General features: G+C 44.4%; 3 protein-coding genes, 1 long non-coding RNA gene and 1 pseudogene across 8 annotated transcripts; all 5 read right to left on the bottom strand.

Annotated features, from left to right (window-relative positions):
- Positions 1-27793: 27793 nt before the first annotated feature.
- Positions 27794-42847, bottom strand: LOC142759134 (UBX domain-containing protein 2A-like; annotated as a pseudogene).
- Positions 42848-84523: 41676 nt separating this feature from the next.
- LOC142760394 (low choriolytic enzyme-like) lies at positions 84524-102570 on the bottom strand. The gene is made up of 8 exons (XM_075863579.1): positions 102408-102570; positions 96278-96377; positions 87254-87371; positions 87103-87124; positions 86280-86345; positions 86038-86139; positions 85782-85899; positions 84524-84728 (listed from the first exon to the last, which is right to left on the bottom strand). The coding sequence occupies exons 1-8, from the start codon at positions 102568-102570 to the stop codon at positions 84524-84526; spliced, it is 894 nt and encodes a 297-aa protein (XP_075719694.1).
- Positions 102571-136210: 33640 nt separating this feature from the next.
- LOC142760393 (uncharacterized) lies at positions 136211-281395 on the bottom strand. Its single transcript, XM_075863578.1, has 15 exons — positions 281293-281395; positions 276204-276279; positions 266009-266123; positions 264235-264344; positions 263579-263716; positions 261615-261773; positions 221204-221422; positions 189543-189593; positions 180810-180857; positions 157188-157250; positions 156115-156177; positions 153513-153629; positions 152936-153094; positions 151948-152001; positions 136211-136346 (listed from the first exon to the last, which is right to left on the bottom strand). Exons 1-15 carry the CDS (start codon positions 281393-281395, stop codon positions 136250-136252), a joined length of 1572 nt encoding a protein of 523 aa, XP_075719693.1. The 3' UTR covers positions 136211-136249.
- LOC142759131 (uncharacterized) lies at positions 138226-150782 on the bottom strand. Of its 4 annotated transcripts, XR_012883082.1 has the most exons (16): positions 150571-150781; positions 149996-150466; positions 148111-148175; positions 147921-147985; positions 147731-147795; positions 145726-145782; positions 144578-144642; positions 143803-143841; positions 143587-143689; positions 143402-143467; positions 142615-142665; positions 141230-141280; positions 141050-141114; positions 140139-140189; positions 139966-140018; positions 138227-139755 (listed from the first exon to the last, which is right to left on the bottom strand). It is a non-coding gene; the product is annotated as an uncharacterized LOC142759131 (long non-coding RNA). The 4 variants fall into 4 exon arrangements; XR_012883081.1 differs by having other exon boundaries at positions 138226-139755; positions 149996-150782; XR_012883083.1 differs by lacking the exon at positions 141050-141114 and having other exon boundaries at positions 138226-139755; positions 149996-150782.
- On the bottom strand, positions 242443-253018 carry LOC142759130 (uncharacterized). Of its 2 annotated transcripts, none has more exons than XR_012883080.1 (2): positions 244329-246255; positions 242443-243905 (listed from the first exon to the last, which is right to left on the bottom strand). XR_012883080.1 is itself a non-coding variant. In XM_075861007.1 (2 exons), exons 1-2 carry the CDS (start codon positions 252926-252928, stop codon positions 243880-243882), a joined length of 1014 nt encoding a protein of 337 aa, XP_075717122.1. In that variant the 5' UTR covers positions 252929-253018; the 3' UTR covers positions 242443-243879. The 2 variants fall into 2 exon arrangements, 1 of the variants encoding a protein (XP_075717122.1); XM_075861007.1 differs by lacking the exon at positions 244329-246255 and adding an exon at positions 251941-253018.
- Positions 281396-288358: the final 6963 nt, after the last annotated feature.

Genomic DNA, 288358 nt, shown 5'->3' with positions numbered 1-288358 from the left:
CATTATACTGTATGTGGCAGCTATGTAGGGCTCTATAGTGTATGGGGGAATTATACTGAATGGGGCAGCTATAGGGGGCATTATACCGTATGAGGGCAATATACTGTACGGAGCAGCTATAGGGGGCATTATACTGTATGGGGGCATTATACTGTATGTGGCAGAAATGGAGGGCATTATACTGTATGGGGGCATTATACTGTATAGGACAGCTAAGGAGGCATTTTACTATATGGAGGGCATTATACTGTATTGGATAGCTATTGGGGGCATTATACTGTATGGGGCAGCTATAAGGGGGCTTAAAATACTGTATGGGGGCAATATACTGTATGTGGCAGCTATGGTGGGCATTATACTGTATGGGGGCACTATACTGTATGGGGGCATTATACTGTATGGGACAGCTTTGGGGGCTTTATACTGTATGTGGCAGCAATGGGGGGCATGATACTGTATGGGACAGCTATGGGGCATTATACTATATTGGACATTATAGTGCATGGGGCAGCTATGGGTGTCATTATACTGTATGGGGGCATTATACTGTATGTGGCGGCAATAGGGGGCTTTATACTGTATAGGGCATTATATTGTATGGAGTGCATTATACTCTATGGGGGGGCATTACATTGTATGGGGCAGCTATGGGTCGCAATACTGTATAGGACAGCTAAGGGGGCATTATACTGTATGTGGCAGCTATGGGGCATTACACTGTGTGGGCAGCTATGGGGGCATTATGCTGTGTGTGGGCAGTTATGGGGGCATTATACCGTGTGGGGACAGCTATGGGGCATTATACTGTGGGGTCAGCTATGGGAGGCATTATACTGTGGAGGCATTCATGGGGTCTGTCGTGCAAGGCGGCTGGGTAAGGTGTGCGCAGGGGTCTGGTGCTGTTAGGAAGGAGTAGGGGGTCCAAGCTGAATTTTTGCTCCAGGGCCCTTTAGCTACGCCCCTGTATCTGTAAGTGTATATATTTCTGTGTGTGCATCTACTACATTATCTGTGTTCAGAGTTATGACTGTGTGTTATCTGTGGTGTTACATAGGACTGCAGGTGATATCTACTACATTATCTGTAATCAGAGAGTTATCACTGTGTGTTATCTGTGGTGTTACATAGGACTGCAGGTGATATCTACTACATTATCTGTACTCAGAGAGTTATCACTGTGTGTTATCTGTGGTGTTACATAGGACTGCAGGTGATATCTACTACATTATCTGTAATCAGAGAGTTATCACTGTGTGTTATCTGTGGTGTTACATAGGACTGCAGGTGACACTACTACATTATCTGTACTCAGAAAGTTATCACTGTGTTATCTGTGGTGTTACATAGGACTGCATGTAACATCTACATTATCTGTACTCAGAGTTATCACTGGGTGTAGAGCTGGTCGATTTTTCCCAAAAAATAAAATCTAGATTTTTGTCAATCATTTTTGATTTGATTCAAGATTTTCTTATTTTTAGGAGTAATTAAGGAATTACTGTGAATGCAATTCCCATATCTCAAAAAAAATACCAGGACACAATTCTTTACATTAGAGTTATCCAATAATATATATTGATTATCAGGATTGTCCCTCAGCTGCTACGTGTGATCATGCTCACTTATAAAAGGCACAATGCTGATAATCATCATATATATATATATTTGGCTCAGAGAATAAGAAGAGCAACTATGAGTGCAGAGGAACGCCAGGAACAACGAGAAACCACTTCCCAAAACAAGGCGTTAAGAAGGCAAAACCCTGAAGTAAGACGACCCTGTAATGAAGAACGTCGTTCTCAAAGAGCACAATTATAAATACTTATCATTCCTTTTACTAGCAAACCCGTGTAACGAGCTTTCTATACTAGTATAATATGTCTCTCCTAGATAAACACACTTAAATAGTGGAATCTATATATATATATATATTCCCATAGATGATACCGTATTATCGTCCTTTATGTAGACATATTAGCACTCACCCCGGGATTACTCATATATCATCTACATGGAAGATTCCTATATCCAACACTAGAGAAATAGGCTCATTATTCAATAAGATAATTACCAGAAATACACCTCCGTCTCCTCAACTTTCTTCCTCCAACTGTTTAAGAAATAAAAAAAAATACCAATATTACACATAATTGTTCTTGAAAGGAATATAAAATATACTATTGTTCTCTGTTATAATATACGAAACAGTCGATACAAGGAGGAGGAGTTTCTCATAGCAACCAATCAGATTGCAGCTTTTATATATGGTATATTTTCCCTGGGCTTTGATTGCCTGATGGGAAAACGTGAGTGGTGATGTCAAAAGGGATCCTACATAAAAACAGGGTTGTGTCTAGAACATTTTTTCATAAAGCCTCCACACCCCAGGAGGCAAAAGCATTTTTCATTACTATCAATGCCTACTGCTTTCTGTGACTGAATAATACCCCCATACAGTGAATACCACCATACACTAACTGAATAATACCCCCACATCACCATACAGTTATGTCATTACGGTTTGATTCGTGGAGCCCCAAACTTTAAAACTACCACCAATCGAGGGACATCGGCTCTATCAAGTACAGCCGTCCTTATCAGGAACGTTGCATATGGTTTACTGTTTACTCAGGCACAGGGGCTCGTCCATATGATCTACTGTGCCTGGTACTACAGCTCAAGGCATCTCCTTCCTGTAAGGCATAGCCATACTCATATGTACAGGGCCGTTTCTGTGCAGATTAGACCCCGGTCAGACCCACACAGATCAAACATTCTAAGAATAGGCCATCGAATGTTAAATTCCAGGTAGTGAAGGGGTAACTTCCTTTGTGGTCTATGGTATTAACCCCTTTGCGCAGCACAACGTAATAGCACGTCGTGGGGCTGAAGGTGATGTATCGAGGGGGCTCACGCGCTGAGCCCACTCCATATGCTGTGGGTATCAGCTGTGTATTACAGTTGACACCCAGTACTAACGGCCAGGAACAGCGATCGCAATGGCCCCGTCAGACACCTCGTCTTCCTCCCACAACGCGATCGTAGGGTGCTGATGGTTGTCATGGCAGCCCAGGGCCCTAATAAAGGCCCCCAGGTCTGCTTTCACTCTGCCTCTGTTAAAGGGAATGTGACGCTAGAAAAAAATGTTGTTTTTTTTTAGTTAAACAATTAGTGTATAGGTGATTAAACATTGTTCTAATTATTTAATTTTTTTCACGAGTCAGGAAATATTATAAATTAGATTCTAATTTATAATATTTCCCAGTGCTGGTCACTAGATGGAGCAATTCCCAAAATTGCAGTATTGCATGTGGTAAAGCAACCACATTGCTTTATGCTGCAAAATTTGAGAAAACTCACTCGCTCTAGTGAGCTCTCAGAATCCCCCCTCCTTTATCCTGGCTAGTTCCGGGAGAAACGAGGGGATTGAACGGTCAAACCTCCTACACTGTGTGTCGCCATTTTTTGAGCTAACACACAGTGTAGTAGGTTTACATACACTAGTAAACACACAGTAAAACACTTACATACACAGTATTATACTGTGTGGGGCAGCTATAGGATGAATTATACTGTATGGGGGCATTGTACTGTATAGGACTGCTAAGGGGGGCATTATACTGTGTGGGGCATTATACTGTATAGGACAGCTAAGGGGGGCATTATACTGTATGGGGGCATTATACTGTATATGACAGCTAAGGGGGGCATTATACTGTATGTGGCAGCTATGGGGGCTTTATACTGTATGTGGCAGCAATGGGGGGCATGATACTGTATGGGACAGCTATGGGGCATTATACTATATTGGACATTATAGTGCATGGGGCAGCTATGGGTGTCATTATACTGTATGGGGGCATTATACTGTATGTGGCGGCAATAGGGGGCATTATACTGTATGGGACATTATATTGTATGGAGTGCATTATACTCTATGGGGGCATTATATTGTATGGGGCAGCTATGGGTCGCAATATACTGTGGGGGCAACCATGGAGGGTATGATACTGTGGAGGCAGCTATGGGGGGCATTATACTGAGTGGTGGCATCTATGGGGCATTACACTGTGTGGGCAGCTATGGGGGCATTATGCTGTGTGTGGGCAGTTATGGGGGCATTATACCGTGTAGGGGCAGCTATGGGGCATTATACTGTGGGGTCAGCTATGGGAGGCATTATACTGTGGAGGCATTCATGGGGTCTGTCGTGCAAGGCGGCTGGGTAAGGTGTGCATGCAGTAATTGAATAATACCACCATATAGTAACTGAATAATACCACCATACACTGACTGAATAATACCTCCATACAGTGACTATATAATACTACCATGCAGTAACTGAATAATACCACCATACACCGACTGAATAATACCTCCATACAGTGACTAAATAATACCACCATACAGTGACTAAATAATACCACCATACACTGACTGAATAATACCTCCATACAGTGACTAAATAATACCACCATACAGTGACTAAATAATACCACCATACAGTGACTGAATAATACTACCATGCAGTAACTGAATAATACCACCATACAGTGACTAAATAATACTACCATGCAGTAACTGAATAATACCACCATACACCGACTGAATAATACCTCCATACAGTGACTAAATAATACCACCATACAGTGACTAAATAATACCACCATACAGTGACTGAATAATACCACCATACAGTAACTGAATAATACCACCATACAGTGACTATATAATACTACCATACAGTAACTGAATAATACCACCATTCACTGACTAAATAATACCTCTATACAGTGACTATATAATACTACCATGCAGTAACTGAATAATACCACCATTCACTGACTAAATAATACCTCCATACAGTGACTAAATAATACCACCGTACAGTGACTAAATAATACCACCATTCAGTGACTAAATAATACCACCATACAGTAACTGAATAATACCACCCTACACTGACTGAATAATAGCTGCAGACACTGACAGAATAATACCACCATACACTAAGGCCTCATTCACACGACAGGGTCCGAGTGTCGGCCGGGAAAATCGGCAGTTTTTGGCCGATTTTCCCGGCCGGTTTGCATCCGGATTGCATCCGTTCCGGGCCGAGTTGCCGTTTTTACCGGCCGATTTGGACCCGATTTGCATCCGTTTTTTTCCCTGTCCGTTTTAAAATCGGATGAATTTCATTTCAATTTTTTGCCCCACACAGCCCTTTGTAGATAATGCCACAGCCCCCCTGGTAGGTAATGCCACCCAGCCCCCTGTAGGTAATGCCACACAGCCCCCTGTTGGTGATGAAACACAGCCCCCTGTTGGTGATGCCACACAGCCCTCTGTAGAAGATGCCACACAGCCCCCTGTAGGTGATGCCACACAGCCCCCTGTAGGTAATGCCACCAAGTCCCCTGTAGGTGATGCCACCAAGTCCCCTGTAGGTGATGCCACCAAGTCCCCTGTAGGTGATGCCACCCAGCCCCCTGTAGGTGATGCCACCCAGCCCCCTCTAGGGGATGCCACACAGCCACCTGTAGGCGATGCCACACAGCCACCTGTAGGCGATGCCACCCTGCCCCCTGTAGGCGATGCCACCCTGCCCCCTGTAGGCGATGCCACACAGCCCCCTGCAGGCGATGCCACACAGCCCATTGCAGGCGATGCCACCCTGCCCCCTGTAGGCGATGCCACCCTGCCCCCTGTAGGCGATGCCACCCAGCCCCCTGTAGGCGATGCCACCCAGCCCCCTGTAGGCGATGCCACCCAGCCCCCTGTAGGCGATGCCACCCAGCCCCCTGTAGGCGATGCCACCCAGCCCCCTGCAGGCGGTGCCACCAAGCCCCCTGTAGGTGGTGTCACCAAGCCCCCTGTAGGTGATGCCACCAAGTCCCCTGTAGGTGATGCCACACAGCCCCCTGTAGGTTGCACCCATCCCCCCCTTCCAGGAGAAGTCACTGACTTCGATGTCCATATATGGACAGTGGAGTCACTGACTTCTCCTGGAGAGGAAATCCCTGCCACAGGTCGGGAATTCCGCTTCAGAAGTGAGTGACGTCACTGTCCATATATGGACAGTGTAGTCACTCACTTCTCCTGTAGCGGAATCCCCGGCCATAGAGTCGGGGATTCCGCTGCAGAAGTGAGGGACATCGCTGTGTCCATATATGGACAGTGTAGTCACTCACTTCTCCTGTAGCGGAATCCCCGGCCATAGAGTCGGGGATTCCGCTGCAGAAGTGAGTGACATCGCTGTGTCTATATATGGACAGTGTAGTCACTCACTTCTCCTGTAGCGGAATCCCCGGCCATAGAGTCGGGGATTCAGCTGCAGAAGTGAGTGACATCGCTGTGTCCATATATGGACAGTGTAGTCACTTATTTCTCCTGTAGAGGAATCCCCGGCCATAGAGTCGGGGGATTCCGCTGCAGAAGTGAGTGACTTCGTTGTGTCCATATATGGACAGTGTAGTCACGCACTTCTCCTGTAGCGGAATCCCCGACCGGGGATTGGGGATTTCGACTCCTACAGGGAGCAAAAAAAGAACCTCCTCCTCTGCACTCTACACTGTGAGGAGGAGGAGAGAGAGTGCGCGTGCGACGGTAGACCCGGCCATCACTCAGGACATATTCCGGTGATGGCCGTGTATTACCCGGCCCCATAGACTTCTATGGGAGCCGGGCGGCCGGGTACCCGGCCGAAAATAGGGCATGTCCCGGCCGTCCAAAAATTGGTCGTGTGAATAGCCCCATTAGGGGTCTATTGTTCCTAATGCAGCCGGGTGCCTGCCGATTTATAAACGGCCGGCACCCGGCCGGGAAACCCTGTCGTGTGAATTCCGCCTAACTGAATAATACCTCCATACAGTGACTGAATAATACCACCATAGAGTGACTGAATAATACCACCATTCAGTGACTGAATAATACCACCATACAGTGACTAAATAATACCTCCATACAGTGACTAAATAATACCTCCATACAGTGACTGAATAATACCACCTTACAGTGACTAAATAATACCACCATAGACTGACTTAATAATACCACCATGCAGTGACTGAATAATACCACCATGTAGTGACTGAATAATACCACCATACACTGACTGAATAATACCACCATACAGTGACTGAATAATAGCTCCAAACAGTAAATGAATAATAACTCCATACAGTAAGTGAATAATACCACCATACAGTGACTGTATAGTAGCTCCATACAGTCAATGAATAATACCTCCATACAGTATTTGAATAATACCTCCATACAGTGACTGAATACCACCATTCACTGACTGAATAATACCACCATACAGTGACTAAATAATACCACCATACAGTGACTGAATAATACCACCATACAGTGACTGAATAATACCACCATACAGTGACTGAATAATACCACCATAGAGTGACTTAATAATACCACCATGCAGTGACTGAATAATACCACCATGTAGTGACTGAATAATACCACCATGCTGGATCTATTGCACTAAGAATACCAGTGGTGCCCTGCAGACGCCATTGACTTTTAATGGGTCAGCTGGGCTCCGCCGAAGTGTCCGTCATTTTGACAGGAAAAATATAATCCTTTTTGTTCTACAGACTTACGGTATTTCCTCAAGGGTAATCCAAAAAGGATCATCTCCATATCCTGATGGCCTGGAAGAGAAAATACAAATCCAGTTAGAATAACAAAACTGAAACCTACCAAAAAAATCATCTATCATATTTGGCAAGGATGTGGTGTCCGAGGCACAGTTAGCTCTGCCCATAGCCCGACCTGCAAGTAGCCTGTGAGGAAGGAGATGTGAGTGCTCAGTCTGTCTGTTGTTGGTGCCTCCATTTGTCTGTGAGTCTGAGTGTTTGTGTGTGTATAAATTCCAGTATGTGGGTATGTGTGTCTTTGTGTGTCTTTGTGTGTGTGTGTGTGTGTGTGTGTGTGTGCGTGTGTGTGTGTGTGTGTCTAAGTGCCTATATATGTATCTGTATAGTGGCGTAGCTATAGAGATCGCATCGGTCGCAGCTGCGACCGGGCCCCCAAGCCTGTGGAGCCCGCAGGGCCCCGTTGCCACCCAGTGCTGACCGCTCTTCCAACTGTATTTGCGTCCTCAGGACGCAAATACAGTTCAGTGCAATGCTGGAGTCCTGCTCCAGTATTCACTGTGCCGCGAGCGGCTCGGCGCAGGCAGGCGCGATATAGTGAGTCACTCACAGCACAGACCGGAGGAGAAGGATTCTCCACCCATCGTGGGAATGGGCATAGGTAAGTAATTATGTTATTATTTTTCTATTAGGTATGTACATATGGGGGCATTATACTGGGTATGGGAGGGGGGCTCATATGGCAGCTGCTGAGGGGGCATCATACTATATGGGGGGCATTATACTGTATGGAACAGCTATGGGGGCATTATAATCTATGGGGCAGCTATATGGGGCATTATACTGTATGGGGGCATTATACTGTATAGGACAGCTGAAAGGGCATTATACTGTATGGGGGGCATTATTCTGTATGGGACTTCTATGGGGGCATTATAATGTATGGGGGGCATTATACTGTATAGGACAGCTAAAGGTGGCATTTTACTGTATGTGGGCATTATTTTGTATGTGGCAGCTATAGAGGGCATTATACTGTATGGGGAGCATTATACTGTGTGGGGCAGCTATAGGATGCATTATACTGTATTGGGGTATTGTACTGTATAGGACAGCTAAGGGGGGCATTATACTGTGTGGGGCATTATACTGTATAGGACAGCTAAGGGGGGCATTATACTGTGTGGGGCATTATACTGTATAGGACAGCTAAGGGGGGCATTATACTGTGTGGGGCATTATACTGTATAGGACAGCTAAGGGGGCATTATACTGTATGGGGGCATTATACTGTATAGGACAGCTAAGGGGGCATTATACTGTATGTGGCAGCTATGGAGGGCAATCTACTGTATGGGGAGCATTATACTATATGGGGCAGCTATAGGGGGGCATTATACTGTATGGGGGCATTATACTGTATGTGGCAGTAATGGAGGACATAATACTGTATGGGGGCATTATACTGTATAGGACAGCTAAGGGGGGAATTATACTGTATGGGGCATTATATTGTATGGGACAGCTATGGGGGGCATTATACTGTACTGTGCAGATATAGGGGGCATTATACTGTATAGGGCATTATACTGTATGTGGCAGCTATGTAGGGCACTATAGTGTATGGGGGAATTATACTGAATGGGGCAGCTATAGTGGGCATTATACCATATGGGGGCAATATACTGTACGGAGCAGCTATAGGGGGCATTATACTGTATGGGGGCATTATACTATATGTGGCAGCAATGGAGGGCATTATACTGTATGGGGGCATTATACTGTATAGGACAGCTAAGGGGGAATTTTACTATATGGAGGGCATTATACTGTATGGGATAGCTATTGGGGGCATTATACTGTATGGGGCAGCTATAAGGGGGCTTAAAATACTGTATGGGGGCAATATACTGTATGTGGCAGCTATGGTGGGCATTATACTGTATGGGGGCACTATACTGTATGGGGGCATTATACTGTATGGGACAGCTATGAGGGCTTTATACTGTATGTGGCAGCAATGGGGGGCATGATACTGTATGGGACAGCTATGGGGCATTATACTATAATGGACATTATAGTGCATGGGGCAGCTATGGGTGTCATTATACTGTATGGGGGCATTATACTGTATGTGGCGGCAATAGGGGGCATTATACTGTATAGGGCATTATATTGTATGGAGTGCATTATACTCTATGGGGGGCATTATATTGTATGGGGCAGCTATGGGTCACGAATATATTGTGGGGGCAGCCATGGGGGGGGCATGATACTGTGGAGGCAGCTATGGGGAGCATTATACTGTGTGGTGGCATCTATGGGGCATTACACTGTGTGGGCAGCTATGGGGGTATTATACTGTGGGGTCAGCTATGGGAGGCATTATACTGTGGAGGCATTCATGGGGTCTGTCGTGCAAGGTGGCTGGGTAAGGTGTGCGCAGGGGTCTAGTGCTGTTGGGAAGGAGTAGGGGGTCCAAGCTGAATTTTTGCTCCAGGGCTCTTTAGCTACGCCCCTGTATCTGTAAGTGTATATATTTCTGTGTGTGCATCTACTACATTATCTGTGTTCAGAGTTATGACTGTGTGTTATCTGTGGTGTTACATAGGACTGCAGGTGATATCTACTACATTATCTGTACTCAAAGACTTATCACAGTGTGTTATCTGTGGTGTTACATAGGACTGCAGGTGACACTACTACATTATCTGTACTCAGAAAGTTATCACTGTGTCTTATCTGTGGTGTTACATAGGACTGCAGGTGACATCTACTACATTATCTGTACTCAGAGCGTTATTAATGTGTCTTATCTGTGGTGTTACATAGGACTGCAGGTGACATCTACTACATTATCTGTACTCAGAGAGTTATCACTGTGTTATCTGTGGTGTTACATAGGACTGCATGTAACATCTACATTATCTGTACTCAGAGTTATCACTGGGTGTAGAGCTGGTTGATTTTTCCCAAAAAATAAAATCTAGATTTTTGTCAATAATTTTTGATTTGATTCAAGATTTTCTTATTTTTAGGAGTAATTAAGGAATTACTATGCATGCAATTCCCATATCTCAAAAAAAATACCAGGACACAATTCTTTACATTAGAGTTATCCAATAATATATATTGATTATCAGGATTGTCCCTCAGCTGCTACGTGTGATCATGCTCACTTATAAAAGGCACAATGCTGATAATCATCATATATATATATATATTTGGCTCAGAGAATAAGAAGAGCAACTATGAGTGCAGAGGAACGCCAGGAACAACGAGAAACCACTTCCCAAAACAAGGCGTTAAGAAGGCAAAACCCTGAAGTAAGACGACCCTGTAATGAAGAACGTCGTTCTCAAAGAGCATAATTATAAATACTTATCATTCCTTTTACTAGCAAACCCGTGTAACGAGCTTTCTATACTAGTATAATATGTCTCTCCTAGATAAACACACTTAAATAATGGAATCTATATATATATATATTCCCATAGATGATACCGTATTATCGTCCTTTATGTAGACATATTAGCACTCACCCCGGGATTACTCATATATCATCTACATGGAAGATTCCTATATCCAACACTAGAGAAATAGGCTCATTATTCAATAAGATAATTACCAGAAATACACCTCCGTCTCCTCAACTTTCTTCCTCCAACTGTTTAAGAAATAAAAAAAATACCAATATTACACATAATTGTTCTTGAAAGGAATATAAAATATACTATTGTTCTCTGTTATAATATACGAAACCGTCGATACAAGGAGGAGGAGTTTCTCATAGCAACCAATCAGATTGCAGCTTTTATATATGGTATATTTTCCCTGGGCTTTGATTGCCTGATGGGAAAACGTGAGTGGTGATGTCAAAAGGGATCCTACATAAAAACAGGGTTGTGTCTAGAACATTTTTTCATAAAGCCTCCACACCCCAGGAGGCAAAAGCATTTTTCATTACTATCAATGCCTACTGCTTTCTGTGACTGAATAATACCCCCATACAGTGAATACCACCATACACTAACTGAATAATACCCCCACATCACCATACAGTTATGTCATTACAGTTTGATTCGTGGAGCCCCAAACTTTAAAACTACCACCAATCGAGGGACATCGGCTCTATCAAGTACAGCCGTCCTTATCAGGAACGTTGCATATGGTTTACTGTTTACTCAGGCACAGGGGCTCGTCCATATGATCTACTGTGCCTGGTACTACAGCTCAAGGCATCTCCTTCCTGTAAGGCATAGCCATACTCATATGTACAGGGCCGTTTCTGTGCAGATTAGACCCCGGTCAGACCCACACAGATCAAACATTCTAAGAATAGGCCATCGAATGTTAAATTCCAGGTAGTGAAGGGGTAACTTCCTTTGTGGTCTAGGGTATTAACCCCTTTGCGTAGCACAACGTAATAGCACGTCGTGGGGCTGAAGGTGATGTATCGAGGGGGCTCACGCGCTGAGCCCACTCCATATGCTGTGGGTATCAGCTGTGTATTACAGTTGACACCCAGTACTAACGGCCAGGAACAGCGATCGCAATGTTCCTGCCCGTGTAAACCGTCAAATGCTCCGGTAAAAAAAAAAGTTTAAAGAGAGGGAGCGGCCCCGTCCGACACCTCGTCTTCCTCCCACAACGCGATCGTAGGGTGCTTATGGTTGTCATGGCAGCCCAGGGCCCTAATAAAGGCCCCCAGGTCTGCTTTCACTCTGCCTCTGTTAAGCCCGTCCTGTGACAGGGCTTAAGAGAGGCCTGTAAAATCGACAATACATTGCAATACATGGTCCTAGGGAAACTAATAAAATGTGTAACAAAAATTTAAATAAAGAAATTAGTGAAAAAACAAAAACTTAAAAGATCAAAAAAGCCCCCTTTTCCCATTTTTCCCTCTGAAGTAATGTCAAAAATAAAAAAAATTAACAAAATAGGTATTGTTGCGTCTGTACTATTACAATATACGCTTATTGAACTTGCACGTGAACGCTGTAAAAAATGTAAAATTTGAAATGCCAATCTCTCTAAAAAAAAATCATAAAAAGTGATCAAAAATGTATATGTACAAAACATGGTACCAATAAAAACTACAGCTTCTCTCCAAAAAAATAAGTCCTCACACCGCTCAGTTGTTAAAAAGTTCTGGCTTTCAGAATGTGGTAAAACAATTTTTTTTTTTAACAAATAGTTTTTAAAAAAAGTGTTAAAATATATAAATCCTATATGAATTTGGTATCATCGTAATCTTATTGAGCCACAGAATAAAGTTAAGTTGTCATTTTTACCGCATGGTGAAAGCCGTAAAAACAAAACCCAAAAAACAATGGAGGAATCGCATTTTTTTCCAATTTCAGCCCGTAAATAATTTTTTTCAGTTTTTCAGTACATTACTAGTCCTTCTTAAAGAATTAGAATATCTTAAAAAAGTTAATTTATTTCAGTTATTCAATTCAAAAAGTGAAACTCATATATTATATAGATTCGATATAACACCAGCAGATGACATTGTGAAAAGTATTCGGCACACTGAGTCGTAGGTAATGGATTCTTGACATTTTTATTATGTTTGATGCCAAGGGTTAGGTGCAACGTTTCGGTCAAATGACCTTCGTCAGGCACTATAAGTATACAGAATATTTATACATTGGTATATTAGCATCATATACGTACATTGGTCAAAAGTTGAGTAAAACATAACGTAAGTAAGGAAAGTAAATAAATAAAAAACGAAATAAATCAAAGAACAGAATTGTGCATTGAAATATCACAGAATAAATCAAGCAAGAACAGTATGAGTGTACGGACGACATCCTTGTCCCAAGCACAATAACGTAATCAGGTATGCAGCAATATAACGAGTTCTTCATATAGGCAGCATAAACAGTTCCACAGAGGCTGTGTTTAACAAATAGAGATATCCATACATAGCTCATTAAGGAAAAGACAGGGGTAAAGCAGTATCTCCTGTTGTCAAACAGGTACATCGCTAAGGGATTAATAAGTCTTTAAAAACTACAACTATGACAAACTATCACTAGTTACCTCCTGTAATATATTATGTTTGAGAAACACTGTCCCCCTAATGCAGGCTCTCCAAAGGTATTACCTAAGTATAGAAGCATATATATCATCGACGTTTCCCCACATTTTAACACGTCTCTGGCACGGCACATAGTGCATCTATTGGAGACAGCAAGCAGAGATATTGAAAACTGTAAGATATTGATGCATAAATGATATTGAGAGGTTGTAGAACTTTTTATTATACAATATAGCATGTACAAGATCTCCGCCGCCATGCAATTCTATAACAAATGGCTGCAGCCGAGAGCCGACAGCAGGGATTCCCTTCACGCTCGATAACATATAGGCGTTACTAAGGACAGCAAGGACCAATCAGATTAAGGAGAGGCAGGGTTTGACAGGAGAGGACACGAGTGTCCTCTGATTAGCAGAACGCCCATGGCGTGACGTCAATAACCATACGCGCGCTGGGACACGCCCACTTTCCGCCCCGCTCAGGGATATTTAAACCTACCATAGATCCCCCATTTTAGTGCCAAAAAGAAGCGGAATTCCGCCATTCGTATCCACAGCGCCGATCGTCTGGACATACCAGAAACCAGGGTAACAAGGTAGGCTTGACAACAACTCTGCACTCAATACATTACAACTATGAGCTGATGTTATGCTAGTTAGCACTAGACTGATAGCCTTTGCAGACCATGGAAGCCTGTCACACTTTATTACCACTTTATTACCATGTTATGAGGTTACTATGTTACCCTTAGCGATGTACCTGTTTGACAACAGGAGATACTGCTTTACCCCTGTCTTTTCCTTAATGAGCTATGTATGGATATCTCTATTTGTTAAACACAGCCTCTGTGGAACTGTTTATGCTGCCTATATGAAGAACTCGTTATATTGCTGCATACCTGATTACGTTATTGTGCTTGGGACAAGGATGTCGTCCGTACACTCATACTGTTCTTGCTTGATTTATTCTGTGATATTTCAATGCACAATTCTGTTCTTTGATTTATTTCGTTTTTTATTTATTTACTTTCCTTACTTACGTTATGTTTTACTCAACTTTTGACCAATGTACGTATATGATGCTAATATACCAATGTATAAATATTCTGTATACTTATAGTGCCTGACGAAGGTCATTTGACCGAAACGTTGCACCTAACCCTTGGCATCAAACATAAAATTTCAAGAATCCATTACCTACGACTCAGTGTGCCGAATACTTTTCACAATACGATTGGGTTGGGACCCTATTCGTGCACCTACCTGGATCTAGTGCATTCCGAACCATTTTCCACCAGCAGATGACACACTGACTATGGAAACTTCACACTGGGCCGCAAGCAACTTGGATTGACGCCTCTCCACTCTTCCTCCAGACTCTGGGACCGTGATCTCCAAATGAAATTCAAAATTTACTTTCATCTGAAGACCGGACTTTGGACCACTGGGCAGCAGTGTTGGTCCACAGTGTTATATCAATTCCAGAGTCAGCGCAGCGTCTACCAGGACATTTTCGAGCACTTCATGCTTCCCTCTGCTGACAAGCTTTATGGAGATGCTGATTTCATTTTCCAGCAGGACTTGGCACCTGCCCACACTGCCAAAAGTACCAACACCTGGTTTAATAACCACAGTATCACTGCACTTGATTGGCCGGCAAACTGGCCTGACCTAAACCCCATAGAGAATCTACCGGGTATTGTCAAGAGGAAGATGAGAGACCCCAGACCCAACAATGCAGACGAGCTGAGGGCCACTATCAAAGCAACCTGGGCTTCCATAACACCTCAGCAGTGCCACAGGCTGATCACCTCCATGCCATGCCGCATTGATAACACCTCAGCAGTGCCACAGTCTGATCACCTCCATGCCATGCCGCATTGATAACACCTCAGCAGTGCCACAGGCTGATCACCTCCATGCCACGCCTCATTGACAACACCTCAGCAGTGCCACAGTCTGACCACCTCCATGTCACGCCGCATTGATAACACCTCAGAAGTGCCACAGTCTGATCACCTCCATGCCACGCCGCATTGATAACACCTCAGCAGTGCCACAGGCTGATCACCTCCATGCCACCCTGCATTGATAACACCTCAGCAGTGCCACAGTCTGATCACCTTCATGCCACGCTGCATTGATAACAGCTCAGCAGTGCCACAGTCTGATCACCTCCATGCCATGCCGCATTGATAACACCTCAGCAGTGCCACAGTCTGATCACCTCCATGTCACGCCGCATTGATAACAGCTCAGCAGTGCCACAGGCTGATCACCTCCATGCCATGCCGCATTGATAACACCTCAGCAGTGCCACAGTCTGATCACCTCCATGTCACGCCACATTGATAACACCTCAGCAGTGCCACAGGCTGATCGCCTCCATGCCACGCCGCATTGACAACACCTCAGCAGTGCCACAGTCTGATCGCCTCCATGCCACGCCGCATTGATAACAGCTCAGCAGTGCCACAGGCTGATCACCTCCATGCCACGCCTCATTGACAACACCTCAGCAGTGCCACAGTCTGATCACCTCCATGTCACGCCGCATTGATAACACCTCAGCAGTGCCACAGGCTGATCACCTCCATGCCACGCCGCATTGATAACACCTCAGCAGTGCCACAGTCTGATCACCTCCATGCCACGCCGCATTGATAACACCTCAGCAGTGCCACAGGCTGATCACCTCCATGCCACCCTGCATTGATAACACCTCAGCAGTGCCACAGTCTGATCACCTCCATGCCACGCCGCATTGGTAACACCTCAGCAGTGCCACAGGCTGATCACCTCCATGCCACGCTGCATTGATAACAGCTCAGCAGTGCCACAGGCTGATCACCTCCATGCCATGCCGCATTGAAAAACACCTCAGCAGTGCCACAGTCTGATCACCTCCATGTCACGCCGCATTGATAACAGCTCAGCAGTGCCACAGGCTGATCACCTCCATGCCATGCCGCATTGATAACACCTCAGCAGTGCCACAGTCTGATCACCTCCATGTCACGCCGCATTGATAACACCTCAGCAGTGCCACAGGCTGATCACCTCCATGCCACGCCGCATTGATAACACCTCAGCAGTGCCACAGTCTGATCACCTCCATGCCACGCTGCATTGATGCAGAAATTCATGCAAAAGGAGTCCCGACCAAGTATTGAGGGCATATCCTGTACATACTTTTCAGTAGGCCAACATTTCGGTATTAAAAATCATTTTTTAAATTGAACTTATATAATATTCTAATTTTCTGACCCACTGAATTTTGGGTTTTCATTAACTGTTGCCATAATCATCAACATTAAAAATAAAATGCTGGAAATAGATCACTCTGTGTGTAATGAATCTATATAATATATGAGTTTCACTTTTTGAATTAAATTACTGAAATAAATTAACTTTTTGATATTCTAATTCATTGAGAAGGACTAGTATATGGTACTTTAAATAGTGTCAGTAAAAAGTACAACTCCTCCCACAAAATATAAATACGCCCTCACACCACTCTATTGACGGAAAAATAAAAAAGTTATGGCTCTTGGAAGGCGGGGAGTGAAAAACTAAAATGAAAAAGCAAACAATGGCTCAGTCCTGAAAGGGTAAAAGGGGTTTCTCATGCCATGCTAATAGTCCTGGTTTTGACCCATTAACCGCTTCCCGACATTTGACGTATCCATACGCCAAAGTCGGGTAGGGGAAGTATGGAGCGGGCTCAGGGTAACTAGCACCATCGCGCTCGAGCGTGATCCCGCTAGTTTAACTGGTTAAATGCCGCGGTCAACAGAGACCGCAGCATTTAAATAATTAGAAAGAGGGGGGCGACCCCCTCTAACAGCTCATCACGCCCCCCGCAACGCAATTGTGGGGGGATGATGGTTGCTACGGCTGCCTGGGGGCTTAATGAAGGCCCCCAGGTCCGCCATCTTTGTACACCTATTAAGCCCTGCCTCCGGCAGGGCTTAATAGTGGCCTGTCACAATCACGATATACTGCAATACATTAGTATTTCAGTATATCGTGCAAGCGATCTAACGATCGCTGGTTGAAGTCCGCTAGGGAGACTAATAAAAAAAGTAAAAATGAGTTAAATAAAGTTTTTTTTTTGTGTAAACAAAAATAAAAGTATTAAAAGTTCAAAAAAACACCCTTTTCCCATTTTCCCCCTAGAGCATAGTAAAAAAATAAATAAATAACCATAATTGGTATTGCCGCGTCCGTAAAAGTCTGAACTATTACAATATATCATTATTTAACCCGCACAGTGAACGCCGTAAAAAAAACAAATTGTAAACGCCAGAATCTCTATTTTTTGGTCACCTAATCTCCCTCAAAAAATGAAATAAAAAGTGATAAATGGTATTATTAAAAACTACAGCTTATCCCGCAAAAAATAAGCCCTCATACCACTTAATCAACGGAAAAATAAAAAAGATGTGGCTCTCGGAATTTGCTGACACAAAATAAATTTTCTTTTTTACACTTAGGTTTCTACTTGTAAAAGTAGTAAAATATAGAAAAAACTATATATATTTGGTATCGCCGTAATCGTATCGACCCACAGAATAAAGTTAACGTGTTGTTTTAATTGCACAGTGAATTCCGTAAAAATGGCACGCAAAAAACCATGGAGGAATCGCTGTTTTTTTTCTTTTTCTACCCCACATATAATTTTTTCCCATTTCCTAGTACATTATATGGCAAAATAAATGGTGATACGAAAAACTACAACTTGTCCCGCAAAAATCAAGCCCTCATAGTACTATATTGATGGAAAAATAAAGACGTTATGGCTTTTGGAAGGTGGGGAGGAAAAAACGAAAATTAAAATCTGAAAAAGGGCTGCGGCGGGAAGGGGTTGAAGTAGGTTGGGCTTATATAGTATGGTATAAAAAATGAAAAACATTTTCAGGTAGTTTTTGGGGAATTACGATGGTAAATCATCCGTTGAGTTTAAATATTATTTGTGATTTGGAATGTAAATGTTGTTTTATACAACTCTGCCCATCACCAGGGATCCTACATTACATACATCTCATCCGGGTATTCTTCTTCATCCTTAGGCCCCATGCACACGAACGTAAAAACGCCCGTAATTACGGGCCATAATTACGGCACGTTTTTACGTGCCCATGGACTTCTATTGGCCACGGGTACCTCCCCGTATGCTTACGGGAAGGTGCCCGTGCCGTTGAAAAATATAGAGCATGTCCTATTGCAGGCCGTAATTACGGTACGGGCAGGCCCATAGAAGTCTATGGGGCTCCCGTAATTACGGGTGACTACGTGTGTGCACCCGTAATTACGGGAGCGTTGCTAGGCGACGTCCGTAAATAGTCACTGTCCAGGGTGCTGAAAGAGTTAAACGATCGGCAGTAACTGTTTCAGCACCCTGGACAGTGACTTCCGATCACAATATAGATCAACCTGTAAAAAAAAAAAAAAGACGTGCATATTTACCCAGAACTCCCTGCTTCTTCCTCCAGTCCGGCCTCCTGGGATGACGTTTCAGCCCATGTGACCGCTGCAGCCAATCACAGGCCAATCACAGGCTGCAGCGGTCACATGGACTGCCGCATCATCCAGGGAGGTCGGACTGGATTTCAGGAGAGGGACGCGTCACCAAGACAATGGCCGGGTAAGTATGAATTTCTTTTACTTTTTCTGCGGAAAGGGCTGTCCCTTCTCTCTATCCTGCACTGATAGAGAGAAGGGGCTGCCGATTACTGCAGTGTAATTTTGCAGCGAAAACGTGCCCGTAAATACGGGTGGAATACGGGTGACACCGGACCCGTATTTACGGGCACGGGTCCGTAAATACTGGTGTGATACGGGTCGAATACGTGTGACCAAGGACCCATATTTACGCCAGTATTTACGGGTGGACAAAAATACGGTCGTGTGCATGGGGCCAAAACATTTTCAGGTAGTTTTTGGGGAATTACGATGGTAAATCATCCGTTGAGTTTAAATATTATTTGTGATTTGGAATGTAAATGTTGATTTATACAACTCTGCCCATCACCAGGGATCCTACATTACATACATCTCATCCCAGTATTCTTCTTCATCCTTATTCTTTATCTTTTCCTCATTATTTCCCAACTCTGCATTCTCCTCCTCCTCAATCCTTGTCTCCTCCTCACTCTTCTCCTCTTCAATCTTTGTCTCCTCCTCATTCTCCTCTTCAATTTTTATCTTCTCCTCCTCAGTCTTTATCTCCTCCTCCTCCTTCACAATCTTCATCTCCTGATCCTTCTCCATCCTATTAGAGGATAAAAAAAGATAGTGAGAATCCAGGACATATTCTATAGACTTATTATTAAGGATCATTAATAACTACTGTGACCTTTTTTTGCCAATATTTTATACTAGAACCATCCCCACCCTGCACCTCAAAATGTACAACACCTATTCATTGTTACTGTTGTGGAAGTCAATGGTTCAAAATATATTAGACTGAAATTTAGACGAGAGTTCCAACAGACACTCACGCCAGGCACTTCATCCAGCATCCTAATCAGGAGATTTCATTTCGATATGAGTGAAGAAGAATAAATCACACAGACGCTGCTGATATGCTCAAAATACTCCTCTGAGGTTTATTGCCAAACTCAATTATAATATCATTCAAAAGGGGTGTAGGCTTGAGGTTAACCAATCAGAGGCAATGTAACAATAAGGGTATGTTCACACGGCAAACCAAAAAGGGCTGTAAAATATGGAGCTGTTATCAAGGGAAAATAGCCTCTGATTTTCAGCAGTTTTTTATGCATCATGCGTTTTTTGATGTATTTTTTTAAGGACATTTTTGGAGCTGTTTTTCTATTGAGTCAATAAAAAACGGCTCCAAATAAGGCTCAAGAAGTGACATGTACTTCTTTTTTACGAGGCAATTTTTTACGTGTCATTTTTAGAAACGGCGCGTAAAAACCGCCCCGTGGGAACGAAACACAGTTTTTCCCATTGAAATCAATGGCCAGATATTTGAAATTGTATCTTTAGCCATTTTTCGGGGCATTTACAGCCCAAAAAACTTCTGAAAATAAGCCGTGTGAACGTACCCTAACTCTTATTTAGCCAATAGCATACTATGAGAATATTTCAAATGCATTATTATAATTCATCATTAAAATGCTGACATCAGAATTGCATCTGGAGGCAAGCATACAATAGAGTGGTGTTAGCTGCTCTTTCCCATAGAGGGAGTACATAAGATGAAGAGAAATAGTTGCACTTTATGTCCAGGCGTTCAGCCAGACAGCCATCTGAACATTTTGAAGGATATAAGAATAATACACAATAATAACATATTTTTGCAGACTCAGGCAGAACTATGTAGAGGAAAAGTGGAGAATAAATATCTTCGTAATTTGGCATGCTTGATAATTCATAATGTCATTTAATACAGAGAATATAAGCAAATTGACCAACCATCACATTACCAATACCCAACCTGTACCAGAACCCTCAGTACCCAGTCATCCATGCCCATCTTGTACCTGATACATGGATGTACATAGAAATATTCACACTCATATTGTGTTACCCATGACAGTATAATAATCCAGATACAGTAGCTCCATGTTAGGGCACATTCACACGTGGCTGAATTGCTGTTGAATTCCGCTGTGGACAGTCCGCAGTGGAATTCTGCAGCAGCCGTTTTTTACATTTCTTTCTATACATTTTTAGGAAATTTAGTTCAGACATTGCAGAAAATAACGGTGCGGAAATTAGCCTGCGGTGCAGAATTTTCCCTCCGCAGCATGCTCATTACATTGCGGAGAAGAAGCGGAATTTCACTGCGGATTTTAGCCTTTGCAATGCAAAAACTGAAATCTGTGTCAAGTCCGCTGTGATATCTGCAACGTCTGAATTACCTGTCAAATATGCAAATGTTGGTGCAGATTCGTTGCGTGATTGCCCCAAGTCTTCACCAACATTTGCAGCGGAAAAACTCTGCCACGTCTGAACATGGCCTTATAATGGTGTCATGTGCTATAATGTCCAGCACAAGAGTGTAACCCAACCCCAATAATATTCCTTATTCTAATAGTAGTCTTAATAAGTTTGCCTATGGTTGTGTCCTGTGTACTGACCCGGCACGTGTACTATCTCATATAACATGGATTCCCATTGAATGCTCAGAGTAAATGATGCATGGGGGTCATGTAACTAATACCATGTCAGAGGGGCTTCATAGTGACAGGCACGGGCTGCAGGAGGCCGCTGTGCAATAACGTGCCCCTTATACGCACCCCCTTATGTCTCTCTAACAATCCACCAGTAACTCTGAGCCATGAAACTCATCAGCACCGTCCCTTACATGTAATCTAACAGTAGGAAGCTGCTTTTTAGGTGACAGTAGGCCCCTTACCTACTGGACCCCTGTGCTACTGGGGTTTCCTACATATGGCATTAGGCAGAATGCCATATTTTAATCCTTTACCGCATTGTAATAGCATTTCACATTTAGCCGGTTATTCCTGCAAATGTCTCTACTATTACGGCACAGTGATGGTAATATACAGCCAACATCCCAATGCAATGGCCAAGATCAGAGATAACTCTGGTCTTGGACGTATAACCAATGCCAGCCCAACGGCACCCTCATGACGCGATCACAGGGTGACGGTGCGTTACCATGGCAGACAGTGGAATATTACATGGAGGAGATATAGGAAGAATAGAGGAGAGAAAGAGAAACAGTAGAAGAAAATAAAATACTCAACAGGAGCTGAACACAGAGCGGACTTACTTTACACCAACTACAACCCTCAATGGAGTGTCGGCTCAGCAGCTCCTTATATAATCTGAGTGATGTCATAATGTGCGGGGGCGGAGCCAACATTCACAACATTCCGTGACATCTTAAGCAGCAGCAAATATTATTTAAAGGGACAGGACCAGGCCGAGCAGCCAATCCAATTCTATATAGAGGAAATGTTCTTCACCTCGGCTCCCGAAACCTTGTAGATGAGGAGACAATGACATTATTTCTATACAATGTAATTGTGGGGTTATATATACTTATTATAACACAGATATATCCCCGACAATCCCTCATATATCCCAATAATACAGAAGCCATAAATAACATAGCACTGGATTGTATGTACAAGGGAGGGGGGATGATGTGTGGATGATGGGTGGATGATGGGTGGATGATGGATGATATATGGATGATGGGTGGTTGGACTGATAATGGATGGACTGGTGGTGGATATATGGCCGGTATATAGGACAGTACATTATAAATAATACTACTATATAATACTTCAGTCATTTATGGACACGCTGCTATTCGCTGGATGAAGTGCGGGGACATTATATTATTTCCCATATAAATATGTATCCACTAGAGAAGTCTGGACGTGTCATTGTGTCGGGGGCGTCTTGGATTTCTCAATCGGAGCTGCGTCTTCTCAGCTCCTCCCATAATATGACATAAATTCACCTGATATAAGATATATAACTAAAGCCATAACTGTCTATATAAAAATGGCTGACGGCACCAGACAGGGACAAGTCCCCCGAGGAGACAGTTATAGGGACTGGGATCACAGTATTGGTTCCATTCATTTCCAGATGTTTCTCTGTGATCATCTGTAGCTCCATAGTGTCCACCATTCACTACACAGACAAGTATAAAGATGTCTCTGTATATAATGGGGAATATGAGCAGTCCCTGCCTCTCCATGACAGCAGTCTAACAGAAATTGTTGTGTCCATAGCAACCAATCACAGCTCAGCTTTAATTCTGTAACCTGCACTGGGAACATGAGACGTGGACTCCGATTGGTCGCTCTGGTGCTCATTTACTTTTTGTTCTTACTGGTTTTTAACAACTTTATTAATCATTCTTCTTTTCAAACAACTGACAATTCCGAAATATAACACAGAATCCCAGCGCCTTATGTATCATCATCCCAGAATGTGCCGGAAAAAGGGGAGAATTCCAGGACTGCCAAAAGAGCTGCCAAGTCTCCGGGTGCCATGTCCTGTCTGCAGATAATCACATCTCCGGTTCATGAAGTTCTTCTCCCCTGTGCAGCGCCCCAGACAACGTCCTGATGGTGGCGCAGACGTCACAAGTTTGTCTACGGCGCTGTCCGGGAGTGAACGTACACGCCATCAGTGCCGATTTTGGTGAGACAATGCCATTAACTTGGCCACAAAAAACTCGCAGTTTATGCAAATTTTATCTTGCAGTATTTTTTATTTTTTTTTAAGAGTCTGAAATGTTTATTTCTATACTGTAAACAAGTGCCAGATTATCAGAATTTCGGGATTATTAGATGCCCTATTAAAGGAATTTTCCCATATTAAGATAAATACATGACTAGTATATACACCGTTACATTATTTTAATATTACATTATTACGACCGGAGGTCTCAGATTATCGATTATTGGATGAGAACAGCAAAGTATGCTGTAGAAATTAAAATCTAAACTCAGAAAATCTGCAGGAAGACGACCGAAGATAAAACGTTATCACTTAGGCTAGGGCTTCACAACAACATGACGTAGTACGTGAACTGCGGTGCAATTGGTCCCTAAGGGAACAAAAAAAAGTTACAAGGGACTATCACAAATTTTTTATGTAGTAATTGGTTCACCAGTTTTCAGCCCCCGCCCTTGTGAGATTTCAGATTACGTATTATGCCAATTTCTGGACTATTGGATTACAGATTAAGGGGGAGTTCACACTGAGTTATTTGACCCACAAAACGCCCCAAAAAAGCCTCCCATTGATTTCAATGTGAGGCGAATGCGTTTTTTTTCCCGGAGGCGGAAAAACCTGCTCGCGGTTTTGAGGGACAGGCCCTGTGTTTACACCTCTGACCTCCCATTGACATCAATGGGAGGCAGAGAAAGCGTATTTTGCAGCATTTTATGCCCACAGTGCTCAATGGCCGTGGGCGAAAAACACCACGAAAATCGGCGTACAGGCAGAGGAAAATCTGCCTCAAAACTCCAAACGGAATTTTGAGGCAGATTTTCCTCCTGCAAAAAAACTGTGTGACCCCAGCCTAAAAGGAATCCTACTGTATTAGTAAATAATAGGACAGCGCATGAGCTTTACTTTTAACTCCTTCCCGCCATAGCAATTTTTCAATTTCATTTTTTCCTCCCCACATTACAAAAACCATAACTTTTATTTTTCCGTCGATATAGCTGTATATAGGCTTGTTTTCTGCGGAACGAGTTGTAGATTCTCAGGGCACTATTTTTTGTGCCATATAATGTACTGGGAAAAAGTGATCCCATATTTGGGGTTTTTTGTTTTATGGCATTTACTGTGCAGTAAAAACGGCAGTTTAACCTTATTCTGCGGGTCAATACAATTACGGTGATACCAAAATAATTTTTTTTTGTTTTACTACTTTTACAAGGAAAATAAGGATTGCTAAAAATAAAATTTGTTTTGTCGCCATATTATAAGCGCCAGATTATTATTTTTTTTCTATTGGTTCCATTTTAAAAAAAGGTATGAGACTTTATGATCACTTTTTACTTCATTTTTTGTGGGAGATGAAGTGACCAAAAAAACAGCGATTGTCGGTGTCATTTGTTTTTCTTAGGTCATTCACTGCAAGGGTTAAATAACGTTATATTGTAATAATTCGGACGCAGCAATACCAGTTACGCTCCTTTTGTTTTTCTACATTGTGTTGGGGGAGAAATTTAATATGTAGCGCTCGAAAATGTCCTGGTAGACGCTGCGCTGAATTGATATAACACACTGGACCAACACTGCTGCTCAGTGTCCAAAGTCCTGTTTTCGGATGAAAGTAAATTTTGCATTTCATTTGGAGATCAGGGTCCCAGAGTCTGGAGGAAGAGTGGAGAGGCGTCAGTCCAAGTGTCTTGTGGTCCAGTGTGAAGTTTCCACAGTCAGTGATGGTTTGGGGGCCGTGTCATCTGCTGGTGTTGGTCCACAGTGTTATATCAAGTCCAGAGTCAGCGCAGCGTCTACCAGGACATTTCCCAGCACTTCATGCTTCCCTCTGCTGACAAGCTTTATGGAGATGCGGATTTCATTTTCCAGCAGCACTTGGCACCTGCCCACACTGCCAAAAGTACCAATACCTGGTGTTATAACCACAGTATCACTGCACTTGATTGGCCGGCAAACTAGTCTGACCTAAACCCCATAGAGAACCTACCGGGTATTGTCAAGAGGAAGATGAGAGACACCAGACCCAACAATGCAGACGAGCTGAAGATCACTATCAAAGCAACCTGGCCTTCCATAATAGCTCAGCAGTGCCACAGGCTGATCGCCCCCATGCCACGCCGCAATAATACCACCTCAGCAGTGCCACAGGCTGATCGCCTCCATGCTACGCCGCATTGATAACACCTCAGCAGTGCCACAGGCTGATCACCTCCATGCCACGCCGCATTGATAACACCTCAGCAGTGCCACAGGCTGATCGCCTCCATGCCACGCCGCATTAATACCACCTCAGCAGTGCCACAGGCTGATCACCTCCATGCCATGCCGCATTGATAACACCTCAGCAGTGCCACATGCTGATCGCCTCCATGCCACGCCGCATTGATAACACCTCAGCAGTGCCACCGGCTGATCGCCTCCATGCCACGCCACATTAATACCACCTCAGCAGTGCCACAGGCTGATCACCTCCATGCCACACCGCATTAATACCACCTCAGCAGTGCACAGGCTGATCGCCCCCATGCCACGCCGCATTGATAACACCTCAGCAGTGCCACCGGCTGATCGCCTCCATGCCACGCCGCATTGATAACACCTCAGCAGTGCCACCGGCTGATCGCCTCCATGCCACGCCGCATTAATACCACCTCAGCAGTGCCACAGGCTGATCGCCTCCATGCCACGCCGCATTAATACCACCTCAGCAGTGCCACATGCTGATCGCCCCCATGCCACGCCGCATTGATTCAGAAATTCATGCAAAAGGAGCCCCGACCAACTATTGAGTGCTTATACTGGACATAGTTCTCAGGAGGACAACATTTTGGTATGAAGTCATTTTTCAAATTGGGATTATATAATATTCTAATTTTCTGACAGACTAAATTTTGGGTTTTCATGAACTGTTCCCATAATCATCAACATTAAAAGAAAAACAATGCTGGAAATAGATCCCTCTGTGTGTAATGAATCTATAGAATATATGGAGTTTCACTTTTTGAATTGAATTACTGAAATAAATTAACTTTTTGATGATATTCTAATTCTTTAAAAAGGGCACAGTGAGGAGCTCATCAGTCATTCAGTATACCATGAGAATATTATAACAGATATTTTTATTTTATTTTTTTATTTCACAAAAAACAAAATACAACAACTAATGCTATTTAACTTATTTTAGTCCCCCTAGAGGACTTGAACCACCGATCATTGAATCACTTGCATGATATACTGCAATACTAATGTATTGCAGTAATTCATGATCCGGACAGTCTCGCTCGCACGCATCTCGCTCTCGTGCGCTTTTTTTAGTTCAAACTTCCTTGGATGATTCATTTCTTATATATCTTCATAGTGGCCAGAGCTGGGCTGGGCTTTTATTTGCTTTTTTTGCAAAATTCCCTGCATATACAAAGACTTAACTAGTGAACCGCAGGTTTAAGCTGGCTGCCCAAAATATCAGGCAGCTGAATGTAGGGTGCCTGGCAGTCGGACTGATGGGGACCCTAGAGAGAAGGCTGTAGTAGTTTTCATTTCTGTGTTTTCAAAGAGAGGCACAGTCTGTATTGGCCCCGGTAGTAGTGAACGATCATATGATCGCCAGGAAGTCAGTAAGATTTGTTCCGGAACAATATGGTATGCTTTCAGGAGTCACTGCAGTTATCCCCAATGTTACACTTGTGTGAGACATTTATCAAATTCATAAGTCCGTGAATATGGTGAACACGGCAAAATACATTCAGCGCAACTCGCTAGGTCTGAGCTGACCGGTCATCTTTACCGCGAGTCCTTATTAATATTGGCAAAACCAAATTTTAAATAATGTGGTATGACCTTTGGCATCCGGTGAATCCTTCAGACATGCACAAGCTATTTAGGACCAAATTACATCTATGGTTCAGACCTATGACCAAACGGCAGAAGTAAAACAGACCAAGACAGCAGTAGCTTAAAATGTTTAATTTATAAAAACAGAACTTAAAAATATTACAATTAGCTAAAAACGCACTGCAATCCAAGACAGCATGCTAAATAAAAGACATGAGCTCGTCAGCAGAGGGGACTGTTACTGTTCATATGTAGAGTGGTGCAGGCCCCCTGCTGGTGAGCTGGAGTAATGCCGATTGTGCTCAGCAGAAAAAGAGTTTTCTTTATACCTTATATCAAACGCCCTGAAGGAAAAAGGAAGGGAAATGACTTTATCATGATACTACTATACATCATAATGGAACGTGAGAAGAACACCTGCGTCAATAACCTAATTTAAAAAGGGTTCTCCCAATCCTTAAATTCTTGTCAATCAGATGTTGGGATCCATAGGCGGTCACTATTGAATTGAAGCTTCTAAATCCACCGAATGATGAAATTACACCCCCCCCCCCATAGTTTCACCCAATTCTATCAAGTTGGGGGTGCACAAGTGCAGCCAGCTATCCGGCAGAAGATGGGGACTGTGGCATGCTCATTCTCGCTATTGCTGAGGGTCAAACCCCATTTGATCACTTTTTGACTTAAAGCAAACAACAAATGTCTGAAAAAGAATGATAATATATCGAATAAAGAACGAGACAGAAATAAGACCAGGGTGTCTATAGAAACAAAACGGTGGTTTTGTGGCTTTTAAATCTACTATCTTCTATTCTAGACAAATATACATGGTAACCGTGATCTCAAATCCTATAACGTATAATACCGCTGTGTAGTTAAGAGGTAAAAGTGACATTTTCGGAGCGGTGTTGTACCGCCTCTATAAACAACCATTAATCTTACACGCTCTCGCAGGGAACGTGCCAGTGGTGCTCTAAACAACCATTAATAATCGACTTATTGCCAAACAGAATATTGTAAAGCCATCCATAGCAGAAAGGCCTGCAGAAGAAACCTGAGGAGTATGAGCGGTTGTATAAGTAAGTGCACCCTGTAGACAGCAATACAGGACCGCAACGTGTAAAGCAGCGCAGAAGGCGCAGCAAAGTAGCCGTGACTGCACATATGTCCATGGATAGGACCGTGCAGCCAATACTAGCCTGTAAGTCAGTGGATATGTACACCGTCTATTCACAGTGATCCTCAGATATCACAAAATAAAACCCAAGCACTAAATCGCATGATCCTCAGTATTCCGTAGTCCCCGCTGCTGATGCGGTCTGGACTAGACGTCCCTGAACAGTGGTGTGGTTTTCTGCAGTCTCTGCACCAGGACGGCATTCTGCAGCCGAGCTTCCTGAATGGTGACCGTCTCATCCAAAAGGTCCCGCAACGGGAAGGAGGTCGCCAGCGTGAAGGGGATCTTCTCTGATTTACAAGGGATGCGCTCTACAAAATTCCTGATATCGCTGATCCTGAAGAAAGAAAGGAGAGGTATGTACAAGAAATCAGTAACTCACATGTCATATGCATATAAAAGGACACTTATTACTGAATCTACAAGTTACAATATTGGGCGTTAGTTTCCTTGTAAACCTTGCTTTACGTCCACACATGCTCAGAGTGAAGATATTTAAAAGCCCAACAAGTAATATGGAGGGCAAGTTTCAAAAATTGCTACTTTGTTTTATATATAAATCATGTAGATAACATGGTAAAAAAAATATTAATATATATATATATATCTATCTAGGCCCCCTGCTGGACAGATCTAGTACTGCTACATCCAGATGCCACACTGGTCCCCAGCTGTGTGGATTGCCATAGATACCCTGCGGTATGACTTATGCATTGGCTGCAATAACACCTCCACGTGGGCAATACTGCAGATCTATCCTAACCCCCTGAACACTGATATTATAGCAAATGTGCAGTGTTTGGTATCTATCTGCAAGTGACAAAGTTCTATGCCTTATACATGGAGAATCCCTTCGATCACTGCTGACTGACAAAAGTTATTTTAAAGGAGTTTTCCCACGAGGGACATTTTTGACATATATACAGGATATGTCATAACTGTCAGATAGTTGCGGGTCCCAGAGGTAGGACCCACATCTATCTCTAGAATGGGGCCCCCTAAACCCGTTCTAACTTTGTGCTCTGGCTGATTTCGGACCACGAAGGTGAAAACCGCGTAGCTTAGTTCCATAAGTCCCATACAACTGAATGGTAGTTACGAAAAAGCATAGCTGAGCTGTTTCCGTAACTCCCGACCATGTAATCAGGAAGTGGCCGGGAGTCAGCCGGAGCACAGATTGGTAGAACGGGGCTTAAGGGGCCCTATTCTAGAGAAAGGTGCGGGTTCCAGAGGTGGGACCCACATCCATCTTAAATTTATGACCTATCCTGTGGATAGGTCAAATGTCCCTCGTGGGGAAAACCCCTTTAAGTCCAGATTCACTCGAAGTAGCACAAACTCTGACTTAAAAATCTGCTGTTTTTCACATCAGAGTTGTACCCGTTTTTTACAGATCCCCATAGACTTGAGTCTATCGAGGGATCCGTAAAAACTGAAGAATAGGACACGTTCTATTTATCAATGGACCCTTCACAGCGACCGTGTGAATGGCCCCATTGAAATACACGAATCCGTGAGACGGCCGTATTCTCCATTCGTGTGAATAAGCCCTAAAGGGGTTTACCCACAACGGACATTTATCACCAATCCAGTCAATGTCTACAGTGCCGATGGAAACCGCTGAGGGCTGAACTGGGCCGTTTCCATTGGGTCCATAGACATTGAATGGAGCAGCAGCGCATATGGGTGACCGCTGCTCCATTCAAAACCCTCCTCCCTATGATCGTCCAGTGATTAGGAATGACTGTCGGGACCCCTGTTCTACTGATCGGTGGGGGGTCCTAGTGGTGTTCACACAATTATCACCTATCGTGTGGATAAGGGATGAATCTGCTTAGTGGGAAAACCGGTTTAATAAGGCATGAACCCTTTCATTGCCAAGGACGTATGTAATATGTTATGACTTTAAACGACTGCGGAATATAAGGTATAGCACTTAGATGGTTTCATATTAAAGCCCAGAATCGTAGCTTTCAAAACGGCACCACAATCCAGGGACAATATTGGCGGTGCTACGCTCGTTGGAAATCAGGTAGCGGGATAAAAGTTTTACTTCCCAGTGTTGTGTAAGGGAGGGAGAATCTGCAAGTGAGGGCCGGAAGAAAGATCACAGCCGGGGGGCGTGGCCAGCTGCTGATGTGAGAGGACGTGTGTGGCGATAGCTCCGGGCCAGCATCCTGTCTAAAATCCTCCTGACTGTGCTGTAATCCTTGAAATTAGCCAAAATTCCTTACCAGCTGCGTAGGAAGGGAAGGATATCTTCCAGGAAAAAGATGAGCCCGCCTAAAGCGATGGACGCGGCGGAAAAGCTGAAATCATATGCCCGCGTGGTGATCCAAGATGGCGCCGGCGGGAGTTCTTCTGTGCAGGCCGCAGCTGTGGCTGGGACATCCAACCATGCTCCCTCGGAACAGGATGCAGGAATCACGCTGCAAGAGGCATCGGATAAGCTGCTGACAGCCATCCTCGAGACACGGACGACTCTGACGGCTAAGATTAATGAGGTGAGAGTGGACGTGGGCCTATTGAGACAGGATTTGCAAAATGTGCGGGAGAGAGTCACGGAGACGGAGGGCAGGATATCCACCTTGGAAGATCTTACTGCTACCATGCCAGCGGCTATTCAAGATTTGCCCCGTAAAGTCGATCTGTGGCGCCAGAAAGCCGACGATTTGGAAAATAGATCGCGTCGCAACAATCTCCGCATTGTGGGATTGCCGGAGAGGGCAGAGGGGCAGAGGCCTGGAGAATTTGTGGAAAGATGGCTGAAGGAGATGTTTCCAGCTGCCTCCTTCTCGTTAGCATATGCGGTGGAAAGGGCACACAGGGTTCCAGCACGGTTACCAGTTCCAGGTGCTCCCCCAAGACCACTGCTTGCCCGGATGTTGAATTGCAAAGATCGGGACACGGTTCTGTTGGAAGCTCGGAAGGCCGGAGGGATTAGATTTGAAAATGCATCTGTGTCCATATATCCGGACTTTTCTCCTGATTTGCAGCGACAAAGGGCGTCATATGTCCCTATCAAGCGCCGACTCCGGGACATGCAGATTCCATATTCGATGGCCTATCCGGCTAGATTGCGGTTTTCCAGGAGGTAGACTCTGTGGATCATTTACCGAGGGGGATTTCGGATCACAGTCCGGTCTTACTGACATTGAAAAAGCCACAGGTAGGCAGAAGGGGTATGGGTAAAATTCACCCGTTTTGGCTTCAGCTAGTTCAACAAAACGATCGTATACCGGATCAGCTATCAATATTTATAGAAGCACATGCGCAGATGGAAAATCGGTCGCTGGTGTGGGATACCCTGAAAGCCTATTTGAGGGGATGTCTCCGATCCTCCATATCCTATGTAAAACGTGCTTCCGCCCTGCATGAAGAGGAATTAGCATATAAATGTTCACAGGCGGAAGGGGCATTTGTTCAGGATCCCACACCAGCTAACCGAAATGCTTGGCTGGACTTGGGTAGACAGTATCTAAAAGTCCTGAGGGATAAGACTTTCCGTAGTCTATTCTTTAGTAAACAATCTCATTTTGAATTGGGCAATCAATCGGGTAAAATTCTGGCTCATATGGTGCGGAACAGTTCTAGATCCCCCCCGGTGATGGGTATAGTGGGGCCTGGCGATAGAATCTACACTTCCTCGAGGGATGTTCTCGAACAATTCACACAGTTCTATGATCAGTTGTATGCTTCAAAAATAGATTATAGGAGGGAGGAGATGGAGAAGTATTTAGATGGAATATCGTTTCCTACGTTGTCAGCCGAGCGGGTGGCAATGCTTGATGCTCCATTTACGGTAGACGAGATCTTGGAGGGAATGGTGTCTATGGCCAAGGGGAAAGCCTCAGGGCCGGATGGTATCCCCCTTGAGGTATATCTACAGTATGGGGAGCTGCTAGCCCCCCAATTGCTGGCCCTGTTTGAGCATAGCTATCGGAGCTCTACTCTTCCGGAATCCATGTGTGACGCCACCATTATTGTATTGCTGAAACCAGGCAAAAATCCAGATGAATGTGGGTCATATAGACCGATCTCACTACTGACAGTGGATTACAAAATTTTGACTAAAATGCTAGCTAATAGGTTATGTAATGTGATAAAGGAGATGATTCACCCAGACCAGTGTGGCTTTATACCCGGCAAGTCCACCTCAGAGAATATTCGACGGGTACAGGTGGTGGCGCAGATTGGATGGGAGGAGCAGCAGGACTGGGCGGTGGCATCTTTGGATGCGGCCAAGGCATTTGACTTGGTAGAATGGCCTTATTTGCTGGCAGTGCTGCGAAGATTTGGGTTTGGGGATAGATTCATTAATTGGGTCTCCTTGCTATATAAATCTCCGCGAGCGCTGGTGTTGGTGAACGGGGTCCTGTCCCCTTCCTTTGGCCTCCATAGGGGCACGAGGCAGGGGTGCCCACTTTCGCCACTTCTTTTCGCAATGGCCATTGAATTACTGGCTCTGAACATTAGGAGGGATCACGCATATATGGGAATTAGAATAGGGGACAGAGAGGACCGGATAGGATTATATGCGGATGACATGGTGTTGTTTATGGCAAACCCCAATGCCACCCTTCCCAGGGCCATATCCCTCATTAACGCTTTTGGAAGGTATTCCGGGTTACTAATTAATTGGGCCAAATCGTATTTGATGCCTTTGAGGCAGGATAACTGTGGATGGGACACCCAGTTCTGCGGACTGTCAGTACAACCAGAGTTCAAATATTTGGGGATTAATATTGCTAGGGATAGCTCTAGATCGTATGGGTTAAATGTAGCGCCCTTGGTCGCGTACCTAAGGGATAAAATTCAGGTGTGGAAAGGTCTGCCACTGTCAGTGGCAGGACGCGTGAATCTATTAAAAATGATAGTACTGCCAACGTTTTTGTATGTGTTGGAGCATGTGGATGTGTTGGTGCCTAAAAGGTTCTTTAAAATAATAAACTCGCTATTCGCGCCGTTTGTATGGGGGGGGGGGAGATCTAAACTCAAGCTGTCGATTCTACAGAGGTCTAAAGATGAGGCCGGAGCTGCGTTACCGGATGTTTTTCTATATTATTTGGCGGGTCAGCTCAGATACTTGACTTCTTGGGTCTCCCCCCCCCCCACCCCTAACGACCAATGCTGAGTGTCATCTAGCCAGGGTGTTGGGCTTGAAAACCCTTTGGCCGATATTGGAGCCGCATGATTTTAGACACCGCTCCCTGTTACCCTTGCATTAGTTGGCCAGACGAGTTTGGCAACAGGCTAAAGAGCTCTTGGGGGTTGTGGGGGTGGTGGTGGAGAACCCGCTGTGGGACAATCCGAGTTTTTCACATTTGCACGGGATGGTGGGAAAACGTTACTGGTCCTCTAGAGGGGTAGTTGCTTTGTCACAGTTACTAACGGAAGACGGGACGGTCATGACGGTGAGTGAGATTCGGGCAGCATTCAATATACCACCGGGGGATGAATTATATTGCATACAACTCCATCATGCTCTATTAGCACAATTTCCACTGAACTCCGTGAGGTATTCTAGCTGTGATTTGGTGGTGAGGTTGAGCACGCCGTCTACACGTGGAGCCATTTCTCAAATTTATTCTTTTCTACTGGAGGCTAAAATGCGAGTGGAGCCCCTGGTGGCGGAGGATAAGTGGCGTGCACTAATTCCACAACTCACAGCGGAGGAATGGAGAGAGGCTCAGGGTTCCCATTTGCTGGTTTCACCAGCGGCAAACAATAAATTAGTGCAACTGTTCATTATCCACCAATGTTATTTGACACCCATAAGACTATATCGTATGGGAAGAATGGCGTCCTCACAATGTCATAGGTGCGGAGAGACACGGGCTGATTTTATTCACCTAATGTGGGGCTGTCACTGGATTCTTAGCTTTTGGGAGGAGGTGGTTGCAGTATTGACAGCAGTATTGGGGAGGACGATACCTTGCAGGCCGGAGGTGTGTCTGCTGGGACTGCTCAATGAGGAACAATGGTCGATATATGAGAGGACTTTCCTCAGAGAAACACTATTCATGGCAAGAAAGGCGGTGGCCATGAGATGGATGGCGGATAGGGCCCCGACAGTAGCGCAATGGCGTAAATTAGTCAATGACATACTTCCATTTGAGAAAATAGTGTATAAACACCGGGGGAAACCGGCTAAATTTGATTTGATCTGGAATGGGTGGTGCTCATCGAACCTCAGTCACTGTACAGTCCAAGGGCTATCAGCTGCTCTGATTCAAGCTGGGGGCGGGAGCGGGTAAAGGAGTCGGGAGGAGGACACTTCCAGGTGCTTCGCTTTAGGCCATACGAGGAGGATGTGCGCGTTAGGGTAGAATATCGAACTGGGGGCATATTAATACTATAGTGATGTACAAGATTAAAAGTTTTGATAGAATGTTTGATTGATCTGTATTATGTATATGTGGTCTGCGAACCACGGTTTAATACCATGGGTACCTGTGAGTATCCCTTCTGTATGTAATGATGTTTCTGACATATGTACTATTGAGTGTATAATGTTATCCTGATGTATGTGATGGTTTGACTCTGACAGTTCCTTTTAATAAAACGAGTTTAAAAAAAAAAAAAAGAAAGATCACAGCCCGTTACTGTCATCTCCTCCCGGTCCAGCATGAATGCTTTGTATGTAGTGTTTTCTATATTTTACTAGACTTTAACGTAACATCTGGCCGCTGTGTTTTTGACCCAAAAGAAAAAGCAGTAGAAAAATGGGAAAAACGCAAACCGCTGTGGGTCTGATGGACTCATTAACACCTTATTCAAAAGAAAGGTGTCAGTTTTGCGTGCTTAAAAAAACAGAGCGTTTTTCTTGCGTTGCAGTTCTGTGTGACATCCGTGTACGCATTTTTTTTACGCACGTACGTCATCCATATGTCACACGTTTCGTACGTCAGCAAAATAAACAGAAGGCGGTGGCTTTTTCTCATCATTTCTTCAGCAACTGTTGCGTGAATCACGCACAGCACATGTATGACGTCCGTGTGCTGTCCATTTTTTTCACGCACCCATTGACTTCAACGGATGCGTGATGCGCAAAAAACACACAACAGGACATGCAGTGAGTTTCACGCAGAAGACACATGAAAAACACTGAATGGCCCCATTGAATTGCATAGGTTCGTGACATTCGTTGTGTTAACGCGCGTAATACGGACGTGAAATACACTTGTGTATAATAATTTATGCTGTGGAATCGCTGATCTGTTGAAGGGTTTCTCGATAGAATTCATTTGAGTGGTAAAACCTGCAACAAAGTCCTATGTACTGCGACTTATCCCGTGGAAACGCTGCGATTCAGCCACAAAAATCGCAAATGAAAACAAAATAAATTTGTATTTAATTTGAATCTAATAAATAAAGCTCATACTTACCCCCCTGCAGTAGTACTAGCAAGGCGATCCTCTTCTGAGCGCAGCCATTCATCCTGGCATGACGTTCCATCCCATGTGACTGCTGCAACAGTCACATGGACTATAGCATCACAGGAGGCTGGGCTATGCTCAGAAGATAGAGAGAGAGTTAAGTCGCCATGACTATGGGTGTGTACGTTTATTCATTTTTTTTTTTACTGCTGCAGGATTTCCGCAGCTAACATGGGGCCTGAAAAACCGCAACACAATTTGGCGTGGCTTTTCGGATGGAATTCCTAGCGGCAACCAGGGTGTATACGCTGTGTAGTTTTACGCACTGACACCGCTATATGCAGGTCCTAGAGGTGGGACGCGCACCTATCTCTATAGGACCCAGTCCTATCTTCTGCCGTTGGGCTCCAGCCACTGATGAGGTGGTCAGGTTTTTCCTAGAAACAGCCAAGCACATTTTGCTGCGCTGTTTCCTGAACTCCTGTAGGAGTGAGTGGAAATTAAGTGAATAGGTGCGGGTCCCAGAGCTGGGGGTATGCAATAAATAAGTATATACCAAGTCTCCACCTGGATGTGGCCACCTTGTAACGTGAAACGGCGGTTAGGAGGAACCACTTTCTCCCGACATGTGAAGGTCCTACCTCTGGAACACTGCCAAAGTTACAGCTTTACTTTAAATGTAATAATATTAATTAAATTGCATGTACACATCTTCAGGGTGAGGTCTTGTATTAAAAATTCCCTTTAGTATGTAACGCCGCCTATTCATGGGCAGTTGATGTTACACACACACACACACACACACACACACACACACACACACACACGTAATAAAACGGCATTTCTGCATTACCTGTGTGTAGTGTTACATTTCTGAACGATCCTCTTGCCATCAGCGAGCCAGATCTTGACGTTGGTCAGAGGCTCCCCAGCCTTCAGCTCAACACTCGGGAGACTTTGTTCACCTCCATCCTCCAAACCATTTGCTTTGGTAATGACTTTTGGGGTTGCACTGAGAGAAGAAAAGTAAAGACCTCAGAATAGATTCACTTTCTTTCCAGACTTCTCTATGATATCACTTTATGCACCGATCAGACAATTAAATATTGATTGACCAGCTGATCTAATACAGTGACACGACTGTGCCAATTACAGTAGTGTCAGGAGTTATAACAGGTTAATAGGGCTTCCCCAGTCCATGTTTGCCTAGATGTACATAACATAGGATAAAGTCAACCCTACAGTAAAGTAATACGTTTTTAAAGGATTTAAAAAAAAATAAAAAATGACCAGAAAATTAAAAACCACAAACTTGCGAACAAACTTCCAAATACAAAACATTACGGCCGGAGATAAATTGTGGTCATGTGACCGTGCAAGAAACCATGGATGTGGTTAAATCATTAGAAGTACATCTGCCCATGTCCTAAACACACATATGACCTCCTTAAAGAGGCTCTGTCACCACATTATAAGTGGCCTATATTGTACATGATGGGATCGGCGCTGTAATGTAGATTACAGCAGTGTTTTTTATTTAGAAAAACGATTATTTTTGACGGAGTTATGACTCATTTTAGATTTATGCTAATGAGTTTCTTAATGGACAACTGGGCGTGTTTTACTTTTTGACCAAGCTGGCGTTGTGGAGAGAAGTGTATGACGCTGACCAATCAGTGACCAATCAGCGTCATACACTTCTCTCCATTCATTTACACTGCAGATAGCGATATATCTATATCTCTATGTGCAGCCACAAACACACTATAACGTTACTGCAGTGTCCTGACAATGAATATTCATTACCTCCAGCCAGGACATCATGTCTATTCAGAATCCTGTCACTTCTGTAGCGTCTGATATTTACGATGTAACCTGTCATTTAAAACGAGATTACGCTTGCCTTGCTGTAAATATCAGAGACGCTACAGAAGTGTCAGGATTGTGACTAGACATGACGTCCTGGCTGGAGGTAATGTATATTCATTGTCAGGACACTGCAGTAACGTGTGTGTGTGTGTGTGTGTGTGTCTGCACATAGCGATATAGCTATGTGCTGTGTAAATGAATGGGGAGAAGTGTATGACGCGGATTGGTCACTGATTGGTCAGCGTCATAGACTTCTCTCCATAATGCCCACTAGGTCAAAAAGTAAAACACGCCCAGTTGTCCATTAAGCAACTCATTAGAATAAAGCTAAAAGCGGTCATAACGCCGTCAAAAATGATCGTTTTTCTAAAAAAAACACTGATGTAATCTACATTACAGCGCCGATCACATCATGTACATGATAGGCCACTTATAATGTGGTGACAGAGCCTCTTTAAAGAGGTTGTTCCAAGATCATATGTTCTATCCTAGCCACAGAATAGGTGATAACACGCTGATCGGCGAAGGTCCGACCGTGGCACCTCCACCGATCATGAGAATGGAGGTCCCATTTCTTCGAATGAATGGAGCGGCAGGTCGAGCATGAACCCAGCTGCTCCATTCTCTATGGCACTTCAGGAAATAGTCGAGCACTGTACTCCATCACTGACAGTCCCAGTTAGTGGATGGAGCAGCAGTGCATATGCTTAACCTGCAGCTTCATTGATTCGGAGGAACGGGAACCCCAATCTCATGAGTGGTCGGTCCCCCACCGAGCGGCATGTTATCACCTATGTAGTGGTTAGAGGATAATATTTACGCTTGTGACAACCCCTTTAATGTCTAACCACCATGGATGATAAAGTCACAGCAGTCATGTGCACTATGAACGATCCCCATAGACAGAAGTACACAGGGCCTTGTACAATCCTCACCTTCCCAGGCGGTGACCCTCTCCGGAGAACGGGTCCACATGCTTCTTTCTTATAAAGTAATGTTCACTTTTTCGGTCTTCAACATTAACTGACAATTCTTTCTTTGCAAACGTCTTGTGCAACTCTGGTGGGAGCTCCCTGATAAAAGAAGAATATAAGACATCAATTCACCTTGTGTGACGCCAAGGTAACAAACCAAAGACATAAAATGTGTATAGCATATTACATAATCCATGGAGCCCAATGTAACGATATATGTACAGCAGTGTATGGACGATGTGATCTCATGTCACCACAAATCAATAACCCACTGTTCAAGATCTCTCCTGCCTTCTCTTCTTACTGCGGAGTTTCTCCGAAAATGTTCCAAAACTCATACTAGAACTTTGTTTTCTAATAATTTTCCTGATTGGTTATTTTTGCTCAGTCTTCTGCTTCTGGCCTGAAGAAATCAAACCTAATACTGCAGTTGTGTGCTGGAAACAAGTGCCAGATTATCAAACTATCCTTTATCGGATGCCGGATCAAGAAAGTCACTGTATATGGATTAGGCTTTATTTACATACGCCCGGAGGAGCCGGTTAGGCGTTACGCGGCACGACTGGACACCACTACGCAAGGTCTGATCTCTGAGCACTGTATTAGGCTGCACTTACCCTTTCCTCATGGAGTCCATGAATTGACGATTTGCAGCATCTGTATAGTCCCTGAGCTGGCCGTCATTGATTGTAAACCCATTCTTCCACATCTTGATGATAACCTCTGCCTGAAAAGTGAAAAACCACCAAGTTAAGCAAACAAATACCCCAGTAGGCCATGTTCACACTTTCAGGATTCTGTCGAGATTTAGGCATGGATTCGGAGTCTAAACACTGACCGAAACCACGTACATTCTGCCAGCAATACATGTGAATGGGGTATATTATATATTTTACAATCTACAAAAGGCTCGTCATTGACACGGATTAGCTATATTGATTTACAATAGGGCTATAATTTATGTGCGGACCTAATGGGCAATCCACAGTAATACGTTTTGAAGACGTGTAATTTTTAAAGAAATAGTCACCATTCCAGGTAATGCTCTGTGCAAGAAAAAGCGAGAAAAATCCCAGTATACATTACAGCTAATAAGCGGAAGACATAGCCCCACAATGACCTAGAGATGCACGATGCATAGAAACTTCGATAATGTTTTCGATACTCTGCATCCCCAAACTGTTCGATACCATTATTTCATGTATTTCGATACTTGGCTGTGCGGCCGCCCAGCTCAGTATAGTAACACATGAATGTATGAGAGCGGGGCTGCGGATGTGTGATACAGTCATTGCCCCGCTCCTGAGTCCTGATAACAAGTGCGCGGGGTCAGGATGATGCGATGCGGCTGGCGCTGCACTAATGAGCGCCGGCACTGAAACAGAACATGGCGGGCGCACCGCAAAACACCCCATGTTCTGTCCTCAGTGCCTGAACCGCCGCTCATTAGTGCAGCGCCGGCCGCATCACCTCATGCTGACCGCGCACGCACTTCCTGTCAGGAGCGGGGCAATGGCTGTATTACACAGCCACAGTCCCACTGGCGGAGATCAGAGAAACCTCTAATCTCCGCCGTTATTCCCGTGAATGCTGCGATCACAGCGGACTGCAGTATTCAGGGGAAAATGCGAAGGGGGGATGCCCCTTGGATCGCGTCACAGGAATTCCTATCAGTATCAGCTAATGTACTGTAATATAGATATATACCGGTACATTACTATCAGTATATAGATATATGCCAGTACATTAAAGTTTAAAAAATAAAGTAAAAACAAAGTAATGTTAAATAAAAATATTTTAATGTTTATTGTAAAAAATGTGTGTATAAGTCTCATTAAATAAAATACACATATTCAGTATTGGCGCGGCCGTAATAACCTGCACAACAATTTTCTCATCATTTATGATGTGTACGCTGTAAAAAAATAAAATAAAAACTGCTTTCTATCACTTATTGTGGGGCTCGAGGTGCGATGATGAATTTACCCTCCATGTGCCTCAGATTAATAGTAATTAACCCCATCATGTACCTTACATATTAACCCATTATGACTGAGACACATGATGGGGTTAATTACTATTAATGGGAGGCACGTGGAGGTTAAATTCATCATCACACCTCGCGCCTCACATCAGAAAATTGAACTTTTTTTTATATTTTTATTTTTTTATTATTGTTGACAAAGTATCGAATTGGTATTGAAATCGCAATACTAAACGAAGTATCGGTATTGAAGTCCACATTCTGGTATCGTGACATCCCTACAATGACATAACATACCTAATCTTCCGGTGAAGCGTTAATGACGCCTGCGTCTCCTGCTTCTTCAAACAAGCTGTTCACAAAGGAGTCGCACCGTTTCCTCTCGCTGCTCCTCCCCCTCATCCTGAAAACTCTGGAACAATACAAATAAAACAGAACCGTGATTTAGACGGGTAGCACAATAAACGCAGAATGTTCGCAGTTGTCAACCAACAGAGCAGAATAAAACGTGCGCCCTAATCCGGGCTGTGGTGGTCCCCAAGGAATGACAATTCTTATTTAAAAATGAAATTTTTTTATGTATGCCAAAAACACGGCAGCTGTAGAAAATAGAACCGCTGTCCTCCTATACTGCGCGGTATACTTTATTCTTTACTGGATGCCTCCGATTGTCAACGACAGTATGCCATACAGAAAAAACAAAACAAAAAAAACGGGGTATGCCAACACATAAATCCCAAAAGGAGCCTCTTTTGGTACATATCGATCAATGGGGTCCTATTGATACATTTGGCGTACGATACGTCAAACCTACACTGCAATCTTACCCACTGCCAGGAAATCTCCTTCCGCAATAGTGAATTACGGCTAGTAGTCATCATCCAATCATTGTCAGGTTATTATATAAGTGGCATCCATTTATAAGAGCATTCAGGAGAATGACATGAATCATGCCATAACATTGTCACGATTGTATGACGGCCAGAACGAGTCACCGAATATCACTGCATCACATAAGTGAAACTCTATGAAGGAACTCCCCGTACCGGTCTTGAGGCTTCATGGCGTCAGTTTTGTCGGCTTCTCTCATCTTTGCAACGCTTCATCCTTCTGCACATGAGAAAAATTGGAATAATAAGTTAGACCATGTTCACACAGCGCTCACACGCTTATTCCCAATACACCATGCCCTAATCCATTACTGTGGAAAGCAGGAGAAAATGGGGAGAAAGCGGAGGCTGAAAAGTTTATTGATGTGCACAATAATGTAAAAGTGAATACCCAACTAAAAAAATAGATTTTATTTTTCTGCAGACTGTCTCCCCGTGTCGCACAGGTTCTAGGTTCTAGCAATTCAGGCAGCAGGAGAAACATATAATATATACAATATCACACAGACAAAACGTAGATCCCCCACCAGTCGCACCTCGATCCTAATATTGGCCATAAATGGATATTCCTGGAAACCCTGTCGTTTGTCTTGCTCGGTTCACCATGGAGCGCTGTGATCTAGGATGGATTTAGGCTGCATTCACACTAACAAGTTTCCCATCCGTGTACAACTGACTGCACACAAGTCAATGGGGCTATTCACACACATCCGTTCTGGTGTCCATAGTGAGAAGTTCACAGCGTGTCCTATTCTAGGCCATTTTTACAGACTTGCCAGTTGGGGCTTATTCACACAAGCGCGCACAAATTGCGATTGCAAAAAACAGACCATTTTTCCTGCATATGACTGTCGGTGTGTCATTTTTTCTCTCCTCTGTAAGCCCTTCCCGGTTTAACCTTTTCCCTGCATTTCTTTAGCAAGCGATCCAGACGGTACATGGATGTGCGCGGTCTGTTTGTATCACGCACCCATAGACCATAACTGGAGATTCTGAGCTGCAAAACGGATTTGTGCAAATAAGGCCTTAGGCCAAATGCACATGACGCATATTGGGTGCGAATTTGCCGCAGCGTAATACAGTACCAGCAAAGTAAGTGAGAATTCAAGAAATCTCATTGACACGTTACGGTTTTTTTTTTGCATGTGAAAAAACCTGCGGTGCGTATTTTAAAATCCGCCGTATGACCTTATCTTGCATTTCCCCTTGTGAATTGGGTCTGTCTAGCTTTAAATAAGCCTATCAAAATCAGCAGCATAAAAACACCTATGTCCGCATCAAATTGTAAAAACCGCACCCAAAAACGAATTTAAAAAACCGCACTATTAGGTGATTTTACTTGCGGAATTACCTGCAGATTTTCTGAACCAAATTCCACAACCTGTGCATTTAGCCTTAAAGCCTATGGGTGCGTGAAAAAAACAAAAACGGGCAGCATGCAAACTCCCGTCTGCCGGCTATTTTTCACCGGTTAGTTGCGAAAGAAACGAAGGGGGTAAAAAAAAAAAAATGAAACCAGGAATAGCTGGCAGAGGAGAAACACTGGTCACACGCAGAAACCACATTGACGACTGCGCTATGGATTCCGTCGAAAAAACGGAAACCTGTCGGAACGGTGACAAATGGAAACCATTAGCAATTTTTCCATCACCAATGATATCAATGGTGATGGAAAACGGAAGCTATGGTTTCCGTTTGACTTTCCGTTGCGTGGTTCCAAAACGGATTCCTCCGACAGAAGCCCTGAACGTAAGGCGAACGCTGATGTGAAGCGGCTCTTGGGTTTGCACTGTGCGGCTTCGTTTCCGATCGGCTTTCCTCGTAGTGGTGTACGTGCTCAATAGAAAGTCTATGAGTCCATACACCGCTCGCTCAGCTTTCCGAGGACAGACGATCAGAAACGAAGCGGCACATCATTCACCCGAGCGTTTCTGCTGCTTTATTTTAGCGATCCGTCTCCGTGCTCAAACCCCCACCAATCAACTCTTCTGACATGTCAACATTTTTTTTTTTAAAGTCTAGTTACCCTTTCAAAATATTGCACTACAATTGTACATTTCTCAGCTACAAATCTCAACTACCTGTCACTGCCACCAAGCGGCAATCTTAACCCAGCTCCTTCTCAGGTCATGAGTCATCTCTAGAGCCGGAGATAAGTAGCTGTATCCAATAACCCCACCACTGATCTCCACTACTTATGCACACAATTGAAAACAATATTTTTTGTATCAGTGTGATCCGTGCAACTTTGTAATTCCATTTTATTAAAAAAAATATTTAACTTTTTTGAGATACAGCTGCTTTGTATCCTGTATACAGAGCAGCTGTATCTATCGCTGAAACCTGTATCAGTCAGCTCAGCGGGACTGACTGGTTCTGTGACAGCGGGTCCTGTGCGTGTCCGACACACAGGATCCACCTGTTATTGATCACATCTAATTATGAACGTGGATGTGATCGATTAGAGCTCGATGCTGCGTGTATCCCGCTGACGCTGAACCAGTCAGTGCGGCGGGTCTTTAACCAGTCAGTGCCGCTGACCTGACACATTGATGTCTCCGTGCACTATACAGCTGCTCTGTATACAGAATACAAAGCAGCTGTATCTCAAAGTAAAAATAATTGGAAATAAAACATAATTACAAAGTTGCACCAATCACACCAATACACAATTTTATTTAAAAAAATAAATATATATATATATGCAGGTACTGGGAAAGTTAGAGCTTCCCGATGACTGTGTAAACGACATGACAATTATATACAAGTGACAGACGGCAAGAAAATGCGGAATTACAGGACATGAGTCACTAAGATTACATGAGGATCCAGTGACATCTATATATACAAAGACTGGAGAACCGGGCATATGGCATGTACACTGTCCTAGATAACGCTGCCTGAATGTACCCATAATTATACAGATTGCCAGCCTGGTATATAAACTGCAGGTAATACTCATGGCAGCGGGCCTGGCAGTTGTACAGAATGAGATACAATATGCTCCAGGTCAGTCCTGCCTGTGGGCACATTCCCCCTTTCTATGCTTCACCTTTGATTAAAGGGGTTCTCCGGGACTTCATTGATGGTATATTGTGGATTGGCAGCGACCCCAGAGGTCAGATCCCGACTGATCAAACATTAAAGGCCTATGCAGAGGATAAGCCATCAATGTTACAGTCCCAGAGAAACAGACACTTTTTTTTTTTTTTTTAAATAAATGTACATTACAAACAGCAGACAAAACTCTACATGACTTGGATCCCGCGGACTGACAGGATCAGCAAACAATATCTGGTCTATGAGGAGAGAGTCCAACTGTCCCCCACTACCACCTTTTGGGGAAACAGGCTGAATTTCAAAACAACATTGTTTTTTCGGAGATAAGCGGCATCAGACGTGTTTGGAAGTCACGAAAGTTGCGCCATGCATAGAAACAAGCTATATATCCAGTGAGACAGCCCCTATGGATACGACGTCAGGACCGAAGATTATTCTCCCATAGGATCGCCTAAAAACGACCAGCGCCCTCGCTGCAGTGGTCATGGAGGTTGCCGGAACTTTCACACTCCTGCACCTCGCCAGTGACAATATAAGACAGCGCTGAGACAAGTAACTAAAAGTCAGAAGTGTATGTGAATGGCGATTATGTAACCTCGCATCACGTATTATATCTTCATGACTTATTTGCAGTGAATTTATTCCTTCCGCCATCGTCACATTCCCAATGTCTGTCTGATCAATGATATAGCTTAACCTGTCAAACATCTGCTGCGTCTAAACCCCATGTACAATCCTTCACAGTCCCCATAACAACGTATGGAGACCTCCCGGCTCTTCCTCCACATCTGCCGTTGGTTTTCAACATGCCCGATCCTTTTGTTCTCAGGGTGGATAAGCGGCATCAGAGGTGTCCGGCAGTGGAACATTCCCCTCTCCGCACTCAGAATACATGCACGCTTGGCGAACACAGAATGCATGTGTATGGTGGGGGGGGGGGGTCGGAGGAATTGATTTTGGTCACACAAAAATTTGGCTGACAGCTATGTAATGTGTATGACCAGTATAAGACCACGTTCAGGGTATGTTCACACGATGAGAGGCATTTACGTGTGAAAAGACAGACTGTTAACAGCTGCCTCGTTTCACATGTAAATGCTCCTCCTCGCATTTTGAGAGCCGTCTGAGACGCTCGTATATCTTGAGCTGTTCTTCATTGAGTTCAATGAAGAACAGCTCAAATTACGTGGCAAATAAGTGCCCTGCACTTCTTTGCCGAGGCAGTCCATTTACGCGTCGTCGTTTGACAGCTGTCAAACGACGACGCGTAGATTACAGGTCGTCTGCACAATACATCGGCAAACCCATTCAAATGAATGGGCAGATGTTTGCCGACGTATTGTAGCCCTATTTTCAGGCGTAAAAGGAGGCATAATACGCCTCGTTTACGCCTGAAAATAGGTCGTGTGAACCCAGCCTCACACTGCACAGATATGTATATGGATATTTTTTTATTTTTTTTTTGTTTGGAAAACCAATTGCAGAAATCCACAACTCAGATTTCTACCAGGAAGCAGATCCGCACGCAGATTACCCCATTGTAATCATTGGAGCTATTCCATCTTCAGCACAGACCCTGTGGCAATAGATTTTAAAATCTGCAGCATTATTCCTTCATTATTCAGTGTGAATATTTTCCTGTGAGTGTGAATAGAACACGGAATTTAGGCTACATTCACACCTGCGTCAGTGTGTTCCGTAGTTCTGCTTCACAAGAGGAACAACAAGGAAATAACGGAAGCAACGGTTCCGTTGCACAAGGGACGCCGCCGCCGCCGGCCGACAGAACCCATTTACTTTAACAGGTTCCTTCGGTTTTCCATTGGGGTACCCGTGATTATAAAAAGCGTAGAATGCGCTATTGTTTCCGGTAATCTTGGCCGGATCTGCGACGGAGGCCCCTGAGAACCCAAAGTAGATGTGAACGAGGCCTAACATACATTTCTGATAAACGTCAGAATACGGGAGTGGAATCCATGCCTCAAATCCTAAACGCGTGAGCACGGCCTAAAGCTTCCTCCCGTGTCCCAGTCCACCTCTAACCTCACTCAGAGGACACAGGCGGAGTTGTAAAGCTTCATATGATATATGGTATACCAGTTTAGAGACCTATATTCAGCAGAAGATTATCTACAGAGGGCTACGTACAAACATAATTCCCAACGCATATCGCAACGACAACACGTTCACTCAGGGTTGGGAACAGCTATTAACTGAAAGCTCTTTACGTATGCTACATTACCTGCTTGATTTCGAAAAAAGAGACTTCGGCAAGATAAGTGCACAGTTAGAAAAATAAATCAGTGATATACAAACATTCAATACCGAGCCAGACTTTGCGGATTGCGAAATTAGATTACAAAAAAACATAGAACATTTACAAAAAGAAATCAAAGAAAGAAAACACCGCAAGTATATAAAGGGACCGTAGAGATTTCGATACCGGCCAGGCATACACCTACCGTATTCGCAATCCTCCTCTCCAGAATCGTACCTATAGACATGAAAATATCTCTGAATCAGACGTCTCTGGTACTGACGAACCCAAACCACCTTCTGCTGACAATAGACTAGGAGCCAAACGTAAAATTAAAATGAATAAATATAACCCCTCTAAGAGAACATACACCATTACCAACAAAACCAATACAACATGCTCTGGTTACAGTGGACAACAAACGATCACCTCCATGCCCTTCTCAGTGTCTTCCTTCACACGTTCTTCATCCTCATCCAAGACGACAAATATGCCATCAACACTAAATATACCAACAACTCCATCCCAGATGGGGATCAATGCAGATGTCACAGGGAAAAACACTACTACTACAGCGAATACAGGCTCTTTCCTAACAGGCCCTCCAAATGCGTTTCCTTTTTTAGGAATACACCAAACACCCTGGAACGAGACAAAATAACCAAAGTAGGCAATCAAACCTCTGACAATATGCAAATTTGCAATCTGTCGTCCGTCCAGCTGAGCTCACATCAGAAAACACTCTAGAGGATCTAGCCAATGAAAATGAATATAGAGTTAACACAGCCACAGGCCCCTTCTCATCACTACGACCTAAATCACACATGACTCCCTCCTTCACGCAGTTTGCACATATCGATATTTTCGTCAAACTGGTTAGTGCGGAACTCCAAAAACTTATAACACAAAAGTATGGAATTAGGAACAACTTGAGTCCAATGGAACAGATCGCCTTAGAAGCACTCTGCAAAAATAACGAGATCGTACTGAAATCATCTGACAAAGGTGGCAATATTGTCATCCTAAACAGAGATGACTACACGTCCATGGTTTATAGGTTACTAGACGACACAACAACCTATACCATTCTAGAGAAGAACCCCACGGAGTCCTTTCTTTTAGAACTTGACCTCCTTCTCAACAAGGCCAAATCTAAAGAACTAATCACTCAGGATGAATATAAATTTATGTTTAATGCCAAACCTACCTTATCCACCTTCAATGCAGTACCCAAGATCCATAAGAACACCAGGCCCGTCCCCGGTAGACCCATTGTATCGGGCAATGACAATCTCACTCAAGGAATAAGCATATATGTCGATGAGATTTTGTCCCCATTCGTCAGAGCTTTACCATCCTTCCTCAAGGATACTAAAGACACCCTCACCAGAATCCAAGAGATCAATGTTTCCACTACTACACTAATAGCCACCATAGATGTAGAGTCCCTCTACACTAATATTAAACACGAGCTTGGCTTAAAAGCAGTTCAGCACTTTCTGAACACAAAAGGTACACAGTTTCATGCACACAACAATTTCACAATTTCTCTTCTTCAATTTCTTCTCACGCACAACTATTTTCTTTTTGATGGTAAATTTTACCACCAACTCAAAAGGCACAGCTATGGGCACAGTTTGTGCACCCATATACGCCAACTTATTTTTGGGGTGGTGGGAAGACACATTAATTTTTAATGAGGACCTACTTTTTTTCACTAGTCACATTTTGTTTTGGGGTAGGTATATAGATGATATACTAGTTTTTTGGGATGGTGACAAGACACTTTTTCTTTATTTCATGGGTATCCTCAATAATAACACCATTGGGATGCATTTCACTCACCAAATACACACCAATCAAATCAATTTCCTTGACCTTCAGATCTCTTTGGACTCTGGTGGGAGTGTCCACACTAACATTTACCGCAAGGAAACAGCCACAAATAGCTTCCTTCACTGGGGGAGCTTTCACCCACCAGCCCTCAAAAAAGGGATACCAATAGGACAATACCTTAGAACCAGGAGGAATTGCTCAGACGAACAAATTTTCCAACAAGAATGCGATACCCTCTTTAAAAAATGTACGGCTCGAGGATACCCCAAAAAGACCTTACATAGGGCATATGCCAGAGCTAGGGCAGTCTCGAGAGACAAACTCCTATATGGAAACAAACATCTAGTTAAAAACAAAGACAAACACCCTTCTACTATCAGATGCATTGGAAATTTTGACACCTGCTCTCCTCATTTCTAATATACTGCGGAAACATTGGTCCATTTTACAAGCAGACCCTGACCTAGCTGAGGTCATTTCTGATAGTCCCAGTATCACATATCGACGCGGCAAGAACCTTCGGGAACATCTCACGCACAGTCATTACACCACAACATCTATTCCTCGTAAGATCTGGCTTCCGCCACCTACTATAGGCTCATACCCATGTGGCAGATGTACCTTCTGCCCGTATATGTCAAAAATCTAAATCTTTAACAACCCGGTGGACGGTAAACAATACACCATCAGGCAATTCATCAACTGCCAGAGTAGCGGTGTCATATATGCCGCCATATGTCCATGCCCAAAACTCTACATTGGTAAGACCGTTCAACGGCTATGAAGAAGGATCTCAAAGCATATTAGTACCATCAACACACGAGAAGACACACCACTTTCCAGGCATATCAGATACTTCCATCAAGAAAATGTTAATTCTCTTAAATTCTGGGGCATTACACAAGTTAAACTAGGTCCTAGGGCCGGTAATTTAGACAAAAAATTACTACAAGAAGAAGCACGCTGGATACATAGACTTAGTTCTCTTAGCCCTAATGGTCTAAACCAGGGGTCTCAAACTCGGCCGGGTAAGTGGGCCGCATATAGAAAAAATGGGAAGTTGACGGGCCGCATTACTTTCAAATTTGATACAATACAAAATTATTGTTAATCAATTAGTTATTTGAACTACTATAACACTATATTACTAGAATAATAACACTACATTACTATAATAATAGCGCTAGGTTTAAAATTTGAGATATTTCTCCACGTGCTTATTTCAACAACCCAGCTTTCCAGTTTAAGTGTCGCTAAATGCAGTACGGCGGCTCAGTTAGCACACATGTCAAGATTGGGCAGCCCCTTTTTAGATAGTGCCGCAGTGCCCTCTGTGGATAATGCAACACACCCCTAGATAAGGCCACAGTGCCCTCTGTAGATAAGGCCACAGTGCCCTCTGTAGATAAGGCCACAGTGCCCTCTGTAGATAAGGCCACAGTGCCCTCTGTAGATAAGGCCACAGTGCCCTCTGTAGATAATGCAACACACCCCTAGATAATGCCGGTGTCCTCTTCAGATACTGTCACACACCCACTTGTAAATAATGCCACAGTGCCCTCTGTAGAGGCTGCCACAGTGCCCTCTGTAGAGGCTGCCACAGTGCCCTCTGTAGAGGCTGCCACAGTGCCCTCTGTAGAGGCTGCCCCAGTGCCCTCTGTAGAGGCTGCCCCAGTGCCCTCTGTAGAGGCTGCCCCAGTGCCCTCTGTAGAGGCTTCCCCAGTGTCCTCTGTAGAGGCTGCCCCAGTGCCCTCTGTAGAGGCTGCCCCAGTGCCCTCTGTAGAGGCTGCCCCAGTGCCCTCTGTAGAGGCTGCCCCAGTGATGTCAGGGGCTTGCCCAGAGCTGGAGTCCCAGGCAGAGCGCTAGTAGGCTCTTCCTGGGACTCCAGCTGTGCTCCTGACATCACTGGGACTCCTGCTCTGGGGAAGCCCCTGACATGATTGTCGATGTATGAACAGCGATGTCAGAGGCTTCCCCAGAGTCCCGGAGCAGAGCCGATAATACCGCTCTGCCCGGGACTCCGCTCTGGGGAAGACCCTGACACACTATCCATATATGGGCAGCGATGTCAGGGAATTCCACAGAGTCCCGGAGCAGAGCCGACACCAGCGCTCTGCTCGGGACTCCAGTTCTGGGGAAGCCCCAGACATCGCTATTCATATGTGGAAAGCGATGTCAGGGAATTCCACAGAGTCCAGGAGCAGAGCCGACACCAGCGCTCTGCTCCGCTCTGGGCAAGACCCTGACACACTGTCCATATATGGGCAGCGATGTCAGGGAATTCCACAGAGTCCCGGAGCAGAGCCGACACCAGCGCTCTGCTCGGGACTCCGGCTCTGGGGAAGCCCCAGACATCGCTGTTCATATGTGGACAGCGATGTCAGGGAATTCCACAGAGTCCAGGAGCAGAGCCGACACCTTCGCTCTGCTCCGCTCTGGGCAAGACCCTGACACACTGTCCATATATGGACAGCGATGTCAGGGAATTCCAGAGTCTCGGAGCAGAGCCGATACTAGCGGCTCTGTGTCCTGCGGGCCGCAGATGACAGCTCCAGGGGCCGCATGCGGCCCGCGGGCCGCACATGCTTGAGACCCCTGGTCTAAACGAAGGTTTCACCTTTGCTGCCTTTTTATAGTTCTCTTTATAGTTCTCCCTACTAATCTATTAATAAGTTTCCCCCAACTATTCATTCATCCAATACCATCACAGTCACTGGTACTGTTGATCACTAATTACTACTTACTATCCTACTATCATGTGATACAATTTTCTAAAAAACATATTAACACATATATACATCAGCACACCTTCCTAAGCAGACCTAACATTAGGTTTATAATCTACTGTTCCTGTACAATTTGAAACTAACATAATCTTTCCCTTCCTCTTATAGATGTCATCACGTTTGGGATACTATTCTCGGTATCTCCAACCAACATCATCGTCTCCAAATCTATGCACACATTTCTATAATTAAATAAAGTAGCCCTACAATATGTAGGAAAATCCAGACGTAATAAGGTAGTTATACTACACGTAGGTAAACCTATACATAGCTGACAATGCATAGCATGTTCGTACACACTACGCTTTACCTAATTGCAGCGTTTCTTGATGATGACAGCGGTCCTCCCAAACTTCTTAATTCTATTACCTGATCTGACTACGGCACGCATGCGCCAAAATTGATATTCGATCCTAACAATGGCCACATTCACATCATCATCCTTATATGGATACACATATTTTGCAACTGGCTATTTTCAAATAAATACTCCTACCATTATTGAGTAAAATTAAGACGCAGCTGGTAATACACAATGCGCCTGTACACACAGCGCATCTCTCAGCTCCCGTCACGTCTTTCGATGATGACAGCGGTCCTCTGAAATCTCCAAACTCTATCACTCAACTTGATTATGATACGCATGCGCCAAGAACGACATCTGATTGGACAACGGCCATCTCACCGTATAGGCCGGTCCTCATGTCAGTCAAACACAGTGAAGGCTCGACCCTCTCTACAATTTCTATTGGCCGCTCACTGGGGACGACACACCGCAGTAGGTGTGTCCCCCCACTATATTAGGAAGAGGAAATCGCACGCGCGAGTAATAGCCCTGAAATTATCCCCTGAGGACGCTGCTGAAGCAGTGAAACATGTCGGGGGGGGGGGGGGGGGGGCTAGCGCCTTTTTAATAATCATTGCCGGTTTAACCATTGAACTTTACCACTGTGTGACACTAGAGGCTTTTCCAGCAGTCTGCTGCTGCCGACCATGCCTGCCACACTTTACTCATGAGATCTTAACACACACCAGATCTCAAATGTCAGACTAACCGACTCTGAATTTCTTTTAATTCAATTCAATATTGTATAACTATCTATTTTCTCTGCTGCATCCTGATTCTAAATTAAACAATAAAAGTTATATTTTAATGAATGCAACAATTCTATAGCAGCTGGGAAATTGGGATTCTTTTGTGCCCTGCACATCTATTTGTTTGCCTCTAAATTACTTCAGACCCCAGACAAGACCACTAAATTAATTCAGACCCCGGACCCCTAAATTCATTTTAACCCCTTATCAGACCCATTCATTAATTCAGTACTCAGACCCCTAATTAAATTCAGACCCCAGGCCAGACCCCCACATTACCTCAGACCAGACCCCTGGATACATTTTAGACCCCAGAACCCTTCATTGCTTTAGACCCCTAGAAACTTTCATTACTACAGACTCCATAACCTAAAATATTCAGACCCCAGACAAGACCCCTCCATATACTTCCTATCATCGCTCCTCTTCAGGCCCGAGCTCCTCCGCACACAGGATTGTAACGCTGATCACGTCAGGCCGTTGTGTGCGCCGCCAAAGACTACGTCCTGCCGCTGTCCAGATACAGCGGTGTCCGGAGCGATAGAGGAGCCCGGGGCGAGGAGAGGTGAGTAGAACCGGCTGTGTTTTATTGCATCAATCCTATAGATATCAGCTGATTAAAGAAAAAATGGCGCTGTTGTTTGTGGAAGGGATCCTTAGTGTAGGCATTCCTCTGAAACGTGGTACAAATCTCTCCTGTCCTGACTATTTGCTACATTGTGTTAGCGCAGATTAGTGTCAGTCTGGAGTCCAGCCTGTTTGGAATGTCTGTGCTGAATACAACTGTAGCAAACTCTCAACTGTGAGAAATATCAGGTCTGTACAGGTTTCCAGCCTCTAGATACAATATTTCCATTCACTGACAACAAGCAGACATCTTAAAAAAATGGTGTTTGGGAGGAATCCTGAAGAGCTGATATTTTATCAGTCAGACCAGTGTCCCCTCCAAGTCACCGGGACCACTACAGTGCATAGCCCCTTCTATATATCGTATTACGTCACTAGTACATTACAATACAACGTTATAATACAGACTGCAAGGACCCATTATCCACTTTACCTGCCCAGGACCTTAACCATCCTTCTTTGAATCAACACACCAACACCTTCTTTATGGAAATGTGGAAGTGGCCACAGCTTTATTCTTATTTACAAACATCGGCATGAAGACATATATATATATTTATTTCTCTCTCCTCCTGAAATGCCGATGCTCCCTGTCTCCATCAGGCATGTAGGGTACTACCTCCGTCTTCATCTGCCGTACTTTCCGCCAGCTGTGACATCTACGAAAAAAAACAGAAAAAACGCCAGAACAAGAATATCACCGTAGAAAAATCTTTCAAAAAACAAAACCAAAAACAAAACCAAAACCACCAGGGGAGGGAGGGCGGGTGTTTCTTCCACTGCAGCTTGAAGGTAAGAGGGGTTTCTGCTCCAAACCCCTGCCTTATATCTTCTTAACCACGCCCCTCTTACTCCTTGTTAACCAATCCTGGTCCTGGGCATTATTTTAAACCGTTCCATCCTTTCTTAACCCCTTGCAGTCCCTGACACTCTCCCTAGGCGCTTCAGTGTCTGCAAGACTGCAAGGACCCATTATCCACTTTACCTGCCCAGGACCTTAACCATCCTTCTTTGAATCAACACACCAACACCTTCTTTATGGAAATGTGGAAGTGGCCACAGCTTTATTCTTATTTACAAACATCGGCATGAAGACATATATATATATTTATTTCTCTCTCCTCCTGAAATGCCGATGCTCCCTGTCTCCATCAGGCATGTAGGGTACTACCTCCGTCTTCATCTGCCGTACTTTCCGCCAAGAAGGGGAACTGAGAAACCTACTCAGTCCCCCGACCACCCCCACCAAGCAACGCCAACCCTCTCTCGGCACCATCCAAGAGGTCCAATAAAAAGATATCGAGCCCGATATCATTCAGATGCACTCCATCCGGCGCCAGCAAATCTGCATTATCCCCCTCCAGGGACTGGTGTCGCAACCCGATCCCCCCTATAGAGCGAATGAACCGCGACACCCGCACATTAATTAGCTTGCGCACTCTCTCCAACACTGCCATGTTCCTCGCTCCTCGCCACACCGTGCGCGCCACTATCTCAGACCAAACTACCACGCAACGGGCGAACAGGTCCTGAAAACGCGCCAAATCCGTCCGTATAAATGACAATAACTCGGCTATTTTTACTTGGCCGATATCATTTCCACCAGCATGTATTGTCAGGACAACAGGTCCGTACGTGTGCCTTGTAACTGCCACTACTTCTGGCAGTAACTGCACCCACCGTAATCCCCGGACACCTCTCCAATGGACGTCGGCCTGTGAGAGGCCCAAATTCAGACCTAACGGCCTCCGTCCCGCTCGAACCGCTGCCCAATGCACGTACGAATGCCCCAAGATCCACACTTGGGGGCGCCGCGACCCTAACAAAGAAATTAAGCTACATTCCGGTCAAATGAAGATACAGGCAGGATTAACATAACACTCCATATAAAACAAGGAAGGAAAACAGGGGTGGGGGGGGGGTGAAGGGGGCGACATTTTTACTATAAAAATTTCCAGCTTACACACTCTTTAAAACCAAATCCGGTCGCACATATGACTTATAGCTATTAGACCGCCATCTACCCAGACTCATGATAGCCGCCGAATCCAAGCCCAAGGCATCCGCCTCAGTTGCCGCCCCTATCCTAAACGAATGTGTACCAAACTCGCCCGGTGGCAAACCCAGGTACCTCAGACCGGCCTTAAAAATCGCCTCAAATTGAAAACGCGACATTGCGGATCCATCCTGATGGATCAAGAATTGAGCCCCGGGCACTCGGACCAACACGAATTCCTGGACCCATTTTACCGGGCAATACTGCCCCCCAATCCTCCCAATCGACAGCAAAGCCCCCCTCCCTACCATGTCAGTCTTTGACCTCCGCGCACAGACCCTGAGAGAATCTCCCAACGTCACTACATCCGATCCGAGAAGACCACCGCTTGCCCCCACGCTGTGCGGAACCAGCACACTAACCCGTAATGCGGCAAAGAAAGCCAAAGAAAACGCCGCGCCGAACAAGGACACTTCATATTCATCCTGACACACAAAACATAAAACGGCTAGAAGCCGACCCAAAAGCGAAAAAGATACTGGCCGCCTCGTGTCCCTGGAACACGCCTCTTTTTTCCACCCTTTTAAAGACTGCCGAACTACAAATTCTTTTGTAACATCTCTGCATCCCCACAATTTTAACATAAAGGCCACCCCTGCTAAAAACTTGCTCGCCGTGGCCGCACTACCCCCTTCCTGACGTATTTGTACCAAACTTGCTAACGTGACGTCCAGGTGACACCCATCCTGTGATGGGAAGTTACTCCCCGCAATCTCAAACCACCGATCCCACGCTCTGCAATGACTCTTCCAAGTCGCCGGTACCACCGAACCCCTCAACAGACTCATAAGTTGTCCTTGACCAGGGCCCATAAGTGAAGGGGGGGGGGACACCCCTTCTGCCAAAGCTGCCGGGTGCAATTCCCGAAACCGGGACATCTGTGAACGAGACAAAGCATCAGCCATCACATTACGGACTCCCGGAACATGTTTCGCACGAAACCACACATTCAAACGCAAACACTTCAAAACCAACCGTCTTAATAAAGCTAATACCGGCAATGAACTAGACGACAACCCGTTCACCGCATGCACCACCGCCATGTTGTCTGTCCAAAATACAATCCTCTTATTCACCATCACGCTACCCCACAACTCTATTGCAACTATAATAGGAAACAATTCCAATAGCGTCAAATTACGTAAAACTCCCAAATCACTCCAATGCAAGGGCCAAGGGGACCTACACCAACTTCGGCCCAAAATTGCTCCAAAACCATCACTTCCGGCTGCATCCGTAAACAATTCCAAGTCTACATTAGACAACTCCGCGTCCTGACACACCGACCTCCCATTAAACGAACTCAAAAACGAATGCCAGACAAACAAATCCTTCTTCATCCAAGAGGTTACCCGGATAAAATGATTTGGCTTCGAGATACCTCTAGTGGCTAAAGACAAACGCCTAGAGAAAACACGACCCATTGGAATTATACGACAAGCAAACACCAGCAATCCCATTAACGACTGTAACTGTTTTAACGTCACTTTTTTCGACCCCATGACCTGGTCAACTTGCGTCACTAGCCTTGCCAATTTATCATCGGGCAAGCGAAAAATCATCCGCTCGCTATCCATTTCGATACCCAAAAATGACAAAACAGTTAAAGGACCTTCCGTCTTATCTTCGGAAATAGGTACACCGAAACGCGACATCACCTGTCGAAACACTCAGCAACGTGCTGCACAACCCAGAGCCCCCCGGGCCTACAAAAAGAAAATCATCCAGATAATGAATGACCGAGTCACAACCTGACTCCAAACGAACTACCCATTCTAAAAATGACGCAAACATTTCAAAGTAACTGCATGATATTGAACAACCCATTGGAAGGCACATATCCACATAAAACCCTTTATCTAAACAACAACCCAGCAGGTGAAAACACTCCGGATGAACCGGCAGCAAACGAAAGGCCGCTTCAATATCAGATTTAGCTAACAACGCCCCCTGTCCAGCCGCCTGTACCAGCCTTACTGCAACATCGAAAGACGTATACGAAACCGCCGCCTCCGCCCTAGAAATACCGTCGTTAACAGAACCACCGCGAGGAAAGGAAAGGTGATGAATCAGCCTAAACTTTCCTCGTTCCTTCTTTGGAACTAAACCAAGGGGGGGAAACTCGCAGATTCGTATACGGCGGCTCGCTGAATGGACCTGCCATTCTCCCTAATTCCACTTCTTTCGCCAATTTTAGCCGCGCAATGCCCACATTCTCATTGATCGACTTCAAATTGTCAGCCAATGACAATGTCGCAGAATATTCAAAAGGAATCTCAAAACCAAACGAAAACCCGCTAGTGAGCACCTCTGCTTCCCGCCTCCTGTGGTACCGCTCTAACCATGGGCCCATCTCGAGAACGTTCACCGGCGTTCTCCGCTGCGCCGGAAGGAGGTGCCTTAACCGGCTGCTTACCTCTCCGGAAACACCGGAGCGCCGCATGAGCGCCCCCACAGATGGAGCATTCATGTCGGAATTTGCACGTGGCAAAGAAACGACAGTGGCCCTCGTTGTAGAGCCAACAGGCACCCGTGGGCCTAGCGGCCGCAACTCCGGGGGCGGGGCCCGGAGCTGCGGCCGCACTGGGAAAGGGGCGTTGTTGCCTGCTCCCTTGCGCTAAGATAAGCTGCAACCACACGTCCGTTGCCTTCGTCGCCCAAATAATATCAGGCGACAAAGCCAAACGACGCCGAAATTCTTCATCATATCGCCACCAGGCCGCACCACCGTGCAGCCTGTGGGCGCTGAAAATTTTGTCAAAATAGACAAACAACTCGGCCCCTTTCCCAGGATAGCGTTGGCAAATAACATGAGCCAGTGTAGCGTAACACTGTACCCAGTTGCCAAATGTTTCGCGACTTTCGCTTTCCTATCTGAACCTCTCTCAAAACCCCGCTCCTTGTCGACAGTCACCTGCTCCACCGAGACCAAGGACCAAATATCCACAAATTCATTCCTCCAAATCTTGTCCTTGATCTCAGCTGACAAATGAGTCCCGAGAGGAGCGACTCCACAAAACAATGAATCTCTAAACGTCAAACTAGCTAAAGCATTCTCTTTCTCAGACGGGGGCATAGCTCCCTCTGGTGGCACCGAGGGACACAACGTTCCCTCATTCACTTTTAACCCAGCCACCACGGCTTTTAAAACAGAAATCAAATCCGCACCCGATGCAATAGATTTATTAAGCCATGCGTCACCGCAGGCCGACTCACCGCTCCCAGAGGTCCCACCGACTCCAGAGGGTCCTTCAGCCACTTGCCGCGGCACTGGAACCACGGCCTGCACCTCCTCCACCGGCCCGGCGGGAGGGACAACCTGGGACAGCTGCTCCTGATCCACCGACAAGCGCTGCACCTCCCGGCGTCGACTGCGTCTCTGCGGCCGTGATGATCTCCGCGACGACCTCCTCCACGATCCTGACGATGCAGACGTCGTCGCCGACGAGGAGGAGAATCCATCGCTGGAAGACGAGGAATACCGCCGACCACGCCTCTTCACGTCACCCGATCTGTGACGTCTATGATGGCCGTGCCAGCGATGTCCTCCAGCCCGGCGTTTCCTCCCTCGCCTGGAACGCTCCCTTCTTGGACCTGCAGGAGAAAAAGATGACAAGGCAGGAGAAGGGCAAATCGAGTCCAAAACACCCTCGACCCCATCTTTCCTAGCACACTCCCCCCCTGGCCTTAACCCATGCTGACAGGGGCCCGGGGGGGACCGGGGTGGAGAAGCGACAGGCACCGCAGAAGCCCCCGCCCCCTGGCTGGGCTGTTTGCTCACCGCCCGCTTCCCCGAACCCGCCGCCATCTTCTTTTTATGTGAGCCGCCATCTTGTTTCCTGGCCGCACTGCGCCTGCCAGGACGTCCCGCCCCTGTTCTCCCCGCCGCCAATTCTGGCTGCGCAGAGAACAGCACGGGGAAAGATGGCGCCGACCCCGGCTGCACACAGGCACCAGAAGCAAGTCCCAGCTCCTGTGAACATGCCGCATGGTAAGCAACCATGTCGGACCAATCACCTGTGTCCGCCATATTCACCCCACTGTCACGAAAATCGACCGCTGCCACCGCGCCCGCATCAGCAGCTCGAGGCGGGTTGTACCGAGCCCGTGCCGGTTTAACAGCCGCCCTCTTACCGCCATGGGGAAGGACGCCAGCGCGACGAGTGGGCGGGGGGGAGGGGGGCACTATGTCGACCGACGAAGCACCCGTCGACATAGGCCTAGGGGACCTGCTGGGACCACCGCATGACTGTGCAGCAGTCACAGCACCCCTCATAGCAACGGGGCTAGGGCTCAGTCGAACCGGAGGGCGTGTAACGCGCTGCGGCCTACCTCGAGTAGCCGCTCCCGACTGCTCCGTGCCGCGCTCTGGAACTCGCTTCTCTCCTTCCTCCAACAGGGATTCCAGCCAGGCAGGTCCCTCCGACGCTACCCGCTGTGCCACCTTCCGCAACAGTTCTTCTGCCATCTTCTTGAAAGAACACGCTCTGAATCTCCACAGCAGCAGCAAAGGTGTTTCTTCCACTGCAGCTTGAAGGTAAGAGGGGTTTCTGCTCCAAACCCCTGCCTTATATCTTCTTAACCACGCCCCTCTTACTCCTTGTTAACCAATCCTGGTCCTGGGCATTATTTTAAACCGTTCCATCCTTTCTTAACCCCTTGCAGTCCCTGACACTCTCCCTAGGCGCTTCAGTGTCTGCAACACTGCAAAGGAGAGGAGCTGTCAGGAAAAGCAATGAGGTCGAGAAATAGGAATAATGGGAAAGTGTGTACAATGCTGAGTGGGTCCATACACTCTAGACACATGAAGATGAGGGCAGGACCTCTGTATACAGCAGATAGTGTGCAGAGAGGGGACGGACGCACGCGCGCGCGCGCGCGCACGCACGCACGCACGCACGCACGCACGCACACACACACACACACTCTATTAAAGAGATACAAGTCTCAGCATGCACTGCTGGAATACAATACCCCACTCTATGATCCCGTAGCTTGTATGGCATAGACATGACTGGGACAGATGCCACCTGACAGGCGTGACTCACCTGGCGCGCTGAGAATTGTCGGGGCCGCCTCTTGGTGTTGGCGGTCGGTGTACACGGCTCCGGGGCGCTCTCCTCCATGTCAGGAGCGAAGTGTGCGGGACAAGTGCAGAGCGCCCTGCAGCCACTAGAGGGCGAGGAGGAGGTGCTGACAACGCTGCGGCTGATGGACGCTTCATAAAGTATATATGCTGCTCCACAAGGTATATATGCAGCTTCCCATTCCCATACAGTGGCGTAGCTATAGGGGTCGCAGTTGCGACCGGGCCCCTAAGCTTGGGGGGCCCACGGGCCCCCGTTGCCGTACAGCATTTTTTCTAACTAAATCTTCTGTGCCGTGAAGCCGGCACTTCCGGGTTACGGTCACATGGTACACTTAGTGTACCATGTGACCGTGTTGTCACGTGACACGGCTTCCAGACAGCGCAGAAGAGTCGGTGCGGAGGACTCCAGGTAAGCTGCAGTGTAATGTATTGTGTTGTAACGTTATGTATTGTAATGTAATGTATGTGATGCCTTGTAATGTATTAATAGTGTTGTATGCAGTGGAGAGGGGGGAGCGTTAAATCACAGCCCCCCCCTCCTCCACCGCAAACTGCACAATACGGTATAGTACACATGAGTGTATGAGAGCGGGGCTGCGGCTGTGTAATACAGTCACTGCCCCGCTCCTGAGTCCTAACATGGCCGTCAGGATGATGTGATGCGGCCGGCGCTGCACTAATGAGCGTCGGCACTGAAGACAGAACATGGTGGGCGCGCTACAAAACACCCCCATGTTCTGTCCTCAATGCCTGAACCGCCGCTCATTAGTGCAGCGCCGGCCGCATCTCCACATGCTGACCGCGCGCGCACTTATATCAGGAGCGGGGCAATGGCTGTATTACACAGCTGCAGCCCCGCTCTATAACGGCGGAGATCAGAGAAACCGCTCATCTCCGCCGCTATTCTCCTGAATGCTGCGATCAAAGCTGACTGCAGCATTCAGGGGAAAATGAGAAGGGGGGATGCCCCTGGATCGCGTCACAGGGAATCACTGTGATGCGATTAAGGGACATACCATATATGGGCAGACAGCCCAGGGTCTGTTGAAGGACCCCAGGGCTGTCCTACCATATTTCCTGTTGTTAGGGCATACTGAGGTATGTCCTAACAACTGCCTGTCTACTATCCGTACACAGGCTAATGTACTGGCATATAGCTATAGGCCAGTACATTGAAGTTTAAAAATAAAATAAAAACAAAGTAATGTTAAATAAAAAAAATACACATTCACCTTTTTTATAATACACATTAAAATAAGTCTCAATACATAAAACATACACATAATCGGTATTGGCGCGCCCGTAATAACCTGCACAACAATTTTTTTGCATCATTTATGATGTGTACTCTGTAAAAAATAAAAATAAAAATTGCTTTCCATCACTTAGGCCCCATTCACACGACCGTGCCCGCAATCAGGGCCCGCGATTGCGGGCACGGCCGGCCGCCGACTGCCACCCGCATTTTCGGGCCGTGCTCCCATACAAAGTATGGGAGAACGGCCCGCAAAATGCAAAAGGACGGACATGTTCCATAATTTTCGGAACATTTCTACGGCACGGACACCCATCCGTAGCGCTAAAAGTGAATCGAGGTTATTTACGGTCGTGTGCATGGGGCCTAATTGTTTGGCACAAGGTGCGATGATGAATTTAACCTCCATGTGCCTCATATTAATAGTAATTAACCCCATCATGTACCTTACATATTAGCCCATTATGGCTGAGAAACATGATGGGTTAATTACTATTAATGTGAGGCACATTCAAAATTCATCATCACACCTCGTGCCTCACATCAGAAAATGGAAGAACTTTTTTTTAATTTTTATTACTGTTGGCAAAGTAAACGAAGTATCGGTATCGAAGTCCAAATTTTGGTATCGTGACATCCCTACACTGTGGGTCGCGTCCCCCTGGGGGTTCGTGAGTCACTCACCGAGGTCGCGGTTCCAATCAATGCTGGAGCAAGGAGCTGACATCTCCTTGATCCAGCATTCCCTGTGCCGTGAGCGGCTCGACGCAGGCAGGCGGGATGTAGCGACATCAGGGCCGCCATCAGGGGGGTATTAGGGGTAGTGGTGTGAGGGGCCCGGCCAAACCTAATTGAAAGGGGGGCCCGGCAACTGCCTCGACATTCTTTTGGTAGGAAAAAACGGGCCCCTGCAATGGGGCCCGTTTTTTTCACCAAAAGAATGTCGTGAGCTGCTGCTGCTGCGGGCCCCCTCCCCTCGTCATGGGGGGCCGTCAAACCGTCCGCCCGCGCGCGCGCACCCGATCGCGCGCACAAGGAAATTCCCGCGCGTGCGCACTCGCGAGCGCGCATCCTCGAACGCCCGCACTGGAGACCGCCCCCGCGCGCACCCGCGATCGACCGCGCGCGCACCCGCGAACGAAGCGAGCGGCCGCGCGCGCACCCGCGAACGAAGCGCGCGCAGCCGCGGACACACATGGACAAAACTTACCTGGAGCCTGGCTGGAGGTGAAGGACTGGACGTCTGGACGTCTGGACCGAAGACCTCCCCTGGAAGACATCGCCGGAAGAGGACTGGAGTGGGAGCAGCTCTTCTGACACAGTGAGTAAATTATCTCAAAGTGCTGTTTATGTATGGCCCTGTTCACACAGTATTTTGCAGTCAAAAAAAAATCTGCCTCAAAATTCCTTAAAGAATTTTGAGGCAGATTTTGACCTGCCCACACTATCTTGCCGCGTTGTTTTGCTGCGTTTTTTGCTCGCGGTGATTGAGGACAGCAGACAAAAAACGCAGCGAAAAATGCATTTTCTGCCTCCCATTGATTTCGATGGGAGGTCAGAGGCAGAACCGCGGCAAGAAAGGACGTGCTGCTTTTTCTTTTTTCCGCAACTGGCTCCCATTGATTTCAGATTAAATCAATGGGAGGCGGTTTTGGAAGTTGTTTGGTGCTGATTCTGACGCAGCGTCCGAGTCAATATCAAAGCCCAAAAACTCTGTGAACTGGGCCTTATTGTTAGGGCTTATTCAGACGAACGTGTAATACGTCCGTGCAACGTGTGTGATTTTCACGCGCCTCGCACGGACCTATGTTACTCTACGGGGCCGTGCAGACTGTCAGTGATTTTCACGCAGCGCGAGTCCGCTGCGTAAAACTCACGACATGTCCGATATTGGTGCATTGTTCGCGCATCACGCACCCATTGAAGTCAATGGGTGCGTGAAAATCACGCCCAGCACTTCCGCAGCCGTATAAACTATGAATGAAAACAGAAAAGCACCGCGTGCTACAAACATACAAACAGAGTGTCATAATGATGGCGGCTGCGCGAAAATCACGCAGCCGCGCATCATACGCTGCTGACACACGGAGATGTTATGGACCTTTTGCATGCGCAAAACGCCACGTTTTTTGCGCGTGCAAAAAGCACACGCTTGTGTGAATCCGGCCTTAGGGTAGGAACACACTAGGCATGAACACTGCGGATTTTATGCAACACATTTTATTGTGGAAAATCCGCAGCGTATTACAGTCGCAGCAGAGTGCATGAGATTTGAACAAATCTCATCCACACGCTGCAAAAATAATGGACCTGCCGTGTGGCTTTTTAAGCCGCAGCGTGTCAATGTATTCTGTGGGATCGCTGCTCCTCTGTTGCGGAAATGCTGCGGTTCTGCCGCAAAAATCACACGAGAGAAGAAAAAAAAGGTACTTTTTTAAATTGATAAAGTTTAGACTTACCCCGGCCGTAGTCCTGGTGACGCGATCCTCTATTCTTAGCGCAGCTCGGCCTCCTGTCATGACGTTTCATCCCATGTGACTGCTGCAGCGGTCACATGGTCTACAGCGTCATCCCAGGAGGCGGGGCTACGTTCAGAAGAGAGAGATGCGTCACCAGGACTACCGGCCGGGGCAAGTCTAAACTTTTTTTTCCCTGCAGGATTCCCGCAGCGGACACGCCTCACGAAACCTGCGCCACTATTTGGTGCGGTTTTGCGGGCAGAATTCCCTGCGGCTACCGGGGCGGATAAGCTGTGGAGTTTTACTCAGCATATCCGCCTAGTGTGTTCCTTATGATGTCGCTCCTGGAGCTGCTGCCGGTCTCTAAATAGGCAGTTGGTCCAGTAGAATTTGGAATTATTTTTTTTTGTGAACCAGCTTAAAAAAATACAAAACTTTTGTGTTAGGGCCTGTTCACATCACCGTTCGCTTCCGTTCCGGGGTTCCGTCTGAGGTTTCCGTCGGGTGAACCCCGCAACGGAAAGTGAAAGTGATAGCACAGCTTCCGTTTCCATCACCATTAGCGCAGTCGACTGCGCTATTGATTCCGTCCGAAAACCAGCCGGAATGGTGACGAACCACCGCTCCGGGGTTCCGTCTGAGGTTTCTGTCGGGTGAACCCCGCAACGGAAAGTGAAAGTGACAGCACAGCTTCCGTTTCAGTCACCATTGATCTCAATGGTGACGGAAACATCGCTAATGGTTTCCGTTCGTCACCATTCCGGCTGGTTTTCGGACGGAATCAATAGCGCAGTCGACTGCGCTAATGGTGATGGAAACGGAAGCTGTGCTATCACTTTCACTTTCCGTTGCGGGGTTCACCCGACAGAAACCTCAGAAGGAACCCCGGAGCGGAAGCGAACAGTGATGTGAACAGGCCCTAACACAAAAGTTTTGTATTTTTTTAAGCTGGTTCACAAAAAAAAATAATTCCAAATTCTACTGGACCAACTGCCTATTTAGAGAGCGGCAGCAGCTCCAGGAGCGACATCATAAGGGACACACTAGGCGGATATGCTGAGTAAAACTACACAGCTTATCCGCCCCGGTAGCCGCAGGGAATTCCGCCAGCAAAACCGCACCAAATAGTGGCGCAGGTTTGGTGAGGCGTGTCCGCTGCAGGAATCCTGCAGGGAAAAAAAAGTTTAGACTTGCCCCGGCCGTAGTCCTGGTGACGCATCTCTCTCTTCTGAACGTAGCCCCGCCTCCTGGGATGACGCTGTAGACCATGTGACCGCTGCAGCAGTCACATGGGATGAAACATCATGACAGGAGGCCGAGCTGCGCTAAGAATAGAGGATCGCGTCACCAGGACTACGGCCGGGGCAAGTCTAAACTTTTTTTATAAATTTAAAAAAGTGCCTTTTTTTTTTTTCTCATTTGTGATTTTTGCGGCAGAACCGCAGCATTTCCGCAACAGAGGAGCGGCGATTCCACAGAATATACATTGACATGCGACTTAAAAAGCCAAAAAGCCACACTGCAGGTCCATTTTTTTTGCAGCGTGTGGATGAGATTTGTTCTAATCTCATCCACTCTGCTGCGACTGTGATACGCTGCGGATTTTCCACAATAAAATGTGTTGCATAAAATCCGCAGTGTTCATGCCTAGTTTGTTCCTACCCTAAGGCCGGATTCACACGAGCGTGTGCTTTTTGCGCGCGAAAAAAACGTGGCATTTTGCGCTTGCAAAAGGTCCATAACAGCTCTGTGTGTCAGCAGCGTATGATGTGCGGCTGCGTAATCTTCCCGCAGGCGCCATCATTATGACACTCTGTTTGTATGTTTGTAGCACGTGGTGCTTTTCTTTTTTCATTCACAGTTTATACTGCTGCGGAAGTGCTGGGCGTGATTTTCACGCACCCATTGACTTCAATGGGTGCGTGATGCTCGAACAATGCACAAATATCGGACATGTCGTGAGTTTTACGCAGCGGACACACGGACACACGCTGCGTGAAAATCACTGACAGTCTGCACGACCCCATAGAGTAACATAGGTCCGTGCGAGGCGCGTGAAAATCACGCACGTTGCACGGATGTATTACACGTTTGTCTGAATAAGCCCTAACAATAAGGCCCAGTTCACAGAGTTTTTGGGCCTTGATATTGACTCGGACACTGCGTCAGAATCAGCACCAAAAAACTTCCAAAACCGCCTCCCATTGATTTAATCTGAAATCAATGGGAGCCAGTCGCGGAAAAAAGAAAAAGCAGCACGTCCTTTCTTGCCGCGGTTCCGCCTCTGACCTGCCATCGAAATCAATGGGAGGCAGAAAATGCATTTTTCGCTGCGTTTTCTGTCTGCTGTCCTCAATCGCCGCAGGCAAAAAACGCGGCAAGATAGTGTGGGCAGGTCAAAATCTGCCTCAAAATTCGGTGCGCGGTTCCAGGCGGTCGCCGGTGCGCATGCGCGGGAGTTTGCGGGTGCGCGTGATCGGTCGCACGGGCGGCGGTGTTTGACAGCCCCCATGCTACCCAGGGCCGCCATCAGGGGGGGTATTAGGGGTACTGATGTGAGGACCCCGGCCAAACCTAATTGAAAGGGGGGCCCGCAGCTCATGACATTCTTTTGGTGAAAAAAACGGGCCCCATTGCAGGGGCCTGTTTTTTTTCTACCAAAGGCAAGTCGCGGCAGTTTGCCGGGCCCCCCTTTCAATTAGGTTTGGCTGGGCCTCTCACATCAGTACCCCTAATACCCCCCCTGATGGCGGCCCTGGGTACCATGATATAGTACTGGACGGAGTACCGTTAACAGGCGGTGCCACGGTAGGGGGGCCCAGAAAATGTAGCTGTAGGGGGCCCTGAAATTCCTGATGGCGGCCCTGAGCGACATCATCGCGCCTTCCTGCGCTGAGTCACTCATAGTACACACCGAAGGACACTGGAGGCGAAGGATCCTCCACTCGACGTGGGAACGGGAATAGGTAAGTAATTATGCACATATGGGGGCATTAAACTGTATGGGGGGGCTGATATTGGGGGCAGCTATGGGAGAATTAACTGTGTGGGGGCAGCTATGGGAGCATTAACTGTGTGGGGGCATTATACTATGGGGGCTGTTGGGCAAGGCGTCTGGGCATAGGAGCGCGCAGGGGTCTGATGATGATGGTGGTGCTGGGGAGGGGTAGGGGGGCCCAAGCTGAATTCTTGCACCCGGGCCCATGAGCCTTTAGCTACGCCCCTGTTCCCATAGTATATATATTGCTCCCTAAAGTATATATGCTCTTCTCCATAGTATACATATTACTCCCTAAAGTATATATGCTGCTCTCCATAGTATATATGCGGCTTCCCATAGTATATTTACTGCTCCCTAAAGTATATATGCTGCTCCCCATACTATATTTGCCTCTTCCATAGTCTATATGCTGTTTCCCATAATATATATGCTGCTCCCATAGCCTATATATTGCTCCCCATAGTATATATGCTCCTCTCCATAGTATATATGCGGCTTCCCATAGTATATATACTCCTCCCCAAAGTATACATGCGGCTTCCCATACTATACATGCTGCTCCCCATAGTATATATGCTGCTTCCCATAGTATATAGTATATATGCTGCTCTCCATAGCATATATGCGGCTTCCCATAGTATATATACTGTTCCCCAAAGTACACACGCAGCTTCCCATACTATATATGCTGCTCCTCAAAGTATATATTCTACTACCCAAAGTATATATGCTGCTCCCCATACTATATTTGCCTCTTCCATAGTCTATATGCTGCTTCCCATAGCCTATATATTGCTCCCCATAGTATAGATGCTGCTACCATAGTATATATGTTGCTCCCCATAGTATATATACTACTCCACATAGTGTATATATATATATATATATATATATACTGCTCCCATAGTATATATGCTACTCCCCACAGTATATATGCTGCTCCCCATAGAATATATGCTGCTCCCATAGTATATATGTTGCTACCCATAGTATGTATGCTACTCCTCATAGTATATATATATATATACTGCTCCCCATAGTATATATACTACTTCCCATAGTATATATACATACCTCCCGACAGTACCGGATTCTACGGGACAGTCCCGGATTCCGGGCGGTGTCCCGCTGTCCCGGGCGGCCGGGGGTATGTACCGCTGTCAAACTAATTCTGAAGCAGGGAACCATCAGGTCCTTGCTTCAGAATTAGTTCAGAGCGGAGGAGCAGACAGGGCTCCTCCGCTCGCCGAGGACTCCGCAGGCACAGCGCTACTCTAAGCGCTGTGCTCGGGGAAGCCCTTGATGTTTCTGTCCATATGTGGACAGTGACGTCAGTGGCTACTCTTGGAGCAGAGTCCCCGTCCAGAGTCGGCAACGGGGATTCCACTCATGGAGTAGCCACTGACGTCACTGTTGATATATAAACAATACCATCAAGGGCTTCCAGTAGCGCTGTACCTGCGGAGTCCTCGGCGAGCGGAGGAGCTCCCTCTGCTCCTCCGCTCTAAACTAATTCTGAAGCAGGGAGCTGATGGTTCCCTGCTTCAGAATTAGTGGCTACTCCTTGAGCGGAATCCCGATTTCCGATGATCTGGCCAGGGATTCCGCTCTTAGAGGAAACCCCTGAGGTTACTGTCCATTGACGACAGTGGCTCCTCCTGGAGCGGAATCCCCGGCCAGAGGGAGCTCATCCGCTCACCGAGTACTCCCCGGACACAGCGCTACTGTAAGCGCTGTACACAACGGTACTGTCCATATATGGACAGTGAAGTCAATGGCTACTCCTTGAGTGGAATCCCCGCTCCCTTTGCTCCTCCACTCTGAACTAATTCTGAAACAGGAAGCTGATCATTCCCTGCTTCAGAATTAGTGTCTACTCCTTGAGCGGAATTCCCATTGCCGATGATCTGGCTGGGGATTCCTCTGCTTGAGGAAACCCCTGAGGTCACTGTCTATATATGCACGAACAAAATAGAGACGAGGCAGCACTTCCAAAATACAAAGGGATTTATTCACCAACCAGTGTGACGTTTCAGTCCAGTTGGACCTTTCTCAAGCATTCAACTGGACTGAAACGTCACACTGGTGGGTGAATAAATCCCTTTGCATTTTGGAAGTGCTGCCTCGTCTCTATTTTGTTCGTGCATATCTATTGTGGGACTTTGGATTGCGTCCCTCTGAGGCTTGCACCCAGTATTTTATATCCATCTCTGGTGCTGTGACAAATACATTGTTTGTCTATATATGGATATTGACGTCAGTTGCTCCTCCTGGAGCGGAATCCCTGGCCAGAATCGGCAACGGAGATTCAGCTAGAGGAGTAGCCACTGACGTCACTGTCCATATATGGACATTGACATCAGGCCTTCCCTCTAGGAGCGGAATCCCAAGCCTATGCTCTGGCTGGGGATTCCGCTCCTAGAGGGAGTCCCAATGGCACTATCTACAGTGAGGGCTGGCGCTATCCTCGTGGGGGTGTGGCACGATCTACCTGGACATTGTTGCACTCTATAGGGGCACTATCTACAGGGGACACTGTGGCGCTAGGTACGTGGGCACTATATACATGAGCACTGTGTCACTATCTGCAAGGGCACTGGCCCTAGGGGCAGCTAAGGGGGCATTATACTGTATTGGACAGCTAGGGGGGCATTATGCTGTATGGGGGAATTTGGGCATTATACTGCATGGGGGCATCTGTATGGGCATTATAATGCATGGAAGAATATGTGTGGGCATTATACTGTATGGTGGCATCTGTGTTGGCTTTATACTGTATGGTGGTAGCTATGGGGCCATTATACTGTATGGTGGCAGCTATGGGGGCATTATACTGTGTGGGGGCAGCTATTTGGTACTATACTGTGTGGGTGGCATTGGGTGGGATTAGAGGCGTAGCTTAAAAGAAAAAAATTGGCATTTCTTATCCCTCTTTGTGATTCTTGAAAGTTGGGAGGTATGTATATATTGTTCCCCATAGTATATATACACTATTCCACATAATATATATACTATATAATATGATTTTGTAAGTTTGCCCACTGTCAAAGACATGAACAGTCTAGAATTTTTAGGCTAGGTTAATATTACCAGTGAGAGATAATTTATATATAAAAAAAAAAAAAAAAGAAAATCACAGTCAAAATTATATATATTTATTTGCATTATGCACAGAGAAATAAGTATTTGATCCCTTTGGCAAACAAGACTTAATACTTGGGGGCAAAACCCTTGTTGGCAAGCACAGCAGTCAGACGTTTTTTGTAGTTGATGATGAGGTTTGCACACATGTTAGATGGAATTTTGGCCCACTCCTCTTTGCAGATCATCTGTAAATCATTACGATTTCGAGGCTGTCGCTTGGCAACTCGGATCTTCAGCTCCCTCCATAAGTTTTTGATGGGATTAAGGTCTGGAGACTGGCTAGGCCACTCCATGACCTTAATGTGCTTCTTTTTGAGCCACTCCTTTGTTGCCTTGGCTGTATGTTTCGGGTCATTGTCGTGCTGGAAGACCCAGCCACGAGCCATTTTTAATGTCCTGGTGGAGGGAAGGAGGTTGTCACTCAGGATTTGATGGTACATGGCTCCATCCATTCTCCCATTGATGCGGTGAAGTAGTCCTGTGCACTTAGCAGAGAAACACCCCAAAAACATAATGTTTCCACCTCCATGCTTGACAGTGGGGACGGTGTTCTTTGGGTCATAGGCAGCATTTCTCTTCCTCCAAACACGGCGAGTTGAGTTAATGCCAAAGAGCTCAATTTTAGTCTCATCTGACCACAGCACCTTCTCCCAATCACTCTCAGAATCATCCAGATGTTCATTTGCAAACTTCAGACGGGCCTGTACATGTGCCTTCTTGAGCAGGTGGACCTTGCGGGCACTGCAGGATTTTAATCCATTACGGCGTAATGTGTTACCAATGGTTTTGTAAAGGATCTGCCAGGCACAGCTTCGGGGTTAACTTCCATAGGTAATCAGTCTTCACCTGAGTCTATCTCTCTGAGACTGACTCCAGCTTCCACCACTCAGGCTGGCAGGCTTAGGAGTGGGAGAGCCTATCGCAGCCTGGCCAGACTCAGCTAGCTCCCGCCCTCTGTGTATTTATACCTGCCTTTCCTGTTCCTCCTTGCTTGTGATTCTTTCCATGTGGTTTCCTGGCCCAGCTACAGCTCCTAACAATTTGATCCTGCTCCATTCTGACCCTGGCTTTCTGACTACTCTTCTGCTCTGCGTTTGGTACCTCGTGCTCTCCTGGTTTGACTTGGCTCGTTCACCACTCTGTTGCTCACGGTGTTGCCGTGGGCAACTGCCCCTTTCCCTTTGCTTTATATTCCCTTGTATGTTTGTCTCGTGCACTTACTGAGCGTAGGGACCGCCGCCCAGTTGTACCCCGTCGCCTAGGGCGGGTCGTTGCAAGTAGGCAGGGACAGAGTGGCGGGTAGATTAGGGCTCACTTGTCCGTTTCCCTACCCCTATCATTACAGGTTTTCTTTGTGACTGTGGTCCCAGCTGCCTTGAGATCATTAACAAGTTCCCCCCGTGTAGTTTTCGGCTGAGCTCTCACCTTCCTCAGGATCAAGAATACCCCACGAGGTGAGATTTTGCATGGAGCCCCAGATCGATGTCGATTGACAGTCATTTTGTATGTCTTCCATTTTCTTACTATTGCACCAACAGTTGTCTCCTTCTCATCCAGCGTCTTACTTATGGTTTTGTAGCCCATTCCAGCCTTGTGCAGGTCTATGATCTTGTCCCTGACATCCTTAGAAAGCTCTTTGGTCTTGCCCATGTAGTAGGGGTTAGAGTCAGACTGATTAATTGAGTCTGTGGACAGGAGTCTTTTATACAGGTGACCATTTAAGACAGCTGTCTTTAATGCAGGCACCAAGTTGATTTGGAGCGTGTAACTGGTCTGGAGGAGGCTGAACTCTTAATGGTTGGTAGGGGATCAAATACTTATTTCTCTGTGCACAATGCAAATAAATATATATTATTTTGACTATGTGATTTTCTGTTTTTTTCTTTATATAATCTATCTCTCACTGGTCAAATTAACCTAGCCTAAAAATTCTAGACTGTTCATGACTTTGACAGTGGGCAAACTTACAAAATCAGCAAGGGATCAAATACTTATTTCCTTCACTGTATCTATTTCTTCCGTTTCCCCATAAGCATGCATGCTCAGATCAAACAAGTGTGCATATCAATTTCAATAGGGAGGAAGATATTGGCCAATAGCAGAACTCTCTGGCAGCACTTATCTCTGAAAGTCACCAGACTGCCCAAATCAGCAGGTTCGGTGATATTTATTATATAGGTCGTATATAGAGGTATTATTTGGGCATTATATGGCAATATTATTTTGGCACAATATAATGCTGTTGTTTGGGGATTGTTATGCCATTGTCCGAGCACTTTATGGTGATATTATTTTAATGCTGCATGGTTGTTGTGATAGATTGTGATACCATTTGTAATCTTTAAATATAGTGTAGCTATATTATTTTCATTTTGCATCTGTACTGTAGCTTTTTATTTTTTTCTAAGATAGTATTCATTCCTTCCACAAATAAAAAGGATAGTCCAGGAACCAGTGGCGTAACTACCGCTGTAGCAGCCGTAGTGGCTTCTACGGGGCCCTTGGCATGAGGGGGCCCGTGCTGCCCGCCAACACGCCCCCTCCCCATATGCCCGGTGGCGCCGCTAGCAACCGTTATGGGTGCTACGGCGGTAGCGACGCTACTGCAGGGCCCGCGCCGCCGAGCCTCTAACATTTATGGTCTGGGCGGCACGGGCCTTCTCATGCCCGGTGGTGCCGCTAGCACCGGAGGGGGCCCCGGTGCTAGCGACAGCCACCCCCTTTTGCAGTAATTGTACCTGCGTCTATAGCGATAATTGTACCTGCGTCTAATGACTTGCCCCGCCAATCAGCGCCTTTCAATGACGCTAGCGGCACGATGACGTAATCACGCCGCTTCCGTGGTTGAAGGGCACTGATTGACGGGGCAAGTCATTCTGCCCTTTCAATCAGCGCCTTTCAACGAAGTGCTGCCTGCGTCGTTCAGCTCCAGCAGACCAGCTCAGAAGATAGTAGATCTGCATTGCCACCGGACGGAACGGGATCATGTGAGTATGTAACATTTTTTTTTCTACTAAAACTGAGTAGCATTATCTACAGTGGGGCTCTATCTACAGGGGGGGGGGTCTATGTGTGGGGATGTGGATCACTATATATGGGGGAGCTATATGTAGGGCACTATCTACAGGGGTGGGCTATATGTGGGACACTATATACAGGGGTGGGTTAGCTGTGTGGCACTATCTATATGTAGGTCAGCACGGTGGCTCAGTGGTTAGCACTATTGCATTGCAGCTCTAGAGTCCATATTTTGGCGCTATATACAGAGGGCTGTATGTGGGGCACTATCTACAGGAGCTTTTATGTAGGGCACTATCTACAGAAGCTCTATGGGGGTCACTATCTACAGGGGGGCTATGGGGGCACTAACTACAGGGGGCACGATGTGTATGTGGTTCACAGTGCATGATACTATAATAATCAGGGACACAGTGTATGGCGCTCTTATAGTTAGATGTGCAGTGTATGGCACTTTTATATTTAGAGGTGTTGAGAATTTATCTTCGTTTATAGGTGCAGAAATGTTTTGAAAGTGAGAAGCTGAAGACATCTGAGCTGAAAACTGCAGAAATGGGTTGTGACCGGGAGAAATCCATCATAGAGGTCTGGATAGGTGGGAGAAGAAAAGAGAAAAATAACTAGAATCTGAGACGGCACCGGTGAGTCACGTAATAAAAATGTTTATTCTGCCTCTAATCAGCACTGTAGTCATTGTATGATCTGCAGCGAGATGATGGGTGGTTTGATTTTTTTTTTTGTGAAACAGCATCTCCCAGCATATCCTTACCATTGTTTGGGCCATGCTGGGAGCTGCAGTTTTACGCCATACAAACCTATACGTCAGGGGTTGCACTAAATATAGCTGTATTTGTTCTGGTGCTGTATATATGTACTGAGCTTGGTTCTGGGGCTATATATATGTACTGAGCTTTGCTCTGGTGCTCTATATATGTACTGATCTTTGTTCTGATGCTGTATTTAAGTACTGAGCTTTGTCCTGGTGCTGTATATATGTATGAGTTTGGCTCTCGTGCCGTATATATGTATGAGCTTGGTTCTAGTGCTGTATTTATGTATTGAGCTTGGTTCTGGGCCTGTATTTATGTATTGAGCTTTGTTCTGTTGCTGTATATATGTATGAGCTTTGTTCTGGTGCTGTATTTATGTATTGAGCTTGATTCTGGTGCTGTATTTATGTACGGAGCTTGGTTCTGGTGCTGTATATATGTACTGAGCTTTGTTCTGGAGATGTATATATGTACTGAGCTTTGTTCTGGTGCTGTATTTATGTACTGAGCTTTGTTCTGGTGCTGTATTTATGTACTGAGCTTTGTTCTGGTGCTGTATTTATGTACTGAGCTTGGTTCTGGGTCTGCATTTATGTACTGATCTTTGTTCTGGTATTGTATATATGTACTGACCTTGGTTCTGTTATTGTATATATGTACTGAGCTTGGTTCTAGTGCTGTATATATGTACTGATGTTTATTCTGTTGTATATATGTCAGAGCTTGGTTCTAGTTCTGTATTTAAGTACTGAGGTTGGTTCTGGTGCTGTATAAATGTATGAGCTTGGCTCTTGTGCCATATATAGGTATGAGCTTGGTTCTCGTGCCGTATATATGTATGAGCTTGGTTCTAGTGCTGTATTTATGTACTGAGCTTGGTTCTGGTGCTGTAATTATATAGGATATATTTATAATAACAGAATTGCAGGGCACATACAATTGTTTTTTAATCATTGTATATTTAATAGGAACCTGTCTGGTAGTTTTAACCCCTTGAACCGCCACCATGCGGTAATACAAGACCTGACAATATTTCGGAATGTATGTTGTTTGTTCAGACGCAGCAAAAATCTATAAAATCCACTTTTAGACGGCGCACACCATATGCTAATTACTCATTAAAGGGTCATGGGGTGGTGCCGCTATCCTGAAGAGTCACATAGTCCTGCCTTCAAACTCACCTTTCCATGTTTTATTGACATTCCCCCTGGCTGATACAACTTTCTCGGATGTGCCATTGCCTTGTACTACTTCGGGGGCTGTGTGGCACTATATACAAGGGGGGCTGTGTGGCACTATACACAAGGGGGAGCTTTGTGGCACTATACACATGGGGGAGCTGTGTGGTGCTATATACAAGGAACTGTGTGGCACTACTAAGGGGGGGCTTTGTGGCACTATCTACTAGGGGGGCTGTATGGCACTATTTACAAGAAAGAAGGATGTGGCTCTATCTACAGGGGGCTGTGTGTGGCGCAATCTACAGGGTTCTGTGTGTGGCACTATCTACTAAGGGGTAACTGTGTGGCGCTATCTACTAAGGGGGGCTGTGTGGCACTACATACATGGGAGGGGAGCTGTGTGGCACTATATACAGGGGGAACTGTATGGCGTTATATACAGGGGGGTTTCATTCCGATATCCACAAGGGGCTGTATGGCACTATCTACAAGGGGGAGGTGGTAGGGGGCGCTATCTACAAGTGGGATATGACTGTTTACAGGCGGGGCTGTATAGCACTGTCTACAGGGGGGCTGTATGGCACAATCTACGGGTGGCACTATCTATAAGGGGGGCTGCGTGTGGCACCTGAGGGGGCCCCATTTAAGAGTTTGCTATAGGGCCCAGTGTTTCCTAGTTACGTCCCTGCTAGGGACCTATATTACTCAGGGACCTCCACACACCTTGATCTAGCCCAGCCATAGACATAACATATAGAGATTAACTACATGCCGACTCAGGATGAGAATACTCGTCCTGAGCGGCGGGTACTTTGCACAGTAGGACGAGCATTCTCGTCCTGTGTTACAGTCATGTCCGTGAGCGATCAAGAGCGGGGCAACGGCTATAATACACAGCCGCAGACCCACTCCAACGGCGGAGAGAAGAGGTTAACTCCTTGCACAATCAAAGCTGATTGCGGCATTCAAAGTAAATAAGAGGAGGGGGGACTGCCCTTTGATCGCATCACAGAAAATCCCTGTGACTCGATCTAAGCCCAAAACTTGTATGGCCAGACAGCCTAGGATACATTGAGGGACCCCAGGGCTGTCTGACAATATTGTCTGTTGTTGGGGCATACTGAGATCAGGGGGGTAGCTAGGGGGGGGCAGGCGGGGCATGTGCCCCGGGCGCAACCCGGTGGTAGGAGAAGGGGGGGCACCGAAGAGCAGCTGATCGCTGCTGAGAGGCGCCCCGTATGTCGGACAGCTGCAGCAGCTTTAGGAAGAGCCAGGAAATTACGGCGTTCTGACTGAGGTCTGTGACGGCCAGGGAGTGGACCAGTCCAGTCACCTGACTTGTCACCTGACCTCACATCAGTGACATGAGGTCAGATGAGACTCAGGTCAGGGGACAGGTCCACTCCCGTGCTGCAGCCTTCCAGCATCTGCCTCTGTGCTCTACACGCACGCCGAGAAGCAGAGAGGAAGCTCCGCCCACAGCCCGTCCTGACCTGTCAGCAAGGAGACATGGTGAGTGTCTGTGTGTATATGTCTGTGTAGTGTGAATACAGTGTGTGTCTCTGTGTTTGTATGTGTATATGTTACAGTGTGTGTGTGTGTGTGTGTCTCTGTCTGTCTGTGTCTCTGCATGTGTTTGTCTCTTACATCTACTACATTATCTGTACTCCGAGTTATCACTGTTATCTGGGGTGTTACATAGGACTGCAGGTAACATCTGCTACATTATCTCTACTCAGAGAGTTATCACTGTGTTATCTGTGGTGTTACATAGGACTGCAGGTAACATCTACTACATTATCTGTACTCAGAGAGTTATCACTGTGTTATCTGTGGTGTTACATAGGACTGCAGGTAACATCTGCTACATTATCTGTGCTTTGTACATGTGTGCCTGTGTGGGTATATATGGGTCTGTTTGTGAATGCGTCTTTGTGCTTGTATATTTGTGCCTTTTATGTATTTGTATATGTTCCGGTCTGTGTATTTATCTGCCGGTGTGTGTGTGTGTATATGTGTCTGTACGTCTATATATTTACCTGTATGTATATATTCCAGTTGTGTGTATGTATATTTGCCTGTATGTCTAAATATCTGTCTTTATGTATGTACAGTATATATCTTCCAGCGTGTCCATATATGTGGTTAATTTTTGTTTTGTGTAGTTGGTTTGCAATAGATAGTCCCGCACAGGGCGCCATCCAAGCTAAGGCCGACCCTGGCTGTCACCAACCCTAGTGAGAAGGAACTCCGCCGCTGCCTGCACCGAATGACCTCCTCGGCTTCTCCGGTAAGTCACACCAGGCAGAGTGGAGAGTGGTAGCGATAGGCTACCGCTGACCGGTCTGTTCACAGTGTGGCGCTAAGTACAAGGGGGGGGGAGTGTGGCGCTATTTACAAGTGGGGGGGAGTGTGGCGCTATTTAAAAGGGGGGGAATGTGGCACTATTTACAAGGGGGGGGGAGTGTGGCGCTATTTACAAAGGGGCAGCGGGCTGTGTGTGGCGCTATCTACACGGGGCTGTGTGTGGCCTCTTTAATTTATTTTATTTTCATTTATTTTTATGTTAATTACATTATAGAATTACATCGCTTGTAAAATGTAGAAATGCTTTTATACTAGAGTTACATTAAAAAAATTGTGAAAAAAAATTACACCTCATTGATTGGTAGGGAAAGAAAACTGGCGAGGGGCAAGGAGATGTCGGGAAATAAATGGGGGGGGGGCACCAATCTGAATCTTTGCCCCGGGTGCAGGAGAACCTAGCTACGCCTCTGCTGAGATATGGCCTAACAACTGCCTGTGTACAATCAGTACACAGGCTAATGTACTGGCATATTAATATATGCCAGTACATTACAGTTAAAAAATCAAAATGAAAAATCCGTCTATGGGATTAAATTAAAAAAAAGTTAGATTAATTTAAAAAAAATTAATGTTAAATTAAAAAAAATAGGCAAAAAAATACACAGAAATACAAATTTTTCAGATTAAATTAACTTTTTGAAATATACAGTAAGTCCCAAAACATGAAATAATATAGACATATTTGGTATCGCCACGACCATAACAACCTGTACAACAAATGTATAACATTATTTATGATGATCGGTGTTGGGTGTAAAAAAAATAAAATAATAAAACTGCAGCTTTTTTTCAGCATTTTCAACAAAATGAAAATGTATATAAATTAAACGATAATATATTTGTACCAAAAAATTGTACCTACATAAAGTACAACTCGTCACGCAAGAGACAAAGTCTCATACAACATACAACAACTACGTCGTAAAAAAAGAAAAAAGTTATGCGAGTCATCCCGACGCACATAACTTTTTTATTTTTTTACGACGTAGTTGGAAATATAGAGGGAAATATAAAAAAAATAGTTCTTTCCTCAAGGCCAAAATTATCCTTGTCCTTAAGGGGTTAAAGGGGTTATGTGTGGACCAAAAATTATTTACAGTGTACTCATTTCAGTATGTAGGTATACTCGCTAATATACATGCCGGTCCCCCGTCGTGCTGATTCTGAGATTTTCATAGATTTTTATACCGCTGCCGGCGGACCGGAAGTCTAGGTGGACAGTCTTTTTTGATGATGATACGACTCTTCATTATATGACCTGCCCCGTTGTACTCTATGTACAAGTAGTACAGTGAGTACGTAGAGTACAGCAGGGCCGGTCACATGATGCAGAGTCGCATCGTCATCACTATTATAACATCAGGGTGAAATATAAGTACTTACTGCAATTATAGAGCGCGTTGACCTTCTTCACATCCAAATCATCCAGTCCTACATTCTGTTCAAGAGTTATGGTAGGGTCAGATTTAACGACCATTGATGGCTTTCCTGTGCTGTAGTAATTCCTATGGGAGGTGCCTATTGTTAATCATATGCCTAAAGAAGCGCATGTCGGTTATATTTAAAATTAGATTAGACTTCATGGGTTTTCGTTTTTTCATGTACAATGATGGAGTGGGGGGAGTTCCCCTTCTAGTGCCTTACAAAACGTGGTTACAAAAAGCATCTCTTGCTCTGGAGCACCCAGCATGATCATGCATTACACAGATAGCCTATCGATTTAAAGGGACACTGCGTAATGCTTAATTTCCTCTGTGGTGGCGCTACAGGGGAACTGAACACTTGCTTCTGGGTTCTCTCGCTGGTCACAACTGATCATTTTGTAAAAAAAATATTTTTAAAAATGGATCGGATTCTTATGTTCCTGGTTAGTTACCTTAATCCCTTCTCGACATTTGTTGTATGGATACTTCATGGAAAGCTACTGCTTCCCGCATTTTGCCGTATCCATACGACAAATGGTGAACACCGGCCCAGAAGCTGAGTTGGTGCCCCCATACCTGGGTATCGGCTGCATGTTATAGCTGACACCCTGGAGAAATGGTGAGGTCCGAAGTTTGCTCCGATCCCCGATATTAACCCCTTAAATGCAGCAGTCAAAAGCGATCGCTGCATTCAAGGTGTTTGCAGCTCATCTGCACCTCAGCAATGAAATTGCCGGGATGACGGTGTCTGCAAAGGCAACCGGAGGCCTAACACTGGCCTCCCGGTATCGAAAGCATTCGCTGCATCTTAGTGGTTGGCAGCAGATCGGCAGCTCTGCACTGCAATCGCAGGACTGCCGACTGCAACTATGGCAACAGGAGGCCTAACAATGGCATCCTGCTTTGCCATTATGGAAGCCAATTAGGCCCTGCCCGGGGGCGAAGCCTAATCGGCTTGCTGTCAGTGAATAACTATCGTACGTAGATAGTGCAATGTATTAGAAAAATAATCTGACAGTTTGACCTTCAAGTCCCATAGTTGGACTAAAGAAAAGTTTAAAAAAGTGTAAAAATAAAAGTTGTTAACAGGGGCTTTGCAAATGCGACATAGCGACCATAAACCGATGCAGAAAAATCTGCACTCCAAAAGCCAAATGGCGCTCCTTCCCTTCTGATCCCTGTCGCGTGTCCAAACAGCAGTTTATGACCACAAATGGGGTATTGCTGTACGAGGGAGAAGTTGCTTTACAAATGTTGGGGTTCTTTTGTTTCTTTATTTGTGGAGAAAATGAAAACTTTTGAGCTAAAGCTACGTCTTATTGAAGAAAAAGGATTTTTCTTTTTATTTTCACTGCCCGTACTCTGGAGAAGTTGCTTTACAAATGTTGGAGGGCTTTTTCTCCTTTATTCCTTATGGAAATAATTTTTTTATAGCTACAGTACGACAACATCTTATTGGAAAAAATAAAACTTTTCATTTTCACGTCTAAATTCTAATAAAACCTATGAAACAACTATGGGGTCAAATGCTCACTACACCCCTAAATGAATTCCTCAAGGGGTGTAGTTTCCTAAATGGAGTCACTTTTTGGGCATTTTCATGATTTTGGTCCCTCAGGGGCTTTGCAACATGGTTTTGGTCCCTCAGGGGCTTTGCAAATACTACATGGCCTCCGCAAACCATTCCTGCTAAATTTGAGCTCCAAAAGTCAAATGGCGCTCCTTCCGTTCTAAGCCGTGCTGTGTGGTTTATGACCACATGTGGGGTAGTGTTTTACTCAGGAGAAATTGCTTTACATATGTTGCAGTGCTTTTTCTCATTTAATCCTTGTAGAAATGAGAAAAAAATAGCTAAACCTTCATTTTCTTTGAAAAAATTTAGATTTTCATGGCCTAATTCCAATAATTTCTGCAAAAAACCTGTTGGGTAAAAATGCTCACTATACCCCTAGATCATTTCCTTAAGGGGCGTAGTTTCCAAAATGGGGTCACTTGTGGGGGTTTTCACTGTTTTTTGTCCCCTCAGGGGCTGTGCAAATGCGACTTAGCCTCCCCAAAAAATTCCTGCTAAATTTGAGCTCCAAGAGCCAAATGGCGCTCTTTTCCTTCTAAGTCCTGCCGTGTGTCCAAACAGCCATTTATGACCACATGTGGGGTATTGTTTTACTCAGGACAAATTGCTTTACAATGCTGCAGTGCTTTTTCTCATTTAGTCTTTGTGGAAATGATAAAAAAATTAGCTAAACCTATATTTTCTTTGAAAATTGTATAATTTTCATGGCCTACTTCAAGAGCAAATTTTTCCATTAATGTAAAGTCCAATGTGTCACAAGAAAACAATCTCAGAATTGCTTGGATAGGTAAAAGCATTCCGACGTTATTACCACATAAAGTGAAACATGTCAGATTTGAAAAATGAGGCTCTGTCAGAAAGGTCAAAAGTGGCAAAGTGCGAAGGGGTTAACAGATCATGATAATCTTGTTATTTGGTGTGACTATAGCTTACATGATACATCCAGAATGGGGTACTCTACAGTAATGTACGTGTACTTTCAACTTTGTCATCTACTTACGAGTTAAATTGCAAGATTGAGTTGTAGCCATATGGTAGCGGAAAAGTATCTCCTCCATCCAAGATAAAATTGCTGTAATCCCCTATTTAAGAAAAAATAATGAGATATCAGTCTCGTGATCCTTCAAGTCAACATTGTTTTATGTTTTATTGAGGGGGCTAATGTCTAGGCTATGTAAATATAGGCAGTGGCGTAGCTATAGGGGTCGCAGCGGTCGCACTTGCGACCGGGCCCGTAAGCCTGGGGGGCCCACGGGCCCCCGTTGCCATACTGTATGCTTCCCAAAAAAATCTTCTGTGCCGTAAAGACGGCACTTCCCAGTTACGGTCACATGGTACACTTAGTGTACCATGTGACCGTGTTGTCACGTGACACGTCTTCCGGACAGTGGAGTGGAAGAGTCGGTGCCGAGGACTCCAGGTGAGCTGCAGTCTGTGTTGTGTTGTGATGCCTTGTAATGTATTGTGCTGTTTGCGGTGGAGAGGAGGGGGGGGGGTAAAACACAGCCCCCCCCCTCCTCTCTCCACCGCAAACTTCACAATACAACACAATACAGTATAGTACACATGACTATGAGAGCGGGGCTGCGGCTGTGTAATACAGCCATTGCCCCGCTCCTGAGTCCTGACATGTGCGCGCCGTCAGCATGATGTGATGCGGCCGGCGCTGCACTAATGATCTGCGGCACTGAAGACAGAACATGGCACCCCCATGTTCTGTCTTAAGTGCCTGAACCGCCGCTCATTAGTGCAGCGCCGGCAGCATCTCCTCATGGGCGCGCGCACTTACTGTCAGGAGCGGGGCAATGGCTGTATTACACAGTCGCAGCCCCGCTATATAACGGCGGAGATCAGAGAAACCTCTCATCTCCGCCGCTATTCTCCTGAATGCTGCAATCAAAGCCGACTGCAGCATTCAGGGGAAAATGAGAAGGGGGGGGGGGGTGTGCCCCTTGATCGTGTCACAGGTAATTCCTGTGACGCGATCGAGGGCCATACTATGCATATATGGGCAGACAGCCCTGGGGTCTATTGAAGGACCCCAGGGCCTGTCTTACCATATTTCCTGTTAAGGCATACTGAGGTATGTCCTAACAACTGCCTGTGTACTATCCGTCCACAGGCTAATGTACTGGCATATAGATATAGGCCAGTACATTAAAGTTTAAAAATAAAGTAAAAACAAAGTAATGTTAAATAAAAAAAACACACATTCACCTTTTTTACAATAAACATTAAAATAAGTCTCAATACATAAAATATTCACACATTGGGTATTGGCGCGGCCGTAATAACCTGCACAACTATTTTTTTTGCATTATTTGTGATGTGTACGCTGTAAAAAAATAAAATAAACTGCTTTCTATCACTTATTGTGAGGCACGAGGATGAATTTAACCTCCATGTGCCTCACATTAATAGTAATTAACCCCATCATGTACCTTACATATTAGCCCATTATGAGTGAGAAACATGATGGGATTAATTACTATTAATGTGAGGCACATTCAAAATTCATCACACCTCGCGCCTCACATCAGAAAACGAAATAACTTTTTTTTTTATTACTGTAAACGAAGTATCGGTATCAAAGTCCAAATTTTGGTATCGTGACATCCCTACACTGTGGGTCGCGTCCCCCTGGGGGTTCGTGTGAAGACCTCCGGGGGGTCGCGAGTCACTCACCGAGGTCCCGGTTCCATTCAATCCTGGAGCAAGGAGCTGACATCTCCTTTATCCAGCATTCACTGTGCCCTGAGCGGCTCGACGCAGGCAGGCGGGATGTAGCGACATCATCGCGCCTGTCTGCGCTGAGTCACTCATAGCACAGACCGGAGGAGGCGAAGGATCCTCCACCCGACGTGGGAACGGGGATAGGTATTTAATTTTTTTATTTTTTTATTATGCACATATGGGGGCATTATATTGTATAGGGTCTGATATTGCGGGGTCATTATACTGCATGGGGGGCTGATAAGGCATGAGGGCTGATAAGATGGGGGGCATTATATTGCATGGGGGCTGATATGGGGGAATTATACTGCATGGGGGGCATTATACGGCATGGGGGGCAGATATGGCATGGGGGCTGATAAGATGGGGGCATTATACTGAATGGGGGATGATATGGGGGAATTATACTGTATGGGGGCTGATATGGGGGAATTATACTGCATGGGGGGCATTATACTGCATGGGGGGCATTATACTGCATGGGGGGCAGATATGGCATGGGGGCTGATAAGATGGGGGCATTATACTGAATGGGGGATGATATGGGGGAATTATACTGTATGGGGGCTGATATGGGGAGCATTATACCGTATGGGGCGTTTATGGGGGGCATTATACTGTGTGGGGGCAGCTATGGGAGCATTATACTGTGTGGGGGCAGCTATGGGAGCATTATACTGTGTGGGGGCATTATACTATGGGGGCTGTTGTGCAAAGCGTCTGGGCATAGGCATGCACAGGGGTCTGATGATAATGATGATGGGGGTGTTGGGGAGTGGTAGGGGGGCCCAAGCTGAATTCTTGCACCCGGGCCCATGAGCCTTTAGCTACGCCCCTGAATATAGGTGCTCACTTGGGGCAATATTTTGCCATAAGACATCGATATACTGGTCCCGGTCAGGCCTGGTATGCTCATGGAAGAAGCCCAGCGCGTGCATGAATTCATGTGGTACCAGAGTGTATTTTATACAGGAAGGCATATCAAGGCTCAATATCTGTCTACCTCCAACCTTCCCAACATACGACCAACACCTGAAAAACATAACAGCATCAAGTACCATATTAGTACATGAACAGTCCACATTAAAGGGGGTTTCTGTTTTTTTTGTACATAAAGCTTAAAGAGATTTCTGGAAATGTACATTGATAGCCTATCCTTAGGTCAGGATATCAATGTGTGATGAGTGGAGGTCCATACCCCGGAAACCCCAATAATCAGCAGAAGAAGATGCTGCATCTCTACAGGCACAGCAGCACATCCATGCACATGATCAGTGGGGGTGGGGGGGTCCCTGGGTCAAATCCCCACTGATCACACAATGGTTGCCTATATTAAGGATAGGCTATCAAAGTATATTCCCATAAAATCCATTTACAATAAAAAGTTCTTCCATTTTTTTGAACATACATGGCATTTTATTTCCTCACCATTTCCAAGCCCTTATTTTGCTGTCAGTGAATGAAAACATACATTTAGAGATTAAAAACCTGTAAAGACCAGAACCTTCTCACACTGGGAGTTTACTACACTTATATCCAGTGTAGACAATACTCTCTGGTCTAGCTCGCTCCAATGTATCAGTGTAGGTAGCCTTGACTGTTAGGCTTACAGAGGATAGCCTAGATTACATACCACTGTAGCAAATTCCCAGCTGCGAGAAAGAAGAATTTTGCTATTTACTGACTGCAAAAAGCTTGAAAATAGTGAAGAATGGAAAATCTAAATTTTTTTATACATTTGCAAAACTAATAGAGTACTTATACTATAATTTAAGGGGTATTCCCATCATAAATGCTTGAGAGGTAAGGGTCCCAACTCTGGGGCCCTCACCCATCGAGAGATCTGTGAATCCATGACTCCAGTTCAGGACGACCACACTCCCCATAGAAGTGAATGGAGTGTTGGCTGCGCACTGGGAGTTACAAAAAAAGCCAAGAGCGCTGTTGGGTGCCTCGGTAGCTGGACTCATGGCTATAATATTAAAGAGGTTGTTTGTGATGAGACAACCCCTCTGATTTTCATTCTTCATGGATTCATTTTTGTGGACACTGTTATAGTTAAGCTTAAATGATAGATTTCCATACCCTCCTCCAGTCTCTATACTGATATAGTCTTGTTCATTGCTTCTATTGACAAACTGTACACAGGTCATAATCTCAAATTCCTTCATGAGCGTATCGAACATTGATATTTCGAAACTAGCTGGAAACAGAAGAACAGAGTTATGTTTTTAGGTTTCAAATATTGACAAACTTCATCTCTAGACACAAGTATCTCAGGTCAGATCTATAATAGGGATAACTTACAATAATCAGGGGACACGACAAACGGAACTATTACCATTCCATTTGCTGATTTTTTTCCATTGGCACCCAGGACATACTTTGGCACTACGTGAGTGTTTAACGTTAATGTCACCACCCACAAGGAAGACAGCGATGTCTGCGATGAGAAAGGACAAATAGTTAGATCTATATTGACAGATTTTCACAATGATGAAAAAAAATAAAAAATTGCCCCAAAAAGTTTTGTTTATCAATACAATGCAGTAATTTCATTAGCAAATATTACACACATCTCACCTTTGTTTGCTTCCTTAATTATTTCAAACATTGCTCTGCTGTCAGCGTAAGGATAAGGGGCAATTGCTAAAAAAAAAAAAGAAATTAAAATGTAATACCAAAGTAGCAGCACAAATGTTAGAACATTTTTACCCTTAGCAAAACACTGCGTTCACTAGAGTTCTCTTATGGTGATTTTTGGGGAGAATTGTGTTTACTTAAATTTCAGGAGATTCAAGTAACGCCTCTGCAAGAACATAATTTGAACAATGCAAATAGGGGCATCAATGTTGGATTAGAAATAAGAAACACCAGCACAATAATGATATTTCCCATCCTAGCCTCACAATTTCAGCAAAACAATGCTCAAGATGCAATTGTTCTCTCACTGTACGGATAACATCTACCATGCAAGATCATTATAATTCACATAGGCAACAATTTTCGTGATACATAATAACCATCTGTAGAAACAAAAAAATCTGTGCCAAAAGCAGACTAGCCTCTATTGAACATGTTGAATACTGACAAAATAAAGTATGTTTTCCATTTGATAATACAGTGAGTACTCTTCTATGTGTTTTTAGAGTCAGGAAGAAGCAGAGAAAGCTTAAGATTTTTGTCATTTTTATACATTTGTATTGGCAGAGTTAGTACAAGTGAGGATGGAGCAACTTTAAAGTGGCAATTGGATAGGTGAACTGAATTACTAGTAACTGTTTTATTACTGACTATGGAAACCATAACAAAAAGCATGAGGGAAAGAAGGAAAATTAGCAGAGTTAATTGGGAGAAGAAAAATGGAAATAAGGTTAGATAGATAGATAGAAAAATCTTAACTTACTTTTTCCAGCATCTTTTGTTTTCTATGAGAAAATAGAGACATGTTTATATTGGGAGAATGAGAAAAGTACTAAATACAGGTCTATCTACCTCTCCTTGTAAGAGAAGCAGGGATACAGTTACAGTTCAGAGACTGAAGCATCCTTACTTACATTTATTGGTGTCGCCTGAATGAGTAAACAGCCAACTAACCACAGCAACATGATACTAAGTGCCATTATCTTGTGTGTCAAGTTTCTCTCTTCTGCTAGTACATGTGCATCATAGACTCTATTTAAACCCAAAATCGGGGATGAAACAGCCAATCATCACACGGGCATGTGATCATAAAGATGGAGTGACCCCCCCCAAGGAAGGATTGTAATGTGATAGGGTCCACCCACATATAGGCTGGATTTACATACACACAATGAAGAATAATATCATTATCCGGATAATTGGTACCGTATATTCACAGATATCTTGTTAGGATTAAATTAATTCTTAACCAAAAAATTTTGCTCCAATCTTGCCATAAAAATAAATCCAGCACGCCGATTCTAATGAACTGGCCTGCACAAATGCAGGAATTAATCCGTGACCTGTGTACAAGAAGATCCAGGCAGTGCTACTGAGTCCACACATTAGGTGGAGAGAAGAAATCAAAAGAACACCAGGGGGCACCAAACCATGTATGTAACAAAAATATCTGCACATGGGAACGTTTTTAAAAAAAATTACAATTGAAAAATTTTCTGTTTTGTGAGATGTAACAACACAAAATTTATTAACCCCTTCCCGCTGCAGCCACTTTTGACCTTCCTGACAGAGCCTCATTTTTCAAATCTGACATGTTTCACTTTATGTGGTAATAACTTTGGAACTTGTGGAAAAACACCAATATTAAGAGAAAATTTGCAAATATTAGCACTTTTCGAAATTTCAATGTATCTGCTTGTAAGACATGCAGTAATACCACACATAATAGTTACTACTTAACATTTTTAATACGTCTACTTTATGTTTGCATCGTTTTTTTAACATCCTTTTATTTTCCTAGGACGTTACAAGGCTTATAAGTTTAACAGAAATTTCCCACATTTTTTAGAAAATGTCAAAAGCCTATTTTTCTAGGGACTAGTTCAGTTCTGAAGTGGCTTTGAGGGGACTATATATTAGAAAGCCCCCATAAATCACCCCATTTTAAAACTGCTCCCCTCAAAGTATTCAAAACAGCATTTAGAAAGTTTCTTAACCCTTTAAACTTTTTACGAATTAAAGCAAAGTGGAGGTCAAATTTACAAATTTCATCTATTTTGCAGAAATTCCATTTTAATCAATTTTTTCTGTAACACAGAAGGTTTTATCAGAGAAACACTAATTAATATTAATTGCCCAGATTCTGCAGTTTTTATAAATAACTCACATGTCCTAGTGTCCTAATGGACCGAAAAACAGGCCTCAAAAGCAAAGGAGTACCTAGTGGATTTTGGGGCATTCTTTTTATTGGGGTATGTTCAAACGGGCTATTTTAACCATTTAACCATTTTTTCGGGGCGTAAACGTCCAGAAAAACGGCTGGAAAATCGGAAGCAGAATGCCTTCAAACATCTGCTCATTGATTTCAATGCGAAAACGGTCATTGACTCTATAGACAAACAGCTCCAAAAACGGCCTAAAAAATGCAGCAAAAAACGCGAGGTGCTAAAAATACTGCTTTTTCCCTTGAAAACAGCTCTGTATTTTGAGACGTTTTTTAGTAAGCGTGTGAATATACCCTTGGATTAAATTTTAGGCACTATGTCAGGTTAGAATGGGTCTTGTGGAGCCAAAACAAAGGAAACACCCCCAAAAATACCCTATTTTGGCAACTAGATGCCACAAGGAATTCATCTAGGGGTGTAGTGAGCATTTTGACTCCACAGGTGTTTCATAGATTTTATTAGAATTTGGACGTGAAAATGAAAAGTTTTATTTTTTTCCAATAAGATGTTGTTGTACTGTAGCTATAAAAAAATATTTCCATAAGGAATAAAGGAGAAAAAGCCCTCCAACATTTGTAAAGCAACTTCTCCAGAGTACGGAAATACCGCATATTTGGTAATAAATTGCTGTTTGGGCACATCGCAGGGCTCAGAAAGATTGGAGTGCAGGATTGGTTTCTCGGTACCATGTCGCTTTTGCAAAGCCCATAAGATACCAGTACAGTGGAAACTCCCCAAAAGTGACTCCACTTGGGAAACTACACCCCTTGAGGAATTCATCTAGGGGTGTAGTGAGCATTTTGGCCCCACAGGCGTTTCATAGATTTTATTAGAATTGGACAGTGAAAATAAAAATGAATTTTTTATCAATAAGATGTAGCTTTAGCTCAAAATTTTTTATTTTCTCCACAAATAAAGGAGAAATAGAACCCCGACATTTGGAAAGAAACTTCTCCAGAATTCGTAAATACCCTATATTTGGTCATAAACTGCGGTTTCAGCACACGGCAGTGCTCAGAAGGGAAGGAGCACCATTTGCTAGAATCGTTTTTGGGTGCTGTGTCGCATTTGCAAAGCTCCTGTGGGACCAAAACAGTGGAAATCCCCCAATAGTTACCTCATTTTGGAAACTACACCCCTCAAGGTATTCACCTGGTAGTGGACTGAGCATGTTAACCCCACAGGTGTTTTCCAGAAATTAGTGTGCACTCGATGTTGCAGAGTGAAAATGGCAATTTTACCATGGATTTGCCATTTCAGTGTCCAATATGTTGTGTCCAGCATGTGTTACCATGAAAACGCAGCTCTCTAATTAATATGCAGAGTTTCCTGGTTTTAGAAACACCCTACATGTGGCCCTAATCTTTTACCTGGACGATCAACAGGTTTCAGGAGTGAAAGAGTACCATGCAAAATTGAGGCCTAATTTGGCGATTTACAAAGTATTGGTTCACATCTGCAGGACTGATGTGAAATAAGAAAATAAACCCCTGAAAAGTGACTCAATTTTGGAAACTACACCCCTAAAAGCATTTATTAAGGGGTGTAGTGAGCATTTTCACCCCACAGGTCTTTTCCATAAATTATTGCCCTGAGGATGGTGCAAAGTAAAAATTGAAATTTTTCCCCAGATGTGATATTTCAGTGGCAAACTTGTTGTGCCACTGGAGACACTCACTACAAAAATTGTTAAAACGGTTCTCTGGATATGGTGATGCCATATATGTGGATGTAGGGCTCAGAATAGAGGGAGCGCTATTTTGCTTTTGGAGCGTGGATTTTGCTTGGTAGTAGTTTTATTTGGAGTTTTACTGACATTTCAGTTTATAATGTAGGGGGTACATGTATGCTGGGCAGAGTACATCAGGGGCATAGTCAGGTGGTAGAATAATGGGGTAAAAAAAACAATAAAATAATCCATAGATGTGTGTTACGCTGTGGAGCAATCCTTTCTGCACAGGCCGGTGTCGCACTGATAAATGTCCTTTCTTATCCCCTATTTGGTCCACACTCTGCACATTTGCAGTTTGGGGAATTTTGCTGGGGAAGTGTTGTCCTGGTATAATACAGGCACCCTCGCTTCAAGCAGATATGTTTGGGCCCTCCCTTTTCTGGTTCCATAATATTAGGGTCTTAATAATCGCCTATTGAAACAGAAGAAATGTTCCCCCCGGGCCTGCACACATGCATATTTCTTCTTTCCTGACTTATTGGAGCCATAACATTTTTTTTTATATATAGACGTAATGGTATCAGGGCTGTTTTTTTGTAGGATGAGCTGTAGTTTTTATTATTACCATTTTGAGGTACATGCGACTTTTTGATCACATTTTGTCCTATTATTTGGGAGGCAAGGAGACCAAGAAACAGCAATTCTGGCATCGTTTTCTAGGTTTCCTTTTATGCAGCATTCACCGTGCGTTATAAATGACATGTTAACTTTATTCTGCGGGTGAGTATGATTCCGGCGATACCAAATTCATAGCGCTTTTTTATAACTTTTTGCACAATAAAATTACTTTTGTAAAAAATTATGTCTTTTTTCTGTCACCATGTTTTGAGAACCCTAACTTTCTAATTTTTTTGTCGAGGGATCTGTATGAGTGCTTGTTTTTTGCGAGACGAGCTATTGTTTTTATTGATATAGTTTTTCGATACATGCAAATTTTTTATCACTTTTTATTCAAATTTTTGGAAGGCAAAGTGACAATAAAACAGCAATTATGTATGATAGTATAATGGTTGCCTTCTTGAACACAAAAAAAATACATGGAAATATACCCAACATTTCCTTAATTAGTTTGAAACATCTTGTCTCCAAAGTATACGTACATATATTTTTTAGACAAAGAACAGATATATCCACCAACAAAGTAATAGACATTACTCACGCCTTGATGCAAAATCTTGAATCCGGTCGCGCAATGTTTTGGCTCAATAGCGTTCCTCAAGCTCGATTTTAATGCAGATCACGGGAGTCCAGGAATTTAGATATAACACATGTCCAGCCCCGCATGAGCAATCCACTGGTCGCATCTATTCTAGACCCAATCAGTGGATGCCGATGCACTTGTGGCACACGTGTGCATAGACAGACGCAATATAGGACTGCAGACGCTGGTACTTGGGACACATGTTGACTTACCCATGGCGCCATAATGGTACATAGCTATCAATTATTGCAGCGTATATATTGACTACACACGCAGCTATCTATATAAAAATTCTTGATTCAGCCACTGTTTTTAACAGACCCCTGAGGAAGCCGGGTCCCTCCGGCTATACGCGTGGGGAAGGGATTGAGGCCAGCTTTACACTTAGTGCCCATTCAGCTGGTTTACCTTGTCCAGGCTTTCCCATCTTGAGATCATAAGTAGCCACAGTTGGTATTGTATATTGCACATGGCACTTTATATATGTATATTTATGTAGCATTTGTTGCATTGTATTCTTTGCCATAATTGATTTTCTTGCTGGGTTGGACTAGTGTGTATCTATGTCTTACATTAGTGCTGGTCTCTGGTCACGTGTCTTATTTTGGACCTGGCTTTGATACTACAATATATGGAGTTTTGCCCGCTTTGTTTTGTGTGTTTTTTTAACGTTTTTCTTTATCGTTTTTAGTTCTTGTATTTCAGAATCAAGTCATTTTGTGATTGCTGTAATTCTCATAGCAGAGCAGTATTAGTCACTGAAACCGTAAAGTTGGGCGTACATACTTTAAATCACTGGTTTCCCGACTCAACCATAAGCTTGCTTGTTCAGCTTGGCTTTCCCTATCTTCAATGGTGAGAGGGGAATAATCCGCTGCCAAAATCCCTCTTGCAGCCGCTTATTTCCCACTAGAACAAAAAATTGGACATGTTGATCTCCATCATGCCCAATCCTTCGTTCCACGACAGCAGATGTTGGAGACCCCCATACACATCGGGTAGTCAGCCAAATCTGCAGACATTGGCGGGTTCAGATAAAATTCATCTGAATGTCATCTGAATGTCATCTTTGTCATGTGACTGGCCCCACTGTACTCTATGTATAAGCAGTAGCAGTAGTACATCAAGTACATAGAGTACAGCGAGCCGAAGAGTCCTATCGTCATCAAATAAGACTCTTCAATGGATAGAGGGGAATAATCCACTACCAAAATCTCTCTTGCAGTGGCTTATTTCCCACGGGAGCAAAAAACTGGACATGTTGAAATCCAACATGCCCAATACTTCTTTCCACGACGGCAGATATTGGAGACCCCTATACACATTGGATAGTCAGCCAATCCTGCAGACATTGGCGGGTTCGGATAAAATTTATCTGAATTTCATCTGAATGTCATCTGGTGCAGTGGCATCTGGTAGATAAGAGGACAGCAGAAACGAGAAGAGGTGATTATGTTGTCAGGACGCAGGACACATAGGAGATTTGCCTATGTATAAGCAGTAGCAGTAGTACATCGATTACATGGAGTACAGCGGGGCCGGTCACATGACTAATTCGTATTGTCATCAAAGAAGATTGTGCAACTAAGCTTCCGGTCCCCAGGCAGCACTTTAAAAATATATGTAAATCTCAGAATCAGCGTAAAGGGGGACCATGATGTATATTAGTGAGTGTACTCACATACTGCAGAGAGTACACTGCTAATAATTTTTGGTCCCCACATAACCCCTTTAAGTTTTGTTACTGTTGTTTTACTCACTACATACGTTGAATTTTGGTCCCACATGTCTACCTATAACCCTAGTCTTAATCTTAGGACCCTTTAGTGGGGAGCAGTATGTGTCACCTGCAGGCTACTGTTTATCATGGTCAATGCATTATGCATTAGGGATATTAAGGAGGTCTGACAGAATAGTTACAGCCGAAAATTCAGGTTTATTTCGCTTTGTGTTTAGTGCTATGTGATTATTATGAAGATCTTTGAGTAAACAGGACTTTAGAGTGAAACGGAATTGAAGATTATAGTGAATAGCCGGTTTCATGAAGAAAGTAACAGTACAGTAAATGGTCTCATTATTTTTGTCAAATTACCGTCTTGGGTGGTGGAAGAGGTGACAAGTACTGGTCAGTTGTGTTCATGTTTGTCCTGGGGATAGTTTGAGATCTTGCTGTGAATGGGATGTTAAATTCTTTTGTATCATTGACACACAAAGAACAATTATTTTTGAAGGGCTACTGTAACGATTCTAACGGCTTCTGACCTTCTCCACCTGCAGGTGTAACGTGACCTGCAGGGCATATTTCTAGTGCAAGAAAGAAACACATCCTGTGCGCCTGCACACATACACACACACACATATACAATGTCGTTATTTTTTCCAAACCCTATAATTCAGTAACGTGTAGAACCACTTTTAGTAACAATAACTTGAAGGAAATGTCTTCTGTATACATTTTTTAGTCTCGCACATCATTTAAGAGATTTTTTTTCCCACTCTACTTTACAACATTGCTTCAGTTCATTGCTGTTTGAGGGTATTCAGGCCCTTTTACACTGGCCAATTATCGGGAAAAAGAGCGGTCATAGAACGCTGGTTCCCGATCTTTGCCCTGTGTAACAAGCATTCGTCCCCATACATATCTCCTTGTGAAAGGAGCAAACGAGCGCCAATCAAGGAGCTGTCTCGTTCATCGGTGCTCGTTTACATGGCCCACGTCGGGCCATGTAAAAGGACCCTTAGTTTATGCAAAGCTTTCTTAAGACCAATAAGGTTGAGATCTGGACTTTGCCTTGTCCTGTCCTCACCTTTAGCCAGATTCAGTGGCGTAGCTAGCGGTGGGGGCACCATGATCGGCAAGGCCACGCTACAGTATTAACGGAGAAAGGAGGGGAAAAAAATGGATCGTCTGGAGGCGCTGCTGCGTGGCAAAATTTGTAGAAATGACGGTAAAGTCCAGATATAATAAAATCGTTTATTTCAATATGTGGCTACGCGTTTCAACGCTGAACGAGCGTCTTCTTCAGGCCATGTACACATTGTGCTTCTGACACTTTATATAACATAGTGAGTTCAAATTAACAGGAGTGAAAAACCGCCAAATCTGCCGAGGTCAGAGTGCGACCGTGACGTCACACCCGGTTTTTTTCAACTAAAGGGCAGTTAAAACAGATGAACCATTATAAAAATAAATACTTCCTTTTGTTTACAAAACATAGACACTTGATGATTGGGATACAGTGGGATAGTGCCTGAATTGTATAAATTACAGAAATAACCTAAAAGTAGTGGTCTTTAAAAGCCGGGAGTGTGTTCTCATCTGCAATGCATTAAAACAGGTGTATTAAAACCAGTAAAACAAGCTCTGAATTGACAATTTTATATTTTTATATAAAAGATTAGTTAAACTTTCAATATTGTTGATAAGTTTAGCGTGAAGTAACTTTGTAATGAAAGTAGTTGTGTTGCTAGGTTACACTGAGAACGCTTGGTTGAGCCGGTATCACATCCTTCAGATAGGGGTCATGTTTTATAATATGCCAATGTTTGTGCAGGATGGCCCTGACTGCTTTGTTCCCTTGATTGAAAGTAGTGATAAAATTCGTATTGTATTTATTGGATTCTAATTTTTTATGTGTTGGATTTATACAGAAGTTTTGGGACAACTCTGAGGCTTTACGACGTGCACCTTTGATGAGGTTCAAAGGGAAATTCTTAAATTCTTAAAGGTTCAAGGAGAAGAATTTCCTTTTGAACCTCATCAAAGGTGCACGTCGTAAAGCCTCAGAGTTGTCCCAAAACTTCTGTATAAATCCAACACATAAAAAATTAGAATCCAATAAATACAATACGAATTTTATCACTACTTTCAATCAAGGGAACAAAGCAGTCAGGGCCATCCTGCACAAACATTGGCATATTATAAAACATGACCCCTATCTGAAGGATGTGATACCGGCTCAACCAAGCATCACATTCAGACGGTCTCTGACTTTGAAAAACATCCTAGCCCCTAGCAGGGTTCGGAAACCGAAAATGCCGCAAACAAACTTTTTGTCCACATTAAATGGCTCTTTTAAATGTGGTCACTCACGGTGTCTATGTTGTAACAGCATCACTCACAAGAAATATACATACACATCCACCGTCACAAAAGAATTATTTACTATTAAGTCATTCCTCAATTGCAGTAGTTCCTACGTAATTTACCTAATGGAATGTACCTGCCATTTACAATATATAGGGAGAACCACACAATGTCTGCCATCCAGATTGAACAAACATCGATTTAATGTGAACACGGGCTTTCTAAAACACAGCTTGTCCCGTCATTTCTCCCAGGTACACAATTGCCAGTTCAACCAAATCAACATTACACCAATTGAGGACATCCATCTAGATGTCCCCAATAGGTTCAACAAACTCAAACAGAGGGAAAATTATTGGATATTCAGACTACAAACACTACACCCAGGGGGTCTTAATGACATCTCTGAGTCCACATTAGATTAATATATCTTAATTTCAGGCAACGTGATCAACAAAAGCCATTGCTAACATGTTCATAACAGTGAAATTAAAATAATATATAATAATAAAATAAGAATATAATTATCCCTAATGGGTACTCCTTCAGGCATACCTACTATCTTATATCAATATCGATGTAAACCATTTGATGTGATAACTAAAAAGTTTGTCACTATGCCATTACCATTCATTATCTTATATATGCCAAATAAATACACATAGAAGTATTCTTACTTCTTCATCAACTTACCTATGTTCCGTTTGGCCCATCATGTCTTGTTCCCCCTGATGTCTTGACTTTCCTTGGTTGTCCCGGCCACGGAGACGCGTCTCAGCGTTCTCAGTGTAACCTAGCAACACAACTACTTTCATTACAAAGTTACTTCACGCTAAACTTATCAACAATATTGAAAGTTTCACTAATCATTTATATAAAAATATAAAATTGTCAATTCAGAGCTTGTTTTACTGGTTTTAATACACCTGTTTTAATGCATTGCAGATGAGAACACACTCCCGGCTTTTAAAGACCACTACTTTTAGGTTATTTCTGTAATTTATACAATTCAGGCACTATCCCACTGTATCCCTATCATCAAGTGTCTATGTTTTGTAAACAAAAGAAAGTATTTATTTTTATAATGGTTCATTTCTGTTTTAACTGCCCTTTTGTTGAAAAAACCGGGTGTGACATCACGGTCGCACTCTGACCTCGGCAGATTTGGCGGTTTTTCACTCCTGTTAATTTGAACTCACTATGTTATATAAAGTGTCAGAAGCACAATGTGTACATGGCCTGAGGAAGACGCTCGTTCAGCATTGAAACGCGTAGCCACATATTGAAATAAACGATTTTATTATATCTGGACTTTACCGTCATTTCTACAAATTTCGCCACGCAGCAGCGCCTCCAGACGATCCATTTTTTTCTCCTCCTTTCTCCGTTAATCAAGCGGTCCCTTCTGGGAACTGATCCGGATCTGGCAGCAGCATATGTGGATCTACCCTTACGCTTTAAACATCCTACCTAGGTGAGCATGGTAATTGCCCCCTTGCTTCACCCACCTAACATATTGACCTGCACAAGGTGGCGCCGTGTGTTTTTTGCTCTCTCTCTCTTCACGCTACAGTATTAGCAGACGTGCCGCATGCTAGGCACGTCTGCTAGAGCACACGTCTGACTCTGCCCATTAGGAGCAGAAGAAGCCTGCGTGAGGAGAGGGTGAGTAAGCACCCCTCCCTGATCGATACAGTTATTTAGTTAGGGTTACACAGGGATAATAGGTGGTATATATAGCGAACATGGGGGTTAATACATGATTAATACAGGGATGGCTGGACTACCCATCATCCCTGTATATTACCCCTATCATCCCTGTGTATAACAACTATCATTCCTGTATATAACCCCCATCATCACTGTATATACCAGCCAGGCTGGTATATACAGAGATGATGGGGGTTATATACAGGGATGATGGGGTTATATACAAGGATGATGGGAGTTATATAGTGATGATGGCTGGACCAGGCATCATCCCTGTATATAACCCCATCATCCCTGTATATACCAGCCATTATTCCTGCATATAACCCCCATCATCCCTGTATATAACCTCCATCATCCCTGTGTATAACCCCCATCATTCCTGTATATACCAGCCATCATCCCTGTATATAACCTCCATTAATCATCCCTGTATATACCAACCATCATCCCTGTATATAACCTCCACCATCCCTGTGTATACCAGCGATCATCCCTGTATATAACCTCCATCATCCCTATATATAATCTCCATCATCCCTGTATATACCAACCATCATCCCTGTATATAGGGATGATGGAGGGGTTATATACAGGGATGATGGCTGGTATATACATTAACAGGGATGATGGTTGGTATATACAGGGATAATGGCTGGTATATACAGTAACAGGGATAATGGTTGGTATATACAGAGGTCTACAACTCTTTATAATTCAAACTCCGCTGTCAGATGTCAGAGAAATGATTGAAGTCTATGTACACTATTTTTTTTTTTTTTACAAAAGTAAAAATAATTTTTAGCAAAATCGAATTAGAAATTTGCACCAAACACGGGGGCGTGGCCTAGAGGTGAATGTGAGAGGACGTGTGTGACCGGAGCTCCTGCTGTAATCATCCTTTAAGGTCCATATATCCCGTAAAACTCGGGGACAATAGCTTCCCCAGGGGCTTACCAGAGTCTGGAGGTGGAGGAGCACGAATACCCGGCCATAATGACGCGCTCTAAGAAGCAGAAGTCGCCGCCAGCGAGTCCCGGGTCCCGCGCTCAAGATGGCGCCGAGGAGAAGGAAGGCCGCAATAGAGGCCTCCGGCAGGAAGTGGTGGAGAAGCTGGAGAGGTTCGCCCGCACGCCGAGAGCAGGGGGGGCGGCTGCACAGCAGCGAAAGTCGGCTGGAGATCAGGCAGCTGGAAGCTCATCATATGGATCCAGGTATTCTCCTTTGGCGGGGGACATGAGAAGTGAGGAGGAGGAGGAGGAGGAGGAGATGAGTGGCGCCATGCAGGATCAGCCAGGTGCTGGAGGGAAAAGTGGAGTAAGGAAGGAGGAACCCTCCCTAAAGGACATTTTGGCAGCGGTGAAGCAGAATTCTATGGTCCTTAATACCTTAGCAAGTCAGATGGGTGGATTGAAGGAGGACATTTTGCTGCTCAGGAATGATTTGCAGAAAGTTGCGGAACGCACCACTGCCGTGGAAGGGAGAGTCTCAGACATGGAGGATGCGATTCCTCACATAAAGCAGGATGTATAGGCACATTCGCAGGCAGTGGCGACATTGATGGCTAAGACAGACGATATGGAAAATCGGCTGAGACGAAATAACGTGCGCCTTGTGGGGGTTCCGGAAAGAGTGGAGGGAACGAATCCGGATGACTTCTTTGAAAAGTGGCTGATAGACACATTTGGTAGAGAGGAATTGACCCCTTTATTTGCGGTGGAGAGAGCGCACAGGGTGCCGACCAGACCTGGCCCTCCGGGAAGGCCGCCGAGACCGGTGCTGATAAAGATTCTACATTATAAAGATAGAGACAAGATCCTGAGGAAAGCTAGAGAACGTCAAGACATCTCCTTTAATGGGGTGAAAGTGTCCTTCTTCCCGGACTTCTCTTTGGAAGTACAACGAAAAAGATCACAGTTTATGGATATAAAAAGACGACTAAGGGCATTACAAGTGCAATATTCCATGATGTATCCTGCCCGTTTGAGAGTGGTGGCGCTGGGAACAACTTCTTTTTTTGAGACACCGAGAGAAGCGGTTAGATGGTTGGATAGCCATGAAAGGCAGCTGAGACCGGCAGAGGGACGGCGTTGATCCGGAACAGACCGGCTGACAAAAGGAGGCTGGGGATGCGGGACTGAACCAGGTGTCGTAGGGAAAATTGCAAGATTTGGCATTTGATTGGACTTGGAGTTGGAGGGCATGGTTGCGGGGACCGCGGAAGACCGGAAGAGGAGGAATGTGTTTATGGACATTGAGGGGTATTGATATGCTGAAGGGATGGTAGTTTATTTGTAAGAAAATGGCAGCGGGAGGGATGGTCAGTTAAGCGGGAAAAGCACATAACGAGTTATGGTATTGTTGAATGTATGGTGGGCGGAGTTGACCTGCCGATGTTTGTTATGGGTAATGGCAGATACGTTCTGTTGCCCCAACCCTTGGAAAGGGGTAGGTTTACGGGGGAGGTTGCAGGGGGGGGAGGGGAGGTTGCAGGGGGGGGAGGGGAGGGAGGGAAAGACGACCCAGCCGGTCGGATATGTAAAATTAAGAGAACAGGATAGGAGGTGTTGTGATATGTTGAGGGATGATGGGATCACTTAATTGTTTGTCCTGGAATGTACGGGGCCTGCGGGAAGCCAGAAAACGACAGGCGGTATTTGATTTTATTAGAAAACAGGAGTCGAGGGTGATAGGACTACAGGAGACACATATGACTAGGGATTCAGTTTCCATGATGCATAGGGCCTGGGTAGGCCATAGTTTTCATTCTTACCATACTACATATTCAAGGGGGGTGAGTCTTCTCATACATAGGGCAGTGCCATTTGTATGTCACGACTCCTTCCAGGATGGGGAGGGGCGGTATGTGGGGGTACACTGTACAATGTATCATTGGAATTGTGTGTTGGTGGTGTTGTATGTCCCCCCTCCGTTTTCTAGTGGATGTATCAAGAAATTTGCACCAAACACACTGATACACACACACACACACACACACACACACACACACACAGAGACGCTGAACGAAACCATAGCTTTCCGTTTCCATTACTATTGATTTCAATGGTAACGCTTCCGTAGGAGACAAACGGAAACCATTAGCAACTGAAGAGTTACCATTGAATTCAATGGTAATGAAAACGGAAAGCTGTGGCTACCATCTCGCTTCCGTTCAGTTTCCGTTCATGGGTACCCCTGATGGAAATGTCTGACGGAACCCATGATCGGAACCCTGACGCAGATGTGAACGAAGCCTTAGATGTGATGGTAACAGCTCGATCCTGCGTGTTACATGCCCCCCCACCCCTGTGCTAAACCCCTAGCTACGCCTCTGGCCAGATTAAAGGGGTTTGTACGGGGATTAAAGGGGTTTGTAAATGCTTTTTTGCATTTATGTATTGGACACGTAGGGTGGTATAACCTTCTAGAAATCCCAGTTTGTATAAGTTCTAGGGCAGGGCTTCTCAACTTTTTTCTTCTAGGTCCTCACTAGCCAGAACATGATGATGCCTGGACCTCACCAGTGGTTGAAGTCCATGCCAAAAATATTTCTCAATTTACTCCGGAAGCGAGTGCAACATTTAAGGTGTATTCTAATGTGTTGACTTTCATCAGTAGTGTGCCGCACAAATAAAAGCCACCAGGTAAAACCGTGTGTGTTTTACCACGTATCAGGCCAGGATCATACACAGTTTTGATGCAGGTTTTGTGGCAGTTTTTGACTCAGAGTTTTGAACCGAACACGGAAGTGGACACAAAAGAAAGGAGATGCATCAGACTTTTCTTTACACATTTCCTTCCTTTTGGATCCACTTCTTGCTTTGGCTCAAAAAACGGACCCAAAAACTTTGTGTCAGGGACGTAACTAGGAAAGACTGGGCCCCATAGCAAACTTTTGACAGGGCTCCCCCTCCCCTAGGTGTCACAGCCCCCCTTATAGGCAGCCCCCTTATACATAGTGCCCCATGTAGACAGTGCTATACAGCCCCCCTGTAGATTGTGCCATACAGCCCCCCTGTAGATTGTGCCATACAGCCCCCCTGTAGACAGTACTATATGGCCCCTCTGTAGACAATGTCACACCCCACTTGTAGATAGCGCCTCCAACCTCCCCCTTGTAAATAGTGCCATACAGCCCCCCTGTAGATAGCGCCATACAGCTCCCCCTGTATATAGTGTCACACAGCCCCCCTCCCTTGTATATAGTGCCACCAGCCCCCCTCCCTAGTATATAGTGCCACATAGAACCCTCACTTGTATATAGTGCCTAACAGCCCCCCTCCCTTGTATATAGTGCCACACAGAACCCTGTAGATTGTGCCACACACAAACCCCTGTAGATTGCGTGTAGGTGGCTTGACTCTCGGTGCGGAACAACAGATATGATACAGCTTCTGGTTTAACCATTTACTACAATGAATTGAACAGGTCCTTTTCATTCTGGTCGGCGCAGACAGTACCACCAAGGTTGGGGGAAGTTGAGCCCGCTGGAATCCCCCTGAGAGATGTCGCGCCTAACCCCCACATTACCAAGCTTTGGTTTCTGCATGCCTCTGACAGTCACGTTGGGAGCTATACCCTCAGGTAAGAATTACACTCTCGGCCATGGGTTGCATCGTGGGGGTCAGTAGCTCGACCGGCCTTCGGGCACTGTCACGGGTCCTTGCGGAGCTATCCGCAACCTTTCATGGCAACCCTCTTCCGCTCTCAGTCGGCGGCCAAGCTAAGCAGCACGCCTAGGACACAACCGAACAGCCACAGGTGACAGATATGAGTTGTTCAAAGTCCTGGTGCTAGTCCGATACTGACTTATGTCACTCTGCTTATTTACTGTCTGCTCCAAACTCCATACACTTGATATAGTTAACAGTCCAAAACAATCTTTGGAAAACTTCTAACTTCAGACAACATACTTCCTCATAGATAAGCGCAGGGACACTGGCATGTGCAATACTAACGGGCAGGCTGGAAAGTTGGAGACCGTAGCTCAGAATCGACTCCGTGTTCTGTGTATAGGTGAAGGCACGGGCAATTTAGGCCTACAGCATGGTATCTGCAATCCCCTGTCCTTATGGTGACAGGAGGTGCCAATGGGGGGGAAGGAATCCAGTACCTGTACCCCTCTGGTCTGTCTCCTCATCTGGTCCAGCTTGCTGAGTCTGGCGCTGCTCCAATATGTGGCTGGTTGCTGCCTCCGGTATCTCCACACTTGTATCTCGCTGGTCTCCACCGCTCTGCCGCCAACTGTCCGACCTCGCTTCCTCTCTCTCAACCATCTCCACCACAGCCACTCGCTGCTCCCCTCACCACCCTTAGGCTGGGTTCACACGAGCACATTAACGTCCGTAATGGACGGACGTATTTCGGCCGGAAGTCCCGGACCGAACTCAGTGCAGGGAGCCGGGCTCCTAGCATCGTAGTTATGTACGACGCTAGGAGTCCCTGCCTCTCCGTGGAACTACTGTCCCGTACTGAAAACATGATTACAGTACGGGACAGTTGTCCTGCAGAGAGGCAGGGACTGCTAGCATCGTACATAGCTATGATGCTAGGAGCCCGGCTCCCTGCACTGAGTTCGGGACGGGACTTCCGGCCGAAATACGTCCGTCCATTACGGACGTTAATGTGCTCGTGTGAACCCAGCCTTACACTTCCCCCTTCGTTCTGAAGTGCAGCCCTCTGCACTTAAACCTCATAGTCCTGCAAATAAGCTTGTTGTCTGTTGCGGCTACATCCCTGAGGAAAACGTAATCCGCAGTTCTCTTTGGGTGTTGATGACTCCAAGGACCCGGTCAACTCCAATGCTTCTGTTGGCAGCGGTTCCCAAGATGAATTGGGGTTGTTTGAGGTGATCACCAGCCACCAGTTCCCCTCTGCATTAGTCCGTAATGAGTCCCTCTGATCTTCTGGTACTGGCAATGAGATCACGTCGGACATTGGAAAGGTGCAGGGTCGCAACAGGTTCCGGTGTAGGTTTCTATTCTGACCCCGATCTCCTTCTAGTTGTACCTCATACACCGGGAGTTCAGGATCAATGCATTTGATCACCACATATGGTTTCCTTTTCCATCGGGGGTTCCAGCTTACCCCCACGTGTCGCTTGGTGGTTCCGGAGACCAGTACTCGATCTCCCGGATGAAAGATTGCGTGTCGTCTAGCTCAGTTCGGAGACTTCTCTCCTAATCCAACTCTCTCCACCCTGACTTCTGCGATGTTCAAACGCCTCTGGTGGTCTTGTACACCACTCAGCGGGGGACCTGTCCATGTGATATTCTGGGGTCTCCCACAGGAGCGCTAGTAGTAACCGACTAGGACGGCCGAACATCAGCTGATATGGGGCGTATCATGTCGTGCGGTGTACTGTTTGATTGTAAGCCCACACCAGGTCGTCTACGTACTTTGGTCATCGTTCGTGTTTCTCCTCCCCAAGAGTTCTCAGCAGACCAAGTAACGTGCGGTTAAATCCCTCACAGGCCCCGTTACCTTGCTGGTGGTAAGGCGTCGTCCTCGGTTTCTTGATATGTAGATTACATAGCTCCCAGATGAGTTCGGATTAGAAATTTGGCACTTGGTCGGATAACAATCGTCTTGGACACCCATAAGGGCGTAGGACGTGTTTCAATAATGCAGTGGCTGTTGTTGATGCCGTCTGATCCTGGGTGGGAATTACTACAGCAAATTTGGAGAAGTGGTCGACACACACTAAGGCATATTTGTGATCCGACGTGACTTCCTGTATGGTCAGGAAGTCGACTGACAGCAGTTCCAAAGGTTCTCCCGTCTTGATGACCATCGGTTCTTCGCACTGTTCTGTAGCTTTGTGCACAACACAGTTCGCTCATTCTTCGCATATGTGTCTGGTTACTTCCCCTAATCCTGGGGAAAAGAAGTGATTATGGATCAATTGGACCGTTTTGTCCGCTGCAAAGTGGCCTCCCTTGTCATGCATCCATCTGCATACCGACTTCACATCTGTCTTTGGCAACACCAGCTGCCATAGTTCATGATACTCTCGCGGAACCCACACTCTGCGGTACAAGACTCCATTTTGCAGCTCCAACCACTCTAATTGGCGGCCCAGGATTCGTGCTCGCGATGTCAGTCGGCTCCTCTCGACTGGTGTTGGTCTTTTTCCTCGAAGTACCTTGATGTCTTCGTCTAGTTGTTGGCGTGTCGCCCATTCAGTTTAGTCATAAATTTCAGCCATCGTGGTAGTTGCTTTAGCCACTCTAGTGACCCTCTTGGCCTTTGACTCTACAGGGGCCACCCGCAGTGGAGGAATCTCGATTTCCTCCTGTTCTTCATCCACCTCTCCACTAGGGATTTCACATGGTTGATGGGATAGAGCATCCACATTTGTGTGATCCTTGCCAGGTTTGTAGTGGATAACGTAGTCGAACCGAGTCAACCGGGCTACCCACCTCTGTTCCATTGCTCCCAACTTTGCGGTATTGAGGTAGGTCAGGGGATTATCAGGGTAGATGTCCAGCTGTAGTTTGTGGGGTTACGCTCCGTGGGCCATAGGCTGCGGCTGCCATGCGCGATGACCCGTTCTACTTCTCCTTGCTGTTGTGCAAGTACTGTTCCCAGCCCTTTTAAGCTACCATCGGTATATAACCTAAATGTTCGATTGAAGTCAGCAAAAGCTAGGATAGGGGCCGTCACTAGCTTGGGCTTTAACTCCTCGAACGCCAGTTGTTGATGTTTCTGCCACTGTTTAGCGACAGTCCGACTGTGACTTCCTTTTTTATGCGTGGGTTGTCCGAAAAGGAGCTGATTCAAAGGGCCCGCGACCTTGGCAAAGTCTTGAATATATCTGTGATAGTATCCGACTAATTCCAGATTGGCCCTTACTTCCATCGTGTTTTCCAGTACAGGCCACTCTTGCACTGGCAGAGTCTGGGGCGATTCCATTTGCATCCACGAGATGACCGAGGTACTTGATCTGCTGACGGGCCAATTTACACTTACTAGGTTTCAGTTTGAGACCATATTTGCCCAAGTCTCCTAAGCAATGCTCCATTAACCGCTGGAATGTACTCGGAGCGTTGGTGAGCCCAAACGGCATTCGGTTAAATTCAAACAGACCGGTGGGGATGATAAATGCAGTTTTCTCCTTGTCCACTTCCTTCATGGGTACCTGCCAGTACCCACTGGCTAGGTCCAGAGTCGTATAATATTGTGCTTTTTGTATGGCAGTTAACGACACCTCCACCCGGGTAATGGATGAGCATCTATATTTGTACATGCGTTTAGATTTCGTTAACCCATGCAAAATCTAAGGGAGCCAACCTTCTTGCGTACCAGAACAATTGGAGCCGCCCACAGACTTTGCCTCTCCCAGATTACTTGACATTCCAACATCTTGTGCAATAGGTCTTTTACCTCTCGATGTAAAGCCAGTGGGATATTGCGATATCGTTCCCTGATAGGTGGGTTGATTCCGGTATGGATTTTGTGCTCTATGGTGGTGTTGCACCCATAGTCTTCCTCGTGTTGTGCGAATACCCAGTCAAACTGCTACACCAAAAGCTTCAACTGCTCCTTGGCCTCTGTCGTCGGGGCCACTCCATCCAGCCTCAACTGTTGCCACAGCCGATAACTTGAACCCTGTTCGAGAGTAGGAGCCCGATCCTCTTGTCTTGACCTTCCCTCGGTGAGTTCGGTAGTGGTTGGAATGGTCACGTCCTCCGGCCGGACTAACTCGATGCCCGCCAGTAGCGTGTCGGCTGATCTGACAATGGCGTTCTGTGTTGGATTAATCAAACGGACCATGACCATGCCCCTTGCAATTCGACACAACGTCCGTCCTATCACCCACTCGCCCGGATTATCTATAGTGGATACTGTTTCCACCATGACGAGGGCGCCTTTTAGCTGGTGGTGTGTCCCGACCATCAAAGGAATAGCAATAAATATAAAGGAAGTAAATGTATGGATATACAGGAAAGCGCTGCTGGTAAGAATTAATTAGCAATGGTAAATTCCTTGAATTATTTATTACAAGGCAATAAGGCAAAGTGTATCGACACAGGACATGTGTCTTTGTCAGGCCAAGGAAGAACAAACAGTAAAAAATGACATCTTATATACAAATCCAAACAAGGTTACACAAATCAAGAACAGCCCCAAAAAAAACACGAAAACAGAGCTCATAGAAAGAGCAGCTGTCAGTGACATCATCAAGTAAACAGATGTTAATACAAAGTATGTGAATAAACCCAAAATAAACATACCAACTGATTAGTAATGCTTTAGGGTATGTGCACACGAGGTCATTGCGTCCGTAATTGACGGACGTATTTCGGCCGCAAGTACCGGACCGAACACAGTGCAGGGAGCCGGGCTCCTAGCATCATACTTATGTACGACGCTAGGAGTCTCTGCCTCTCTGCAGGACAACTGTCCGGTACTGTAATCATGTTTTCAGTACGGGACAGTAGTTCCACGGAGAGGCAGAGACTCCTAGCGTCGTACATAAGTATGATGCTAGGAGCCCGGCTCCCTGCACTGTGTTCGGTCCGGTACTTGTGGCCAAAATACGTCCGTCAATTACGGACGTAATGCCCTCGTGTGCACATACCCTTACCAATGCATTATTCTGCCAATACATGCAAGATGAGCAAAATGGACATTACAATAGCAGGGGTACATAATATGGCGTTATGAGCGGATGAGCCATGGAAAACATGGAAAGAGAAAGACAGAGTAAAATACAACATTTAAAAGTCAAAAACAGCAATTAAAAGTTAATACTGTATTATATTTACGTGTCTTGTAGATTAGTCCACAGGAGGATGCGGACCCTATTGAGAACCTTTGGAGCATCCTCAAGCAAAATATCTATGAGGGTGGGAGGCAATTCACATCAAAACAGAAGCTCTGGGAGGCTATTCTGACATCCTGCAAAGATATTTAAGCAGAAACTGTCCAAACACTCACAAATTCAATGGATGCAAGAATTGTGAAGTTGATATCAAAGAAGGGGTCCTATGTTAACATGTAACTTGGCCTGTTAATTTTTTTTTTATTGAAAGAGCTTTTGATTTCTGTAAATATGACCTCCTGATGCTGCAAATTCAACAAATTACCATTTTAGTTCTCTTTACAACCTTTAAAATGTTTTGATCTCTGTTGTGCATAATAATTTGAAACAGTGCATTTTGAGTTTTTTACTTCTAAAAAAAAATCTGTTATCATTAGGAGATTTGTTCAACAAAATTCGCATTATACTCCAAAGGTTGATGGCTTGAAGATTATACGGACTGTCATTTGCATCGACTATTTAGGAAAATCAGCGAAAAATAACATTTGCATAATAATTTGGAACGCGGTGTAGTTCTATCATGGGTGCCTCTAACCTCTCTTGGTTCTGGAACTTGTCGTGGAATAACTGGTACGTCATGGTCGTAACTTCGGATCCCGTATCAATCAGACCCCTCCAGTCCCCCAATGATGGCCGTCACAACTGGACATCGTCCCGTCAAAAGTTCCACGTTCCCGCGTGGACCTAACAGTGAATTGTCCGCGGCTTGGGCCTCAGCGGCGGGAGCTTCTAGTTTAACGGCGGCTGTTCTTGTCTGGGGAACTGCTCCGTTCTGCAGTCTCGGGCAAAGTGTCCTGGTTGATCACAGCGCCAACAGCGACGAGGACCTCCTGACGGGGCTCAGGACAGTCGAGGCGGCGGCGTTCGTCTATCGGCCATAACTCTCAACTGCACAACCTCCGTTTTCAACTCCCGGATTGCTTCACGGACGTCCCAGGCGAAATCCTGGAACCCACTCCCGGTTGTTCCCCTCCGCCTGGCGTCGCTTCGGTAGGGCCTGTACACTGTCATTCCACATTTGCTTCCCCGGCTTCTTCTCTTAGGACTTCGCCCATGGTCACCGTGGCTCTGACGAAACCTCTCAGTGTCCTCCTCAAGTTGCGACTCTCCAGACCGGAGATGAACTGGTTCCTCACAATCTGGTCAGGCTCGGGTAGTGCCGCACATCCCGCTGGGTCTTTCTTCACCAACCTGCTCCACATGCCTTGAAGTCCCACTGCAAATTGTTTGAGGGACTCCCCATTCTTTTGCACCCGCGTGTAGAATTACTTTTGCAAGTCGGCGGGTGAAGTGACGTCCCCAAACAATGAGTCTAGTCTATTAATGATAGTCTCTAGCATGTCACGCTGGTCGGCTGCTAAGACCAGTTCAGCTCTCCTTGCATACCCCTCTAGGGAATTAAGCGCTAAATCAGCTTGGTGTGCCAACGCTACCAGGAACAACCGGACAGCCGCGTGTACCCTCTCGGCCCAATCTGTAATAGGTACACTCTGTCCATTGAATTTAGGGATGGCCATCAGCGTGGCTTCCATCGGTATCACGCCCGCGGCAGGCGCGGCTCTGCCACCGCTGCTTGATGGTTCCATCCTCCTCTAATCCGGATGTTGATCCTGCCGACTACGCCAAATTGTGTAAGCAGGTTGACTCTCGATATGGAACAATAAATACAACACAGCTTCTGGTTTAACCGTTTACTGCAATCAATTGAACAGGACCTTTTCCTTCTGGTAGGTACAGACAGTAACACTGAGGTTGGGGATGTCAAGCCCGCTGGAGTCCCCCTGAGAGAGGTCGTGCCTAACCCCCACGTTACCAAGCTTTGGTATCTGCATGCCTATGACAGTCACGGTGGGAGCTATCCACTATCCACTCGGCCATGGGTTGCGTCGTGGGGGTCAATAGATCGACCGGCCTTCAGGCACCGCCACGGGTACTTGTGGAGCTATCCACTACCTTTCATGGCAACCCTCTCCCGCCCTCAGTCGGTGGCCAAGCTACGCAGCACGCCTAAGACGCAACCGAACAGCCACAGGTGACAGATATGAGTTGTTCAAAGTTCTGGTGCTAGTCCAATACTGACTTCTGTCACTCTGCTTGTTCTAATGTCTGCTCCTAACTCCACACACTTGATATAGTTAACAGTCCAAAACAATCTTCGAAAAACGTCTAACTTCAGACAACATACTTCTTTGTAGATAAGCGCAGGGACACTGGCATGTGGCAATACTAACAGGCAGGCAGGGAAGTTGAAGACCGTGGCTCAGAATCTACTCCGTCTTCCAGGTATAGGTGAAGGCACGAGCAATTTAGGCCTACAGCATGGGATCTGCAATCCCCTGTCATTATGGTGACACGAGGTGCCAATGTGGGGGAAGGAATCCGGTACCTGTACCCCTCTGGTCTGTCTCCGGAGATCCGCAACAGGCAAGTTGGTGGGGATTACGCCGGGGCGGGCACACTGCCTCCTGCAGATTTTTGGGAGGAACGCAGGCTGGTAGGGGAGATGGAGGGGAAGTGCAGTCTCCCGGTTGGCGCTGTGCCTTTGGATCACGGTCGGAGAGGTGCATTGTAAGAGAATTTTTGGGCCACCTGAAGCTAAGCTGGGGCCCCCAGTGTGGGGCTAGCGGTAGAGGAACGTATTGTGAGGTTACCTGGTTCTGAATAAGGATGTCTGGCTGATGTGGTGTTGTCTTCACGCAGGATCCCATGATGGAGGGTGTCGTCGCGTCGATTACCGGCTGGTGGCAAATTCAGGAGGTTCAGGACAAGGACTGTGAGTTGGGACCGGGTGCATGGCTCATTGAAAGACAAGTGTCCAGGCCGGGGGAGAATTGCAGCTCAGGTCACCACTACGATCAGGATGGATCGCGTGGTCGTTCTGATGACTGGAGGGCACCATCCATGAGGAATCCGGAGGCGTTATCACCTGTCGGGAGGGCCGTACATTGATCGTGGATGGAGGGGTCGACTGATGTCTTGTTATTATGCAGGGGCACCGTTGGACCAACAAGCGTTGGTCGGCCGGTTTTTCCAGAGAGCAGTGGACCGGCAGGTTTTGTTAGCTGCGAAAGGGGGACCTCAGACTTTGGCGATTGATTTCGGGATAGAGAGGGCTTGGAAACAGGTTCAGGGTACGGTTTTGTCTTCCCCTCTGGGGAGTGTGTTGGGGCCGGTTGAAGGATCAAGTACGGTGTTAGAGGGTTCACAGGTTGGCGGAGGGGATTCAACTCAGGCTGGTGTGGGTCCGGTGTCAAATATGGCATATAGGGAATCTTATCTGGTCTTTTCAGGTCCTCTTGGGTCCTCTGGGGATCGAAAAACAGGAGTTTGTGGAGTTATTTTCCCTTTTGCCGTTGGATAACTTTCCAGAGACGAAGGAGGTTGACATCGGTGAAAAACAGAAGAAATGTGAGGAGGAAGTGCGCAAACGTAGGTGCAGAAAGATTTCTAAGACTTTTGGCAATTGGCTGCGTGCCTTTTGCATTTATGCGAACATCTGGGGGGTGAAGGTTCTGGAAAAATGCGAGTCGATTTTTTGTTACGTGGCCGGCATTTGGGTTGCATGCAAGACTTATGGGGGTTTGGCTTGGTGGAGGTACGACTAACAATTTCGTCAACGCTTGGCGGCATGCCCCTCTATGCATTGGGATCAGTTGGACCTGCCATTATGGATGCAGCTCATAATGTCCCAGCGCTCTGCCCCCTTTTATGGGGGGGGGGGCAAGGTTCTGCCCAACCGCCCCTTAACAAACAGGGAGTGTGTTTTGGCCCTTCAATGGGGCTGTCATGCAAATTTAGGCATGAGTGCTCAGCATGTGCTGGTCTCCACCCCTACTCTTGTTGTTTTAAGCAAACCGTTAAGCGCCCTGGGGACGACTCTGGGAAAGGGGAGGAATCAAGTGAACCTAGGCGCGATGCTACAATGGGTCAAGCGGTATGGCAATAGGGCACATGCAATTTTGTTGAGGGACGCTTTTTCGGTTGGGTTTCGCGTTCCGGGGTTCCAGTAAATTTAAAAACGTCTGTTTCTCCGTTGGGAGTAGTTCCGAAAAAGGAGACAGGAAAGTTTAGGATGATATATCATCTTTCCTTTCCGAAAAGCTCATCTGTTAATGTCAGCATAGATAGGGACCTTTGCTCTGTGTCGCATGCTTCATTTGATAGGGCAGTGGATTTGGTACGGGAATCGGATCCGGGCTGCCCTATTGGCAAAAGTGGATGTCGAGTCGGCGTTCAGGTTACTTCCTATTCACCCAGACAGTCATCACTTTCTTGGCTTCTTTTTCGATGGTGGGTATTTTGGGCACATTTGTTTACCCATGCGTCTTTCCCTGTCCTGTTCATATTTTGAGGACTTTAGTAGTTTTGTGGAGTGGGTGGTCTTCCGGTTTTGGTAGCGCCATCCATTACCTAGACAATTTCTTGTGCGTAGGCCCGGCTGGGTCCCCAGTTTGTTGCCACATGTTGAGTACGTTGTTGAGAATTTGGCATTCCTATGGCGGCGAACAAGACAGTGGGGCCAGCTCCCTGCCTCACTTCTTTGGATCACTCAATTGACTCGATTAGTCGGGTTTGCCGTTTACCAGTGGACAAGTTGGCTAATCTACGGGACGGGATTTGTCGGCTAGGTAGGCTTCGGAAGGTTAGGCTTCGAGAGTTGCCTCAGTGGAGTTGGGTCTGCAGACGGATGCAGCTTCTAGTGTCGGCTTTGGCGCGCTATTGGGGAGGAGATGGTGCGTGGCGCGATATCCGTCTTTTTGAGGGGTGCTTCCCCTTGTTGCAGAACTTGACGTTTTTGGAGTTATTCCCCATAGTGGTGGCCGTACATGTTTGGGAGGACCTTTTTCAGAACCGGAGGGTGGTATTTCTTTCAGATGATATGGGCGTGGTACACGCAGTCAATAAATTGTCAGCTGGGTCGGACCCGGTGGTCAGGTTGCTGAAGCTATTAGTGCTGCAATGTCTTCGTTTGAACTTGCTGTTTAGGGAAAAACATGCCTCCTGACGAAGCCGCAGGCAAAACGCGCGTCGAGGCATGCTTTTGAGGTGTCCCTATCTCTTCCGGTTTCGATCCCTATTTCTTTGTATCCATCATGACCAAGGGTATGCATCAACCTTTCAGTTCTCAGTATTTTTTCACATATTTTTTATGTCAAGCTTTTGGGCTTTTGGGCTTCAGGCTGAATTTGTATATCCTTGACTAGGTATTCCTATTTGGGTATATCCAATTCTTTTTTGTGGGGTTACCTCCCCACATGTTATACGCAGCTAGACATACATTGATTGGCATGCATTAGTGCTCTGTTCCTGTCACGTTGGGTTCGTGGACCCACTGGGCTACACCGCCTTGGTGCCATACAAGGATGCAGGGAGCCATCCTTTTTTGTGATGAAGAAGAACCCGGCTCCTGACGGGGAGGAAGACTTCCGTATGAAGCCCCTCTCCAAGTTCTCCTTAACATAGGCGGACATGGACATAGTCTCTGGCAAGGAGAGAGGATATATCCTACCACGGGGAAGGTATGCACCAGGGATCAGCTCGATAGGACAGTCATACGCATGGTGTGGGGGCAGTGTCTCTGCCTCCCTTTTTCTGAAGACATCCGAAAATGCAGCATAATGACCAGGCAATCCTGCCAATGACCGAGGCAGAGGCTGGACCGAATGAATCTGCACCAAAGCAGGCCCAGCGACACAGGGTCAACGGCTCTGGGTAGGACATAGAACGGCAGCAGTTCTGAGTGGAGGGCCCCTACTTGGAACCTCAGTGGTTTGGTCACAGCAACAACTGGGTTAGGCAGGGGTAGAGCATCTACAGAAGCAATTGTCAATGGGCTCTCCATAGGGGTGGTAGGCAACTGAAGAAGGTCCACCAGGTCTCTATGGATGAAATTAGCCACGGATCTCGAGTCCAGATATGCAGAGACCTGATGCATTCTCTCGCCGGACACTATGGTCGCCGGTATGGACAATTTGGATGAAAGTCCTTTTTTACCCAGGGTTGTCACTCCTAGCAACCCTAGGCTTTGGGGCTTTAGGGGACACAGGCACACAAAATGGCCACCGAGGCCGCAATAGAGACAAAGTACCGAAGTGCGTCTGCGTTGTCTCTCCTGGGTGGATAGCTTACCCCGGTCCATCATCACAGATTCCCTAGGAGAATTGACATCAGAGGACAGCAGGGGTTGCTGCAAAGTAGGTCCCAGACTAGGAGGGTCTCCCTCCCGACTAACCTCTTGGAGGCGTTCTCGGATCCGTATGTCAATCTGGATGAGGTCATACAGGGTAGATGGCAGGTCTCGAGCGGCAAGTTTGTCCTTAATCCTAGGGGACAGTCCATTCCAGAATGCCGCCACCAGAGCCTCATTGTTCCACAACAGTTCTCCCGCCACGGTGTGGAAGTGGATGGCGTACTCACTCACGGAGGTGTCTCCTTGGCGTAGTTTAATCAAGGCAGCCACTGCAGACGAGGCCCATCCAGGCTCCTCAAATACCATGTGACAGGTCCGGAGAAATGGTTCGCCCATGCAAGAGCCTTTTCGGTGAGGAGAGAAATGATGAATGCAACCCTGGCTCCGTCAGATGTAAATGTCCTGGAACACAGGCTGAAATGGATCTGGCACTGGTTCAAAAATCCACGACAGGAACCTGCGTCTCCATCATAGCGGTCCGGAAGTGGCAAAGAAAAACGCGGGTCGACACTGCCAGGAGGTATAGTAGGAGGAACGGCAGCTCTTGCTTCCTGCTGACGAACGAGATTGTTCAAAGCTTGGAGGAGTTGGTCCTGTCGAGACTGGAAATCTAGCAAATCCGCCCGCATCTCTTATGACGTCGTCATGGTCTTGAATTGACCAGCGGGATCCATAGCCTGAGCTTACTTTCGTGAAGCGTTCGTGGACCCACTGGGCCGTACCGTCTTGGCGGTATGGCAGCTGGCCAACAGGACGCAGGTCAAAGTCTATAGTTTGTATAGGGTACCTGTGGCAGCTCGGATAGAAGCGAGGCAGGCTAGGCAGGAACTTGGCAGCAGGTGGATGTCAGGTGTGGAGAGGCAGGTCAAGCGTGGAATACAGCACAGCACGGCTACAGCAAGCACGACACTAGATTCAGGAAAAGGAAACAGGAACAGGAAAAAGGAACAGGAAACCACTGGGAGCAGGAAACACTAGGGGGCCATTGCAAGACAGACTAGGGATACAACAACAAAGCTCAGGCATAGAACTAGGGGGCTGGACCCCTCTTATAGTCCAGAGTACACACAGGTCAAAGGTCAGGAACGAGGTCCGGTGCGCGTGCTGCCCCTTTAAGAGCGGGCACAAGCGTGCGCGCACACCCTTTGGGATCTGAGGAGGAGGCTGAGGCCAGCGCTTGCCGACTCGTGGCTGCGGCTGTCAGGGGAGGAACGGAGCTGACAGCCCGCAGCCACGGACATGACGCACTATGTACAGGGGGCTATGTGTGTCACTATGTACAGGGGGCTGTGTGTATGTGGTGTTTTAAAGTGTGTGGTATTATTATATTCAGGCGCGCAGTGTTTGGTGCTATTATATTTAGGGGTACAGTATGTGGCACCATGATAACTTTATTTTCATTTACAGGTGTGGAAATGTTGGAAAAGTGTCGAAGACATCTGAGTGGCAAATTCTGCAGAAATCAGTCATGGCTGGGAGAAGTCGTTATGTGCTCTGGACCGGATGGAGAAGAAAAGAGGCAAAAAACTACTAGAATCTGAGACGTCGTCACATGTGAGTCACTAGATTTATAGAGAATCTGTCACCTCTCCTGACATTTTTATTATAGGAAATCCTTGTATTTCACAAAAAGTCTTCCTGCAGTCCAGGACTGATAGACAATTCCCCTTGTCAGGAGGTCGTGTTCCTGCACAGTGTGAAACTGTCAGTATGTAGGGATACAGTGGCGCTGCCTTGAAAGGTGATTGTGGTGCTGGATGTGGTTTGTTCGTCCTATTATGAGGCCAGTTAGTTCTTGCTGGTTTTCACTTGGGCCTTCTTCTGAGCTTTTCGGGTGGGGAGCTGTTGAGTTCGAGTAAAGTTCGTCCTGAGGGTGTCTTGTATGAAGACGTGATTTGGGATCCAGAGTCGGTGAGGATCTAGCTTCAGGCATCCAGAACAGATCAGATAGGAAGGGGAGTGTTTGTTGCATTCTCATCCATTATGGACAGGCTGATCTGTCTAGTTTTTGCCTTCCACTCCTTTGATGGTCTCATGATTACTTGATAAAGGGGTTCTGTTTCTCCGAAATGTGTTGTACCTCAAGAGACCCTCTATCTCTCTTTTTTATGTAGATTCTATTGTTTAAGACAATAAAATATATATTTATTTTTTTCTCAAAAACGTGTTGGACTCGTAGAAGTATTGCGCCTGGATGGTGTCTCTTTTTTTTACAGTGGTTCCCACCTGGTTCCCTTTGTTTTTATCTACCTACCTTCACTCCTTCCATAAGCTTAGGATTCCTGGCAGTTCGGGGCTGGTTTTTGTCCATGTTGATGGGTCCTTTCTGTCTCGCTTTCAGTTTCTGTCTATCCTCCAGAAGGCTATAGTTAAGCTAGGGGGGCTGCAGGGGAATTTGGGACCCATTCTTTCATAGTGGGGGCTGCCCCCAAAGCGTCTCCTTTGGGTGTGATGGTTGAGAGTGTGAAGAACATTGGTCATTGGAAATCGAGTGCCCATAAGAGGTATGTTCGCCCAGGGCGAGTTTGGGTGCCAGAGGTGTGAGTGGAGTGAGTGACTGGTGTGTGGAGATTGGAATTCCTATTGTTTCAGATGGAGTATTTTTTAATCCTCCTTGCTTTTTTTGTATGTTTCTTTTTTTCCCTCCTCTGCATCCTCTGATCTTTCTTTTCTTTTTATAGGCTTGGGTGAGTGTATTTGGTTCGGTAGGGCTCGAAAGTATTTTGTGATAACATGATTCCCTGTGGATATTGACTTCTTTGGGGTGTGTATATGAGGGCTGGTGTTTGGAACTGGAGGGAATTCTTAAAAACAAACATTTGTCAATGTGCTGCTTGGAGAGGGATTTGGTGATTTCAATTCAGGAGCAAACAAATTTGGACTAGGTCTATCTGTATTATTGAGATGTAATACTAACAGAGATGAGAAAGCCGGCTCCGGGCGCACGTCATTATGAAAGGGTGTACCTATCCAACGGAGGGTAGTATTGGTGCCGTCTGGTGAGTCGTAGGTGGTAAAAAATGTATTATCAATGGAATTGGTGTGATATATCATATCTATGTGTGATGGTTCAGACGGGGCTTTGTGAAATAATGGGGGTAGGTTTATGTTGGGTGGGATCCAGGGTTCTGCACTCTTAAGTTCTGGGTCTATTTGTCTGATGGTATTGTGGTGGACAGAAACTTTTGTAGTATTATCATTGTATTTGTTATGAGTATTGCTGGAGACTGTATTTTCGTGATGAGATATAGAGGTGCTTCTTCTATAGGTATTTTTGTTGTATTTTCTCGTATTTGTGTTTTTATCTTTGTCGGATCTAAGGTTTTCATATGTCCAAATGTGATGGTTCTGAAATGGCTGTTTTTTATGTTTTTGATCAGCAGATCCCATGGTTGGTGTGTCTGAAGATTGACATGCATAATCCTGTCGATCTCGTTTGAATTTGGCTGCTTTTTTTTCTATTACATCTCTTTCTAATCTCGTTAGTCTCATTTTTACGGATGACTAAATTTTTTAAAAGTCCGGATGTTTTTTGTATAATTCTAGCTTGACCCATGTAATATTGAGGAGTTTAGAAAAATGGTCTGATAGTGACGTTCTTTTTGTAAAAAGACGTTACATCATACCCCTAGAACATATAGTCATGTATTCTTTCCACTCTGAGGAAAAATGTACACTACCGTTCAAAAGTTTAGGGTCACTTAGAATCTGAAAACATAGAGAATGAACACATGTATAGAAAAAAAATTGTCTATTATCGCAGATATATAGACGATCTCTTTCTTATCTGGTCAGGTACTGATGAAGAAGCTAATAGTTTTATAAAAAATGTAAATAAAAATTCATGGGGAATTCAATTCACACAAAGTATATCTAAAGAAAGAATAGTATTTTTAGACCTAGAAATTTGTCATTTTGACAACAAATTCATAACGAAAACACATTTTAAGTATATTGACAAAAACAGTTTCTTGAATTTTAAAAGTGCACATTATAAGCGATGGACAACAAATATCCCACATAGCCAATTCAGAAGGATAAGAAAGAACTGTTCTTCAATAGAAATATATAAAGAACAATCCAAAATTCTCAAAGAAAGGTTTGAAGAGAAAGGGTACCCTCAAAACCTGATTAAGCATGCGTACCAAAGAAATCTGGATACTTCCCAAGAAGTATGCTTATTAGAAAAAGTACATGAAAAACACAATAAAGAAATCCCGACGAATAATTATTCTAACAACTTTATCACAACTTTTAATCATGAGCACAACGCCATCAGAGGCTCATTACAAAAACATTGGAGCATACTTCAAAATGACCCAATTTTGAATAAGATTATTCCCCCAAAACCAGGTATAACATTCCGTCGAGGGAGAACAATTAAAAATATATTGTCACCCAACAGACTGAGGTTAAATACCTCTTTTTCCATCTCTAACCATCATCTTAAACCTGCATGTATTTATAAATGTGGAAAAAGAAATTGCTTATGCTGTCTAAGCATAAATGCAAGTAAATCACAGGTCATGTCAAACGTGACGAAAGAAACGTTCCAAATAAACACCTTTTATGACCTGTGAAACCGATCATGTAGTCTATATGATCGAATGTGAGTGTGGATTACAATATGTCGGGAGAACAACCCAGACATTGAGAAGTAGACTAAATGGTCACCGTTTTAATGCTAAAAATGGTTTTTTAAAACATAGCCTTTCAAGACATCTGCTATATAATCATGCATCAAATTTTAATAATATAAAAATCTCCCCTATTGAGCAAATAAACCCCAAAATACATAACCGAATTTCCCTCCTGAACAAACGTGAATCGTTCTGGATATTTAAATTTGAAACGTTGAGTCCAAATGGACTCAATGAAAAAATAGATCTAGTTTAAATCAGAAAAATAAGATATAGAAAAAGAATTTCACATATTCTTAGCAAGTGATAAATTATCGGAATTTACGAATAGCTCAAAATAGAATAAAACATAAACAAAATATTTTAAAAGACATTGTAAAACAAACATCAGATGAGTTGACAGAGATAAAACCTCAAAAGATCTAATATGAATATCCCTCGCGGACATGCAGCAAAATATAAGAGCTTCTTTCCCGACAATTAACAAATCAATGAATGCGAACCAATAGGTACAATGATAGAAATGTTTTCTATAACAAAGCAATCCATTCCTAATATAGAACAAGAGGACAGCATAAATTCAGACACAATTACACAAATTAAATAAGAAACAATACCTGTGAACACATATTTGCCCATTCCAAGGAGCTTCTTTTTTTCCAAAGTTCGTTTCCTTGAAAATCACGAGGAAGAGGTTTCCTACACGTATCCACTCGACGCGGTTACAGCTCCAGAGGCAAGCACAGTGTGACCAAGTCCAAAAAGGAATAAACATCTTAGAAGCGCAAAAGTTAAGTTGTGCTAACGACATAGCACAACTTAAAAAGGTGAGCTCCATTTCATCTTCTACAATTGAATTTTGTCATCTGTACGTTATCACTTTAGGGAGCGCCGTCTCTTCTCTTTTTTTTGTCTTTTTGCAAGTACTTCTATTTTAGAAGCAGTTTTGAAAAAAATAAATATATTTTTTTTTAGCAATTTAGGAGACTTACAACTGTTATAATAATTTAATACGTTTTGAAGTACATTTTTTTTTCCTGCACCAAGCCATGTTTTCAGAGGCTCATAGGTGTCTGAATGATGGAAACCACCAAAAATTACAACATAAAACTACACCCCTTAAGGTATTTATTAAGGTGTGTAGTAAGTATTTTGACCCCCACAGCTTTTTTGTAAGAATTCATGCAAAACAGGTGCAAAATAAAAAAAAAACACTTTTTCTACAAATGTCATTTTAAAGACATATTTCTTTGTAAAGTGAACATGAGAATGAAGAAACACACCCCAAAATCTATCACCCTATTTCTCCTGTGTTCAAAAATGCCCCCAGTGTGGCCCTAATACGCTGCCTGGATACACTAGACCCCTTAACCCCTTAAGGACGCAGCCTAGTTTTGGCCTTAAGGCTCAGTGTAAAGGATCTGCCAGGCACAGCTTCGGGGTTAACTCCCATAGGTAATCAGTCTGCACCTGAATCTACGTCTCTGAGACTGACTCCATCTTCCATCACTCAGGATGGCAGGCTTAGGAGTGGGAGAGCCTATCGCAGCCTGGCCAGATGGAGCTAGCTCCCGCCCTCTGTCTATTTATACCTGCCTTTCCTGTTCCTCCTTTGCTTGTGATTCTTTTCGTGTGGTTTCCTGGCCCAGCTACAGCTCCTAACTATTTGATCCTGCTCCATACTGACCCTGGCTTACTGACTACTCTCCTGCTCTGCGTTTGGTACCTCGTGCTCTCCTGGTTTGACTTGGCTCTTTCACCTCTCTGGTTGCTCACGGTGTTTCCGTGGGCAACTGCCCCTTTCCCTTTGCTTTGTATTTCCTTTTATGTTTGTCTCGTGCACTTACTGAGCGTAGGGACCGCCGCCCAGTTGTACCCCGTCGCCTAGGGCGGGTCATTGCAAGTAGGCAGGGACAGAGTGGCGGGTAGATTAGGGCTCACTCGTTCGTTTCCCTACCCCCGTCGTTACACTCAGAGCCCATTTTTCAAATCTGACATATTTCACTTTATGTGGTAATAACGTCGGAATGCTTAAACCTACCCAAGCGATTCTGAGATTGTTTTCTCGTGACACATTCATGTTCGTGGTAAAATTTGGTCGATATATTCAGTGTTTATTGGTGAAAAATTGCAAAATTTAGAGAAAATTTTGAAAAAATAGCATTTTTCAGAATTTAAATGCATCTGCTTGTAAAACAGACGGTTATACCACCCAAAATAGTAACTAGTTCACATTTCCCATATGTCTACTTTAGATTGGCATCGTTTTTTGAACATTCTTTTATTTTTCTTGGACGTTACAAGGCTTAGAACATAAACAGCAATTTCTCATATTTTTAAGAAAATTTCAAAAGCCTTTTTTTTAAGGTACCTCTTGAGTTCTGAAGTGGCGTTGAGGGGCCTATGTATTAGAAACCCTGATAAAACACCCCATTTTTAAAACTAGACCCCTCAAAGTATGCAAAACAGCATTTAGAAAGTTTTTTAACCCTTCAGGCATTTCACAGGAATTAAAGCAAAGTGGAGGTGAAATTTGCAAATTTCATTTTTCTTGCTGAATTTCGATTTTATTCATTTTTTTCTGTAACACAGAAGGTTTTACCAGAGAAACACTACTAAATATGTATTGTCCAGATTCTACAGTTTTTAGAAATGTCCCACATGTGGCTCTACTGCGCACGTGGACTAAAACACAAGCCCTAGAAGCAAAGAAGCACCTAGTGCATTCTGAGGCCTCTTTTTTATTAGAATATATTTTAGGCAGCATGCCAGGTTTGAAGAGGTGTTGAGGTGCCAAAACAGTAGGAATCCCCCAATAGTGACCCCATTTTGGAAACTACACCCCTCAAGGAATTCATTTATGGTTGTTGTTACCATTTTGACCGCACAGTTTTTTCACAGCACGTATTTGAATTGGGCTGTGAAATGAAAAAAATGACATTTTTTCCAATAAAATGTCATTTGTGATCAAAATTTCTTATTTTCACAGGGAACAAAATACTCAATTTTGTTGCCCAATTTCTCCTGAGTGCAGCAATACCCCATTTGTGGTGATAAACTGCCGTTTGGGCTCATGGGAGGCCTCAGAAGGGAAGGAGCGCTGTGTGTTCTTTGGAGTGCAGATTTTGCTGGTTTGGTTTTCGGGTGCCATGTCACATTTGCAGAGCCCCAGAGGTATCAAAGCAATGGAAACCCACCAGAAGTGACCCCATTTTGGAAACTACACCCCTCAAGGAATTCATTTATGGGTGTTGTGACCATTTTGACCCCATAGTTTTTTCACAGAACTTATTTGAATTGGGCTGGGAATGAAAACAAAATTATTTTTTTCAAATAATATGTAGTTTTGGCTGAAAATTTCTTATTTTCACAAGAAACAAAATACCCCATTCTGTTGCGCAATTTGTTCTGAGTGCCGCAATACCCCATTTGTGGTGATAAACTGCCGTTTGGGCCCATGGGAGGGCTCAGAAGGAAAGGACCACCATTTGGCCTACTGGGGATTTTCTAGTGCGAAGTCATGTATGCAGAAGCACCTGAGGTACCAGTACAGTTGAAACCTGCAAGAAGTGACCCCGTTTTAAAAACTACACCCATAAGGCATTCATCTAGAGGTGTAGTGAGCATTTTGACCGGAGACCTACACCCCATAAACTGTAATGTGGGTTCTCCCGGGTATGGCAATACCCTACATGTGGCTGTTATCAGCTGCCTGGGCACACAGCAGGGCTCAGAGGGGAAAGACGAAGGGGGGATAAGCTGTGCGGAGTGCATCAGGGTAAGTAAAATTGGGGTAAATTATAAACCAAGGGATGTATGATAAATTTTAAAACACTCTTTCATACAGAGCTCTGGTTATTCGGGACACGTGTCACATTGATATATTGTGTCATCCCTTATAGCAGACTTTGCACCTCTTTTGACTTTTTCCCTTCTTGCCAGTTTGGGGAACTTCTCCTGGAAAGTGTTGCCGCCCTGGTACGATGCGTGTGGCCCCGCTTCCAGAAGTACTGGGTGCCCCCCCCCCTCCTTCTTGGTCCCTAAAGATTAGGTTCTTGATAATCACCTCTTGAAATTCCAGGAAAGTTCCCCTCTGGCCTGCACATCGACGTAGCACGTACGCATTGTACAAAGCCATCTGTATGATGTGCCCGGCCAGCTTCTTATACCACACCGCATGGCGCTCTAGGGCTTCAGGATTTGATCTGACAAGTCCATCCCTCCCATGTACCTATTGTAGTCCAGCATGCAGTCTGGTTTGGGGGTGGCCTTTCCTTCATATATCCTAAACCTGTAGGTATACCCTGATGCACTCTCGCACAGCTTAGACATCTTCACGCCATACCTTGCCCTCTTACCCGGCAGGTACTCGCTGAATTGAACCCTCCCTTTAAAATGTACCAGGGACTCATCAATAGAAATACACTTCTTGGGGATGAATGCTTGGGAAAACTGGGCACTGAAACGGTCTAATAGGGGTCTCCGTTTATACAAACGGTCAAAACTGGGGTCATCTCGGGGTGGGCACGGCTCATTATCAGTATAATGTAAGAAGCAAAGTATTGCCTCATTCATTTATTTTTTTAGGTTACAGTTCAGTTCTGAAGTTGCTTTGAGGGGCCCATATATTAGAAACCCCTATCAAACACCCCATTTTAGAAACTAGACACCTCAAAGTATTCACAAAAGCATTTAGAAAGTTTATGAACCCTTTAGGTGTTTCACAGAAATTTAGAGCAAAGTAGAGGTGAAGTTTACATTTTTTTTTTGTCAGAAAATCCTCTTTATTCCATTTTTTTTACAACACAATTGGATTTATCAGAGAAACGCAACTTAATACGTATTGTCCAGATTCTGCAGTTTTGAGAAATATCCCACATGTGGCCCTAGTGCGGTAATGGACTGAAGCACCGGCCTCCGAAGCAAAGGAGCACCCAATGGATTATGAGACCTCTTTTTTATTAGGCACCATGTCCGGTTTGAAGAGGTCTTGTGGTGCCAAAACAGTGGAAACCCCCCAAAAGTGACCCCAATTTGGAAACTAGACCCCTTGAGGAATCCATTGTAGTTTTCTTGGGGTGCATGCGACTTTTTGATCAGTTTTTATTCTATTTTTAGGTGGCGTGGTGACTAAAAAACAGCAATTCTACTATTGTTTTTTTATTCTATTTTTTTTACAGCTTGCACCGTGCGCTATAAATGGCATATTCACTTTATTCTGCGTGGCGATACGATTACGGCGATACCAAATGTTTATAGTTTTTTTTTATGTCTTATGGCGTTTGCACAATAAAATACGTTTGATAAAAAATCATTCACTTTTTGTGTTACCTTATTCTAAGAGCCAGAACTTTTTTATTTTTCAATCAATAAAGCCGTGCGAGGACTTATTTTTTGCGTAACAAACTGTAGTTTCGATCAGTACCATTTTTAGGTACATGCGACTTTTTGATCTCTTTTTATTCCATTTTTTGGGAGGTGAAGGGACCAAACAATTGTGATTGTGGTACGGTTTATTATTATTTTCATTTACGGCGTTCACCGTGCGAGATAAATAACGAAATAATTTTGTAGTTCAGGCCGTTTCGGACGCGGCGATACCAATTATGTATAGTTTATTTGTTTGTTTATATATTTTTATTAATAATAAATGACTGATAAGGTAAAAAGGGGGATTTTTACTTTTAAGGGTATGTTCACACGCTAGCTGTCATTTACGTGTGAAAAGGCAGACTGTTTTCAAGAGAAAACAGCTGCCTCGTTACACTCGTAAATGCTCCTCCTCGCATTTTGCGAGCCGTCTGAGACGCTCGTAAATCTTGAGCTGTGCTTCATTGAGTTCAATGAAGAACAGCTCAAATTACGTGGCAAAGAAGTGCCCTGCACTTCTTTGCCGAGGCAGTCCATTTATGCGTCGTCGTTTGACAGCTGTCAAAAGACGACGCGTAAATTACAGGTTGTCTGCACAGTACATCGGCAAACCCATTTAAATGAATGGGCAGATGTTTGCCGACGTATTGCAGCCCTATTTTCAGGCGTAAAACGAGGCATAATACGCCTCGTTTACGTCTGAAAATAGGTCGTGTGAACCCAGCCTAATACTTTTAAAACTTTTATTTTCTTATTTTTACACATCTTTTTTTAACTTTTTTTTTACTGTATTACTTTGTCCCACTAGGGGACTTGAGGGCAGGAGGCCCTGATCGCTATTCTAATACACTGCACTACATGCGAAATGCAGTGTATTAGAACTGTCAGCTACTCACTGACAGCAAGCATAGCGGGTCCTGACGTTGTCAGGAACCACTAGGCTTCCGTCTATGGCATAGCCAGACGCCATTGTTTGCTGTCCGGTTGCCATAGTTACCATCGCCGCCCGCTATCGTGTAGCAGGCCGGCGATGGCAGCTTAACCCCTAAAAAGCCGCAATCTCTATAGAACGCGGCTTTTAAGGGGTTAATCAGCGGGGACACAGCGATCGGTCCCCGCTGTAGGAGCTGTGACAGCTGCTGAACAAGACAGGAGCTGTCACAGCTCCTGTATGTGTCGGGAGGACGGCCGAAACGGCCGTTACTCCCGAGACGTACTATTAGGTCATGGAGCGCGAATGCTATAGTTACCATGATCTAATAGTACGTCCAGGAGCGGGAAGGGGTTAAAGGGAATGTGTTGCTAGAAAAAATTTTTTTTTTTTTTTAGTTAAACAATTTAGTGTATTCGTGTATTAAACATTGTTCTATTTTTTTTTATTTTTTTCACGAGTCAGGAAATATTATAAATTAGATTCTAATTTATAATATTTCCCAGTGCTGGTCACTAGATGGAGCAATTCCCAAAATTGCAGCATTGCATGTGGTAAAGCAACCACATTGCTTTATGCTGCAAAATTTGAGAAAACTCACTCGCTCTAGTGAGCTCTCAGAATCCCCCCTCCTTTATCCTGGCTAGTGCCGGGAAAAACGAGGGGATTGAACGGTCAAACCTCCTACACTGTGTGTCGCCATTTTTTGAGCTAACACACAGTGTAGTAGGTTAACACACAGTAGTAAATACACAGTAAAACACGTACATACATAGAAATAACTTACCTGCTCCTGCCGCCGCCCTTCCCTCCGGTCCGTCCGCTCCGTCTGCTACCTCCGCTCCAAGTGCACAAGTCCGGAAGCCGCGACCGGAAGTAGTAATCTTACTGTCCGGCCGCGACTTCCGGTCCACAAGAAAATGGCGGCGGACGTCACACAGTTCAACTTGGACTATGTGGGAGCGGCGCATGCGCCGTTCCCACACAGACGGCGTGCAGCATAGTGGATGGAACGGGCCCCGTTCGCATTCACTATGGGACTGTATGTGCCGTATTCCATGTCTGTATGTGTCGTTAAAATTTTTTTTCGTGACACTGGTCCTTTAAGGTATTTATCTAGGGGTGTAGAGATACACAACGCAAAAATGTAAAAAGGATGAATTAATGGGAATTCTCAGATAATCAGGATATATATTGTTTTATGCAAATGTTTAATACATTTTTTTAAATGAAGTGATAGAAAAATATATCTGTGTAAATCGGCTGCTGTGTTAGAAATATATTGCATTCTTATCTTGGGGGGCCGTACAGAAGAAAAGCGACGCTATTTTCTAATAAGGGAGGCATGTGCCTAGAAATGCATTTGACAGTCATATAGACAATGTCTTGCTAACAAAGCAGTTTTTAGACATTTGTATCATTCTGATGCCGTTGTGAATAGCGTTCTGGTCTGATGTGTAACAAATTATAGCGGAAAAAATAATCTGTACTGGAGTGAAGGGCAATATATACAAATGGAGGAAAATGTATCCAACTATGTTGCAAACGCGAGTCTGTTCACTAGGTAGAAGAACACCTGCAGGGCTATCATGACAAGCTTTTTTCTTTTCTGTAACTGGTTGTGCAACGTCTCTTTGGCTCCATCAATCCTTATGAGGGACGAATGTGCCAAGTGACGCGGTACACCATAACAGGCCCCTGCCCGGCAAGATAGGAACCGCTATGTGCACAAAACAACCAATCACCTACAGAATATATAGAGGGGCAGTGCCCAAAACCATCTATAGGAACAGTAAAGGATCACTAAACCCCAAAATGATGTCAGTATTTCCAGAAGAACTGTAACAAAGCCCATGGTGTATTGATAAGGAACAGCTCGATTATTAGAGATCCTCCAAATAAAAAAAAGATCATTCCCGTATCACGGTACAGAATTAGGAATGTAACAGCTGTTTGTTTCAGGACATAGTCATGAGAACAGTCAATATAAAAAAATTGTGGATGTGGGATTTTGTACTGGAAAATTAATTCTATGACTTAATCACCCACAAATAAATAAAAAAAAATCATAAGGGGTAAAATTTGTTTCACGGGTCTGAAAAATATGTGCTCTACAACCTCTTCCACAAGAAATAATCCCGACTTGGAAAGCCCACAAACTAAAAAGAAAATATAAAGAAATTGACTCCCTAAAAATACCCCCCCACCCATTTTTTTTTGTGTTAAATGCTAGTAATTTGAAACCGTGTGAAAGGTTTCTAAACAGTTACAAAGGGCTGGTTTTGATGGACACATGGGGCAATAAAAGTGGGTATCCCTCATCCTGCCATGCTTGCTACATACCCGGCACCTTTTTTTGGGGATATTTTTGGGTCTCAGTGGAAGGTGTAAAAAGTGGCGCTCTGAAAGCCTGCGCATATCCTTAGATTCACAGGATTGTGCAGGTATAGTGGACTCAAAAAGGAGATGCTCAATGACCTTCTCCTGAAATTGAAGAAAAGTGAGCGTTCCTTTTTGAAAATAACAAAACTGTTTTAGGTAGCAACCCGGATGAGGTAGATTGCTACCTTTTTGTACCAGGCCTTATTTTTGCTCTTCACCAGGTAAGGCTGAAGCACCTGGTCGGAAAGGTCTACACCCCCCATAAATTTGTTGTAGTCTGTTACACAGACAGGTTTCTGCTTGCAGTGGTAGCCCTCTCTCCCTAATTGCCACAGTGGTGTCCGTGTGTACGGTGGACAGCATGTAGACATCCTTCCTGTCGGTCCACTTCACTGCAAGTAATTCCTCACTTGCAAGGGCCATGAATATTCCTGTTTCCAAATGCCTGGACACCAACTGTTGTGGGAATCCCACTCTGTTCTTCCGTACTGTCCCACAGGCCCCTGTATTTGCAGCATGGAGGGCTTTATAAAGGGCAGCACCTGTATAAAAGTTGTCTGTATAGACGTAGTACCCCTTGTGCAGAAATGGCTCCATTAGGATCCACACTATTTTGCCAGAGATGCCAATAGTTTCTGGGAAGCCTGGGATATGAATTTGGCGGTCCCTGCCTTCATATATTTTAAAACCGCAGGTGTAACCCGTTGTGCTCTCACACACTTTGTATAATTTCACCCCATATCTGGCTCGTTTGGAAGGGATGAATTGACGAAAAGAAAGCCGGCCTTTGAAGCTCATGTGCCATTCATCTACAGACCAATTTTTGTCAGCGGTGTACAAAATTAGAAATTAATCATTTAGAAGGGTGATTAATGGCCTTAATTTATTAAGCCGATCATAGGCTGGGTCACTTCTTGGGGGGACTTGGGAATTGTCGGTAAAATGCATGAACCGCATTAGGGCCTCATAGCGGTTTCTGGACATCACTGCTGCAAATACAGGGGTAGCGTGGACAGCACTAGAAGTCCAGTAGGACCGGACAGATGTTTTTTTTTAACCAAACCACATATTGAGGGTAATGTCTAAATTTTTTTTCATTTCTGGGACACTTGTGGGGTTCCACATTCTTGAGTATATACATAGTTACATAGTTAGTACGGCTGAAAAAAGACACATGTCCATCAAGTTCAACCAAGGGAAGGGAAAAGGGAAGGAAAAATTTCTACACATAGGAGCTAATATTTTTTTGTTCTAGGAAATTATCTAACCCTTTTTTTGCAGCATCTGCTGTCCCTGCTGTGACCAGCTCCTGCGGTAGACTATTCCATAGATTCACAGTTCTCACTGTAAAGAAGCCTTGTCGCCTCTGCAGCTTGAACCTTTTTTTCTCCAGACGGAGGGAGTGCCCCCTTGTTTTTTGAGGGGGTTTTACAAGGAACAGGATTTCACCATATTTTTTGTATGTGCCATTAATATATTTATATAAGTTAATCATGTCCCCCCTTAGTCGTCTTTTTTCAAGGCTAAATAGGTTTAATTCTTTCAATCTTTCCTCATAACTTAAATTCTCCATGCCCCTTATTAGCTTCGTTGCTCTTCTTTGTATTTTTTCCAACTCCAGGGCATCCTTTCTATGAACTGGAGCCCAGAACTGGACTGCATATTCCAGATGAGGCCTCACTAATGCTTTGTAAAGTGGTAATATTACATCCCTGTCCCGCGAGTCCATGCCTTTTAATACACGACAATATCCTGCTGGCCTTTGAAGCAGCTGATTGACACTGCATGCTGTTATTGAGTTTATGATTTACAAGTACACCCAGATCCTTCTCAACAAGTGAATCCGCCAGTGTAGCTCCCCCTAGGACATATGATGCATGCAGGTTGTTGGTACCCAGATGCATAACTTTACATTTATCTACATTAAACTTCATCTGCCAAGTGGACGCCCAAACACTTAGTTTGTTTAAATCTGCCTGTAATTCATGAACATCTTCCATAGACTGAACTATATTACATAGCTTGGTGTCATCTGCAAAAATAGAAATAGTGCTATTAATCCCATCTTCTATATCATTAATAAATAAGTTGAATAATAGGGGTCCCAGCACTGAACCCTGGGGTACACCACTTATAACCGGTGACCATTCAGAGTAGGAATCATTGACCACAACTCTCTGGATACGGTCCTTGAGCCAATTCTCAATCCAATTACAAACTACATTTTCTAAACCTATAGTACTTAATTTACCCATTAGGCGTCTATGGGGGACAGTGTCAAATGCCTTTGCAAAGTCCAAAAACACTAAATCCACAGCGGCCCCTCTGTCTAGACTTCTGCTCACCTCTTCATAAAAACAGATCAGGTTAGTTTGACAACTTCTGTCCTTAGTAAAACCGTGCTGGCTGTCACTTATAATGCTATTTATTGTCACATAATCCTGTATATAGTCCCTCAATAGCCCCTCAAACATTTTCCCCACGATGGATGTTAAGCTTACTGGTCTATAATTACCCAGGGAAGACATAGAGCCCTTTTTGAAAATAGGCACCACATTTGCCCTGCGCCAGTCCCTTGGCACTATACCAGTCACTAGAGATTCTCTGAATATTATGAAAAGGGGGACAGAAATAACTGAACTAAGCTCTTTAAGAACTCTAGGGTGTAACCCATCTGGTCCCGGGGCCTTGTGCACATTTATTTTATTTAATTTAGCTTGGACCATCTCTACATTCATCCAATTCAGTATATCAACTGATATATTAACAGCACTGGCACCGGCTACATCAGCTGCTCCTTCTTCAGTTGTATATACAGAGCTAAAGAACCCATTTAGTAACTCTGCCTTCTCTTGATCCCCTGTGACCAACTCCCCATTACCACTATCTAGGGGTCCTACATGTTCAGACCTGGGCTTTTTTGCATTTATATGCTTGAAGAATTTTTGGGGATTTGTTTTACTATCCTTGGCCACCTGCCTTTCATTTTGTATTTTTGCTAATTTTATTACATTTTTACAGATTTTATTAAGCGCTTTATATTTTACAAAGGCTACAGCTGTACCCTCAGATTTGTATTTTTTAAATGCCCTTTTTTTGTCATGTATTGCCCCTTTCACAGAAGGTGTAAGCCATGTGGGGTTTAATTTGAGTTGTTTATACTTGTTACCTGTAGGAATAAATTTTGCACTATAATAACTCAAAGTAGATTTGAAAATCTCCCATTTATCATTTGTTCCATTATTTGACATTAGTTCTTCCCAGTCTATATCCTGAATTGCAGCCCTCATCCTGGGGAAATTGGCTTTCTTAAAATTAAATGTTTTTGCCCTCCCAGCCTGCGTTTGTTTTTTACAGTATAGGTAAAATGTAACTATATTATGATCACTGTTACCGAGGTACACCTCTATAGCGACTGCTGTATCTACCACCATAGGACTATGGGGTTCAGCGGTAGAATAGGAATCGTCACTGTCGGGAAAAAGTTCTGAAGCGGTGTCAGTTTCACTTTCAGATATGCAAAAAAATGGGACATAGAATGTAATTAAAACCACAGAAAAGGCCATACTCACAGATTAGGTGGTGGGTAAAAAAACCCGTTCCAAACAGGACGCAACCAGGTCAGAGAATGCTGTTGAAGGAAAGTGCCCAGGTGTGTTTAAATAATGATAGCCGCTCCCACTAACCTTGAGGGGAGTGGTGTGTTGGGCATAGAAGTAAATGTATAATAATAATAAATAAATAATAAAGTACTGTGTATAGTGTACATGTGAGGTATAGGGGACATGACTAAGTGTAGTGTGTAGAAATCAGGGCTGTGAGTGAAACAAAACGTGAGTGTAGTGTGTAAAACATGGAGGCATAGTGTTTGGATAGTGAGGCACAGCATATATAGCCGAATAGCAGCCTATTTATAATGCCCATACTGTAAGAGAGCGGGCTGCCCTGCATGCAGTGCCAAACATCCGCACACCAGGCTATCCCAGCATCATAAGACCCGGGCGCGTCCTGAAAAAAAGGTATGTACAATGTAAGTAACCATGAAAAAACATGGGGTATTAGTTGTCGTTTTGGCCAAAAGAACGCAAGCTCGTTTCACTTTCAGAACTGTTGGAACATAGCAAGGCGTAGGCTTGCTTCGCGCTGTACAGTCTCTGAGACATTATATTTATAGATATGTATGTATGTATGTATGTACAGTATATATATATATATATGCCCTATAAGTCCTATAAGAACCCTAAGGCTGGGCTCACACACCTTATTTACGGACGTAATTCGGGTGTTTTACACCTCGAATTACGTCCAAAAATAAGGCTCCAAAGCGCCGGCAAACATCTGCCCATTCATTTGAATGGGTTTTACGATGTTCTGTGCACACCGGCTGTTTTTTTACGCGCCGCTGTCAAAAGACGGCGAGTAAAAAGACGCCCGTGTCAAAGAGGTGCCTGTCACTCCTTGAGACGTAAATGGAGCCGTTTTTCATTGGCACCATTCAAAAACAGCTCCAATTACGAACGTAATTTCCGCCGCGAAAAACGCGAGTACAATCAATTACGTCTGAAATTCAGGAGCTGTTTTCTCCTGAAAATAGCTCCGTAATTTCAGCCCTATAGGACTAAAAACTACACTAACTATTATTTTTTTTATTTTTTATAACAGACGTAATAAAATAAAGCCCTAATGTAGTCTTACGGCTATTATGGCCCTAAACACTAATGCTAAACTAGCACTAACCCTAAACTAACACTTACGCTAAACTAGCACTAACGCTAAACTAGCACTAACGCTAGTCTAGATTTTATATTATATATATATATATATATATATATATATATATATATATACTAGAAAGCGGTGATTTGTTTCTTCACTTTTTTTTACAGCACAGGACGCAGACTGATCTCTCTCTCCTCTCAAGGAACAACTACAATGAGAGGAGAGAGAAACACAGCCCATGTCCTGGCTGTGTTATTAAAATAACTGTCTTTGATCTCTGTGATAGGTTTTATCACACAGATCACCTGATCAGGGACCAGTCACAACGGTCCCTGATGGTTTCTGTGCCAGCTGCTGACACAGGCAGGTTATGCACAGTGCATGCGCGCGCCATTTTGTGTGTGAGGGGGGGAATCGGAAGGGGGGAATCAGACGTGGGAGGGGGGGTGATTCATCTGGGGTATACTGGGGAACACTTATTACCCTTTCTCTCTAAGGAGTTATTCCATGAGAGAGAAAGGGTAACGATCTGCCGCTTTGCAGTGACCGCCGTGATTTAACGAATCACGGCGATCACGTGACCAGAGACCACTCGTTATGGTCTCTGGTTGTTGCTCTGAACCCTCAACTACCTCCGGTAACTGAGAGAACGGAGCTTTGATCATTTATTTTGGCGCTACATTAGGCTAAAGCGCTGCCGTGTAAAGGCGGCGCCTTAGCCTAAAGCCCCTTAGTGACCGCCGTGAAAAGGCGTATTGGTGGTCACTAAGGGGTTAAAAAACATATTTCCATTGATGGGAATTAATTTCCTCCATGGAGAATGGTTACAAAGCCGAGTGACAACCATTATGGTCATCATCAGAACTCCTCCAGGACTTTCCCAGACTCTCCCCTCTCCACAGCCACATAACTCTGTTTATTTACCCATAAAGCAGGAAAGACATGAAGTGAAAGAGAAAACAGAAGAACAGAGTTTTTAAAATTTATTTTTTTAATTTCCGCAATGATAATGAATTAACTAAATCCAGGTGGCAAATTTGGGAAAGGTATTGCCGCTGATGATGATTGATGTTCGGGCTCTACATGTTGTCTCGTAGAGAGAGAAACCTAAAGAGAAAGAGGTCAAGTACATTCAAAATAATGTGTAATAGAAAAACTTTCTTTATTAACAGATAGAAAGACAAACAGTTAAAAATGAGTCATACAGTGTAAAAGGGCGTCAGCCCACACGGAATACATGAAAAGATACTGATGATGGTATTAAATAACAAAGACCCAGGGTTAAATGTTAACAGTGAACAGCTCGATACATGTAGCATAAATATAAGGGAATAGATCAAGTGATCAAGTAATTCTGATGTCTATAACACCATAAGCTGGTATTGGTAGTTGTAATCAGTAAATATAGGTTAATATCATGTAGCAGTATAGCTGAGACTGATTGAGGAGCAGTACAACCTGGATCTAAGTGGCCATGTGCATTAGGTAAATAAAACATGTCACGTACCCGGATTCATGTAGCCGCATGGGGGAGACGCCAAGCCCGACGCGCGTTTCGGCGGATGCCTTCATCCGGGGGTGGCGTCTTCCCTGCGGGACCCTCCCTTATATCTGAACATGATTAGAGAAGATTGGTATCCGTGTGGGTCATATGGGAGGTTATTTCGGCGACAGGCCGGGGGTAGCAAGATGGCTACTGCCCCACTTCCGGTGAACCGCGTCATCGAGGCGGACGTGCGCGGACGCTGTCTGACAGCGCCGCCCACGTCCAGCCAGGATTGAAGACCCGGCCGAAAGTGAGTGAGCCACTCCCCCACCCCTAGCTAGCGCACACCTCTCTCACCCCGTACCACTGGTTCAGAAGCAGGCTTATGAAACAGTTAGAGATAACTGAAATAAATGTATGTAGATATAGATAAGGGGATCGGGAGACGATAAATGTTAGTTTAATACCAAGAATATGGCACATATGAATGTAACCTGTGAAGAAGAGAAAAAGCAGAAAAGAAGAGAAGGGAGAAACGGAAGAAACAAAGAAGGAAATCAGAGACAGAAAAAACGCAAGTGTGTGTGAATGTTGACAAGAGGACGGTCCATGTAAACACTTGGATGATACACTGAAATGTAAATAAGGGACCGAAAAAAACTAAAAAACTGAATAAATAAATAATTAATGGATTACTAAGTGAAGGAAGTGACAAAATATGTGTAAATAAAGAAATAACAAACCCATACCATTTCATTGTATGTATGTATGTGATGAATATGCAAATGTATGAAGTACTGTATGTGAAAATTCTATATATATATATAAATAAATAAATAGTCAAACATGTTCATAATTATGAATACATCAAAAATAAATAAAAATTATATATATGTATAAATGTATCCATATACTGTTGTGTAAAAGAGAAAACATAATGTGTATAAATAAATGTAGCAAAAAAAGAGCATAATTAACATATGTATTAGGTTTGCCAAGATTAAATAGTGTAAGACCATATATTAAAGAGAAACAAGAAAAAAGATGTATATATAGACTATTTATATTTATGCACATACATGATCAGTAGTGTTCACATTCAGTACATCAATGGTTTCTTGATCCATCAAGGATCGCCAGGCGCCATCTCTGGCTTTGTAATCCATGGGACCCACGGATTACAAAGCCAGAGATGGCGCCTGGCGATCCTTGATGGATAAAGTTTTTAGAGATGAGTCTGCAGTGTCTGGTTTTAGTGGTTCAGAGAGTGTGAGTGAACTCCAGTATAGATACAAAAATTTACTCCATAGACGCATGAAGGTCTGGTGGAACAAAGTGTTCCTAGAAAATTATATTCAGAGATGTCTTATCCCAAGGGGTCTTAGGATCAAAATCTTTCCCTCATTTCCAATCAGTGATGAAACTTTCATCACTAGGTGGGAAGATATTTGTAACAATAGTTCCAAAAAGTTCATGGAACTCTTGGTAGGACTCAACCAAGACACACTCGCTTTGCTGGACGCAGAAATTGAAGATGTTCAATCTCAGCTTATTGCACTCTTATCTGTAGATAGTATGGCCAGATTTAGACAAAGTCTTGAAGTTCAATTCTCCGAATGGGAGAAGGAAATTCAAGCTACAAAATCTAAAAAGTTCACCAGAGATGTTGGAGATTTCCAGCAAAACCAGGTGTACAGATGGAGGAGAAACAAAATAGGTGGTCGGAGTCGCACACCCTCTGTATCCTCTATCTCCTCTCTCAGTGAAACAGTAAATGCATTCTCTCGTTTCAATCAACCATCTGGCTCACGTCCAAAAAGAAAATTTACACAAAGACAAATGGCAAACAAGAAGAGACCAGATACGCAAGATCCTACTCATCGCCTAAAGGTGATTAACCTATCTGTACACACTTTTTCAGATATAGACAGAGAGGTCATTGAAAAGGGTCTTACTTTCTCACCTTGTAATCGCTTTGATGCTTTCTCTGTAGTAAAAGATCTCAACATGTTTGGTCGGTCACTTATACACAAAAAATGGTTCCACAAATCCACTCATGTGGATCTTTTTCCTACCACAGAGGAGCAACAAGCATTAGGGACTCTTGAGGAATTGTTGGAAGAACAGGATACTACTGTTTCAGGTAAAATCCCAGTATGTGTTCGTATGAAATCCAAGAAATTCCCCCCTCTTAGTTTGTGCCCCGCTGTAGATTCTTTTGTTAAGGCGGTTACACTAGAATTTCAAAATATTCCTGCTAATGTCAAGCATGATAATCTAACCACATTACAACGTGAAAGCTTAAATAGATTACAGAAAATGAAGGATGTTGTATTCAAGGCTGCCGATAAAGGCGGGAATGTTGTTGTATGGCCCTGTCACATGTATGAGGCCGAAGCCTACAGACAATTGCGTGACAGACAGTGCTACAAAAAACTAACATTCAATCCCTCATCCTCTTTTAGATCTACACTGCAGCAGATATTTTCGAAAGCCTTACAAGAAGATGTTATAAATAAGGATTTGTTAACCGCACTTACAACGGTTGAACCTACTGTCCCTACGCTGTATTTACTCCCTAAAGTGCATAATAATGACAAAATACCACCAGGAAGACCAATAATTTCAGGTAGGGGCAGTATTACAGAGAAGTGCTGTAAATATATTGACCACCACCTGAAGGATTTGGTTATAAACCTTCCTTCATATGTTCGTGATTCTGCAGATCTTCTTCAGAAAGTTAGCGGCATCAGCATTGACGATGATATGCTGCTAGTTGCGATTGACGTTGAATCGCTCTACACTAGTATTAGGCATGCTGATGGCATTAGGGCCACTAAATTCTTTCTGTCAACTACGAATTTGGAAAAATCCATGTGTGATTTTCTTGCTGAACTATTGGAATACACCTTGACGCACAACTTTTTCACCTTCAATGGGCACTTTTACCTACAGCTCCAGGGAACGGCGATGGGGGCTGCTTGTGCACCCTCATATGCCAATCTGTTCCTTGGACTGTGGGAGAGGGACCTTTTCTCAGATGGCCAGGATGATTCAATGGACCGGATCCTGTTTTGGGTACGGTACATTGATGACATCCTGGTCATTTGGAAGGGTACTGCCTCTGAGCTGGACAAATTCATGGTAGAGCTCAACAAGAACCAGCTCAATCTTAAATTTACGTACAAATCCAACAGTCAGCACATTGATTTTTTGGACATTAAATTAACCAAGGACATTGATGGTTTTTTACAGAGTGACGTGTATCGCAAGGAGACCTCGGTTAATTCTTTACTGCATTTTTCATCCTCCCATCCACCACAGACCCTACAGGCGATCCCTATCGGGCAATTCCTGAGGATAAGGAGGATATGCTCCTCTGACACCATTTTTGAGGAACAGGCCAAGGACTTAAAAAACCATTTCATAGATCGAGGCTATAGTATGCGGTCCATCAAAAAGGCGTATCACAGGGCCAAGTATACAAATAGAGATGATCTTTTGTTTCCTAAGAAGAAGAGAGATACACAGAATAAGGTGAGGTTTATAACAAACTATCACTCGAGGTGGCCGCAAATGAGGGAAATTTTCAAAAGGTATTGGCCCATTTTGCTCACAGACCCAATTCTCACCAATTATGTGACTAGGTACCCCAGCATAACAGCAAGACGTGGGAGAAATTTGAAAGATCATTTAGTGAGGAGTCACTATGATCCGGTTACGAGAAAATATCCGTTTGGATCAAAGGGAGCAAAGTGGGGGTGTTCCCCCTGTGGGCATTGTGTGGCATGTCCTAATATCGAGAGGATCACAACTTTTCCTAATGTTACAGGTACGAAAACGTATACTATAACACATCCGATAACATGCACCACCAAAGCAGTGGTGTATTATGCAACATGTCCATGCCCTAAAGTATACATTGGTCTCACCTCTAGGGAGCTAAAAGTGAGAGTGAGGGAGCATATGTCCGATATCAGACGAGCAGCGAATGAGGAAGTCATGGAAACTTTGAAACCGATACCGCGACATTTTAAAGTACATCATTCCTGTGATCCAACAAAACTAAAGGTGAGGGGCATTGATCATATTGTCACAAATATGAGAGGAGGCAATATTAAGCAAAAATTAGCACAATGCGAAGCACGTTGGATTTGGACCCTTGGGTCAATGTATCCATCAGGCCTCAATGAATCTTTGAGTTTCGCTCCATTTCTCTGAACCACTGACTCCCTGTGGGTCTAGGTTTTTTAATTATTTTTAATCAATAAATATATATTGTTTTATTTTATTATGTATATATATATACAGTCCTTACCTTGTTAACTACCCTCTTCTATGAACTCTTTATCTTTTGAAGGTATATAGAAATGCAGGTATATTTGGAGATATATATGCTGAAGATATTGGAGGCTATGGACTCTGGAGGCGTTGAAGATATTATATATGTATGCTCCTTGGCCACTGGCATGGTGTCATTCTACTCATCGTTTCTATATTGTATATATGCTTTATCGCTCTCTTTCTACTATGGGGATGCTGTCATCAGATCCATGTGGGGTTCTTTATCGATCACACTATGCACTTTAGACATACACATGCGGGTATAATCTACGTATTATATATATTGTCATGTTTTATAATGTATTGGTAACTGGTATTAATTATGTATCTTATTATTCTATATATTTCACTATTGACTTTATACACATCTACGAATTTTTTAACATATAGATATGTAGATATCTATGTACTGCCATTATACACATATTGATTGATTTTTTAACACATAGACATGTAGATACTTATTTGACTTATTTTTGCATGTCTTTTATATACATATACCTGTGCATGTTGTTTTTTTATATATATATATATATACACATATATTTTTTATTGATGTATTTCTTTACCATGGATTTTATTCATTTATTTATTGTGCACCCATGCCTAATAGTGTTTATAGATACCCCTGCTTGTTGGTTTATGTCTTGCAATACATTTCTGTGCATTTGTGTATGTTTCTTTTGTGTATGGACTGAAACCATTGATGTACTGAATGTGAACACTACTGATCATGTATGTGCATAAATATAAATAGTCTATATATACATCTTTTTTCTTGTTTCTCTTTAATATATGGTCTTACACTATTTAATCTTGGCAAACCTAATACATATATTAATTATGCTCTTTTTTTGCTACATTTATTTATACACATTATGTTTTCTCTTTTACACAACAGTATATGGATACATTTATACATATATATAATTTTTATTTATTTTTGATGTATTCATAATTATGAACATGTTTGACTATTTATTTATTTATATATATATAGAATTTTCACATACAGTACTTCATACATTTGCATATTCATCACATACATACATACAATGAAATGGTATGGGTTTGTTATTTCTTTATTTACACATATTTTGTCACTTCCTTCACTTAGTAATCCATTAATTATTTATTTATTCAGTTTTTTAGTTTTTTTCGGTCCCTTATTTACATTTCAGTGTATCATCCAAGTGTTTACATGGACCGTCCTCTTGTCAACATTCACACACACTTGCGTTTTTTCTGTCTCTGGTTTCCTTCTTTGTTTCTTCCGTTTCTCCCTTCTCTTCTTTTCTGCTTTTTCTCTTCTTCACAGGTTACATTCATATGTGCCATATTCTTGGTATTAAACTAACATTTATCGTCTCCCGATCCCCTTATCTATATCTACATACATCTATCTCAGTTATCTCTAACTGTTTCATAAGCCTGCTTCTGAACCAGTGGTACGGGGTGAGAGAGGTGTGCGCTAGCTAGGGGTGGGGGAGTGGCTCACTCACTTTCGGCCGGGTCTTCAATCCTGGCTGGACGTGGGCGGCGCTGTCAGACAGCGTCCGCGCACGTCCGCCTCGATGACGCGGTTCACCGGAAGTGGGGCAGTAGCCATCTTGCTACCCCCGGCCTGTCGCCGAAATAACCTCCCATATTACCCACACGGATACCAATCTTCTCTAATCATGTTCAGATATAAGGGAGGGTCCCGCAGGGAAGACGCCACCCCCGGACGAAGGCATCCGCCGAAACGCGCGTCGGGCTTGGCGTCTCCCCCATGCGGCTACATGAATCCGGGTACGTGACATGTTTTATTTACCTAATGCACATGGCCACTTAGATCCAGGTTGTACTGCTCCTCAATCAGTCTCAGCTATACTGCTACATGATATTAACCTATATTTACTGATTACAACTACCAATACCAGCTTATGGTGTTATAGACATCAGAATTACTTGATCACTTGATCTATTCCCTTATATTTATGCTACATGTATCGAGCTGTTCACTGTTAACATTTAACCCTGGGTCTTTGTTATTTAATACCATCATCAGTATCTTTTCATGTATTCCGTGTGGGCTGACGCCCTTTTACACTGTATGACTCATTTTTAACTGTTTGTCTTTCTATCTGTTAATAAAGAAAGTTTTTCTATTACACATTATTTTGAATGTACTTGACCTCTTTCTCTTTAGGTTTCTCAGTATATATTCATGGTCAGAGTACCAGGTCATGTTGGGTTTACATGTATGTTCCTCCTACTTCATAATCTTGGTTATTTATGTCACTTTGACTGTTACCGGTACTTACGAAGATATATATCTTTAGTATCTTTTCTGATGTGGAGTGCATACGTTTGCTGCATGTGTACAATTTGGTTTTCTATGTTGTCTCGTAGCTTTGTGTTTGATGTCCTATATGCCGCCTCAAATAAAATACTCCCTTTCCCTTTCGAGGATCCAGTAAGTCTTCGTTGACTTTTCAATGTTTGTTGATAGAAAAGTTATTTTCTGCGTTTTTTTTTATAAGATGTCAAATTGTGCGTATTAAAAAGTGATGATGGTTCTTCATGGTGACCTGTAGAAGAACACATATTTTATAACCAGAAGAATACGACCATGACACACAGCGGAGTAACATGCAGTCACAGGGCCCCAGAGCAATATATGGCCCCACATCACCCCACCGACCAGGACTAATAGGTGTGGGAAATGGATGCGACTGAAAATTCATAGAATAGAGAGTTTACTGTAGTCTGCCCCTGTCTATGGAGGGTCATATACTCACTGGTGATGTGCTCATATTCTGATGTCATTTTCTGAAATTATAGATGTTCTTGTCTGGAAAAAAGGGAATGAGTTATACAGATTGATTGACTTATAGCTGTATACAGATCATATACAAAACACATGTCCTGGACTGGGGAATGTCCCTGTCTGGGGAGGGTCTCATATACTTACTGTTCAGTCTGATTTTTTGCTGCCCATAGCGGAAACTGTTGATGTTATTGTCTAGAAAAAAGGTAAGAAATTAAGCAGATTGATTGACAGGTCACTGTCACGTTGCAGTATATTGGTCATTATTATTCATCAGTATTTATAAGCCAAAACCAAAACATAATTAGAAAAAGAATAATATAAATATTCACAACTCTTCTGTGTTTTAGACCAGTTTCTATTTTTTGCTTACAGATACTGATGCAAAATACTGACGCGTGAAAGTTGCCTTATAGCTATATATATATATATATATATATATATATATATATATACATTTCCGAATACATGTCCTGACTGGAGAATGTCCCTGTCTGGATTGAAACCCAGAAGCTCCTGTCCCAGGCAGCAGCTCATCTCATTGAGCTATAGGGGATGTTAGAGAGCTCCACTGCTGAATCTGCTGTCTAGGTTTTCTTGACTTTTGCGCCTCTGGATTCCTTTCCTTTATTGCCTGATTGGTCTCAGTCTTTTGGTTTACTATATAATCCTGTCCCTTGCCCTTCCTGATTGTCAGACTATTGAGATTCCTGCCTGTAGTCTAGTTCCATCTGTCTTACTCTACAAACTGTTGCTGCTCATTTGTGTACCGAAATTGAATTATTTTCTGACCACATCTCTGCCTCACTCTACAACCTGTTGTCACTTGTTTGAGCACAAATCTTGGATTGTTTCCGCTACAACCTGTTGCTGCCTATCTGTGTATCAAACTTAGATAATTTCCTCAACATGTCTCTATGCTACAATCTGTTGTTGCTTATCTGCGTACCGAACCTGGACTGTTACCTAATTACTTTTGCTATTATTAACCTCCTGCCTGATCGTTTCAGTCACAGGACTTCAAATCTGCCACTGACATTAACATATATACTCACTACTGATGTTCGAATGTTATGATCTTTTGCTACCCATATCTGCTGAAACTTTTTGATGTTAATGTCTAGAAAAAATGGGAGAAATTAGTTAAACAGATCGCTTAACTTATAACTATTTACACATAATATATGTCCTGGACTGGGGAAGGTCCCTGTCTGGGGAGGGTCTCATATACTCACTGTTAAGTCTGATGTTTTGCTGCCCATTGATTAAACTGTTGATGTTATTGTCTAGAAAAAATGGAATAAGTTAAGTTGATTCATAGACAGGCCACTTTCACACGCCAGTATTTTGGTCAGTATTTTGCAGCCAAAACTTGAAACAGAAAATATATAGAAAAAGTATAATGGAAAAATGTACATCTCTTCCGTGTTTTTGACCCTCTCCCGATCTTGGATATAAATACTAATACAAAATACTGATGTTTAAAAGGGGTCTTATTAGTACACACACAGAACACACAAACAGAATACATGTCCTGGACTAGAGAATGTCCCTGTCTGGAGAGGGTCTTATATTGTCGGGATTCAAACCGAGAAACTCCTGCTGCTTTTCTCATTGTACTATAAGGGATTTTGGAGAGTTCCACTGCTGAATATGTTGTCCAGATTTTCTTGACTTTTGCCTCTATGGATTCCATGCTTTATTGCCTGATTGGTCTCAATCTTTTGGTATACTATATAAACCTGTCCTTGCACTTCCTGATTGTCAGACTTTTGAGGTTCCTGTCTGTAGTCTAGTTTCTTTCTGCGTCACTTCACAAACTTGCTGCTCATTTGTGTATCGAAAGTAAATTGTTTCCTGACCACACCTTTGCCTCACTCTACAACCCGTTGTCACTTATATGTATACCAAACTTGGATTGTTCCCAGACCACTTATCTGCTTTAAGCTACAACCTGTTGCTTCTTATCTGTGTATCAAACTTAGATTATTCTCTAACCACTTCTCCGTGTCACGCTACAATCTGTTGTCGCTTATCTGTGTACCGAATCTGAACTGCTAGTTAACTACTTTTGCTATTATGAACCTCCTATCAGATTGTTCCAGCCTCGGTACTTCAAATCTGCCACCGACATTAGGGCCCCATGCAAACGACCATAGATTTCGTCCATAATTACGGACCTATTCATTATTATGTCCGACTGACACTTTCCCGTATATTTACGGGAAGGTGTCCTTACGGCAGAAACCTTCCGTAAAAAATCCTATTTTTTTATTTTATGGATCGGGCTCCCATACTATATAATGGAAACACTGTCCACAAATGCGTATGACTGACCACAGCCGTCTGCGGCCGGATATGCCTGTAATCATAGACTGTGATTATGGGCACGGTCATGTGCATAGAGCCTTATATATATACCCACTACTGATGTTAGGATGCTCTGATATTTTGCTGCCCATATCTGCTGAAATTTTTTTATGTTACTGTCTATAAAAAAAAGTGCAAGAATGAGTTAAACAGACCGATTAACTTATAGCTGTATACACATAAAATACCGACAGAATACATGTCCTGGACTAGAGAATGTTCCTGTCTGAGGAGGGTCTCATATACTCACTGTTTAGTTTGATGTTTTGCTGCCAATAGATGGAACTGTTGATGTTATTGTCTAGAAAAAAGGGAATGAGTTAAGTTGATTGATAGACAGGCCACTTCACACGGCAGTATTTTGGTCAGTATTTTGCATTAGTATTTATAATCCAAATCCAGAAACAGAACATAAATATAAAAAGTATTATTGAAAGTTTTGCACCTCTTCCGTGTTTTGGCCTATAAATACCCATACAAAATACTGACCAAATGACTGCCATGGAAAAGGGGGCTTATAACTATATACACAAACAGAATACATGTCCTGGGCTGCAGAATGTCCTTGCCTGGTGAGGGTCTCATTTTGTAAGGATTCATACCCAGAAACTCCTGTGTCCGAGGAGGCAGCAGCTCTTCTCATTGAGCTATAGGGGATGTTGGACAGCTCCACTGCTGAATCTGTTGTCCAGGTTTTCTTGACTTTTGCCTCTCTGGATTCCTTTCCTTTAATGCCTTTTAGGTCTCGCTCTTTTGGCTTACTATATAAACCTGTCCTTGCACTTCCTGAGTGTCAGACTATTGAGGTTCCTGCCTGTAGACTAGTTCCTTTCTCTACAAACTGTAGCACCTTATTTGTGTACCGAACATGTATTGTTTCCTCACCACGTCTCTGCTTCATTCTACAACCTGTTGCTGCTTATCTGTGTACCGAACCTGGACTGTTTCTTAATTACTTTTGCTATTATCAACCTCCTGCCTAATCATTTTAGCCACCGGTCTCCAAACCTGCCACCGACCTTGACATATATACTCACTACTTATGTTCGGATGTTCTTATCTTTTGCTGCCCATGTCTGCTCGAAAATTTTTGATGTTAATTTCTAGAAAAAAATTAAAGGAATGAACCATTAACTTTTAGCTTTATACACATAATCCACCAACCAAATGCATGTCCTGGACCTGAGGTTGCCCCTGTCTGGGGAGGGTCTCGTATACTCACTAATGATGTTATGATGTACTGATGTTATGCTGCCCAAATCTCTGATGTCAATTTTTGATGTTATGCTGCTCAAATCTCTGATGTCAATTTTTGATGTTAATGTCTAGAAAAAATAGGAAGAAATTAGTTTAACAGATTGGATAATTTATTGCACAGGCAGAATACATGTTCTGGACTAGAGAACGTCCCTGTTTGGGGAGGGTCTTATATACTCACTGTTTATTGTGATGTTTCTGAAACTGTTGATGTTATTTTCTAGAAAAAAGGGAATAAGTCAAACAAATTGATTGATTGATTGATTGTATATATAATACAAAGACTGAATACATGTCCTGGGCTGCAGAATGTGATGATGCTGCTGCCCATGTGACCGCTGCAGCCTGTGACTGGCTGCATTTGTCACTTGGGTTAAAACATCATCCCAGAAGGCCGGGCTGCATGAAGAGCAGCTGGGAAGAATAGGAGCCGTTGCTATGACAAAGATAGACTTTTTTATTATTTTAAACAAAAAACGGTTTTGTATTGTTTCAGATTTTAAATCGCATCGTTTCTGCGCAAAAATATCAACATTTGTTATTTGTTGCGGATTTTAACTCCTCATTGAATTCAATAGGCAAAACCCAAATCAAAAGTGCAACAATTCCGTTGACATTCTGTGGATTAAAAAAACGCACCGCAGGTCAATTTATGATTGTTTTCTAAGCAGATTTTTTCTGCATTCTGTCGATGAAATTTATTCAAATCTCATCCACTTTGCTGCTACGGTAATACATAACGATATCCGTTGTGGAAAATCTGCAAACATACCCAAATGGAAAAATTTTCACCTCTTCCATGTTTTGGGCCCACTTCTGTTTTTTGGCATATAAATAATAATGCAAAATAATGAGCAAGTTACTTATAGCTGTATATATATATAATACACAAACAGAATACATGTCCTGGACTGAAGAATGAATGTCCCTGTGCGTGGAGGGACTCATATACTCACTGCCGATGTTCTGGTCTTCTGAAGTTTTGCTGCCAATATCTGATGGAAATCAACGATGTTATTGTCTGGGGAAAAAAGGGGAAAGTATGAGTTAAGCAGATTGATTGACTGTAGCTGTATACACAGACATCATATAAGTCCTGGACTGGAGAATGCCCCAGTCTGGGGAGGGTCTCATATCATCACCATTCAAACACAGAAACTCCTGTGTCCGAGGCAGTAGCTCTTCTCATTGAGCTATAGGGGATGTTGGACAGCTCCACTCCTGAATCTGTTGTGTAGGTTTTATTGACTTTTGCCTCTGGAGTCCTTTTCGTTATTGCCCGATTGGTCTCACTCTTTTGGCTTACTATATAAACCTGTCCCTTGCACTTCCTGATTGTCAGACTATTAAGGTTCCCGCCTGTAGTCTAGTTCCTTTCGCTACAAACTGTAGCAGCTTATTTGTGTACCGAAATGTAATTGTTTCCTGACCACATATCTGCTTAATACTGCAACCTGTTGCTTCTTATATGTGAACCAAACTGAGATTATTTCCTAACATCTCTGCCTCACGCTATAATCTGTTGCCGCTTAAAGGGGTTTTCCCATTTTGGACATTTATGGCATATCAACAGGATATGCATTAAAAGTCTGACAGATGTGGGTCCCAGAGTCCCATGTGGGTCCCCGCGCCTATCTCTAGAACGGGGCCTCCTAAACCCTGTTCTAGCTTATTCGACTCCGCTGCCTCCCGACCACTTCCTAAGTGCTCTAAGTGCTCGCTGAGCTACGCTATTTCCGTAACTCCCACAGAAGTAAATGGGAGTTACTGAAACAGCGTAGCGCGGCGAGCTACGCTGTTTCAGGAACTCGGTAGCTACGGAAACAGCGTAGCTCGCTGTGGTACTCTGTTTCCGTAACTCCCGACCACCTAACCAGGATGTGGCCAGGAGGCAGCGGGAGCAGAGTGAGCTAGTAGTGGGTTTAGAGGGCCCTGTTCTAGAGATAGGTTCGGGTCCCAGGGAATTGTCCAAGGTGGGAAACCCCTTTAAGTGCGTACTAAACCTGGACTGGTACTTGAGCGCTTTTGATATTATCACCCTCCTGCCTAATCATTTCGGTCACAGGTCTGCAAATCTGCAACCGACCTTGACATATATACTCACTTCTGATGTCCTGATGTTATGCTGCCCGTATCTCATAAAAATTATTGATGTTAAGGTCTAGAAAAAAAGGTAAGAAATTAGTTATACAGATTGGTTGACTTACAGTATATGCAAAGACAGAATACATGTCCTGGACTGGAGAATTCCCCTGTCTGGGGTGGGTCTTTTATACTCACTAATGATGTTAAGATGTTATGCTGCCAATGTCTCATAAAAATTATTGATGTTAGTGTCTATAAAAAAAGGGAAGAAATGACAAAAGGGGTTGTCCAGGCATGGAGTAGTTTTCATACTGATTACGTATGCACAGGATACCTGGTCCCTGCACCGATCAGCTGTTTCGGCTGACTCTGAGCAATAGATGTCAGGGTCAGTAGCAGATGGCTCCAGTCACAGTATAGTGGCCATGCTGCAAGACAGCAGCTCTGCTCCTATTCAAGTGAAAAGAGCCATCTGCTTCCGACACCGTTAACTGCATAAAATCTGATGCCCAGAGGCAGCCGGAACAGCTGATCGGTGTGGGGTCCGAGTGTCGGATCTCCACAAATCATATACTGATGACCTATACTTTTTAATTTTTTCATCAGTGGAGCTGTATGAGGGCTTGTTTTTGTGAGACGAGCTATAGTTTTTATAGGTACCATTTTTGGATACATGCAACTTTTGGATCACTTTTTTTTCCAATTTTTGTAGGGCAAAGTGACCAAAAAACAGAAATTCCGGCATTGTTTTTATGGGGTTTATTTTACGCCGTTCACCGCATGGAATAAATAACATGCAATTTTTAAAGTTCATATGTATGGTTTATTTTTATTTTTTTTAATAATAAAGGACCTGATAAGGGAAAAAAAGGTGATTGTGTTTTATTTTATTACTTTATGAAATGTTAAATACTTTTGTGTAAAAAAAAACAAAAGTATATTAGGTATGATACCTTTATTGGCTAACCATAAAAGTTCTATATGCAAGCTTTCAAAGCACACAGGCTCCTTCTTCAGGCTTGCATATATAACTTTTATGGTTAGCCAATAAAGGTATCATACCTATTATACTTTTGTCTTTTTTGACACAAAAGTATTTAACATTTCATATTGTCTCTGACTAAGACGGTACTACACTATTTTATTACTTTGAAACTTTTATTATATTTTTCACAACTTTTTTTTTTTCACTTTTTTTACACTTTTCTTTAGTCCCACTAGAACTTGAAGGTCCAACTGTCAGATTTTTCTAATACATTGCACTACCAATGTAGTGCAATGCATTATATCTGTCAGTCATTCACTGACAGCAAGCCGATTAGGCTTCGCCTCCGGGCAAAGCCTAATTGGCTTCTGTAATGGCAGAGAAGGAGGCCATTGTTAGGCCTCCTGTTGCCATAGCAGCAGTCGGCAGCCCTGATTGCATGGCAGGGCTGCCGATCTGCTACCAACCTCTAAGATGCAGCGATCAATTTCGATCGCTGCATCTAGGGGGTTAGTGGCAGGTATCGGAGCTAGCTCCGGTTCTTGCCGTTACTGGTGGATGTCAGCTGTATCATACAGCTGACATCCACCGCTGATGACGCTTACAGGCGGCTCTGGAAGCCTTTTAGGCCCTGCCTCCAGGCGGGCCCAGAAAAACTTCTGTACTAGGCATTCCGGGAGGAAAATGTTAGGCCTCCGGTTGCCTTTGCAGTCACCGGCACTCCAGCAATTTCATTGCTGGGGTGCCGATGAGCTGCAAACCCCTTAAATGCCATAACCCCAGGGTGTCAGCTGTAACATACAGCCAACACCCGGGGATGGTGGCACCGACTCAGCTTCTGAGGAGGTGTCCACCATTTGTCGTATAGATACGGCAAAATGCGGGAAGCACTAGCTTTCCATGACATATTCATACGACAAATTGTCGGGAAGCGGTTAAACAGACTGATTGACTTCATAAATAAATATATATGCAAAGAGAAGAATACATGTCCTGGACTGGAGGATGCCCCTGTCTGGGGTGGGTCTTGTATACTCACTAATGATGTTATAATGTCCTGATGTTATTCTGCCAATGCCTGATGAAAATTATTGATGTTAATGTCTAAAAATAAAGGGAAGGAATGAGTTAAACAGATTCATTGACATAGCTATATACATAATACAAAGACAGAATACATATCATAGACTGGAGGATGCCCCTGTCTGGGGAGGGTCTCGTATACTCACTAATGATGTTATGATGTCTTGATGTTATGCTGCCAATGTCTGCTGAAAATTATTGATGTTAATGTCTAAAAACAAAGGGAAGGAATGAGTTAAACAGATTTATTGACATAGTTATATACATAATACAAAGACAGAATACATGCCATAGACTGGAGGATGTCCCTGTCTGGGGAGGGTCTCATATACTTACTAATGATGTTATGATGTCCTGATGTTATGCTGCCAATGTCTGATGAAAATTATTGATATTAATGTCTAAAAATAAAGGGAAGGAATGAGTTAAACAGATTTATTGACATAGCTATATACATAATACAAAGACAGAATACATATCCTGGAATCAGTGGCGAATTAAGTAGACCATAGGCCCTGGGCTGTTAGCCAAACTTGGGCCCACCCCTTCTCCACCGCCACGCCGCATCTATTGCTAACCCTACCTTTTTGCACAAGCATTAACAAATGGATGTTATGATTCATCTTTCACAGGGCTGTGCCCCTACATACTGACAGTATCACACTGTCTAGGGACACATCCTCCTGACAAGGGGATTGGTAACACAAATTTTTCTATCAGACCTGGACTGCACAAAGACTTCATGTGGAATACAAGGATTTTCTATAATAAACATGTCAGGAGAGGGGACAGATTCTCTACAATTCCAGTGACTCACAGGTGACGACGTCTCATATATATATATTGTAGCAGTGCAGCTACTGGACGGTGCAGAAACTCAGGTGTTAAGCAACCAGGGAGCATGTACAACAGAGAGGGTTTTCTCTGCTGTTGCTTGGGTGTAAAGCCTGGAATAGGGCTGTCTGATGAGCTTAGTTAGGCTTCAGCTGAGACGGCTCTTTAATTCAGGGGTGTGCAGTTCACACAGAGCTCTCAGTCTGGGGAAGACAGGCATGCTAGCCTGTGAGAGTCACCACCGTGTGAGGTAAAACTGTGAAGGTTTTGAGGTGCTGGGCACAAGGTTCAGTGTCTCGTAGTGAGGGACACTGAATGTGTTGGTTAGAGGCTGGACGGCCTAGGGTTTATTTTGTATATTTATTGTTGTAACACTGATTACTGTGGTGAAGACAATAAAGCTAGCTGCGGCTGGTTTAAACCTTTTATTCAAGGAGTTGGAGTGAACTTTCTATGTATGCCAACCATCTCACCCGGGAGATGGCGATCCTGTGAGCTAAGTGGTCCCCAGGTTGTTACAATATATACATACACTATATATACACATACATATATATATATATATATATATATATACACATACGCTATATATACACATACATACACTATTTATATATATACATACATACACTCACTATATATACACACATACTCTCTATATACACATACATACACTTTATATATATATATATATATATATATATATATATATATATATATATATATATATATATATATATATATATAGTGAAGGAAATAAGTATTTGATCCCTTGCTGATTTTGTAAGTTTGCCCACTGTCAAAGTCATGAACAGTCTAGAATTTTTAGGCTAGGTTAATTTTACCAGTGAGAGATAGATTATATTAAAAAAAAAGCAGAAAATCACATTGTCAAAATTATATATATTTATTTGCATTGTGAACAGAGAAACACCTCCCGATGCTCGCAGCCATGGATCCGTTAGCGCTGGCCTCTGTCTACTTCCTAGGAGACGCCAGCGCTCACTTCCGCTCCGTCCTGCTGTGTACCGTAGGATCGTCATCATCAACTGCCATGATTTCCTGGTCTATAAGAAGGCCCCAGGCCTTCTGATCCTTGCCTGAGCATTGTTAGTCTAACCCAGTCTGTCTCGCATACCCTGTGTCCGTGACACACACACTATATATACATACATACACACACACACACACACACACACACACACACACACACACTATATATACATACATGCACACACACACACACACACACACACACACACACTATATATACATACATACACTATATATACATACAAACAAACAAACACTATACATACATTGGACACACATGAATATGCACATTATACACATATAAAGTACACATTGTAAACACACATGCACTTACCTTTTATGTAGGATATTTGTGAAGGGCGTTCAGCAGCTTGATGGCCCGACACAGTGCCGCAGACAGTCTCCCCTCCCCCTCCCTCACATCCCGACTGGTAACAGCAGTAGCAGGAGGAGGAGCAGGAGGAGAGGTGTGTAGAGCAGGGAAGGGGGGCTGGAGGGGGAGCTTCTAAAGCAGTACAGGGAGATGTAAGCTAGCAGCACAGACCACGGCTGCTAATAGCTGGGAGTCGGACAGAATCTCACTTTGCCTCATGACAGGTGCAGCCCTGGCACCGGGGCCCCCTCCTGTGCTAGCGACGCCACCGGGCATGAGGGGGTCTGTGCGGTTCACCCGAACCTCCCTAATGATGATCCGCCACTGCCTGGAATGGAGAATGCCCTGTCTGGGGAGGGTCTCGTATACTCCCTATTGATGTTTTGATGTTATGCTGCCCAAATTACTGATGACAATTTTTGATGTTAATGTCTAGAAAAAAGGGAAGGAATGAGTTAAACAGATTGATACCACATACAGAATACATGTCCTGGACTAGAGAATATCCCTGTCCGTGGAGGGTCTTATATACTCACTGTTTAATCTGATGTTTCTGAAACTGTTGATATTATTTTCTAGAAAAAAAGAGGAATGAGTTCAGCAGATTGATTGACAGGTCACTTTCACACTGCATGATTTTGGTCAGTCTTTTGCTTTACTATTTATAAGCCAAACCCAGAAGCGGAACATGAATAGCAAAAGTATAATGGAAAGATTTGCATGTCTTCCATGTTTTGGACCAACTCCTGATTTTGGCTTATAAATACTGATGCAAAATACTGAGTGTGAAAGTGGCCTTAGAGCTATATACACAAAGAGTATACATGTCCTGGACTGGAGAATGTCCCTGTCTGGGGAGGGTCTCACATACTTACTGCTTATTCTGATGTTTTGACGGTGGCGCAGCAGAAAATTGCTCTGAAGAATCTTTGACGAAAGAAAACAAGTGTTTCATCAGAAGGAAATCATATAGTAAATGTCTAGATCAGCACAATACAGGCGTCCAGTGGAGCGCTATGTGATAGAGAAGCATGGCTAGTGATAGCATCGAAGGACTTTCTGTATTTGATGCATGTGTAGGGATGTCAGGGGGAACACAAACTGTTTTCTGTGCATTGCTTTCTGCTCATATAGTGGCAGTGATGAATAATGTCTAGTAACCACTGGACCAGTATTACCTGGAAATGCAGGGGAGAAACAAAGCTGGTCTTTCCTGCCAGCAAGAACATTCATAAAAAAAATAAGGTGTGATAAAGCCCACATGGAACCTGCATTTATTACCTTGATGTTCGTGTTTCTGCTGCACGGCCGCTGTTTCTGTTGCTGGTGAAAAAATACGATTTAATGATAAATAAATAGCCTGTGAAATGTTAGTAATAGAAATATGAAAAGGTAACTAAACTTTTAAAAAACTTTTGACATGTCATAGTGTTGTGTCAGAAGTTTTGATCAGTCGGGGTTCAACCACTGGGACCCCCACTGATTGCTAAAACATAGTGGCAGAAGCGCTCGGATGAAAGCTGTGTCACTTTGTTTCTGATCAGCTTGTCTCGGAAAGCCGAGCCATCGAATTCCAGAGTCAATAGACAGTCTATAAACCCGTACACCGCTGGTGCGGCTTTCCTCGTGAAGCTGATCTGAAATTAAGCAGCACAGCACTCACTCAGCGCTCAAACCCCCACTGATCAAAACTTGTGACATGTCACTGTAATATGTCAAAAGTTTTTTGAAAGTTTAGTTACACTTTAAGTATAATCCTAGTGACGTCAGAAAGCATCTAATAACCCGGATGTATAACCTGTATAATCCCATCACATGTTCTATGGTAGGATAAACGTCATACTAGAATTATACTTATAATTGTAGTTCTTACTATGTGATATAGCAGGACTAACTCTCCGTGAATTACTCACATGTTTCTTGTCCCGGTACCTCTTAAGCTTTTCGGTAGCCACCATTTGTGTCTTCTTTAAGAAAAAAGTAAAAAAATAAAATAAGATCAGCTCCATGTCATGAGTGAAGGACTAGTAGGATTAGTCTATGCAATAAGATTGTCCTGCGGAGACTGAATGAGGCGGCGCTCATAGGAGTAAAATAAGTGACCCCCTAGACTCCAGTGTGGAAATTCAGCCAAGTATACATTTTCTTGAATGAATCCACATTCGGCAATTGCCTTTCTCGCCGATACTCTCCTGTTGTTCCTCTGTTGGCCACTAAGGCACGCATTTCTTATAGTCCCAGCACGTGCCAAATCACCAAGCCTTCCCATTGCTCTTTGCCTGAACAATTAGGTTCAAAACTCCAGTTTGCTAGTTGTATCCTCCTGAGATTATTTATTATCGACCCTGCCTGAACTTGACCGGATGCTGCATCTTGTCTGCTGTTATTGTACCTCGCCTCTACACGTCAGCTGCTGCCAACAGAAACTCCTCTGGGGGTAGCGACCTTGGCATACTAGCAGCCAAGTCCACATCTCCATACAGAGGTTAAAAGATATAAACCTAGCTATCCCTTAGACTCCGCTCCTCAGTTTAGCCCCACGCCAAATTCGTTGGCAACATAGTGGATCCACACCATCCTCTATAGGCCCCGTGACACATATATTGATATAAATGCAGCATATTTCTACAGAGCGATTGTCCTTTATTTACATACAGAATATTTTTAAACACACCAGGCTTTCTCCTGTATAAAGAACTTAAAAGTAACTGGGGCCATGAAACATGAAACATACCCACTCATGTCACCCTGTAATGTCTAATATGATAAATGACTAGCGCCCTCTAGTGTAAATTATGTTTGTAACCCGGTATATGTGCCACCATACTTTATGCCACTCTAAGTCTGGATAACATAGCGTCTGCCTACAATCACATCATCGTGGCAGGATTCTGTACTTACCGACTTGTGGTCTCATGTTTGTCCATTGTCTCATCCACCTCCACTTTCATCATCCCTTCTTCCTCCTCATCCTCCTCCACCTTCATCATCTCTCCCTTCTCGGTGTTCATCTTCTTTTTCTCCTGTTTTATCTTAGTCTCGTCCTCATTTTCCTCCATACTATTAGAAAGTAAAGATTGTGAGAGTATAGGACGCACACTATATGCTCTACGGATGTATAATTAAGGAACATCACCCCTGCCCACATAGAAATATTCACACCCATATTGTGTTACACATGACAGTATTAAAATACAGATAAAGTAGCTCAATGTTATAATGGTATCATGAGTTATAATGTCCAGCACAAGAGTGTAACCCAACCCCAATAATATACCTTCATCTAACATTAGTCCTATTGTTAGCCCGTGGACGTGTCCTGTGTACTTATCCGGCACGTGTTCTATGTCATATTTGTATCGCCATGTATTACTCTGTCTGGATAACCCAAGTCATTCATTATCAAATCAATATCTATAATGTACGTTATTTAGTGTCTGTATACCTTAAGCTCATTGTAGCCGGATTCTTTACATACCCAATGATGTTATCATATTCATATTCTTTCTCTGTCTCACTCTCTCTCTTCACATGTTCAATATTTTCTGTCTCTACATAAATTTCTTCCACTCCTTCTTCATCCTCATCTTCTTCACTATTGAACCACACATAAAAAAGTTACATACAAACAGGGTTATTTCTAGAGAATTTATCCACATATCTCCCCACCCGAGGAGGCATAAATAATTTTTATTAATTTTAAAGCGGTTTTCTCATAATGATCATTTATCGGCTGTCTACAGGATGTGTCGCTGCGCATGATCAACTATCTCCGGCAGCGCCATAGCAAGTGAATGGAACAGTGGCCAAGAATGCACAGTACCGATCCATTCACATAGGGCACTTCAGGACCCCCGTTCTCGGGATAGGTGAGGGTCCCAGTGGTCGACCCACCACTGATCAGACATTTATAACCTATTCCGTGGATCGGGGCTAAATGATCATATTGAGAATAACTCTTTAATGCTTACTGTGACTAAATAATACCCTCATATATTAACTGAATAATACCAGCATTCAGTGACTAGATAATACCAGCATAATGTGACTGAATAATATCTCCATACAGTAACTAGATAATATTACCATACAGTGACTGAATAATATCTCCATACAGTGACTAAATAATACCACCATACAGTGACTAAATAATACCATTATACAGAGACTACATAATACCATCATACAGTAACTGAATAATACCTCCATACAGTGACTGAATAATACTATCATGCAGTAACTGAATAATATCACCATACAGTGACTGAATAGTAGCTCCATACAGAGACTACATAATACCATCATACAGTAACTGAATAATACCTCCATACAGTGACTGAATAATAACTCCATACAGTAACTAAATAATACCACCATACACTGACTGAATAGTAGCTCCATACAGAGACTACATAATACCCTCATACAGTAACTAAACAATACCTCCATACCGTGATTGAATAATAGCTCCATACAGTAACGAAATAATACCTCCATACAGTAACTGAATAATATCACCATACAGTGACTGAATAGTAGCTCCATACAGTAACGAAATAATACCTCCATACAGTAACTGAATAATATCACCATACAGTGACTGAATAATACCTCCATACAGTAACTGAATAATACCACCATACAGTAACTGAATAATACTTCCATACAGTGACTAAATAATACCACCATAACCTGACTGAATAATACAACCATACAGTGACTGAATAATACCACCTTACGGTAACTGAATAATAACACCATACACTGACTGAATAATACAACCATACAGTGACTGAATAATACCACCTTACGGTAACTGAATAATACCTCCATACAGTAACTAAATATTACCACCATACAGTCAATGAATAATAGAAAAAAGAGGAAGCCTCCAGCTCACCTTGTATGCAGACTTGCACTGCTAGTAGCGCCCGGGTCCTCGTGTTGGCACACGATCAAGAAGTAGAGGCAGAGAACAGAAATTGGATCCAGCGCTGATGAGGGTAAAAGGGAAACTTTTTCCAAGTTTTATTTGGTCATTTAAAAGCAGAATCGGCAGGATAATGTCCTAGTACAGAGGGAGGTTCAATAGTGTAGATATACACCATTGAACCTCCCTCTGTACTAGGACATTATCCTGCCGATTCTGCTTTTAGATGACAAAATAAAACTTGGAAAAAAGTTTCCTTTTTAACCTCATCAGCGCTGGATCCAATTTCTGTTCTCTGCCTCTAAATTAATAATACCACCATTCACTGACTGAATCATACCACCATACAGTGACTGAATTATACCTCCATACAGTGACTACATAATACTCTCATACAGTAACTGAATAATACCTCCATACAGTGACTGAATAATAGCTCCAAACAGTAACTGAATAATACCACCATATAGTAACTGAATAATACCACTATACAGTGACTGAATAATACCACCGTACAGTGACTAAATAATACCACCATACAGTGACTGAATAATACCACTATACAGAGACTACATAATACCCTCATACAGCAACTGAATAATACCTCAATAGCGTGACTGAATAATACCTCCATACAGTCACTAAATAATACTATCATGCAATAATTGAATAATACCACCATATAGTAACTGAATAATACCACCATATACTGACTGAATAATACCTCCATACAGTGACTGAATAATACCACCATACAGTAACTGAATAATACCACCATACACTGACTGAATAATATCACCATACAGTGACTTTATAATACTACTACCACGCAGCAACTGAATAATACCTCCATACAGTAACTGAATAATACCACCATACAGTAACTGAATAATACCACCATACACTGACTGAATAATATCACCATACAGTGACTGAATAATACCTCCATACAGTAACTGAATAATACCTCCATACAGTAACTGAATAATACCACCATACAGTGACTGAATAATACCACCGTACAATGACTGAATAATAATACCATACACTGACTGAATAATACTACCATACACTGACTGAATAATACTACCATACACTGACTGAATAATACCTCCATTCAGTGACTGAATAATAGCTCGATACAGCTGACCGCTCTTCAAACTGTATTTGCGTCACATTTTCTTCCACTCCTTCTTCATCCTCATCTTCTTCACTATTGAACCACAAATAAAAAAGTTACATACAAACAGGGTTATTTCTAGAAAATTTATCCACATATCTCCCCACCCGAGGAGGTATAAACAATTTTTATTAATTTTAAAGCGGTTTTCTCATAATGATCATTTATCGGCTGTCTACAGGATGTGTTGCTGCAAATGATCAACTATCTCCGGCAGCACCATAGAAAGTGAATGGAGCAGTGGCCAAGAATGCACAGTACCGATCCATTCACATAGGGCACTTCAGGACACCTGTTCTTGGGATAGGTGAGGGTCCCAGTGGTCGAACCACCACTGATCAGACATTTATAACCTATTCCATGGATCGGGGATAAATGATCATATTGAGAATACCCCTTTAATGCTTACTGTGACTAAATAATACCCTCATACAGTAACTGAACAATACCACCATACAGTGACTAGATAATACCAGCATAATGTGACTAAATAATATCACCGTACAGTGACTGAATAATACCTCCATACAGTGACTGAATAATATCTCCATACAGTGACTGAATAATATCTCCATACAGTGACTGAATAATACCACCGTACAGTGACTAAATAATACCACCATACAGTGACTGAATAATACCACTATACAGAGACTACATAATACTATCATGCAGTAATTGAATAATACCACCATATAGTAACTGAATAATACCACCATATACTGACTGAATAATACCTCCATACAGTGACTATATAATACTACCATGCAGTAACTGAATAATACCACCATACAGTAACTGAATAATACCACCATACACTGACTGAATAATACCACCATACAGTGACTTTATAATACTACTACCACGCAGTAACTGAATAATACCTCCATACAGTAACTGAATAATACCACCGTACAATGACTGAATAATAATACCATACACTGACTGAATAATACTACCATACACTGACTGAATAATACTACCATACACTGACTGAATAATACCTCCATTCAGTGACTGAATAATAGCTCGATACAGCTGACCTCTCTTCCAACTGTATTTGTGTCAAATTTTCTTCCACTCCTTCTTCATCCTCATCTTCTTCACTATTGAACCACAAATAAAAAAGTTACATACAAACAGGGTTATTTCTAGAAAATGTATCCACATATCTCCCCACCCGAGGAGGCATAAACAATTTTTATTAATTTGTAAGCGGTTTTCTGATAATGATCATTTATCGGCTGTCTACAGGATGTGTCGCTGCGCATGATCAACTATCTCCGGCAGCGCCATAGCAAGTGAATGGAGCAGTGGCCAAGAATGCACAGTACCGCTTCATTCACATAGGGCACTTCAGGACACCTGTTCTTGGGATAGGTGAGGGTCCCAGTGGTCGAACCACCACTGATCAGACATTTATAACCTATTCCATGGATCGGGGATAAATGATCATATTGAGAATAACCCTTTAATGCTTACTGTGACTAAATAATACCCTCATATATTAACTGAATAATACCACCATACAGTGACTAGATAATACCAGCATAATGTGACTGAATAATATCACCGTACAGTGACTGAATAATACTTCCATACAGTGACTAAATAATACCTCCATACAGTGACTAAATAATATCTCCATACAGTGACTGAATAATACCACCATACAGAGACTACATAATACCCTCATACAGTAACTGAATAATACCTCCATACCGTGACTGAATAATACCTCCATACAGTCACTAAATAATACTATCATGCAGTAATTGAATAATACCACCATAAAGTAACTGAATAATACCACCATACAGTGACTGAATAATAATACCTCCATATAGTGATTAAAAAATACTGCCATGCAGTAACTGAATAACACCACCATACAGTAACTGAATAATACCTCCATACAGTGACTATATAATACTACCATGCAGTAACTGAATGATACCACCATTCACTGACTGAATAATACCTCCATACAGTGACTAAATAATACCACCATACAGTGACTAAATAATACCACCATACAGTGACTGAATAATACCACCATACAGTAACTGAATAATACCACCATACAATGACTGAATAATAGCTGCAGACACTGACAGAATAATACCACCATACACTAAGGCCTCATTCACACGACAGGGTCCGAGTGTCGGGCGGGAAAATCGGCCCTTTTTGGCCGATTTTCCCGGCCGGTTTGCATCCGGTTTGCATCCGTTCCGGGCCGAGTTGCCGTTTTTACCGGCCGATTTGGACCCGATTTGCATCCGTTTTTTTCCCTGTCCGTTTTAAAATCGGATAAATTTCATTTACATTTTTTGCCACACACAGCCCTTTGTAGATAATGCCACAGCCCCCCTGGTAGGTAATGCCACCCAGCCCCCTGTAGGTAATGCCACACAGCCCCCTGTTGGTGATGCCACACAGCCCCCTGTTGGTGATGCCACACAGCCCTCTGTAGGTGATGCCACACAGCCCCCTGTAGGTGATGCCACACAGCCCCCTGTAGGTGATGCCACCAAGTCCCCTGTAGGTGATGCCACCAAGTCCCCTGTAGGTGATGCCACCAAGTCCCCTGTAGGTGATGCCACCCAGCCACCTGTAGGTGATGCCACCCAGCCACCTCTAGGCGATGCCACACAGCCACCTGTAGGCGATGCCACCCTGCCCCCTGTAGGCGATGCCACCCTGCCCCCTGTAGGTGATGCCACACAGCCCCCTGCAGGCGATGCCACCCAGCCCCCTGCAGGCGATGCCACCCTGCCTCCTGTAGGCGATGCCACCCTGCCCCCTGTAGGCGATGCCACCCAGCCCCCTGTAGGCGATGCCACCCAGTCCCCTGTAGGCGATGCCACCCAGCCCCCTGTAGGTGATGCCACCCAGCCCCCTGTAGGTGGTGCCACCAAGCCCCCTGTAGGTGATGCCACCAAGTCCCCTGTAGGTGATGCCACACAGCCCCCTGTAGGTTGCACCCATCCCCCCCTTCCAGGAGAAGTCACTGACTTCAATGTCCATATATGGACAGTGGAGTCACTGACTTCTCTTGGAGAGGAATTCCCTGCCACAGGTCGGGAATTCCGCTTCAGAAGTGAGTGACGTCACTGTCCATATATGGACAGTGTAGTCACTCACTTCTCCTGTAGCGGAATCCCCGGCCATAGAGTCGGGGATTCCGCTGCAGAAGTGAGTGACATCGCTGTGTCCATATATGGACAGTGTAGTCACTCACTTCTCCTGTAGTGGAATCCCCGGCCATAGAGTCGGGGATTCCGCTGCAGAAGTGAGTGACATCGCTGTGTCCATATATGGACAGTGTAGTCACTCACTTCTCCTGTAGCGGAATCCCCGGCCATAGAGTCGGGGATTCAGCTGCAGAAGTGAGTGACAGCGCTGTGTCCATATATGGACAGTGTAGTCACTTACTTCTCCTGTAGCGGCATCCCCGGCCATAGAGTGGAGGATTCCGCTGCAGAAGTGAGTGACATCGCTGTGTCCATATATGGACAGTGTAGTCACTTACTTCTCCTGTAGCGGCATCCCCGGCCATAGAGTCGGGGGATTCCGCTGCAGAAGTGAGTGACTTCGCTGTGTCCATATATGGACAGTCTAGTCACGCACTTCTCCTGTAGCGGAATCCCCAATCCCCGGTCGGGGATTGGGGATTTCGACTCCTACAGGGAGCAAAAAAAGACCCTCCTCCTCCTCCTCCTCACATGCACTCTGCACTGTGAGGAGGAGGAGAGAGAGTGCGCGAGTGACGGTAGACCCGGCCATCACTCAGGACATATTCCGGTGATGGCCGTGTATTACCCGGCCCCATAGATTTCGGTACCCGGCCGAAAATAGGGCATGTCCCATTTTTTGACGGCCGGTTTTACCGGCCGTCAAAAAATTGGTCGTGTGAATAGCCCCATTAGGGGTCTATTGTTCCTAATGCAGCCGGGTGCCGGCCAATTTATGAAGGGCCGGCACCCGGCCGGGAAACCCTGTCGTGTGAATTCCGCCTAACTGAATAACACCTCCATACAGTGACTGAATAATACCACCATAGAGTGACTGAATAATACCACCATTCAGTGACTGAATAATACCACCATACAGTGACTGAATAATACCACCATACAGTGACTAAATAATACCTCCATACAGTGACTAAATAATACCTCCATACAGTGACTGAATAATACCACCATACACTGACTGAATAATACCACCATACATTGACTGAATAATAGCTCCAAACAGTAAATGAATAATAACTCCATACAGTAACTGAATAATACCACCATACAGTGACTGTATAGTAGCTCCATACAGTCAATGAATAATACCTCCATACAGTCAATGAATAATACCTCCATACAGTATTTGAATAATAACTCCATACAGTGACTGAATACCACCATTCACTGACTGAATAATACCACCATACAGTGACTAAATAATACCACCATACAGTTACTGAATAATACCACCATACAGTGACTGAATAATACCACCATACAGTGACTGAATAAAACCACCGTACAGTGACTAAATAATACCACCATAGAGTGACTTAATAATACCACCATGCAGTGACTGAATAATACCACCATGTAGTGACTGAATAATACCACCATGCTGGATCTATTGCACTAAGAATACCAGTGGTGCCCTGCAGACGCCATTGACTTTTAATGGGTCAGCTGGGCTCCGCCGAAGTGTCCGTCATTTTGACAGGAAAAATATAATCCTTTTTGTTCTACAGACTTACGGTATTTCCTCAAGGGTAATCCAAAAAGGATCATCTCCATATCCTGATGGCCTGGAAGAGAAAATAGAAATCCAGTTAGAATAACAAAACTGAAACCTACCAAAAAAATCATCTATCATATTTGGCAAGGATGTGGTGTCCGAGGCACAGTTAGCTCTGCCCACAGCCTGACCTGCAAGAAGCCTGTGAGGAAGGAGATGTGAGTGCTCAGTCTGTCTGTTGTTTGTGCCTCCATTTGTCTGTGAGACTGAGTGTTTGTGTGTGTATAAATTCCAGTATGTGGGTATGTGTGTGTGTGTGTGTGTGTGTGTGTGTGTGTGTGTGTGTGCCTAAGTGCCTATATATGTATCTGTATAGTGGCGTAGCTATAGAGATCGCATCGGTCGCTACTGCGACCGGGCCCCCAAGCCTGTGGAGCCCGCAGGGCCCCGTTGGCACCCAGTGCTGACCGCTCTTCCAACTGTATTTGCGTCCTCAGGACGCAAATACAGTTCAGTGCAATGCTGGAGTCCTGCTCCAGTATTCACTGTGCCGCGAGCGGCTCGGCGCAGGCAGGCGCGATGTAGTGAGTCACTCACAGCACAGACCGGAGGAGAAGGATTCTCCACCCATCGTGGGAATGGGGATAGGTAAGTAATTATGTTATTATTTTTCTATTAGGTATGTACATATGGGGGCATTATACTGGGTATGGGAGGGGGGCTCATATGGCAGCTGCTGAGGGGGCATCATACTATATGGGGGGCATTATACTGTATGGAACAGCTATGGGGGGCATTATAATCTATGGGGAAGCTATATGAGGCATTATACTGTATAGGGGCATTATACTGTATAGGACAGCTGAGGGGGCATTATACTGTATGGGGGGCATTATACTGTATGGGACTTCTAAGGGGGCATTATAATGTATGGGGGGCATTATACTGTATAGGACACCTAAAGGTGGCATTTTACTGTATGTGGGCATTATTTTGTATGTGGCAGCTATAGAGTGCATTATACTGTATGGGGAGCATTATACTGTGTGGGGCAGCTATAGGATGCATTATACTGTATGGGGGCATTGTACTGTATAGGACAGCTAAGGGGGGCATTATACTGTGTGGGGCATTATACTATATAGGACAGCTAATGGGGCATTATACTGTATGGGGGCATTATACTGTATAGGACAGCTAAGGAGGGCATTATACTGTATGTGGCAGCTATGGAGGGCATTCTACTGTATGGGGAGCATTATACTGTATGGGGCAGCTATAGGGGGCATTATACTGTATCTTATCCTGTATGTGGCAAAATGGAGGGCATAATACTGTATGGGGGCATTATACTGTATAGGACAGCTAAGGGGGGGAATTATACTGTATGGGGCATTATATTGTATGGTACTGCTATGGGGGGCAATATACTGTACTGTGCAGATATAGGGGGCATTATACTGTATAGGGCATTATACTGTATGTGGCAGCTATGTAGGGCACTATGGTGTATGGGGGAATTATACTGAATGGGGCAGCTATAGGGGGCATTATACCGTATGGGGGCAATAGACTGTACGGAGCAGCTATAGGGGGCATTATACTGTATGGGGGCATTATACTGTATGTGTCAGCAATGGAGGGCATTATACTGTATGGGGGCATTATACTGTATAGGACAGCTAAGGGGGCATTTTACTATATGGAGGGCATTATACTGTATGGGATAGCTATTGTGGGCATTATACTGTATGGGGCAGCTATAAGGGGGCTTAAAATACTGTATGGGGGCAATATACTGTATGTGGCAGCTATGGTGGGCATTATACTGTATGGGGGCACTATACTGTATGGGCGCATTATACTGTATGGGACAGCTATGGGGGCTTTATACTGTATGTGGCAGCAATGGGGGGCATGATACTGTATGGGACAGCTATGGGGCATTATACTATATTGGACATTATAGTGCATGGGGCAGCTATGGGTGCCATTATACTGTATGGGGGCATTATACTGTATGTGGCGGCAATAGGGGGCATTATACTGTATGGGGCATTATATTGTATGGAGTGCATTATACTCTATGGGGGCATTATATTGTATGGGGCAGCTATGGGTCGCAATATACTGTGGGGGCAGCCATGGGGGTATGATACTGTGGAGGCAGCTATGGGGGGCATTATACTGAGTGGTGGCATCTATGGGGCATTACACTGTGTGGGCAGCTATGGGGGCATTATGCTGTGTGTGGGCAGTTATGGGGGCATTATACCGTGTAGGGGCAGCTATGGGGCATTATACTGTGGGGTCAGCTATGGGAGGCATTATACTGTGGAGGCATTCATGGGGTCTGTCGTGCAAGGCGGCTGGGTAAGGTGTGCATGCAGTAATTTAATAATACCACCATATAGTAACTGAATAATACCACCATACACTGACTGAATAATACCTCCATACAGTGACTATATAATACTACCATGCAGTAACTGAATAATACCACCATACACTGACTGAATAATACCTCCATACAGTGACTAAATAATACCACCATACAGTGACTAAATAATACCACCATACAGTGACTGAATAATACCACCATACAGTAACTGAATAATACCACCATACACTGACTGAATAATACCTCCATACAGTGACTAAATAATACCACCATACAGTGACTAAATAATACCACCATACACTGACTGAATAATACCTCCATACAGTGACTATATAATACTACCATGCAGTAACTGAATAATACCACCATTCACTGACTGAATAATACCTCCATACAGTGACTAAATAATACCACCATACAGTGACTAAATAATACCACCATACAGTGACTGAATAATACCACCATACAGTAACTGAATAATACCACCATACACTGACTGAATAATAGCTGCAGACACTGACAGAATAATATCACCATACACTAAGGCCTCATTCACACGACAGGGTCCGAGTGTCGGCCGGGAAAATCAGCGGTTTTTGGCCGATTTTCCCGGCCGGTCTGCATCCGGTTTGCATCCGTTTCGGACCGAGTTGCCGTTTTTACCGGCCGATTTGGACCCGATTTGCATCCGTTTTTTTCCCTGTCCGTTTTAAAATCGGATGAATTTCATTTACATTTTTTGCCACACACAGCCCTTTGTAGATGATGCCACAGCCCCCCTGGTAGGTAATGCCACCCAGCCCCCTGTAGGTAATGCCACACAGCCCCCTGTTGGTGATGCCACATATATGGACAGTGTAGTCACTCACTTCTCCTGTAGCGGAATCCCCGGCCATAGAGTGGGGGATTCCGCTGCAGGGGTGTGTGACATCGCTGTGTCCATATATGGACAGTGTAGTCACTCACTTCTCCTGTAGCGGAATCCCCGGCCATAGAGTCGGGGATTCCGCTGCAGAAGTGAGTGACATCGCTGTGTCCATATATGGACAGTGTAGTCACTCACTTCTCCTGTAGGGCAATCCCCGGCCATAGAGTCGGGGATTCAGCTGCAGAAGTGAGTGACATCGCTGTGTCCATATATGGACAGTGTAGTCACTTACTTCTCCTGTAGCGGCATCCCCGGCCATATAGTCGGGGATTCCGCTACAGAAGTGAGTGACATCGCTGTGTCCATATATGGACAGTGTAGTCACTTACTTCTCCTGTAGCGGCATCCCCGGCTATAGAGTCGGGTATTCCGCTACAGAAATGAGTGACTTCGCTGTGTCCATATATGGACAGTGTAGTCACGCACTTCTCCTGTAGCGGAATCCCCAATCCCCGGTCAGGGATTGGGGATTTCGACTCCTACAGGGAGCAAAAAAGACCCTCCTCCTCCTCCTCACATGCACTCTGCACTGTGAGGAGTAGGAGAGAGAGTGCACGAGAGACGGTAGACCCGGCCATCACTGAGGACATATTCCGGTGATGGCCGTGTATTACCCGGACCCATAGACTTCTATGGGAGCCGGACGGCCGGGTACCCCGCCGAAAATAGGGCATGTCCCATTTTTTGACAGCCGGTTTTTCCAGCCGTCAAAAAATTGGTCGTGTGAATAGCCCTATTAGGGGTCTATTGTTCCTAATGCAGCCGGGTGCCGGCCGATTTATGAACGGCCGGCACCCGGCCGGGAAACCCTGTCGTGTGAATTCCGCCTAACTGAATAATACCTCTATACAGTGACTGAATAATACCACCATAGAGTGACTGAATAATACCACCATTCAGTGACTGAATAATACCACCATACAGTGACTGAATAATACCACCATACAGTGACTAAATAATACCTCCATACAGTGACTAAATAATACCTCCATACAGTGACTGAATAATACCACCATACACTGACTGAATAATACCACCATACAGTGACTGAATAATAGCTCCAAACAGTAACTGAATAATAACTCCATACAGTAACTGAATAATACCACCATACAGTGACTGTATAGTAGCTCCATACAGTCAATGAATAATACCTCCATACAGTCAATGAATAATACCTCCATACAGTATTTGAATAATACCTCCATACAGTGACTGAATACCACCATTCACTGACTGAATAATACCACCATACAGTGACTAAATAATACCACCATACAGTTACTGAATAATACCACCATACAGTGACTGAATAATACCACCATACACTGACTGAATAATACCACCGTACAGTGACTGAATAATACCACCATACAGTGACTGAATAATACCACCATACAGTGACTGAATAATACCACCGTACAGTGACTAAATAATATCACCATAGAGTGACTTAATAATACCACCATGCAGTGACTGAATAATACCACCATGTAGTGACTGAATAATACCACCATGCTGGATCTATTGCACTAAGAATACCACTGGTGCCCTGCAGACGCCATTGACTTTTAATGGGTCAGCTGGGCTCCGCCGAAGTGTCCGTCATTTTGACAGGAAAAATATAATCCTTTTTGTTCTACAGACTTACGGTATTTCCTCAATGGTAATCCAAAAAGGATCATCTCCATATCCTGATGGCCTGGAAGAGAAAATACAAATCCAGTTAGAATAACAAAACTGAAACCTACCAAAAAAATCATCTATCATATTTGGCAAGGATGTGGTGCCCGAGGCACAGTTATCTCTACCCACAGCCCGACCTGCAAGAAGCCTGTGAGGAAAGAGTGCTCAGTCTGTCTGTTGTTTGTGCCTCCATTTGTCTGTGAGTCTGAGTGTTTGTGTGTGTATAAATTCCAGTATGTGTGTGTGTGTGTGTGTGTGTGTGTGTGTGTGTGTGTGTGTTTAAGTGCCTATATATGTATCTGTATAGTGGCGTAGCTATAGAGATCGCATCGGTCGCAGCTGCAACCGGGCCCCCAAGCCTGTGGAGCCCGTAGGGCCCCGTTGGCACCCAGTGCTGACCGCTCTTCCAACTGTATTTGCGTCCTCAGTTCAGTGCAATGCTGGAGTCCTGCTCCAGTATTCACTGTGCCGCGAGCGGCTCGGCGCAGGCAGGCGCGATGTAGTGAGTCACTCACAGCACAGACCGGAGGAGAAGGATTCTCCACCCATCGTGGGAATGGGGATAGGTAAGTAATTATGTTATTATTTTTCTATTAGGTATGTACATATGGGAGCATTATACTGGGTATGGGAGGGGGGCTCATATGGTAGCTGCTGAGGGGGCATCATACTATATGGGGGGCATTATACTGTATGGAACAGCTATGGGGGGCATTATAATCTATGGGGCAGCTATATGGGGCATTATACTGTATGGGGGCATTATACTGTATAGGACAGCTGAGGGGGCATTATACTGTATGGGGGGCATTATACTGTATGGGACGTCTAAGGGGGCATTATAATGTATGGGGGCCATTATACTGTATAGGACAGCTAAAGGTGGCATTTTACTGTATGTGGGCATTATTTTGTATGTGGCAGCTATAGAGGGCATTATACTGTATGGGGAGCATTATACTGTGTGGGGCAGATATAGGTTGCATTATACTGTATGGGGGCATTGTACTGTAAAGGACAGCTAAGGGGGGCATTATACTGTGTGGGGCATTATACTGTATAGTACAGCTAAGGGGGGCATTATACTGTATGGGGGCATTATACTGTATAGGACAGCTAAGGGGGGCATTATACTGTATGTGGCAGCTATGGAGGGCATTCTACTGTATGGGGAGCATTCTACTGTATGGGGCAGCTATAGGGGGCATTATACTGTATGGGGGCATTATACTGTATGTGGCAGTAATGGAGGGCATAATACTGTATGGGGCATTATACTGTATAGGACAGCTAAGGGGGGAATTATACTGTATGGGGCATTATATTGTATGGGACAGCTATGGGGGGCATTATACTGTACTGTGCAGATAAAGGGGGCATTATACTGTATAGGGCATTATACTGTATGTGGCAGCTATGTAGTGCACTATAGTGTATGGGGGAATTATACTGAATGTGGCAGCTATAGGGGGCATTATACCGTATGGGGGCAATATACTGTACGGAGCAGCTATAGGGGGCATTATACTGTATGGGGGCATTATACTGTATGTGTCAGCAATGGAGGGCATTATACTGTATGGGGGCATTATACTGTATAGGACAGCTAAGGGGTCATTTTACTATATGGAGGGCATTATACTGTATGGGATAGCTATTGGGGGCATTATACTGTATGGGGCAGCTATAAGGGGGCTTAAAATACTGTATGGGGTTAATATACTGTATGTGGCAGCTATGGTGGGCATTATACTGTATGGGGGCACTATACTGTATGGGGGCATTATACTGTATGGGACAGCTATGGGGGCTTTATACTGTATGTGGCAGCAATAGGGGGCATGATACTGTATGGGACAGCTATGGGGCATTATACTATATTGGACATTATAGTGCATGGGGCAGCTATAGGTGTCATTATACCGTATGGGGGCATTATACTGTATGTGGCGGCAATAGGGGGCATTATACTGTATAGGGCATTATATTGTATGGAGTGCATTATACTCTATGGGGGGCATTATATTGTATGGGGCAGCTATGGGTCGCAATATACTGTGGGGGCAGCCATGGGGGGGCATGATACTGTGGAGGCAGCTATGGGGAGCATTATACTGTGTGGTGGCATCTATGGGGCATTACACTGTGTGGGCAGCTATGGGGGCATTATGCTGTGTGTGGGCAGTTATGGGGGCATTATACAGTGTGGGGACAGCTATGGGGCATTATACTGTGGGGTCAGCTATGGGAGGCATTATACTGTGGAGGCATTCATGGGGTCTGTCGTGCAAGGCGGCTGGGTAAGGTGTGTTCAGGGGTCTGGTGCTGTTGGGAAGGAGTAGGGGGTCCAAGCTGAATTTTTGCTCCAGGGCCCTTTAGCTACGCCCCTGTATCTGTAAGTGTATATATTTCTGTGTGTGTATCTACTACATTATCTGTGTTCAGAGTTATGACTGTGTGTTATCTGTGGTGTTACATAGGACTGCAGGTGATATCTACTACATTATCTGTACTCAGAGAGTTATCACTGTGTGTTATCTGTGGTGTTACATAGGACTGCAGGTGACATCTACTACATTATCTGTACTAAGAGTTATCACAGTGTGTTATCTGTGGTGTTACATAGGACTGCAGGTGACATCTACTACATTATCTGTACTCAGAGAGTTATCACTGTGTTATCTGTGGTGTTACATAGGACTGCATGTAACATCTACATTATCTGTACTCAGAGTTATCACTGGGTGTAGAGCTGGTCGATTTTTCAAAAAAAAGAAAATCTAGATTTTTGTCAATCATTTTTTATTTGATTCAAGATTTTCTTATTTTTAGGAGTAATTAAGGAATTACTGTGCATGCAATTCCCATATCTCAAAAAAAATACCAGGACACAATTCTTTACATTAGAGTTATCCAATAATATATATTGATTATCAGGATTGTCCCTCAGCTGCTACGTGTGATCATGCTCACTTATAAAAGGCACAATGCTGATAATCATCATATATATATATATTTGGGTCAGAGAATAAGAAGAGCAACTATGAGTGCAGAGGAACGCCAGGAACAACGAGAAACCACTTCCCAAAACAAGGCGTTAAGAAGGCAAAACCCTGAAGTAAGACGACCCTGTAATGAAGAACGTCGTTCTCAAAGAGCACAATTATAAATACTTATCATTCCTTTTACTAGCAAACCCGTGTAACGAGCTTTCTATACTAGTATAATATGTCTCTCCTAGATAAACACACTTAAATAATGGAATCTATATATATATATATATATTCCCATAGATGATACCGTATTATCGTCCTTTATGTAGACATATTAGCACTCACCCCGGGATTACTCATATATCATCTACATGGAAGATTCCTATATCCAACACTAGAGAAATAGGCTCATTATTCAATAAGATAATTACCAGAAATACACCTCCGTCTCCTCAACTTTCTTCCTCCAACTGTTTAAGAAATAAAAAAAAATACCAATATTACACATAATTGTTCTTGAAAGGAATATAAAATATACTATTGTTCTCTGTTATAATATACGAAACCGTCGATACAAGGAGGAGGAGTTTCTCATAGCAACCAATCAGATTGCAGCTTTTATATATGGTATATTTTCCCTGGGCTTTGATTGCCTGATGGGAAAACGTGAGTGGTGATGTCAAAAGGGATCCTACATAAAAACAGGGTTGTGTCTAGAACATTTTTTCATAAAGCCTCCACACCCCAGGAGGCAAAAGCATTTTTCATTACTATCAATGCCTACTGCTTTCTGTGACTGAATAATACCCCCATACAGTGAATACCACCATACACTAACTGAATAATACCCCCACATCACCATACAGTTATGTCATTACGGTTTGATTCGTGGAGCCCCAAACTTTAAAACTACCACCAATCGAGGGACATCGGCTCTATCAAGTACAGCCGTCCTTATCAGGAACGTTGCATATGGTTTACTGTTTACTCAGGCACAGGGGCTCGTCCATATGATCTACTGTGCCTGGTACTACAGCTCAAGGCATCTCCTTCCTGTAAGGCATAGCCATACTCATATGTACAGGGCCGTTTCTGTGCAGATTAGACCCCGGTCAGACCCACACAGATCAAACATTCTAAGAATAGGCCATCGAATGTTAAATTCCAGGTAGTGAAGCGGAAACTTCCTTTGTGGTCTAGGGTATTAACCCCTTTGCGCAGCACAACGTAATAGCACGTCGTGGGGCTGAAGGTGATGTATCGAGGGGGCTCACGCGCTGAGCCCACTCCATATGCTGTGGGTATCAGCTGTGTATTACAGTTGACACCCAGTACTAACGGCCAGGAACAGCGATCGCAATGTTCCTGGCTGTGTAAACCGTCAAATGCTGCGGTAAAAAAAAAAGTTTAAAGAGAGGGAGCGGCCCCGTCCGACACCTCGTCTTCCTCCCACAACGCGATCGTAGGGTGCTGATGGTTGTAATGGCAGCCCAGGGCCCTAATAAAGGCCCCGAGGTCTGCTTTCACTCTGCCTCTGTTAAAGGGAATGTGACGCTAGAAAAAAATGTTGTTTTTTTTTAGTTAAACAATTAGTGTATAGGTGATTAAACATTGTTCTAATTTTTTTAATTTTTTTCACGAGTCAGGAAATATTATAAATTAGATTCTAATTTATAATATTTCCCAGTGCTGGTCACTAGATGGAGCAATTCCCAAAATTGCAGCATTGCATGTGGTAAAGCAACCACATTGCTTTATGCTGCAAAATTTGAGAAAACTCACTCGCTCTAGTGAGCTCTCAGAATCCCCCCTCCTTTATCCTGGCTAGTGCCGGGAGAAACGAGGGGATTGAACGGTCAAACCTCCTACACTGTGTGTCGCCATTTTTTGAGCTAACACACAGTGTAGTAGGTTTACATACACTAGTAAACACACAGTAAAACACTTACATACACAGCATTATACTGTGTGGGGCAGCTATAGGATGCATTATAATGTATGGGGGCATTGTACTGTATAGGACAGCTAAGGGGGGCATTATACTGTGTGGGGCATTATACTGTATAGGACAGCTAAGGGGGGCATTATACTGTATGGGGGCATTATACTGTATGGGACAGCTAAGGGGGGCATTATACTGTATGTGGCAACTATGGGGGCTTTATACTGTATGTGGCAGCAATGGGGGGCATGATACTGTATGGGACAGCTATGGGTCATTATACTATATTGGACATTATAGTGCATGGGGCAGCTATGGGTGTCATTATACTGTATGGGGGCATTATACTGTCTGTGGCGGCATAATGGGGCATTATACTGTATGGGGCATTATATTGTATGGAGTGCATTATACTCTATGGGGCATTATATTGTATGGGGCAGCTATGGGTCGCAATATACTGTGGGGGCAGCCATGGGGGGTATGATACTGTGGAGGCAGCTATGGGGGGCATTATACTGAGTGGTGGCATCTATGGGGCATTACACTGTGTGGGCAGCTATGGGGGCATTATGCTGTGTGTGGGCAGTTATGGGGGCATTATACCGTGTAGAGGCAGCTATGGGGCATTATACTGTGGAGTCAGCTATGGGAAGCATTATACTGTGGAGGCATTCATGGGGTCTGTCGTGCAAGGCGGCTGGGTAAGGTGTGCATGCAGTAATTTAATAATACCACCATATAGTAACTGAATAATACCACAATACACTGACTGACTAATACCTCCATACAGTGACTATATAATACTACCATGCAGTAACTGAATAATACCACCATACACTGACTGAATAATACCTCCATACAGTGACTAAATAATACCACCATACAGTGACTAAATAATACCACCATACAGTGACTGAATAATACCACCATACAGTAACTGAATAATAACACCATACACTGACTGAATAATACCTCCATACAGTGACTATATAATACTACCAAGCAGTAACTGAATAATACCACCATTCACTGACTGAATAATACCTCCATACAGTGACTAAATAATACCACCATACAGTGACTAAATAATACCACCATACAGTGACTGAATAATACCACCATACAGTGACTGAATAATACCACCATACAGTAACTGAATAATACCACCATACACTGACTGAATAATACCTCCATACAGTGACTATAAAATACTACCATGCAGTAACTGAATAATACCACCATTCACTGACTGAATAATACCTCCATACAGTGACTAAATAATACCACCATACAGTGACTAAATAATACCACCATACAGTGACTGAATAATACCACCATACAGTAACTGAATAATACCACCATACGCTGACTGAATAATAGCTGCAGACACTGACAGAATAATACCATAATACACTAAGGCCTCATTCACACGACAGGGTTCGAGTGTCGGCCGGGAAAATCGGCCGTTTTTGGCCGATTTTCCCGGCCGGTTTGCATCCGGTTTGCATCCGTTCCGGGCCGAGTTGCCGTTTTTACCGGCCGATTTGGACCCGATTTGCATCCGTTTTTTTCCCTGTCCGTTTTAAAATCGGATGAATTTCATTTCAATTTTTTGCCACACACAGCCCTTTGTAGATAATGCCACAGCCCCCCTGGTAGGTAATGCCACCCAGCCCCCTGTAGGTAATGACACACAGCCCCCTGTTGGTGATGCCACACAGCCCCCTGTAGGTCATGCCACACAGCCCCCTGTAGGTGATGCCACACAGCCCCCTGTAGGTGATGCCACCAAGTCCCCTGTAGGTGATGCCACCAAGTCCCCTGTAGGTGATGCCACCAAGTCCCCTGTAGGTGATGCCACCCAGTCCCCTGTAGGCGATGCCACACAGCCCCTTGCAGGCGATGCCACCCTGCACCCTGTAGGCGATGCCACCCTGCCCCCTGTAGGTGATGCCACCCAGCCCCCTGCAGGCGATGCCACCCAGCCTCCTGTAGGCGATGCCACCCTGCCCCCTGTAGGTGATGCCACCCAGCCCCCTGTAGGTGATGCCACCCAGCCTCCTGTAGGTGATGTCACCCAGCCCCCTGTAGGTGATGCCACCCAGCCCCCTGTAGGTGGTGCCACCAAGCCCCCTGTAGGTGGTGCCACCAAGCCCCCTGTAGGTGATGCCACCAAGTCCCCTGTAGGTGATGCCACACAGCCCCCTGTAGGTTGCACCCATCCCCCCCTTCCAGGAGAAGTCACTGACTTCAAAGTCCATATATGGACAGTGGAGTCACTGACTTCCCCTGGAGAGGAATTCCCTGCCACAGGTCGGGAATTCCGCTTCAGAAGTGAGTGACGTCACTGTCCATATATGGACAGTGTAGTCACTCACTTCTCCTGTAGCGGAATCCCCGGCCATAGAGTCGGGGATTCCGCTGCAGAAGTGAGTGACATCACTGTGTCCATATATGGACAGTGTAGTCACTCACTTCTCCTGTAGCGGAATCCCCGGCCATAGAGTCGGGGATTCAGCTGCAGAAGTGAGTGACATCGCTGTGTCCATATATGGACAGTGTAGTCACTTACTTCTTCTGTAGAGGCATCCCCGGCCATAGAGTCGGGGGATTCCGCTGCAGAAGTGAGTGACTTCGCTGTGTCCATATATGGACAGTGTAGTCACGCACTTCTCCTGTAGCGGAATCCCCAATCCCCGGTCGGGGATTGGGGATTTCGACTCCTACAGGGAGCAAAAAAAGACCCTCCTCCTCCTCCTCACATGCACTCTGCACTGTGAGGAGGAGGAGAGAGAGTGCGCGAGCGACAGTAGACCCGGCCATCACTCAGGACATATTCCGGTGATGGCCGTGTATTACCCGGCCCCATAGACTTCTATGGGAGCCGGGCGGCCGGGTACCCAGCCGAAAATAGGGCATTTCCCATTTTTTGACGGCCGGTTCTCCCGGCCATCAAAAAATTGGTCGTGTGAATAGCCCCATTAGGGGTCTATTGTTCCTAATGCAGCCGGGTGCCGGCCGATTTATTAACGGCCGGCACCCGGCCGGGAAACCCTGTCGTGTGAATTCTGCCTAACTCAATAATACCTCCATACAGTGACTGAATAATACCACCATAGAGTGACTGAATAACACCACCATTCAGTGACTGAATAATACCACCATACAGTGACTGAATAATACCACCATACAGTGACTAAATAATACCTCCATACAGTGACTAAATAATACCTCCATACAGTGACTGAATAATACCACCATACACTGACTGAATAATACCACCATACAGTGACTGAATAATAGCTCCAAACAGTAACTGAATAATAACTCCATACAGTAACTGAATAATACCACCATACAGTGACTGTATAGTAGCTCCATACAGTCATTGAATAATACCTCCATACAGTCAATGAATAATACCTCCATACAGTATTTGAATAATACCTCCATACAGTGACTGAATACCACCATACAGTGACTAAATAATACCACCGTACAGTGACTAAATAATACCACCATACAGTTACTGAATAATACCACCATACAGTGACTGAATAATACCACCATACAGTGACTGAATAATTACACCGTACAGTGACTAAATAATACCACCATAGAGTGACTTAATAATACCACCATGTAGTGACTGAATAATACCACCATGTAGTGACTGAATAATACCACCATGCTGGATCTATTGCACTAAGAATACCAGTGGTGCCCTGCAGACGCCATTGACTTTTAATGGGTCAGCTGGGCTCCGCAGAAGTGTACCTTATTTTGACAGGAAAAATATAATCCTTTTTGTTCTACAGACTTACGGTATTTCCTCATGGGTAATCCAAAAAGGATCATCTTCATATCCTGATGGCCTGGAAGAGAAAATACAAATCCATTTAGAATAACAAAACTGAAACCTACCAAAAAAATCATCTATCATATTTGGCAAGGATGTGGTGTCCGAGGCACAGTTAGCTTTGCCCACAGCCCGACCTGCAAGAAGCCTGTGAGGAAGGAGATGTGAGTGCTCAGTCTATCTGTTGTTTGTGCCTCCATTTGTCTGTGAGTCTGAGTGTTTGTGTGTGTATAAATTCCAGTATGTGGGTATGTGTGTGTGTGTGTGTGTGTGTGTGTGTGTGTGTGTGTGTGCCTAAGTGCCTATATATGTATCTGTATAGTGGCGTAGCTATAGAGATCGCATCGGTCGCAGCTGCGACCGGGCCCCCAAGCCTGTGGAGCCCGCAGGGCCCCGTTGCCACCCAGTGCTGACCGCTCTTCCAACTGTATTTGCGTCCTCAGGACGCAAATACAGTTCAGTGCAATGCTGGAGTCCTGCTCCAGTATTCACTGTGCCGCGAGCGGCTCGGCGCAGGCAGGCGCGATGTAGTGAGTCACTCACAGCACAGACCGGAGGAGAAGGATTCTCCACCCATCGTGGGAATGGGGATAGGTAAGTAATTATGTTATTATTTTTCTATTAGGTATGTACATATGGGGGCATTATACTGGGTATGGGAGGGGGGCTCATATGGTAGCTGCTGAGGGGGCATCATACTATATGGGGGGCATTATACTGTATGGAACAGCTATGGGGGGCATTATAATCTATGGGGCAGCTATATGGGGCATTATACTGTATGGGGGCATTATACTGTATAGGACAGCTGAGGGGGCATTATACTGTATGGGGGGCATTATACTGTATGGGACTTCTAAGGGGGTATTATAATGTATGGGGGGCATTATACTGTATAGGACAGCTAAAGGTGGCATTTTACTGTATGTGGGCATTATTTTGTATGTGGCAGCTATAGAGGGCATTATACTGTATGGGGAGCATTATACTGTGTGGGGCAGCTATAGGATGCATTATACTGTATTGGGGCATTGTACTGTATAAGACAGCTAAGGGGGGCATTATACTGTGTGGGGCATTATACTGTATAGGACAGCTAAGGGGGGCATTATACTGTATGTGGCAGCTATGGAGGGCATTCTACTGTATGGGGAGCATTATACTGTATGGGGCAGCTATAGGGGGCATTATACTGTATGGGGGCATTATACTGTATGTGGCAGTAATGGAGGGCATAATACTGTATGGGGGCATTATACTGTATAGGACAGCTAAGGGGGGAATTATACTGTATGGGGCATTATATTGTATGGGACTGCTATGGGGGGCATTATACTGTACTGTGCAGATATAGGGGCATTATACTGTATAGGGCATTATACTGTATGTGGCAGCTATGTAGGGCACTATAGTGTATGGGGGAATTATACTGAATGGGGCAGCTATAGGGGCAATATACTGTACGAAGCAGCTATAGGGGGCATTATACTGTATGGGGGCATTATACTGTATGTGGCAGCAATGGAGGGCATTATACTGTATGGGGGCATTATACTGTATAGGACAGCTAAGGGGCATTTTACTATATGGAGGGCATTATACTGTATGGGATAGCTATTGGGGGCTTTATACTGTATGGGGCAGCTATAAGGGGGCTTAAAATACTGTATGGGGGCAATATACTGTATGTGGCAGCTATGGTGGGCATTATACTGTATGGGGGCACTATACTGTATGGGGGCATTATACTGTATGGGACAGCTATGGGGGCTTTATACTGTATGTGGCAGCAATGGGGGGCATGATACTGTATGGGACAGCTATGGGGCATTATACTATATTGGACATTATAGTGCATGGGGCAGCTATGGGTGTCATTATACTGTATGGGGGCATTATACTGTATGTGGCGGCAATAGGGGGCATTATACTGTATGGGGCATTATATTGTATGGAGTGCATTATACTCTATGGGGGCATTATATTGTATGGGGCAGCTATGGGTCGCAATATACTGTGGGGGCAGCCATGGGGGGTATGATACTGTGGAGGTAGCTATGGGGGGCATTATACTGAGTGGTGGCATCTATGGGGCATTACACTGTGTGGGCGGCTATGGGGGCATTATGCTGTGTGTGGGCAGTTATGGGGGCATTATACCGTGTAGGGGCAGCTATGGGGCATTATACTGTGGGGTCAGCTATGGGAGGCATTATACTGTGGAGGCATTCATGGGGTCTGTCGTGCAAGGCGGCTGGGTAAGGTGTGCATGCAGTAATTAAATAATACCACCATATAGTAGCTGAATAATACCACCATACACTGACTGAATAATACCTCCATACAGTGACTATATAATACTACCATGCAGTAACTGAATAATACCACCATACACTGACTGAATAATACCTCCATACAGTGACTAAATAATACCACCATACAGTGACTAAATAATACCACCATACAGTGACTGAATAATACCACCATACAGTAATTGAATAATACCACCATACACTGACTGAATAATACCTCCATACAGTGACTATATAATACTACCATGCAGTAACTGAATAATACCACCATTCACTGACTGAATAATACCTCCATACAGTGACTAAATAATACCACCATACAGTGACTAAATAATACCACCATACAGTGACTGAATAATACCACCATACAGTAACTGAATAATACCACCATACACTGACTGAATAATACCTCCATACAGTGACTATATAATACTACCATGCAGTAACTGAATAATACCACCATTCACTGACTGAATAATACCTCCATACAGTGACTAAATAATACCACCATACAGTGACTAAATAATACCACCATACAGTGACTGAATAATACCACTATACAGTAACTGAATAATACCACCATACACTGACTGAATAATAGCTGCAGACACTGACAGAATAATACCACCATACACTAAGGCCTCATTCACACGACAGGGTCCGAGTGTCGGCCGGGAAAATCGGCCGTTTTTGGCCGATTTTCCCGGCCGGTTTGCATCCGGTTTGCATCCGTTCCGGGCCGAGTTGCCGTTTTTACCGGCCGATATGGACCCGATTTGCATCCGTTTTTTTCCCTGTCCGTTTTAAAATCGGATGAATTTTATTTACATTTTTTGCCACACACAGCCCTTTGTAGATAATGCCACAGCCCCCCTGATAGATAAATGCCACCCAGCCCCCTGTAGGTAATGCCACACAGCCCCCTGTAGGTAATGCCACACAGCCCCCTGTAGGTAATGCCACACAGCCCCCGGTTGGTGATGCCACACAGCCCCCTGTTGGTGATGCCACACAGCCCTCTGTAGGTGATGCCACACAGCCCGCTGTAGGTGATGCCACACAGCCCCCTGTAGGTATTGCCCCCAAGTCCCCTGTAGGTGATGCCACCAAGTCCCCTGTAGGTGATGACACCAAGTCCCCTGTAGGTGATGCCACCAAGTCCCCTGTAGGTGATGCCACCAAGTCCCCTGTAGGTGATGCCACCCAGCCCCCTGTAGGTGATGCCACCCAGCCCCCTGTAGGCGATGCCACACAGCCACCTGTAGGCGATGCCACCCTGCCCTCTGCAGGCGATGCCACACAGCCCTATGCAGGCGATGCCACACAGACCCTTGCAGGCGATGCCACCCTGCCCCCTGTAGGTGATGCCACCCTGCCCCCTGTAGGTGATGCCACACAGCCCACTTTAGGCGATGCCACCCAGCCCCCTGCAGGCGATGCCACCCTGCCTCCTGTAGGCGATGCCACCCTGCCCCCTGTAGGCGATGACACCCAGCCCCCTGTAGGCGATGCCACCCAGCCCCCTGTAGGGGATGCCACCCAGCCCCCTGTAGGTGATGCCACCCAGCCCCCTGTAGGTGGTGCCACCAGGCCCCCTGTAGGTGGTGCCACCAAGCCTCCTGTAGGTGATGCCACCAAGTCCCATGTAGGTGATGCCACACAGCCCCCTGTAGGTTGCACCCATCCCCCCCTTCCAGGAGAAGTCACTGACTTCAATGTCCATATATGGACAGTGGAGTCACTGACTTCTCCTGGAGAGGAATTCCCTGCCACAGGTCGGGAATTCTGCTTCAGAAGTGAGAGACGTCACTGTCCATATATGGACAGTGTAGTCACTCACTTCTCCTGTAGCGGAATCCCCGGCCATAGAGTCGGGGATTCCGCTGCAGAAGTGAGTGACATCGCTGTGTCCATATATGGACAGTGTAGTCACTCACTTCTCCTGTAGCGGAATCCCTGGCCATAGAGTCGGGGATTCCGCTGCAGAAGTGAGTGACATCGCTGTGTCCATATATGGACAGTGTAGTCACTCACTTCTCCTGTAGCGGAATCCCCGGCCATAGAGTCGGGGATTCAGCTGCAGAAGTGAGTGACATCGCTGTGTCCATATATGGACAGTGTAGTTACTTACTTCTCCTGTAGCGGCATCCCCGGCCATAGAGTCGGGGATTCCGCTGCAGAATTGAGTGACATCGCTGTGTCCATATATGGACAGTGTAGTCACTTACTTCTCTTGTAGCGGCATCCCCGACCATAGAGTCGGGGGATTCCGCTGCAGAAGTGAGTGACTTCGCTGTGTCCATATATGGACAGTGTAGTCACGCACTTCTCCTGTAGCGGAACCCCCAATCCCCGGTCGGGGATTGGGGATTTCGACTCCTACAGGGTGCAAAAAAAGACCCTCCTCCTCCTCACATGCACACTGCACTGTGTGGAGGAGGAGAGAGAGTGCGCGAGCGACGGTAGACCCGGCCATCACTCAGGACATATTCCGGTGATGGGCGTGTATTACCCGGCCCCATAGACTTCTATGGGAGCCGGGCGGCCGGGTACCCGGCCGAAAATAGGGCATGCCCCATCTTTTGACGGCCGGTTTTGCCGGCCGTCAAAAAATTGGTCGTGTAAATAGCCCCATTAGGGTTCTATTGTTCCTAATGCAGCCGGGTGCCGGCCGATTTATGAACGGCCGGCACCCGGCCGGGAAACCCTGTCGTGTGAATTCCGCCTAACTGAATAATACCTCCATACAGTGACTGAATAATACCACCATAGAGTGACTGAATAATACCACCATTCAGTGACTGAATAATACCTCCATACAGTGACTGAATAATACCACCATACACTGACTGAATAATACCACCATACAGTGACTGAATAATAGCTCCAAACAGTAAATGAATAATAACTCCATACAGTAACTGAATAATACCACCATACAGTGACTGTATAGTAGCTCCATACAGTCAATGAATAATACCTCCATACAGCCAATGAATAATACCTCCATACAGTATTTGAATAATACCTCCATACAGTGACTGAATACCACCATTCACTGACTGAATAATACCACCATACAGTGACTAAATAATACCACCATACAGTGACTGAATAACACCACCATACAGTGACTGAATAATACCACCGTACAGTGACTAAATAATACCACCATAGAGTGACTAAATAATACCACCATACAGTTACTGAATAATACCACCATACAGTGACTGAATAATACCACCATGTAGTGACTGAATAATACCACCATACAGTGACTGAATAATACCACCATACACTGACTGAATAATACCACCATACAGTGACTAAATAATACCACCATACAGTTACTGAATAATACCACCATACAGTGACTGAATAATACCACCATACAGTGACTGAATAATACCACCATACAGTGACTGAATAATACCACCATACAGTGACTGAATAATACCACCGTACAGTGACTAAATAATACCACCATACAGTGACTGAATAATACCACCATACAGTGACTGAATAATACCACCATACAGTGACTGAATAATACCACCGTACAGTGACTAAATAATACCACCATAGAGTGACTTAATAATACCACCATGCAGTGACTGAATAATACCACCATGTAGTGACTGAATAATACCACCATGCTGGATCTATTGCACTAAGAATACCACTGGTGCCCTGCAGACGCCATTGACTTTTAATGGGTCAGGTGGGCTCCGCCGAAGTGTCTGTCATTTTGACAGGAAAAATATAATCCTTTTTGTTGTACAGACTTACATTTCCTCAATGGTAATCCAAAAAGGATAATCTCCAAATTCTGATGGCCTGGAAGAGAAAATACAAATCCAGTTAGAATAACAAAACTGAAACCTACCAAAAAAATCATCTATCATATTTGGCAAGGATGTGGTGTCCGAGGCACAGTTAGCTCTGCCCACAGCCCGACCTGCAAGAAGCCTGTGAGGAAAGAGATGTGAGTGCTCAGTCTGTCTGTTGTTTGTGCCTCCATTTGTCTGTGAGTCTGAGTGTTTGTGTGTGTATAAATTCCAGTATGTGGGTATGTGTGTGTGTGTGTGTGTGTGTGTGTGTGTCTAAGTGCCTATATATGTATCTGTATAGTGGCGTAGCTATAGAGATCGCATCGGGCGCAGCTGCGACCGGGCCTCCAAGCCTGTGGAGCCCGCAGGGCCCCGTTGCCACCCAGTGCTGACCGCTCTTCCAACTGTATTTGCGTCCTCAGGACGCAAATACAGTTCAGTGCAATGCTGGAGTCCTGCTCCAGTATTCACTGTGCCGCGAGCGGCTCGGCGCAGGCAGGCGCGATGTAGTGAGTCACTCACAGCACAGACCGGAGGAGAAGGATTCTCCACCCATCGTGGGAATGGGGATAGGTCAGTTATTATGTTTTTTTCTATTAGGTATGTACATATGGGGGCATTATACTTGGTATGGGAGGGGGGCTCATATGGTAGCTGCTGAGGGGGCATCATACTATATGGGGGGCATTATACTGTATGGAACAGCTATGGGGGGCATTATAATCTATGGGGCAGCTATATGGGGCATTATACTGTATAGGACAGCTGAGGGGGCATTATACTGTATGGGGGGCATTATACTGTATGGGACTTCTAAGGGGGAATTATAATGTATGGGGGGCATTATACTGTATAGGACAGCTAAAGGTGGCATTTTACTGTATGTGGGCATTATTTTGTATGTGGCAGCTATAGAGGGCATTATACTGTATGGGGAGCATTATACTGTGTGGGGCAGCTATAGGATGCATTATACTGTATGGGGGCATTGTACTGTATAGGACAGCTAAGGGGGGCATTATACTGTGTGGGGCATTATACTGTATAGGACAGCTAAGGGGGGCATTATACTGTATGGGGGCATTATACTGTATAGGACAGCTAAGGGGGCATTATACTGTATGTGGCAGCTATGGAGGGCATTCTACTGTATGGGGAGCATTATACTAAATGGGGCAGCTATAGGGGGCATTATACTGTATGGGGGCATTATACTGTATGTGGCAGTAATGTAGGGCATAATACTGTATGGGGGCATTATACTGTATAGGACAGCTAAGGGGGGAATTATACTGTATGGGGCATTATATTGTATGGGACAGCTATGGGGGGCATTATACTGTACTGTGCAGATATAGGGGGCATTATACTGTATAGGGCATTATACTGTATGTGGCAGCTATGTAGGGCACTATAGTGTATGGGGGAATTATACTGAATGGGGCAGCTATAGGGGGCATTATACCGTATGGGGGCAATATACTGTACGGAGCAGCTATAGGGGGCATTATACTGTATGGGGGCATTATACTGTATGTGGCAGCAATGGAGGGCATTATACTGTATGGGGGCATTATACTGCATAGGACAGCTAAGGGGGCATTTTACTATATGGAGGGCATTATACTGTATGGGATAGCTATTGGGGGCATTATACTGTATGGGGCATTTATAAGGGGGCTTAAAATACTGTATGGGGGCAATATACTGTATGTGGCAGCTATGGTGGGCATTATACTGTATGGGGGCACTATACTGTATGGGGGCATTATACTGTATGGGACAGCTATGGGGGCTTTATACTGTATGTGGCAGCAATGGGGGGCATGATACTGTATGGGACAGCTATGGGGCATTATACTATATTGGACATTATAGTGCATAGGGCAGCTATGGGTGTCATTATACTGTATGGGGGCATTATACTGTATGTGGCGGCAATAGGGGGCTTTATACTGTATAGGGCATTATATTGTATGGAGTGCATTATACTCTATGGGGGGCATTATATTGTATGGGGCAGCTATGGGTCGCAATATACTGTGGGGGCAGCCATGGGGGGGCATGATACTGTGGAGGCAGCTATGGGGAGCATTATACTGTGTGGTGGCATCTATGGGGCATTACACTGTGTGGGCAGCTATGGGGGCATTATGCTGTGTGTGGGCAGTTATGGGGGCATTATACCGTGTGGGGACAGCTATGGGGCATTATACTGTGGGGTCAGCTATGGGAGGCATTATACTGTGGAGGCATTCATGGGGTCTGTCGTGCAAGGCGGCTGGGTAAGGTGTGCGCAGGGGTCTGGTGCTGTTAGGAAGGAGTAGGGGGTCCAAGCTGAATTTTTGCTCCAGGGCCCTTTAGCTACGCCCCTGTATCTGTAAGTGTATATATTTCTGTGTGTGCATCTACTACATTATCTGTGTTCAGATTTATGACTGTGTGTTATCTGTGGTGTTACATAGGACTGCAGGTGATATCTACTACATTATCTGTACTCAGAGAGTTATCACTGTGTGTTATCTGTGGTGTTACATAGGACTGCAGGTGACATCTACTACATTATCTGTACTAAGAGTTATCATAGTGTGTTATATGTGGTGTTACATAGGACTGCAGGTGACACTACTACATTATCTGTACTCAGAAAGTTATCACTGTGTTAACTGTGGTGTTACATAGGACTGCATGTAACATCTACATTATCTGTACTCAGAGTTATCACTGGGTGTAGAGCTGGTTGATTTTTCCCAAAAAATAAAATCTAGATTTTTGTCAATCATTTTTGATTTGATTCAAGATTTTCTTATTTTTAGGAGTAATTAAGGAATTACTGTGCATGCAATTCCCATATCTCAAAAAAAATACCAGGACACAATTCTTTACATTAGAGTTATCCAATAATATATATTGATTATCAGGATTGTCCCTCAGCTGCTACGTGTGATCATGCTCACTTATAAAAGGCACAATGCTGATAATCATCATATATATATATATATTTGGCTCAGAGAATAAGAAGAGCAACTATGAGTGCAGAGGAACGCCAGGAACAACGAGAAACCACTTCCCAAAACAAGGCGTTAAGAAGGCAAAACCCTGAAGTAAGACGACCCTGTAATGAAGAACGTCGTTCTCAAAGAGCACAATTATAAATACTTATCATTCCTTTTACTAGCAAACCCGTGTAACGAGCTTTCTATACTAGTATAATATGTCTCTCCTAGATAAACACACTTAAATAGTGGAATCTATATATATATATATTCCCATAGATGATACCGTATTATCGTCCTTTATGTAGACATATTAGCACTCACCCCGGGATTACTCATATATCATCTACATGGAAGATTCCTATATCCAACACTAGAGAAATAGGCTCATTATTCAATAAGATAATTACCAGAAATACACCTCCGTCTCCTCAACTTTCTTCCTCCAACTGTTTAAGAAATAAAAAAAATACCAATATTACACATAATTGTTCTTGAAAGGAATATAAAATATACTATTGTTCTCTGTTATAATATACGAAACAGTCGATACAAGGAGGAGGAGTTTCTCATAGCAACCAATCAGCTTGCAGCTTTTATATATGGTATATTTTCCCTGGGCTTTGATTGCCTGATGGGAAAACGTGAGTGGTGATGTCAAAAGGGATCCTACATAAAAACAGGGTTGTGTCTAGAACATTTTTTCATAAAGCCTCCACACCCCAGGAGGCAAAAGCATTTTTCATTACTATCAATGCCTACTGCTTTCTGTGACTGAATAATACCCCCATACAGTGAATACCACCATACACTAACTGAATAATACCCCCACATCACCATACAGTTATGTCATTACAGTTTGATTCGTGGAGCCCCAAACTTTAAAACTACCACCCATCGAGGGACATCGGCTCTATCAAGTACAGCCGTCCTTATCAGGAACGTTGCATATGGTTTACTGTTTACTCAGGCACAGGGGCTCATCCATATGATCTACTGTGCCTGGTACTACAGCTCAAGGCATCTCCTTCCTGTAAGGCATAGCCATACTCATATGTACAGGGCCGTTTCTGTGCAGATTAGACCCCGGTCAGACCCACACAGATCAAACATTCTAAGAATAGGGGATCGAATGTTAAATTCCAGGTAGTGAAGGGGTAACTTCCTTTGTGGTCTAGGGTATTAACCCCTTTGCGCAGCACAACGTAATAGCACGTCGTGGGGCTGAAGGTGATGTATCGAGGGGGCTCACGCGCTGAGCCCACTCCATATGCTGTGGGTATCAGCTGTGTATTACAGTTGACACCCAGTACTAACGGCCAGGAACAGCGATCGCAATGTTCCTGGCCGTGTAAACCGTCAAATGCTGCGGTAAAAAAAAAAGTTTAAAGAGAGGGAGCGGCCCCGTCCGAGACCTCGTCTTCCTCCCACAACGCGATCGTAGGGTGCTGATGGTTGTAATGGCAGCCCAGGGCCCTAATAAAGGCCCCGAGGTCTGCTTTCACTCTGCCTCTGTTAAAGGGAATGTGACGCTAGAAAAAGATGTTGTTTTTTTTTAAGTTAAACAATTAGTGTATAGGTGATTAAACATTGTTCTAATTTTTTTAATTTTTTTCACGAGTCAGGAAATATTATAAATTTAATTCTAATTTATAATATTTCCCAGTGCTGGTCACTAGATGGAGCAATTCCCAAAATTGCAGCATTGCATGTGGTAAAGCAACCACATTGCTTTATGCTGCAAAATTTGAGAAAACTCACTCGCTCTAGTGAGCTCTCAGAATCCCCCCTCCTTTATCCTGGCTAGTGCCGGGAGAAACGAGGGGATTGAACGGTCAAACCTCCTACACTGTGTGTCGCCATTTTTTGAGCTAACACACAGTGTAGTAGGTTTACATACACTAGTAAACACACAGTAAAACACTTACATACACAGCATTATACTGTGTGGGGCAGCTATGAGATGCATTATACTGTATGGGGGCATTGTACTGTATAGGACAGCTAAGGGGGGCATTATACTGTGTGGGGCATTATACTGTATAGGACAGCTAAGGGGGGCATTATACTGTATGGGGGCATTATACTGTATAGGACAGCTAAGGGGGGCATTATACTGTATGTGGCAGCTATGGGGGCTTTATACTGTATGTGGCAGCAATGGGGGGCATGATACTGTATGGGACAGCTATGGGGCATTATACTATATTGGACATTATAGTGCATGGGACAGCTATGGGTGTCATTATACTGTATGGTGGCATTATACTGTATGTGGCGGCAATAGGGGGCATTATACTGTATGGGGCATTATATTGTATGGAGTGCATTATACTCTATGGGGGCATTATATTTTATGGGGCAGCTATGGGTCGCAATATACTGTGGGGCAGCCATGGGGGTATAATACTGTGGAGGCAGCTATGGGGGGCATTATACTGAGTGGTGGCATCTATGGGGCATTACACTGTGTGGGCAGCTATGGGGCAATTATGCTGTGTGTGGGCAGTTATGGGGGCATTATACCATGTAGGGGCAGTTATGGGGCATTATACTGTGGGGTCAGCTATGGGAGGCATTATACTGTGGAGGCATTCATGGGGTCTGTCGTGCAAGGCGGCTGGGTAAGGTGTGCATGCAGTAATTGAATAATACCACCATATAGTAACTGAATAATACCACCATACACTGACTGAATAATACCTCCATACAGTGACTATATAATACTACCATGCAGTAACTGAATAATACCACCATACACTGACTGAATAATACCTCCATACAGTGACTAAATAATACCACCATACAGTGACTAAATAATACCACCATACAGTGACTGAATAATACCACCATACAGTAACTGAATAATAACACCATACACTGACTGAATAATAGCTGCAGACACTGACAGAATAATACCACCATACACTAAGGCCTCATTCACACGACAGGGTCCGAGTGTCGGCCGGGAAAATCGGCCGTTTTTGGCCGATTTTCCCGGCCGGTTTGCATCCGGTTTGCATCCGTTCCGGGCCGAGTTGCCGTTTTTACCGGCCGATTTGGACCCGATTTGCATCAGTTTTTTTCCCTGTCCGTTTTAAAATCGGATGAATTTAATTTCAATTTTTTGCCACACACAGCCCTTTGTAGATAATGCCACAGCCCCCCTGGTAGGTAATGCCACCCAGCCCCTTGTAGGTAATGCCACACAGCCCCCTGTTGGTGATGCCACACAGCCCCCTGTTGGTGATGCCACACAGCCCTCTGTAGGTCATGCCACACAGCCCCCTGTAGGTGATGCCACACAGCCCCCTGTAGGTAATGCCACCAAGTCCCCTGTAGGTGATGCCACCAAGTCCCCTGTAGGTGATGCCACCAAGTCCCCTGTAGGTGATGCCACCAAGTCCCCTGTAGGTGATGCCACCCAGCCCCCTGTAGGTGATGCCACCCAGCCCCTGTAGGTGATGCCACACAGCCCCCTGTAGGTGATGCCACCCAGCCACCTGTAGGCGATACCACACAGCCACCTGTAGGGGATGCCACACAGCCACCTGTAGGGGATGCCACACAGCCCCCTGCAGGCGATGCCACACAGCCCCCTGCAGGCGATGCCACACAGCCCCTTGCAGGCGATGCCACCCTGCCCCCTGTATGCGATGCCACCCTGTCCCCTGTAGGTGATGCCACCCAGCCACCTGCAGGCGATGCCACCCTGCCTCCTGTAGGTGATGCCACCCTGCCCCCTGTAGGCGATGCCACCCAGCCCCCTGTAGGCGATGCCACCCAGCCCCCTGTAGGCGATGCAACCCAGCCCCCTGTAGGTGGCGCCACCCAGCCCCCTGTAGGTGATGCCACCAAGCCCCCTGTAGGTGATGCCACCAAGTCCCCTGTAGGTGATGCCACACAGCCCATGTAGGTTGCACCCATCCCCCCCTTCCAGGAGAAGTCACTGACTTCAATGTCCATATATGGACAGTGGAGTCACTGACTTCTCCTGGAGAGGAATTCCCTGCCACAGGTCGGGAATTCCGCTTCAGAAGTGAGTGACGTCACTGTCCATATATGGACAGTGTAGTCACTCACTTCTCCTGTAGCGGAATCCCCGGCCATAGAGTCGGGGATTCCGCTGCAGAAGTGAGTGACATCGCTGTGTCCATATATGGACAGTGTAGTCACTCACTTCTCCTGTAGAGGAATCCCCGACCATAGAGTCGGGGATTCAGCTGCAGAAGTGAGTGACATTGTTGTGTCCATATATGGACAGTGTAGTCACTCACTTCTCCTGTAGTGGAATCCCCGGCCATAGAGTCGGGGATTCAGCTGCAGAAGTGAGTGACATCGCTGTGTCCATATATGGACAGTGTAGTCACTTACTTCTCCTGTAGCGGCATCCCCGGCCATAGAGTCGGGGATTCCGCTGCAGAAGTGAGTGACATCGCTGTGTCCATATATGGACAGTGTAGTCACTTACTTCTCCTGTAGCGGCATCCCCGGCCATAGAGTCGGGGGATTCCGCTGCAGAAGTGAGTGACTTCGCTGTGTCCATATATGGACAGTGTAGTCACGCACTTCTCCTGTAGCGGAATCCCCAATCCCCGGTCGGGGATTGGGGATTTCGACTCCTACAGGGAGCAAAAAAAGACCCTCCTCCTCCTCACATGCACTCTGCACTGTGAGGAGGAGGAGAGAGAGTGCGCGAGCGACGGTAGACTCGGCCATCACTCAGGACATATTCCGGTGATGGCCGTGTATTACCTGGCCCCATAGACTTCTATGGGAGCCGGGCGGCCGGGTACCCGGCCGAAAATAGGGAAAGTCCCATTTTTTGACGGCCGGTTTTCCCGGCCGTCAAAAAATTGGTCGTGTAAATAGCCCCATTAGGGTTCTATTGTTCCTAATGCAGCTGGGTGCCGGCCGATTTATGAACGGCCGGCACCCGGCCGGGAAACCCTGTCGTGTGAATTCCGCCTAACTGAATAATACGTCCATACAGTGACTGAATAATACCTCCATAGAGTGACTGAATAATACCACCATACAGTGACTGAATAATACCACCATACAGTGACTAAATAATACCTCCATACAGTGACTAAATAATACCTCCATACAGTGACTGAATAATACCACCATACACTGACTGAATAATACCACCATACAGTGACTGAATAATAGCTCCAAACAGTAAATGAATAATAACTCCATACAGTAACTGAATAATACCACCATACAGTGACTGTATAGTAGCTCCATACAGTCAATGAATAATACCTCCATACAGCCAATGAATAATACCTCCATACAGAATTTGAATAATACCTCCATACAGTGACTGAATACCACCATTCACTGACTGAATAATACCACCATACAGTGACTAAATAATACCACCATACAGTTACTGAATAATACCACCATACAGTGACTGAATAATACCACCATACAGTGACTGAATAATACCACCGTACAGTGACTAAATAATACCACCATAGAGTGACTTAATAATACCACCATGCAGTGACTGAATAATACCACCATGTAGTGACTGAATAATACCACCATGCTGGATCTATTGCACTAAGAATACCAGTGGTGCCCTGCAGACGCCATTGACTTTTAATGGGTCAGCTGGGCTCCGCCGAAGTGTCCGTCATTTTGACAGGAAAAATATAATCCTTTTTGTTCTACAGACTTACGGTATTCCCTCAATGGTAATCCAAAAAGGATCATCTCCAAATTCTGATGGCCTGGAAGAGAAAATACAAATCCAGTTAGAATAACAAAACTGAAACCTACCAAAAAAATCATCTACATATTTGGCAAGGATGTGGTGTCCTAGGCACAGTTAGCTCTGCCCACAGCCCGACCTGCAAGAAGCCTGTGAGGAAAGAGATGTGAGTGCTCAGTCTGTCTGTTGTTTGTGCCTCCATTTGTCTGTGAGTCTGAGTGTTTGTGTGTGTATAAATTCCAGTATGTGGGTATGTGTGTCTTTGTTTGTGTGAGTGTGTGTGTGTGTGTGTGTGTGTGTGTGTGTCTGAGTGCCTATATATGTATCTGTATAGTGGCGTAGCTATAGATATCGCATCGGTCGCAGTTGCGACCGGGCCCCCAAGCCTGTGGAGCCCGCAGGGCCCCGTTGCCACCCAGTGCTGACCGCTCTTCCAACTGTATTTGCGAACTCAGGACGCAAATACAGTTCAGTGCAATGCTGGAGTCCTGCTCCAGTATTCACTGTGCCGCGAGCGGCTCGGCGCAGGCAGGCGCGATGTAGTGAGTCACTCACAGCACAGACCGGAGGAGAAGGATTCTCCACCCATCGTGGGAATGGGGATAGGTAAGTAATTTTGTTTTTTTCTATTAGGTATGTACATATGGGGGCATTATACTGGGTATGGGAGGGGGGCTCATATGGTAGCTGCTGAGGGGGCATCATACTATATGGGGGGCATTATACTGTATGGAACAGCTATGGGGGCATTATAATCTATGGGGCAGCTATATGGGGCATTATACTGTATAGGACAGCTGAGGGGGCATTATACTGTATGGGGGGCATTATACTATATGGGACTTCTAAGGGGGCATTATAATGTATGGGGGGCATTATACTGTATAGGACAGCTAAAGGTGACATTTTACTGTATGTGGGCATTATTTTGTATGCGGCAGCTATAGAGGGCATTATACTGTATGGGGAGCATTATACTGTGTGGGGCAGCTATAGGATGCATTATACTGTATGGGGGCATTGTACTGTATAGGACAGCTAAGGGGGGCATTATACTGTGTGGGGCATTATACTGTATAGGACAGCTAAGGGGGGCATTATACTGTATGGGGGCATTATACCTTATAGGACAGCTAAGGGGGGCATTATACTGTATGTGGCAGCTATGGAGGGCATTCTACTGTATGGGGAGCATTATACTGTATGGGGCAGCTATAGGGGGCATTATACTGTATGGGGGCATTATACTGTATGTGGCAGTAATGGAGGGCATAATACTGTATGGGGGCATTATACTGTATAGGACAGCTAAGGGGGGAATTATACTGTATGGGGCATTATATTGTATGGGACAGCTATGGGGGCATTATACTGTACTGTGCATATATAGGGGGCATTACACTGTATAGGGCATTATACTGTATGTGGCAGCTATGTAGGGCACTATAGTGTATGGGGGAATTATACTGAATGGGGCAGCTATAGGGGGCATTATACCGTATGAGGGCAATATACTGTACGGAGCAGCTATAGGGGGCATTATACTGTATGGGGGCATTATACTGTATGTGGCAGAAATGGAGGGCATTATACTGTATGGGGGCATTATACTGTATAGGACAGCTAAGTAGGCATTTTACTATATGGAGGGCATTATACTGTATTGGATAGCTATTGGGGGCATTATACTGTATGGGGCAGCTATAAGGGGGCTTAAAATACTGTATGGGGGCAATATACTGTATGTGGCAGCTATGGTGGGCATTATACTGTATGGGGGCACTATACTGTATGGGGGCATTATACTGTATGGGACAGCTATGGGGGCTTTATACTGTATGTGGCAGCAATGGGGGGCATGATACTGTATGGGACAGCTATGGGGCATTATACTATATTGGACATTATAGTGCATGGGGCAGCTATGGGTGTCATTATACTGTATGGGGGCATTATACTGTATGTGGCGGCAATAGGGGGCTTTATACTGTATAGGGCATTATATTGTATGGAGTGCATTATACTCTATGGGGGGGCATTACATTGTATGGGGCAGCTATGGGTCGCAATACTGTATAGGACAGCTAAGGGGGGCATGATACTGTGGAGGCAGCTATGGGGAGCATTATACTGTATGTGGCAGCTATGGGGCATTACACTGTGTGGGCAGCTATGGGGGCATTATGCTGTGTGTGGGCAGTTATGGGGGCATTATACCGTGTGGGGACAGCTATGGGGCATTATACTGTGGGGTCAGCTATGGGAGGCATTATACTGTGGAGGCATTCATGGGGTCTGTCGTGCAAGGCGGCTGGGTAAGGTGTGCGCAGGGGTCTGGTGCTGTTAGGAAGGAGTAGGGGGTCCAAGCTGAATTTTTGCTCCAGGGCCCTTTAGCTACGCCCCTGTATCTGTAAGTGTATATATTTCTGTGTGTGCATCTACTACATTATCTGTGTTCAGAGTTATGACTGTGTGTTATCTGTGGTGTTACATAGGACTGCAGGTGATATCTACTACATTATCTGTAATCAGAGAGTTATCACTGTGTGTTATCTGTGGTGTTACATAGGACTGCAGGTGACATCTACTACATTATCTGTACTAAGAGTTATCACAGTGTGTTATCTGTGGTGTTACATAGGACTGCAGGTGACACTACTACATTATCTGTACTCAGAAAGTTATCACTGTGTTATCTGTGGTGTTACATAGGACTGCATGTAACATCTACATTATCTGTATTTTTGTCAATCATTTTTGATTTGATTCAAGATTTTCTTATTTTTAGGAGTAATTAAGGAATTACTGTGCATGCAATTCCCATATCCCCAAAAAAATACCAGGACACAATTCTTTACATTAGAGTTATCCAATAATATATATTGATTATCAGGATTGTCCCTCAGCTGCTACGTGTGATCATGCTCACTTATAAAAGGCACAATGCTGATAATCATCATATATATATATATTTGGCTCAGAGAATAAGAAGAGCAACTATGAGTGCAGAGGAACGCCAGGAACAACGAGAAACCACTTCCCAAAACAAGGCGTTAAGAAGGCAAAACCCTGAAGTAAGACGACCCTGTAATGAAGAACGTCGTTCTCAAAGAGCACAATTATAAATACTTATCATTCCTTTTACTAGCAAACCCGTGTAACGAGCTTTCTATACTAGTATAATATGTCTCTCCTAGATAAACACACTTAAATAGTGGAATCTATATATATATATATTCCCATAGATGATACCGTATTATCGTCCTTTATGTAGACATATTAGCACTCACCCCGGGATTACTCATATATCATCTACATGGAAGATTCCTATATCCAACACTAGAGAAATAGGCTCATTATTCAATAAGATAATTACCAGAAATACACCTCCGTCTCCTCAACTTTCTTCCTCCAACTGTTTAAGAAATAAAAAAAAATACCAATATTACACATAATTGTTCTTGAAAGGAATATAAAATATACTATTGTTCTCTGTTATAATATACGAAACAGTCGATACAAGGAGGAGGAGTTTCTCATAGCAACCAATCAGATTGCAGCTTTTATATATGGTATATTTTCCCTGGGCTTTGATTGCCTGATGGGAAAACGTGAGTGGTGATGTCAAAAGGGATCCTACATAAAAACAGGGTTGTGTCTAGAACATTTTTTCATAAAGCCTCCACACCCCAGGAGGCAAAAGCATTTTTCATTACTATCAATGCCTACTGCTTTCTGTGACTGAATAATACCCCCATACAGTGAATACCACCATACACTAACTGAATAATACCCCCACATCACCATACAGTTACGTCATTACAGTTTGATTCGTGGAGCCCCAAACTTTAAAACTACCACCAATCGAGGGACATCGGCTCTATCAAGTACAGCCGTCCTTATCAGCAACGTTGCATATGGTTTACTGTTTACTCAGGCACAGGGGCTCGTCCATATGATCTACTGTGCCTGGTACTACAGCTCAAGGCATCTCCTTCCTGTAAGGCATAGCCATACTCATATGTACAGGGCCGTTTCTGTGCAGATTAGACCCCGGTCAGACCCACACAGATCAAATATTCTAAGAATAGGGGATCGAATGTTAAATTCCAGGTAGTGAAGGGGTAACTTCCTTTGTGGTCTAGGGTATTAACCCCTTTGCGCAGCACAACGTAATAGCACGTCGTGGGGCTGAAGGTGATGTATGGAGTGGGCTCACGCGCTGAGCCCACTCCATATGCTGTGGGTATCAGCTGTGTATTACAGTTGACACCCAGTACTAACGGCCAGGAACAGCGATCGCAATGTTCCTGGCCGTGTAAACCGTCAAATGCTGCGGTAAAAAAAAAAGTTTAAAGAGAGGGAGCGGCCCCGTCCGACACCTCGTCTTCCTCCCACAACGCGATCGTAGGGTGCTGATGGTTGTAATGGCAGCCCAGGGCCCTAATAAAGGCCCCGAGGTCTGCTTTCACTCTGCCTCTGTTAAAGGGAATGTGACGCTAGAAAAAAATGTTGTTTTTTTTTAGTTAAACAATTAGTGTATAGGTGATTAAACATTGTTCTAATTTTTTTTAATTTTTTTCACGAGTCAGGAAATATTATAAATTAGATTCTAATTTATAATATTTCCCAGAGGTGGTCACTAGATGGAGCAATTCCCAAAATTGCAGCATTGCATGTGGTAAAGCGACCACATTGCTTTATGCTGCAAAATTTGAGAAAACTCACTCGCTCTAGTGAGCTCTCAGAATCCCCCCTCCTTTATCCTGGCTAGTGCCGGGAGAAACGAGGGGATTGAACGGTCAAACCTCCTACACTGTGTGTCGCCATTTTTTGAGCTAATACACAGTGTAGTAGGTTTACATACACTAGTAAACACACAGTAAAACACTTACATACACAGCATTATACTGTGTGGGGCAGCTATAGGATGCATTATACTGTATGGGGGCATTGTACTGTATAGGACAGCTAAGGGGGGCATTATACTGTGTGGGGCATTATACTGTATAGGACAGCTAAGGGGGCATTATACTGTATGGGGGCATTATACTGTATAGGACAGCTAAGGGGGGCATTATACTGTATGTGGCAGCTATGGGGGCTTTATACTGTATGTGGCAGCAATGGGGGGCATGATACTGTATGGGACAGCTATGGGGCATTATACTATATTGGACATTATAGTGCATGGGGCAGCTATGGGTGTCATTATACTGTATGGTGGCATTATACTGTATGTGGCGGCAATAGGGGGCATTATACTGTATGGGGCATTATATTGTATGGAGTGCATTATACTCTATGGGGGCATTATATTGTATGGGGCAGCTATGGGTCGCAATATACTGTGGGGGCAGCCATGGGGGGTATGATACTGTGGAGGCAGCTATGGGGAGCATTATACTGTGTGGTGGCATCTATGGGGCATTACACTGTGTGGGCAGCTATGGGGGCATTATGCTGTGTGTGGGCAACCCTGTCGTGTGAATTCCGCCTAACTGAATAATACCTCCATACAGTGACTGAATAATACCACCATAGAGTGACTGAATAATACCACCATTCAGTGACTGAATAATACCACCATACAGTGACTGAATAATACAGTGACTAAATAATACCTCCATACAGTGACTAAATAATACCTCCATACAGTGACTGAATAATACCTCCATACAGTGACTAAATAATACCTCCATACAGTGACTGAATAATAACACCATACAGTGACTGAATAATAGCTCCAAACAGTAAATGAATAATAACTCCATACAGTAACTGAATAATACCTCCATACAGTGACTGAATAATACCACCATAGAGTGACTGAATAATACCACCATTCAGTGACTGAATAATACCACCATACAGTGACTGAATAATACAGTGACTAAATAATACCTCCATACAGTGACTAAATAATACCACCATACAGTGACTAAATAATACCACCATACAGTTACTGAATAATACCACCATACACTGACTGAATAATACCACCATACAGTGACTGAATAATACCACCATACAGTGACTGAATAATACCACCGTACAGTGACTAAATAATACCACCATAGAGTGACTTAATAATACCACCATAGAGTGACTGAATAATACCACCGTACAGTGACTAAATAATACCACCATAGAGTGACTTAATAATACCACCATGCAGTGACTGAATAATACCACCATACAGTGACTGAATAATACCACCATACAGTGACTATATAATACTACCGTACAGTGACTAAATAATACCACCATAGAGTGACTTAATAATACCACCATACAGTGACTGAATAATACCACCATGTAGTGACTGAATAATACCACCATGCTGGATCTATTGCACTAAGAATACCAGTGGTGCCCTGCAGACGCCATTGACTTTTAATGGGTCAGCTGGGCTCCGCCGAAGTGTCCGTCATTTTGACAGGAAAAATATAATCCTTTTTGTTCTACAGACTTACGGTATTTCCTCATGGGTAATCCAAAAAGGATCATCTCCATATCCTGATGGCCTGGAAGAGAAAATACAAATCCAGTTAGAATAACAAAACTGAAACCTACCAAAAAAATCATCTATCATATTTGGCAAGGATGTGGTGTCCGAGGCACAGTTAGCTCTGCCCATAGCCCGACCTGCAAGAAGCCTGTGAGGAAGGAGATGTGAGTGCTCAGTCTGTCTGTTGTTTGTGCCTCCATTTGTTTGTGAGTCTGAGTGTTTGTGTGTGTATAAATTCCTGTATGTGGGTATGTGTGTCTTTGTGTGTCTTTGTGTGTGTGTGTGTGTGTGTGCGTGCGTGTGTGTGTGCGTGCGTGTGTGTGTGCGTGCGTGCGTGCGTGTGTGTGTGTCTAAGTGCCTATATATGTATCTGTATAGTGGCGTAGCTATAGAGATCGCATCGGTCGCAGCTGCGACCGGGCCCCCAAGCCTGTGGAGCCCGCAGGGCCCCGTTGCCACCCAGTGCTGACCGCTCTTCCAACTGTATTTGCGTCCTCAGGACGCAAATACAGTTCAGTGCAATGCTGGAGTCCTGCTCCAGTATTCACTGTGCCACGAGCGGCTCGGCGCAGGCAGGCGCGATGTAGTGAGTCACTCACAGCACAGACCGGAGGAGAAGGATTCTCCACCCATCGTGGGAATGGGGATAGGTAAGTAATTATGTTATTATTTTTCTATTAGGTATGTACATATGGGGGCATTATACTGGGTATGGGAGGGGGGCTCATATGGTAGCTGCTGAGGGGGCATCATACTATATGGGGGGCATTATACTGTATGGAACAGCTATGGGGGCATTATAATCTATGGGGCAGCTATATGGGGCATTATACTGTATGGGGGCATTATACTGTATAGGACAGCTGAGGATGCATTATACTGTATGGGGGGCATTATACTGTATGGGACTTCTAAGGGGGCATTATAATGTATAGGGAGCATTATACTGTATAGGACAGCTAAAGGTGGCATTTTACTGTATGTGGGCATTATTTTGTATGTGGCAGCTATAGAGGGCATTATACTGTATGGGGAGCATTATACTGTGTGGGGCAGCTATAGGATGCATTATACTGTATGGGGGCATTGTACTGTATAGGACAGCTAAGGGGGGCATTATACTGTGTGGGGCATTATACTGTATAGGACAGCTAAAGGGGGCATTATACTGTATGGGGGCATTATACTGTATAGGACAGCTAAGGGGGGCATTATACTGTATGTGACAGCTATGGAGGGCATTTTACTGTATAGGGAGCATTATACTGTATGGGGCAGCTATAGGGGGCATTATACTGTATGGGGGCATTATACTGTATGTAGCAGTAATGGAGGGCATAATAATGTATGGGGGCATTATACTGTATAGGACAGCTAAGGGGGGAATTATACTGTATGGGGCATTATATTGTATGGGACAGCTATGGGGGGCATTATACTGTACTGTGCAGATATAGGGGGCATTATACTGTATAGGGCATTATACTGTATGTGGCAGCTATGTAGGGCACTATAGTGTATGGGGGAATTATACAGAATGGGGCAGCTATAGGGGGCATTATACCGTATGGGGGCAGTATACTGTACGGAGCAGCTATAGGGGGCATTATACTGTATAGAGGCATTATACTGTATGTGGCAGCAATGGAGGGCATTATACTGTATGGGGGCATTATACTGTATAGGACAGCTAAGGGGGCATTTTACTATATGGAGGGCATTATACTGTATGGGATAGCTATTGGGGGCATTATACTGTATGGGGCAGCTAAAAGGGGGCTTAAAATACTGTATGGGGGCAATATACTGTATGTGGCAGCTATGGTGGGCATTATACTGTATGGGGGCACTATACTGTATGGGGGCATTATACTGTATTGGACAGCTATGGGGGCTTTATACTGTATGTGGCAGCAATGGGGGGCATGATACTGTATGGGACAGCTATGGGGCATTATACTATATTGGACATTATAGTGCATGGGGCAGCTATGGGTGTCATTATACTGTATGGGGGCATTATACTGTATGTGGCGGCAATAGGGGGCATTATACTGTATGGGGCATTATATTGTATTGAGTGCATTATATTCTATGGGGGCATTATATTGTATGAGACAGCTATGGGTCGCAATATACTGTGGGGGCAGCCATGGGGGGTATGATACTGTGGAGGCAGCTATGGGGGGCATTATACTGAGTGGTGGCATCTATGGGGCATTACACTGTGTGGGCAGCTATGGGGGCATTATGCTGTGTGTGGGCAGATAGGGGGGCATTATACCGTGTAGGGGCAGCTATGGGGCATTATACTGTGGGGTCAGCTATGGGAGGCATTATACTGTGGAGGCATTCATGGGGTCTGTCGTGCAAGGCGGCTGGGTAAGGTGTGCATGCAGTAATTGAATAATACCACCATATAGTAACTGAATAATACCACAATACACTGACTGAATAATACCTCCATACAGTGACTATATAATACTACCATGCAGTAACTGAATAATACCACCATACACTGACTGAATAATACCTCCATACAGTGACTAAATAATACCACCATACAGTGACTAAATAATACCACCATACAGTCACTGAATAATACCACCATACAGTGACTATATAATACTACCATGCAGTAACTGAATAATATCTCCATACAGTGACTGAATAATACCTCCATACAGTGACTAAATAATACCACCATACAGTGACTAAATAATACCACCATACAGTGACTGAATAATACCACCATACAGTAACTGAATAATACCACCATACACTGACTGAATAATACCTCCATACAGTGACTATATAATACTACCATGCAGTAACTGAATAATACCACCATTCACTGACTGAATAATACCTCCATACAGTGACTAAATAATACCACCATACAGTGACTAAATAATACCACCATACAGTGACTGAATAATACCACCATACAGTAACTGAGTAATACCACCATACACTGACAGAATAATACCACCATACACTAAGGCCTCATTCACACGACAGGGTCCGAGTGTCGGCCGGGAAAATCGGCCGTTTTTGGCCGATTTTCCCGGCCGGTTTGGATCCGGTTTGCATCCGTTCCGGGCCGAGTTGCCGTTTTTACCGGCCGATTTGGACCCGATTTGCATCCGTTTTTTTCCCTGTCCGTTTTAAAATCGGATGAATTTCATTTACATTTTTTGCCACACACAGCCCTTTGTAGATAATGCCACAGCCCCCCTGGTAGGTAATGCCACACAGCCCCCTGTTGGTGATGCCACACAGCCCCCTGTTGGTGATGCCACACAGCCCCCTGTTGGTGATGCCACACAGCCCTCTGTAGGTGATGCCACACAGCCCCCTGTAGGTGATGCCACCAAGTCCCCTGTAGGTGATGACACCAAGTCCCCTGTAGGTGATGACACCAAGTCCCATGTAGGTGATGCTACCAAGTCCCCTGTAGGTGATGCCACCCAGCCCCCTGTAGGTGATGCCACCCAGCCCCCTGTAGGTGATGCCACCCAGCCCCCTGTAGGTGATGCCACACAGCCACCTGTAGGCGATGCCACACAGCCACCTGTAGGCGATGCCACCCTGCCCCCTGTAGGCGATGCCACACAGCCCCCTGCAGGCGATGCCACACAGCCCCTTGCAGGCGAAGCCACCCTGCCCCCTGTAGGTGATGCCACCCAGCCCCCTGTAGGCGATGCCACCCAGCCCCCTGCAGGCGATGCCACCCTGTATCCTGTAGGCGATGCCACCATGCCCCCTGTAGGCGATGCCACCCTGCCCCCTGTAGGCGATGCCACCCAGCCCCCTGTAGGCGATGCCACCCAGCCCCCTGTAGGTGATGCCACCCAGCCCCCTGTAGGTGATGCCACCCAGCCCCCTGTAGGTGGTGCCACCAAGCCCCCTGTAGGTGGTGCCACCAAGCCCCCTGTAGGTGATGCCACCAAGTCCCCTGTAGGTGATGCCACCAAGTCCCCTGTAGGTGATGCCACACAGCCCCCTGTAGGTTGCACCCATTCCCCCCTTCCAGGAGAAGTCACTGACTTCAATGTCCAAATATGGACAGTGGAGTCACTGACTTCTCCTGGAGAGGAATTCCCTGCCACCGGTCGGGAATTCCGCTTCAGAAGTGAGTGACGTCACTGTCCATATATGGACAGTGTAGTCACTCACTTCTCCTGTAGCGGAATCCCCGGCCATAGAGTCGGGGATTCCGCTGCAGAAGTGAGTGACATCGCTGTGTCCATATATGGACAGTGTAGTCACTCACTTCTCCTGTAGCGGAATCCCCGGCCATAGAGTCGGGGATTCCGCTGCAGAAGTGAGTGACATCGCTGTGTTCATATATGGACAGTGTAGTCACTCACTTCTCCTGTAGCGGAATCCCCGGCCATAGAGTCGGGGATTCAGCTGCAGAAGTGAGTGACATCGCTGTGTCCATATATGGACAGTGTAGTCACTTACTTCTCCTGTAGCGGCATCCCCGGCCATAGAGTCGTGGATTCCGCTGCAGAAGTGAGTGACATCGCTGTGTCCATATATGGACAGTGTAGTCACGCACTTCTCCTGTAGCGGAATCCCCAATCCCCTGCCCTACAGGGAGCAAAAAAAGACCCTCCTCCTCCTCACATGCACTCTGCACTGTGAGGAGGAGGAGAGAGAGTGCGCGAGCGACGGTAGACACGGCCATCACTCAGGACATATTCCGGTGATGGCCGTGTATTACCTGGCCCCATAGACTTCTATGGGAGCCGGGCGGCCGGGTATCCGGCCGAAAATAGGGCTTGTCCCATTTTTTGACGGCTGGTTTTCCCGGCCGTCAAAAAATTGGTCGTGTGAATAGCCCCATTAGGGGTGTATTGTTCCTAATGCAGCCGGGTGCCGGCCGATTTATGAACGGCCGGCACCCGGCCGGGAAATCCTGTCGTGTGAATTCCGCCTAACTGAATAATACCTCCATACCGTGACTGAATAATACCACCATACAGTAACTGAGTAATACCACCATACACTGACTGAATAATAGCTGCAGACACTGACAGAATAATACCACCATACACTAAGGCCTCATTCACATGACAGGGTCCGAGTGTCGGCCGGGAAAATCGGCCGTTTTTGGCCGATTTTCCCGGCCGGTTTGGATCCGGTTTGCATCCGTTCCGGGCCGAGTTGCCGTTTTTACCGGCCGATTTGGACCCGATTTGCATCCGTTTTTTTCCCTGTCCGTTTTAAAATCGGATGAATTTCATTTACATTTTTTGCCACACACAGCCCTTTGTAGATAATGCCACAGCCCCCCTGGTAGGTAATGCCACACAGCCCCCTGTTGGTGATGCCACACAGCCCCCTGTTGGTGATGCCACACAGCCCCCTGTTGGTGATGCCACACAGCCCACTGTTGGTGATGCCACACAGCCCTCTGTAGGTGATGCCACACAGCCCCCTGTAGGTGATGCCACCAAGTCCCCTGTAGGTGATGACACCAAGTCCCCTGTAGGTGATGACACCAAGTCCCATGTAGGTGATGCTACCAAGTCCCCTGTAGGTGATGCCACCCAGCCCCCTGTAGGTGATGCCACCCAGCCCCCTGTAGGTGATGCCACCCAGCCCCCTGTAGGTGATGCCACACAGCCACCTGTAGGCGATGCCACACAGCCACCTGTAGGCGATGCCACCCTGCCCCCTGTAGGCGATGCCACACAGCCCCCTGCAGGCGATGCCACACAGCCCCTTGCAGGCGAAGCCACCCTGCCCCCTGTAGGCGATGCCACCCTGCCCCCTGTAGGTGATGCCACCCAGCCCCCTGTAGGCGATGCCACCCAGCCCCCTGCAGGCGATGCCACCCTGTATCCTGTAGACGATGCCACCCTGCCCCCTGTAGGCGATGCCACCCTGCCCCCTGTAGGCGATGCCACCCAGCCCCCTGTAGGCGATGCCACCCAGCCCCCTGTAGGTGATGCCACCCAGCCCCCTGTAGGTGATGCCACCCAGCCCCCTGTAGGTGGTGCCACCAAGTCCCCTGTAGGTGATGCCACACAGCCCCCTGTAGGTTGCACCCATTCCCCCCTTCCAGGAGAAGTCACTGACTTCAATGTCCAAATATGGACAGTGGAGTCACTGACTTCTCCTGGAGAGGAATTCCCTGCCACCGGTCGGGAATTCCGCTTCAGAAGTGAGTGACGTCACTGTCCATATATGGACAGTGTAGTCACTCACTTCTCCTGTAGCGGAATCCCCGGCCATAGAGTCGGGGATTCCGCTGCAGAAGTGAGTGACATCGCTGTGTTCATATATGGACAGTGTAGTCACTCACTTCTCCTGTAGCGGAATCCCCGGCCATAGAGTCGGGGATTCAGCTGCAGAAGTGAGTGACATCGCTGTGTCCATATATGGACAGTGTAGTCACTTACTTCTCCTGTAGCGGCATCCCCGGCCATAGAGTCGTGGATTCCGCTGCAGAAGTGAGTGACATCGCTGTGTCCATATATGGACAGTGTAGTCACTTACTTCTCCTGTAGCTGCATCCCCGGCCATAGAGTCGGGGATTCCGCTGCAGAAGTGAGTGACTTCGCTGTGTCCATATATGGACAGTGTAGTCACGCACTTCTCCTGTAGCGGAATCCCCAATCCCCTGCCCTACAGGGAGCAAAAAAAGACCCTCCTCCTCCTCACATGCACTCTGCACTGTGAGGAGGAGGAGAGAGAGTGCGCGAGCGACGGTAGACCCGGCCATCACTCAGGACATATTCCGGTGATGGCCGTGTATTACCTGGCCCCATAGACTTCTATGGGAGCCGGGCGGCCGGGTATCCGGCCGAAAATAGGGCTTGTCCCATTTTTTGACGGCTGGTTTTCCCGGCCGTCAAAAAATTGGTCGTGTGAATAGCCCCATTAGGGGTGTATTGTTCCTAATGCAGCCGGGTGCCGGCCGATTTATGAACGGCCGGCACCCGGCCGGGAAATCCTGTCGTGTGAATTCCGCCTAACTGAATAATACCTCCATACCGTGACTGAATAATACCACCATAGAGTGACTGAATAATACCACCATTCAGTGACTGAATAATACCACCATACAGTGACTGAATAATACAACCATACAGTGACTAAATAATACCTCCATACAGTGACTAAATAATACCTCCATACAGTGACTTAATAATACCACCATACACTGACTGAATAATACCACCATACAGTGACTGTATAGTAGCTCCATACAGTCAATGAATAATACCTCCATACAGTCAATGAATAATACCTCCATACAGTATTTCAATAATACCTCCATACAGTGACTGAATACCACCATTCACTGACTGAATAATACCACCATACAGTGACTAAATAATACCACCATACAGTGACTGAATAATACCACCATACAGTGACTGAATAATACCACCGTACAGTGACTAAATAATACCACCATAGAGTGACTTAATAATACCACCATGCAGTGACTGAATAATACCACCATGTAGTGACTGAATAATACCACCATGCTGGATCTATTGCACTAAGAATACCAGTGGTGCCCTGCAGACGCCATTGACTTTTAATGGGTCAGCTGGGCTCCGCCGAAGTGTCCGTCATTTTGACAGGAAAAATATAATCCTTTTTGTTCTACAGACTTACGGTATTTCCTCAATGGTAATCCAAAAAGGATCATCTCCATATTCTGATGGCCTGGAAGAGAAAATACAAATCCAGTTAGAATAACAAAACTGAAACCTACCAAAAAAATCATCTATCATATTTGGCAAGGATGTGGTGTCCGAGGCACAGTTAGCTTTGCCCACAGCCCGACCTGCAAGAAGCCTGTGAGGAAGGAGATGTGAGTGCTCAGTCTGTCTGTTGTTTGTACCTCCATTTGTCTGTGAGTCTGAGTGTTTGTGTGTGTATAAATTCCAGTATGTGGGTATGTATGTCTTTGTGTGTGTGTGTGTGTGCGTGTGCGTGTGCGTGTGTGTGTGTGTGTGTGTGTGTGTGTGTGTGTGTGTGTGTGTGTGTGTGTGTCTAAGTGCCTATATATGTATCTGTATAGAGGCGTAGCTATAGAGATCGCATCGGTCGCAGCTGCGACCGGGCCCCAAAGCCTGTGGAGCCCGCAGGGCCCCGTTGCCACCCAGTGCTGACCGCTCTTCCAACTGTATTTGCGTCCTCAGGACGCAAATACAGTTCAGTGCAATGCTGGAGTCCTGCTCCAGTATTCACTGTGCCGCGAGCGGCTCGGCGCAGGCAGGCGCGATGTAGTGAGTCACTCACAGCACAGACCGGAGGAGAAGGATTCTCCACCCATCATGGGAATGGGGATAGGTAAATAATTATGTTTTTTTCTATTAGGTATGTACATATGGGGGCATTATACTGGGTATGGGAGGGGGGCTCATATGGTAGCTGCTGAGGGGGCATCATACTATATGGGGGGCATTATACCGTATGGAACAGCTATGGGGGCATTATAATCTATGGGGCAGCTATATGGGGCATTATACTGTATAGGACAGCTGAGGGGGCATTATACTGCATGGGGGGCATTATACTTTATGGGACTTCTAAGGGGGCATTATAATGTATGGGGGGCATTATACTGTATAGGACAGCTAAAGGTGGCATTTTACTGTATGTGGGCATTATTTTGTATGTGGCAGCTATAGAGGGGCATTATACTGTATGGGGAGCATTATACTGTATAGGACAGCTAAGGGGGGCATTATACTGTATGGGGGCATTGTACTGTATAGGACAGCTAAGGGGGGCATTATACTGTGTGGGGCATTATACTGTATAGGACAGCTATGGGGGGCATTATACTGTATGGGGGCATTATACTGTATAGGACAGCTAAGGGGGCATTATACTGTATGTGGCAGCTATGGAGGGCATTCTACTGTATGGGGAGCATTATACTGTATGGGGCAGCTATAGGGGGCATTATACTGTATGGGGCATTATACTGTATGTGGCAGTAATGGAGGGCATAATACCTGTATGGGGGCATTATACTGTATAGGACAGGTAAGGGGGGAATTATACTGTATGGGGCATTATATTGTATGGGACAGCTATGGGGGGCATTATACTGTACTGTGCAGATATAGGGGGCATTATACTGTATAGGGCATTATGCTGTATGTGGCAGCTATGTAGGGCACTATAGTGTATGGGGGAATTATACTGAATGGGGCAGCTATAGGGGGCATTATACCGTATGGGGGCAATATACTGTACGGAGCAGCTATAGGGGACATTATACTGTATGGGGGCATTATACTGTATGTGGCAGAAATGGAGGGCATTATACTGTATGGGGGCATTATACTGTATAGGACAGCTAAGGGGGCATTTTACTATATGGAGGGCATTATACTGTATGGGATAGCTATTGGGGGCATTATACTGTATGGGGCAGCTATAAGGGGGCTTAAAATACTGTATGGGGGCAATATACTGTATGTGGCAGCTATGGTGGGCATTATACTGTATGGGGGCACTATACTGTATGGGGGCATTATACTGTATGGGACAGCTATGGGGGCTTTATACTGTATGTGGCAGCAATGGGGGGCATGATACTGTATGGGACAGCTATGGGGCATTATACTATATTGGACATTATAGTGCATGGGGCAGCTATGGGTGTCATTATACTGTATGGGGGCATTATACTGTATGCGGCGGCAATAGGGGACATTATACTGTATAGGGCATTATATTGTATAGAGTGCAGTATACTCTATGGGGGGCATTATATTGTATGGGGCAGCTATGGGTCGCAATACACTGTGGGGGCAGCCATGGGGGGGCATGATACTGTGGAGGCAGCTATGGGCAACATTATACTGTGTGGTGGCATCTATGGGGCATTACACTGTGTGGGCAGCTATGGGGGCATTATGCTGTGTGTGGGCAGTTATGGGGGCATTATACCGTGTGGGGACAGCTATGGGGCATTATACTGTGGGGTCAGCTATGGGAGGCATTATACTGTGGAGGCATTCATGGGGTCTGTCGTGCAAGGCGGCTGGGTAAGGAGTGCGCAGGGGTCTGGTGGTGTTGGGAAGGAGTAGGGGGTCCAAGCTGAATTTTTGCTCCAGGGCCCTTTAGCTACGCCCCTGTATCTGTAAGTGTATATATTTCTGTGTGTGCATCTACTACATTATCTGTGTTCAGAGTTATGACTGTGTGTTATCTGTGGTGTTACATAGGACTGCAGGTGATATCTACTACATTATCTGTACTCAGAGAGTTATCACTGTGTGTTATCTGTGGTGTTACATAGGACTGCAGGTGACACTACTACATTATCTGTACTCAGAACGTTATCACTGTGTTATCTGTGGTGTTACATAGGACTGCATGTAACATCTACATTATCTGTACTCAGAGTTATCACTGGGTGTAGAGCTGGTCGATTTTTCCAAAAAAATAAAATCTAGATTTTTGTCAATCATTTTTGATTTGATTCAAGATTTTCTTATTTTTAGGAGTAATTAAGGAATTACTGTGCATGTAATTCCCATATCTCAAAAAAAAATACCAGGACACAATTCTTTACATTAGAGTTATCCAATAATATATATTGATTATCAGGATTGTCCCTCAGCTGCTACGTGTGATCATGCTCACTTATAAAAGGCACAATGCTGATAATCATCATATATATATATATTTGGCTCAGAGAATAAGAAGAGCAACTATGAGTGCAGAGGAACGCCAGGAACAACGAGAAACCACTTCCCAAAACAAGGCGTTAAGAAGGCAAAACCCTGAAGTAAGACGACCCTGTAATGAAGAACGTCGTTCTCAAAGAGCACAATTATAAATACTTATCATTCCTTTTACTAGCAAACCCGTGTAACGAGCTTTCTATACTAGTATAATATGTCTCTCCTAGATAAACACACTTAAATAATGGAATCTATATATATATATATTCCCATAGATGATACCGTATTATCGTCCTTTATGTAGACATATTAGCACTCACCCCGGGATTACTCATATATCATCTACATGGAAGATTCCTATATCCAACACTAGAGAAATAGGCTCATTATTCAATAAGATAATTACCAGAAATACACCTCCGTCTCCTCAACTTTCTTCCTCCAACTGTTTAAGAAATAAAAAAAATACCAATATTACACATAATTGTTCTTGAAAGGAATATAAAATATACTATTGTTCTCTGTTATAATATACGAAATAGTCGATACAAGGAGGAGGAGTTTCTCATAGCAACCAATCAGATTGCAGCTTTTATATATGGTATATTTTCCCTGGGCTTTGATTGCCTGATGGGAAAACGTGAGTGGTGATGTCAAAAGGGATCCTACATAAAAACAGGGTTGTGTCTAGAACATTTTTTCATAAAGCCTCCACACCCCAGGAGGCAAAAGCATTTTTCATTACTATCAATGCCTACTGCTTTCTGTGACTGAATAATACCCCCATACAGTGAATACCACCATACACTAACTGAATAATACCCCCACATCACCATACAGTTATGTCATTACAGTTTGATTCGTGGAGCCCCAAACTTTAAAACTACCACCAATCGAGGGACATCGGCTCTATCAAGTACAGCCGTCCTTATCAGGAACGTTGCATATGGTTTACTATTTACTCAGGCACAGGGGCTCGTCCATATGATCTACTGTGCCTGGTACTACAGCTCAAGGCATCTCCTTCCTGTAAGGCATAGCCATACTCATATGTACAGGGCCGTTTCTGTGCAGATTAGACCCCGGTCAGACCCACACAGATCAAACATTCTAAGAATAGGCCATCGAATGTTAAATTCCAGGTAGTGAAGGGGTATCTTCCTTTGTGGTCTATGGTATTAACCCCTTTGCGCAGCACAACGTAATAGCACGTCGTGGGGCTGAATGTGATGTATCGAGGGGGCTCACGCGCTGAGCCCACTCCATATGCTGTGGGTATCAGCTGTGTATTAAAGTTGACACCCAGTACTAACGGCCAGGAACAGCGATCGCAATGGCCCCGTCCGACACCTCGTCTTCCTCCCACAACGCGATCGTAGGGTGCTCATGGTTGTCATGGCAGCCCAGGGCCCTAATAAAGGCCCCCAGGTCTGCTTTCACTCTGCCTCTGTTAAAGGGAATGTGACGCTAGAAAAAAATGTTGTTTTTTTTTAGTTAAACAATTAGTGTATAGGTGATTAAACATTGTTCTAATTATTTAATTTTTTTCACGAGTCAGGAAATATTATAAATTAGATTCTAATTTATAATATTTCCCAGTGCTGGTCACTAGATGGAGCAATTCCCAAAATTGCAGTATTGCATGTGGTAAAGCAACCACATTGCTTTATGCTGCAAAATTTGAGAAAACTCACTCGCTCTAGTGAGCTCTCAGAATCCCCCCTCCTTTATCCTGGCTAGTTCCGGGAGAAACGAGGGGATTGAACGGTCAAACCTCCTACACTGTGTGTCGCCATTTTTTGAGCTAACACACAGTGTAGTAGGTTTACATACACTAGTAAACACACAGTAAAACACTTACATACACAGCATTATACTGTGTGGGGCAGCTATAGGATGCATTATACTGTATGGGGGCATTGTACTGTATAGGACAGCTAAGGGGGGCATTATACTGTGTGGGGCATTATACTGTATAGGACAGCTAAGGGGGGCATTATACTGTGTGGGGCATTATACTGTATAGGACAGCTAAGGGGGGCATTATACTGTATGTGGCAGCTATGGGGGCTTTATACTGTATGTGGCAGCAATGGGGGGCATGATACTGTATGGGACAGCTATGGGGCATTATACTATATTGGACATTATAGTGCATGGGGCAGCTATGGGTGTCATTATACTGTATGGGGGCATTATACTGTATGTGGCGGCAATAGGGGGCATTATACTGTATGGGGCATTATATTGTATGGAGTGCATTATACTTTATGGGGGCATTATATTGTATGGGGCAGCTATGGGTCGCAATATACTGTGGGGGCAACCATGGGGGGTATGATACTGTGGAGGCAGCTATGAGGGGCATTATACTGAGTGGTGGCATCTATGGGGCATTACACTGTGTGGGCAGCTATGGGGGCATTATGCTGTGTGTGGGCAGTTATGGGGGCATTATACCGTGTAGGGGCAGCTATGGGGCATTATACTGTGGGGTCAGCTATGGGAGGCATTATACTGTGGAGGCATTCATGGGGTCTGTCGTGCAAGGCGGCTGGGTAAGGTGTGCATGCAGTAATTGAATAATACCACCATATAGTAACTGAATAATACCACCATACACTGACTGAATAATACCTCCATACAGTGACTATATAATACTACCATGCAGTAACTGAATAATACCACCATACACCGACTGAATAATACCTCCATACAGTGACTAAATAATACCACCATACAGTGACTAAATAATACCACCATACAGTGACTGAATAATACCACCATACAGTAACTGAATAATACCACCATACAGTGACTATATAATACTACCATGCAGTAACTGAATAATACCACCATTCACTGACTAAATAATACCTCTATACAGTGACTATATAATACTACCATGCAGTAACTGAATAATACCACCATTCACTGACTAAATAATACCTCCATACAGTGACTAAATAATACCACCGTACAGTGACTAAATAATACCACCATTCAGTGACTAAATAATACCACCATACAGTAACTGAATAATACCACCCTACACTGACTGAATAATAGCTGCAGACACTGACAGAATAATATTACCATACACTAAGGCCTCATTCACACGACAGGGTCCGAGTGTCGGCCGGGAAAATCGGCCGTTTTTGGCCGATTTTCCCAGCCGGTTTGCATCCGGTTTGCATCCGTTCCGGGCCGAGTTGCCGTTTTTACCGGCCGATTTGGACCCGATTTGCATCCGTTTTTTTCCCTGTCCGTTTTAAAATCGGATGAATTTCATTTCAATTTTTTGCCCCACACAGCCCTTTGTAGATAATGCCACAGCCCCCCTGGTAGGTAATGCCACCCAGCCCCCTGTAGGTAATGCCACACAGCCCCCTGTTGGTGATGAAACACAGCCCCCTGTTGGTGATGCCACACAGCCCTCTGTAGGTGATGCCACACAGCCCCCTGTAGGTGATGCCACACAGCCCCCTGTAGGTAATGCCACCAAGTCCCCTATAGGTGATGCCACCAAGTCCCCTGTAGGTGATGCCACCAAGTCCCCTGTAGGTTATGCCACCCAGCCTCCTGTAGGTGATGCCACCCAGCCCCCTGTAGGGGATGCCACACAGCCACCTGTAGGCGATGCCACACAGCCACCTGTAGGCGATGCCACACAGCCACCTGTAGGCGATGCCACCCTGCCCCCTGTAGGCGATGCCACACAGCCCCCTGCAGGCGATGCCACACAGCCCCTTGCAGGCGATGCCACCCTGCCCCCTGTAGGCGATGCCACCCTGCCCCCTGTAGGCAATGCCACCCAGCCCCCTGTAGGCGATGCCACCCAGCCCCCTGTAGGCGATGCCACCCAGCCCCCTGCAGGCGGTGCCACCAAGCCCCCTGTAGGTGGTGTCACCAAGCCCCCTGTAGGTGATGCCACCAAGTCCCCTGTAGGTGATGCCACACAGCCCCCTGTAGGTTGCACCCATCCCCCCCTTCCAGGAGAAGTCACTGACTTCGATGTCCATATATGGACAGTGGAGTCACTGACTTCTCCTGGAGAGGAAATCCCTGCCACAGGTCGGGAATTCCGCTTCAGAAGTGAGTGACGTCACTGTCCATATATGGACAGTGTAGTCACTCACTTCTCCTGTAGCGGAATCCCCGGCCATAGAGTCGGGGATTCCGCTGCAGAAGTGAGGGACATCGCTGTGTCCATATATGGACAGTGTAGTCACTCACTTCTCCTGTAGCGGAATCCCCGGCCATAGAGTCGGGGATTCCGCTGCAGAAGTGAGTGACATCGCTGTGTCTATATATGGACAGTGTAGTCACTCACTTCTCCTGTAGCGGAATCCCCGGCCATAGAGTCGGGGATTCAGCTGCAGAAGTGAGTGACATCGCTGTGTCCATATATGGACAGTGTAGTCACTTATTTCTCCTGTAGCGGCATCCCCGGCCATAGAGTCGGGGGATTCCGCTGCAGAAGTGAGTGACTTCGTTGTGTCCATATATGGACAGTGTAGTGACGCACTTCTCCTGTAGCAGAATCCCCGACCGGGGATTGGGGATTTCGACTCCTACAGGGAGCAAAAAAAGAACCTCCTCCTCTGCACTCTACACTGTGAGGAGGAGGAGAGAGAGTGCGCGTGCGACGGTAGACCCGGCCATCACTCAGGACATATTCCGGTGATGGCCGTGTATTACCCGGCCCCATAGACTTCTATGGGAGCCGGGCGGCCGGGTACCCGGCCGAAAATAGGGAATGTCCCGGCCGTCAAAAAATTGGTCGTGTGAATAGCCCCATTAGGGGTCTATTGTTCCTAATACAGCCGGGTGCCGGCCGATTTATAAACGGCCGGCACCCGGCCGGGAAACCCTGTCGTGTGAATTCCGCCTAACTGAATAATACCTCCATACAGTGACTGAATAATACCACCATAGAGTGACTGAATAATACCACCATTCAGTGACTGAATAATACCACCATACAGTGACTAAATAATACCTCCATACAGTGACTAAATAATACCTCCATACAGTGACTGAATAATACCACCGTACAGTGACTAAATAATACCACCATAGAGTGACTTAATAATACCACCATGCAGTGACTGAATAATACCACCATGTAGTGACTGAATAATACCACCATACACTGACTGAATAATACCACCATACAGTGACTGAATAATAGCTCCAAACAGTAAATGAATAATAACTCCATACAGTAAGTGAATAATACCACCATACAGTGACTGTATAGTAGCTCCATACAGTCAATGAATAATACCTCCATACAGTATTTGAATAATACCTCCATACAGTGACTGAATACCACCATTCACTGACTGAATAATACCACCATACAGTGACTAAATAATACCACCATACAGTGACTGAATAATACCACCATAGAGTGACTTAATAATACCACCATGCAGTGACTGAATAATACCACCATGTAGTGACTGAATAATACCACCATGCTGGATCTATTGCACTAAGAATACCAGTGGTGCCCTGCAGACGCCATTGACTTTTAATGGGTCAGCTGGGTTCCGCCGAAGTGTCCGTCATTTTGACAGGAAAAATATAATCCTTTTTGTTCTACAGACTTACGGTATTTCCTCAAGGGTAATCCAAAAAGGATCATCTCCATATCCTGATGGCCTGGAAGAGAAAATACAAATCCAGTTAGAATAACAAAACTGAAACCTACCAAAAAAATCATCTATCATATTTGGCAAGGATGTGGTGTCCGAGGCACAGTTAGCTCTGCCCACAGCCCGACCTGCAAGAAGCCTGTGAGGAAGGAGATGTGAGTGCTCAGTCTGTCTGTTGTTGGTGCCTCCATTTGTCTGTGAGTCTGAGTGTTTGTGTGTGTATAAATTCCAGTATGTGGGTATGTGTGTCTTTGTGTGTCTTTGTGTGTGTGTGTGGGTGTGTGTGTGTGTGTGTGTCTAAGTGCCTATATATGTATCTGTATAGTGGCGTAGCTATAGAGATCGCATCGGTCGCAGCTGCGACCGGGCCCCCAAGCCTGTGGAGCCCGCAGGGCCCTGTTGCCACCCAGTGCTGACCGCTCTTCCAACTGTATTTGCGTCCTCAGGACGCAAATACAGTTCAGTGCAATGCTGGAGTCCTGCTCCAGTATTCACTGTGCCGCGAGCGGCTCGGCGCAGGCAGGCGCGATGTAGTGAGTCACTCACAGCACAGACCGGAGGAGAAGGATTCTCCACCCATCGTGGGAATGGGGATAGGTAAGTAATTATGTTATTATTTTTCTATTAGGTATGTACATATGGGGGCATTATACTGGGTATGGGAGGGGGGCTCATATGGTAGCTGCTGAGGGGGCATCATACTATATGGGGGCATTATACTGTATGGAACAGCTATGGGGGCATTATAATCTATGGGGCAGCTATATGGGGCATTATACTGTATGGGGGCATTATACTGTATAGGACAGCTGAAAGGGCATTATACTGTATGGGGGGCATTATTCTGTATGGGACCTCTAAGGGGGCATTATAATGTATGGGGGGCATTATACTGTATAGGACAGCTAAAGGTGGCATTTTACTGTATGTGGGCATTATTTTGTATGTGGCAGCTATAGAGGGCATTATACTGTATGGGGAGAATTATACTGTGTGGGCAGCTATAGGATGCATTATACTGTATTGGGGCATTGTACTGTATAGGACAGCTAAGGAGGGCATTATACTGTGTGGGGCATTATACTGTATAGGACAGCTAAGGGGGCATTATACTGTATGGGGGCATTATACTGTATAGGACAGCTAAGGGGGGCATTATACTGTATGTGGCAGCTATGGAGGGCAATCTACTGTATGGGTAGCATTATACTATATGGGGCAGCTATAGGGGGGCATTATACTGTATGGGGGCATTATACTGTATGTGGCAGTAATGGAGGACATAATACTGTATGGGGGCATTATACTGTATAGGACAGCTAAGGGGGGAATTATACTGTATGGGGCATTATATTGTATGGGACAGCTATGGGGGGCATTATACTGTACTGTGCAGATATAGGGGGCATTATACTGTATAGGGCATTATACTGTATGTGGCAGCTATGTAGGGCACTATAGTGTATGGGGGAATTCTACTGAATGGGGCAGCTATAGTGGGCATTATACCGTATGGGGGCAATATACTGTACGGAGCAGCTATAGGGGGCATTATACTGTATGGGGGCATTATACTATATGTGGCAGCAATGGAGGGCATTATACTGTATGGGGGCATTATACCTTATAGGACAGCTAAGGGGGAATTTTACTATATGGAGGGCATTATACTGTATGGGATAGCTATTGGGGGCATTATACTGTATGGGGCAGCTATAAGGGGGCTTAAAATACTGTATGGGGGCAATATACTGTATGTGGCAGCTATGGTGGGCATTATACTGTATGGGGGCACTATACTGTATGGGGGCATTATACTGTATGGGACAGCTCTGAGGGCTTTATACTGTATGTGGCAGCAATGGGGGGCATGATACTGTAGGGGACAGCTATGGGGCATTATACTATAATGGACATTATAGTGCATGGGGCAGCTATGGGTGTCATTATACTGTATGGGGGCATTATACTGTATGTGGCGGCAATAGGGGGCATTATACTGTATAGGGCATTATATTGTATGGAGTGCATTATACTCTATGGGGGGCATTATATTGTATGGGGCAGCTATGGGTCACAATATACTGTGGGGGCAGCCATGGGGGGGGCATGATACTGTGGAGGCAGCTATGGGGAGCATTATACTGTGTGGTGGCATCTATGGGGCATTACACTGTGTGGGCAGCTATGGGGGTATTATACTGTGGGGTCAGCTATGGGAGGCATTATACTGTGGAGGCATTCATGGGGTCTGTCGTGCAAGGCGGCTGGGTAAGGTGTGCGCAGGGGTCTGGTGCTGTTAGGAAGGAGTAGGGGGTCCAAGCTGAATTTTTGCTCCAGGGCTCTTTAGCTACGCCCCTGTATCTGTAAGTGTATATATTTCTGTGTGTGCATCTACTACATTATCTGTGTTCAGAGTTATGACTGTGTGTTATCTGTGGTGTTACATAGGACTGCAGGTTATATCTACTACATTATCTGTACTTAAAGACTTATCACTGTGTGTTATCTGTGGTGTTACATAGGACTGCAGGTGACATCTACTACATTATCTGTACTAAGAGTTATCACAGTGTGTTATCTGTGGTGTTACATAGGACTGCAGGTGACACTACTACATTATCTGTACTCAGAAAGTTATCACTGTGTCTTATCTGTGGTGTTACATAGGACTGCAGGTGACATCTACTACATTATCTGTACTCAGAGAGTTATCAATGTGTCTTATCTGTGGTGTTACATAGGACTGCAGGTGACATCTACTACATTATCTGTACTCAGAGAGTTATCACTGTGTTATCTGTGGTGTTACATAGGACTGCATGTAACATCTACATTATCTGTACTCAGAGTTATCACTGGGTGTAGAGCTGGTAGATTTTTCCCAAAAAATAAAATCTAGATTTTTGTCAATCATTTTTGATTTGATTCAAGATTTTCTTATTTTTAGGAGTAATTAAGGAATTACTGTGCATGCAATTCCCATATCTCAAAAAAAATACCAGGACACAATTCTTTACATTAGAGTTATCCAATAATATATATTGATTATCAGGATTGTCCCTCAGCTGCTACGTGTGATCATGCTCACTTATAAAAGGCACAATGCTGATAATCATCATATATATATATATTTGGCTCAGAGAATAAGAAGAGCAACTATGAGTGCAGAGGAACGCCAGGAACAACGAGAAACCACTTCCCAAAACAAGGCGTTAAGAAGGCAAAACCCTGAAGTAAGACGACCCTGTAATGAAGAACGTCGTTCTCAAAGAGCACAATTATAAATACTTATCATTCCTTTTACTAGCAAACCCGTGTAACGAGCTTTCTATACGAGTATAATATGTCTCTCCTAGATAAACACACTTAAATAGTGGAATCTATATATATATATATTCCCATAGATGATACTGTATTATCGTCCTTTATGTAGACATATTAGCACTCACCCCGGGATTACTCATATATCATCTACATGGAAGATTCCTATATCCAACACTAGAGAAATAGGCTCATTATTCAATAAGATAATTACCAGAAATACACCTCCGTCTCCTCAACTTTCTTCCTCCAACTGTTTAAGAAATAAAAAAAAATACCAATATTACACATAATTGTTCTTGAAAGGAATATAAAATATACTATTGTTCTCTGTTATAATATACGAAACAGTCGATACAAGGAGGAGGAGTTTCTCATAGCAACCAATCAGATTGCAGCTTTTATATATGGTATATTTTCCCTGGGCTTTGATTGCCTGATGGGAAAACGTGACACACTGACTATGGAAACTTCACACTGGGCCGCAAGCAACTTGGATTGACGCCTCTCCACTCTTCCTCCAGACTCTGGGACCGTGATCTCCAAATGAAATGCAAAATTTACTTTCATCTGAAGACCGGACTTTGGACCACTGGGCAGCAGTGTTGGTCCACAGTGTTATATCAATTCCAGAGTCAGCGCAGCGTCTACCAGGACATTTTCGAGCACTTCATGCTTCCCTCTGCTGACAAGCTTTATGGAGATGCTGATTTCATTTTCCAGCAGGACTTGGCACCTGCCCACACTGCCAAAAGTACCAATACCTGGTGTTATAACCACAGTATCACTGCACTTGATTGGCCGGCAAACTGGCCTGACCTAAACCCCATAGAGAATCTACCGGGTATTGTCAAGAGGAAGATGAGAGACCCCAGACCCAACAATGCAGACGAGCTGAGGGCCACTATCAAAGCAACCTGGGCTTCCATAACACCTCAGCAGTGCCACAGGCTGATCACCTCCATGCCATGCCGCATTGATAACACCTCAGCAGTGCCACAGTCTGATCACCTCCATGCCATGCCGCATTGATAACACCTCAGCAGTGCCACAGGCTGATCACCTCCATGCCACGCCGCATTGATAACACCTCAGCAGTGCCACAGGCTGATCGCCTCCATGCCACGCCGCATTGACAACACCTCAGCAGTGCCACAGTCTGATCACCTCCATGCCACGCCGCATTGATAACACCTCAGCAGTGCCACAGGCTGATCGCCTCCATGCCACGCCGCTTTGACAACACCTCAGCAGTGCCACAGTCTGATCGCCTCCATGCCACACCGCATTGATAACAGCTCAGCAGTGCCACAGGCTGATCACCTCCATGCCACGCCTCATTGACAACACCTCAGCAGTGCCACAGTCTGATCACCTCCATGTCACGCCGCAATGATAACACCTCAGCAGTGCCACAGGCTGATCACCTCCATGCCACGCCGCATTGATAACACCTCAGCAGTGCCACAGTCTGATCACCTCCATGCCACGCCGCATTGATAACACCTCAGCAGTGCCACAGGCTGATCACCTCCATGCCACCCTGCATTGATAACACCTCAGCAGTGCCACAGTCTGATCACCTCCATGCCACGCTGCATTGATAACAGCTCAGCAGAGCCACAGGCTGATCACCTCCATGCCATGCCGCATTGATAACACCTCAGCAGTGCCACAGTCTGATCACCTCCATGTCACGCCGCATTGATAACAGCTCAGCAGTGCCACAGGCTGATCACCTCCATGCCATGCCGCATTGATAACACCTCAGCAGTGCCACAGTCTGATCACCTCCATGTCACGCCGCATTGATAACACCTCAGCAGTGCCACAGGCTGATCGCCTCCATGCCACGCCGCATTGACAACACCTCAGCAGTGCCACAGTCTGATCGCCTCCATGCCACGCCGCATTGATAACAGCTCAGCAGTGCCACAGGCTGATCACCTCCATGCCACGCCTCATTGACAACACCTCAGCAGTGCCACAGTCTGATCACCTCCATGTCACGCCGCATTGATAACACCTCAGCAGTGCCACAGGCTGATCACCTCCATGCCACGCCGCATTGATAACACCTCAGCAGTGCCACAGTCTGATCACCTCCATGCCACGCCGCATTGATAACACCTCAGCAGTGCCACAGTCTGATCACCTCCATGCCACGCCGCATTGATAACACCTCAGCAGTGCCACAGGCTGATCACCTCCATGCCACCCTGCATTGATAACACCTCAGCAGTGCCACAGTCTGATCACCTCCATGCCACGCTGCATTGATAACAGCTCAGCAGTGCCACAGGCTGATCACCTCCATGCCATGCCGCATTGATAACACCTCAGCAGTCCCACAGTCTGATCACCTCCATGTCACGCCGCATTGATAACAGCTCAGCAGTGCCACAGGCTGATCACCTCCATGCCATGCCGCATTGATAACACCTCAGCAGTGCCACAGTCTGATCACCTCCATGTCACGCCGCATTGATAACACCTCAGCAGTGCCACAGGCTGATCACCTCCATGCCACGCCGCATTGATAACACCTCAGCAGTGCCACAGTCTGATCACCTCCATGCCACGCTGCATTGATGCAGAAATTCATGCAAAAGGAGTCCCGACCAAGTATTGAGGGCATATCCTGTACATACTTTTCAGTAGGCCAACATTTCGGTATTAAAAATCATTTTTTAAATTGAACTTATATAATATTCTAATTTTCTGACCCACTGAATTTTGGGTTTTCATTAACTGTTGCCATAATCATCAACATTAAAAATAAAATGCTGGAAATAGATCACTCTGTGTGTAATGAATCTATATAATATATGAGTTTCACTTTTTGAATTAAATTACTGAAATAAATTAACTTTTTGATATTCTAATTCATTGAGAAGGACTAGTATATGGTACTTTAAATAGTGTCAGTAAAAAGTACAACTCCTCCCACAAAATATAAATACGCCCTCACACCACTCTATTGACGGAAAAATAAAAAAGTTATGGCTCTTGGAAGGCGGGGAGTGAAAAACTAAAATGAAAAAGCAAACAATGGCTCAGTCCTGAAAGGGTAAAAGGGGTTTCTCATGCCATGCTAATAGTCCTGGTTTTGACCCATTAACCGCTTCCCGACATTTGACGTATCCATACGCCAAAGTCGGGTAGGGGAAGTATGGAGCGGGCTCAGGGTAACTAGCACCATCGCGCTCGAGCGTGATCCCGCTAGTTTAACTGGTTAAATGCCGCGGTCAACAGAGACCGCAGCATTTAAATAATTAGAAAGAGGGGGGCGACCCCCTCTAACAGCTCATCACGCCCCCCGCAACGCAATTGTGGGGGGGTGATGGTTGCTACGGCTGCCTGGGGGCTTAATGAAGGCCCCCAGGTCCGCCATCTTTGTACACCTATTAAGCCCTGTCACAATCACGTTATACTGCAATACATTAGTATTGCAGTATATCGTGCAAGCGATCTAACGATCACTGGTTGAAGTCCGCTAGGGAGACTAATAAAAAAGTTTTTTTTTGTGTAAACAAAAATAAAAGTTTTAAAAGTTCAAAAAAACACCCTTTTCCCATTTTCCCCCTAGAGCATAGTAAAAAAATAAATAAATAACCATAATTGGTATTGCCGCGTCCGTAAAAGTCTGAACTATTACAATATATCATTATTTAACCCGCACAGTGAACGCCGTAAAAAAAACTAATTGTAAACGCCAGAATCTCTATTTTTTGGTCACCTAATCTCCCACAAAAAATTAAATAAAAAGTGATAAATGGTATTATTAAAACTACAGCTTATCCCGCAAAAAATATGCCCTCATACCACTTAATCGACGGAAAAATAAAAAAGTTATGGCTCTCGGAATTTGCTGACAGAAAATAAATTTTCTTTTTTACACTTCGGTTTCTACTTGTAAAAGTAGTAAAATATAGAAAAAACTATATATATTTGGTATCGCCGTAATCGTATCGACCCACAGAATAAAGTTAACGTGTTGTTTTAATTGCACAGTGATTTCCGTAAAAACGGCACGCAAAAAACCATGGAGGAATCGCTGTTTTTTTTCTTTTTCTACCCCACATATAATTTTTTCCCATTTCCTAGTACATTATATGGCAAAATAAATGGTGATACGAAAAACTACAACTTGTCCCGCAAAAATCAAGCCCTCATAGTACTATATTGATGGAAAAATAAAGACGTTATGGCTTTTGGAAGGTGGGGAGGAAAAAACGAAAATTAAAATCTGAAAAAGGGCTGCGGCGGGAAGGGGTTGAAGTAGGTTGGGCTTATATAGTATGGTATAAAAAATGAAAAACATTTTCAGGTAGTTTTTGGGGAATTACGATGGTAAATCATCCGTTGAGTTTAAATATTATTTGTGATTTGGAATGTAAATGTTGTTTTATACAACTCTGCCCATCACCAGGGATCCTACATTACATACATCTCATCCCGGTATTCTTCTTCATCCTTAGGCCCCATGCACACTAACGTAAAAACGCCCGTAATTACGGGCCATAATTACGGCACGTTTTTACGGGCCCATGGACTTCTATTGGCCACGGGTACCTCCCCGTATGCTTACGGGAAGGTGCCCGTGCCGTTGAAAAATATAGAGCATGTCCTATTTCAGGCCGTAATTACGGTACGGGCAGGCCCATAGAAGTCTATGGGGCTCCCGTAATTACGGGTGACTACGTGTGTGCACCCGTAATTACGGGAGCGTTGCTAGGCGACGTCCGTAAATAGTCACTGTCCAGGGTGCTGAAAGAGTTAAACGATCGGCAGTAACTGTTTCAGCACCCTGGACAGTGACTTCCGATCACAATATAGATCAACCTGTAAAAAAAAAAAAAGACGTGCATATTTACCCAGAACTCCCTGCTTCTTCCTCCAGTCCGGCCTCCTGGGATGACGTTTCAGCCCATGTGACCGCTGCAGCCAATCACAGGCTACAGCGGTCACATGGACTGCCGCATCATCCAGGGAGGTCGGACTGGATTTCAGGAGAGGGACGCGTCACCAAGACAATGGCCGGGTAAGTATGAATTTCTTTTACTTTTTCTGCGGAAAGGGCTGTCCCTTCTCTCTATCCTGCACTGATAGAGAGAAGGGGCTGCCGATTACTGCAGTGTAATTTTGCAGCGAAAACGTGCCCGTAAATACGGATGGAATACGGGTGACACCGGACTCGTATTTACGGGCACGGGTCCGTAAATACTGGTGCGATACGGGTCGAATACGTGTGACCAAGGACCCATATTTACGCCAGTATTTACGGGTGGACAAAAATACGGTCGTGTGCATGGGGCCAAAACATTTTCAGGTAGTTTTTGGGGAATTACGATGGTAAATCATCCGTTGAGTTTAAATATTATTTGTGATTTGGAATGTAAATGTTGATTTATATAACTCTGCCCATCACCAGGGATCCTACATTACATACATCTCATCCCAGTATTCTTCTTCATCCTTATTCTTTATCTTTTCCTCATTATTTCCCAACTCTGCATTCTCCTCCTCCTCAATCCTTGTCTCCTCCTCACTCTTCTCCTCTTCAATCTTTGTCTCCTCCTCATTCTCCTCTTCAATTTTTATCTTCTCCTCCTCAGTCTTTATCTCCTCGTCCTCCTTCACAATCTTCATCTCCTGATCCTTCTCCATCCTATTAGAGAATAAAAAAAGATAGTGAGAATCTAGGACATATTCTATAGACTTATTATTAAGGATCATTAATAACTACTGTGACCTTTTTTTGCCAATATTTTATACTAGAACCATCCCCACCCTGCACCTCAAAATGTACAACACCTATTCATTGTTACTGTTGTGGAAGTCAATGGCTCAAAATATATTAGACTGAAATTTAGACGAGAGTTCCAACAGACACTCACGCCAGGCACTTCATCCAGCATCCTAATCAGGAGATTTCATTTCGATATGAGTGAAGAAGAATAAATCACACAGACGCTGCTGATATGCTCAAAATACTCCTCTGAGGTTTATTGCCAAACTCAATTATAATATCATTCAAAAGGGGTGTAGGCTTGAGGTTAACCAATCAGAGGCAATGTAACAATAAGGGTATGTTCACACGGCAAATCAAAAAGGGCTGTAAAATATGGAGCTGTTATCAAGGGAAAATAGCCTCTGATTTTCAGCAGTTTTTTATGCATCATGCGTTTTTTGATGTATTTTTTTAAGGACATTTTTGGAGCTGTTTTTCTATTGAGTCAATAAAAAACGGCTCCAAATAAGGCTCAAGAAGTGACATGTACTTCTTTTTTACGAGGCATTTTTTTACGTGTCATTTTTAGAAACGGCGCGTAAAAACCGCCCCGTGGGAACGAAACACAGTTTTTCCCATTGAAATCAATGGCCAGATATTTTAAATTGTATCTTTAGCCATTTTTCGGGGCATTTACAGCCCAAAAAACTTCTGAAAATAAGCCGTGTGAACGTACCCTAACTCTTATTCAGCCAATAGCATACTATGAGAATATTTCAAATGCATTATTATAATTCTTCATTAAAATGCTGACATCAGAATTGCATCTGGAGGCAAGCATACAATAGAGTGGTGTTAGCTGCTCTTTCCCATAGAGGGAGTACATAAGATAAAGAGAAATAGTTGCACTTTATGTCCAGGCGTTCAGCCAGACAGCCATCTGAACATTTTGAAGGATATAAGAATAATACACAATAATAACATATTTTTGCAGACTCAAGCAGAACTATGTAGAGGAAAAGTGGAGAATAAATATCTTCGTAATTTGGCATGCTTGATAATTCATAATGTCATTTAATACAGAGAATATAAGCAAATTGACCAACCATCACATTACCAATACCCAACCTGTACCAGAACCCTCAGTACCCAGTCATCCATGCCCATCTTGTACCTGATACATGGATGTACATAGAAATATTCACACTCATATTGTGTTACCCATGACAGTATAATAATCCAGATACAGTAGCTCCATGTTAGGGCACATTCACACGTGGCTGAATTGCTGTTGAATTCCGCTGTGGACAGTCCGCAGTGGAATTCTGCAGCAGCCGTTTTTTACATTTCTTTCTATAAATTTTTAGGAAATTTAGTTCAGACGTTGCAGAAAATAACGGTGCGGAAATTAGCCTGCAGTGCAGAATTTTCCCTCCGCAGCATGCTCATTACATTGCGGAGAAGAAGCGGAATTTCACTGCGGATTTTAGCCTTTGCAATGCAAAAACTGAAATCTGTGTCAAGTCCGCTGTGATATCTGCAACGTCTGAATTACCTGTCAAATATGCAAATGTTGGTGCAGATTCGTTGCATGATTGCCCCAAATCTTCACCAACATTTGCAGCGGAAAAACTCTGCCACGTCTGAACATGGCCTTATAATGGTGTCATGTGCTATAATGTCCAGCACAAGAGTGTAACCCAACCCCAATAATATTCCTTATTCTAATAGTAGTCTTAATAAGTTTGCCTATGGTTGTGTCCTGTGTACTGACCCGGCACGTGTACTATCTCATATAACATGGATTCCCATTGAATGCTCAGAGTAAATGATGCATGGGGGTCATTGTAACTAATACCATGTCAGAGGGGCTTCATAGTGACAGGCACGGGCTGCAGGAGGCCGCTGTGCAATAACGTGCCCCTTATACACACCCCCTTATGTCTCTCTAACAATCCACCAGTAACTCTGAGCCATGAAACTCATCAGCACCGTCCCTTACATGTAATCTAACAGTAGGAAGCTGCTTTTTAGGTGACAGTAGGCCCCTTACCTACTGGACCCCTGTGCTACTGGGGTTTCCTACATATGACATTAGGCAGAATGCCATATTTTAATCCTTTACCGCATTGTAATAGCATTTCACATTTAGACGGTTATTCCTGCAAATGTCTCTACTATTACGGCACAGTGATGGTAATATACAGCCAACATCCCAATGCAATGGCCAAGATCAGAGATAACTCTGGTCTTGGACGTATAACCAATGCCAGCCCAACGGCACCCTCATGACGCGATCACAGTGTGACGGTGCGTTACCATGGCAGACAGTGGAATATTACATGGAGGAGATATAGGAAGAATAGAGGAGAGAAAGAGAAACAGTAGAAGAAAATAAAATACTCAACAGGAGCTGAACACAGAGCGGACTTACTTTACACCAACTACAACCCTCAATGGAGTGTCGGCTCAGCAGCTCCTTATATAATCTGAGTGATGTCATAATGTGCGGGGGCGGAGCCAACATTCACAACATTCCGTGACATCTTAAGCAGCAGCAAATATTATTTAAAGGGACAGGACCAGGCCGAGCAGCCAATCCAATTCTATATAGAAGAAATGTTCTTCACCTCGGCTCCCGAAACCTTGTAGATGAGGAGACAATGACATTATTTCTATACAATGTAATTGTGGGGTTATATATACTTATTATAACACAGATATATCCCCGACAATCCCTCATATATCCCAATAATACAGAAGCCATAAATAACATAGCACTGGATTGTATGTACAAGGGAGGGGGGATGATGTGTGGATGATGGGTGGATGATGGATGATATATGGATGATGGGTGGTTGGACTGATAATGGATGGACTGGTGGTGGATATATGGCCGGTATATAGGACAGTACATTATAAATAATACTACTATATAATACTTCAGTCATTTATGGACACGCTGCTATTCGCTGGATGAAGTGCGGGGACATTATATTATTTCCCATATAAATATGTATCCACTAGAGAAGTCTGGACGTGTCATTGTGTCGGGGGCGTCTTGGATTTCTCAATCGGAGCTGCGTCTTCTCAGCTCCTCCCATAATATGACATAAATTCACCTGATATAAGATATATAACTAAAGCCATAACGGTCTATATAAAAATGGCTGCCGGCACCAGACAGGGACAAGTCCCCCGAGGAGACAGTTATAGGGACTGGGATCACAGTATTGGTTCCATTCATTTCCAGATGTTTCTCTGTGATCATCTGTAGCTCCATAGTGTCCACCATTCACTACACAGACAAGTATAAAGATGTCTCTGTATATAATGGGGAATATGAGCAGTCCCTGCCTCTCCTCCATGACAGCAGTCTAACAGAAATAGTTGTGTCCATAGCAACCAATCACAGCTCAGCTTTAATTCTGTAACCTGCACTGGGAACATGAGACGTGGACTCCGATTGGTCGCTCTGGTGCTCATTTACTTTTTGTTCTTACTGGTTTTTAACAACTTTATTAATCATTCTTCTTTTCAAACAACTGACAATTCCGAAATATAACACAGAATCCCAGCACCTTATGTATCATCATCCCAGAATGTGCCGGAAAAAGGGGAGACCTCCAGGACTGCCAAAAGAGCTGCCAAGTCTCCGGGTGCCATGTCCTGTCTGCAGATAATCACATCTCCGGTTCATGAAGTTCTTCTCCCCTGTGCAGCGCCCCAGACAACGTCCTGATGGTGGCGCAGACGTCACAAGTTTGTCTACGGCGCTGTCCGGGAGTGAACGTACACGCCATCAGTGCCGATTTTGGAGAGACAATGCCATTAACTTGGCCACAAAAAACTCGCAGTTTATGCAAATTTTATCTTGCAGTATTTTTTATTTTTTTTTAAGAGTCTGAAATGTTTATTTCTATACTGTAAACAAGTGCCAGATTATCAGAATTTCTGGATTATTAGATGCCCTATTAAAGGAATTTTCCCATATTAAGATAAATACATGACTAGTATATACACCGTTACATTATTTTAATCCAACATTGTTACGACCGGAGGTCTCAGATTATCGATTATTGGATGAGAACAGCAAAGTATACTGTAGAAATTAAAAACTAAACTCAGAAATTCTGCAGGAAGACGACCGAAGATAAAACGTTATCACTTAGGCTAGGGCTTCACAACAACATGACGTAATACGTGAACTGCGGTGCAATTGGTCCCTAAGGGAACAAAAAAAAGTTACAAGGGACTATCACAAATTTTTTATGTAGTAATTGGTTCACCAGTTTTCAGCCCCCGCCCTTGTGAGATTTCAGATTACGTATTATGCCAATTTCTGGACTATTGGATTACAGATTAAGGGGGAGTTCACACTGAGTTATTTGACCCGGAAACTGTGCCGCAAAACACGCCAAAAAAGCCTCCCATTGACTTAAATGGGAGGCGAATGCTTTTTTTTTCCCGCAAGTGGAAAAACTGGCTCGTGGGTTTGAGGGACAGGCCCTATCTTCGTGCGTTTACACCTCTGACCTCCCATGGACATCAATGGGAGGCAGAGAAAGCGTATTTTGCAGCATTTTATGCCCACAGTGCTCAATGGCCGCGGGCGAAAAACACCACGAAAATCGGCGTACAGGCAGAGGAAAATCTGCTTCAAAACTCCAAACGGAATTTTGAGGCAGATTTTCCTCCTGCAAAAAAACTGTGTGACCCCAGCCTAAAAGGAATCCTACTGTATTAGTAAATAATAGGACAGCGCATGATCTTTACTTTTAACTCCTTCCCGCCATAGCAATTTTTCAATTTCATTTTTTCATCCCCACATTACAAAAACCATAACTTTTATTTTTCCGTCGATATAGCTGTATATAGGCTTGTTTTCTGCGGAACGAGTTGTAGATTCTCAGGGCACTATTTTTTGTGCCATATAATGTACTGGGAAAAAGTGATCCCATATTTGGGTTTTTTTGTTTTATGGCATTTACTGTGCAGTAAAAACGTCAGTTTAACCTTATTCTGCGGGTCAATACAATTACGGTGATACCAAAATAATTTTTTTTTGTTTTACTACTTTTACAAGGAAAATAAGGATTGCTAAAAATAAAATTTGTTTTGTCGCCATATTATAAGAGCCAGATTATTATTTTTTTTCTATTGGTTCCATTTTAAAAAAAAGGTATGAGACTTTATGATCACTTTTTACTTCATTTTTTGTGGGAGATGAAGTGACCCAAAAAAACAGCGATTGTCGGTGTAATTTGTTTTCCTTAGGTCATTCACTGCAAGGGTTAAATAACGTTATATTGTAATAATTCGGACGCAGCAATACCAGTTACGCTCTTTTTGTTTTTCTACATTGTGTTGGGGGAGAAATTTAATATGTAGCGCTCGAAAATGTCCTGGTAGACGCTGCGCTGAATTGATATAACACACTGGACCAACACTGCTGCTCAGTGTCCAAAGTCCTGTTTTCAGATGAAAGTAAATTTTGCATTTCATTTGGAGATCTCGGTCCCAGAGTCAGGAGGAAGAGGGGAGAGGCGTCAGTCCAAGTGTCTTGTGGTCCAGTGTGAAGTTTCCACAGTCAGTGATGGTTTGGGGGCCACGTCATCTGCTGGTGTTGGGCCACTGTGTTATATCAAGTCCAGAGTCAGCGCAGCGTCTACCAGGACATTTCCCAGCACTTCATGCTTCCCTCTGCTGACAAGCTTTATGGAGATGCGGATTTCATTTTCCAGCAGGACTTGGCACCTGCCCACACTGCCAAAAGTACCAATACCTGGTGTTATAACCGCAGTATCTCTGTGCCTGATTGCCCAGCAAACTGGCCTGGCCTAAACCCAATAGAGAACCTACCGTGTATTGTCAAGCGGAAGATGAGACACCAGACACAACAATGCCGACGAGCTGAAGATCACTATCAAAGCAACCTGGGCTTCCATAACAGCTCAGCAGTGCCACAGGCTGATCGCCCCCATGCCACGCCGCATTGATAACACCTCAGCAGTGCCACCGGCTGATCACCTCCATGCCACGCCGCATTGATAACACCTCAGCAGTGCCACAGGCTGATCGCCTCCATGCCACGCCGCATTGATAACACCTCAGCAGTGCCACAGTCTGATCGCCTCCATGCCACGCCGCATTGATAACACCTCAGCAGTGCCACAGGCTGATCGCCTCCATGCCACGCTGCATTAATACCACCTCAGCAGTGCCACAGGCTGATTGCCTCCATGCCACGCTGCATTAATACCACCTCAGCAGTGCCACATGCTGATCGCCTCCATGCCACGCCGCATTGATACCCCCTGAGGAAGCTAGAACAGCGAAACGCGCGTTGGGGTGTTATTTCTCTGTCACATGGACCACGTGGATCGCAGGCTCACTACACTAATGGGTAAGATCTGAGACACTTAACTTCTTCTGGTTGAGTCCAGATTGGAAGTGTCTTTCACCTTTGGGTACATTCAGGCCATATTCCTTCTGGAATATGCCTATTTAGATGCTTAACATATGCGGTACATGAGATTATGGTCATGTTACATATTGGACAGCAGTTGATATGGATTATGCACTATTACTATTTTTCTTGCTGATTTCATGATCTTGTATTTGTCACCTTAGTTTACCGCAGCTATGTCCCTGTGTTTAGGTGTATGTGCACACCATACCCTTTAATCTGGTGGTGCATTGGCACCATTCCTGCGATTCCATAGCAGTTTTGGAGTGGTCCATATATAACTTTCTTCTTTTTAGAAACCTCGCTTGTTTTTATTACGTATGTTATATGTTTATATATTTATTTCTAATAAAATTAACTTTTGACAATATATGTAGCCCTGTGACTCTTGGTTCTCAATTTCTTCAATTGATGCAGAAATTCATGCAAAAGGAGCCCCGACCAACTATTGAGTGCTTATACTGGACATAGAAAAATTGGTAGAGACCCTAGCAGCTGGCAGGGATAATTTTAATGAACGAACAAATAAATGTGCAAGGCACAAGAAAGTCCCAAGTTTCCCAACTGCTATAGAATTAATTAAAATATAACTTTTAATGTTTAAATTAGAAACAAATTGGAAACAAGTTGCAGTGCATAAGGTAAATGGTTGTACAATAGTTTGTGTCAATTAAAATTTTTCCTCAGAGCTGGTTAATCTAACGTTGGAGATCTGATGTATGTTAGGATCTCAGTGTGTCAGGCATGGACGGCAGCTGCAGACTGCTCGGGCAGCCTCTAGTATGACACAGTGATAGAGTTTATTTGTTAGACCAGCAATGATTTTAAAAAAGAAACGCTAGCCCCCCCGACATGTTTCACTGCTTCAGCAGCGTCTTCAGGGGATAATTTCAGGGCTATTACTCGCGCGTTTGATTTCCTCTTCCTTATATAGTGAGGAGACACCTCTTTCATGGTGTGTCATCACCCTGAAACAACCAATAGAGATTGTGAACCGGGACGAGCCTACTCTGTGTTTGACTGGCACAGAGATCGGCCTATCATATGTAGAGGCCGTTGTTCCGGACATGTGGAATACTTAGTGCATGCGCACTACAGTTGAATCAGGTAATAGAATCAGGTAATAGAAATTATGGCTTTCTGGAGATCGTTATTCACAGGGGACCTGGTGGTGATGCCCAAAACTGATACGATACATTGTATATGCAGGTGCATTCTATGTTGCCGGCGAAATCTTAGTTTTTTATCAAGCAATGGAATTGTCTGATAAAATAGGTCATTGGTTCCATGGATATATATATGTCTGTGATACAGACAGAGATGTCATTGTTTAGATCAGACTCTAAGTAGCGACGCTTGCGTGCCTTAGTTAGATCCGGACATAGAATTATGATGTTAAGGGGAACCACTATTATCACTAAAGATGCCGTAATAGACGAGAGAGAAAAAAGGAGTAAATGTGCTCTGTGTTTAGATGCACTGCATCCTATCAGCTGTGTCTACGTTTACTGGCATTCACTGTAGATCCTAGATTTAGAAGTAGTTACATCTAGATGTATATATATTTGTTGGGATGACAGTGAGATATGGCCTTTATTGAGACCACTGCTGTCATCAGAGAATACCGCAGCAGATAGATGCGCTGTATGTACAGTCGCATTACATATTGTCATCTAAATTTAGATTTGCCTGCTGTGATGTTGTTACTGTAAGTCACATCTATATTTACCCACATATGATTGAATTACTATGTGGCAGGTGTATTTTCTAAAGAGAGCCAGAATATGCGCCGTATGTGCCGGCGTGTGAGGTATTGACTACTATGTCATAGTTTCTCATCCTAATATAGTTGCACTGTTTGAGTAACTGTTTAGATGTATATATACATCCACAAACAGTAGTGGTAGTTGAAGTGTTGGCATCGGTGTCCGTGGTGATGACATGTATAGAGGGAGAGGAAAGATGTCCTATTTTAAATTGTACAACGGCGGTGCGTTGTGAGTCTGTTGTCAAAACTGCTTGTTGAGTATGCTGATATATATTGATAATTGTATGTTTTTTGTGTTTTTTTAGAAGTCCTGTATAGCATCCTTTTAGTTAATAGGTAATAGTTAGGGTAAATGTGTGTGGAATTGGTACTAGTGACTGTGGTAGTATAGGTAAGTGGATGTATGGAGAAATTGATAGGGGAAAGCTATGGAGAAAATTCTGAATAGGTTATGGATAAGCTACAGGAAAGCAGCAAATGTGAAACCCTCATTGAGACCATTGGGACTGAGAGAATTAAGTCTGTGTATCCAGCGTGCCTCTTCTTGTAAGAATTTTTTGTCTAGGTTTCCAGATCTTGGACCCAGTTTTACTTGTGCAATACCCCAGAATTTGAGAGTGTTACTATTTCCTTGATGGAAGTATCTAATGTGCCTCGAGAGGGGTGTATCTTCTTGTGTGTTTATTGTACTGATGTGCTTTGAGATCCTTCTTCTTAGTTGTTGGACGGTCTTGCCGATGTAGAGTTTTGGACATGGACAAATGGCGGCATATATAACACCGCTACTCTGGCAGTTTATAAATTGCCTTATAGTATATTGTTTATCGTCTACTGGGTTTTTGAAAATTTTGTTTTTTAACATGTAGGGGCAGAAGGAACATTTGCCACAGGGGTATGATCCTGTGGCAGGTGATGGAAGCCATGTTTGACGAGGAGTAGATATTGTTGTATAGTGGCTGTGCGTAAGATATTCTCGGAGGTTCTTGCCACGTCGATACGTTATACTTGGGCTATTAGAGATTACCTCAGATAGGTCGGGATCTGCCTGCAGAATGGGCCAGTGATTTCGCAATATATTCGATACAAGAGGTGAGCATGCATCAAAGTTTCCAATGCATCTGATCAAAGAGGGATGTTGGTCTTTGTTTTTGACTAGATGTTTATTTCCAAATAGGAGTTCGTCTCTCGAGACTGCTCTAGCTCTAGCGTATGCCCTATGTAAGGTCTTTTTGGGGTATCCTCGAGCCATACATTTTTGAAAGAGGGTATCACATTCTTTTTGAAAAGTTGGTTCGTCAGAGCAGTTTCGCCTTGCCCTAAGGTATTGTCCTATTGGTATCCCTTTTTTTAGGGCCGGTGGATGAAAGCTCCCCCAGTGAAGGAAGCTATTTGTGGCTGTTTCCTTACGATAAATGTCAGTATGGACACTCCCACCAGAGTCCAAGGAGATCTGAAGGTCCAAAAAATTAATTTGATTTGTGTGTACTTGGTGAGTGAAGTGCATTCCTATAGTGTTGTTATTGATAATGTCCATAAAATTAAGAAAAAGTGTCTTGTCACCATCCCAAAAAACTAGTATATCATCTATATACCTGCCCCAAAATAAAATGTGCCTCGTGTAGGAAAGTAAGTCTTCATTGAAAATTATTGTGTCTTCCCACCACCCCAGAAATAAGTTGGCGTATGTGGGTGCGCAGACTGTGCCCATGGCTGTTCCTTTTAGTTGGTGGTAAAATTTACCATTAAAGAGAAAATAATTGTGCGTGAGAAGAAATTGGAGAAGAGAAATAGTGAAGTTATTATGTGCGTGAAACTGTGTTCCTTTTGTGTTCAGAAAGTGCTGAACTGCTTTTAAACCAAGCTCGTGTGTTATATTAGTGTAGAGTGATTCTACATCTATCGTGGCTATTAGTGTAGTGGTGGAGACATTGATCTCTTGAATTCTGGTGAGAGTGTCTTTGGTGTCTCTAAGGAAGGATGGTAAGGCTCTGACGAAAGGAGATAGAATCTCATCAACGTATATACTAATTCCCTGAGTTAAATTGTCATTACCCGATACGATGGGTCTACCGGGGATAGGCCTGGTATTTTTATGGATCTTAGGTACTGCGTAGAACGTTGATAGTGTTGGTTTAGCATTAAACATAAATTTATATTCGTCCTGCGTAATTAGTTCTTTGGTCTTTGCCTCATTGAGGAGGAGATCCAGTTCCAAAAGAAAGGGTTCAGTGGGATTCCTCTCTAAGATTGTGTAAGTTGCTGTATCGTTTAGTAGTCTGTACACCATGGATGTGTAATCGTCTCTATTTTGGATGACAATATTACCGCCTTTATCAGATGATTTTAGTACGATTTCGTTGTTTTTGCATAATGTTTCTAAGGCGATCTGTTCCTTTTGATTTAGATTGTTCTTAGTTCCATGGTTGTGTATTTTAAGTTTTTTGAGTTCTGCACTAACCAGCCTAACAAAAATATCAATATGTGCAAACTGCGTGAAGGGAGGAGTCATGTGTGATTTTGGTCTTAATGATGAGAAGGGACCTGTGGCTGTATTAACTCTATATTCATTTTCTTTTTCTAGATCTTCCAGAGCCTGCAAAGTTCTCAGCTCAGTATAGTCAAGTTGGTGAGTATTGGTGTTAGTTTTAAAATGTTTGTGTAAAGCTAATTTTCTTGCAAAGAGATGGATATCTTTTGTCCAAGTAAACTCATCGAATGCAAAGGTGGGGGTATAAGATAATCCCTTACTTAGAAGTGTTTTTTGGTGTGGACTTAACTGGACAGATGATAGATTGCAGATTTGTAAGTCATCAGGAGTTTGGTTGCCTTCTTTGGTTATTTTGTTTGGTTCCATGGATTTTGATTTATTCCTAAAAAAGGAAACGCATTTGGGGGGCCTGTTAGAAATGAGCCCGTATTCGTTGCTGCGATAGTGCTTCTCCCTATGGCTTCCACATTGGTCGCTGTTGGGAATGGAGTTGTTGGTATATTTGATGTTGATGGCATGTTTGTTGTTTTGGATGTAGATGCAGAGCGTGTATAGGAGGACACTGAGAAGGGCATAGAGGTGATCGTTTGTTGTCCACCTTGGCCAGAGCATGTTGTGTTGCTTTTGTTTGGAATTGTGTATGTTCTCTTGGAAGGATTGTATTTATTAGTTTTGATTTTGCGTTTAGCTCCTAATCTATTATCGGCTGAGGGTTGTTTTGGTTCATCAGGACCAGAGATGTCTGATTCAGAGAAATCTTCAGGTCTATAGGTACGGTTCTGAGGAGGAGGATTGCGAGTGCGATAGGTGTATGCTTGGCCAGTATCGAAGTCTCTACGGTCCCTTATGTATTTGCGGTGTTTTCTTTCCTTGATTTCTTTTTGAAGATGTTCTATGTTTTTTTGTAGTCTGGTTTCGCAGTCCGCAAAATCTGGCTCAGTGTTGAATGTTTGTATATCACTGATTTCTTTTTCTAATTGTGCACTGATTTTGCCAAAATCTCTTTTTTCAAAGTCAAGCAGGTAGTGTAACATGCGTAGGGAACTTTCAGTCAGTAGCTGTTCCCAACCCTGAGTGAAAGTACTGTCGTTGCGGTATGAGTTAGGGGTAATGTTTATGCGTAGCCCTCTATAAACAATTTTCTGCTGTATGTAAGTTTCTAGACTGGTGATTTCCCAGCATGAGCGGACATATTGTTTGTAAGTTTTTTGTATATCCCTAAATGCTGTTTGTACGTCGCACTTGTGCAACGGTATGTTATCTGTGGAAAATACCAGTGCTGCCTCAGATGATAGATCGTCTGGATTGAGTTTCTTGGAGAGAAAACTCGCCATGCCCCTATGAGGTTTCTGAAATTTCCCTAGAGTTTCCCTGAAGATTGTTTGATTAGAATGGTACAGGTATAGTGGGGTCAAGGATAAAGGGTAATTAACCCAACATTGATTAGAAAAATTGGTAGAGACCCTAGCAGCTGGCAGGGATAATTTTAATGAACGAACAAATAAATGTGCAAGGCACAAGAAAGTCCCAAGTTTCCCAACTGCTATAGAATTAATTAAAATATAACTTTTAATGTTTAAATTAGAAACAAATTGGAAACAAGTTGCAGTGCATAAGGTAAATGGTTGTACAATAGTTTGTGTCAATTAAAATTTTTCCTCAGAGCTGGTTAATCTAACGTTGGAGATCTGATGTATGTTAGGATCTCAGTGTGTCAGGCATGGACGGCAGCTGCAGACTGCTCGGGCAGCCTCTAGTATGACACAGTGATAGAGTTTATTTGTTAGACCAGCAATGATTTTAAAAAAGAAACGCTAGCCCCCCCGACATGTTTCACTGCTTCAGCAGCGTCTTCAGGGGATAATTTCAGGGCTATTACTCGCGCGTTTGATTTCCTCTTCCTTATATAGTGAGAAGACACCTCTTTCATGGTGTGTCATCACCCTGAAACAACCAATAGAGATTGTGAACCGGGACGAGCCTACTCTGTGTTTGACTGGCACAGAGATCGGCCTATCATATGTAGAGGCCGTTGTTCCGGACATGTGGAATACTTAGTGCATGCGCACTACAGTTGAATCAGGTAATAGAATCAGGTAATAGAAATTATGGCTTTCTGGAGATCGTTATTCACAGGGGACCTGGTGGTGATGCCCAAAACTGATACGATACATTGTATATGCAGGTGCATTCTATGTTGCCGGCGAAATCTTAGTTTTTTATCAAGCAATGGAATTGTCTGATAAAATAGGTCATTGGTTCCATGGATATATATATGTCTGTGATACAGACAGAGATGTCATTGTTTAGATCAGACTCTAAGTAGCGACGCTTGCGTGCCTTAGTTAGATCCGGACATAGAATTATGATGTTAAGGGGAACCACTATTATCACTAAAGATGCCGTAATAGACGAGAGAGAAAAAAGGAGTAAATGTGCTCTGTGTTTAGATGCACTGCATCCTATCAGCTGTGTCTACGTTTACTGGCATTCACTGTAGATCCTAGATTTAGAAGTAGTTACATCTAGATGTATATATATTTGTTGGGATGACAGTGAGATATGGCCTTTATTGAGACCACTGCTGTCATCAGAGAATACCGCAGCAGATAGATGCGCTGTATGTACAGTCGCATTACATATTGTCATCTAAATTTAGATTTGCCTGCTGTGATGTTGTTACTGTAAGTCACATCTATATTTACCCACATATGATTGAATTACTATGTGGCAGGTGTATTTTCTAAAGAGAGCCAGAATATGCGCCGTATGTGCCGGCGTGTGAGGTATTGACTACTATGTCATAGTTTCTCATCCTAATATAGTTGCACTGTTTGAGTAACTGTTTAGATGTATATATACATCCACAAACAGTAGTGGTAGTTGAAGTGTTGGCATCGGTGTCCGTGGTGATGACATGTATAGAGGGAGAGGAAAGATGTCCTATTTTAAATTGTACAACGGCGGTGCGTTGTGAGTCTGTTGTCAAAACTGCTTGTTGAGTATGCTGATATATATTGATAATTGTATGTTTTTTGTGTTTTTTTAGAAGTCCTGTATAGCATCCTTTTAGTTAATAGGTAATAGTTAGGGTAAATGTGTGTGGAATTGGTACTAGTGACTGTGGTAGTATAGGTAAGTGGATGTATGGAGAAATTGATAGGGGAAAGCTATGGAGAAAATTCTGAATAGGTTATGGATAAGCTACAGGAAAGCAGCAAATGTGAAACCCTCATTGAGACCATTGGGACTGAGAGAATTAAGTCTGTGTATCCAGCGTGCCTCTTCTTGTAAGAATTTTTTGTCTAGGTTTCCAGATCTTGGACCCAGTTTTACTTGTGCAATACCCCAGAATTTGAGAGTGTTACTATTTCCTTGATGGAAGTATCTAATGTGCCTCGAGAGGGGTGTATCTTCTTGTGTGTTTATTGTACTGATGTGCTTTGAGATCCTTCTTCTTAGTTGTTGGACGGTCTTGCCGATGTAGAGTTTTGGACATGGACAAATGGCGGCATATATAACACCGCTACTCTGGCAGTTTATAAATTGCCTTATAGTATATTGTTTATCGTCTACTGGGTTTTTGAAAATTTTGTTTTTTAACATGTAGGGGCAGAAGGAACATTTGCCACAGGGGTATGATCCTGTGGCAGGTGATGGAAGCCATGTTTGACGAGGAGTAGATATTGTTGTATAGTGGCTGTGCGTAAGATATTCTCGGAGGTTCTTGCCACGTCGATACGTTATACTTGGGCTATTAGAGATTACCTCAGATAGGTCGGGATCTGCCTGCAGAATGGGCCAGTGATTTCGCAATATATTCGATACAAGAGGTGAGCATGCATCAAAGTTTCCAATGCATCTGATCAAAGAGGGATGTTGGTCTTTGTTTTTGACTAGATGTTTATTTCCAAATAGGAGTTCGTCTCTCGAGACTGCTCTAGCTCTAGCGTATGCCCTATGTAAGGTCTTTTTGGGGTATCCTCGAGCCATACATTTTTGAAAGAGGGTATCACATTCTTTTTGAAAAGTTGGTTCGTCAGAGCAGTTTCGCCTTGCCCTAAGGTATTGTCCTATTGGTATCCCTTTTTTTAGGGCCGGTGGATGAAAGCTCCCCCAGTGAAGGAAGCTATTTGTGGCTGTTTCCTTACGATAAATGTCAGTATGGACACTCCCACCAGAGTCCAAGGAGATCTGAAGGTCCAAAAAATTAATTTGATTTGTGTGTATTTGGTGAGTGAAGTGCATTCCTATAGTGTTGTTATTGATAATGTCCATAAAATTAAGAAAAAGTGTCTTGTCACCATCCCAAAAAACTAGTATATCATCTATATACCTGCCCCAAAATAAAATGTGCCTCGTGTAGGAAAGTAAGTCTTCATTGAAAATTATTGTGTCTTCCCACCACCCCAGAAATAAGTTGGCGTATGTGGGTGCGCAGACTGTGCCCATGGCTGTTCCTTTTAGTTGGTGGTAAAATTTACCATTAAAGAGAAAATAATTGTGCGTGAGAAGAAATTGGAGAAGAGAAATAGTGAAGTTATTATGTGCGTGAAACTGTGTTCCTTTTGTGTTCAGAAAGTGCTGAACTGCTTTTAAACCAAGCTCGTGTGTTATATTAGTGTAGAGTGATTCTACATCTATCGTGGCTATTAGTGTAGTGGTGGAGACATTGATCTCTTGAATTCTGGTGAGAGTGTCTTTGGTGTCTCTAAGGAAGGATGGTAAGGCTCTGACGAAAGGAGATAGAATCTCATCAACGTATATACTAATTCCCTGAGTTAAATTGTCATTACCCGATACGATGGGTCTACCGGGGATAGGCCTGGTATTTTTATGGATCTTAGGTACTGCGTAGAACGTTGATAGTGTTGGTTTAGCATTAAACATAAATTTATATTCGTCCTGCGTAATTAGTTCTTTGGTCTTTGCCTCATTGAGGAGGAGATCCAGTTCCAAAAGAAAGGGTTCAGTGGGATTCCTCTCTAAGATTGTGTAAGTTGCTGTATCGTTTAGTAGTCTGTACACCATGGATGTGTAATCGTCTCTATTTTGGATGACAATATTACCGCCTTTATCAGATGATTTTAGTACGATTTCGTTGTTTTTGCATAATGTTTCTAAGGCGATCTGTTCCTTTTGATTTAGATTGTTCTTAGTTCCATGGTTGTGTATTTTAAGTTTTTTGAGTTCTGCACTAACCAGCCTAACAAAAATATCAATATGTGCAAACTGCGTGAAGGGAGGAGTCATGTGTGATTTTGGTCTTAATGATGAGAAGGGACCTGTGGCTGTATTAACTCTATATTCATTTTCTTTTTCTAGATCTTCCAGAGCCTGCAAAGTTCTCAGCTCAGTATAGTCAAGTTGGTGAGTATTGGTGTTAGTTTTAAAATGTTTGTGTAAAGCTAATTTTCTTGCAAAGAGATGGATATCTTTTGTCCAAGTAAACTCATCGAATGCAAAGGTGGGGGTATAAGATAATCCCTTACTTAGAAGTGTTTTTTGGTGTGGACTTAACTGGACAGATGATAGATTGCAGATTTGTAAGTCATCAGGAGTTTGGTTGCCTTCTTTGGTTATTTTGTTTGGTTCCATGGATTTTGATTTATTCCTAAAAAAGGAAACGCATTTGGGGGGCCTGTTAGAAATGAGCCCGTATTCGTTGCTGCGATAGTGCTTCTCCCTATGGCTTCCACATTGGTCTCTGTTGGGAATGGAGTTGTTGGTATATTTGATGTTGATGGCATGTTTGTTGTTTTGGATGTAGATGCAGAGCGTGTATAGGAGGACACTGAGAAGGGCATAGAGGTGATCGTTTGTTGTCCACCTTGGCCAGAGCATGTTGTGTTGCTTTTGTTTGGAATTGTGTATGGTCTCTTGGAAGGATTGTATTTATTAGTTTTGATTTTGCGTTTAGCTCCTAATCTATTATCGGCTGAGGGTTGTTTTGGTTCATCAGGACCAGAGATGTCTGATTCAGAGAAATCTTCAGGTCTATAGGTACGGTTCTGAGGAGGAGGATTGCGAGTGCGATAGGTGTATGCTTGGCCAGTATCGAAGTCTCTACGGTCCCTTATGTATTTGCGGTGTTTTCTTTCCTTGATTTCTTTTTGAAGATGTTCTATGTTTTTTTGTAGTCTGGTTTCGCAGTCCGCAAAATCTGGCTCAGTGTTGAATGTTTGTATATCACTGATTTCTTTTTCTAATTGTGCACTGATTTTGCCAAAATCTCTTTTTTCAAAGTCAAGCAGGTAGTGTAACATGCGTAGGGAACTTTCAGTCAGTAGCTGTTCCCAACCCTGAGTGAAAGTACTGTCGTTGCGGTATGAGTTAGGGGTAATGTTTATGCGTAGCCCTCTATAAACAATTTTCTGCTGTATGTAAGTTTCTAGACTGGTGATTTCCCAGCATGAGCGGACATATTGTTTGTAAGTTTTTTGTATATCCCTAAATGCTGTTTGTACGTCGCACTTGTGCAACGGTATGTTATCTGTGGAAAATACCAGTGCTGCCTCAGATGATAGATCGTCTGGATTGAGTTTCTTGGAGAGAAAACTCGCCATGCCCCTATGAGGTTTCTGAAATTTCCCTAGAGTTTCCCTGAAGATTGTTTGATTAGAATGGTACAGGTATAGTGGGGTCAAGGATAAAGGGTAATTAACCCAACATTGATTAGAAAAATTGGTAGAGACCCTAGCAGCTGGCAGGGATAATTTTAATGAACGAACAAATAAATGTGCAAGGCACAAGAAAGTCCCAAGTTTCCCAACTGCTATAGAATTAATTAAAATATAACTTTTAATGTTTAAATTAGAAACAAATTGGAAACAAGTTGCAGTGCATAAGGTAAATGGTTGTACAATAGTTTGTGTCAATTAAAATTTTTCCTCAGAGCTGGTTAATCTAACGTTGGAGATCTGATGTATGTTAGGATCTCAGTGTGTCAGGCATGGACGGCAGCTGCAGACTGCTCGGGCAGCCTCTAGTATGACACAGTGATAGAGTTTATTTGTTAGACCAGCAATGATTTTAAAAAAGAAACGCTAGCCCCCCCGACATGTTTCACTGCTTCAGCAGCGTCTTCAGGGGATAATTTCAGGGCTATTACTCGCGCGTTTGATTTCCTCTTCCTTATATAGTGAGGAGACACCTCTTTCATGGTGTGTCATCACCCTGAAACAACCAATAGAGATTGTGAACCGGGACGAGCCTACTCTGTGTTTGACTGGCACAGAGATCGGCCTATCATATGTAGAGGCCGTTGTTCCGGACATGTGGAATACTTAGTGCATGCGCACTACAGTTGAATCAGGTAATAGAATCAGGTAATAGAAATTATGGCTTTCTGGAGATCGTTATTCACAGGGGACCTGGTGGTGATGCCCAAAACTGATACGATACATTGTATATGCAGGTGCATTCTATGTTGCCGGCGAAATCTTAGTTTTTTATCAAGCAATGGAATTGTCTGATAAAATAGGTCATTGGTTCCATGGATATATATATGTCTGTGATACAGACAGAGATGTCATTGTTTAGATCAGACTCTAAGTAGCGACGCTTGCGTGCCTTAGTTAGATCCGGACATAGAATTATGATGTTAAGGGGAACCACTATTATCACTAAAGATGCCGTAATAGACGAGAGAGAAAAAAGGAGTAAATGTGCTCTGTGTTTAGATGCACTGCATCCTATCAGCTGTGTCTACGTTTACTGGCATTCACTGTAGATCCTAGATTTAGAAGTAGTTACATCTAGATGTATATATATTTGTTGGGATGACAGTGAGATATGGCCTTTATTGAGACCACTGCTGTCATCAGAGAATACCGCAGCAGATAGATGCGCTGTATGTACAGTCGCATTACATATTGTCATCTAAATTTAGATTTGCCTGCTGTGATGTTGTTACTGTAAGTCACATCTATATTTACCCACATATGATTGAATTACTATGTGGCAGGTGTATTTTCTAAAGAGAGCCAGAATATGCGCCGTATGTGCCGGCGTGTGAGGTATTGACTACTATGTCATAGTTTCTCATCCTAATATAGTTGCACTGTTTGAGTAACTGTTTAGATGTATATATACATCCACAAACAGTAGTGGTAGTTGAAGTGTTGGCATCGGTGTCCATGGTGATGACATGTATAGAGGGAGAGGAAAGATGTCCTATTTTAAATTGTACAACGGCGGTGCGTTGTGAGTCTGTTGTCAAAACTGCTTGTTGAGTATGCTGATATATATTGATAATTGTATGTTTTTTGTGTTTTTTTAGAAGTCCTGTATAGCATCCTTTTAGTTAATAGGTAATAGTTAGGGTAAATGTGTGTGGAATTGGTACTAGTGACTGTGGTAGTATAGGTAAGTGGATGTATGGAGAAATTGATAGGGGAAAGCTATGGAGAAAATTCTGAATAGGTTATGGATAAGCTACAGGAAAGCAGCAAATGTGAAACCCTCATTGAGACCATTGGGACTGAGAGAATTAAGTCTGTGTATCCAGCGTGCCTCTTCTTGTAATAATTTTTTGTCTAGGTTTCCAGATCTTGGACCCAGTTTTACTTGTGCAATACCCCAGAATTTGAGAGTGTTACTATTTCCTTGATGGAAGTATCTAATGTGCCTCGAGAGGGGTGTATCTTCTTGTGTGTTTATTGTACTGATGTGCTTTGAGATCCTTCTTCTTAGTTGTTGGACGGTCTTGCCGATGTAGAGTTTTGGACATGGACAAATGGCGGCATATATAACACCGCTACTCTGGCAGTTTATAAATTGCCTTATAGTATATTGTTTATCGTCTACTGGGTTTTTGAAAATTTTGTTTTTTAACATGTAGGGGCAGAAGGAACATTTGCCACAGGGGTATGATCCTGTGGCAGGTGATGGAAGCCATGTTTGACGAGGAGTAGATATTGTTGTATAGTGGCTGTGCGTAAGATATTCTCGGAGGTTCTTGCCACGTCGATACGTTATACTTGGGCTATTAGAGATTACCTCAGATAGGTCGGGATCTGCCTGCAGAATGGGCCAGTGATTTCGCAATATATTCGATACAAGAGGTGAGCATGCATCAAAGTTTCCAATGCATCTGATCAAAGAGGGATGTTGGTCTTTGTTTTTGACTAGATGTTTATTTCCATTTGGACATAGTTCTCAGTAGGACAACATTTTGGTATGAAGTTATTTTTCAAATTGGGATTATATAATATTCTAATTTTCTGACAGACTAAATTTTGGGTTTTCATGAACTGTTCCCATAATCATCAACATTAAAAGAAAAAACAATGCTGGAAATAGATCCCTCTGTGTGTAATGAATCTATAGAATATATGGAGTTTCAATTTTTGAATTGAATTACTGAAATAAAATTAACTTTTTAATGATATTCTAATTCTTTAAAAAGGGCACAGTGAGGAGCTCATCAGTCATTCAGTATACCATGAGAATATTATAACAGATATTTTTATTTTATTTTTTTATTTCACAAAAAACAAAATACAACAACTAATGCTATTTAACTTATTTTAGTCCCCCTAGAGGACTTGAACCACCGATCATTGAATCACTTGCATGATATACTGCAATACTAATGTATTGCAGTAATTCATGATCCGGACAGTCTCGCTCGCACGCATCTCGCTCTCGTGCGCTTTTTTTAGTTCAAACTTCCTTGGATGATTCATTTCTTATATATCTTCATAGTGGCCAGAGCTGGGCTGGGCTTTTATTTGCTTTTTTTGCAAAATTCCCTGCAAATACAAAGACTTAACTAGTGAACCGCAGGTTTAAGCTGGCTGCCCAAAATATCAGGCAGCTGAATGTAGGGTGCCTGGCAGTCGGACTGATGGGGACCCTAGAGAGAAGGCTGTAGTAGTTTTCATTTCTGTGTTTTCAAAGAGAGGCACGGTCTGTATTGGCCCCGGTAGTAGTGAACGATCATATGATCGCCAGGAAGTCAGTAAGATTTGTTCCGGAACAATATGGTATGCTTTCATGAGTCACTGCAGTTATCCCCAATGTTACACTTGTGTGAGAGATTTATCCAATTCATGAGTCCGTGAATATGGTGAACACGGCAAAATACATTCAGCGCAACTCGCTAGGTCTGAGCTGACCGGTCATCTTTACCGCGAGTCCTTATTAATATTGGTCATCCAAATTTAAATAATGTGGTATGACCTTTGGCGTCCGGTGAATCCTTCAGACATGCACAAGCTATTTAGGACCAAATTACATCTATGGATCAGACCTATGACCAAACGGCAGAAGTAAAACAGACCAAGACAGCAGTAGCTTAAAATGTTTAATTTATAAAAACAGAACTTAAAAATATTACAATTAGCTAAAAACGCACTGCAATCCAAGACAGCATGCTAAATAAAAGACATGAGCTCCGTCAGCAGAGGGCACTGTTACTGTTCATATGTAGAGTGGTGCAGGCCCCCTGCTGGTGAGCTGGAGTAATGCCGATTGTGCTCAGCAGAAAAAGAGTTTTCTTTATACCTTATATCAAACGCCCTGAAGGAAAAAGGAAGGGAAATGACTTTATCATGATACTACTATACATCATAATGGAACGTGAGAAGAACACCTGCGTCAATAACCTAATTTAAAAAGGGTTCTCCCAATCCTTAAATTCTTGTCAATCAGATGTTGGGATCCATAGGCGGTCACTATTGAATTGAAGCTTCTAAATCCACCCAATGATGAAATTACACCCCCCACCCCCATAGTTTCACCCAATTCTATCAAGTTGGGGGTGCACAAGTGCAGCCAGCTATCCGGCAGAAGATGGGGACTGTGGCATGCTCATTCTCGCTATTGGTGAGGGTCAAACCCCATTTGATCACTTTTTGACTTAAAGCAAACAACAAATGTCTGAAAAAGAATGATAATATATCGAATAAAGAACGAGACAGAAATAAGACCAGGGTGTCTATAGAAACAAAACGGTGGTTTTGTGGCTTTTAAATCTACTATCTTCTATTCCAGACAAATATACATGGTAACCGTGATCTCAAATCCTATAACGTATAATACCGCTGTGTAGTTAAGAGGTAAAAGTGACATTTTCGGAGCTGTGTTGTACCGCCTCTATAAACAACCATTAATCTTACACGCTCTCGCAGGGAACGTGCCAGTGGTGCTCTAAACAAACATTAATAATCGACTTATTGCCAAACAGAATATTGTAAAGCCATCCATAGCAGAAAGGCCTGCAGAAGAAACTTGAGGAGTATGAGCGGTTGTATAAGTAAGTGCACCCTGTAGACAGCAATACAGGACCGCAACGTGTAAAGCAGCGCAGAAGGCGCAGCAAAGTAGCCATGACTGCACATATGGCCATGGATAGGACCGTGCAGCCAATACTAGCCTGTAAGTCAGTGGATATGTACACCGTCTATTCACAGTGATCCTCAGATATCACAAAATAAAACCCAAGCACTAAATCGCATGATCCTCAGTATTCCGTAGTCCCCGCTGCTGATGCGGTCTGGACTAGACGTCCCTGAACAGTGGTGTGGTTTTCTGCAGTCTCTGCACCAGGACGGCATTCTGCAGCCGAGCTTCCTGAATGGTGACCGTCTCATCCAAAAGGTCCCGCAACGGGAAGGAGGTCGCCAGCGTGAAGGGGATCTTCTCTGATTTACAAGGGATGCGCTCTACAAAATTCCTGATATCGCTGATCCTGAAGAAAGAAAGGAGAGGTATGTACAAGAAATCAGTAACTGACATGTCATATGCATATAAAAGGACACTTATTACTGAAACTACAAGTTACAATATTGGGCGTTCGTTTCCTTGTAAACCTTGCTTTATGTCCACACATGCTCGGAGTGAAGATATTTAAAAGCCCAACAAGTAATATGGAGGGCAAGTTTCAAAAATTGCTACTTTGTTTTATATATAAATCATGTAGATAACATGGTAAAAAAAATATTAATATATATATCTATCTATCTAGGCCCCCTGCTGGACAGATCTAGTACTGCTACAGCCAGATGCCACACTGGTCCCCAGCTGTGTGTATTCTGACTCCATGACCAGGCTGTAAGTTGTAGGGCCCTTGAGACAATCTCACTGTATATGTCTGTATTGAACCGGTACTCACACCAAGACACTGTCAGATAGCGTCAACTCAGCTGAAGAGGCACGTGGGAAGTTTCCAGAGAAGTTTATTTTCAGGCTGAAATACTTGTAATGTACACAAACCAGCAGGTGAAAAGATGATATTTTGCCAGAGTTGAGCAGGAGATGACCACACAGTAAGGGAACCATGAGGAAAGACAACTAGGCACAGAAAGAAGGGAGGAGCTATTATCTCAGAGCCTAGCTACAGGGAGATAGCAGGGACAAACTAAATAAAGCAAAGCAACTGCAATAGGAGCATATAACATAACATGACAGTGAATAGAAACCTAAGTCGAGGGACATGACACTCCCCGTCTGAAATCTTTAGATTTCACAATAAAATCAAACTTGAAAGAATGTCCTTGAATAATGTCCAGTAGTGGATCCTGGAACCTGAAAGACAAAAAGAACATGCAAACAATGACAATAGTTATAGTCCAAGTCTGTTGCCGATAGTCCGCAACAGTAGGTATCCGCTTGTACAAGTTCCAAGTAAAAAACCCATCTTCGGATTGGGGAAGCCGCAACTTGCCAACACTTCCACCAACCCACTGTATATTCCAAATGGTAAGGTGTTCCAAATATAACACAGCTAGCAGCCAGCTGGGGGCTGTGTCCTTTATGTGCCTTCTTTCTTTGGAAGAAGAAGAACTAGTTCAGTGATTGGGCGGAAGAAAACTCGCACTGAGCCTCCTTTGGTCACCTTGACCTCTACCTTTCGAGTCTATCCATCATCACTAGGCATAACCTTGGTAACAAGACCCATTGGCCATTCATTGCGATGGGCTTCCTTATCCTTTAGAAGAACGAGGTCACCTTCCTGGAGGTTAGGTCTCGACGTCTGCCATTTGTGATGGCTTTGAAGTATGTGCAAATACTCTGTCTTCCAGCGGTGCCAGAACACGTTGGACAGGTATTGTACCTGTTTCCATTGGCGTCGGTAAATGTCGCTGTGGTCAAAGATTCCCGGAGGGATTGCAGCAGTCCCGATCTTCTGGGTAAGAAGCGTAGCCGGGGTAAGAATAACTGGGGAATCAGGGTCCGAGGATACTGGGACTAGTGGCCTTGCATTGATTATGGCGGACACCTCTGCAAGAAAGGTGACCAAGATCTCATGAGTAAGCAAAGACTTGTGATCCAGCAACATGGAGTCAAGGATTTTGCGTGCAATTCCAATCATGCGTTCCCATGATCCTCCCATGTGAGACGAATGTGGAGGGTTAAACACCCATGTGCACCCATTGTTAGACAAGAAATTGTCTAACTGCAGTTCTTTGCTGGCTCCCACGAAGTTAGTGCCGCAGTCAGACCTCAGTTGCTTGACGGGTCCTCGGATAGAGAAGAATCTTCGGAGGGCATTGATGAAGCAAGAAGAATCCATAGACTCAATCACTTCAATGTGTACTGCTCGGATGCTGAGACATGTAAACAGCACAGCCCACCGTTTGCTGTTTGCGACTCCACCACGGGTCCTTCGTGTAACAACTGACCATGGGCCAAAGACATCCACCCCAACATGAGTAAAGGGCGGTTCCGTACTTAGCCGGTCTGCTGGGAGATTTGCCATTTGTTGTTGATGGTGTCTTCCTCTTAACTTATGACACTTGACACATTTATGGAGCACGGAGGAGATGCATCTCTTCATCCCTACGATCCACAAGCCGGCTGACCTGATGGCACCTTCCGTAAACTGTCTGCCTTGGTGCTGCACTCTTTCATGATGGTGTCGGACCAATAGTGTAGCAATATGATGCCGACCTGGTATAATGACAGGATTTTGTTCCTTGCTACTTAGATCAGATCTCACTATACGGCCGCCCACTCTCAGCAATTTGTGATGATCAAGCACTGGATTCAGTTCAAAGAGTGCACTGCTCTTGGAAAGATTGATACCCTTTGTAATATTGTCAATCTCCTGACTGTATACTTCTTGTTGCACACAACGGGTAATGACTTCTTCAGCATGTTCGATGTCTGCGACAGTAGGGTGTTCTTTACAGATATGCCAGCCATGACACTCTGATGTGTCCTTAGCAAAGCAGTGAGCGATATGAATTAGGTGAGCAACAGCTCGCACAATAGATGACCAATTTGAGAAGCGCTCAAAGCGATGTGACTTCAGCTTCAATTTTGGAATTACAGAAGTGAAGAGCGTGGTATTTGTAGGCCTGATTTCCTTGTCAGACTCGGGATCCACCATCTCATAGGTGGTGTTGGTAGGAATTAAACAGGGATCCTCATACAAGAATCTTGGAGGTGACAACCACATGTCACATAAGCCTGCTGCCGGTTCAGGTCTTGTTCCACGATCAGCTGGGTTAAGGTCAGTGGAGATGTACTGCCACTGCCCAGGAGTAGAAAAACTTCTAATGCGTTCTACTCTGTTGCTGACATATACATAGAATTGTTTTGTTTGGTTGTATATATAACCAAGCACAACTTTACTATCTGTGTAGAAAGCAAATCAATCAATTGCAATGTCCATTTCGTTTTTAATAACTTCAGCAATCTCTACTGCTAGCACAGCTGCACAAAGCTCAAGTCTTGGCACAGAGTGTGCGGGTTTTGTGGTTAGTTTGGCCTTACCCAGGACAAATCCACAGTGAGGCTTGTTGGTTCCTGGGATTCTCAGATAGGCTACTGCAGCTATGGCTTCGATAGACGCATCAGAGAAAATGTGTATTTCTCTTCTGATGGCAGCTGAAAGAGAGCTGGGAACGTAACAACGTGAGACTTGGAGTTGTTCTAATATTTTCAGAGACTCCTTCCATATCTTCCACCTTTGTTGTTTCTCAATAGGCAGAGAAGTGTCCCAGTTCTGGTTAGGGACTCGCAAGGCACTGGGGACCCTTGACGTTGGGTTGCGAGCTTTGCGTATTTTGGCCAAATTAACAACTAATACCCCATGTTTCATGGATATTTCTTACTACGTATACTACACTTTTTTCAGGACGCAGCCGGGTCTTATATGCTGGGAGGGCATGATGTGCTGGCGTTTGGTTTGGAATGCAGAGCAGCCCGCTTTAGCTAACACTAGCGGCGTTACAAATAGGCTGTTATTCGGCAAGATACACCATGCCTGACGACCAGCACATTATCCCTCCACGTATTACACATAGTACTGACACCCCATGTACTATTCACAGCACTGACCTCTATTCATCACATTTACTTATTTATTTATTTATTTATTTTTATTACAGTATTACACAGTTCTGACACTTTCATACATACATATTTATTTTTTACCATCCATTCACACCCTAGCACTACACTGACACTCATTTAGCGCACACCTTTGAGCACTTAGTTCGCCACTCCCCTCAAGACTAGTGGGAGGGGCTATCACTATTTAATGCACACTCCTTCTGCAGCATTCTTTGACCCGTCTGCGTCCTGATGGGAACGGGTTTTCACCCACCCACCTACCTAGTAAGTATGGCCTTTTTTTGTGGTTTTGAAGAGAAGTATCCCAGTCTATGTTCTCGGTGGTAAACTGTCTCAGCAATTTCTTGCCTTGAATGGTGACGGGGGCTATGAAGCCAAGAGGATCATAGATGCTGTTCACAACAGATAAAACTCCTCGCTTGGTAAAAGGTTTGTCACTGGCTGACACTTGGAAGGTGAATGTGTCTTGCTTAAAGGGAATGTGTTGCCAGAAAAACATGTTTTTTTTAAAAAAATTTAACATTTAGTGTGTGGGTGATTAAACATTGTTCAAATTTTTTTATTTTTTTTTGCGAGTCGGGAAATATTATAAATTATTTCTAATTTATAATACTACCCATTTTTGGTCACTAGATGGAGCTAGTTCCCAAAATTGCAGCATTGCAACATTGGGTTAAAAGCCCTCGCTCTAGTGAGCTCTCAGCATCCCCCCTCCTTTATCCTGGCTAGTGCCGGGATAAACGAGGGGTTTGAACGGTGTAACCTCCTACACTGTGTGTCGCCATTTTTTGAGCTAACACACAGCGTAGTAGGTTTACATACAGTAGTAAACACACAAACACGAACATACATTGAAAGCTCTTACCTGCTCCTGCCGCCGCGGCTCCCTCCGGCCCGTCCGCTCCGTTTGCAGCCGCTGGTCCAAGTGCACAAATCCGGAAGCCGCGACCGGAAGTAGTAATATTACTGTCCGGCCGCGACTTCCGGTCCACAGGAAAATGGCGCCGGACGGCGCCAATTTCGAATTGGACTGTGTGGGAGCGGCGCATGCGCAGTTCCCACACAGACGCCGTACACGGAAGTCAATGGGACGGGAGCCGTTCACAGTCCCTATGGGACTGTGGCTGCCGTATTCCATGTCTGTATGTGTCGTTAATCGACACAGACAGAAATGGAACAAAAAATGGCAGCCCCCATAGGGAAGAAAAAGTGTAAAAATAAGAAAAAGTAAAACACAAACACACAAATGAATATAAACGTTTTTAATAAAGCACTAACATCTTTAACATATAAAAAAATAATTTGTGATGACACTATTCCTTTAATGTCCCACAGCAAACCTAGGCTTCGTTGTATAGGAGGAACATCAGAACCAAGATCGAGGTCTTTCAAGTTGGTTGCATGATCTTCAGAGGGGAACGCATTCATTACCTTCTGGCTGTTAGAGATAATCTTGTGAAGTCTGAGATTTGCTACAGACAGCATTGCCTGCGTTCTGGTGAGGAGATCGATTGCCTCTTCACTTGTGGGTAAGGATTTAAGTCCATCATCTACATAGAAGTTCTTCTCAACAAATTGACGAGCATCAGATCCATACCCCTTCTCACCTTCCTGGGCTGTCCTTCTCAATCCATAGATTGCTACAGCAGGAGAGGGGCTGTTGCCGAAGACATGTACCTTCATCCGGTAATCTGTGACCTTGTTGTTGACATCATTGTCTTTGTGCCATAGAAACCTGAGGTAGTTCCTGTTGTCTTCCTTGACAATGAAGCAGTGGAACATTTGCTGGATGTCAGCCATTACTGCAACAGGTTCTTGTCTGAAGCGGATGTGTACTCCTATGAGGTTGTTGTTTAGGTTAGGCCCAGTGAGGAGCAGGTTGTTTAGAGAAACGCCTTCATGCTGAGCGCTGGAATCAAACACCACTCTGATTTGATTAGGCTTGCAAGGGTGAGACACGCCAAAGGATGGAAGGTACCAGCATTCTTCTCCTTCCTTTAGTGGTGGTGCAGGTTCTGCATGATCTCTATCAAATATATTTTGCATGAAGTCTACAAAATGTTTTTCCATCTCTGGTTTCCTCTTTAGGGTGCGTTTTAAAGAGTAAAATCTCGAAACTGCTTGCTGTAGAATGTTTGGTAATTTTGGTCTTGGGGAACGGAAAGGCAAAGGTGCTACCCAGCTGTTAGACTCATCCTGAGCAAATTCTTTGTCCATAACCTTGAGAAATTCTTTATCCTCTCTTGCAAGTGCCAACTTATTGTCTTCACTTGTAGAATTGAACACTGTTGCTCCAAGACTGTCATCCCAGGACAGGAATGTGTTCATATTATCTTGGTGGTCAAGCTGCCACTTACTGTTGTTCAGCTTCTCTTTCACCCAGTAATGGTGTGGGCATGGCTGAAAATAAGTGTTGCGACCATTTGGCAAAATGTGAGTTTTAAATGAGGAAATCTTGGTAGGCTTCTTCATCTTGTCTATACAGACGTTGCCTATGATAACCCAACCTAAATCAAGGCGTTGGGCAAACGGAGCATCATGTGGTCCGTTGATTTGCTGGCGTACCTTATGTACCCTGAGAATGTCTCTACCGAGCAGAAGTAGGATCTCTGCACTCTTGTCAAGGGCTGGTATTTCTTTCGCTATAGCCCTTAGATGAGTGTGATGAAGAGCAGCCTCTGACGTAGGAATCTCATCTTTGTTGGATGGTATCTGGTTGCACTCAACAAGTGTGGGTAAGGGTATCTCCTGATTGTTGAGAGAAGCCACTATAAGTCCACTGGCTCTTCTTCCGGAGACCTCTGTAATGCCACTACAAGTACCCAAGGTGTAAGGGTAAGCATCTCCTTTTAAGTTGAAGAGGTCAAAGAGTTCTGATCTTGCGAGTGAACGGTTGCTCTGATCGTCCAGGATGGTATACACCTTTACGGCCCTTTCCGGTTGACCCTTGGGGTATACGTTGACTAGACATATCTTTGCGCAGGACTTGTCGCAAAGGTCGTCTCCGCAGACTTCTGTGCATGAAGAAGATACAGTAGTAAGATTTGCTGCTTGCTCTGCATTCTCCCCGCCATGATTTATCGCAGGAGTGGAATGTGCAGGTGGTGCAGGACTGAATAGAGATGGATGGAGCGCTTGCACATGGTCCTCGCAGCCGCACTCTATGCATTTAATAGTAGTTTTACAGTCTTTAGCGAAATGTTCAGTAGACGCACAACATCTGTAACATACCCTAAATTTCTTTAGAAGCTCTTTGCGTTCCTGGAGCGGTTTCTTTCTGAAGCCAATGCATTTCTTGAGAGGATGTGGCTTCTTATGAATAGGACATAGGCGATTAGGATTTTCAATCTTTTCACCTTGGTTGTACTTGTCTGGAGCTGATGAGGGTGTGGGAAGGACATCAGTCTTTTTCACTGACACTGGACCTCTGTGGTTTCTATAGTTAGAACGTGGGCTGTCGTACTTAGGATGGGGTGAACCAGGACCACTGGACTCACTGGAGGTAAAGCTTGGGTCATTCTTGGATTCTGCAATGTTCCTGATAAATTCACAGAAGTAAGAAAATGGAGGAAAGGAGACTTGCTTTTCTTTTTTGTATCTCGACCCAAGTGTAGTCCACCTTTCTTGAATATTGTACGGCAGCTTGGAAACTATTGGGTTTACCCCACGAGCTGTGTCTAGGTAACTGAGGCCAGGTAGGTGTGGGTCTGCCTCGGCCAGCAGGAGCTCTAAGAGTAGGTCGCTGAGCTCTTGGAATTTTTCATTGTCTTTGCCAGATATTTTTGGAAAACCTTGCAGCCGTTTAAACAGAGCATTCTCTATGGCTTCAGGACTGCCAAAGCTTTGTTCCAGTCTCTCCCAAGCAGCGATGAGGCCTGCAGTTGGATTCTCGATGTGGACAGATCTCAATCTCTTGACACGTTCTGTAGACTGTGGACCGAGCCACCTGATCAGCAGATCTAGTTCTTCAGCAGCAGTAATGCCAATGTCACTAATAACGGTTCTGAAGGCACATTTCCAGCCCCTGTAGTTCTCAGGCTGGTCGTCGAACCTTGTGAGGCCGGTTTTAGTAAGTTCGCGGCGAACCATGTATCTTGCGAACTCTGTCATGTCAGTTCTCTCTGACTTTGGGCAGAGTATTGCTGGCTGAGTAGTGCTGATAATATTATTTGCGGTGTTCTGGCTAAGAGACATAGGGAAATACGGGTCTGCACAGGCGTTCAATCCAGGAGATAGTTTAAAGTCCATAGGTTTAGCTACACATGGAACTGGAACTATGTGGTTGCCAGGAGTCTGGTGACTTGCTAGCATATTGGATTGCACCTGGGCGTCTGTGTAATGAGCTTGCTGAGGTGCAGGGTTCTGGTGCAATGTGGTATGTGGAGAAAGGTAAGGATGACAAATTGGTAATGCATTGTACTGACCTTGGATGCAGAATGCTGCAGAAGAATCTGTGCCCCGTTGCTCTGGAGAAATATTTGCGCTGTCAGGATCATTAGCAGCAATCACAGGTTCACTGTTTTGGCTTAGTACGTAGTCTCTTGTGCGCTTAAGAGGATCTTCTACCTCCACTTCACATACACTGATGCTGTCTCTTTCACTTCCCCTGGCAGCTTCTTCTAAAACCTTTAACCTTGCCATAGCTGTGGCATGCTCGCATTGTTTGTTTAAAGTTTCTATTTCCGCCTTTTGGCGCGCGGCATCGGCTTCCATATCTGCCTTTTGGCGCGCTGCATCGGCTTCCATATCTGCCTTTTGGCGCGCTGCATCGGCTTCCATATCTGCCTTTTGGCGCGCTGCATCGGCTTCCATATCTGCCTTCTTTTGCGCAAAGACGGCCTGTATTTTAGTAGCCTCTGCTTCAGCCCGCGCTCTTATGAGCTGTTCGCTGAGCGTGGAATATTTTGAAGATCTTGACTTAGAAGATAGTTTTGAACGACTGGTAGACTTAGAAATGCGAGACGACGTTTCCTGTAATTGCGCGATTCTTGCCTCTGTGTTAGACTTAATTTTGCATACTAGGCTGTCTCGTTCCAAATTAAGTTTCTGGAAGCTTTCAAATTCTTCTAAAGAATCCTTTGTATTAAGTTTCTTCAAAATGCCAACATATTCCTGGCTTTTCAGTGAATAATGTTCATATGCTGTACAAAGCTGTTCTAGAGCTCCCTCTAGTGGTGAAACATTGTGAGCAGGCTGTGAGATGGTGGAGATGTGACTCAGCAATCTTTGCCATAAGTTTGAGACAGCAGAAGAAAGTTCATGTTTTGCACCTTCTAGATTCTCTGTAACCTTCCATGTAGGCTTAGCAGAGTGTTTAGCTCTCTCACTGTACTGCAGACTAGGATCCATACTTTCTTCTGACTGTAGGTATGGTTCACCTTGAGAAGACTGTGCAATGTTCTCTTCAGACATGACACCTCACAGACAGGATGTGGATAATACAGAGGTGGGGGTGCTAGCTTGCTAGAAGGGTCTATGCTGTGGGGTCACACACACTGATGATTTCTTCTGCAGGCAGTTGCCTGTCTGTGACTATCTCTGCAGGAGCTGCACACTGACTATACAGCTGGATCTGGCAGATATATTAACCCCTTCGCGCTCAGGTCAGTAATAGTACGTCCTGCTAAGTAGAACGTTCGCGCTCAGGTCAGTACTATTACTGACCTGAGTAAACACGGCGCCATTTAATTCCGGCGCGTGTTTGAGCTGTGATAACTGCTGTTTCCGACAGCAGGCTATCACAGCTTAGTGTGCAGGGACCGATCGCGGTGGTCCCCGCCGATTAACCCCTTAGAAGCCGCGTTCAATAGCGATCGCGGCTTCTTAGGGGTTAAGCTGCCATCGCCGGCCTGCTACACGATAGCGGGCCGTGATGGCTACTATGGCAACCAGAATCCTAACAATGGACTCTGGCTACGCCATCGACGGAAGCCTAGTGGGTCCCGACAAAATCAGGACCCACTATGCTTGCTGTCAGCGAACAGCTGACAGCTCTAATACACTGCACTACGCATGTAGTGCAGTGTATTAGAATAGCGATCAGAGCCTCCTGCCCTCATGTCCCCTAGTGGGACAAAGTAAAAAAAGTGTAAAAAAGTAAAAAAAAGTTGTGTAAAAATAAGAAAATAAAAGATTTAAAAGTAATAAAAGTAAAAGTCCCCCTTTTTCTCTTATCAGTTCTTTATTATTAATAAAAATATATAAATAAACAAATAAACTATACATAATTGGTATCGCCGCGTCCGTAACGGCCTGAACTACAAAACGATGTCGTTATTTATCCCGCGCGGTGAACGCCGTAAGAGAAAATAATAATAAACCGTACCACAATCACAATTGTTTGGTCACTTCACCTCCCAAAAAATGGAATAAAAAGAGATCAAAAAGTCGCATGTACCTAAAAATGGTACTGATCGAAACTACAGTTCGTTACGCAAAAAATAAGTCCTGGCACGACTTTCCTGATGGAAAAATAAAACAGTTATGGCTCTTAGAATAAGGTAACACAAAAAATAAATTATAGTTTACAAAATGTATTTTATTGTGCAAACGCCATAAGACATAAAAAAAAACTATAAACATCTGGTATCGCCGTAATCGTATCGCCCCGCAGAATAAAGTGAATATGTCATTTATAGCGCACGGTGAACGCTGTAAAAAAAATTGAATAAAAAACAATAGTAAAATTGCTGTTTTTTTAGTCACCATGCCACCTAAAATTAGAATAAAAACTGATCAAAAAGTCGCATGCACCCCAAGAAAACTACAATGCATTCCTCAAGGTCTCTAGTTTCCAAAAAGGGGTCACTTTTGGGGGGTTTCCACTGTTTTAGCACCACAAGACCTCTTCAAACCGGACATGGTGCCTAATAAATTAAATTAAATTAATTAAATATCACCTCTACTTTGCTCTAAATTCCTGTGAAACGCCTAAAGGGTTAATAAACTTTTTAAATGCTGTTGTGAATACTTTGAGGGGTCTAGTTTCTGAAATGGGGTGTTTGATAAGGGTGTCTAATATATGGGCCCCTCAAAGCAACTTCAGAACTGAACTGGAACCTAAAAAATAAAATAAAAATGAGGCAATACTTCGCTTCCTACATTATACTGATAATGAGCCGTGCCCACCCTGAGATGACCCCAGTTTTGACCGTTTGTATAAACGGAGACCCCTATTAGACCATTTCAGTGCCCGGTTTTCCCAAGCATTCACCCCCGAGAAGTGTATTTCTATAGATGAATCCCTGGTACATTTGAAAGGGAGGCTTCAATTCCGCGAGTACCTGCCGGGTAAGAGGGCAAGGTATGGCGTGAAGATGTATAAGCTGTGCGAGAGTGCATCCGGGTATACCTACAAATTTAGGATATATGAAGGGAAGGACACCAGTTCTCAGCCCCCAGAATGCCCCCCCTTACTGGGAGTTAATACAAAATGTGTGTGGGATTTGGTGCACCCACTGCTGGACCAGGGTTACCACCTCTACCTGGATAATTTTTATACCAGCGTCCCACTCTTCAACTGCCTCGCTTCCAGAAGTCCTGCGGCATGCGGCACTGCTAGAAGAAACCTGAGAGGCCTCCCTACGACTCTGCTTGGGCAAACACTCAGAAGGGGTGAGAGCAGGGCACAATCTAGCAGCAACATATTGTGTGTCAAGTACAAGACCAGGGAGATGCCACACCAGTACCCATGTACCTGTACGAGGTACCAGTACAGGGACCCCCAAACTAGACTGCATCCTGGACTACAATAGGTACATGGGAGGGGTGGACTTGTCAGATCAAGTCCTGAAGCCTTACAGTACTTCTGGAAGCGGGGCCACAGGCATCGTACCAGGGCAACACTTTTTAGGAGAAGTTCCCCAAACTGGCAAGAAGGGAAAAAGTCAAAAGAGGTGCAGAGTCTGCTATAAGAGGGGGATAAGGAAGGACACAATATATCAATGTGACGCGTGTCCCGAAAAACCAGAGCTCTGTATGAAAGAGTGTTTTCAAATTTATCATCCATCCCTTTATTTTTAATATACCCCAGTTTTACTCGCTCTGATCCACTTTGCACAGCTTACCCCTCCTCATCTTTCCCCTCTGAGCCCTGCTGCGTGCCCAGGCAGCTGATAACAGCCACATGTAGGGTATTGCCGTACCCGGGAGAGCCAACATTACAGTTTAAGAGGTGTATATCTCCGGTGGCGCATGCTGGGCACAATATATCGAACACTGAATTGGCATATATGTATAGAAAATTGCAAATTTCACTCTGCACCAACTGCTGCACATTATCTTTTACACAATACCTGTGGGTTCAAAATGCTCACTACACCTCTAGATGAATTCCTTAAGGGGTGTTGTTTTTAAAACGGGGTCACTTCTCGGGGGTTTCAACTGTACTGATACCTCAGGGGCTTCTGCACACACGACTTAGCACCAGAAAATTCCCAGTAGGCCACATGGTGGTCCTTTCCTTCTGAGCCCTCCCATGGGCCCAAACGGCAGTTTATCACCACAAATAGGGTATTGCCACACTCAGGACAAATTGGGCAACAAAATGCGGTATTTTATTCCTTGTGAAAATAAGACATTTTGAGCCAAAACTACCTCTTATTGGAAAAAATATTTTTTTTTTTAATTCACAGCCCAATTCAAATAAATTCTGTGAAAAAACTGTGGGGTCTAAATGGTCACAACACCCATAAATAAATTCTTTGAGGGGTGTAGTTTCCAAAATGGGGTGACTTCTGGTGGGTTTCCATTGCTTTGATACCTTTGGGGCTCTGCAAATGCGACATGGCACCCGAAAACCAATCCAGCAAAATCTGGGCTCCAAAGAACACATAGCGCTCCTTTCCTTCTGAGGCCTCCCATGGGCCCAAACGGCAGTTTATCACCACAAATGGGGTATTGCCGCACTCAGGACAAATTGGGCAACAAATTGGGGTATTTTATTCCTTGTGAAAATAAGAAATTTTGAGCCAAAACTACCTCTTATTGGAAAAAATTACATTTTTTTGAATTCACAGCCCAATTCAAATAAATTCTGTGAAAAAACTGTGGAGTCTAAATGGTCACATTACCCATAAATGAATTCCTTGAGGGGTGTAGTTTCCAAAATGGGGTCACTTCTGGTGGGTTTCCATTGCTTTGATACCTTTGGGGCTCTGCAAATGCGACATGGCACCCGAAAACCAATCCAGCAAAATCTGTGCTCCAAAGAACACATAGCGCTCCTTTCCTTCTAATACCTCCCATGGGCCCAAACGGCAGTTTATGGCCACAAATAGGGTATTGCCGCACTCAGGACAAATTTGGCAACAAAATGGGGTATTTTATTCGTTGTGAAAATAAGACATTTTGAGCCAAAACTACATCTTATTGGAAAAAAGTTTTTTTTTTTAAATTCACAGCCGAATTCAAATACGCGCTGTGAAAAAACTACGGGGTCAAAATGGTAACAATAACCATAAATTAATTCCTTGAGGGGTGCAGTTTCCAAAATGGGGTCAGTTTTGGGGGATTCCTACTGTTTTGGCACCTCAACACCTCTCCAAACCTGGCATGCTGCCTAAAATATATGCTAATAAAAAAGCACCACCAAAATGCACTAGGTGCTTCTTTGCTTCTGGGGCTTGTGTTTTAGTCCACGAGCGCACTAGAGCCACATGTGGGACATTTCTAAAAACTGAAGAATCTGGACAATACATATTTAGTTGTGTTTCTCTGGTAAAAGCTTCTTTGTTACAGAAAAAAAATAGAATAAAATTGAAATTCAGAAATAAAAACGAAATTTGCAAATTTCACCTCCACTTTGCTTTAATTCCTGTGAAATGCCTGAAGGGTTAAAAAACTTTCTAAATGCTGTTTTGAATACTTTGATGGGTCTAGTTTTTAAAATGGGGTGCTTTATGGGGGTTTCTAATACATAGGTCCCTCAACGCCACTTCAGAACTGAACAGGTACCTTAAAAAAAAGGCTTTTGAAATTTTCTTAAAAATATGAGAAATTGCTGTTTATGTTCTAAGCCTTGTAACGTCCAAGAAAAATAAAAGAATGTTCAAAAAACAATGCCAATCTAAAGTAGACATATGCGAAATGTGAACTAGTGACTATTGTGGGTGGTATAACCGTCTGTTTTTCAAGCAGATGCATTTAAATTCTGAAAAATGCTATTTTTTCTAAATTTTCTCTAAATTTTGCAATTTTTCTCAAATAAAGACTGAATATATCGACCAAATTTTACCACGAACATGAAGCCCAAAGTGTCACGAGAAAACAATCTCGGAATCGCTTGGATAGGTTTAAGCATTCCGACGTTATTACCACATAAAGTGAAATATGTCAGATTTGAAAAATGGGCTCTGAGCCTTAAGGCCCAAACTAGGCTGCGTCCTTAAGGGGTTAAGCATCTTTTCACTATTCTGACTCCATGACCAGGCTGTAAGTTGTAGGGCCCTTGAGACAATCTCACTGTATATGTCTGTATTGAACCGGTACTCACACCAAGACACTGTCAGATAGCGTCAACTCAGCTGAAGAGGCACGTGGGAAGTTTCCAGAGAAGTTTATTTTCAGGCTGAAATACTTGTAATGTACACAAACCAGCAGGTGAAAAGATGATATTTTGCCAGAGTTGAGCAGGAGATGACCACACAGTATGGGAACCATGAGGAAAGACAACTAGGCACAGAAAAAAGGGAGGAGCTATTACCTCAGAGCCTAGCTACAGGGAGATAGCAGGGACAAACTAAATAAAGCAAAGCAACTGCAATAGGAGCATATAACATAACATGACAGTGAATAGAAACCTAAGTCGAGGGACATGACAGTGTGGATTGCCATAGATACCCTGCGGTATGACTTATGCATTGGCTGCAATAAGACCTCCACGTGGGCAATACTGCAGATCTATCCTAACCCCCTGAACACTGATATTATAGCAAATGTGCAGTGTTTGGTATCTATCTGCAAGTGACAAAGCAGCGACAAAGTTCTATGCCTTATACATGGAGAATCCCTTCGATCACGGCTGACTGCCAAAAGTTATTTTAAAGGCGTTTTCCCACGAGGGATATTTTGGACATATATACAGGTTATGTCATAACTGTCAGATAGTTGCGGGTCCCAGAGGTAGGACCCACATCTATCTCTAGAATGGGGCCCCCTAAACCCATTCTAACTTTGTGCTCTGGCTGATTTCGGACCACGAAGGTGAAAACCGCGTAGCTTAGTTCCATAAGTCCCATACAACTGAATGGTAGTTACGAAAAAGCATAGCTGAGCTGTTTCCGTAACTCCCGACCATGTAATCAGGAAGTGGCCGGGAGTCGCCAGAGCACAGATTGGTAGAACGGGGCTTAAGGGGCCCCGTTCTAGAGAAAGGTGCGGGTTCCAGAGGTGGGACCCACATCCATCTTAAATTTATGACCTATCCTGTGGATAGGTCAAATGTCCCTCGTGGGGGAAACCCCTTTAAGTCCAGATTCACTCGAAGTAGCACAAACTCTGACTTAAAAATCTGCTGTTTTTCACATCAGAGTTGTACCCGTTTTTTACAGATCCCCATAGACTTGAGTCTATCGAGGGATCCGTGAAAACTGAAGAATAGGACACGTTCTATTTATCAATGGACCCTTCACAGGGTCCGTTGAAACAACGACCGTGTAAATGGCCCCATTGAAATACACGAATCCGTGTGACGGCCGTATTCTCCATTCGTGTGAATAAGCTCTAAAGGGGTTTACCCACAACGGACATTTATCACCAATCCAGTCAATGTCTACAGTGCCGATGGAAACCGCTGAGGGCTGAACTGGGCCGTTTCCATTGGGTCCATAGACATTGAATGGAGCAGCAGCGCACCTGGGTGACCGCTGCTCCATTCAAACCCTCCTCCCTATGATCGTCCAGTGATTAGGAATGACTGTCGGGACCCCTGTTCTACTGATCGGTGGGGGGTCCAAGTGGTGTTCACACAATTATCACCTATCGTGTGGATAAGGGATGAATCTGCTTAGTGGGAAAACCGGTTTAATAAGGCATGAACCCTTTCATTGCCAAGGACGTATGTAATATGTTATGACTTTAAACGACTGCGGAATATAAGGTATAGCACTTAGATGGTTTCATATTAAAGCCCAGAATCTTAGCTTTCAAAACGGCACCACAATCTAGGGACAATATTGGCGGTGCTACGCTCGTTGGAAATCAGGTAGCGGGATAAAAGTTTTACTTCGCAGTTTTGTGTAAGGGAGGGGGAATCTGCAAGTGAGGGCCGGAAGAAAGATCACAGCCCGTTACTGTCATCTCCTCCCGGTCCAGCATGAATGCTTTGTATGTAGTGTTTTCTATATTTTACTAGACTTTAACGTAACATCTGGCCGCTGTGTTTTTGACCCAAAAGAAAAGCAGTAGAAAAATGGGAAAAACGCAAACCGCTGTGGGTCTGATGGACTCATTAACACCTTATTCACACGAAGGTGTCAGTTTTGCGTGCTTAAAAAAACAGAGCGTTTTTCTTGCGTTGCAGTTCTGTGTGACATCCGTGTACGCATTTTTTTTACGCACGTACGTCATCCATATGTCACACGTTTCGTACGTCAGCAAAATAAACAGAAGGCGGTGGCTTTTTCTCATCATTTCTTCAACAACTGTTGCGTGAATCACGCACAGCACATGTATGACGTCCGTGTGCTGTCCATTTTTTTCACGCACCCATTGACTTCAATGGATGCGTGATGCGCAAAAAACACACAACAGGACATGCAGTGAGTTTCACGCAGAAGACACATGAAAAACACTGAATGGCCCCATTGAATTGCATAGGTTCGTGACATTCATTGTGTTAACGCGCGTAACACGGACGTGAAATACACTTGTGTGAATAAGGCCTAAGGCTAGGAACACGTAGCATAAACACTGCAGATTTTCCGCAACAGATTTCATTACAGTAGCAGAGTAGGAGCGATTTAAAATCTCATCCGCACATCGAGGGGGAAAAAAATAAAATTAAAAAAAAACTAGTCCAGAAGAAGAAAAAAAAAAATTTGATGCCGCAGCACGCCAATTTATGCTGTGGAATCGCTGATCTGTTGAAGGGTTTCTCGATAGAATTCATTTGAGTGGTAAAACCTGCAACAAAGTCCTATGTACTGCGACTTATCCCGTGGAAACGCTGCGATTCAGCCACAAAAATCGCAAATGAAAACAAAATAAATTTGTATTTAATTTGAATCTAATAAATAAAGCTCATACTTACCCCCCTGCAGTAGTACTAGCAAGGCGATCCTCTTCTGAGCGCAGCCATTCATCCTGGCATGACGTTCCATCCCATGTGACTGCTGCAACAGTCACATGGACTATAGCATCACAGGAGGCTGGGCTATGCTCAGAAGATAGAGAGAGAGTTAAGTCGCCATGACTATGGGTGTGTACGTTTATTCATTTTTTTTTTTACTGCTGCAGGATTTCCGCAGCTAACATGGGGCCTGAAAAACCGCAACACAATTTGGCGTGGCTTTTCGGATGGAATTCCTAGCGGCAACCAGGGTGTATACGCTGTGTAGTTTTACGCACTGACACCGCTATATGCAGGTCCTAGAGGTGGGACGCGCACCTATCTCTATAGGACCCAGTCCTATCTTCTGCCGTTGGGCTCCAGCCACTGATGAGGTGGTCAGGTTTTTCCTAGAAACAGCCAAGCACATTTTGCTGCGCTGTTTCCTAAACTCTTGTAGGAGTGAGTGGAAATTAAGTGAATAGGTGCGGGTCCCAGAGCTGGGGGTATGCAATAAATAAGTATATACCAAGTCTCCACCTGGATGTGGCCACCTTGTCACGTGAAACGGCGGTTAGGAGGAACCACTTTCTCCCGACATGTGAAGGTCCTACCTCTGGAACACTGCCAAAGTTAGAGCTTTACTTTAAATGTAATATTAATTAAATTGCATGTACACATCTTCAGGGTGAGGTCTTGTATTAAAAATTCCCTTTAGTATGTAACACCGCCTATTCATGGGCAGTTGATGTCACACACACACACACACACACACACACACACACACACACACACACACACACACGTAATAAAACTGCAGTTCTGGATTACCTGTGTGTAGTGTTACATTTCTGAACGATCCTCTTGCCATCAGCGAGCCAGATCTTGACGTTGGTCAGAGGCTCCCCAGCCTTCAGCTCAACACTCGGGAGACTTTGTTCACCTCCATCCTCCAAACCATTTGCTTTGGTAATGACTTTTGGGGTTGCACTGAGAGAAGAAAAGTAAAGACCTCAGAATAGATTCACTTTCTTTCCAGACTTCTCTATGATATCACTTTATGCACCGATAAGACAATTAAATATTGATTGACCCGCTGATCTAATACAGTGACACGACTGCGCCAATTACAGTAGTGTCAGGAGTTATAACAGGTTAATAGGGCTTCCCTAGTCCATGTTTGCCTAGATGTACATAACATAGGATAAAGTCAACCCTACAGTAAAGTAATACGTTTTTAAAGGATTTTAAAAAAAATAAAAAAATGACCAGAAAATTAAAAACCACAAAATTCTGAACAAACTTCCAAATACAAAACATTATGGCCGGAGATAAATTGTGGTCATGTGACCGTGCAAGAAACCATGGATGCGGTTAAATCATTAGAAGTACATCTGCCCATGTCCTAAACACACATATGACCTCCTTAAAGAGGCTCTGTCACCACATTATAAGTGGCCTATCTTGTACATGATGGGATCGGCGCTGTAATGTAGATTACAGCAGTGTTTTTTATTTAGAAAAACGATTATTTTTGACGGAGTTATGACTCATTTTAGATTTATGCTAATGAGTTTCTTAATGGACAACTGGGAGTGTTTTACTTTTTGACCAAGTGGGCGTTGTGGAGAGAAGTGTATGACGCTGACCAATCAGTGACCAATCAGCGTCATACACTTCTCTCCATTCATTTACACTGCAGATAGCGATATATCTATATCTCTATGTGCAGCCACAAACACACTATAACGTTACTGCAGTGTCCTGACAATGAATATTCATTACCTCCAGCCAGGACATCATGTCTATTCAGAATCCTGTCACTTCTGTAGCGTCTGATATTTACGATGTAACCTGTCATTTAAAACGAGATTACGCTTGCCTTGCTGTAAATATCAGAGACGCTACAGAAGTGTCAGGATTGTGACTAGACATGACGTCCTGGCTGGAGGTAATGTATATTCATTGTCAGGACACTGCAGTAACGTTATAGTGTGTGTGTGTGTGTGTGTGTGTGTGTGTCTGCACATAGCGATATAGCTATGTGCTGTGTAAATGAATGGGGAGAAGTGTATGACGCGGATTGGTCACTGATTGGTCAGCGTCATAGACTTCTCTCCATAATGCCCACTAGGTCAAAAAGTAAAACACGCCCAGTTGTCCATTAAGCAACTCATTAGAATAAAGCTAAAAGCGTTCATAACGGCGTCAAAAATGATCGTTTTTCTAAAAAAAACACTGCTGTAATCTACATTACAGCGCCGATCACATCATGTACATGATAGGCCACTTATAATGTGGTGACAGAGCCTCTTTAAAGAGGTTGTTCCAAGATCATATGTTCTATCCTAGCCACAGAATAGGTGATAACACGCTGATCGGCGAAGGTCCGACCGTGGCACCTCCACCGATCATGAGAATGGAGGTCCCATTTCTTCGAATGAATGGAGCGGCAGGTCGAGCATGCGCCCAGCTCCTCCATTCTCTATGGCACTTCAGGAAATAGTCGAGCACTGTACTCCATCACTGACAGTCCCAGTTAGTGGATGGAGCAGCAGTGCATATGCTCAAACTGCAGCTTCATTGATTCGGAGGAACGGGACCCCCAATCTCATGAGTGGTCGGTCCCCCACCGAGCGGCAGGTTATCACCTATGTAGTGGTTAGAGGATAATATTTACGCTTGTGACAAGCCCTTTAATGTCTAACCACCATGGATGATAAAGTCACAGCAGTCATGTGCACTATGAACGATCCCCATAGACAGAAGTACACAGGGCCTTGTACAATCCTCACCTTCCCAGGCGGTGACCCTCTCCGGAGAACGGGTCCACATGCTTCTTTCTTATAAAGTAATGTTCACTTTTTCTGTCTTCAACATTAACTGACAATTCTTTCTTTGCGAAGGTCTTGTGCAACTCTGGTGGGAGCTCCCTGATAAAAGAAGAATATAAGACATCAATTCACCTTGTGTGACGCCAAGGTAACAAACCAAAGACATAAAATGTGTATAGCATATTACATAATCCATGGAGCCCAATGTAACGATATATGTACAGCAGTGTATGGACGATGTGATCTCATGTCACCACAAATCAATAACCCACTGTTCAAGATCTCTCCTGCCTTCTCTTCTTACTGCGGAGTTTCTCCGAAAATGTTCCAAAACTCATACTAGAACTTTGTTTTCTAATAATTTTCCTGATTGGTTATTTTTGCTCAGTCTTCTGCTTCTGGCCTGAAGAAATCAAACCTAATACTGCAGTTGTGTGCTGGAAACAAGTGCCAGATTATCAAACTATCCTTTATCGGATGCCGGATCAAGAAAGTCACTGTATATGGATTAGGCTTTATTTACATACGCCTGGAGGAGCCGGTTAGGCGTTACGCGGCACGACTGGACACCACTATGCAAGGTCTGATCTCTGAGCACTGTATTAGGCTGCACTTACCCTTTCCTCATGGAGTCCATAAATTGACGATTTGCAGCATCTGTATAGTCCCTGAGCTGGCCGTCATTGATTGTAAACCCATTCTTCCACATCTTGATGATAACCTCTGCCTGAAAAGAGAAAAACCACCAAGTTAAGTAAACAAATACCCCAGTAGGCCATGTTCACACTTTCAGGATTCTGTCGAGATTTAGGCATGGATTCGGAGTCTAAACACTGACCGAAACCACGAACATTCTGCCAGCAATACATGTGAATGGGGTATATTATATATTTTACAATCTACAAAAGGCTCGTCATTGACACGGATTAGCTATATTGATTTACAATAGGGCTATAATTTATGTGCGGACCTAATGGGCAATCCACAGTAATACGTTTTGAAGACGTGTATTTTTAAAGAAATAGTCACCATTCTAGGTAGTGCTCTGTGCAAGAAAAAGCGAGAAAAATCCCAGTATACATTACAGCTAATAAGCGGCAGACATATCCCCACAATGACCTAGAGATGCACGATGCATAGAAACTTCGATACTGTTTTGATACTCTGCATCCCCAAACTGTTCGATACCATTATTTCATATATTTCGATACTTGGCTGTGCGGCCGCACAGCTCAGTATAGTAACACATGAATGTATGAGAGCGGGGCTGCGGATGTGTGATACAGTCATTGCCCCGCTCCTGAGTCCTGATAACAAGTGCGCGGGGTCAGGATGATGCGATGCGGCCGGCGCTGCACTAATGAGCGGCGGCACTGGAGAAAGAACATGGTGGGCGCACCGCAAAACACCCCATGTTCTGTCCTCAGTGCCTGAACCGCCACTCATTAGTGCAGCGCCGGCCACATCACCTCATGCTGACCGCGCACGCACTTCCTGTCAGGAGCGGGGCAATGGCTGTATTACACAGCCGCAGTCCCGCTGGCGGAGATCAGAGAAACCTCTAATCTCCTCCGTTATTGCCGTGAATGCTGCGATCACAGCATTCAGGGGAAAATGAGAAGGGGGGATGCCCCTTGGATCGCGTCACAGGGAATTCCTGTGACGCGATTGAGGGATATACCATATATGGGGAGACAGCCCAGGGTCCATTGAAGGACCCCTGGGCTGTCCTACCATATTTCCTGTTAGGACATACCTAAGTACGCCCTAACAACTGCCTGTGTACTATCAGTATCAGCTAATGTACTGTAATATAGATATATACCGGTACATTACTATCAGTATATAGATATATGCCAGTACATTAAAGTTTAAAAAATAAAGTAAAAACAAAGTAATGTTAAATAAAAATATTTTAATGTTTATTGTAAAAAATGTGTGTATAAGTCTCAATACATAAAATACACATATTCAGTATTGGCGCGGCCGTAATAACCTGCACAACAATTTTTTCATCATTTATGATGTGTACGCTGTAAAAAAATAAAATAAAAACGGCTTTCTATCACTTATTGTGGGGCTCGAGGTGCGATGATGAATTTACCCTCCATGTGCCTCAGATTAATAGTAATTAACCCCATCATGTACCTTACATATTAACCCATTATGACTGAGACACATGATAGGGTTAATTACTATTAATGGGAGGCACGTGGAGGTTAAATTCATCATCACACCTCGCGCCTCACATCAGAAAATGGATTTTTTTTAAATATTTTTATTATTGTTGACAAAGTATCGAATTGGTATTGAAATCGCAATACTAAACAAGGTATCGGTATCGAAGTCCAAATTCTAGTATCGTGACATCCCTACAATGACATAACATACCTCATCTTCCGGTGAAGCGTTAATGACGCCTGCGTCTCCTGCTTCTTCAAACAAGCTGTTCACAAAGGAGTCGCACCGTTTCCTCTCGTTGCTCCTCCCCCTCATCCTGAAAACTCTGGAACAATACAAATAACCGTGATTTAGACGGGTAGCACAATAAACGCAGCATGTTCGCAGTTGTCAACCATCAGAGCAGAATAAAACGTGCGCCCTAATCCGGGCTGTGGTGGTCACCAAGGAATGACAATTCTTATTTAAAAATGAACATTTTTTATGGATGCCAAAAACACGGCAGCTGTAGAAAATAGAACCGCTGTCCTCCTCGTTTCCGATCGGCTTTCCTCGTAGTGGTGTACGTGCTCAATAGAAAGTCTATGAGTCCATAAACCGCTCGCTCAGCTTTCCGAGGACAGACGATCAGAAACGAAGCGGCACATCATTCACCCAAGCGTTTCTGCTGCTTTGTTTTAGCGATCGGTCTCCGTGCTCAAACCCCCACCAATCAAATCTTCTGACATGTCAACATTTTTTTTTTAAAGTCTAGTTACCCTTTCAAAATATTGCACTACAATTGTACATTTCTCAGCTACAAATCTCAACTACCTGTCACTGCCACCAAGCGGCAATCTTAACCCAGCTCCTTCTCAGGTCATGAGTCATCTCTAGAGCCGGTGATAAGTAGCTGTATCCAATAACCCCACCACTGATCTCCACTACTTATGCACACAATTGAAAACAATATTTTTTGTATCAGTGTGATCCGTGCAACTTTGTAATTCCATTTTATTAAAAAAAATATTTAACTTTTTTGAGATACAGCTGCTTTGTATCCTGTATACAGAGCAGCTGTATCGATCGCTGAAACCTGTATCAGTCAGCTCAGCGGGACTGACTGATTCTGTGACAGCGGGTCCTGTGCGTGTCCGACACACAGGATCCACCTGTTATTGATCACATCTAATTATGAACGTGGATGTGATCGATTAGAGCTCGATGCTCCGTGTATCCCGCTGACGCTGAACCAGTCAGTGCCGCGGGTCTTGAACCAGTCAGTGCCGCTGACCTGACAGATTGATGTCTCCGTGCACTATACAGCTGCTCTGTATATAGAATACAAAGCAGCTGTATCTCAAAGTAAAAATAATTGGAAATAAAACATAATTACAAAGTTGCACCAATCACACCAATACACAATTTTATTAAAAAAAATAAAAAAATAAAATAAAAATATATATATATATATATATATATATATGCAGGTACTGGGAAAGTTAGAGCTTCCCGATGGCTGTGTAAACGACATGACAATTATATACAAGTGACAGACGGCAAGAAAATGCGGAATTACAGGACATGAGTCACTAAGATTACATGAGGATCCAGTGACATCTATATATACAAAGACTGGAGAACCGGGCATATGGCATGTACACGGTCCTAGATAACGCTGCCTGAATGTACCCATAATTATACAGATTGCCAGCCTGGTATATAAACTGCAGGTAATATTCATGGCAGCGGGCCTGGCAGTTGTACAGAATGAGATACAATATGCTCCAGGTCAGTCCTGCCTGTGGGCACATTCCCCCTTTCTATGCTTCACCTTTGATTAAAGGGGTTCTCCGGGACTTCATTGATGGTATATTGTGGATTGGCAGCGACCCCAGAGGTCAGATCCCGACTGATCAAACATTAAAGGCCTATGCAGAGGATAAGCCATCAATGTTACAGTCCCAGAGAAAGACAATTTTTTTTTTTTTTAAATAAATGTACATTCCAAACAGCAGACACAACTCTACATGACTTGGATCCCGCGGACTGACAGGATCAGCAAACAATATCTGGTCTATGAGGAGAGAGTCCAACTGTCCCCCACTACCACCTTTTGGGGAAACAGGCTGAATTTCAAAACGACATTGTTTTTTCGGAGATAAGCGGCATCAGACGTGTTTGGAAGTCACTAAAGTTGCGCCATGCATAGAAACAAGCTATATATCCAGTGAGACAGCCCCTATGGATACGACGTCAGGACCGAAGATTATTCTCCCATAGGATCGCCTAAAAACGACCAGCGCCCTCCCTGCAGTAGTCATGGAGGTTGCCGGAACTTTCACACTACTGCACCTCGCCAGTGACAATATAAGACAGCGCTGACACAAGTAACTAAAAGTCAGAAGCGTATGTGAATGGCGATTAAGTAACCTCGCATCACGTATTATATCTTCATGACTTATTTGCAGTCAATTTATTCCTTCCGCCATCGTCACATTCCCAATGTCTGTCTGATCAATGATATAGCTTAACCTGTCAAACATCTGCTGCGTCTAAACCCCATGTACCATCCTTCACAGTCCCCATAACAACGTATGGAGACCTCCCGGCTCTTCCTCCACATCTGCCGTTGGTTTTCAACATGCCCTATCCTTTTGTTCTCAGGGTGGATAAGCGGCATCAGAGGTGTCCGGCAGTGGAACATTCCCCTCTCTGCACTCAGAATACATGCACGCTTGGCGAACACAGAATGCATGTGTATGGTGGGGGGGCGGAGGAATTGATTTTGGTCACACAAAAATTTGGCTGACAGCTATGTAATGTGTATGACCAATATAAGACCACGTTCAGGGTATGTTCACACGATGAGAGGCATTTACGTGTGAAAAGACTGTTAACAGCTGCCTCGTTTCACACGTAAATGCTCCTCCTCGCATTTTGCGAGCCGTCTGAGACGCTCGTAAATCTTGAGCTGTGCTTCATTGAGTTCAATGAAGAACAGCTCAAATTACGTGGCAAAGAAGTGCCCTGCACTTCTTTGCCGAGGCAGTCCATTTACACGTCGTCGTTTGACAGCTGTCATGTACAGGTCGTCTGCACAATACGTCGGCAAACCCATTCAAATAAATGGGCAGATGTTTGCCGACATATTGTAGCCCTATTTTCAGGCGTAAAAGGAGGCATAATACGCCTCGTTTACGCCTGAAAATAGGTTGTGTGAACCCAGCCTCACACTGCACAGATATGTATATGGATATTTTTGTTTGTTTTTTTTTGTTTGGAAAACCAATGGTAGAAATCCACAACTCGGATTTCTACCAGGAAGCAGATCCGCACGCAGATTACCCCATTGTAATCCATGGAGCTATTCCATCTTCAGCACAGACCCTGTGGCAATAGATTTTAAAATCTGCAGCATTATTCCTTCATTATTCAGTGTGAATATTTTCCTGTGAGTGTGAATAGAACACGGAATTTAGGCTACATTCACACCTGCGTCAGTGTGTTCCGTAGTTCTGCTTCACAAGAGGAACAACAAGGAAATAACGGAAGCAACGGTTCCGTTGCACAAGGGACACCGCCGGCGGCCACCAGAACCCATTTACCTTAACAGGTTCCTTCGGTTTTCCATTGGGGTACCCGTGATTATAAAAAGCGTAGAATGCGCTATTGTTTCCGGTAATCTTGGCCGGATCTGCGACGGAGGCCCCTGAGAACCCAAAGCAGATGTGAACGAGGCCTAACATACATTTCTGATAAACGTCAGAATACGGGAGTGGAATCCATGCCTCAAATCCTAAACGCGTGAGCACGGCCTAAAGCTTCCTCCCGTGTCCCAGTCCACCTGTAAAGGATCTGCCAGGCACTACGTCTGGGTATACTCCCAGGATTAATCAGTCGACACCTGAGGCCAGACCTCTGAGACTGACACCTGCTCCCACCAATCAGGGTGGCAGGCTCAGGAGTGGGAGAGCCTATCGCGGCCTGGTCAGTCAGAGTTAGCTCCGCCCCCTGTCCATTTATACCTGCCTTTTTCTCTTCCTCCTTGCTTGTTATTCTTCTTGGATTCCTGGCCCCACTGCTGCCTTGCTCCAGCCTGCTTCTGCCTTGCTTCAGTTCCGTTATCCTGCGTTGCTCTGCCCCTGGCTTGCTTCTGCTCCGTGCTCCCGTTTGTATACTCCACTACTTCCTGATCCTGACTGGCTCATTCACCGCTCCGTTTCCTCGCGGCGTTCCGTGGGCTACTGTATTCCCTTGCGTGTTCCCTGTTTGTACTCCCTTGCACTTAGACAGCGTAGGGACTGCCGCCAAGTTGTACCCCGTCGCCTAGGGCGGGTCGTTGCAAGTAGGCAGGGACAGGGCGGTGGGTAGATTAGGGCTCACTTGTTCCCTTCACCTCCTTCCTGCCATTACATAATAACAAGCCCTTACCTAGTCTACCATTTCTTCTACGCTGACGCTATCATGGACCCCCTTGAGACCCTGACCCAGCAGATGCAGGGCCTCTCCCTACAGGTCCAAGCCCTGGCTCAGAGGGTCAATCAGTCTGACGCTGCCTTTGTAGTACCCCTCACCTCACCTTTAGAACCCAACCTCAAGTTACCTGACCGGTTCTCAGGGGACCGTAAGACTTTTCTCTCCTTCCGGGAGAGTTGCAGACTTTATTTCCGCCTAAGACCTCACTCCTCAGGCTCCGAGAACCAGCGGGTGGGTATCATTATATCCCGACTCCAGGAAGGGCCCCAAGAGTGGGCCTTCTCCTTGGCTCCTGACGCCCCTGAACTTTCCTCCGTTGATCGGTTTTTCTCTGCCCTCGGTCTCATTTACGACGAGACTGACAGGACTGCCTTAGCCGAGAGTCAGCTGGTGACCTTACGTCAGGGTAGGAGACCTGTTGAGGAATACTGTTCTGATTTTAGAAAGTGGTGCGTAGCTTCTCGGTGGAATGACCCGGCCCTAAAGTGCCAGTTTAGGTTAGGATTATCTGACGCCCTGAAGGATCTGCTGGTTAGCTACCCCTCTTCTGACTCCCTAGACCAGGTTATGGCCCTAGCAGTACGACTTGACCGACGTCTCAGGGAACGTCAGCTTGAACGTTTCAATGGTTTCCCCTCTGACTGCCCTGCGATTCCCCCCGAGGTCCCGTCTCCTCGCTCTTCCACGGAGGACTCGGAGGTACCTATGCAACTCGGGGCCTCCATGTCCCCTCGACAACGTAGAGAGTTTCGCAGGAAGAATGGTCTCTGCTTCTATTGTGGGGACGACAAGCATCTACTGAACACCTGTCCCAGACGCAAGAATAAGCAGCCGGAAAACTTCCGCGCCTAAGTGATCATCGGGGAGGTCACTTGGGCGCACAGGTATTTCCCGTTAATACTAAACGCAATAAGATTTTGCTTCCCTTTCAGGTCTCGTTTGCTGGCCGGTCTGCCACTGGCAGTGCCTTCGTGGATTCGGGCTCATCTGCTAATATCATGTCTGTTCTTAAGATAAAAAGGGGGGATAAAAAAGAGAAAAAAACGGCGCTCCTCTAAGGTGATATCGTTCTGGTATTTGTAAGATATTAAGTAACTTAATGAATGGAGCTCACCTTGGTGAGTTGTGCAATGTCGCCAGCACAACTTAACTTTGTAGCTTGTACACGCTTGATCACACTGTGCTTGCCTCTGGAGCCATAACCGCATGGGGTGAATTCGTGTCAGGAACTCCTCTCCTTGCGGTTTTGAAGTAATACAGATTAGGAAGAAAAAGCTGCTCCTCTGAACGGGCGCTCAGGTGTGGATTGTACTGATATCTTCACAAAATCGTCAGGGTGTATTTTCAACGATTTTATTATTAAAAAAAGAACAATATAAAATTCGATTGCTGCAACGCGTTTCAACCACGCACTGTGGTCTTCATCAGGCATATAAATTTGGTTACAATACATCATCTTATATACTTGTATCATATGCTTCACTTCCAGGTTAAACTGGCAAGGTGAAGGTTCATCATGGGTGTTTCAGCACAGGTGTGTGTATGTTTTTTCCTCGGACTGATTTTCTCTTAATTGCTATTTCTCCTCTTTTCTACCTTTTAACCAACTATTTTCTGCCAAATGGTAGATATTCTTAGCTTTAGTATAAAAGAAGATTGATTTTTTGTATATATATATATATATATATATATACAAAAAATCAATCTTATCTGTATTAATATCATGTCTGTGGAATTTGCTATGTCTCTAAAAATGCCTTTTATTGATTTACCTTATCCTATCCCGGTAGTGGGTATCGACTCCACTCCTCTTGCTAATGGTTATTTTACTCAGCATACTCCTGTTTTTGAACTCCGTGTTGGCTCCATGCATTTGGAGCAGTGCTCTGTACTGGTGATGCAGGGATTATCGTCCGATCTGGTATTAGGTCTTCCCTGGTTGCAGCTGCATAATCCCACGTTTGATTGGAATACTGGGGATCTCACCAAATGGGGTAGTGATTGCCTGATGTCATGTCTTTCAGTTAACTCTATTTCTCCCCGGGAGGAGGTAAACACGCTTCATGAGTTTGTTCAGGACTTCGCTGATGTGTTTTCTAAGGAGGCCTCCGAGGTGTTGCCCCCTCATAGAGATTACGATTGCGCCATCGATTTGGTGCCTGGTGCCAAGCTTCCTAAGGGGAGGATATTTAATCTTTCATGTCCTGAACGTAAAGCTATGAGGGAGTATATCCAAGAATGCCTGGCCAAGGGTTTCATTCGCCCCTCGACTTCTCCTGTAGGTGCTGGCTTCTTCTTCGTGGGGAAGAAGGATGGTGGTCTTAGGCCGTGCATTGATTATCGGAACTTGAATAAGGTCACAGTAAGGAACCAGTATCCCCTTCCTTTGATTCCGGATCTTTTTAATCAGGTTCAGGGGGCCCAATGGTTCTCTAAGTTCGATCTACGGGGGGCATATAACCTTATCCGCATCAAAGAGGGGGATGAGTGGAAAACTGCGTTCAACACGCCCGAAGGTCATTTCGAATACCTAGTCATGCCCTTTGGGTTGTGTAATGCCCCTGCCGTCTTCCAGAATTTTATTAATGAAATTCTGAGAGATTACCTGGGTAATTTTCTTGTAGTGTACCTTGATGACATACTGGTGTTTTCCAAGGACTGGTCCTCGCACGTGGAGCATGTCAGGAAGGTCCTCCAGGTCCTTCGGGAAAATAATCTGTTTGCGAAGACCGAAAAATGTGTGTTTGGGGTACAGGAGATACCATTTTTAGGTCAAATCCTCACTCCTCATGAATTCCGCATGGACCCTGCCAAGGTTCAGGCTGTGGCGGAATGGGTCCAACCTGCCTCCCTGAAGGCGCTACAGTGTTTTTTGGGGTTCGCTAACTATTACAGGAGATTTATTGCCAACATCTCGGTCGTCGCTAAGCCTCTTACGGACCTCACTCGCAAGGGTGCTGATGTCCTCCATTGGCCCCCTGAGGCCGTCCAGGCTTTTGAGACCCTCAAGAAGTGCTTTATCTCGGCCCCCGTGCTGGTTCAGCCCAACCAAAGGGAGCCATTTATTGCGGAGGTTGACGCGTCCGAGGTGGGAGTGGGGGCCGTCTTGTCCCAGGGTACCAGCTCCCTCACCCATCTCCGCCCCTGTGCTTACTTCTCTAGGAAGTTTTCGCCCACGGAGTGTAACTATGATATTGGCAACCGCGAACTTTTAGCCATTAAATGGGCTTTTGAAGAGTGGCGTCACTTCTTGGAGGGGGCCAGACACCAGGTAACGGTCCTTACTGACCACAAGAATCTGGTTTTCCTAGAATCTGCCCGGAGGCTTAATCCTAGACAAGCTCGTTGGGCACTATTCTTTACCAGATTTAATTTCTTGGTTACCTATAGGGCTGGGTCCAAAAATATTAAGGCTGATGCACTGTCACGTAGTTTCATGGCTAATCCTCCTTCTGAGAAGGATCCTGCTTGTATTTTACCCCCTGGTATAATTGTTTCTGCCACTGATTCTGACTTAGCCTCTGACATCGCGGCTGATCAAGGTTCAGCTCCCGGGAACCTCCCTGGGGACAAACTGTTTGTCCCCCTGCAATACCGGCTAAGGGTACTCAGGGAAAACCATGACTCCGCTCTATCTGGTCATCCTGGCATCTTGGGTACCAAACTCCTCATTACCAGAAACTATTGGTGGCCTGGGTTGCCTAAAGACGTTAGGGCCTACGTCGCCGCTTGTGAGGTCTGTGCTAGGTCCAAGACCACTAGGTCCCGACCTGCGGGCTTACTACGTTCCTTGCCCATTCCCCAGAGACCTTGGACCCATATCTCCATGGATTTTATCACCGATTTGCCTCCATCTCAGGGCAAGTCGGTGGTGTGGGTGGTAGTAGACCGCTTCAGCAAGATGTGCCACTTTGTGCCCCTTAAGAAACTACCTAACGCCAAGATGTTAGCTTCTTTGTTTGTGAAACACATTCTGCGTCTCCATGGGGCCCCAGTCAATATCGTTTCGGACAGAGGGGTACAATTTGTTTCCTTATTTTGGAGAGCTTTTTGTAAAAAGTTGGAGATTGATCTATCCTTCTCCTCCGCCTTCCATCCCGAAACTAATGGCCAAACGGAAAGGACTAACCAATCCCTGGAACAATATTTAAGGTGTTTCATTTCTGACTGTCAATTTGATTGGGTCTCATTCCTTCCCCTCGCCGAATTTTCCCTGAATAACCGGGTCAGTAACTCGTCAGGGGTCTCCCCGTTTTTCTGTAATTTCGGGTTTAATCCTAGGTTCTCCTCCGTTTCCCCTGGTTGTTCCAATAATCCCGAGGTAGAGGACGTTCATCGGGAACTGTGCACAGTCTGGGCCCAGGTTCAGAAGAACCTAGAGGCGTCCCAGAGCGTACAAAAGATTCAGGCTGATTGTAGACGTTCTGCTAACCCCCGGTTTGTCGTCGGCGATCTGGTGTGGTTGTCGTTGAGGAACTTGCGCCTTAAGGTCCCATCCAGGAAGTTTGCTCCCCGATTTATTGGACCTTATAAGGTCATTGAAGTCCTCAACCCTGTATCCTTCCGTCTGGAGCTGCCCCCATCCTTTCGCATACACGACGTCTTCCATGCCTCCCTCCTGAAACGCTGCTCCCCGTCCTGGTCCCCCTCGAGGAAACCTCCTGTTCCCGTTCTCACCCCTAAGGGGGTGGAATTCGAGGTGGCCAAGATTGTGGACAGTAGGATGATCCAGGGCTCCCTCCAGTACCTGGTCCATTGGAGAGGATACGGGCCGGAGGAGAGGACTTGGGTACCTGCTCGAGATGTTCACGCTGGGGTATTGATCAGGAGGTTCCACCTTCTCTTCCCCACTAAACCGGGTCCTCTTAGTAAGGGTCCGGTGGCCCCTCATAAAAGGGGGAGTACTGTAAAGGATCTGCCAGGCACTACGTCTGGGTATACTCCCAGGATTAATCAGTCGACACCTGAGGCCAGACCTCTGAGACTGACACCTGCTCCCACCAATCAGGGTGGCAGGCTCAGGAGTGGGAGAGCCTATCGCGGCCTGGTCAGTCAGAGTTAGCTCCGCCCCCTGTCCATTTATACCTGCCTTTTTCTCTTCCTCCTTGCTTGTTATTCTTCTTGGATTCCTGGCCCCACTGCTGCCTTGCTCCAGCCTGCTTCTGCCGTGCTTCTGCCTTGCTTCAGTTCCGTTATCCTGCGTTGCTCTGCCCCTGGCTTGCTTCTGCTCCGTGCTCCCGTTTGTATACTCCACTACTTCCTGATCCTGACTGGCTCATTCACCGCTCCGTTTCCTCGCGGCGTTCCGTGGGCTACTGTATTCCCTTGCGTGTTCCCTGTTTGTACTCCCTTGCACTTAGACAGCGTAGGGACCGCCGCCAAGTTATACCCCGTCGCCTAGGGCGGGTCGTTGCAAGTAGGCAGGGACAGGGCGGTGGGTAGATTAGGGCTCACTTGTTCCCTTCACCTCCTTCCTGCCATTACACCACCTCTAACTTCACTCAGAGGACACAGGCGGAGTTATAAAGCTTCATATGATATATGATATACCAGTTTAGAGACCTATATTCAGCAGAAGATTATCTACAGAGGATTACGTATAAAAATAATTCCCAACGCATATCGCAACGACAACACGTTCACTCAGGGTTGGGAACAGCTATTAACTGAAAGCTCTTTACGTATGCTACATTACCTGCTTGATTTCAAAAAAAGAGACTTCGGCAAGATAAGTGCACGGTTAGAAAAATAAATCAGTGATATACAAACATTCATTACCGAGCCAGACTTTGCGGATTGCGAAATTAGATTACAAAAAAACATAGAACATTTACAAAAAGAAATCAAAGAAAGAAAACACCGCAAGTATATAAAGGGACCGTAGAGATTTCGATACCGGCCAGGCATACACCTACCGTATTCGCAATCCTCCTCTCCAGAATCGTACCTATAGACCTGAAGATATCTCTGAATCAGACGTCTCTGGTACTGACGAACCCAAACCACCTTCTGCTGACAATAGACTAGGAGCCAAACGTAAAATTAAAATGAATAAATATAACCCCTCTAAGAGAACATACACCGTTACCAACAAAACCAATACAACATGCTCTGGTTACAGTGGACAACAAACGATCACCTCCATGCCCTTCTCAGTGTCTTCCTTCACACGTTGTGTTTGTGAATCTGTTTTGATTGCTAGCAAATAGAAGATAGCAAAAACTCACACAATTTTAAAAAAAAATTGTAAATTTTTTTTTTTTTTTTTTCCCTTGCAGATTCGTTCCAGCTGAGCAGCTGACGAGGGGGAAGGGGTTAACTGGACACAGGTGGTATAAATTAGTCAGCAGACCTCATTTTAAGCTTGCTCTTTCTGAGCTTGGTGGTTTAAGTGGCTTGTGAACTAAGTGGAGTTCTAAAACCGGAGTTGAAAAGAGGAGTTGAAGCCCCAGTAAGTACTCTTCTTTTCTTTTACTTTGACAATTGTTCGCTGTTTTGGTGTAACTTGGATAATGGATAGCAAGATTGGAGGTTTTCTTCAGTGCACAGTTTGTCATATGTATACACGACTGGAGCCGGAGTTCCAGGGTGAATATCTCTGTGGCAGATGTGAGCATGTTGTTCACCTGGAAGCTCGCATTAGAGATCTGGAGGAGCAAAATGCAACACTGAGGAAGATAGACAATTTTGAGCGGAGCTTGCTGCTCACAGAGCATGCAGTTAGTGGGTTAGAACTGGAGGGTGAAGACATGGGTGAGCAGGATCAGGTAAGTAGCTGGGTTAATGTAGTTAGGGGCAGTAGAAAGGGGTCAAAGACAAGGAAGGCCGATCCGGTTTCTGGCATTCCAAGCAAAATTGCCAGGTTGGGTGATGATGCGAGGGTGTCAGTCTCAGAAAAGGCAGCCCTAGTGGATACTGATCTCCCTAACAGCCGGGAGAACAGCCCAGCTAGTAGTCGGCGGGATGGTAATGCAGGTAAGCCAAGACAATTGATAGTTGTAGGGGATTCTATAATCAGGAAGACGGATAGAATAATTTGTCGCCAAGACCGCCTCAACCGAATGGTTTGCTGTCTCCCTGGTGCCAGGGTTCGGCATGTGGTGGAACGGGTGGACAAATTGCTGGGAGGGGCTGGTGATGATCCAGCTGTTGTGGTCCATGTCGGTACCAATGACAGAATAAATGGTAGGTGGAGGAGCCTTAAGAATAATTTTAAAGAACTAGGCTACAAGCTGAAGGGAAGGATCTCTAAAGTAGTATTCTCAGGAATACTGCCTGTGCCATGTGCATCACAGGAAAGACAGCGGGAGCTCAGGGAGTTAAATGCATGGCTTAAGTCTTGGTGTAGAGGAGAAGGATTTGGGTTCCTAGAGCACTGGGCTGACTTTTCATTGGGGTACAAACTGTATTCTGCAGATGATTTGCACCTAAATGGAAGGGGATCCGCTGTGCTGGGGGAGAGAATTCTAGCTGGGGTGGCGGAGTGTTTAAACTAGGGCTGAGGAGGGAGGCCTATGTAGGAAATAAAGGGGTAGTTAGGTTAGAGAGGGGTCAGACTATATTGGTGGGGGGAGAAACAGACGGTGGGGAGAGGACTAGGCAACAAGATAAGGAGATCCTTTCGTTACAAAACAGCAGTGAAAATAAAAAGGCCCAAATGTCAAATCACATTTCTGATAGTGAAATTGAAACATTTAAAGGCAAGTTAAAGTGTATGTTCACAAATGCCAGAAGTCTAGCAAGCAAAATGGGGGAGCTGGAGGCCTTAATACTGGAAGAAGATATAGATATAGTTGGTGTTGCTGAAACATGGCTGGACTCTTCACATGACTGGGCTGTAAATCTACAGGGTTTTACACTGTTTCGGAAAGACAGGGCAAATAGGAAAGGTGGTGGTGTATGTCTGTATGTGAGAAGCGATATGAAGGTGAGTGTAAATGAGACATTAGAGGGTGAAGATTGTGAGGAGGTTGAAACCTTGTGGGTGGAATTACAAAGGGAAGTAAACACTGAAAAAATTACTTTTGGTGTAATCTATAGACCCCCCAATATAACTGAAGAGATAGAAGGTCAAATATATAAACAGATGGAGCGGGCTGCACAGGCGGGTACTGTAGTGATAAAGGGAGATTTTAATTTCCGGGATATTAATTGGTGTCATGGTTCGGCTTCAACTGCAAAGGGGAGACATTTCCTCAACCTGTTGCAGGAAAATTTTATGGGCCAGTTTGTGGAAGACCCGACTAGAGGTGAAGCTCTGTTGGATCTGGTCATTTCTAATAATGCAGAGCTTGTTGGGAATGTCAATGTTCGTGAAAACCTCGGTAACAGTGATCATAATATAGTTATATTTTACCTATACTGTAAAAAACAAACGCAGGCTGGGAGGGCAAAAACATTTAATTTTAAGAGAGCCAATTTCCCCAGGATGAGGGCGGCAATTCAGGATATAGACTGGGAAGAACTAATGTCAAATAATGGGACAAATGATAAATGGGAGATTTTCAAATCTACCTTGTGTAATTATAGTGCAAAATGTATTCCTACAGGTAACAAGTATAAACGACTAAAATTAAACCCCACATGGCTTACACCTTCTGTGAAAGGGGCAATACATGACAAAAAAAGGGCATTTAAAAAATACAAATCTGAGGGTACATCTGCAGCCTTTGTAAAATATAAAGAGCTTAATAAAATCTGTAAAAATGTAATAAAATCAGCAAAAATACAAAATGAAAGGCAGGTGGCCAAGGATAGTAAAACAAATCCTAAAAAATTCTTCAAGCATATAAATGCAAAAAAGCCAAGGTCTGAACATATAGGACCCCTAGATAATGGTAATGGGGAGTTGGTCACAGGGGATCAAGAGAAGGCAGAGTTACTAAATGGGTTATTTTGCTCTGTATATACAACAGAAGGAGCAGCTGATGTAGCCGGTGCCAGTGCTGTTAATATATCAGTTGATATACTGAATTGGATGAATGTAGATATGGTCTAAGCTAAATTAAATAAAATAAATGTACACAAGGCCCCGGGACCAGATGGGTTACACCCTAGAGTTCTTAAAGAGCTTAGTTCAGTTATTTCTGTCCCCCTCTTCATAATATTTAGAGAGTCTCTCATGAGTGGTATAGTGCCAAGGGACTGGCGCAGGGCAGATGTGGTGCCTATTTTCAAAAAGGGCACTAGGTCTTCGCCGGGTAATTATAGACCAGTAAGCTTAACATCAATTGTGGGGAAAATGTTTGAGGGGCTATTGAGGGACTATATACAGAATTATGTGACAATAAATAGTATTATAAGTGACAGCCAGCATGGTTTTACAAAGGACAGAAGCTGTCAAACCAACCTGATTTGTTTTTATGAAGAGGTAAGCAGAAGCCTAGACAGAGGGGCCGCTGTGGATATAGTGTTTTTGGACTTTGCAAAGGCATTTGACACTGTCCCTCATAGACATCTAATGGGTAAATTAAGGACTATAGGTTTAGAAAGTATAGTTTGTAATTGGATTGAGAATTGGCTCAAGGACCGTATCCAGAGAGTTGTGGTCAATGATTCCTACTCTGAATGGTCCCCAGTTATAAGTGGTGTACCCCAGGGTTCAGTGCTGGGACCACTATTATTCAACTTATTTATTAATGATATAGAGGATGGGATTAATAGCACTATTTCTATTTTTGCAGATGACACCAAGCTATGCAATATAGTTCAGACTATGGAAGATGTTTGTGAATTGCAGGCAGATTTAAACAAACTAAGTGTTTGGGCGTCCACTTGGCAAATGAAGTTTAATGTAGATAAATGTAAAGTTATGCATCTGGGTACGAAAAACCTGCAAGCATCATATGTCCTAGGGGGAGCTACACTGGGGGAGTCAATTGTTGAGAAGGATCTGGGTGTACTTGTAAATCATAAACTAAATTTCAGCATGCAGTGTCAATCAGCTGCTTCAAAGGCCAGCAAAATATTGTCGTGTATCAAAAGAGGCATGGACTCGCGGGACAGGGAGGTAATATTACCACTTTACAAAGCATTAGTGAGGCCTCATCTAGAATATGCAGTCCAGTTCTGGGCTCCAGTTCATAGAAAGGATGCCCTGGAGTTGGAAAAAATACAAAGAAGAGCAACGAAGCTAATAAGGGGCATGGAGAATCTAAGTTATGAGGAAAGATTAAAAGAACTAAACCTATTTAGCCTTGAGAAAAGACGACTAAGGGGGGACATGATTAACTTATATAAATATATGAATGGCGCATACAAAAAATATGGTGAAATCCTGTTCCATGTAAAACCCCCTCAAAAAACAAGGGGGCACTCCCTCCGTCTGGAGAAAAAAAGGTTCAACCTGCAGAGGCGACAAGCCTTCTTTACTGTGAGAACTGTGAATCTATGGAATAGCCTACCGCAGGAGCTGGTCACAGCAGGGACAGTAGATGGCTTTAAAAAAGGCTTAGATAATTTCCTAGAACAAAAAAATATTAACTGCTATGTGTAGAAATTTTTTACTTCCCCTTTCCTATCCCACTTCCCCTTTCCCATCCCTTGGTTGAACTTGATGGACATGTGTCTTTTTTCAACCGTACAAACTATGTAACTATGTAACTATGTAACTATGTAACTATGTAACGTTCTTCATCCTCATCCAAGACGACAAATATGCCATCAACACTAAATATACCAACAACTCCATCCCAGATGGGGATCAATGCAGATGTCACAGGGAAAAACACTACTACTACAGCGAATACAGGCTCTTTCCTAACAGGCCCTCCAAATGCGTTTCCTTTTTTAGGAATACACCAAACACCCTGGAACCAGACAAAATAACCAAAGTAGGTAATCAAACCTCTGACAATATGCAAATTTGCAATCTGTCGTCCGTCCAGCTGAGCTCACATCAGAAAACACTCCTATGCAAGGGTCTATCCTATACCCCCACTTTTGCATTTGATGAGTTCACCTGGACCAAAGACATCCATCTCTTTGCAAGAAAATTAGCTCTACACAAATACTTCAAGATCAATACCAACACTCACCAGCTTGACCACACCGAACTTTAGAGGATCTAGCAAATGAAAATGAATATAGAGTTAACACAGCCACAGGCCCCTTCTCATCACTACGACCTAAATCACACATGACTCCCTCCTTCACGCAGTTTGCACATATCGATATTTTCGTCAAACTGGTTAGTGCGGAACTCAAAAAACTTAAAACACAAAAGTATGGAATTAGGAACACTTGAGTCCAATGGAACAGATCGCCTTAGAAGCACTCTGCAAAAATAACGAGATCGTACTGAAATCATCTGACAAAGGTGGCAATATTGTCATCCTAAACAGAGATGACTACACGTCCATGGTTTGTAGGTTACTGGATGACACAACAACCTATACCATTCTAGAGAAGAACCCCACGGAGTCCTTTCTTTTAGAACTTGACCTCCTTCTCAACGAGGCCAAATCTAAAGAACTAATCACTCAGGATGAATATAAATTTATGTTTAATGCCAAACCTACCTTATCCACCTTCTATGCAGTACCCAAGATCCATAAGAACACCAGGCCCGTCCCCGGTAGACCCATTGTATCGGGCAATTACAATCTCACTCAAGGAATAAGCATATATGTCGATGAGATTTTGTCCCCATTCGTCAGAGCTTTACCATCCTTCCTCAAGGATACTAAAGACACCCTCACCAGAATCCAAGAGATCAATGTTTCCACTACTACACTAATAGCCACCATAGATGTAGAGTCCCTCTACACTAATATTAAACACGAGCTTGGCTTAAAAGCAGTTCAGCACTTTCTGAACACAAAAGGTACACAGTTTCATGCACACAACAATTTCACAATTTCTCTTCTTCAATTTCTTCTCACGCACAACTATTTTCTTTTTGATGGTAAATTTTACCACCAACTCAAAGGCACAGCTATGGGCACAGTTTGTGCACCCACATACGCCAACTTATTTTTGGGGTGGTGGGAAGACACATTAATTTTTAATGAGGACCTACTTTTTTTCACTAGTCACATTTTGTTTTGGGGAAGGTATATAGATGATATACTATTTTTTGGGGATGGTGACAAGACACTTTTTCTTAATTTCATGGATATCCTCAATAATAACACCATTGGGATGCATTTCATTCACCAAATACACACCAATCAAATCAATTTCCTTGACCTTCAGATCTCTTTGGACTCTGGTGGGAGTGTCCACACTAACATTTACCGCAAGGAAACAGCCACAAATAGCTTCCTTCACTGGGGGAGCTTTCACCCACCAGCCCTCAAAAAAGGGATACCAATAGGACAATACCTTAGAGCCAGGAGGAATTGCTCTGACGAACAAACTTTCCAACAAGAATGCGATACCCTCTTTAAAAAATTTACGGCTCGAGGATACCCCAAAAAGACCTTACATAGGTCATATGCCAGAGCTAGGGCAGTCTCGAGAGACAAACTCCTATATGGAAACAAACATCTAGTTACAAACAAAGACAAACACCCTTCTACTATCAGATGCATTGGAAATTTTGACACCTGCTCTCCTCTTATATCTAATATACTGCGGAAACATTGGTCCATTTTACAAGCAGACCCTGACCTAGCTTAGGTCATTTCTGATAGTCCCAGTATCAAATATCGACGCGGCAAGAACCTTCGGGAACATCTCACGCACAACATCATTACACCACAACATCTATTCCTCGTAAGATCTGGCTTCCGCCACCTACTATAGGCTCATACCCATGTGGCAGATGTACCTTCTGCCCGTGTATGTCAAAAATCTAAATCTTTAACAACCCGGTGGACGGTAAACAATACACCATCAGGCAATTCATCAACTGCCAGAGTAGCGGTGTCATATATGCCGCCATATGTCCATGCCCAAAACTCTACATTGGTAAGACCGTTCAACGGCTATGAAGAAGGATCTCAAAGCATATTAGTACCATCAACACACAAGAAGACACACCACTTTCCAGGCATATCAGATACTTCCATCAAGAAAATGTTAATTCTCTTAAATTCTGGGGCATTACACGTTACACGTTACAAGTTAAACTAGGTCCTAGGGCTGGTAATTTAGACAAAAAATTACTACAAGAAGAAGCACGCTGGATACATAGACTTAGTTCCTTTAGCCCTAATGGTCTAAACCAGGGGTCTCAAACTCGGCCGGGTAAGTGGGCCGCATATAGAAAAAATGGGAAGTTGACGGGCCGCATTACTTTCAAATTTGATACAATACAAAATTATTGTTAATGAATTAGTTATTTGAACTACTATAACACTATATTACTAGAATAATAACACTACATTACTATAATAATAGCGCTAGGTTTAAAATTTGAGATATTTCTCCACGTGCTTATTTCAACAACCCAGCTTTCCAGGTTAAGTGTCGCTAAATGCAGTACGGCGGCTCAGTTATCACACATGTCAAGATTGGACAGCCCCTTTTTAGATAGTGCCGCAGTGCCCTCTGTGGATAATGCAACACACCCCTAGATAAGGCCACAGTGCCCTCTGTAGATAAGGCCACAGTGCCCTCTGTAGATAAGGCCACAGTGCCCTCTGTAGATAAGGCCACAGTGCCCTCTGTAGATAAGGCCACAGTGCCCTCTGTAGATAAGGCCACAGTGCCCTCTGTAGATAAGGCCACAGTGCCCTCTGTAAATAAGGCCACAGTGCCCTCTGTAGACAAGGCCACAGTGCCCTCTGTAGATAAAGCCACAGTGCCATCTGTAAATAAGGCCACAGTGCCCTCTGTAGATAAGGCCACAGTGCCCTCTGTAGATAAGGCCACAGTGCCCTCTGTAGATAATGCAACACACCCCTAGATAATGCCAGTGTCCTCTTCAGATACTGTCACACACCCACATGTAGATAGCGCCACAGTGCCCTCTGTAGAGGCTGCCACAGTGCCCTCTGTAGAGGCTGCCAAAGTGCCCTCTGTAGTGGCTGTCCCAGTGCCCTCTGTAGAGGCTGCCCCAGTGCCCTCTGTAGAGGCTGCCCCAGTGCCCTCTGTAGAGGCTGCCCCAGTGCCCTCTGTAGAGGCTGCCCCAGTGCCCTCTGTAGAGGCTGCCACAGTGCCCTCTGTAGAGGCTGCCCCAGTGCCCTCTGTAGAGGCTGCCCCAGTGATGTCAGGGGCTTGCCCAGAGCTGGAGTCCCAGGCAGAGCGCTAGTAGGCTCTTCCTGGGACTCCAACTGTGCTCCTGACATCACTGGGACTCCTGCTCTGGGGAAGCCCCTGACATCATTGTCGATGTATGAACAGCGATGTCAGAGGCTTCCCCAGAGTCCCGGAGCAGAGCCGATAATAGCGCTCTGCCCGGGACTCCGCTCTGGGGAAGACTCTGACACACTATCCATATATGGGCAGCGATGTCGGGGAATTCCACAGAGTCCCGGAGCAGAGCCGACACCAGCGCTCTGCTCGGGACTCCAGCTCTGGGGAAGCCCCAGACATCGCTATTCATATGTGGACAGCGATGTCAGGGAATTCCACAGAGTCCAGGAGCAGAGCCGACACCAGCGCTCTGCTCCGCTCTGGGCAAGACCCTGACACACTGTCCATATATGGGCAGCGATGTCAGGGAATTCCACAGAGTCCCGGAGCAGAGCCGACACCAGCGCTCTGCTCGGGACTCCGGCTCTGGGGAAGCCCCAGACATCGCTGTTCATATGTGGACAGCGATGTCAGGGAATTCCACAGAGTCCAGGAGCAGAGCCGACACCAGCGCTCTGCTCCGCTCTGGGCAAGACCCTGACACACTGTCCATATATGGGCAGCAATGTCAGGGAATTCCACAGAGTGCCGGAGCAGAGCCGACACCAGCGCTCTGCTCGGGACTCCGGCTCTGGGGAAACCCCAGACATCGCTGTTCATATGTGGACAGCGATGTCAGGGAATTCCAGAGTCTCGGAGCAGAGCCGATACTAGCTGCTCTGTGTCCCGCGGGCCGCAGATGACAGCCCCAGGGGCCGCATGCGGCCCGCGGGCCGCGTGCTTGAGACCCCTGGTCTAAACGAAGGTTTCACCTTTGCTGCCTTTTTATAGTTCTCTTTATAGTTCTCCCTACTAATCTATTAATAAGTTTCCCCCAACTATTCATTCATCCATCCAATACCATCACAGTCACTGGTACTGTTGATCACTAATTACTACTTACTATCCTACTATCATGTGATACAATTTTCTAAAAAACATATTAACACATATATACATCAGCACACCTTCCTAAGCAGACCTAACATTAGGTTTATAATCTACTGTTCCTGTACAATTTGAAACTAACATCATCTTTCCCTTCCTCTTATAGATGTCATCACGTTTGGGATACTATTCTCGGTATCTCCAACCAACATCATCGTCTCCAAATCTATGCATACATTTCTATAATTAAATAAAGTAGCCCTACAATATGTAGGAAAATCCAGACGTAATAAGGTAGTTATACTACACGTAGGTAAACCTATACATAGCTGACAATGCATAGTATGTTCGTACACACTACGCTTTACCTAATTGCAGCGTTTCTAGATGATGACAGCGGTCCTCCCAAACTTCTTAATTCTATTACCTGATCTGACTACGGCACGCATGCGCCAAAACTGATATTCGATCCTAACAATGGCCACATTCACATCATCATCTTTATATGGATACACATATTTTGCAACTGGCTATTTTCAAATAAATACTCCTACCATTATTGAGTAAAATTAAGACGCAGCTGGTAATACACAATGCGCCTGTACACACAGCGCATCTCTCAGCTCCCGTCACGTCTTTCGATGATGACAGCGGTCCTCTGAAATCTCCAAACTCTATCACTCAACTTGATTATGATACGCATGCGCCAAGAACGACTACTGATTGGACAACGGCCATCTCACCGTATAGGCCGGTCCTCATGTCAGTCAAACACAGTGAAGGCTCGACCCTCTCTACAATTTCTATTGGCCGCTCACTGGGGACGACACACCGCAGTAGGTGTGTCCCCCCCACTATATTAGGAAGAGGAAATCGCACGCGCGAGTAATAGCCCTGAAATTATCCCCTGAGGACGCTGCTGAAGCAGTGAAACATGTCGGGGGGGGGGGGGGCTAGCGCCTTTTTAATAATCATTGCCGGTTTAACCATTGAACTTTACCACCGTGTGACACTAGAGGCTTTTCCAGCAGTCTGCAGCTGCCGACCATGCCTGCCACACTTCACTCATGAGATCTTAATACACACCAGATCTCAAATGTCAGACTAACCGACTCTGATTTTTTTTTAAATTCAATTCAATATTGTATAACTATCTATTTTCTCTGCTGCATCCTGATTCTAAATTAAACAATAAAAGTTATATTTTAATGAATGCAACAATTCTATAGCAGCTGGGAAATTGGGATTCTTTTGTGCCCTGCACATCTATTTGTTTGCCTCTAAATTACTTCAGACCTCAGACAAGACCACTAAATTAATTCAGACCCCGGGACCCCTAAATTTATTTCAACCCCTTATCAGACCCATTCATTAATTCAGTACTCAGACCCCTAATTAAATTCAGACCCCAGGCCAGACCCCTACATTACCTCAGACCAGACCTCTAGATAAATTTTAGACCCCAGAACCCTTCATTGCTTTAGACCCCTAGAAACTTTCATTACTACAGACTCCATAACCTAAAATATTCAGACCCCAGACAAGACCCCTCCATATACGTCCTATCATCGCTCCTCTTCAGGCCCGAGCTCCGCCGCACACAGGATTGTAACGCTGATCACGTCAGGCCGTTGTGTGCGCCGCCAAAGACTACGTCCTGCCGCTGTCCAGATACAGCGGTGTCCGGAGCTATAGAGGAGCCCGGGGCGAGGAGAGGTGAGTAGAACCGGCTGTGTTTTATTGCATCAATCCTATAGATATCAGCTGATTAAAGAAAAAATGGCGCTGTTTTTTGTGGAAGGGATCCTTAGTGTAGGCATTCCTCTGATACGTGGTACAAATCTCTCCTGTCCTGACTATTTGCTACATTGTGTTAGCGCAGATTAGTGTCAGTCTGGAGTCCAGCCTGTTTGGAATGTCTGTGCTGAATACAACTGTAGCAAACTCTCAACTGTGAGAAATATCAGGTCTGTACAGGTTTCCAGCCTCTAGATACAATATTTTCATTCACTGACAACAAGCAGACATCTTAAAAAAATGGTGTTTGGGAGGAATCCTGAAGAGCTGATATTTTATCAGTCAGACCAGTGTCCCCTCCAAGTCACCGGAACCACTACAGTGCATAGCCCCTTCTATACAGGGCCGGCCTTAGGGTAGATGGCGCCCCGTGCGAAATTATCTTTCGGCGCCCCACGCCATTATAAAAAATGCCCCATAAAAAAGCATAATTCCTCCCCACAGTATAATGCCCTATATAGTGCCCCCACACAGTGTTATGCCCCTTTAGTGCCCCACACACAGTATAATATTTAATAATGTAATATATTATAACGCCTTCAAGGACAAAGTATTTTGTCCTCTAATTGTGCCCACACAGTGTTATGCCCCCTAAGTGCCACACACATTATATTGCCCCCTGTAGTGCCCCTACACAGTATGATGTCCTCCACAGAGTATAATGCCCCCACAGCCCCCCTAGTAGAAAGTGCCCCCTGTAGATTGTGCCGTACAGCCTCCCTGTAGACAGTGCCATAATCCCCCACCTCCTCCTTGTAGACAGTGCCATACAGCCCCCATCTGCCCCTTGTAGTGTCATACAGCCCCCATCTGCCCCTTGTAGTGTCATACAGCCCCCATCTGCCCCTTGTAGTGCCATACAGCCCCCATCTGCCCCTTGTAGTGTCATACATCCCCACCTCCCTCTTGTACACAGTGCCCCCCACCGCCCCCTTGTAAACAGTGTCATACAGCACCTACCTCCCCATTGTAGAAAGTGACATACAGCCCCCACCTCCCCCTTGTAGACAGTGCCATACTGCCCCCCACCTCCACCTGACAGGATCCCTGCGTAGGCCGGCTTGATCCAGAGATGTCATCACGCCGACTGCGCAGGGATCCTGTCCCTGCGCCTCATAGGCTGCAGGCGCCTCTGTA

This window comes from Rhinoderma darwinii, chromosome 4 (assembly GCF_050947455.1).
Source record: "Rhinoderma darwinii isolate aRhiDar2 chromosome 4, aRhiDar2.hap1, whole genome shotgun sequence".
In the NCBI taxonomy this organism is placed as follows: domain Eukaryota; kingdom Metazoa; phylum Chordata; class Amphibia; order Anura; family Rhinodermatidae; genus Rhinoderma; species Rhinoderma darwinii.
Note: the sequence above shows the minus strand (reverse complement) of the source record. Positions and strands in the feature narration are given on the sequence as shown.

Excerpts from the sequence above, each read along its gene's own strand:
- LOC142760394 (XM_075863579.1), bottom strand. The coding sequence starts at position 102,570 with ATGGTTGAGAGAGAGGAAGCGAGGTCGGACAGTTGGCGGCAGAGCGGT. Across the intron at positions 87,125-87,253 it reads TTCAGGCGACACCAATAAAT|AAAACAAAAGATGCTGGAAA; the intron begins GTAAGTAAGGAT and ends ATTTTCTCATAG. Across the intron at positions 86,346-87,102 it reads AACAAAAGATGCTGGAAAAA|CAATTGCCCCTTATCCTTAC; the intron begins GTAAGTTAAGAT and ends TTTTTTTTTTAG.
- LOC142759130 (XM_075861007.1), bottom strand. The coding sequence starts at position 252,928 with ATGTCTGAAGAGAACATTGCACAGTCTTCTCAAGGTGAACCATACCTA. Across the intron at positions 243,906-251,940 it reads TGCAGCATTCTGCATCCAAG|GATCAGCGATATCAGGAATT; the intron begins GTCAGTACAATG and ends TTCTTTCTTCAG.
- LOC142760393 (XM_075863578.1), bottom strand. The coding sequence starts at position 281,395 with ATGTGTGATTTAGGTCGTAGTGATGAGAAGGGGCCTGTGGCTGTGTTA. Across the intron at positions 221,423-261,614 it reads AAATGTAACACTACACACAG|GATGGAGAAGGATCAGGAGA; the intron begins GTAATCCAGAAC and ends ATTCTCTAATAG. Across the intron at positions 153,630-156,114 it reads CAAATACAGTTTGAAGAGCG|TGAAGAAGATGAGGATGAAG; the intron begins GTCAGCTGTATC and ends GTGGTTCAATAG.